At 44.6% G+C, this 239,094-nt stretch overlaps 5 protein-coding genes across 10 annotated transcripts; 2 read left to right on the top strand and 3 right to left on the bottom strand.

Moving 5' to 3' along the window:
* Positions 1-2,878: 2,878 nt before the first annotated feature.
* Positions 2,879-59,399, bottom strand: LOC132913033 (dual specificity protein phosphatase 10). Its single transcript, XM_060970945.1, has 5 exons — positions 59,137-59,399; positions 56,230-56,403; positions 43,405-44,298; positions 7,923-8,315; positions 2,879-3,568 (listed from the first exon to the last, which is right to left on the bottom strand). Exons 1-5 carry the CDS (start codon positions 59,255-59,257, stop codon positions 3,255-3,257), a joined length of 1,896 nt encoding a protein of 631 aa, XP_060826928.1. The 5' UTR covers positions 59,258-59,399; the 3' UTR covers positions 2,879-3,254.
* Positions 39,416-88,591, top strand: LOC132913011 (protein unc-79 homolog). The gene is given in 49 exon segments (XM_060970887.1): positions 39,416-39,427; positions 69,242-69,294; positions 69,359-69,478; positions 69,549-69,710; positions 69,768-69,938; positions 70,018-70,107; positions 70,203-70,388; positions 70,470-70,702; positions 70,821-71,035; positions 73,665-73,690; positions 73,745-73,969; positions 75,783-75,924; positions 76,052-76,228; positions 76,313-76,590; positions 76,683-76,825; positions 76,918-77,139; positions 77,241-77,384; positions 77,692-77,821; positions 78,202-78,374; positions 78,443-78,591; positions 78,804-78,961; positions 79,047-79,228; positions 79,310-79,511; positions 79,598-79,792; positions 80,333-80,446; positions 81,268-81,416; positions 81,496-81,617; positions 81,705-81,936; positions 82,009-82,150; positions 82,234-82,423; positions 83,027-83,300; positions 83,401-83,708; positions 83,789-84,096; positions 84,156-84,251; positions 84,370-84,546; positions 84,621-84,709; positions 84,780-85,027; positions 85,107-85,220; positions 85,297-85,437; positions 85,525-85,693; positions 85,695-85,832; positions 86,072-86,323; positions 86,715-86,942; positions 87,002-87,157; positions 87,243-87,418; positions 87,479-87,743; positions 87,814-87,954; positions 88,027-88,149; positions 88,241-88,591. Coding segments are annotated over 48 exon segments (8,286 nt in total). The 5' UTR covers positions 39,416-39,427; positions 69,242-69,272; the 3' UTR covers positions 88,430-88,591.
* A 233-nt stretch (positions 88,592-88,824) lies between these two features.
* Positions 88,825-92,148, top strand: LOC132913046 (tyrosine-protein phosphatase non-receptor type 14). 4 transcript variants are annotated; one of them, XM_060970980.1, is made up of 7 exons: positions 88,825-88,864; positions 89,672-90,038; positions 90,110-90,278; positions 90,354-90,515; positions 90,586-90,674; positions 90,744-90,945; positions 91,020-92,148. In XM_060970980.1, exons 1-7 carry the CDS (start codon positions 88,840-88,842, stop codon positions 91,341-91,343), a joined length of 1,338 nt encoding a protein of 445 aa, XP_060826963.1. In that variant the 5' UTR covers positions 88,825-88,839; the 3' UTR covers positions 91,344-92,148. The 4 variants fall into 4 exon arrangements, with proteins under 4 accessions (XP_060826963.1, XP_060826966.1, XP_060826965.1 ...); XM_060970983.1 differs by lacking the exon at positions 88,825-88,864 and adding an exon at positions 88,954-89,302; XM_060970982.1 differs by lacking the exon at positions 88,825-88,864 and adding an exon at positions 88,955-89,376.
* A 179-nt stretch (positions 92,149-92,327) lies between these two features.
* Positions 92,328-93,589, bottom strand: LOC132913057 (uroporphyrinogen-III synthase). Its single transcript, XM_060971008.1, has 2 exons — positions 93,125-93,589; positions 92,328-93,040 (listed from the first exon to the last, which is right to left on the bottom strand). The coding sequence occupies exons 1-2, from the start codon at positions 93,309-93,311 to the stop codon at positions 92,427-92,429; spliced, it is 801 nt and encodes a 266-aa protein (XP_060826991.1). The 5' UTR covers positions 93,312-93,589; the 3' UTR covers positions 92,328-92,426.
* Positions 93,590-93,733: 144 nt separating this feature from the next.
* LOC132913034 (uncharacterized) lies at positions 93,734-237,402 on the bottom strand. Of its 3 annotated transcripts, none has more exons than XM_060970948.1 (6): positions 237,381-237,402; positions 184,056-184,111; positions 158,620-158,649; positions 125,780-127,609; positions 125,461-125,656; positions 93,734-96,528 (listed from the first exon to the last, which is right to left on the bottom strand). In XM_060970948.1, exons 4-5 carry the CDS (start codon positions 127,462-127,464, stop codon positions 125,464-125,466), a joined length of 1,878 nt encoding a protein of 625 aa, XP_060826931.1. In that variant the 5' UTR covers positions 127,465-127,609; positions 158,620-158,649; positions 184,056-184,111; positions 237,381-237,402; the 3' UTR covers positions 93,734-96,528; positions 125,461-125,463. The 3 variants fall into 3 exon arrangements, with proteins under 3 accessions (XP_060826931.1, XP_060826929.1, XP_060826932.1); XM_060970946.1 differs by lacking the exon at positions 237,381-237,402 and adding an exon at positions 233,055-233,497; XM_060970949.1 differs by lacking the exons at positions 158,620-158,649; positions 237,381-237,402 and adding an exon at positions 233,055-233,497.
* Between the last annotated feature and the right edge of the window lie 1,692 nt (positions 237,403-239,094).

Raw genomic sequence — 239,094 nt, 5'->3', positions numbered from 1 at the left:
CCGATCGTACGGCGACGTTTCCGCAAAAAAATTGTCAACTCGGTGCAGCATCTACTAAACCATCCCAAGAAATGTGTGTACGCGAACCTTAACACGTTTATACCGATGCAGAAGAACACGAGCAATAAAAGGGTAAATCGATCTACGATAAATCGTAATTGTTAAGGACTCGGTTCTCGCGAAAAGTAGAACTGGATAAGCAAGGGTCGAAATTATGAGCGGTAAGATGGTGTTAGGAACTTGTTCGACCGCCTCGCATTAGTTACTACTAGTAGCTCTATCTTCCAAGCTATCTTAATTGCGATAGAGCGGTGTAATGCGACAAGGCCGTCTAGCAACCTTACGACTCTGCTTTTACCAGTTCCAATACAAAATTGCACCGAGCATTATTTTTATCATCACGTGACAACTACGACTATTTATCGTAAATCGATATACATTTTATTGTCAAAGTTCTTCCACAACCTAGTAAACATTACATATGTATCGTACATTCTCATGATGCAACAGGTACTACGGCCGTAGCTTTCTGCTTCTCTCTTCCTACCGAATAGAACTCTCTTTTTATTTATTACATGACGTTGATCGGTCTCTTTCTCTCCTCTTTATGCGAATCCCTTCGTGATCGCTCGTGTGTCTTTGCTCGGTGAATATTTACAATATTATTCGCTAATGCTTTTTACAAGTTCTACATGAAGCCTAACGGCGCCCAACTATTATTATAGGAGATGCGAACAGAAATTGTTCCCTTCGAATGTGACATCGTTCTTCGCGATCTACAAGAAACGGAAAAGAAAAGAAAAAAAGGAAAAGAAAAAGGAAAGAATACAAGGCGACATTTCTTTGATATGTACCGTTTCCTCGAGAGAATTAGAGAAGGAACTTGCTCTGCCTCGTTATGCTATACATACACACACACATATACATATATAATATATCGATATAACGTGACATATATATATGACGCGAACCTATATATTTTACTTTTCACGCACAGCAGGTCTCTTTTTCTCTTGTCGAGCTTTTATTGTCAACAGTTTGAGTCTCTCTAACGTAGAAAGGCATATCGGTTAAGCGACTTTTTTTTTTTGAACAGCTGCTCGGTTTGATTTAACAGCGGCGATTGTCGTGTCGTACAGTTATTTTGTACACGTTTCGTATATTTTATTTCTTTACGTTTAATCAACGTCCTATGTAGGCCGTTGCTCGAGGTATTTCGACGATTAAAGCGAACTGCGCGCACGATTCTTTTAGTTTCCGATCGATATTCACCGATTCTTGAGAAGGAAACGAGGATGATCGCCGTTGCGATTTAAGACAGAAGCGATTAAAAGTTAAGATATACACGCGTTTCGAAGGTCGCGTGTCACGCGAGAAAATACGCTTTTCCTTTCTCATAATACTTTTACCGCTAACACAGACCAAGTTCTTAGTCGAGAAATTTCACTTCGTGCGGCACAATTCGCCTGGGACTGCACGCACATCGATATCAAACAATCTTCGAATACAACGATCCTGTCCGATTAAAATGAAATACGATTGCTTGAACCGTCGTGCTTCACCGCCAACAACATCCGTTTAATCCATTTTTAACTTCTGTCGTTATTTAGATCAGCGATTCGTTGGAAATGTTCGTGTCGCGCAACAAGTAATTCGACGAATCTGGACGAAAGAGCAAAACGGTTTAAAGTATGTTCGATCCGCACGTCGTCGTGCGTTAACATTTACTCGTTATGTATAAAATCGTGAAATGCTAATAATTTTGGTTATTACGTAAAACTTTAACTGGAAGGTTGAAACTCGTCGAATCCGAACTAAAAATCCGTGTGTGGTATCTTAAATTACGCTTTTAAAATCGCATGTTTGTCCCTCGAGTCGTCGACGTCGTTCTTATATTATCTTAATTAGTTGGCGAGGGATATTTGAACTTTCTCCCTTTCTTTCGCTCTCTCTTTCGCACCTAACCTATCATCAACATCATCATTATCATAATTATCATCAGTTACATCCCAACAAACGACTAGATCACGATGGTTGGATCTCAACCAGATCCTTAAATGCTACGGAGCTCGTGGTTAAGCTAATTTCGATTAACGATATATTATTTTATCAAATATAAACCACTTCGCTATCGAATAAAGTAATATTACGAATACAGAGATAGAAATAGGCAAAAGGCAAAAACGCAAACATAGTTATTATTGATCTCAATTGACGTACATTCATCCCACCTTTTTTACTGTTCGTTTACGCACGCGCGTCTGTCTCTCCATGAACGCAACACACCCGAAACAGAGAAGGATCACGGCCAATTGAATTAAACGAGAAGACTTCACATTTAAAAAAAGAAAAAGAAAAAGAAACAAAAAGATAAAATCGATTTTATAAATTACAAACGCGTAGATCTTTCCAAGAAAAGTGGAATATCGTGTATCATCGTGTTAAAATCAAATGTTACTCTCGCTACTGCAATTGACTACGCAAGAAACAAAAAAAATATTCGCGACGATTTCCTCCGACGAACGCGCTTCTTACCACCGCTTCTTATATATTTTGTACCAATAAAAACTACGGAACACTGTCGCGTAAGTACACCGTCTGTTTTCTCACGGCGCGACGATTGCACGAAGCTTTCGTAACTAGCGCCGCGTCGAAACGTCCCTCTATACTTTTCTCTTCTTTCACGCATAAATAACTCGCAACGCGGACGAGCTCGCGTCGTTGACAAACGTATACGGTAAGAAACTCGTTCATTAGACAATATACACAAAGTTTGTCCTCCGGTTTCAAAATGGAGGGCGACGCGTACACAGCGCCACCAATCTTTTTACTCTTGTTTCGCATCTTCCTTCGCCATTCGAAAGTCAACAACGCGTTCTCTCTTTCTCTTTCTCTCTGTTTTAGAACCACTTCATCTTCCAGCAAATAACTTACTCGATAATAGTCATAAAGTGTCTCTCTCTGTAAATCAGCCTTTCCCGTTTCTAGGGCCGATCGTCAAGGCACGTGTAGCAAGGTATGCTATCCGAGTTCTTCGCACGTGTGTGTGAAACAGGAAGAACGATGACTCCGGTTCGTTTAACGGATATACGTGTACGATATGTGTGGAGTGTGTCTTTCGACCGCGTCCTTGGGTGCGAAACGTCAAGACAGTCTCGCAATCCGCGCGTGGGTTCTTTTTTTCTTTCTTCGCTGGAACCCGATCGTTACGACAGAGAATCTCGGGTGATGCTCGCCTGATGATTTCGCTCGACTTATACACTGCAACCAGAAGTAACTTCTTCGCTGTTCTGTTGGTGAGACCAACGACACTGGTGACAACTCTTCGGTTCTTCCGGGGCTGTAGCTACCCCACCGGACGCCCTTAAGCCCTGTTCGAGCTCCAACAATTGTCCCATAAAGTTCAGATTAGGGCTAATGATAGGTCGCGCGTTCTTCACAAGCTTGTACGCCTCCACCATAGACAAACCCTTGTGCCGCATTATATACGCGATGGCGATCGTAGCACTGCGCGACACTCCCGCTTGACAGTGCACTAACACGCTGCTTCCGGCTTTCCGGGCTTCCTCTGTAAGGGAGAAATAAAGGTACGGTTATTGTCAAGTATTTTTCCGGGGTTGCAAGGTCGTTTGTGATAATTAGATCGAATAAGGAAGTATTAAAATGTAATTCGAATTGGCTGCTACGTTGTCGCAGCGCGTTTCAAACGTACAGCGTCGTCTCGACGAAAATGCTCTCGAATTACTTTTCACGTGCCCTCGTAAACCGTGAAACACACCATGTGCCAGTAATTTTATTTCTTTTTGTACGTAATGAACAACATTAAGATGTTGGAAAGCTGTCAAAATTCTCTGCTGGTTAGTCTTTCTCTCTACTTTCCCTAAATCAACAAACTTACACGACTAGTGAAACGATTCAACGAGAGATGGAGTGGCGACGTTCAAAGACAATGGGGCGATTCCACTCTGATCCTACTTGTTTCGAGAAAGAGAAACGGGCTCAGAATCCAGAGGGTCATCGACGCGCGCCAGTCTACGTCATTCGGAATTTCTAGGAGGCGGTTTACGAGCGGAGAGCAATGGTCCATCGGAGGCCGCGTCGAACGACTCGGGGATCGCATCGTTGTAAAACAGCCGAACAAAACCAGCCGTGTAACCCAAACAGGCGATTCGGTTACGTAATGCGGGCAACGCTATCGTATCGCCAATGAGTCATGGCGACGCGCGCCCGTATCTTACGTGACGTACTAGTCGACGTTGCTGCCATCCGTTGGAGGGAAGAAGAGAGAGCACGAGAGTTGCCGCAAGTGCACGTGCGCAAGCACGAGGATTTCGCGACATCTATACGGAAGAACGGTCTCGTGGCATTTAATCTTTTTCCTTTTCAAAGAATTCTTAGCAGATTTCCATTTACCGGACAGATATTTTACACGTAGAAACTCGATCAGAGTTAAAAGGCTACGCGAAATGTAGTCAGATCGATTCTAACCAAACAGTAAGCAGGTAAAATATAAAGTAAACGATCGTTGAGAATTATTATTGCGTTCCAAATATCATCGTTCCGAGCTAACGGGTTCGTGACACGAATGGGGCTAACTGTTAGTACCGATATTCTATCCGAATAGAGTGTTCGCGGAACGAATAAGACAGATTCTGTGTAGAATTGCCACGATCGTTCTCGTTGGCCAAACCAACAATTCGTACACCAGAAAAATAAAATTCTACCTATCGTTGGAACAAATTACCGGAGACAAGCGACAAGATATATCAGCAAATAGGTGTCGTTTTGAGAAACACCCGAAACACGTTCCCCAAGGCCGCGATTAATCGCTAATCCAGGCCTCTAAACGGCGATAAGCAGCGCGACAAATCTTATCTGGATACGCATGGAGGGTCGCGTAACAGAAGTAGTTTAGGCAAGCGTTAGTGGAGACACGGGGGTGCATCGGCCCCTAAAAGTTACGGATGTGCGCTCGTGTGCGCCTGCAGCGTGTAGACCGTAGACTCGCGGCTGGCATCTGCTATGAGTCACGACTGACGAATGGCCGGACAGAGACGGAGAAAGCGGCAGAAAATCGGTGTGGCAGAGTGGGGGATTGCGAGAAGGGAGAGTTATAGATAAAGGGAGAAAAACGAGAGTCCGGAAGAAAGGAAAAAGGAGGTGGTAGGAGACCGAAAAGTGGAAGATCTCGGAGACGTACAGATCTCAGAAAAAACAAAAGGGCTAAAGTCGTCGAATGGAATTTTGGTAAAAAGGGAGGGGGTGAAAATTAGTTGGAAAACGCAGAGGGAACCGTATTTTGGTAACAGAAGGCGCGTGTGTGACGAAAAGCCACGACACCTGCCGCGATGTCGAGAATGATACCAGGTTCCGGGAAATCCGGCGTTCTTGTTGCCTTCGCTCTATTTGCTTTCTCCCCTAAAACGACCCGGCTATAATTAACGACGGAGGTATCGCGTTCTGCGAACAGCTAAATTGTGCGTGTTTTCTGCGCAATCCTATGCGATCAAATGTTAGGAAATTCTGCTCAAACGTCCGCAACGAATTTAAACCGTAATTTTAATGCTTTTCGTTACACCGGCAACCTTATTTGATTATTTATCGTTAATTTTTCTTATTTAAAAGATATACAGTTCGCTTGTAATCGATTGGTCCGCGGAACAACACTGGCCATCGTCCCCGCCGTAATTCGTAACCGCTTCTACCTAACTTTTCTATGCCGCGCGCTTAAAAATCATGAAATGACAAAGGAACTTCGAAGAGCAAGAGACAAAGAGAACAAACGAATCACACCGTTGGACGTTAAATCAATTAAAAAGCATCTGCAATGAGCGCAAGTTCTTAAAGTCTTCGTAGATTCACGTAGGCCAAAGAACACGCCTGTCCAAGCCACGAAGGCAAAATTTCCAACGGAGCACGTCATCGTGTCACGCTCGTTTTTCCCTCGTCAGAACGGCGCAGTTTGGTGTAACGGAAACAGGGTGTAACCAGCCGTTTCCGGTGGACCATTCACCGTGTGCGAAGACTAGAAGACGAAAGGCTTCCATTCATGAAACCATGAGTCACTGGTGCGCGCGCGTGTGCAAGCGCTCCAACGAATGCACACCCGTGAATCCCCTTCATGGTGCCCCAGTGTCGGCCTTTCGTCTCCCGTGTGTTTATTGCACTACATTCTGCTCCATGCGCGTGAACGTGATCGGGAGCGCGCTCGTTTGTGTATGTTTGTATGTGTATGTGTGTCAGCGCGCGCGCGACAGGGCTCGCAAAGAGGGTCCTACCGAATGCGCAACTGGTGGAATGCTGTACCTGGCCAACCGACCAACACCGTAGGGACTGTTGCGTGAAACGAAGGGCACCTTGGTGCGTTGACCGTTAAGCCGCCTCTTCGACGATGGAGGACAAACAAAGCTGCGTTGATTCGAACCCCTACTCGAATCGATTTCGATTCATTTCCAACGTTTGGCAATTTGTCACGCGTTAATCGTCGATGGATAGCTAACGTCGATTAGAATTTTGCAGAGAAGCAGAGGTGGTAGCGACGTTGTCGAATATGAAGTTAAATACAAGTAAAATTAGGATTTTCGATACAGCGAATAATTAATAAGCTTAAATAGTAAGCGTGTAATTGCAGGCAACGAGCAGGACAATGCTCAATTTTATGGCTTCTTGCACGTTCTAACTACGTTATTGCGACTATAATCTTAATTTATTCTTTGGCTTGAGCAGGGGCTGCATACCAAGCGGCGTTATACGATATTTCCTTCGGTTGGGTTTGCCCTACGATTCGAAATACGTAGCCAGGTTAGATGGAAAGTTTAACTGCTGCCTGTTCACAAAGGATCACAGCCCTTGGTTCACACCGGCCCTGGGGGGAAATAAAATCCGAACCGGTAGAAAATTCTTCTCCTCGTTTGCCACGGTTCAAGAAGGTCGCGCCCTATCGTTCAACTTTTTGTCATCCGAACCATCGATTTCTATATGCCTGTTTTAAGCGTATTTGCTCTATGCCCTGTAGTCTCACGACCTGCTTGAACAACGAAGAATACCTACTATCGTCCCCTTTAAATTACTATATCTTTTGAAGCTACTCTTACCGATAGATTCAGGCTGGATTGGCGTAGATACAAATGGTAACGACGATCATTGCCCGAGGACACACCCAGTCAACCGAAAGAATTACTCATCGACAGAGTCCAACATCTCTTTGTGAACGCCCTGCTCGTCGTCGCTCTGTTCGACTCTCATGGTGAATTAAACGCAGCTTCCTCGAATGTTGCGTTCCAACGAGCCGACATATCGTATCGCCGATGCAATTAGACCAATTTACCCTAACCGGTGAGCCTCGTATTTTCGTTGAATCACACGCAACAGGTTCGAGAGCGTCAATGGAGCTGGCCACGTTCATTCGTCCAATGTCAACACGCGGTTGCAAACTACTTGTGCGTCACCTATACGAATGGTGCTCCGGTTTAATGAATAGAGGCTCGTTTCATTGATCGCGTAGCTGAATCAACAAACTTTTTCCCCATCCATATATCGTGAATGTAAAGGAAACATCCCAGCAGCTCGCAGATGTGCAAAAGATCGTCGGTACCATCGTTGTTGGTAAACCGACTTACTACGAGCAGCAATACTTGCGCACGGTTCGCAAGTACTCCGAGAATGTTGATTCGATGGAGGCGGGGTACACCGTTACTCGAGGGGTCTACTTGGAATGTTTCCTCTAATAGGCATCCCCGAGCCATTAGAAAGCAATAGGACTCGATCAAACGAGAAACGTTCTCAGAATTATCTAGAATCTGTTCCTTCGTACACCCGTTGCATCGTTGTTATCTAAAATCCGGCGTGCCACTGTTATCGACGGTAGGTAAATCCCGGCTGTTTCCTCCGTAAACCTTATCGTATCGAGAGTGGACACTCACCGATGAAATCGAACGCCTCCTCGAAGTATTGTTTAAGGTTCTGATGGCCAGAATCCGAGGCAGGGATTTGTCTGTACGTGATACCCCTCTCCTCGTGATATCCAGGTAGCTGTGAAGTGACATTGAGCACCCTGGTGGCGCCTAATGCGCGAAGGAGTTGTAGATCGGCCGCATCCCGACCATTTCCAAGGTAGAGGAACGGGAGAACCCTGGAGGCTGGATGACTATCGATATCCGCCGGTTGGGGAGTCGGTGGTCCGGATAGACTTAATACCGGACAACCTGGTCCTGGACTGGAACAACCGGCGACCGTCGATGGGCCAGCTGCGACAGTTGGTAGAAGCGTGTCCTCGCAGAGATCCCTGTGCCGCCTATGGAACTCCTTGTGTCCACCTGAAAGTAATCAAAAGGGGTCCGTGTTAGAATGGAGCAGCAGCTTTTGATTTTTAGGCGCGGAGAGTTGGCTGGAAGCCTAACGAGACATCAGGGGCGTGGGAACTGGTCTCGAGGGAAGCATCGAGTTACTTTGAAAATACCGATACAGCGACCAGGAGCAGATGGTGCTCGTTCGATCCTGTGATCTTTGTCTATAGTTTGGTTACGTATCCTATTTGTGGTATTTAACTTTCTGTGGGCAAGCATTCTTCTTCGCGCTCTACAAACCCTCCTCCGTTTACGTCCAAGTCTCATCGTTTCAACGTTGTTCAGAAAATCCTGAGAAACATCAGAGACGTTACGTGTCCTATAACCGCGTTTGTCCCTCGTTTGCCCGTCGGTACAACGCAGTGATTCAGTCGTGCCGAATCGTATCCTAGAACTGTGTACACAGCGATTTCTCGAGAAACGCGACGAGCTAATAAACGGTTCTCGTAGCAGGCTCGCCATACTTCCGTGTACTGTATCTAAACCTGTACCCTGGTTTGCCGCTAACGACGAGAACATCGAGGAATTCTCTCGGATGCCTCGAGGGCATTTCTCCATAAATTTAGCTCGTTTTCAAAAGCCTAAGAAAGAATATAGTATCTCGTAATCCGGCATAGTTGGTGTGGTTCTGGAAGCCCTATCGAAGTTGCATTATGAATCTCGGATCTTGAGAGTCTTCCAGTCTTAAGAAACGCGGGCTCGAACGGTGTACAGGGGTGCTAAAGAGATTCTGAATACCTAATATACCCCGGAAGTTATTAAACGCGACGAATTTCTTTAGAATTTTCTTCGAAATGCCTTTACGCACGATTCCTGTCCTATTTATCATTTACCGATTTATCGTAGGAATCTTCGGGGAACCGACCGTAGAATCTATCAGACCCTGAGTCGATTAACGCGAAATATCCTGCTGAGCGACGCGTCTGGAAAGCGGAGTTGACAGACGTTGAAATGCAGAAGAGGAAACGAGATAGGAAAGAGGAACCGCGAATAAACGGCTGGGGTAAAAATAAAGAAACGTCAGACGCAGAACATCGAAGGGGGAGAAGGAAGAAATGTGGGCTAAAAGTGTCTTCCTCTCCTGACCTGCAGCTCGCAAGGCCTGGCCTGGCTCAACGATGAGTCACTCTTTTCGCCCCCTGCCGTCGCGCCGCCACGGCCGCCAACCCCGTGTGGCGGCTACTGTTGTCGCGGCCGATGATTATTCCGCAGTCGCCGCAACGAAACTTCCTTCTACGAAGGGGAAGGACGGGGGCAGGAGATCGTACAGCGGGGAGGTCCCTGCCGCTTCCGGATTTAATTCAATTTATCACGTTAATTCCTACTTTCTCTTTGCATTTATTACTTTAGCGTTGTTCGACGTTGACCGATCGAATTCGGCGCTGACTCGCGTCGCTGGAAGATCGTTCGATCGACAACGACGCGCGTTACAGGCGCGAAATTCCATTTGACATTAAAATGAGAGGATTAAGGTTCGGAGATGCGAACGATGCGTTATCGACACGCCTGGCGTATAAGTAGACGTAATGCAATTCCGTGACCTAGTCTTAAGGCTGTCTGCCGGAAATCGTAAATATAGCGTTGGACACGTCCGACGAACACGTATCGACGACACGCGTGTACAACATGCGTGTCTATTCACCAATGGAACGATATCGTTTTATCGTTGATTTTTCAACGATTTCCCTGCGACGATTCGAAACACGCGTAACGGTTTTCGGTTCTACATAGACGGCTACGTAAACGCGGCGAAACTCGTTATACGATCCACATATTCTTAACAAAGTGGCACAACCGCGCCGCCTATCAATACCCACAGGGATATCCTACGCCGAGGACTGGTTTTCAAAGGAAATCGCAACTTTGAGCACGATCTATCGCGACGCGGTCACGTTATATGGTTAAAACATACGCCGTGCTACGTGACACAGCGCGTGACGTCACAGGTTCGTGTTTTACCATCGCGATATCCGATTACCTCGCGCTCCTGCCAAACACCGAACGGTAATTACCCTTAATAGGTCGCGATTATTAAGAAAAGGAGTACGCGTATTTCTTCGCAGGGCATTGGCCTGATTTCCAAGCGTTGGCTGGCGAACGCGTGATCTTAAGCGCTGACGCGTGTTTCTCGTTTTAGTTTGATATACCAGCGTCTCGTTAAATGGCCAGGGGCGGCATCCTATCTGGCCAATTGTCAGGGGTGGTGTATTTCTAGGAAATTTCCTTTTTTACGTCCAGCATCGACCAGATAGCCATACCTGACGTACTTGTTGATTTTAGATTTGCTACACCGGGGCTGTATCGCTGCACGAGATCAGTCCTAGAAATTGCCGCAAGTAACAGTTGGCAATTTTAGTCTCAAGTTACTTTTAGAACAAAATCTAACGCGTTGATTATAACCGTGGTCATTTGATATTCTGTGGAGCGAAATGGGTAGCGATAGTGTCTAAAACACAAAGTTGGATGACTAATAGGATATCAAGCAACTGTCAGGAAATGGTGGTAACGAAAAAATCGATGGCAATTTTCGACGAGTTCGAAAGATAAGGCTAACGGTAAAGGTCAATATAGTAATAGGGGAGTGATATTTTTGTGTCACCTGCGAAACGAGAGCATTGAACCTCGAGTACAAGTTGATTGTTATAATGACCTAAATGAGGTGACCCACATTCCATCGCGACGATGCCGTGCACTTCACTGTCCACCATGTACATACACGTTCTATGGGACACCGATCTTTCCCTTCTTACATCCTGCTTTCCTCTCAGATCGTTCGTATTCGACGATACAATTAATTCAGAAATTTTATCTTCTTCTTATCGCTGTTTCTTAAATCTGCGTAGTCCACAAGATATCGTGTACTGTACAAAACGGAGCAGATTTTTACAACGTATCGACGATGTACTTTATCATTTTGTCCCATCGTATAGAATTAGTAAGGAATTTTGTCATGACGCGTAAACGTGTATCTGCGATGTGATTCGACTCGAAAACATAAGTACGCACGTTCAATTTACAAACGCGTGGAAACGTTTTAGTGCGACGCCTCGCAGGAATCTGTAAATTCCACCGTACCAAAGATTAACACGAAACGAGTCATCGAGCACGCATTACGCCTAAATCTAAGATACCAAGGTCTGAGTCATCCGCGTAAGAGATTGTATTTACCCGCGTGCCACGTTCGACTTTGTATTCTCCCGCCGCTGTGGACGTTTCAGAAATACCTTCGACCATAGTAGTCGGATGACGTTGAGGACTAAATGTCTAAACGAAACATGGATAACAAATAAAATATGAGCGTGATTAATCATCCTACCAGTAGCATTAATATGATTAATCAGCGGTGATTCCCATAATCTAACCATAAATATCGCTTGCTTCCATCTTTGAAAAATTTTCGTAACGAACGAGACGCTCGATCGTCAAACTTGCTATTTGTTTTTCCTCTTTACCGAAGAAGGCTTCTTGTAAATAAAAAATACGTTTCTCTCCGCCAGAGATTTTTCGAGTTATCTCGATGTACCATGCGCAGGGATCGTGTTATTCTTTCGACAGAATCGAAAGCGTGTATCAAGAACGGAATAAACCATGAGTCAAATTTGTTAGACTGGTTAGAAGGGAAACGAATCAACCGACAGATACATCGGAATGGTCCAGTCAAATAACGAGACACATCGGTCCAGTCTCCGGGGCATAGATCGAGGAACATAGTCCGTGAGCTTACGCTTAGGGAGCCTGAAACGACTCACATTAACAAAAACCTTGGAAAGGTAAACGCAAAGAGAGAGAGATTCCTATTCTTACCCCATGGTTCGAGATTCTCCAGAGGAACTAGCCTCAAAACGAGGCACGGTGCTTCCTTCTTCATTTTTATTCCTGTATCACGTGAGATTTCCTCCACGATTCTCGGGACGATTCTCACCTTCTCACCATTTGACACATACGCGTGCAACAAGAAAGAACAAGAGTCCCGGTATTCGATCGCGCTCGAAATCTTCGGCGTTGCGTTACACAAAACAACGATTACGAGAGAGTGTCCCTCTCGTTTGACGATCGTCAACCGTCTAATCCGTGTTATTAGGATGGTACCAAGCTTCAACTATTCGAATATTCCTCACTGGTAGCACGACACCACTAGAAAAGCGTGTTTACGCGTTCGCGGTGAAATAGGGAGAGATACGTGGCAAAAGCGGCGATTGCCCTTTTGCTTGTTGGCGGGAGACTGCTTTGGCTAAGCGGCACGAGAGAGTTTACATGAGGCTCGACTGGATGAGTCATCCGGCACGGCGCTGATTGGACGGCCGCTTCGTGACGTACGCGATTCGCGGACGAAGGCACACGAACGTAGTCGGAACGAACCGCTGTCTGTGTACCATATGGTCGTCCTTGTTCACCACACGGTGAACGGATCGCCGCGTCCTTTTCCACGTTCTTCCTAGTTTCTCGCAGGGTTTCGTGCATTTTGTAGCGGCACGCAACTCCGCGGCGTCCTATGACGACCTTGTCGCGCGACTTGCTCGTAAATACATAACGTAACGCGACTTAATTGCCGAAGCGTCGATAAATCGGCGCCGTTGCACTCTACGGATGGAAGGAAGATTCAAAGTACCAAAGATCGGGATAAGAATCTCGGTGGATTCCTATCGGTCCTACCTGGCGGTCACATTCTAGCATCTTTTTATCGATATCGAGTGTAAGAGCGTCGGCGCTGCTCGTGCTTTGGAATAAGAGGCGACAGGAGAGATGTAATTCAAAAATAAAACCCGATTTGAATAGAATTGAATAGAATTGAATTTTCACGACGCTCGTCAAGATCGGACGCCGTGATTCCGACGAATTTGCCTTTACAATCGTCCTCCTTTCTTTCCATGGTAAAAAAAACCAAACCTACTCCCTCCGTGGCCTAACCCGTATAATTAGAATTCGTAGACGCTTTATGAAAATCAAATTTCTAACTTGTGTTCAGGGTTATTTATAAGGAGCACAGGTCGCCAGCGAATATTGGACGGTGGAAGAAAGTCGAACGCCACGAGGAGGGCCCCTCGAACAAAAGATCAAAGGTTGACTTATGCCGCGGAGCAAAAATAAATCGAGGCATTATGCGTCTTTCGAACACTATGATTCACGGGATCTGCACTCGCTGGTACACACATCGTCGAATACTCTTACGCAATTTTCACCCAGCAAAAGCTCTCTAGTCTAATTTTATCGCTTATCGCGATCCCTTGTTTAGTATGCACTTGTGAAATTCCCTCGCTCGTGTCTTACCCGACGCCGATCGCGACCGACTCGCGCCAGAAAACCGAAAACGCAAATTATAAATACCCCGACGAACGCCGATCTTCGACTTTTCGCATCTCGAAACCTATCTACGTGTCATCGAACGAACATAGAAGTTGTTAATGGACCTGCTTTTTCAAATTTGTTTTAGACAAACATTTCATTTCGGAAGAATGCCTTATCGAGGAAGGAATAACATTTGCTCTGTCTGTGGTTCTCCTTCTTATCTTAGCGAGGATACGAAAACAGGATTTTCCTGTTTCTTGGAACGATCGCGCCATCGCATTGTCTGATTTTGGAAAATCCGTCTTCGTAAATGAGAGGAGACTATTACGAGGCTGCTTGATTTATCGAGATATCTCGACTGCTGCAGTCATATTACGAAGAAACGTTCGACACGCGTAATGATTTCTCCGTATCAAAAGCGTAGCTTCGATATAACGTCATTGTTTTATTATTATTATTAAATATTGTACAAGGAAACGTGAGGAAGTTTTAATGTTTCTGTTGAGCCACATACGCTTATCGATCTTTCAAGGATGGTTAAGGATGGCTGAAATTGCAAATGTAATTGTATCGTCTGTCTGTGCTCGAGTCCTTTGTAACCTCTATCCTTGGTTGAACCAAACGACCACAAACATATCCTAAAATCCCAAATTCCAAGCTGACTCGTCACAATACCAGCGTGTCTTTTTCTAATCAAAAACCGCGAGGCCGTCGATCCTAGAACGCCTTGCGAGTGATTCAATTGACCACGCGAGATGGAAATCCCTTCAAGGCCAATGACTAACGTTTACAGCGAAACGCTCGCGATCCGTCGTAGTCGTCTCCGCGAAGGCCATAAACGGTGCAACGATTGTCATTGTGACGGCACTTTCCACCAGAGGATGTGGCGATGAGAGTCATCGTGTCCAACAGGTGCTTACCTCTAAATCCAGACCGTGATGTCAGTTGCTCGGTGACGACGAAAAATTCCGGCCAACAACGTTAAACCGCGATCGAGATACGCGTCGTTCCATCACGATGCTTCCGTTTAAGATTCCTCCAGTGAATTAGTCAGCTCGACCGAATCGAATTAATCAGAAACGGAGTTGAAGATCATCCTCCAGGAAAATATTCCGGATAATCTGGGTGGTGATCGTGAACGTGATCCATGGTTTTAAATGATTTCAACGTAGACGTAAGACGAGGCGTCAGAATGACGTATCTCGATGATATGGGGATAAGTAGAGGTTATCGGGACGATTTGATCTAGGAAGGATCGTGTTTGACCTTCTTACGTCATTTAATAGTTTACATTGTAGAAGACACAGAATATATATTGGGTGTGTATGTTTGTTCTATCTTTGGCATCTCAATTTCTTTATGATAGATACGCGACCTTCACGGCAGATCTAATCAAAACTATATTAGATGAGTCATCGCTTCTTGATGTACATTGGCCATAATTTCTTGCACCAACGCATCGCACGGTACGTTTTGACTTCTTCGGCTTTACAAGTTTAGCAAACTTTACAAGTTTGACTCGACGATCTAGATTAAGATCAAACTAGATGTTTTCAACGATCAAAGACACTGTTTTATTATTTCGTTTCAATCGGGATTAATTCGAAGAGAATAATTGCGTAGCAGATATCGCAAGAGGCATCACAGCTGTGACATATGCAAATCGATAATCGCAACCGATGACAGCGAATACGAACGAATACGTCCTCTGAATTTTTAACGCCGGATTAATCACCATAGGCGTGTTTATTGCGCGCATTCCAGCTGGATTTGATCGCGATCGGGACTACGAGCGAACAAGATCGAGGCATTCGCCCCAACGCGACACGACGTGAATCAAATGGTAAACAGACGCGAGATACATACATCGTTCGCAATAGTCTGCTTGATGGTACGCGATCCGCCATGATTCACCGTGGCGCTCGGTCTATTGGGAATAAAGTTCATCGATATAATGCTCTCGCGATCCGGCTAAATAGGGATAATGCATCCTCCGATAAATATCGGTGGAAACTTTTCGCGAGTAGCATCGTAAATTCTTTGCATGTCGATCTAAAATACCTTGTGGTGATTTAAATAATTTTTCTTGACAGTCACACTTTTCAGGTAATTCTGTGCTTAATACAAGATACGTATGCATTAACGAACCATACGTCGTTACGATGAATCTAATTAAGTGGAAACATTGGAAAACTCAACGATTTTTCGAAGATTTTAGAATGAAAAATCTGGATGATTGAAAAATTGGATACTTGTAAGACAGAGATTAGGAGATTTTAAAGGAAAAAATATAATACGTCATCTTGTTACCAAAATCGGTAAAATGCGAAGGCTTAGTCCACGGTACGGCGTAGAACCGTTCCTGCTATCGAGACGCAAAAGTTGATATCGATGCTCGATGTGGTTAGCTATGAGTCACGCGGCCAGAGCGCCTAGGCAGTTCTCAACGACCCTGAATTACGTCGGCGATCCACGCGCGCTTTTGTTTACCGGCTTTCAAGCTAGCTAACTTCTTTGTGATTCAGATAGGAGAACTTACGAGATTCGCATAAGTCAGAGCGAGTCGTCGCGCTGTCCAATTTACGGAAACTCCGTTGGTTACTTGCTGCAATTCGCAAAAACATCGTCCCACGCATCTCACACATGATACAAAGTAGAAGAAAATGTTAATTGAGACAATATGAAAACATGTTTACTGTTTGTTGTTGATCGACACTTGCAAATGAATAATTCTAGTGTCTAGCTTTTTGAAAATGATCGATGACAATCGTTATTCTTATTCTCGGTGGTTACACGAGGATTGCAAAGTCATAGAACGACCAATCGATGGAGCCAAGATGATCTTAATTCGCAACGTATTCAATTTATCGACGACGTTTGCGTGCCTCGAGAATAACACAGAATAAAACAGTAAATAGATCTGCAAGAATGCACCTTGATGTGTCTGCTATTGAGATTCCAAATTAACGTGTCGCGTCACGAGGAGACGTTGTGGTTTACATTGTTCGTTGGTTTACGTATTCGGATACGTAGAAGAGACTGTCTTCGATCTTATTAAACGCTCGAATGAGCAAAGGGAAGCGTGCCAGAAGGCAGATCCCGGACACTCTACGTCGATAGTTCTTCGCAGGCGATTAACAGTTTCATTTACACGCGGCCACTATGTAAATCTGTCTAGTTACGACGCTTTATGGCACGCGCGACGATAATTCGAAACTGGTTGGCACCGTGGCTGTGCCGTTTCCTGTCAAACTGTTATTTTCAATCGGACTTTATGTCCCGTGCACGGACAACAACTTTGCTATTTCTGACCGAGCCAATTGTAACCGTTGGCTGGCTATTAATAAAATATTCGTCAAACGGCAAGAACGCAGGAAAATGCAAATCGAGCACAATATTTCGATATATCCTACTTTTTCCTCTCTACTGATACGACTTTATTGCATCGTGTTCCAACTATCGCAAAGCCGATAGCGTTCGAATGAATTTTATAAAATATCGATATCAATAGCTAGCCTAGGCGCCGATAGTTCTTCGTTTATCTGTGTCATTAGTCACGACCGAGTTTTTCATTTTTTCCTCTCCCTTTCTTTCCTTTTTCTTTTTTTTTTTTTTTTCTTCTTTGCCTTTAGCTGAAGTAGTGAAGTTGTCCCACGAAAGGACAGTTTATTATTCCACGATAAAAATTGTTTGTACATGATACCTGTGATAATACAAATCGTCCATTAATCTTCGATTAATCTTCGTTCAATATTATGACTCACTGTAAGCGAGAAAAATGGGAAGCGAACGACTCGATCGTTTGACTCACGCATCTTCGCGGATCGCTCTATTTCACTTTGATCTATCATCAAACGGTTACGTTCGTCCAGCTAAAAGCTTTCTTCTAATTAAGAAAACAAACGCTCGGACGAATATCCGTTCCAAAACAAGTCTGGAAAATACCATTTTCGTGGTGTTGCGCCAGCAAATCGCAAATTCATAATTAGACTGCGGACGTTTCTACTCTATCAATTCCCATAAACATCCGCGATCTATTCATGGAACGCCAATACTCTGAAAGGAACTATTTCGTCCTCTTTCGGAGTCGTAACTTAATAGAGCGCATTATACGTGTTCAATCATCACGAAAAAGCGTTACGAAGCATTGGAGCAAATCACAATCATCGCACAGCCCCTAAAACAAATCACGACACCCTTCGAGTTGTCGCTGGAAGCGACGCGACACCAACCCGAGGGTGGATCTCCTACTAGCCACAGGTGTCGTATACACCGTGTCCTGGACAGATATTCTCCATTAATTCTGGCGAATCGAAGGGGTTGCGAATCATCGAGCGAATACCATAAACCCTATGCCGAGTTCGTTTGGTCGTTCTGGCCCGAGGCCACAGTTTACAGAGCGGGAAAATGGAGACAACGGTACACGCGTAATGCCGCGGTTAACGCGTTGCCGCTTCCCAATGGATGAGGAGCGGGATCCAGCCACCTGCCACAAGGCTGGTGGATCGTACGTCCTGGGAATTCGCGTAGCTGGAACATGCACGCACGGAACGCGTCACGAAGGATTCCGGTGTGAATGAATCACTTAACGAGAAACACGTGCCGAGCATACGTAATGTTTCTGTTCGCGGCGCTTGCGATGTTTGCCGGAAAGATGACGGGTTGATGGATGGACGGTGGCAAGACACTTAGTGTCTTTTTCTTTCTCCGAGGAATTTCTCACTGCGAACTGAGTTTAGATAATCAGCGGAAAAGAACTTTTACCTTTCCGCTATGGTACTGTAGGAACTAAAGATCTTTATATCATAATTTTCGTTGATAGGAAAAAGAAGGAGAATGGTTTCCTCGCTATTTCAACCAATCTATTCGAAAAACGTAGAATTCTTTCGGAATATTTAAACACAAAGATAAGTGTTTCAAGTGACAGACAGATCCATTAAACAATTTGCAAGACACGCCATAGAACCGTGTTACTGCATCGTGAACGTAAACGTGAGTCATTCGGCCGATCGCTTAACACAGCGAATGTTTCTCTCGAACAACGATCCCTCTGTAACGAAACGAAACGAAACTTCTGCAGGATCCCCTCGAGAACGACATCGATGCCATCGGCAAATTAAAAAACACCTCCGAAGAATCAAACATCGGTCGCTCGTCGTAGCCCATCGATCATTCGGAAGAATTGCCTAAAATTAAATATCGTGAGTTTGTCGATTCGCAACGAATCCACTCTGTCAGCCATCAGGTTCACGAAATTTCTCACGAAACCTTTCTTGGAAGAAAACTACTTTTCCAACTGTCTTTTAACAAGTTTGACATACGTCACGAAACAAGATATCACTTTAATCTCGATCATCTTTGGAATTACATCGAACTAGAGGAGGGTGAAATATGTGCTGGATATTAAGTTCACCCTTCTCTCTGCTTACTTTTTCTTCGTTCCTTCGTTCGGACGAACATTTAATTCGTTTCAGAGCGACGATGGCCGGATAAAGGACTCGAGGTGGGGTGAAAATGACGAGGGATAACGAGGGAGACGCAGAAGAGAATGGAACGGTATGAGCTGGCAGCGAGCATCGGTTGTGAGTCAGTCCAACATTTTCTCAACGACACTTGGCTCCCCTACGAACGTTTTTTTTTTGGGAAACCCTTTTCTCCTCCGATGCACTGATTTTCGTCCACCGACGTGCGCGCGTTGCATTCGTTCTATAATACCTAGCCGTTTGAACATCGATAAAGAACTACGAGTAGAAATTGTTAAGATGATTTCATGTACTTCAGACGTTTATTCCTTTTATCGAATAGAAGTACCTATAGCTTGATGCACCTCCTATTGTTCTAAATTTAACTATTGTACTATAGTTTAATCCGATGTAACTTTTATGACAGCGCGTAAAAAAATCGTTTCGCGCTATTGTTACGTACAACTATCTAGAGACGAGTCTCTTTTTGTCAATAAACATTATCGATCAGCGGTAAAAGCGCTAATTATGACGTGGTACTATTAAGCAACGTCTAAAGATCGATGTCTCGTACAGTTTATATATTTTTGTTCGGCCTTTATCGCGCTTCCTTTTTCCAGGTACATTTGATACAGAACACGAGGAAGGTAAAGTATAAAACAAGAAAGAAAGAAAGAGTGTACGAGTAAATAAAAATAGAACACGGGACACCTGCTCTCTTCCTATAAAATACCAACGATCTAAGAAACGATTTGTAGTCGTTAGGAAATTATTGGGGAATAAATTGTGTCTGACGTCCGGTCAGACAGGTGTGTGACAAAGAACAATTAGTATTCACCCGGTTTTTGGCTATTCCCCGGTTAGAATACCTAGGTGAATCGTCGATTTATCGGGGATTTTATCGCCACGCTTATCATTCTGGTGGCCAGTCCGATACGGGGCTGTTTAGTCACTCCGATTTGAGCGGAAAGAAGGAGAAACTCGTGGCTCGATAAGGATAGATCGAGCGTATCGATGATAAAAAGGAAAGATAACGCCTGATACGAGGAATTTCACTTCGAGAAAATCATGTTAAATTTCCAAGAAACGAATTGAACGTAAGACTCGATAATCGGTCGATCGCCGTTCATCGAAGAAAAATGTTATCGGGATGAGGAATGAGATTGTAGATGAAATTTGCGTAAAAGATCGATGGATGATCGACGTCACTGATAAACGGCTAGTAAATGATCATAATCACGCGCTAGTAAACGAATATGTATGTAAAAATAGTCTCGATCGACTCGTAAAGACAAAATTTCCTCTTTCCCATGCTGGCCGAAAATGACAAAGGTAAACGATTCGAATAAAAAGCTCGATGTCCACCAAATATCTAATCCGATAATGCTGAAAAAAATGTAGGAAAAAAGTACATTAGATGCATGAACCGTCCTTTGGACGATATATACGTATTTGGACGCATAATCGTATGCGGATCAATGACAGGATTCAGAAGCCGTGAACGCTTAGGGGGACGGACGGCGGATTTGGTGATTTATTCGAGTGGTCCATGCTGTCTGAGCTCGTGCCACGAATAGCCCACAGAATCATACCGGGCGGTGTGAGTCAGCGGCGGATCGTAGTAGGAAACGGCTACGTTTTCGAAGGACGTTTTAAGACCGACGTTCCCGCATTCTTTCCGCGTGCACGCACAGGCTCTGATTCATTTCGCGCTAATAACCCCGCGACCCTGATTTCATTAGCGTGTGCAAGCTCTCGCGATATCTGGCAATTCTTCCTCCTCGAGAAGATCTACGCAAGAATCTTCACGCTGTTGGAATTCCCAATTTTTTTGGTAGAACGCGTCGTAAATAAATTTATAGACCGCTGTAGATTTTTCCTACGACACATTGATCTAATCGTAAAGAATATTGGCCTTGTGATTTTATTGCGATGATTTTGTACCGAGTTCGTGCTCGTTGCATTCTTGAGATTGCGTTGCATGAATATTTATTTGTTGTATGGATGCTCGTTTATTTAGTTGGTCGTTCTATTCGCGTCGAGTGGAGTCATTGCTCGTGAGCGAAATATTATTGGCTGTGAAACATAGAAAAACGCGCAGTACTAATTCCTGTTTTTCTTTCTTCGTCTGGTCGTTTTAATTTAACCTTCGCGACCGAGAATGATACTCGCGAACCTTACAATACAGATTACTAAATGAGTCAGGTATCTGTTTGATTTTTGAAACTTTGTCGGGAAGTTGCGTTGTTCCTGCCACCGTCTGTATTTGTTTTTCGCGAGAACGATGAAGCAACGTTCGTAACAAATGACTAATGGGTACGAAATCGTCGAAACTAGAGATTTTACATTAACTGCGTTGTTCTAATTAAAAATAGGCCATGAGCGACTTCGTGGTGCGCGTTCTTCGAGAAGGTCTCTCGAGTAACTGCCGAGGAACGTCTCTAGGAAATGAAACACTAACGCTATTCTTCGGAATTTGCATGAAACGGCTGCTTTTGCATTCTTTCAAGCGACGCAACGTCGTAACGAGAAACACGCGTGACTCTCAATTACGCCACGCTGTTTATGGTGGTATTTGAGTCACTAATGTGACTTCGACTGAATCTCGATTGCATAATTGATCTGGCTTTTGTTTCAACGCCAACGGGAACGAACGAACGCAAACAGGAAACCTGCAGCACGGTTCATGAATAAAAATTTGTATTTTTCGTTTTATTAGTTGGCATCGTCGCTCGTTTTATTAGTTGGCGATTCCAAAGAAGAAACTTCCATCTTTTAGAATAGCTGTCCTGCCATAGAATTTAAGGAAACTGGCGCAACGTTATGCACCGTATGCCATAAAGAAGGAAATCATGGATCGTTACGAAGGAGAAGAATGCGTTTCAATTGATAATTCCGAGTTCACGGTGCGCCCTTTTATTTAACTCGCTCGTTTGTCAAACAGCGTTCCGTGGAGAGTACCCGTATGGAACGACGATACAGCGAGAAGCAATCGATATTTCCAAGCGACTTACGAGCAAACTAATTGCGTCAATTTACATTAATTTCAGCCACGCTCCCGTCGAACGTCATCCCGCAGCGAATTACTTGTACTTTCAATTAGCTTTCGGCCGAGTATGAACAATGACTCACGATTTTGTTGCGAAGTCTACACCTTGGCATCGATAATGACACAATTCTCAAAGAGCGATACTTCGAGATACGCTAAGATGAGAAAGGAATCCCACAAATTCCTTTTCCTTTTCCATTTTCCCTCCTAAAACGTTATCTTTTTCACAACTGTTAACGCTTACTCGCCCCCATGGCAGAGGTCCCTATGGTTCCGAGAAGGCTATCTACAGCGATTCGAAGAATTCCTCGTTATCCTGTCCTCGATAGTCCGTAAAACGACCTTTAAAAGTTTATCTCGCCTTCAAATTCTTATTAATACCGCAGCTGCTGCTACCAGAGTGGTTGGCTGGTGCTTATCGTTCGAAGACGGTCCCAATTACGCCTGAAATTCCCCACAGGGGAAGAAAAAGGGACACGGTACAAGCGGGCCGTTGTCGCGAGACGACTTCACGGAAGTCCCCTTTGCCATGCTTGATTTATGTGCGCTTGCACCCGTGCGCAACTGATTGCTACCTGCGCGCTTGCTTATTTGCAGATCGGCTTGGTCGTGTTCTCGTATGCACCGGCACAATCGATATCGGTCGTCTGAATACGAAGCTACTATTCTTACCGACGTGTACGACTTTTCCTAGAAATGCGATTTAGTCGAAGTTGTACAGTTGTAAAAATGTTTCCCAACATTGTATATATTGTCCTTTGTTCGAACATCAACATTTTATTGCTACACAGAGTTTACGATCATCTACGATTTCCGTATTGGCGTACTGTGTCCGTAATGGTCTATGGTTAATTTCTTTATAGTCCAACAATCGCACGAACCGATTAACGTGACTTATTCCCTTTGCTCGCTTTTGATCGAACCTCTTTGTCCACTTTGACCGACAGTTTTATTGGAAAGCATAAGAGTAACAACAACTTCGCAATGATAATTTTGGTTCTGTCTGAGACTCATTCATACGTAGGATTAGGCTCGGATTATTAGCTTTCAACGTGTATTTTGCAGCTCTTATTGGTTGCCACTTGTTTACGAGACTAAGAAACGATAATTACATTTACGTTAGGCACGCGTAAGTAACAAGTCAACTAGCTAATGTTGCTAAACTTACTACATTATACTTTCGAAATAGTTGATTAAATAGTGTGCGATAAATTATCACGTAAAATCGTAGAAAATTCACGAGTTTTCCGCCACGACGAACGTAAATCTCCAGAGGTTGTACCACGATTAATTTCGAGACGCGTTTCGAAGGGGGCGTCATTATGTCTCGCGTATATTATTCACGCACTGAACGGTTTACCGGCACAATGCGTCGTAAAACAGCGTGACTAAGTACGATCTATGGGGACTGCATGGCGTGCACCTTGTGGAAATTCTAAACAGAAAGTCTACCTACATTTTTCCCGTGATTCAAGATCGAAGTAAACTTCGATGGCAGACGAGTTAATCGAAACGGGATAAAATTAGAATCCGAAATTTGTAAACGGTGTGCCATAATTTTACAGAGGCCAAAGTAGACGTTTATATAGTTTCAGATCTGGAAGTGTTTGATTTATTAAGTCGTCCGAGAAGCTTCTTTCGTTTTATAAGGAAATAATGGCTGCGCGACATTTTTTGTTTTATATTATTTAATCGAATTACGTACGATCCGTTTTGTTCCATCAAGATAAAGATCACAACGTTTGACAGATTTAGGTCGTAAAAGACGCGTCTGTAAAAGAAAGACACTTTTCGGACAACCTGATACATTCGTATCATATATTAAACGTATGCGTCGTAAAATTTATACGTAGGTTCGTTTCACACTGTTGGTAGGATCGGTGTTTAAAGCCGGAGACGAGTTGAAAGAAGATCGGTTCGATGTGAAGCGAGGGACTGGCGAGAAAATCGAATCGATCGTAAAATCTCTGCCTACGTGTAAGGACACGACGCGTTGCATCGCCGGTGTGGCAATCCCGATGATTTCTAAGCAACGGGCACCAAGCTGCTTTTTTCAATATCGCTGGATAATTTGACTTTCTCACAGTTGTAAATTTCTAGAAAAATTGTAGTTCCGATATTTCGATTCTCCTGTCATAAGTGTCATAATCCTTTCTCTTCTAATTCTCTTTTCAGCGAGTATTTTAAAACTGTACTTTGATGCGAATACAGTTTGTTTTCGTTGCGATCGAGCTTTAAACCATGCCACGAGCGTAATACGTCGTTACGAAACAACAGGTCAATCTATCTGCACAAGGAAAAATCTAAATGAGATCGTATTGGATAGGTCAATTTCATCGGCGACGTTCGGTTCGAAGCGTGGCGCGTTCTCTCCGTGGTAAATGAGAGTTTCAGAAATCGTTAAGAGATATAAACGATACGATGGGGCGACGAGCACACGTTATTTATCCGCGAATGAAATGAAAGCAGTCGTTAAACGGGGAAATAGAACGGGGTATTAAAGCGAGACATAAAGTAACGCCCAAAGTGAGAACCAAAGTAATTTACGCCTGATGGTTAAGTAACCTTCGGGCTCGTAAGATCTGATTGTCTGAACGAGAATCAACGATCGTCAGGCATCTCGATTCCGTCGTAAAATCTCTGCCCACGGTTCTAGAGGTCAGCCTCGTTATGTCTGCTCATGTGAAAATCTAAACGAGACTTCTGTTACACAACCGATTGCGGTTACGATAAATCCTTTCCTTCTTCCGTCCATTTAAATTTATTGGCGCCTCTTCTATCTCAATTATTCGAGTTACTTTCTTCATCGACCGCTCATCGAGTTCGGACGAGTGGGTTCGACCGCGATTCCACGGCAATTTAGATAGCAGATTTCGTTTCAGCTTTTCGAATTTCGTCAGAGTTCGAGCGAAGCAAGTTGTACCGCGGCTATTCCTCTCAACCGTCTAATTATATTCCGTTTAAATTCTTCAACATCGACACCTCCAATTACGTTGGAAATCTTACAAGTCGCGGTGGCCACCGACCGAGACCAGGAAGAAGCCAAACACGGTGTTGCTCGAGCCTGAGGGCAAGGATCCACGATCCTGGATACCATAACAGAGAGGCCGCGCCGCGTAGACAAGCCTGTAACGTATTACACACGATGTGGAAATCGGGTAAGTACGCGGTGGAGCGGCGTGGTCGAGCGAGAGGTGAGGCGAGGCGAAGGTGTGAAGGCCATGCGAGGAAAGCAACCCGCATTGTGACCGCCCTTTCCCTCCTCCGGACCCCTTTGCTCGTTTCTCGTGCAGGTCTGCCAATGAACGGCATTCCAACGGCATCTCGACTCGTTCATTGTCGATCTCCCCCTTCTCAGACACTTTCGATCAATCCGGTCTTCTCCTAAACGCGGCACAACTCCAGCTCGCTACCTGTCGTCACCTTGCACCTGGACAATCGGAATCAACTTCCCTCCAGCCTTGCGATTTCCATTCTTTTCTTCTCATTTCCCTTACATTTACTTCGTCTTATTCTTTTATTCTTTTCACTGTACCCATTGTGTTTTCCTTCATCGATTTCTCCCCCTGTCATATTCCATGCAACTCGTAATTTCCCAGTTTTCTTCGACTATGGTCTACCTCAAATTTATTTTTCTATTGTACTACACGTCGCGCGCATTGTTTCGTTGCGATCGTTTACAATTATATTGCTAGCGAAGATCTTTCCACGCATCTATCTTCCTTTCCGTATTTCTCGATCACGGATCCGCGCTTACTCGAGCTGTTCTCCATCTCTCAGGCAATTTCACGGCACTTTGCCTCTTTTACCCGCGGCAATGACTCACAATGCTCGTTTTTAACAATGAAAGGATTAACTGCATCAGCAATATACAATGCTTATTGAAACCGAGCGTTCATAACGCTATCGTTGCCACTTGATCTTCCGCGACTCTATTCTTTAAATTTCATCAATTTGCCAACCTATCGTTCGCGGATCTCCACATTGTACGCAACGTAAAAGTCGTGCGAAAGTTTTCATCGAATCTTGCGCAAAATATCATCGACACAGATCTTTTACAATCTTCTCGTTTGTATCTTTTTTCTGTTTTTCTTTTTATCGAAGCTGCGCGACAAAGCGCGAGCAATTAATTTCTTTCATCGAATACTTTTTGCTTTGAGCGTTTTTATCACGACAAACCAGATATTCCTAGCACGATACCGGCAGTCTGAGGTTGTCATTAAACGTGTTAAGAGGCGAGTGCCGCTTTTTGGCGCCCGAAGTCATCGCGGCGCTGATTGTTCACGGTTCACGATCGAGTGAAATTGTTCGTTCGAGCATGGATGACTTCACAAAGAAAGAACGAAGTGAACGACAGTGAGTCACCTCGAATGTACTCATTTATTGACACGGAGGACGATTGAACGTAGGTACGCTGTCTGCTATTACTAAAAAAAGACCCATCGAAGAGAATATCGTTCGTGTCGATACCCGCGTCTTTTCAATGATATCATCTTTCCAAAATCGTCGACAATCGTATGATAAAGAGCTCCTTTCGATTCTCGTCGCATAACAATCACCTGCCTGATACTAAAATACGGACTAAACTACTAGTTGACTCATAGATCGATTTCAAAAAGCTTTTGTGCATTTAACATCGTTCTTCCATTTAAATCTTTGACTTGATAGGTTGTCAGAAACACGCGGCAATTGTGTCTCAATTCCGTGTAAACAACTTTAAAAACGGAGATACATTTACTCTGTTTCCTGGAAAAATCCGTTAAACGGACTTGGCGATATCCTCGACTCACGCGATTAATGAGAATATTGACCTTGTACAATAGCATGTAATTTAGTAGCGATATTTTTAGTTTCTATATAGAGACAAGAAAACGCGATCGATCATAATTCCGTATAAAATAATTCGTTGATATGGTGGTCGAACGAAAGCACGAAAGTTAAGTAACACGAACATGCTTGCAATTTAGTCAAATTTTCATTTTCCAATAAAAAGCGTCCGTCCTCGAGAAAGAAGAAGAAAATGAAAAGAAAAATGCTCAAGATCGCGAGAGACAAAGGTGCGGTAGAGTCTCGAGTCTGGAGGATACCGAGCGGATGGTCGCGAAATAAAACGCGGTTCGTCGACCCTGTGCACCAGCTGACGACGTTCGAGCGTCGGCAACGGTCCGTTGTTCGTGCCGGCTCCTTTCATCCGCTTGATCTCAGCACCGATGATTCATTCCCCATTCCCAAAGCGGCCGAATAGGAGACGAAGGACGACCGCGACGAGGACGCGTGTGCAACTTGTTCGCCGTGCTTCTTTTTGCCTTCGCGTCTCCTCTCCCCTTCTTTAGCCCCTGTTGGCCACGTTTCTCACGTCCTTTCATTCTTTCGATCGGAGACAACGCGTGAAAGAACGAAAGTGGAAGCCAGCGTCCCGGGAGCTCGTTTAATCCACGGAAACGATACGCGCGAAGGGAAGGTCGAAGAAGAGACGAGACAGTCTTTGGGGAACGGTGTCTGACCGGCTTTTATTTGGCAGCACCGAGACGATGACCTCACTGCTCATTAATGCTCGCCAAGCTGGCTAAATCGGGCGTCGCTGACGAATCTGGCACGGTGTCCGCAACGTTCCGACACCTTGTGAAAAATGTGCCTCGTTTCTCGCGGGACGCTTTCGGAGTTTCGTCTCTGCCGGTCACCGGCTCCCGACCGAATTAGTATCACGTTTGTTTCCCTGAACGGGAAATCGTTGCCACCCATCGATCGCGGTTTTCCTATGTCGGAGACGAAAGAACATCGGGGACTTTCTTTTGGAATGTTTGGGAAGGTCCCCGACGCTTTAGTCCAGACTTTTTATTATAGCTGTATTTAAATAATAAAACTGAGAAATAACTGTTTATGATTTAATCCAATTATGTTTGCCCGAGATTTATGACAGTGAGCTTGGGCTCGAAGTGGCATAACGGGTCGCTGAACGTAGCCGTGGTCACGGGAGGGATCTAACAGAAGTATGGATTAATTAAATAGCTCTTCTTAAAAGCAAAGATTAACCCGAGGGTTACAGAGAGGTACGGAGAGCAGTATATGAGGGCAGTTCCACTTGGACTGGGATTCAGTCGGATAAGTTTTACTTGTACTGTGGACAAGTACGTGGAGTCACACCCGAATCGTGAATCAGTAGAGTTCGACTTAGACTGTGGAAGAAATTGCATTCGTCATCCCGTTGACCCCGGATTCGTTATTGAGTCTAAGATCATTGCCATTCACATCCCGAGCATCTAATTATCACGATTACTTGTCAAATTCCGTCACAATCATAATTGTACTAGTAAATATCTTCAATAATATAACAACAATGTCTAATCCAAAGAAAGATTCATTACACGCCCCCAACTCCAATGACTACTCGACATACATATACATATAAATGCGCTTGGCTTTTACTTCGAATAAATATCTTATCCATTCATCTGCTGATTCGATTAACTCCATTCCACGTACTCGTCTATCTTTTATTTCTATCTATGTAGATCGTCGCTTCCTTAACGAATATGATCTATCCTTAAACCTGATTCATGCTGGCGTTCATCGATCCATGTAGCTCAGCAGCCAGTGCCAAATCGTTATCAATTAGAGAGACGACGGGACGAGATGAGAACACGTGCGGCGAGTACAATAAGCTGGCAGGATTCAGCGACGTCTACTCACGAGTGCCAGCTACTCTAGGAAAGTGCACGGTTTGACACGTGACGCTGACAGCCGCGCTGTTCGCGAGTGACAGCGCGTTGGAAAGCGTCCTGCGTGTGCAGCTAGGTTCTCCTCTTTCTCTTTCTTAGCCGAGCGATTTTCGTGAAACAGCAGGTCGATCGAAGGCGACCGCCACTTCGCTTCTCGACGTTTTCGTTCTGCTCTAGTTCCCTTACTTTCACCTAGGTATCAATTAAAAAGCTGCACGCCGATTCCTGTCGTCGTCGTTGCGCCGGTGTCTAGCGCGAAATCGATGCGACCATCTATCGGCGATAACGACCCAACCATAGAAAGCAAAACTGGAAGGATGTTTCGAGGAATCGCTTCGACTGGAGAAACGTTGGCGGAGAAAGAGCGAAAGTCAAAATTTCCGATCTGTCGCTTAAAGAGAGTTCGAAGATTCTAATTCCTGTCTTAGGAATGTCTTAGGAATCGAAGGTTTGGAGAGCGATGATCGAAAGGTCTAAAGATTACCGTACGATGAATTTAACGATTCCCAAGGGAATCTGTTCTCGTTGGACACGGATGGTTCCGGACCAGGAATCGAAGTGGTCGATCGTTCGAGGGAGAAGCAAGTGGATCGAGCCGCGACGACGAGGTTGGGTGAGTCAGAGAGAAAGTAAGAGTCGAGGCAACTTCGTGATTCGATGGTTTGACTTGACGGGCTTGGGAGAACAGGCCACGGATTAGAAACGCGATTCCACGCGGGGCCATCGCCCGCTGGCTGCGACTGCCAATCATTGTTTCGCGCAAGTCTCGCGCCATAAATTCGAGGAAACTCCGTGACACGCGATCGAGTTTTCGTAATCGCGTTCAACGCATTCCTCTCGGTTTGCAAATTCCAACGAATAATTCTAGCTTTGTTAGATGTTGCTTTAGATTTGTACCTGGCAATCTCAACATTTTCAAATTTATACTATACGCGATCGTAGCTTTATCGAACCTTGGATCGGCGATCGTTGCAACGTGATTGGAACTTTCTCGATCCACTTTGCAAGGACTAAGATTCCTCGCAAGGCTTTATCATATCGGAAAAATCCAGTTCGATCAATGCGGAAACGAAACTTTTAGCGATACCCCTGGCTGAGTGAAAGGATGCGAAAAACTGCGCAGAAAAGGTGGGATTCGTCACACAGTAAGGGAAAGGAAATGAATGAGAGATGCATAGTAATTTCGTAGTGAGAAAGCGTGCCTGTCTCTCCTTTTTCACCGCGAACAATGTAATTTCGACATCGTCGCTTTGAGACATTCTGAAAGAAAAAAAAAAAAAAGAGAAAAAGAGAAGAAACTATCTTTTCTCAGAACAATATGGAACATTCGATGTGGTCAAGAGTTAAACAGCGTACAGTTGGCTAAAGCGTAATTGCGTATCGCATCGTATCACGCACGAATATCGAACGGTGCGTCACGCTCTGCAATATTTTTTTCTAGATACATCGCGAGGGAACGGGGATCGGGCCGGAAAAATAATCGGACGCACCCGTTTCACGAAGATGTTTGCTAATCTGAGCGATTCTGTCAATGCGAAAATAAACGCGATCGACACTAACCCACTAATAATCGTATCCTTATCACCGTGACTGCTGGGAAAAATGTAATAATAACGGAGGAGGTTGGTTATTAATCAAATTCATAAGACATGGAATGCTTAGCCAGGAAGGTTTTAAAACGAGAAACGTAAAGAGAAGCTTCTTTAATTTAACCCTGGATAGTCGATAATATTAGCATAATTTTGAAGCGGCAGCGCGGTGGCTTGCACGAACGATTCTAAAATATAGCAACGCAATTTTCACGTGACGTTGTCGAGGATGAAAGCGATCGAACAGATTAAGAATCGAGACAAAGTTTTTCCATCGAAGGGTTTCAAGAATTTTTCGACCTACGACGCAGGCACGTAACGAAACACGCGCATCATCCGCGTCCTCCTCGACACCGGAGCCAGGGAACGATCCCATGGCGCCACGCGTTCGCATCTCCACACGCCACGAATTACCGAACGATGCGTCACTCGAGCTTCTGCTTTTCTCGACGATGCGATGTCTCGAAACGAGACGCGACGAGAGACGACGACGAAAGATCGAGAATTGTACGTTTCAATCGACGTCTGGATAGAATTGTTTAATCAAAACGAGAAGAAAAAGAAATTGAATTAAAGGAGGCATCAAATAACGTACGAAAACAATGAAAATTTCTTGCCTTTTTGAGAAATGCTTCTTATTCTATCTGTTATCGGAATTATTGTCGAAATGGTTGAGAACCATTGTTGCCATCAGGTGGAAGAGGATGCAGCTGAAATCCGCGACGATGAATAAACACACCGCTTTCGAAAGCTGGCTCTATGGCGAGGATGTTGAAGATTTCGTAGCTCGATAAAGCCTCGAACGAACAACGACCGTGAAGGAAAGAAAAGCGACGCGACCATGGCGTAATTCATAATTGAAAGGGAGATTGGTCCAAGATTCAACAGAACGCAACATTGCAAGCAATAGTTACGAAATATTGGAAGAAGAATGATTTAAGAGAAAGAAGAGAATCTATGCTCTTATCTTATTTTAGCTTCAAACATCCATTTTAGTTTAAAACAAATTTTATCGATGACAATCGCGTCATCGTAAATAACCTGGAGTTTCTGTTCATACCATGACAAACGCTCGAATCCACTTAAAGCCTAACGCCATCGACGGCAATTTTTTTGTCAGACATCGCGTCATACGTTCAGCGATGAACAATATTTTGTTTAAACTTCGCGGCGTCAGATTAGCGTCTGTTTATCTGCGGATCGTGATAACGAATTCCGTGAATAGCGAACCAACGATGGAGTGCGTCATTCTAGTTCGCACGTTGGTTCGCGGAACCAAGAAAAAGCGACGAAATCCAGTCATCGATAAGTGGAATCTAAGTATTGCACCATCGATGGATGATTTTAGCGAACAATTATTCCAAATACCGTCATCGTGTGTACTTTGCTCGAAAAAATTCGAGGTTCGTGAGTCAACAATAGGACAAAGTCGCAAAACCTGATCCTACCGAGATTCAAGAGATTCTTGGATAAAATTATCTTTCAAAATACTATTTTTTAATTTCTATAACAAATTAGATTTCTCACAAAATATATTTCATCGTCGACGCGGAAATTTGTATCGTACAAGTGATACCGAACCCCCGTGATGTTCCTTCTACGAAAAACCGTCCTCTAATCCTATTTCTCGTCGTCCTTCATAAATTAAAAACCTCCACCTACGCAGATATCCCTGGAGGCTCGCCCCTGAGGATTAAGGCTCCGATATAAAAACCTGCGTGTCCCGTTGATGAAGATTCCTCGAGATCGTCCAACCGGATACCGTCGAGAAAGAACCGGCAGGACGCTATTTAGTAGGGACTATGCATCATCCAGGGAACATACGCGTCTGACGATGGTTCGGTTTCACGCGTGAATAGCGCATCAGAGTCGTCGAGCAGTTTATGTTTGCCGGAGCACCCTCGACAACGAGGAAACTGCGGTCACGATCGTAATGTCTTTCGTGGATGATAAACAAAAGCACAGGGTGAAGGAAAGAGGGAGACGGATACGCTGGACAGGGCTCGGAGGCTGTTACAAGCCGAGTGGACGTAGAAACGATGTAAGAAAATATCGATATGGTTGAAGCTGCGTGGCCAGCGTGTGGCTGCTGTTGACGGAAAATACGAAGGAATCTCGAGAAATAGCGTCGATCGAAGCGAACTCTGCAACTTGAATGTAGTTACGTTCGATTTGTAACATAATGTTTGTCCCTATACTTGCTTAAAAATGTTACGGCATCGTATAGGAAAATTATCAGCCAAGTCTCGACGTTCGCGTACCAGCTGATTAGAAATTTTAATTAAAAATTTTGTTATCGCTACGGAAACTGGATCTGCCGGAACAGGCAACGACCCACTTACACAACCGGAAAAAGTGACTCAACCAGATCCGAAATTCCATCCCAAACGGTCGCCATCCGCGATAGCCGGCAGGAGGGGCTGGATAGCAAAGGGGTGGATGAAGAGAAACAATGCGTACACGTCATACGCATTCGATGAATAAGCCGGTGAATTAGGTACAAGAGGCGAGGAGGGGAGAGGTTGACAAGGCCGGGAGAAGGTGGTAGAAGTATCAAAGGGAACAGGCCGGTTGCGTACAAGGGGTGGACGCGGCGAAAAAATGGGGCGGGGGGCGAGGCGCGTGTGCACTGGACACGTTAGTCATTGATACACTTTAAACCGAGCTTCTAGCGGGTGACTCACATATAATAATCGTCATCGACAGCTGATCCAGATGCGTCGAGTCCTGTGTTTCTCCCTCGATTGGACGCCGCTTAGCATCGAGGGGTGGTTCACCCCCCCGAGCCTCTCAGGATGCTGAGCGAGGGATCGAGCAAAGCGCACAAAAGCAAAATATAGCCATTCTGAAGCTCCTCCTCCCCGCTCCATTCCGCTCCCCACTGCCGGATGGCCCGTTCAAAAAGCGATGACTAATTCATTAAAGGCCTGCGTTGCCCAAAAGCGGCGCAGCCTTCACGCTTCCACGCTTTTCCGATTTTCAATTTGGCCCTGCAGCTCCTCGTGGTCGAGTCAGGGCGGGGGGTGAATCCCACGGGCACTGATCGAGCTAATAAGAGCCCTCCCCTTGCCTACCATCACTGCTCGTCCTTTTTTTCTTCTCTCTCCTTTCCCTCTCCCCCATCCCCATTCTCGTTCGTTACGTACTCGATGATGATTCAACCGGTTGCCGACCGTTTGATGCGACGCTTCTTTGTGACGAACTATCGAGAGTGTATATTTGGACCGCTTTGTTGTACGGCTTGACGAATGATTCGACGAATGATGAAATTCTAGGGGCGCGTCCAAGTGGGATTTTTTACCGGACTGAAAACCAACGTCGACGAAGGGTGAAATGACCGTTTACGTACTTCTATCTACGATCCATTACGTTCGAAATTCTGCATGGGAATTATAATTCGTGTGAAAAGAAACCGATATAAGAAAGCACGGATATTTGCGTAATATCGGAAAAAGGAATGGCAGCTGAAAGATGAGGCTGTTTTCCACAGGACGGACGATTCATCACGAGTGTCAAACCGTTGAATGGTAGCACGGTGAATGAAAGGTTTCGATGAACCGTCGCGTCGGTCAGGCCAGCTCTCGCTGGACGTAATGCAATTTGCATGAATTACAGCGGCGGCGGTTCTCTTCGGTATGTTACATGGCCGCGGAACACATACGTGCAAACTCGCCAGTCACACTCTGTTATTCCCTTTGTTCTCGCGCAGAACGAGATCGTGAGAATTAGCAGGATCGTGTACACCACCGTAATGGCCGACTCTCCGCGTATTCATTACCTCCATTCCTCGTTTCTGCTCGTGGAACGTACACCTCCCATTTTTTATCGTTTCTATACGCGGCCCGATGTACGTAATAAATCGCTGGTGCTCGCGAAATTGTCATGACACGCGGTGAAACGTACAAGTAGAAGGAGCGACTGGAACGCGTTCGGCGATGGCGAATTGGAAATGCTGAGTGCTCGGGGCTTTGTGTATTTTTCTTTTACGGTCTGCCTCTAATTTTATGAGTACCGCGCGAGATAGTGGTCGTAAAATGCTTTAAAAGCTCGTTGGAACTTTCGAGATTGCAAGTTTAAGAGAGAATGAATTTAAGAGCTGCCATTTATTACGCGAATCCTATCATCAACTGGTCTAATTGCGTTTTTACGTATCACGGAAGGAAGACACATTCTTATCGTAGTTTGAAGATTTCGACAGACTTCAATTCCACTTTAATAGACACAATCGATACTGTGCCATACGTAGAATCTTTTTGTATTGAAAGCAGCGTGTTTAATAATTTTTTAAAAGGCTGAAATTTAAAGAGGAGGCTCCGATCGTACGGCAATAATTTTCAGAAGAAACGGCAGTATCCGCGCGTGCGTCGTGTCGCGGTATTTCGCTGAATCTGCAAGCAGATTTCGCCAATACGATTTCCATAAATTATTATCGACATCGGCCGATGCATATTTATGCGTGACGTACACATCGTCCTTCCTCTTATCGCGACAGAAGGACGAGCGTATCGCAAATAAAACACTCGACGTTAGAGAGCCCATCGTTCGATCGATTCACGATGATTCACGCGCAACCGCTATCGATAAAATTATTTGCCTCGCGATCTTTTGTTATTCACGGGTCCCGTGATAACGCAATCGGGAATGTACCTCTTTGCACCGCTTGCGTTTTGAAAAATGTTTCTCCATTGATGTTCTTTTCATCCACGTTATTTTCTCTCTTCGAGAGAATTTTTTGTCTCTACGAGAATGAGGTAACGAAAAACCAACGACGTTTCGATTGGGATTACATTTAAACCACGATTATGATAATCGAGCGATTAATCAGCCAAAATATGCCGGTAAATGAAATTTTCTTGTTGGTATTTATTATTTCATTAAACCTGTGCTGGATATGAATACTTGTAATCACAGTTTGAACACGGTATCCTTGAATTTGAAATTCCCCGTTTTTCTTTCTAAACAACTTTTTGTTAATATCGTAAACAGAAGATTACAGATTATGATATTTATAGAATCTAAGAAATTTCGAAACCAACGAACAATATTTCTAAAATTGGGACCATCGTTTGCCGATACGTTGGATAAAACGACGATAAGATCGAGCCGATGATCGTGAAAGGAGGGTGGCGAGGATCGAGAATCGTCAGGCAGAGATCGAATCTCGGCGACTCGCTTCCGTGGGTGGCTCCACGAGGACGTAATTCAACGTTAACGTAGCGGAAGTGGCGATAAAACGGCCGAGCGGTAGATAGCACGCGCTCTCGCAAGAATGAACACGATTACGAAGTCTCAATGAACGGCCACCTCGGTTACGATTGTGTTCCCGCCGGAAACGCAGGAGATAGCGCGAAAACGTCCATTGCTTCGCTGGAAATTGATTTATTTTCGTGGTGAGTGCCACGATCCGAGCAAAGCTACCATTGTGAAACGTAAAAATCTGGTCTCGCGATCAGCATGACTAGTTCTTCGAGTTGACACAAGATTAACGAGCTTTTGCGCGCGAGATAATTGATTAGGATTTATTTCGCGAATAAAGGTCAGTCTTCGGAATTAACTGAATATTTAAGCGTTTGATCTGAAAATTTATCGCAAGAATTTGTCAAAGCGATTATCCCTGTCGATCGTACGAGCGACTATATTTTTCCAATGCGATAATACGTTGCATCGAAGGTAAAATTTATTTCTGACTCTCTTACTATCCGTTGAACTAATCGGCGCTCGAGTATACAACGGAAAACAGCTTCGCGAATCCGCTCGTTCGATTGATAAAGCCGATCAAAAATCAGCCATTACGAAACTTTCGCTGGCAAACATCATCATCGGAGCGTGTTATCTCTTCGCTAGCGACTTTCCACTTCTCTCTATACCCATCTCCCTCGCATATTCGTGCGATTAGCATATTCGGCGAAACGAGGGAACTTGGCGGGCTGGAGGAGCGGCAAGAAAAGGCTGGTTATCGTTGTTTTGGCAAGAGACTCGATACCGTACAACGTCCTCGTCGCGTCGGTCCAATCGCGTTTTCCACTGACGAAAGCATGACTCATCGTGTATATTAACCCCGCGGCATGTTTACGCTGGCTGAAGTGCGCTCGTATAGCCGTATGTCAAAATCACGGTTGCATAACGAGCGCCGCCTCCCCTTCGACCAGCCTCCACCTCCATCCCCCCATCTCGAGTTCCCTTACGGATATTTAGAGGTGATTCAGGCGTGGATTACGAGACTTGGCTGCCACTTTGACCTTAATGTTTAGACCAGAGCTACTCGCCATGGGACACGCTCCAGCTAGTCGAAATAGACCGAAAAGCGAGAGCTTCGTCGAGAATACGTCGCGTGCGCTTTTCTTAGCGGATGTCGTCGTGGCATTGTGCACGAGTAACAATTAGAAATAAGTCGTAATTGGCAATTCGAGTGGGAAAGTTTTGCAATGGTTGGAGATGGCGGTAGACGGTTGGGCGAATGTTTGGGAAGAAAATTTGTTCCCGGCGGAAACGCGAGATCTACGAAGACGATAGATAGTATTAATGTATTTTGTTGTGAAAGATAAATACATTGGCGATTCGACTGGCTAGAACGGGCTGGGTACAACTATTTCAGGATCGCGAGAAAGTTCAAGAGTCACGGTTAAATGATCGTAAACTCCAATACAATTTTAAAATACAGTGATTTTTAAAATGGAATATGTAAAAATGTTGAACCGAGTAACGTTCGACGAGCATCCAGCTTTGAAAACCTTCGAGATCAGATACTTCTTATCTTATCATGGAACAACTGACACGAGGGAAAAGGAATATCCATAATGTATCGTTTAACCTTTAGCCCATTGAGGTAATAGAACGTTTCTAGAAATTCGTAAATTCGAAAAAAAGAATTTGAAATTTATTTACTTGTTCGTTCTAGAAACAAAGATAATCGTCGTGATAGAAAAGGAGGATAGATGGTAATAGGCAAGCTAATCGCATTCACGACGCCGCGTGTAATACACAAGCTGCTTGCATAATTTACGACGAAGACGCACATGCAGCCGCGCGTGCACCGCGTGAACGAGATTCGAATCGCTACGTCCTTATCTGTGGAAGCGATATCGCGCGCGCCTCGCCGCATCGTTCGAGCCTGGTGGCGCTTAGTTCATCGGTGAATTTAGCCGATATTGGTCTCCCCGTTGCGTCGCTTTTGCGCGACCACGGAACGCGTTTTTTTTTAAGACGGGACTAGAGCCCAGCTGTCCAAGCGGCTCTACGACTACCATTTTGCGCCACACTGACAGTATTTAGGTTCTAGATGCCACTTCCTCTTGAGTAATCGCTTTTTGGGACATCGAAATTGAATACAGACATCGCATTTGCTAATTCTGTATGCAGTACAGATCGAGAGAAGTGGAGGATCGCTCGTTATTAATACGAGCGACATAAAATTCTACCAATTTCTCAAACTTTCTATGCGAAGAGGTTTCAAAACGTTTAAAACTCGAACACGATTGGTTCACAAGCAGCTCTATCCAGCTGTATTCATAACCTGACGTCTGCGTGGGATCGGTACGTCAATCAGAGAAACATGGAACCTCTGAATTCGAAATTATAAATCTAAATCTTTTCCTCGATCGTCGACTTTTCCATACGAGAAGAACTCGTTCTTTAACCTGATTTCGCATCTTCCACTCTCGCGATGAAATTATTTTAATGGAAAAAAATGAAGAAGATCGAAAGAAGGTAAAAAACGTAATTCTGTTTCGCGAAACTCTTCGTAGCAAAGAGTACACGAATGAAGAAGATCCCAATTTTCTCTTCGACTAGGAATTTCTCGGTAAAATAGACAAACGGTTCGTAGAACGCGGAAGGAGTCGGAGCGTGCGCGTCTTTCTGTTTGTTGTGCTTTCCGCTGCGCGGACGCTTACTTCATCGCTAATTTAACCGGTCACCCTGCTTTCGTCATCCGGCGAAAAAGTCGTAATATCCTTCGCGTTTGAAATTACAGTCGATAACCTTTTCTCGTGGCTCGGTCGCCACGAGCAGATTCGTCGTTCGAATATTTATAATTGCGTCGTATCTCGAGCCTCGTCCGAAACGAAAAATCGGAAAAATCGGAAGAGGGAAGGTTGGAGGAACGAAACGTTGGTGAAACAACAATCGTGGCGCGTACAAGGGAACTTTGGTCCGCGGTACGACCGGACGCTCAAACGCTTTTACTGGCAATAAACCGAAAGTGTGACGCAAATCGGAGATAAATTTAAACGACTCCCTGTGACGCGAGCTGCGAATTATTCCCCGGACCGAGAGACGAGACACCGGCGAGCACGTGGATTAGGGGCATTTTAGAAAGGTGCCTTCTATTTTTTGCCCCAGCCATTAGGCGTCTTCGCGAGTTTCGTCGGATTTCAGGGAACTCGACGAGTCTCTTTTTTGTCAAACATCTGACATTGCTTTCGATGCGACGAGATTTTGATTTTAAAGTCGATAGAATTTTTTATTTTACTCTCTTACGTCGTTGATATATTACAGACCAGTCGAGTGCTTAGGTTTCCAAGATTCGTAGGTTTATTGGACGTGAAATTCCAGAGATAGAGAATCGCGTACGAAATTGTCAAATTAAGAGTCACGAGTATTGGGTTATCAGCCATTGATAGCGAATAATACTATTATTAATCCGCAATCAAGGTCACTGCCAATCGCAACAGTAGATAGCCGTATTCGTAAGCATGCTATCAAACGAAAGTCGCGCTACATGTTGTATTTTCCAAGCGTATCCCCATGTATTCGGTGATCGACCAGGTAAAACGACAATAAAAATATAACAGCTAGACATCTAATAAATTCTATGATAAATCCTAGTGCACCAATGATCGAGGACATCGTAGAATAAAAAGATAGCAAAGGTAGAAAAACGATACACTTTTTAAGTAATCGAAGCACGATAACAGTAAAAAATTGCACATTTTAAGGCACGATGAAGCTTTCAAACTCTAAAAATACTAAAATCGAGAAGGTAATCGGTCAAAGTACGAATATTCCACGTGGATCGATATTTTTAAATTCTATCGAGTCTATTATCATTTCGGTGGGAAAAATTTGCCACGATTGAATAAAAAAGATAGGCAATCCGCGTATGTCCCGTAAATATGACCCACTCCGATCATCGATAGATAACAATTAATTAATAACCGTACGATATCTAATAAAATTTGGCAACGTTCACCTTGCGAGCAATCGGTTATCGCGTATCTGTTTTCGCTCATCAACCGATCAAAATAAGAATAATCTAGCACAATCAAGTTCAAATCTTGCTTTTGATTAACCGCGAGACAGCGCGAATCGAGAAATTTCGTATAAAACCGCGATCTTACGACTTGTTTGGCGACGATACGTATCAACCAACGTTCATCGACCATCCTTTCTCTTTTACGATCTAATCTTATCGGTGGATAAATCTCGCGGGTCCAAGTAGCCAACGAGAATTCTTATCAAAACATGCGGTACATATTCAAAAAAGTGGAATTCTTGTATTTTCTCTCGAGCGAACATCGTAACGAGTTTCCAAAGAAATTTCTCTGACACGGCACATTTCCCAAGATCGTCCGTTTCTGGAGTAGCGAGGCTCGTTGATATTCCCTCGAGCAGAGAACGAGTCTCGTGATCGACTTCTACGCAAAGAAGTCGAAAGCAGAAGGCCGCGCAAGCGCGTGAGTCACGCGGTTTTTCATAATTCTAAGGCTACGCGTTTTTTCTCATCCGACATTCCGCGTATGCATTCCCGTCTAATGCGCAAATATTCGTTTAATAGGAGCCGGCCACGCTTACCTACGCGCGATCGCCACGGACTTTCAGCTTTTCCAAGACGATTGATAAGCCATTGATAGACTGATGTTCTTTAATCACCGGAACCATCCTCCCATTTGTCCAATTTCCTCTCTTCTCTCTCTCTCTTTTTAATGGATTTTTGAAAATTCCACTAGTGGGTGGAAAAAAACGTCCTCGAGGATGACGAGTAAAAAACAACACTCCGAAAATATCGGCGGTGACTAAGTGCAGCTTTCGAAAAGATCGCTCGGTATCGAAGGAGCGTATTAAATTTGGTTTTACCAGGATAGAGGATAGCTGGCGAGAAAAAGAAGACGTTCGATGAAGAATGATTGACGGCTGCGATTCGGGGTCAGGCAATATTTTGTACGCTCGTAATTTTTTACAGTTCGCGTTAATCTGAATTTTCATTTTCTCTAAAAACAAAAAAAGGAAGAAAAACAGGCGAAGACTCGAAAAGAATCTGCTCGAGCCTTGAAAACTCTGCGAATACGCTTTGACATAAAATGCTGAAAAAAAGTGACAAAAAGACGAGAGCGACAGCGTCGAAGGTGAGAAACTTGTTAAGCCTACTGGTGAGCGAGCAGCAGAGAGGAAAAGAGAGAGAAAGAGAAGGCGACGAACAGACAGAATACGCACGACATACGGCGATACACACGAGCCGCGGCAAAAGGTGGGGATCTATTCATAGGAATGACTCATGTCGGAGATGACGCCGCGAATAGTTGGCCAGAATTTGCGCACTACACTATGCCACCGGGCTCCCGTCCCTGATTCCGTTTGCCAAACGCCGAACATCGCGCCATACCAGAGGCGCAGCTCGTGCACGCGTCGTCACACTTTCCTCAACTTTGTTGCCGCCACAAGGAGGAATAGCGCGTTCCCTACCACTCGCCATCAACTTCATCGCAATCCCCACTTGTACAGGTTACATCGATGAAGTTGCAAAATTTTGCCGCAACAGTTGGTCCGCTAGCTTTCACACGGCTTCGCGATGTCGTTCCCCTTTTTTCGCAAAATATTTCGAACTCTCGAATTTTCCAGCTGTTGCATACAGTTTGCTGAATTTATTTCGTTCTTTTGGCAAAGTAAAATATTCGATATTAAAATATCCAAGCGTTTGTCTATAAAAGGTATAGTAAAGTAGGTGGAATAACAAAGCTTTGATCGTCTGATCGCGCTGAATTTCTTTTTCGCGAATCTAGTGAATCTTTATCGCTGATCTAAAATTTGCAGATATTTTTAGTTGTTCGTCCTAACGATTTAGACAATTGGTCCATTCGTTCGTACACTCGTTTCAATCGCCACGTTGCATGTATCTCGGTTTTAAAGAAGAAAACTCATTGAAGAAATTTCATTCATTCTTCCTTGAAACTGAATGAATTTGCCAGTAGCCTTCGTACCACTTTCGTGTATTAAATCCCCCTCTATTTTCGCATTTTCCACGTAATCTTCCTCAACCCATCGGATGACCTTCCTGCAGAACTTCGAACCGCGTGCACTGTAATCCAATGCAGCCACGTGCATCGTAATGCACGCGAATAGGAATCGAGTTAACAACGGAATATTCGCCGACATCTCGAAGCTTCATTTATGACGCGTGTCACTGACGCACGATCCATCCCAATGCAATTGCTAGAATAATGTTTATCGCGTTTCGCCACAACGATCTCGTGCGATTCTGCGTCGTTTCTGCAGCCGTTATCGGGATGGCTAGATTCACGATGCAAACGCAAGAGATGGAAAAATACGCGCGTTATCAATATCAGATGATCGACTAATTCTTGGCGACAGTTTGCCTCGTTCGTAGATCCAGCGATACGATTGTTTCGCACGAAACGCTCGAATCTATTGCGGATGATTCGATCGAACGCGAACGATTCGATTCAATTTAGTCGATAGACAGATCTAAGAATAAGGAGAATTTTATGGCATAATAAAGCTACAAAATGCAGCTTGGCGATTGGAGAATGGTTGACCCTGAAGATGCAACCTTTTTTGTCAAGTGGACGTGTGACGTAGAGAAGAAAAATAGTTCTAAGAGTAGAGATAAGTTTACAATGGTTTTCCAAGTATCTAATTACCATTTTCAAAGTCGTCGCAAGAATTCTGTGTTGAAAGAAATTTGTGAAAAGAAATATAGAATAAAGATATGACTTTTGAAAGTACGATGTTGGTAAATTTAAAAGAGAAAGATGAGCAGGAGAAATGGTGCGTACTAGACGAAGAAGGGAGGTTGAACGGCAGAGTCGACGTATACATCGGTAGCCGCACTCCGTAAAACGAGCACGTATCGGCGTATCTGGCCGGAACGAGGCGAGAAAACGCGTTTAGTGGAGTACAGAGTACTGTTACTCGAGCCTCGACAGAGAGGAGCACGAGCCATCGTTGATACGCCATCTTCCCACCCACGTTTCCATTATATTTTCCATTCAGTTTCCCGGTTGATTCACATGTTGCTCTTAATGAAACCAACGAGGCAATTTCAGTTCCCGTCTCTAATTTTTCATTTACGACAACATTTGAATCATTCTGCCTGGGAAAAGGAGTTTGAAATTTTGCTAGGTTAAATTGGAGATTTATATCCTATCTTGTTTATAAGAAATTTACAAACGTCTAAAATTTTCCACAATGAAAATAAGAACGTACGCAGCCCTCGATAGAGGTGACGTTTGAGAAATAGCGTGCCGATAAACGTACAAGTTACGCAAGGAATTCTTACGTATTACGTAACGATAGTAATTGATAAAACACGAATGACTCGTAAGAAAATACATATCTGGCGAGGTAACGAAACTCGTAAATTTTTGGCACGTAGTTAGCGCAAATAAAGCATCGCGATGATTCGTCGTTTCGAGTGAAATATACAAAGGCAAAGGCGCGCAGAAGCGACTTTCGCGACGGTCACATCATCGTTATTTCCGAAAGTCAGACGCTTCCACGTTATCTTATATAAACAACAAATAACACATATAACGAGAATTGTCACGTATTATTTTTTAACTTAACTAAAATGAAATATTCAACGAGAAGTTTAAATCCGCTGCGCTTAGTCGAACGCGTACAGAACCATCTCCTTTTTTCGACGAATTAAGAAAGATTCTCCTATGCATGCGGACCGAGTACGCGCGATTAAGATAATAAAATATAAGAATCACTTACCCAAAAGAAGAGCGGGCTCCCTGTTATCATCCAGCAACGCAACGAGCACGAGGTACAGCGGATGCTGAGCGGGTAGTCGATCCACATCGTCGGTACAATCGTCGTACACGATCACCTCCCTGTAGTGCCTTTTACGCAACAGTTCTTTGCCTTCTCTAGTGTTGGCCAAATCGGCCAGACTCGCTTTACCCAATTGCAACCTTCTCCGGTTGAATCGGTCCGAGCAATTCACATTGATGGCGCCCCTTACGTGGTTCACGTTGTACAAAATAAACGGTCGGCAATCGAGCAACACGGAACCACTGGAATCCCGTCCGAGGAGACGATTCGCCAGTTCATCGGCGGTGATGGTCTTAGTCCTCTGGAGTACCAGCTGTCTCTGCAGCGTGTTGTTTTCGGAGCACGGACTCGCTGGGAGGCTGACGGTCTCCACTTTGCAGCGTTTCGACGTGGACAGTTGTTGATGAAAGTGGTGATGATGATGATGATGATGGTAGTGACGATGAACGTCGGATAACGGAAGATCGCAGTCGGTACCGCTGCTTGAATTGCTACAGGCGCTGATGCTACTTCCGCTGGCGTTCAAACTACACTCGGTGCCGTCGCTGGCTATGCAACTGTCGACACCGCTGCTGGTCGACGAGCTGGGCGATACCGTGGACGTCGGCGAAGACAGGAACGTAGACGTGCTCGCTGGTGGTCCTGGCTCGCTCAAACTGCGATTCAGAACCAGCTTCAGGTTGTCCCGGGAGCGTCCGGCCGAGACCGGCTCGCAGCACACCAGAGTCGACATCGGTGGCAGCGACGATGCCTGCCGATGCTGCTGTTGTTGTTGGAGCGTATACGCGCTCCTGACGTCAGTCGTGGTTATATCGAGACACGGACTGGACGCTGCTGCGAATCAGAAAGGTGCTCTCGTTAGATGTTATGCGCTTTCTGACGCGCATTCGATGCTCAGGGAGATTTATGAAGTTTCGGGAACAAGGTGGGAGTGGAAAATAGGAAACAGCGGTAATTCGGGTTTGTAGATTGGCGGTTTTCTAGAAAATCGCAGGCTACAGAGAGGATCTTCGTCTTAGAAGTTAACACCATTCGCAAGTTAATCTTGCGAATGGTGTTTCGGAACACCGATAGAGCCCACTAGGCTTCATTGGACAAACATAAATGTTTTTGTTGCGTCTAAGACAGAGGCAGCAGTTGTCTCTAATCGTATGTTCCATAATAATCTAACTAATTCGCTCGAATTTGAATCGTTTCCAAAACTCTTGCTTGCGTATGAGATACGATGAATCAAAGACGCCACGACACAAGCACAATGATATAAATTCGTAGTCTAGCTTCAAGTAACTACTTAGGAGTCTCGTGTTCGCTAGAATTATCGCCGACAGCCAGGACAGATCTAACGCGTGGGTCAACGATACTCCACGGGACGCGACGCGACTCGACTCGACTCGGAGAGAACGAAGATGGCGAGAAAGCCAGCGACCTTTAATCTTTCATGGAAAAGCGACAGCCCTCGATCGCGGTCCATGCCACGAATCTCTCGATAGTCGCGTAAGCCATCGTCCAATCAGTGAGTCACTTGTTTCGTTCTATGGCTTATGAAATCTCGTGCTTCCTTATTGCTACGTTTCCATGAAACGAGATAAAGCGTACACACGCCGTGCGCTCGGCATTATATCTGCTCGTTAACTCTGTCAATTTACGAGCGAAACGTTGTGAGGGAAGTTTCACGAGATAGGACGGATTAACGAACCGAGCACCGAACTCCTTCTGTATAGTTTTCCGTTCTGGTCTTGCGTACGATGCATTTCACGCGTGGACGTAAAGGTTAAAGCGACTTCGATTGAGAAACTAGTTTGTTAAAGGAAAACAAGCCGATGTAGCGTGAAGTGACACTTTAAAAGAGTCTTGGATAGACTCTATGATCTAAGATAAATTTGGTCTTTAGCAATTTTGTTAAATATCAACAAGAGTAGCAAGTAGTAGTCAAGAGTAGCGATACAATTACAGCGTTGTACAGACGCGACGATTCTTTTTGGATGAAGGTAGAAGTAACTGTGACAGAAGACATTTCGGCACGATATTTAATGATACTGGTCGTGAAAGCGAGTCTTGGCAGCGTGAAACGGTTTAAATTGTTCGTAGAATTATCGGGAGGCTAAGGTAAATACTGGGTTCGATACATCGGTCCGCGACGTTCGACGGTTTTAAATAGCGTTACGGAGCCGATGAGTCAAGCCACCGAAATACCCGTATTTGCGGTCGCTTTACGCGGATCACGTCGACCAAAATATTCCACGGCTTGCACAGGTGCTAAGACACTTATTATGTGATGTAAATGGGAGAACGCGACGCGTCTAGGTGATATACGGTGACGCCGAGTACTCGTATTATTCACCGATTCTCCTCTCTCTTTCTTCATCTTGTCTAATCTCTCTCGTTTTCGCGATAGTTTCCATCAAATATTTAAATAAGTGTGAAGAAATTCTATTTTAGAATATGACTGCTTCTGTTCCGATCGAAGTCGCTCGTAATTTCTTTTACGATTCTTAAGCCTCGTTCGAATTAGCCAAGTTACCAGCATCGAAGTCTGAGAGTTTGAGTAACGTGACTTAAAGTGGATACAGGTAACGCAACGTTTAAATATTTTCATGATACACTCTTTTGTCATCACGTCTTCCAGCAACGTGCCTATAAACGAACGGTAGCTGAAACAACGTCTGTCGTGACACGTGCTTCGCATCAGCGCAACAACCGTAACCGTGTTCTCGAGTCCGCTTAAGCGACACTTAATCCTTTATCAAGCGCGAGTAACTGGCATCGAGGCGAACGATTGACTCGATTAACCTTGGAGGATGTCGTTCATAAGCGAACCTGAAATAATGGCCGCGACTCCGGTTGCATAATAATCGACGCCGCGGCGTGGTTCGTTCGAGAGTGAAAGCACGTTCTCGCCGATGCGAGTCGGCCCGCATTAGAATCGTTGCCGGTTGCTGGTGAGCGCGACACCGTTACAAACCGCTCCGTAATCTACGTACGGTGCAGATAACGCGACGAAACGCAACCACCGGTCTACATTGGTTTTCTTCGCTGCCACGTTGCTCGCTCGTTTCTCGTGTACAACGATAAATCGGGTGAATAAACTCTGCTGGAATGTCAAACAACATTTTTATGTCCGCTGAACGAATTTTTCAAATTCGTAGGCAATCAAAACTTTTATGCCAAAATCGAAACAGATATTTTTCAAGCGATACTTTAGTTTCAATTTCTCGGGTTATTAAAAATTAGTTAGGTAAATGTGTAATACATTTATTATAATGTATGTAGTAAGGTGTTATGTAACAAGCTATCTTTCTATACGTTATTAAATTCTACGCGAGACACCATTGACAAATTTACCGAACATATCGTGCCATTGTCGCGAGAGTGACAGATCGGGCTGTTCTAATTTGGAAGTTGGACGTCGACCAATGGTCCCGAAACGTTACGAAAGACACGCTGCAAGCACCACGCTGGCCCAACTTAGACGTTACGTGACGCCTCCACGATCCTGCAACGCCCTTTTTCGTTTTATTTGCCGCGAAATCGCGAGATCTGTCGGAGTCGCGATTCCGACAACCCGAGGACGTTCTCGACGATCGACGAGCGATGCATCGATATATTTAGAGTCCCGTTGACGTGGATCGAGCGAAAAGCAGCAACGTTTTCGACGTCTGTTTATCGTGCTGTCTTGGCGCGAACGAGAAACGCGTGAAAATCGTTGACGAGCCTTGTTGACTTTGGTCGTTCTTAGCGCGATACCGAGAGAACTAGGTGAAATATGGATCTTTATTTTCTGATTTTACGAGAGCAATCGTCGTCTCTGTTATCGCTGTTTTGCAACTTTTCGTTCAGTCTGGTTTGAAATGCGATCAAACTGAATTACCAGCTTACGTCGGGGATCGACCACTGCAGTTCAAAGCTGCTATTAAATCTCCCTGCCAACAATCGAAACTCCAATTCACGAATTACCAACATACGCCTCAACCACGAACATTCTTCTCAAATTCACGTACTTCTCTCTCTCTCTCTCTCTCCCTCTCTTTATTTATCTATCTATCTAAAGATCTTCTGTGAATTCTTGAACCAAAACCGCTGCTATTGAACGTTACTAACCAATGCCCGATGACGGAATCGTTGATTTTCGTTCAACGAACGTCGTCAAACACATCCAAACTCGGTGAAATTCGGCTGGAAAATTTGTGGACTTCCGCACGAACTCGGCCAGGCATAAGGTTTCGTGTCAATGCCGTGGCAACGGACTCGAACGACACCGTCCGTCGAGGCGACGCACGCCGTGCCGTGCAGGAACGAACCGTAGTGAGTCATCCGACTAATATTAGAAGGTGAGGAAGCTGCTTTGGCCCAGTCCCTCTCGCTCTTTCATTCTTTCTTCTTCCGTTCCGGCGGCTAGCAGCGCCGCCACCGAGTTTCACTCGTCCCGGCCCCGGCGAGTCTTCGGGTTCGTTGTTTGGAATGAGTAAACGCCGTGGAATTCGACGCTTCGAGCGGCGAGCGGCGCGCACAACCTGGGCCCGGGTTCTCTCAGCCTGCGGACAGGTGTAGCGCCAGCACCTGCTGCCTCTGTTCCGCGACTCCTCTCGCTTTGGACCGCTTACACGCGATAGACCAACTGTCCGAGATTGTTTTCACCGGATGATAAAGGTGAAAGAGATTTCCAAACACGATGGTTGAGCAGGTTTTCGAGGAAGTGGGTTACTGATTTCAGATTCCTCCGTCGAGTCATCTTGTCTAAGAATGTTGGGACGCTTGCTTGGTATTTCTTTGCTTTTCTTGTTGCGTTTGGAGCATAGCATAACGACGGAAGTGGTTTCGAGCGACTGCACGCGGTCGTTAATTACGTAGATTTAAAGGAAGCGGAGTACACTTGACATCTTTAGGCGTTAGCTTAAAAATGGTGGGAACGTTTGTCGATATTCTCGATGAGTAGATAATAATCGGCTATGATTTAGGAACCAATCCTTTGCAAATGAGTAGATTTTAGGGTTAGATGGTCATTGCGGATGTCGGGTGTAAGTATTTTGATAGTTGCTCGGTATCTAAAGAGAGAGAGGCATTTTTTCAGCCACAGGGTCGATTGAGCAGTCACGAAGTTAACGATCATTGGGAAGGTTTGCCTGGCTGATAATTCAAGTTCGTTATGTCTAATGATGTAATAGTAACGATCGTGTGATTTCGTTCAGGGTTCAACGTGGTTAGCATACTCGGCAATAAAAACTCTTTTCGTCTTGTTAATCATCAACTATATTGACCGATTTAACATATAAAAGACAGACATCTATATATGTATATATATATATATATATACACACACACACGTACATACATACATACGTATGTAATAGAAAACTTTAAAGCAGGATAAAAAAGAAGGTGTTAACAAGCATTGGAATTCACATGATTTCGATTGTTTAACAAAGTTATTACTACTCAAGTGAAATCAATTTTCACCGTATGTAATCCCTGCGTGCATTCCACTTTCCTCATCTATTCCCTTGAAAAGTAATTTTCAAATTTCTCTAGTCACTCTCTGCTATCCGTTTCTTTCGCCGCCGGGAAAACGAACGAAAAGAAAATAAACAGAAGAACCGAAGCGTTTCGTAATACCGAACGCGTGAGCGTGTGTCCTCCTAAGATGTTCCACGGAAGAACAACGGGTCCAAAAGCGTCCGAGGTAACGTAACGCTCCAGAATGATCTCAGCCCGGTCGAGAATGATCTCACTTATTCACGTTCCCGATTACGCTTGCAATTACACCGATCTCCCATCTAGATAAGTATCAGCAACCCCATCCAGTTCAATTAAAGGAAAGACCAGTCGCCGTTCAAGATTCACCAGTCTTTCAGCGAATCGTAACGTCGGCCGCAATCGTTTCAACGACTACGAACACGCTTGTCGATCAGACGACCGAGAACCGATAGCGGTCAATGATAATAAACAGATGTGCCGGGAACATGATAAAACACCACATAATTGGTTAAGGAAGGGAGGAAAAAATAGGTCCGGACGAAACGTTCCTGCTGGGTTCGTCAGACGCACCTACCTTTCCCGATCGATCGAACCGGTTCGCCTTTACGACGAAACCAACAGCCGCCTCACGAACCGTGCCGGTGACGCACCGTTGTCGTCGTTCGAGGCCTGTTCACCAACCCGTCGTGCACTCCGTATCCCGATAACAGTCGACGATAATCCACGTGCGACCGCATGGAACCACCACTGTCCTCACCGGCGGATTTCGAGGCGAAACGTCCTCGAGGACGCGACCGGCAACGAGAGGAAAGACTAGGCTGGTACACGGAGGAATAGGATCGAAAAAGGATGAAAAAAGGGTTAGGAGGAATTAGAAGACAGAAAATTAATAAAAGGGAAGAATGAAGTGACGAAGAGGGAAGGTAAAGTAAGGTGTTAATAGAGGGAGAAAAGAATGAAAACGAGAAAGGAAAAGAAAAAGGAGAAAAGGAAGGAGAAAAGAAGAAATAGGTTATTCTCGGTTACGAGAACGAGGTGTTCAGGAGAGCGTTGGCACGCGGGTGCGACGTCCCCCGTGCCTGGCTCGTTTCGTCAACATTTCCGGTTGCGCTGTGCTACCACGATAGGGGGGCCGGAAGTAAACACGATGCTGACCGTGTGATCGACCGAGCGTGCTCGATAGATCCGTTCACGGCGGCCGACGAGCTGAGACTGAACGGCTCGTCCCCACGGAACGCCCGATCGCGATCTACGAGTACTACCAACGCGAGGCCACGGCCCGGCTTGGCCATCGTGTGAGTGCCTTTCTATACGAACTTACTCGTGTGAGTGAGTGAGCGTACGGACCATCGCATCGGGAGGACTTGCAGAGGTACTCGGAGGCGCGCGCGCGCGCGCGCCATCAACATCGAGCAGGTACGTACACTAATGTTCAGCGCAATCGTTCGATCGGATTTTCCAAACTACTCGAAATTTTTCTTCAATTTCTTGGTATTTGTCCCATTTTTTAATTTGTTCGGTTACGGAAGACGAGCTAGTTTAGTCGTAGCGTTCGCAACGAGCTCTTATCTCAGAATTAATTTTGAGACAATTCTTTTAAATATACTTGTCACGTTCCTTCACACATGACACGTTCAATAAATTTTCGAAGACGAATGTCGACAGATTCCATTTGGCCAGCAAGAAACAATAACTTGGTATTTCGGTAACACGCGCTTGTCAAGTTTCCTGCAACGAAAATGCTCGACGGGGTCAAAGAACCGTCGTTAATCATTTTCCTAATGTTCAGAGCTCGAGGATCCGAAGCTCGACTAATTCCGTCGACGAATCACAGAAAATTGATCATTACTATGACAATCTGATGATCAATCCTCGTTTTCTTTGCACGAAAAAAAAAAAAAAAAAAAAAGGAAGAAAATTACCGACAACTTTTGTCCATCCTCCCACGTCGTCCCAATTATATCAGTCTCGTCATAATTCGTGCTGATGTATTTGTTTTGCACACGTGTAACAGAAATTAGTAACTACTTAGCGAGTCTGCTCCAAGAACGTATTAATAGATTCATGTATACTTGGTTTCAGATAAAATAAACACTCGAACAGAACGAACACCTTGTCTGTTGGTTAATTCTGTCCAGTCGACTATCGCACGCTTCAACTTTTTTAAACACGACATTCCCGTAAATTTCTTTTATCTACATCACGTTTCACCTTAAATTTATCACTTCGAAACCACCTTAAAATTATACCTAAAGTCCGTGTTTGTAAAACTTTCAATTATGTACAATTATGCAAAATAAAAGAATACTTCCCCGATATTTTGAGTACAATAATTTCTTTCCGATGTCCAACGATCGAATCAGCAAAAGTTCTATCGACGGCGATCGACTCGAAAGCAAAAGTGATTCACCTCGACTAGCGCACAATAAGTGAAATCTTCGATTCGCGTTATGTCAGATCAGTAAACGATAAGCATTATCGACGTTACCAAGAATTCCGCGATTTTTCCAAACGAACCACGATGCTCGTACGGCACTGTAAGGCGAGGCATCCGTGTGTGCATCGAGCGTACGTACAAATGCAGTCACGTACACGTGGAGACACGTACACGTGACTGAGAGCCAACCAATGAGTCACCACCTCTCGTTGGTAACACGCGCGCGCGAGTTCGCTGTCGCGAAGCTTCCTTTTTTTCTTTTTTTGAAGGATCAATGACGAATTTTCCATTGATAAGAACGATATCGCGACAATAAACAATAAGTTGATTGATCGTACAATCGTCTCGATTCCACGAGATATTAACCCCGTCACGTGAAACGTCGGATGTCGATCTGCAATCGGTAAGAATACCATTCTAAGCGTTCCATATCGCATCGATTGTCTACAATTTTTCAATATTTCTGAAAGTATGTTTGCGAGATGAACATGATCAAAGTAACTGGCGTTAAACTTTCGAACGAGTACACATTCCGACGTGAAAATCGCCAAAGTTCGCACCAAACCACCTCCGCGTAAGTCGACTCGTTGTTTGCGAAAAATCTTCGTGTAAAATCGCGAGTCGATACTCGGGATTCGCGGAATACGAGAAGATCGAATTTACAAAAATTCGTTGAGCACGCGTCGACGCTATCCGACAAAAATTATTGCGAGATCGATGTTGTCACCTGCGTTCCTGTCTCGTGCGACGCGGTGAAAGTTCACACGACGTCCATCCATTCGGACGACTCGAAATCGTCGCGTCCCGAACCAAGCGTCTCTCTCCATTTACTCAACGTGGCGCCGGCCAATACGCTATTATTATCGTCCGTGCTGTTTTCTTTTCTGCCTCGTTTCTGCCAATGGCGATTTTCCCGATCGTGGTCATGAATTATTCATCCAACGATCAACCAACGATACTTTTTGTCGGTTTGATGATTCTTAAACCGTGACACTTACAATTAGAGTTTATTAGCTCGAGTTAGATGTTGGTGTAATTGACCAATGACGGTATTTAAAAGACGCAGCAATATACATATATAGCGATTCTATCTTTAGTCTCCTTTTCGATTGTTTGTATTCCGCTTTTGGAATCATAAGCGAGACTTGTAAAGCGACTGTTTAGAAAGAAACTTTTTCTCCTTCCATCGTAGAAGGTTGTCTGTTTTACGATCGTTTTACGGTTCGCGTGAAAACCGATTTTCTACAGATCGTACGAGATTGTTTCGATGAATCGAGTCACGGTAATGCGCTAACGTAAATCTTTTTGTTCAGATGAAATTGAGAATCGTTCTCTTGACTCATCGATAATTGGGTTGCCTCAATTTTACAAGAATGTTCTATACTTCGATTAAAAATAACTTCCTTATCTTGCTTTGTATATTAATCGTTCTATAATTAGATTAACTAGAAGACTGATGTAAGTTGAAAAGAACCAGATAATTTCCAAACGAAATCTCGATTTACATTAAGATTCTTTCTTACGGTGCTCTAAATCAGGTTTTGTCGACTGTTATCGATCGGTGTAAACTTCTATTCTCGGACCGGTATCGGAGGAGAAAAGAACGAAAAATCAGGAGACGGAAATTTCATCGGACATTCGTCATATGGTTCTAATCGATTCGAACAGTGGCGGATCGCTACTGTATTTTTTGTTTAAATTTATCCACTGACCACATCGAATTATCGTTATCGAATTATTGATTTGTCAAGTTTAATCGATGCGCTTATAAATTCTTGATCAAACCATTCGTTTAGATAAGATTGTCCGTATCGGTGTACTTGTACATAAAATCTTCGTCTATCGAACGAAAGAATCGTTGTACGTGAAAGATAAAAATTTTCGAAATCACATCACGAATTTAGGAAGAGAAAGAAATAATCTTAGATTGCGTAGTCGGTTGCGCGAAATGTGCACGTTTGTACGATTGCGTCGAATATCTGTGAAACGAAAAACACGCAGCAGATGAGGAAAAGCAGAAGTAAACGCGAATGACGCGATGCGTCTCTGTCATTTTCACGGTATGACGTTCCTTGGTAACAAATATTCTCCAGATTATAATGGTACATGGTGTATTCATTTTCCTATGTACTTGCGCCATTAAAACAATAAAAATAACCTATACACATGCAGAGATAATCGTGTCTCCATAAATCAATCAACTATTCGAACGAAAGTATTCATTTCGATCGTAATCGCGAAGCTATATTTTTATCTTGAAATTGTATTTCACGAGCTCTTGCGTCTATCTTTACACCTTTCTTGCTTGGAAATCATTGAAAGCGTTTTTCCTACTTATCAAATTCATTGACAAATCTGCACCTGATCTTCAATCGCCTAATCAAATTGGCGTAGGCGAATTTCATCGAGATATCCGCGTGTATGCGCAGATGTGCAACCCGGTTTCAGCGTGGTCATCTACTCCGCGCCAAAGATAGAGTCTGACATCATACACAGAAGCATCACTCGGGTCGAACGAGCGATAAACATACTTGCACACACGATACCTCTGCACGCGGAAGGTTTACGTTGTCTGTTAGAACTGTCTCAATTGACATCTTCCAATGCACTCTGATGTTTCGTGAGAAATCGTCGAAATAGCGAAAATTGGCACTTCACGGGCGAAGATGGCGGAGAATCGCAGAGAGAAAAGGTTGGAAAGCAAAAAATTTCCATTTTTAAATAGGATATCATGTCGAAAACTCGGCTATAAAGTGATGAAAATTCTAAATACATTTCGAAACGAAAGGTATTCGATGAATGAGGTTTCAAATTTTAGTGGATTTTAATGGATTTTAATGGATCTTAATGGATTGAAACAGAACGATCGATGGAGTGATTTCGAATCAAAAGCGCGATCATGTTTCTTCGTTCATCTTGGTTTCACGAATTTCACTTTCGATCGTTGAAATCTTATCGAACCGAAACGGAATCGAACTCGGTAAATTTAGAAAGACTGTATCTTTGCCACGATTTCGTTTTATTATTTGTCGCCTGCTTAAGCCGTATAGTAGCTCGTAACACTTGCCGCTACTCCGATAACGCACAGAGTATACAGCCTCGATCGCGTGTAAACATGCGTCTTTGTGCTATCAACCTGACGTCACCTAGCGTACAGTGTACAGATAATAAAAGAATGGATTTGATGGATGCCTTCACGGCATTACGTTAAATTCTTTTTTTCGTAGATCATCAAACAAAGTGGCTCATGAATTATTTATGCGCTCCACTAAATCAAACAACGTTGACAAATACCGTAACAAAGAGGATCCTAAATGCAGTCGACGAATTACAAGATACGTCCCACGCAACTTCCTCATTCACACTTTGCTTTCCAACCAATTGCCTTTATCGAATGAGCCAAGCTCGATTATATCAAACTTCATCATCTGTTTCTAAAAAAAAAAAATAATAAACGCTAATCGTCCATTGTGATACTAAAGTTAAGAAATTTTTCAAGAATGCAGTTAATCGGCTTAGCTTTTCACTTGGCTTAACGTTAATATCGCAATGGTTCGTCGAGTCGCTTAAAATTCGCTCTAGGAATTCACTCGAATGGCTGAATCGACGGAAAACGAAAGAAGTAAAGACGTAAAGAATACGAGTTCCAGAAACGCTGATGAAGATCGATGGTCAAGCAACGCGATCGATATGATGAAACGACGAATCGCTTCGCTCTTTTTCTTTCTTTTTTTTTTTTTTTTTTTTTTCGTCTAAAGAACGTTTACAGCCGAGTCATCGATAGTCGAACGACAAGCGGAATGCCACGAGCGCGAACGTGGTCGATAGAAAGTGGTTCTCGAAGCGGCGCGGCGGAGTGGCGTCACACACAACTTGACTCACCGATTCTGCGTGTCGTAGCTCGACTCGCTTGCCCAACGGCCGACCGCGGTATTTATATTTATGCCGTTGACCAGCCGGCCCGTATACTATTTCCGCGGTAATTACGTATTCGAACCGCGTCCGAGTTTCATTACGCGACAGTTTGATCGACAATTCGCGAATATAGGCTGCGGATATCGATCGATACGGATCGATATGGGTGCAGTGTGCTCACTTAGGACGCGACCGAGGATCGATCACTTTGTTCTTCTTCGTGCTTGATCTCGTGCATTTCAAAAAGCTCAGTCACTTTACACTTACATGAATGGAGTTGATATTCAGATAAGATTCGAACCACGAGACTCATTCGGTTCTTTGAATACTACCGATAAGCTGATAATCCTTGGGCAATTGCAACACACAATGTAACCACTAAATGTCACTCGAGAAGGAAAAATGCACTATCCGACAATTATGAATCACACACTGAATTTCGCACTACGATGTCATGCTTCTAATTAATCCGAGACTGACGTTGTCTATTAAAAATCACGCAGGGGTATCCCCGATTCGTAACGATCTTCCTTGTAACTAAATACGAGTTCATCATCTTCCTACGTACGGAATGCTATATGGTAGGATTTTTTCTGTCAAACAAGTATATTTAATGCCAAGGCTATATGTTTAATTCTAAGACTATATAGTTAGTCTACCTGGTAATAATAACTGTACATTAATAGAAAAAAAATTGAAAATAATTTACATTTCTATAAATTATATGTTTGGTAAAGAAAAAAAAATTCTAGAGTAGTATTTTATCAAATATCCACGAAAGAACCTACTAATATCAAAATAATAAATATAAATCTTAAATCTTGAGCAACTGATTTAAAGTATTTTATCGTAAAATAAATAATATTAAGAGATACGCGACGGAAATACAACTTGATAAAATATCGAAGGAAGAGAAAAAATGTGAAAGTGGACAGACTTACCGAAGGAGGCGAACTTGTATTTCTTCATCCTAGTAGTACAACCGTACGTTGAGGTTGGCATGGTGCTCTTCCTCTTCAACAGCGTTTTTGGACGTGTTAAGCTCGATGATCCTTCTACTTTTGGAGCAGCGGCTCGTTTGACGAGTCTTTCCTCGGCGCCAGTGATCTCTACGGCTAATGAACGCATCCTTTGTTCACTCGTGTAATTTCGTGACGCATACGATGCGTATCGTTAAGCCATAAGAATCGTGCGTCATAAATTTTAGTTGAATAGAAATTGTTATGTCGTTTGATATAATCCGTGTCTTTTATAATCTGACCGACAAGGCCTACAATTCTTTACACTGACCTGCAATAAACCCAAGGAACCACCCTAAACGGAATATTTTCAGCTTAATATCTATTAATATAAGTATTTTCGGTTTATGAATGGTCCTTAAGACAGTACTAGGGTTTATTGCATGCTCTTAGAAATTACGGAGAAGGTGGATGTCTGTTCAGCGAATAGCAGTTTTTTTCTATAGAAAAGGACATCCATGAGCCAAATCTGCAGGAGACCTTCTCCTCGTATTTTATTTATTAACATTGGCTATAAATAATTTTTCTATCGAAAAGTGTGAACAATGAATCCGCTTTCTTAATTCAAAAGGGCATACCCACACCGAGCTTTCCTCCTTAATAGTACGAAACGGGTCTATTATAATTTATTATTCTACCAATTTTCAGGCGGTCAAGTCAAATACTGTTCTACAAATCTTCGGGCAGTCAAATCAAATGTTGTTCTTCGACATATCAAATCGAGTCAAATACTGTTCTATTATTTTAACATTCTAGTAGTCAACTACTGTACTTTCCATCACGACGAAGTCAATCAACTCCTGATCCAATAACAGGATATCGTCATCGCTACAGTCTACGCGACAACAAGTGTTGTAAGTTATTGTAAATATATATATTATAGAACTGTAGACTACAGTTTTATTACATAACAAACACTCCTATTGTCCCATAAGAAATAAGTGGATCAACCTGTTCATGGTGTCGATTATTATAATTCTAACGGGAATTTACGACTCTCGTTGACTTCAACGCGATCGCGTCTCCCCGCGACTGGATGACAAAACAGATACTAAATACATAATCGTATAAAAATGTTTGTTGCCTGTCGAAATTTTTATTTAGAAAGAGAAAGGATAGATATTTGATTGTGCAGAGAATAACGTTATTGTGAACTTTTGCTCGTTCGAAGAATCTTACAGAGAACTAGGTATTTTTTAACTTCTAAATTTTGTACTTCAAACGACTTGGTTGGATTAATCCTTAAAACACGCGCATTAAAATCTTTCAATTTAAACGCTGCTCGTCTGTTTTCGCTAAAATCACCGAAGAATCGATTACTTATGGCAACATTACAAGCGTCTGCCACCAGAGGGGCTATTGTTCGCGCAAGTTCTTGCTCCACCATCGATTCTTTCGTATATAACTTTCCTTAGTCATAGCCAGACTCGTTCGAGTCAATACTTTGACGTATTTCTAGACTACTTAGCCAAGTTTAACTTTACTAACGTTGGAATTTTCTCGAATCGGACACCCTGCCGCCTCAGTTACGTTATTAATAAATTTATCAACAGGTCTACGAGGAAGTAAATCTCCTATATTCAACGTTTTCTTTCTGCTCACGAAATGCTGATGCTTGCATTGCGAAATGTATCGCGACGAAAGAATTTGTTGATCTAAGGATTTCCACGTGAAAGCAAGTTCGACTGGACGTTTGCTTATTCGACGATGACACGCTCGATCGTCGGACGCGAACGAAAACGAAAGCACTGTAGCGTATTTTCGGCAAGGGAACGACCTCGAAATGAAATTTACTCGACTTCGAGGTTGGATCGTCATTGAGAAGGCACGTGAGACGCAGATGTTGCAGCTGAACTTGTTATAGAAATGCACACGCATGGAAGTCACTTCGAAGAATTTTGATTTATCGTCATCCAAACATTTCCATCCATTTGAAATTTCTACTCAGGTATCGTGACACGTATACTTTAGTTACGCGTACAAGATGTCAATCGATTATACATCGAGTTATGACTGAACGTTAGTTGCGATCTAAAGAATGACTATGCGATGCCCAGTACGACGCTCGCTTTAGATAATACGTTCTATTTTCTAAATATGACCAACCGTTTTGTTTTCGAAACATTGAAACTACTACGTCAATTTGCAACGTCATCCACTGTAAACGAGAACTGGATTCTTCATTTGTTTTAAAAAATTCTCATCTATTTGACGCATTTCCAGACGATGACTGGGGGAATCAAGCGTGAGGCAATCGATGTAAAAACAAGAGTGAAAAATACACGTACTTACGTAATATCACGTTATCTATGGTGACGGAAGCGGTAAACACTATCGAGTCCACAGATACAAACATTCTAATAGATTTTAACAAAACATTCCAAAAATGACTCACGATCTCTCATTTTTTATATAAAAATATATAAAGATTCAAGATACTCTGAAGTAACTAACGCTGACGATATTTCGTGTATTTCCGAAAATCTCTTTATTGATAAATAAAGATTTGTAATTCCCAACAAACCAGAAATTATTCTTCGCAAAAATTTTCCATCGTATACTCAACTAATTATTCTTTATAAACATAAAATACGCGTTTTCTACTATCTAAAATACTATAAATGTAAAGTTACGATTCCAAACAGATCGAAAACTACACGCCACAGATTTGGATCGTACTCCGAACCAATAAAATTCCTACAGAAATCATGCTCAAGTAGTCAAAACGATAATCGTGACAATTTGTCAAACACGATCGACTTCGCGGCTTAACGACACACACGGCACATCACGGTCCACGTGGACCGCTATAGTACTCGCAGGACTTACTCATCGATGACGGCCTCTTGACAGACTTTCCGGCGAGCAACAGCCCCGACGATGCTTTGCCACGATGGTTGACCGGCGACTGCGCCGCTCCACGGCTTACGAGGGATATCTTTGCACTCATCCTCGCGGAGGCTACCGTTTCCTGAGATCCTGACTCACGTACCGGGAAGTGGAGCTCGGAGGTCGCGCTGGCATGCCACCTCGTTAAATCAGGCTAGACCTTCTGGCCGCTGTCGTTGTTCGATCCGGCCACTGATATTATGTTTTTCTCGGTCTTCTGTTGCTCTCCTCCACGCTACTTGAGGATCTACAAATGAGCTTCGTAAGACTTTGCTTTGAAAATATACGATTTTCACGATAGAGATTCGAACGTTGTAGCGTGACAAATGAATCGTGTATACCGTTGTTCGAGTTCATTTATTCGAACGTGAACTTGTATTATTATTTGGACGACGAATCACTGAGATTCTACTGCATAAACTTTAGTAATTCGAACCTTGTTCTTTGAGATCAACGTTCTCGAGCGAATAAAGTTCTATCGTAACGGTAGTAACAACAATTGTGGAATTTAAAGAGGAAACGTTTGTTAAATCGTTTTGTCAATCTTCTAGAATAGTAATTGCAAACGTCGTGATCTCTTCAGCAAATCTGACAGCTCCGATTCTAAACAAGTGCGCGTAACGCACGAAGCTCATGAAAATCACGTTGACGCGTTTCTTGAGAAGTCTAGGGTCAGCTTCAAACGCGGTTTATTTAACCAGAAATCATTCGATGTTAACACCTACCAGGAAGACGAGATCAAACGTTTGCCAGACATGTTCCGACGTTGTCCAAACGAAAGTTGTTCGAAAAGGCACGCAGGTCTTGGTCGATCTGAAACTAATACGCATTCTGATTATTAGAATCTTCATCTATCGTTCGAAAATTGAGATGCAAGATCGTTTGACGAAGTTTGACGGATGGTAATAGGCTTTTTCATCGATATTTACCGATTTGTAAATTACAGAGCTGCGACTACGGAATCATGTACAGGGAAGTCGGAAATTGGAGGTCAGACGGCTTGAAATCACGACGGGCCTTCCGTTAACGATCTTTTAGCTGGTCCCTGTTCAGGAATCACCATATTTGACGTATTAACCCTGGACCAGACTTCCTGTCTACCAGCGTTCTCCTACCTCGTTCCGCTTATCTGAAAGAATTGAACACGTGGTCTTCTTTCACACAGTTCCAAGAACTTATCTGCAATCTACGATCGATTTATACGTTAGTGACGTTTTAGTTGACGTTTTGCTGGCATCGACCTAATTCGTTAACGAGTTGAGGATGTTTTTTTAATGATTACTATATCGAGAAGCCTTCGGCTTCTTTGAAACTCGTTTTTTGGAGATATTCTTCGTGTTTTCACCGAGAGAAAGACTAGATAAATTGTCGAGTGAAAGCTATCTATTAATAACATAACATTAATTTAACGAACAACTATAGCTATCTATACGTGATGCAAATTTGCGTGTGGTCAGTGGAATACTTTCAGACACGAATTTCTAGTCGTAATGATTCATCGATTACAAACAATGTGTGGATGAATACGATTTATTTTGACTCATATTCTTTGAATAGATTAATCAAACCAAATATCCATTGCTTGTTATTGAGTAATCGCCTTTTTCTTTGGACTCCCGACAAATAGATAGAAAGTCCATTCACATCACACACGTTTTGAGTCATCGCTTATTAACTACTAATATCAGTGATTCGGCAGATAATGAGTTGCAGGTTTTACTGTTGTGTGTAAATATTATTCAGGGTTTTATCTCGAAAAATTACGAATCGTAAGATTTTTCCCCCGATAAGGTTATATAAGAGGGGCCACATGCCAAATAAAAAATGAAACAGAGTCTCTGTATTTTTACGAGCAGGTGCGAAGCAAAACAGGAAGAATGTTTCATTCTTTCATCCGGTTTACGTCCAAATAAGGAAAGATCGGTTGATTCTCTGGATGGTCGAGTTCCATCCGGCCATGAGAACGCGTCAGGTCACCGGGAACAATGTCCGCGGGTGATCCGTGCAAGAATAACATCGACAACGGAAAAACACGACGAGGGACAGCAGCCGGGAGCGCGTTGACTCGCTTGACTCAGACGTCGGCCACCGGCGGACCTTGAAGAGGGAACAGGAACTTGACAGGCTCCGCGCCAAGGCGAGCCAGAATCCCGCGCGTCTCTTTGTCCCAACTTTCTGTAGCATTAACGCAGCGTCCGCGAGTTTATCTCCATTATTTTTGTTAAGTGCCGCGGACACGAACTGATCGAAAGACACTGATTAACAGCGTGTACGGAAAAAGAGACAACTCGTATCGGAGATCTTTCTTTTGCTGGCCAATAGAGGGGAGCAGGAAGTGGAAGTTTCAAAGGTAGCCTTATGCGCGAAGATTTATGCTTTTTCGTGTATTTTACGGTATATTTGTGGTGGTTCGGCAAGATGGTTTTGTAAGGAGAATTTGATACGTGTTCGGAGATGTAAGTTCGGGTAAGTTCGGAGAAAGGCCAGATTTCACAATTACGAGAACGTGTGTCGATGAGGAGCCAAGTTAGATCTGCATCAGGCAACGAGTTATCTTTTCAATTATATGTTTAAACAAATTTGATCTAGTCAATAAACGAAGGCAATTATATTCAACCAACTAATTTCTATTTACTCTTCCTCGCTCGATATCCGTACAAATTGTTTAAATCCTAATACAAATGATGACAAACTATCTTTTCAAGCGAATCAACGATGAAATCACTCGACGACAAAGAATTGGGAAGATCGATCGTTTAATAAACCACATCGTCGATTATTTTAGCGTAGAAAGAGGAAAATATCAGCGGAAATCGCGGACAACGCGGAGAAGTCGAGTGAAAGAGGCGGTCAGGGAACAAAAGGACAGCGTGGAGCGTAGAAAGAGCGAGTAGAAATGCCGCCAGTTCTACAGGCCCCCCCACCCAAGGGTCGCGCGCTCTGTGCCGCGTATTTAAATAGAATTCAAGCCTCAAGGAGAAAACGCAAGGCTGTGGCAAGGACTCCGACTGTTTTATGTTTCGCGCCGGATCACTGCCACCGGTGAAACGGGCTTAAACGCGGCCATCTAAACGCGCGAAAGTAACTCATACATAATTAATCCCGCTGGCCGACAACAGGCCGAGAGATCGAGATCACGCGGCGACGTTCGGCCGCCTCCCGTATTCCTGTCTCCCGATTCGATTTATGCTCCTCGTTGAATAATTATCGATACCAACGTGTATATGATATTTTACAAGATAAACAGCCGTATTAACGATAAGTGGCAAACAAAATGAGAAAGCAATTTTGAGTCTTGGAAAATTCGGGATAATTTTGAGATAGAGTTTCGCAAAGAAACGATCGAATTTCGTGTAATCGGGGTGGATAAAGTCTTTATGATTTTTAAGCTACTGTAATCGTATGGAAATCGAACATGATACAATAATTTCTTGGCTAAATTGCGGTACGACGAATTCATTAGCGTCTCGTTCCCACAATTAACGCGTTTGCAGCAGCATTTTAGCGCGTCGTGATTAACATGCCCATTGTGACGGCGATTAACATCGAGATACATATTCTCGCGATGGCACAACGATATCGAACGGTGTGCAGCATAACTTCGGACGAATCAATACCGAAGACAAAACTGCCAGCCGCGACGATATCGAGCGGCAACGGTTTCGCGTAACTGGACACTGAGTGCACACCTTAAGGCCACTTTATAACGCAACAGAACCCTGCCACTACCGCATTACTAGGTATGCACAGTGCCGCAGCCAGTTCACCAGGCTATTACTTACCGATACTGTTATTACCGCGCAACCAAAGCGAAACCCCCGTCATCCGCTTAATGATTTACCACCTTAACGAACGATAACCGGAATCCCGAGAGGCCATCGCGAATCGCCATTTAGAATTCGACCGGACCTTCTTGTTCCTGCTAATTTTTATGATTTGCTATATTTTTGGAAATACGATCGACCAATTATGTATAGAAATTCATTTGCAGTTGATACGTAACTCTGTTACTGTACTGTAAATGTCATCGGATAGGGTAGAATGAAGTTACTAGAAAGGAGACTATTTTAAGTTGAATGTCGCACGGTATACTTCGTGGGTAAAACAGGTAAAGGCGAGGTCACAGACCTTTGACACGAAGCAGTGTTTAAGGTCACGTGCGGAACGTCGCAGCGGCCTTGGAGGTGCACCTAATGTCGACGGCGGTCGGGACGTTTGCTTAGACTTTCAAGCTTCAACTTTTCGATCGGATACCCTTTGAAGATCTTTCGTTAACGATCGTTCATCTGCTTTATCAAGACAATCGATTGTTCGATGATGGCAATAAATAAAACGAAGAACAAACATTGCACGATAAAGTCATTGTTCCTTCGGAGATGATAATACAGGTAACGAGATCGATTTGTAATCGCGACGTTAAGAAATAGAAGTCACTCATATTAAAGATATTGCGATTGAAATGTTACGCAATGTTTGTCTTCCACGAGTTAATTGAGGCTCGATTATGTTAATCTCCTCGTAAAGTTCGCCTCTCGTGGAAGGATCAGCAATGACACCAATTATTCTGCCTAATAAATACAGCCGTAATAAATCCGGCAGTTTACAAGCGGCGCAGCTCCACCGTCGAGGGTGGAATTCCACGATTAATGGGTTAACGTGGCGCTCGTATCTCTGGCCCGCATCTGCGTCCACGACACGCATTGCGAACACGCATTGCACAGAAGACGCGATTCGCGTAGCGAACCATCTATCTTAAAACATCTCGAGAGCGTATCGGAGACGCAAATCTTTTTTCCGACAAACGCATGCTAATTTCGGTTCGCAAATCAACCCCCTTCGATTGTAGATCACAGCCGGTTGATCGTGCCCCGACCAAGCGTTTTCCTCGTGCGCGAACTCGATCAGGGCAACCGATTTTCGCGATAGAGATCGTGAGGCGAATTGGGGACAATTTTGAAGAGTTTGTGAGTCGTTGGATGGGTTTCCGTCAATTTCTTTTTTTCTAAACGAATTCCACGATTCATTAATTTTTGATAACAGATTTAACGAGCCATTTTTTTAACGGTCTAAACTTCGCGAGTATGTTACATCTTTTTTGGTAAAATTACATCTTAACGGTGTATAAAGAATGGCAGAAGATGGCCTGTCTGAAAGCTGAGAGCCACTGAGAATCTATATTTGCATTTCACATCCCTATGCGGCGTGGCAGCTCTATAATTCGTTGAACTAAATAATTGAGCTCGAAACCGAGGCGACAAATTTAATTCGCCAACATCGTTAGCTAGCACGCACGTCGCTTATCGATCGTAGATCGAAACGGATACGAGTCGAACGATCGTTTAACGAAACGATCGCTGTTTAAGTGATTCAGTTTCGAAGTGGAACAGCGAAGAAATTTTCTGGAGCATCGAGAAGGATAAATATATTAACGAGCAACCAAAGACCTTCGCTACGTTATCGTCCGATCTCTGATATTTCTAACGATCATCCTGACGTCATGAAACGAGATTGCATGCGAATCTTCTAATTGTAACGTTGGTTAGACGCCGTCATGACGCCAATAATAATCCTGACATCATCGTTCGCTTTTTATCTCTACCAAGGTGGCGCAACAATTAATTTAGTTTCAACTAGCATACGCGATAATATCGATCATTGCTTGGACTGCGGACAATTGTGCAATCTCTGCAGGTGAAATGCAGTTGGAACATGTTTTTGTAAAGAAACAATGATTTATCGAGGCGGGGGTAAGGTGGAGAATAGCGGAAACGACAGCCTCAAGGAGGTTCGTCTGGATCGATACATCGAAGCTTTCGACGACCATTTTCGACCTTCCCAAGTTAGGGACGTTTGACGATGCCTCTTGTACGAGTTAAGTTGTTGGATTTTGCGAGTTGCGCTCGTAAAATATTATATATCGCGGAATATTTCGAAGGATAGTCGTATAGTTCCTTATCGACATGATTCTGTTTACGTAAATTAAAGTTCGTGAAAATTTCACTCGAAGAAATTAACCAAGCTGGCCTCGATTTTTTCTTTTACAGAAAAATAAAATAAAATAATAAAATTATTGACTAATTTAAAAAAGAAAGAAATATCTTCATTGTTACATAGTCGAGCAATAAATAAGTTACTACTTCGAGCTTCCTAATTCGAAACGATTTTCCGAAGAAGTCCCTTCTTCTATCCGCGTCGCTCTTCCAGCAACTTAGCGACATCGCCTTGTACGATTTTACGATAGAATAAAATTGGCCGTTTCCAAGAGGAAAAACAAACAAGTTACCCTCGAACGAGCTACCGTAAATTCTTCCAGCGAATCGGATTCCTGCGCGATCGTTGCGCAAGTATCGCGTCGTGGGGGGCTGGCCGCAGCAATTAGGGTAGCATACGGAGCGTATTACCAACATAATCAAATCACATGGACCCTTGCAGCTCCGTTATGCCCGTTGACAGGCTACAAAAGGGGGATGGCCACCCTCTCGAGCCACCGAACCGGGTCCTGGTCGCCTCCGCCTATTGGCCTCGAATGCCGGTTGATTCATCTGTTTGCTTTTTATTATCTCGCCGACCACCGGAAAGCACCAGCTATCTAGCCGAGGGTGGCATTAATCAATTGATGGGATCAGACACGGTGATGACGAATGCGAGTGCATAAACGATTGCGTCCCAAAACGATTTTCGATCGACCGGAAAGAATTATCGAGCAGAAATCGACGATTCGTTCGTTTGGACAGATTTCCTACGCATCGATCGTTTCTCTCTCCCTCTCTCTGTCTCTTTTTTCTTTCAGAATTGAATTTTTGAAGATATAATTAAATTTCTTACAGAAAGAAATCCCTTCAGGATCAAGATTTGCAGTTGGAATTCGTAATAAGGAAACGAAACGGAAAGCTGTACCTTACAAATGAAAACTATCTTAACTACGTTCGTCTTTGAGATCGGATTTTTCGAACATTTCCTTGCACTATCTATCTTCGTAACTTGCCTTTCGATACAAAACGAACGCGACAGCGTAGGATCAAAACGTCAAAACTTGTGCCTCGATCAAATCAAAAATAAGTTTTACCAGTGAAAAATAATTCCATTTCATCGATGCATTGGGAGATAACAACCAAAATAAATTTCGTTACCTTTCTAAATTTCGAACGACACTACGTTTCAATTTTCTACTTTTAAATCGTCATTCGTTCCAAGATTTCTAATGTCTACACACGCGCGCTGACAGATTTCTCGTACCTTTCTCGTGTGAGTATCGAAGCGTGACGGAGCGCGGTTCACCGCACGACTTTCGACGTGGCCTGCCCCGCGAGCACTGTTTTCTAAGACACCACGATAGGCCGAGGGTTGCGCGGCATTCCACCCCCATCGCGTCCCGTGACGTCGTAACGCGAACGTGGTGTCCATGTGGTGTCCTAGGCAACCCGGCATTCGTGTGTATATCCATTCTACCATCTTTTTCCCACTTCTTTTGCTCCCTTTGTCCTGCTTTAACCCTCTTTCACCCCATCGCGAAGTCTGTATCTTCTGTTTTCGTTTGCTACCGTACGTCTCATCTAGACAATTCAATTTTGTCTTTTATTCTCCCTTTCCTTTTTCTGCCTCTTTATTGTATCTTTTTAATTTTTCACGTTTCATCCTTTTCACATTCGTAACAATGTGCTTATTTTCGTACTCTTTCAGTTTCTCTTCTTTTCTTGCCACGTGTTCTTCGTTGTTTAGTACTTTTTTGGATTCTTAAGATGGAATTTTGTAGTATTTCGTTTTTCGGTGTTTTTTTCTTTTTATATCTTTTTAAATAGCTTTGTCGAGGCGAAGCACGCGATCTCGCGTGAATTCGCGTCTGCGTCACTGCTGCAACCATTCGAACACAGGCGCGCGCCAGATAGAGAAATCGATCCAGTCACCTGCCTTCGCACCCCTCGCGATTACGTCCCCTTTATCGCGAAGTTGCAGTCCTACACTGGTCCCTTCTTCTCTTCCAAACATACCAGAAACTTTTATCAGGTAAAATACGTTTCTACTATCATTTTATCGACCGCCACACGCGTTCGTTTCATTTCAATCGCACCGCTACCCTAAAGCAATTTCGTAATTTAATCGAGTACACGGATTTTTTCGTATCGATTCGATCGTTTCGTCTGTCCTCCCTGCGAATATTCGAAAATTACCGATCGAGATATCGTTTCCTCTATAATTCACCTCCCTTTCAACAGTTCCTTTCTTCAATCTCGCAACAATTCTTTTGGCTATCATGATATTAAACGTTTATTTCCATCCTTCTACATCATCAGAAAATAAAAATTCTCGAAAGAATACGTGTTAGCCACGTTTCCACGTAAATGACGTGGCGACGTCACAATGAACAGATTGCTTTGATTCGATTGTTATGACACGTTGACGGGTCGAAGGCAGGTGTCGACGAGATCGATCGGCCTAGCGCGTATTACAGGACACGGAAGGTATATTTAAAGGTGGGTTCCGGTGTCGTTGTAGATATATTTCGATTAACAAGCGGCGCGGTGTGGCGATCGAACAGCAGCGCGCAAAGCGCACGTATTCCGGAGAATGACTTCACCACTCGCAAGTGTGCATCGTATTTAGATGATATCGATTGCGAGTCGTACGTCATAGGTCGGCCTAGAATCGACCCCTCGTGACACAGTTACAGCCTGGTTCACGGTGCTTTAGCACGAAAGTCACTACGAAATCCGTGGGATTGTTTAGCTCGACAACTGTTGCGGATGATCAAGGAACGATTTTTTACAGCTACGAATCCAACAGAGTAATTTTCTTCTTTCCTCCCTCTCAAATTTCCTTTCCCCTCATCTCATCCTTTCTATCTTCCCTCCCTCAGTTCCGGAAAAATGGGTTCCATTAGCCTTGCTCTAAATAAATACAGTGACGTAATACACGAAGATCATGCGAGAAAAATAGGGCAGGTACACTTTTCTTTGTTTTCTGAATTTGCTTTATTCGCTCGTTTTTCAAACGCTTTATGATCAGAGAATTTTAATATGGCATAATCGTAGTATAAAAACAACCGGTTAGGTTGAAAGATGTAAGTAAAAAAATTATAAAATCTCGAATCACCGATTCAGAGTCGGATATCTAAAGTTTAGAGTAGACCACTTGATCATCAGTGTAGACACGTGACTATCTTATCAACGTTTCGAAACGTTTTCCAAAACGAAGTAACGATAACAGGTAACGATCTGAAAGGCTCGTTTACTAATGCAGCTCTGTCGTAAATTCCACGGTACCTGGTAATCTCTTAAAGACCGTAATTGCAGCTCATTGGATCAAGGATAATGATATTACGGAATAATTGTCAAACCTCATGCGATCGAAGTTACGTGATCGCACGGAAGCTTCTTACATAACGCGTCTTCAGACGGCTTTCCGTCATTAGACCATGATATATATCTCGTTTAACGAGCATCGGTCGGCGGATTCTATTTCTCGTTGGTCGGAATGAATTCCCAAACGCGCCAACATCGCTCGATCGAAACAATCATGTCAGCGATTTAAAAAATGATAAAGAATAAAATGATTATATAATTTTCATCGTAAAAAGATTACTCAACGAACATTGGTAGCGTCGTGTTCGATTTCATTAAGGTAGATCCGTCGCTATCTCTGATTAATTATTATAAATCGAATATACGTTAGAACATCGATATCAGCTATGAAGATTTTTCAGTAGTTTGCAAATTTGTTCGTGTCTCTTGGATTTTCCCGGGAATCGAGCTCTGCCCCGGAAGGGGATGAAAAGATGAGAGGGCGCCGCTCTCCCAAACAGGTCGATACGACCTGCGCGCTCATTCTCCATCGACGACTGTGCTGGAATGGACCCGTGCTGATTCTGCAGTCGCAAAACATATCACGAAGAGAGGTCTCGCGTTTTATGTCGTTCATCATAATCGCGGCGATCGAACGAGGAAAAATTCACAAATAAGACGAGGAAATGCAGGTGGTTGACAATGGCGTAACGTGAAATTCGTGGTGTTTTGATTATCATCTGTGTACCGTGGCCTTGTCACTTTAATAAAGTACAAAAGGAGTAAAAAATACAGAAAATGGGGACCAGATTCGCAGCATGTGAGTACTAGAAAAATGACGCAATGTTTTCTATATTTATTTACGTGTAACTGCTCTTTTTCAGATTCATTGAAGTTAACTAATCTCCACGACTACTATCAGAGACTTCTTCACGGTAGTCAACCCGTACCTTCTGGTCTCGACATGGCAAACACAGTCAAATTCTTTTCTCAAATGCTGCTGTGTAATAATCGCAATATCGTTTTATCCGTGTCTGTTAAAAATCGTTTGATAATTTATGCTTTGTCTCACAGCTCTGTTAAAAGAAGTTCGCGAAGCACCTTTCGAAATGATCAAGTCTCAGAAGTACGACGCAGAACGTATGGCTCTTTACCCGAATTTGGATTACAAACAGCTGTACAACGCGCTCACTCAGCTGATCGATGTTGTTTCCTCCATTCACACCGGTTTGCAAGGTCTGTCCTATATTTTCTTTTTATTCGATCTTTTGCATTTCGAAATCCATGTTTCAGTGTTTGGACAGGCATTGCTTCAGTGTCTCGCGTGTCTCTTGCCTTTTTTGGACCACGATATGATCGACAATGTACCTTACCTCACGGCCAGCTCGATCTCGGTACTTCCAGTGGAACTTCATCAAGATATCGTCAACTATCTCTGTTTCTACATTCTACCATTCACCATCAGTAGGTATCTTCGTTTCGTGCAATAGATGCAGAGACTAAAACACGTTTGATTATTTCAAATATGTTTCTTTAATTATAGCAAGGAAAACCGAGGATGGAACGGAGAACGCGGCTAGTCAGTCGATAGCGGCTGTTATCATGATGATCTTTCAATACTCCACTAACCCAGGTTCTAATTTCCATCGTTATATTTTTATAAGATGCAGAGATGTATTCGTAATTAAAGATTCCAAAAAAATTGTCTAAACGTCTATGATTGTTTAGCTCACCATTGTCAACTATTGGAATGTCTAATGGCACTGAAACCAGGCGTGGTAAAAGACATTCTTTGCGTGGTTGCTTACGGCACGGCACCGGCAAGAGCTTCAGCAGCTAAATTGCTCTTCTACTACTGGCCATCGTTCAATCCGAATCTCTTCGATCGAAGGGCGGTTCTAATGAAATTCGCAAGTGCGTTTCCCCATGGGATTTTCATAATATCGCTGAAACCTTCGTTCGATAAAATACAAAATATGAATTTAACATATGCAGATGATTTGGCACCATTCGTCTGTCAAAGAGATTCTTGTCCAAACGCGGGCAACGCCGAAGCTGGCAAAGTTTGTTACGATCATCGAATATCTATCACATTCGCTACAGAAACACCACCACCTATGTATCTGTGTATCGAATGCGCGAATGAAATACATAGGGCGCATCCTAATCAAATGTTTTACGACATTTTGCATCCCATGCAACAGGTGTCGATGATATGCGAAAATAAGGTGAGTCGAATGGTTTTTAGTTGAAAATTAATCTAAAATAAATTCAGACACGAGAATAGATCTTCCTATCGAGAATTTAATCCCTTTCACACGCCTTAACATTTCTAAATCACGTCAGAACTGTAAAGCCACAGACAAGTCGGCGATCAGCGTCTGTTTCTCCACCGAATGCGCCAGCTACAACGGAAACCATCCGATTCGCTATTGCCACAAATGTCACACTAATCGACACGACAAAGGCCGAGGTGAGGACCACGTGTATCATACGGCGTTGCCTCACATATCGAAATTGGATCCTCAGACGCAGACCTATATGGTACAAGCGATCGTCAGGTGAGACACCTAACTTCCAACCCATTTTCTATTTGCTAAAAGATCCTGTATCGCTTAAAGTTCGAAAGATATCGGAACAAGGATGGGGACTATGGTTGGGACAAGGGACACTAACAGTCGTTGTAATTTGCACGAGTTTAATGAGACGTTGTCGCGACTAGAGACGAGAGATTCGCTCACACGGATCTCTGATTAGTTTAAACATTAAGAATTTTCAATCGATTAAATATCCTAAATTTTGAGCCTATGCTTATCTAAATATAGTAAGAAAGATACAGAGTCTCTTGTCTCTAGCGTATCATCGATGTCAAAGTCCTTTCTGCGACAGAAGCGTTTTTTGATGACGTGAACGTATGCGACGCACGTTGATGCAGTTCGATTGGTTTCATTCGTGTTTACCAACCCACAGATCGCGACCATGATCGTACGTTATGTATTAATTATGTGTTCATTTCTGATATACACGGTAGCTCTACGATATTAAAAAATTTCCATTGAAAAGAAGAAAAATTTATCGTTAAAAATTGTAGTTAACGGGATAGTTAATTATTTATTTAGCGGTAACAGGTCGCATCCAAACGATGGTTGTTAATCACTATCCACGATGTCCAATCTTCGATGTGTTCGAAAGTAACACGATGACGCGTACTAACGAATGATCGCAGGATCATTGTTGCTTTGCGTGTTTGTTCGTGCTGGTCCATCCTGCTTGGTAAGACATTATGCTGTAACTACGTTCAATGGAAACTTAGGATACATCGAAGCAACTCTTCTGCTATATTTTCGTATAGCATAAATTGTCGATATTCGATTACAGTAATTTCCATTAAACGTGGTTAATCGATGCTCCATATTATTGTGTTTGAATATTCACAGAAACGATCGAGATGTCGCATGTCACCCCATTCCGACCAAGAATGTATCTTCCACGTTCCCTTTTATCATACTTGATAATAAATTGTTTCGCGTACATCTCGATCCGTCATAGACGCTAAAGCCTCCAGACTTCGAAAATCTCTATGGATTCGTCGGGGATATAATCTCAAAATAAGGAACTTGTCTTTGGAAAAACTTCAAAATTCTAGAGATTTTAGAGCCAGCGTTAACGTGATTCACCGACTCGCGAATTAAAGGAGTCGAGATGCGATAACCAACGTGAATAAACTTTCACTAAATCGCTTCTATCGACTATTGAAAACGTTCAATGAAAAGTGCAGCACCGAAGTCGCCTCGAAAATCGTGGAGAGCGTTCGAAACCGGATGGCGGCTAGCGTGGACAAGTTTTTCTTCGAGTTATCCACAAGCGAAAGACACGTGACTCCGAAGCATTCAGCCTCACAGTAGAGAGCATAGGAAAAGTGCACCTTAAAGTTGCAATGCGAGGACACCACGCCGTATCACGTCCTGGATACGACGCACCAGCAGCTTGGTACCGTTTCTACAAATAAAAACGGACCCACTGGTGCAGGCTTGAATAGATACCCATTACCCGAGACACACTGGTATGCTGCACGAACAGAGACACTCTTTTAACGGGATATCCAGGGATCTGATTTTTCTCTGTATTTTTTTTTTTTCAATTGTTATTTTCATAATAGAATCGCGGACTCTATAAAATACTGAAATCTTTTTTTTCTGATATTCTTGATATCTTTTATTCACTGATATTTCTTTTTTTTTTTCTTTTCTTTTCTTTCTTTTTTTTTTTTTTATAGTCTAGAATGTTACTTCTCGAATGTCGACACATCAATACTGCATGTAGTTTTGATATCTTGAAACTAGCATGAGTCCCCGTAGTTAGAATTATAGAACACGGAACAGTGAATTACATTTGCTGTCATTTGAGATAGGAATTCTTTCAAGATTTCTCTCGATGATCTAACTGTCTATATGCTATTATAAATGGATATAATTTCTTATGGTGAGCACGATCTAAAGTCGCGTCTGATCGAACAGACGTTGTGGTCGACGTAGATTAATCGGATTTCTATTTTGGAACATTTGTAACACAGAATGTCCGAATAGTAGATCGACATTGTCGTTATTTAATATAGAATTTTATGAACTGTTTCACGATCGATACCGTCACACGATTCTTTATTATCTTTTGTGATACAAAAGGGTGTGATATTCTGCCAATTATAAGTAAGAAAGGGATCGTGAAGGAATTCAAATCACCATTGAACGTGGAAGCTTCGATTCTTCGACGTTCGGTGCTCTTTCATTTTCTGGCTCGCCTGAAATCGTTAGTGGAAGCTTCGAATCGCGGCACAATCAAAATTGGAAACAACGTCGAAAGTAATAATCGCACTGAAATTTGTTCCTTTATTTACATTCAAGTCTCACTTCCGATCAAATTCGCTCTTTCTTTTATTATTACCATAACTGGAGATACCAACGAAACTATTTATCGGGTAATATTTCAATATAAAAGAACGAGAACCTTCGTCTATCGATTCCAAGTGATAGATTTAACCGAGAGAGTGTCGATCTCAGTTAAAAATCATATTTAACGATCAGTTGAAAAAATTATCGTGTGAAAAATTGCCAGTGTTTAGCCGACCACAACCAGACGTGGCCGTAGATCGCGTTTGACATCCCACTGACCAGGTTTCCTCTCTACTTGCAGCCTGCTTAAGGAAGCTGAACCGCTAAGTATGGATAGTAACCGAGACATCTTGGAAATAAATACTAATAAGGGAAGCGCAGGATTCCCAGGGAGCGGCGGTGGGAGCAGCGGGGGTGGTTCTGGTAGCGGGAGCGGTGGGCAATTCGATTCGGCTACCTTGGAGGAGAGACAGCTACTTGGAAGATACGGTGTCTGGCTGCTGGTCGGGCTTTGCACGCCGAATCAAGAAACTTCGATCGAAATACTCGGCCGTTTATTGTCAATGCTATTTCATTGGTTTCATGTTACTGCCTACTCTTTCGATGGTACTAAAAAAAGCCTTATGCACCTTATCTTTTCTGTTGGTAATTTAACACTTCGCATATTTATACACTTAATGAACGTAGAACGTAGATGAGCAGTGAATGGGCGGCGGAACGTCTTGGATAATGTCGAGTAACGACGACGATGTCACGATGTTGCTTCGAATCTTTTCAAGGGATTGACGACAAATTTCAAATAATTACAAAACGATATGAATTCCTTTCTTTGACGTTTTCAAGGCTTCTTAGTTTTTTTTAAAACTTCTCTTTTTTTTATTAGATCGTGGTTATGGTAAATACGTTTTGCGACGAATTGTCCTTCTCACAAACACGTCCAATGTAGATTCTTACGAGTGTGTGCATTTCGGCGTTCGGATGTTGTTCGTCCGTGAGAACAACAGTTCGTCCACTGTAACTGTAGCCTGAGTCGAAGCAACGCGAGACACGAGTGTCGTACTCGACGAGATTCGAAGCATCTCGAGCCCATCACTAGACCGTAGGTAGTGTTTGGCCGCGATCGTAGGCACATTCGAGCGGATCGCCGATTTTTCCATTGGTTTTCGTTCTTTTTCTTTCGCTTTGTCTTCAGATGCTTTCGACACAATTACTACTCCATGTTTTACACTCGATACGATATTTAACGTTAGACAAAGTGGTGACTAGAAAAGAACGAAACAGAGAAAATTAATAATCTTCATGGTTAGGTAAAAAGACATTCACATGTTACACATTTCTTAGTGTTTTGACAAGAGCTTGATCGTGAACACTATCGCCGTTCGTCATATTCCAATTGAATAGCTTTCAATGTTGTCTTCCTGTTTCTCTCTCTAAATTCTCCCTACTTTTTTTTTTGTGTGTGTGTCTATAAATTGTATCAGTAAATCAATGTATTCGATGTTTCCTGTGTTGAACTCGTTGTCGTAGAGGCGTCAGCTTTGCAGCTGTTCCAGCTTGTTTCTCCGACCTTTCTATATTTCATTTCTTATCGTTTCAGAGTTTATTCCCTTACTTCGTTACTGTGTAGTTTGAAGTACACCTATAGAATTTTCTTCTCTCATAGATAGAATTGATATTTGATGTTACGTGAATGCAACCCTCGGCTATCGAGTTTGGACCATCCGAAACTTTTAATAACAAGTTGAACAGCATAAAGAAAAGAGTATAATTTGCTGCTTGTAACATAGTACTTTTGCCTGGAAAAATGACATTTCTTACATTCGATGGTCAGGGACTGTAGAAAATTCTTGATATTCGACGACGATCTGCTAGGTTGACGCCTATGCGTTAAGTTGCCTTTACGTGTGCATGTCACACACACACATACACACACACACGAAGAGCTTCCACTGAAATCTCAGAAATAAGAGTGCGTCTGCGTCGCGGCTGATCGAGTCTCTCAAAGATCGATGCATAGAATGACAACGCTGAAAGAATATCGTGCGAAGTTTCTATGCATCGAAGTAGTGATTCTTTCTCGAGAATAGCCATGTTAAAACTCGCGAAGAATTTTCCAAATAAGAATACAATTGGATCGATCGGTTTCTCAAAATTCCTTCGGTGATCGATTCAGAGATTCAATGATACTTTCTGCATGCTGTCGAAGTAACACTGCTAATACAGATTCAATAGCTTTGTACCTTCCCCGTATTTGCTGTGTGATCCAAAATTCCGCTTTTGTATCGTTTCCATTCGAAAACACACGAACTGATAAAGTACCCGGTTTCTACGGTAAATTCGACCAGTGATATTCTCAAACGTACTTTAAGAGGTATTTTCTTAAGAACAACGTCTGATCTATCGTGATGTTTTACCGTAGGGCAAGCAGAGAGTGCATTGGAGAAATTGAAAACCGAATACGTCTGTGGATGGCTGTCGGAAGTGATGAAAACTCATTACGAAGTTTTCATTTCCTGTCTTCTTCCACATCCGGCGGACTACGTTCGAGTCGGAGGACACTGGTGCGAATGTTGAAAATTCTTGTTAGGAATTCGAGCAGTAATAAAATTAATTTAGCAGTAGAAATTAATTTAAAAAAAAAGATACCTAAATAAAGCTGATTTTGACAAATGAATGATTGCAATTAAGGGAAACATTGGCCTCGAGGACGTCGCACTTAAAAGATGGCCTAAATCGCTTGTTCTGCTTAGTCCCCTACGAAGTAATTACCCCAGACGTTTGGGACTACGTGATGCCACACTGGATGGAGGCCATGGTGAACGACGTACCGGAGTACGAGCTGCACGAATTAAAGATGATTTTATGGTATGAAATACTTGGCTCAAGAACGATTCTTGCCTAGAAAATTCTTGGTGAAAATTTTGAAAACTATTCGATTATCGTCTCCAGTAAAATTTTGGATCGGGACATGAGTCCTCTAGGCTTCGACGCTAAGAAGATGTACAATTTCGTGGCGAAACGATTTGTCAACACTTGCGCAAAGGTTCAAGAACAAGCTCTGAATTGGCTGCAAACGCTAACTATGTTGGAGATCAGCATTCCTCTGTGCCAACTGTTTTCCATGTTCAGCGATGGCGTGGCTGTTATGGGTACCATGAACATTGCCGAGTCTGAGCAGAAACCCAGTAAAGGAAAGAAGAAGAAGGACGAGGAAGGAAATACTATTTGTACGTCGAAATGACAATTACCGATTCGTAAAGGAAGTGAATTTTCACGTTTTCGTGATAATAGAGGGTTTACTAATGCGTAATATGTACAGGTTCTGTGGTCGAAAACGAATCAGGAAAATCGACGCCGTTATCCGACGATGTTGTCCCAACACCGAGACACATGGAATTCACTACCAATTCGGAGTTGAATTTATCCTGTTGCATTCTTATGCTCGATATATTATTAAAACAGGTGCATCCATTTTTGCGGATACAAATCTAAGAGTAGGATATGATTACGAAGGAATGAACAAGGAATCTAACGAAATGTATCAAATATTACAGATGGAATTGCAGAACATAGATAAGCACACAGGGATTAACACGTGGGTTTGCAGGGACGCGTGTCGATTGATGAAATCGATCGTTGCCTCGAATTGGAACAACTGCCACGTGTGCAACGCAGTCACTGAGTGTACTTACTGTGAATCTAGCGTGATCTGGCATCAATTATGCCTGCAATTGGTCACTTACATGGCACCGGAAAATCCAGCTTATCCGCCTGACGTGAGTTCCTTACGCTAATATTCGGCGACGATCGAACAACCAGATCGCTTAAAGTCTCTTTGTAATTTTCTGTTTAAATTCAACTGTCTTCTAACGTTCAGAAAATCGTCGACGAAAGTGCGGAGGATCATGGACGTAAAAGTCCAGAGGCAGCACGAAAAGGAGACTCAAAATCCGACGTGGTAATTAGTATGCCAGTGCCGGAAATGCACTCGGTCGGTGGCGTTCTTGCACACATGCCTCAGGTATACTGCCATAATAAACTTCACTCGTTGACAAATTTGAGATGTTCTATTATCTTGTTACACGATCTTGTTACACCGCCTAAGAGACACAGCGTCTTTCTTTCTATCTCTCTGTGCGAAACACTTTCTGCAACAACAAAATACGCAGCATGCTGTTCGTCTAACAAAAACAAAAACAAAAAAAATACAAACTGTGTGTGCCTCTCTCTGTCTCTCTTCTTCTACTGCAAAATGGCGTTGTGTGAACCATTAACACGGTAGGCTAATCTATGTGACCGGAGGTAGCTACTTTGATCGTTTATATCAGTTCTTCGAACAGATCATGACAGCAACAGTAGAGACAGTTTCGGAGCAGTTGGATCTCGCAGCTATCATGCCAACGGAAAAGGTCATGTCAGCTGTTGCTCGAGCAGTTACCCTTTCCGAGACTGACGTAGGTAAGACAAAAATTCGCCTGGTTCTACCTTTCGTATTTTTAAAATCGATCGAACGTGATTAGTCGAAAAATAATTATCAAATTTCGAATACCGAGTTCGATGTCGAATTTTTTAATTACTGAAAATCATGTAAAATTGCAGTGAACGTTGAATTAACTTAAACTATTTGAAGACGAATTTTCTGAATTAACGCAACTTCGAGTTTATCGACCGAGGGAAATCGTGCGTTTGATGCCTGACCAAGCACGGGTTTATTCTACTTCGGTTCGCGAAATATTCAAATCCCATAAATCCACAGATTTAACATTTGCCTAGCTAACGTACCAATCTCTTCATAGACATCAAGGGTTTTTCGTAAGGATCAGGGATCTTTGTTGCAGCCACAGCCACCGTGAGCGTAGCCAAACCTCGATTGATAGGAGAAAATGATCAACCATTGAATCTAAGTCCAGAAAATGAGGCGGACGACTTCTGGCACACCTCCGTTGGAAAGTTTCGATTTAATATCGAGGATCTTCCTGAACAACTGCAGTACATACACAAACTTTTGAAGGTACAGTACTTGTAAAAACTGATAATATTTTAGAAGATGAAACGGTTTCCTATTTCTCCGATTCATAGGAGATAATGACGATTGACAAGCCTGACATACTCTACTATATGCTTCAATGTCTAAACGTGATGTGCCTTTACGGAGATGCTTTCAACATGGCAGTGAAGGATCATCAAGGATTCTTCATATGGTGCCAAGAAAATTTATTGATAAAAAAGTAAGTAAGACTATTCCTTATGAATTTTAATATATCTTTTTTAATCATCTTCCATGAAAGATGATATTTATCTATTCCTTGTCAACAACATCTTTATACTTCCAGATGAATAGAAACATCAGGTATTCGTTGCACCTCAGTAACAATATTTCTCCGTTTTAATGATTTTAAATGATTTTCTTGAACTACATTATGCTTCTCTCCTTCTACAGTCTATGGGAACTCCTAAACGCCGAACACTCTCACATAGCCCAGGTCACCGTGCCGTTGTTACTCCACTGCGTCACTTTACCATGTGGAACGGACACTTTCTGGCGTCTGATTCAGGAAGAATTCCATAACTTGGATTGGCGCGTTCGATTCGTGGCAGGTATAACGATTAAACACTGTAGGAGGAAGGAGGTTGATAGGCTAACTGAAAGAAATCAATTCCTCAATTTATTAACGTTCAACAGTCGAAAGAGTCACACTGATAGCTAGATTCATGGACTCCACTCCTCTAAGAAACGTTATGAGTCTGCAAGCTGCTCTAGCAAATGCGTTCTGTTATCTGGTGGCGAGTATGGACGACAGCAACGTTTATGTTGCTCAGAGAGCCACCTTGTACCTTGGTACCATCCATGATACAGCTATGAGAGTAAGATTTGCATACGTAACTAGTCGTATCTATTAATTTATTCTGACAAAATATTTATTTGTTTAATTTAACTATCTGTAGTCTCTGATTCTCTGCTTGGAAACTCAATTCGATACAGTGATAGTCGATCGTCCAATGGTACTCCAATCACTGTATCAGTTACACAATAGCCTCAGCGACAGACATGTTTTAACTTGGGAGTTTTTCTTGAATCGTTTCGACGCTTTGTTTCTCGAGGCTCAAATTAATTTGGAACGATCCGGAGATGTACCCTATCTACGTGGTCAGTTCGTAAACTCAGCTGTAAACTTGAATTTGCCGAAGTGGTTTTAGCACGCTATGTATATTAATCGATGAATCGATTCGCAGATCTTAGAAACACGGATCTGAACAGCGAAATCTTCATGAAGAAGGTGCACAGAGCGCAGGAAGCTCTGTCCCAGTCGGATGGAAGCGGGACAAACTCTATAAAGACACTGAGCGCGAGTTTTGGCACGAAATGGCCCTACAAACGTACCATGTCAGCGCCGGCGTCGATGATTCCGCGACAGGACACTAAACAAGGTACAGGAATCTCACGGTTCATGAACGACATATCGTGATTCACTTCAAATACTATACTATCGACGATGAATCATGAAAATCTAAAGGATAAAGTAAAGAGTCGGACTCGAAGACATAGGAGTCCGAGTCAGAGAATGTCCCTCTGATCTTGACTTGCAAAGTTGAGAGTCACGTCACATTACAGACTTATCAGGTTCTTTCAGAATACCGTTAAAGTCGAATGAGTCCTTAAAGAGACCTGGGGATTCCGATATTAGTAGAATTATAATCCTTACACAGAGTATAATCTATGTGATCGATCTATACTTTCGTGACATCCTGTATATTCCAAAATTCTATTACCAAAGGAGAATCCCTGACTCTCGAAGGACTTTACAATCGACAATTCGCGATCTCTATCGACTCTCTTGCTGGCTACTTAGCTTTAGAGTTACAGAAAGCTAGTCGATCGTCCATGTAAAAACCACGTCTAAAACCATTTCACGTCCTGACCTGTCACACGCGTTTTTCAATTGTGTTGCACTGTGTCGAACCGCGCAGAAAAGGAGAAGGTGTACAGCCGGCAATACTCGGCGCCTATCCTGAAGCGCAAGAGCTCCAGATTCGGACTGGGTCAGTTGCTGGGGTCCACCCCACCTAATAACAGTATACCAGGTAGAGTAGCGTTGCTGATGTTAGCCTTAGACGTGGCCGTTCTCCTCTGTGTTATCTATGTTCTCACATATACACGTACACATATACACCCCCTTTACCCCCTCTGTGTACGCGAAACGCGATAATGTTTGGAGATGTTCGATGTGGAACCTTTGTGGTAAGTTTCATGGTTCGTCTGCCTCCTTTTAAGGAGCTCGCTTTAGACATTTTCTTTTTATATATGAACTAACTAAACTAAAAGGGTTAAAGGTGTTTCCTTTGTCGTGATGATCGATTTGATTATACGGGAATTTGGTTCTTGTATTGCGTAGGTTTTGTGCTATGAAGCTAATTGTAAGCGATGAGTTTCGTTCGAGGGAAATGACAATTTCAGAACTGAGAGTATTCTTTTGTTCCCCCGTTGTTTTGAGTATAGTTTGTCCGTAAGACCGACGATTTTGATTGAGATTTTTTAGAAGTTGAAAGAGAATGTTTTCTGTGTAGTTGTAGCGAGTAGAAATTAGCGTGTAGTTTCTTTGGACACTTTATCTGTTGATCGATGGATTTCTTCTTCTTGGTAGTGGGTAGATCGCTTACCCTAATAACTGTGAATGTTCGTAGATAGTTTCCCGGTGTTGACCAACGTAAGGTAGATTTGTAACCTTAGAAATTCGTTGATGACATCGAGAGAGGCTTTGCTTGTGCATGATCGCAGATAACGAAAGTCTTAGAAAATTTTTAAATGCAAGCGACGATGGTAAGATTTCTATGAACTTCAGTCCTTTTATTTCACTCGATTAACTTTGATTGAGCACCATGCTTACTAGCGTTCGATATTACAGATGGTCACGTTCATTCTTTAAATATGGTGGACGAGGCTAGCGCGTTACCAGGATACACCCACAGAATTGTGGATTTGGAAGAAGCTGACAAAGAAACCATGCATTTGCTGGTCTTCTTGTTGATGCAATTCCTTTCTAGACAGGACCAGGTAAATGAACAATTGTTTTTTTCTTTAATTGATTCATCCAAAATCCTCCGTTATTAATAGAAAATATTGATAAACACAGGCTTATCCAACGGATGAGAAACCCCTATCGAAAACGCAAGGAATCGTGCTACGCCATTTGTATCTTCTACTAGGTTACAACCAAACTGAACGCACTTTTCATACTTCTCCACAACGATTAAGGTATTCAATAATAATAATAATAATAAAGAAAATAGAAAGAAGAAGCAACACCAATTACCAAAGTAACAATTCCGTGGTTCTCTTCAGAGTTTCCCCTGTATTCAACGTTTTTATCGCGAACCTTCCTCAACTACTAGACCAGAATCACGTGATGGGATGGGTGATGACACCTCCGGTTCTGGCTATCCTTCAACATTGTCCTTGTCCACCGCAAGGTGTGCCTCCGTCTGATCATCAAACACCAACTTACAGTCTCTGGTACCTCGAACCCCATAACAGACGATCTTGGTTAATGTCTCTTCTCGTCATACTGTACAAGGTGAGATAGACAACCTTTTAAACATCTTTCTATCCTTTTCGTAGAATTGTATTCATTTCTCATTGTACCTAGTGTCAGTATGGCCAGCAACCGTGGTGTAGCCAGTTGCAAGTGTTGATCAAGATCGTATTAAACACCCTGGACACGCAGCATCATCAGTGCAAAAGAATTCCAGCTACCGTAGTGATGGGTGGTCCGCCATCCAGATCACGTGGTATACACAGATAATAGTTTTGAAATAAAAAGTACATTCCTACAAGAAAACTGGACTTCGCAAAACGTTCTGTTGAATTTCAGATGTGTCACAACCGTCTCTAGGCGTAGACCATGAGTTAATGGGTATGGGAGATATGAACGCCGAGAGTCCTCCAATGAGGACTCCCATGGTATCGGTTCATCAACGGAGTCCAGGACCGACGCATGGTCAGATGGAGACTCATTGGGAAGAAAGCACAACGAGCTGCCGTTACACGAACAAACACTCTAGGTTATTTGATCTACACATTATCTAGTTCTTAGCAACACTGCATCCTAGTCAATATCATAGATTCCCCATGGAAAGGTAGAGCATTAGGCTACTTCAGCTTGGAATGTTTCACGTTGACGTCTTTGCGAATTCTGCACTTCTTGACTTCTTTTCCAGATTTTTATCATCATCATCTCATTTAGAATGATCATGTTCTTTTAAGAATAGATGAAGCAAGTTGACATAAGATTATTCAAAATTTATTTTTTACTTTATATAGTAATCTTAGAATCATTTTCACGATACGACTCAAGACCAGGGGAACAAAGATATCGATACTTCCACCATTCTCTCGTATTTTACTATAGGCATGAAACGAAGTAGCAATAACGAAAGCTGAGAGATACAACCTATGAGGTGGCCTTTCTTACATCAAGTAGAATTTCCTTCCCTTCTTTTAATCGAATAGTGAATCTAGCAGATTCTAGGCTCTAGAGTTACCTAGAGTATCTTGAGAATATACAGTCCAGGACCCAGAGAGAATTACATCATGACACATGTGTGCCTGTGCTTACACCAGTAGCTGCTTGTTACAATTTCCGCTATTGTGAATGCTCTGCAAAGCTACTCGATCAATGCGGATGATACGGAGTCCGAGCTGGCTGCAATACCCGAGAGCCCAAAATCTGACAGCACCTTGCATGGCAGCAGTGGTGGATCGCTCGGCGAACTGGAGGAAACCCCGTCTGCTGTTACCAGAAGTGTTTCGCTCCATGGATCTAGAACCACCGCCGACGTCTTGACAAAAATGGATTGGAACAATCAAAACGTCATCAGGAAATCCGAAGGGATCAGCCGACCTACTTGGTTTCTTGGTAGCGAGGAGGATTCTCATCAGGTATTTAGAAGGTTCACCTTAAAATAATTCTGAATGTCACTTCTTTTGCCACCAATAAACGTTCTTTGACGCTAATTAGCTTCCTATTATTTTTCTACAGAGTACAAAATCTGGTCCCCAAAAGAAGTGGAGCGTTCACGAGGGCGTAAAAATGATGGTGACGAGTACTTTGCTAAGTGGTCAACCAGATCTACAAAGGTACTCTCCCGTATCGAGAATCGATAAAATGTCAGAAAGGGCAGAAAAGGGGATTCTAGAGAAAGCGATTCCAGAGAAACCAGCGCCAGAAAAAGCAGCCCAAGAAAAAAACATCACTGTACAGATAGCTTTCAACGGAGACACTGCTTCCTCGAAGCCTTTCGAGTTATGCAGCGCTCTCGCAACCACTCTACCAGCTCAAGTTCAAAAGTAAACTTATCCATTTAGTTACTTTAACACGTCACTGTATCATTTTCGTACTGACGAAGACGAACGTGATTACGCTACAGATTCGAGCTCCAAAAAGAAAAGATACCCCCAACAGGCTCCGGTAATTCAGATTCGCCAAATACTAAACAACTGGGTCGTCAGAAACGTATAGAGCAAAGTGTGACCATAGCTTCGCCTGTGTCTCCAAGTCAAGTGGTTACAGTCACGAGCAGTGACCACTCGAGCTCTCCAGCAGTCAGTTCGATATCTTCGCAAGTCACGAGCACCGACAATGGCCAGCAGCCGAGCTGGCACGAGCCTCCCCATCCCTTAACCGCGCCAACGGTTGAAAGGCTCCTACCAATTGGAACTACCATTCGTCCAGTTGGTAAGTATCTTTGTTAACAAAAGTCAAATGGAATTTTCATCGATTCGATAATTTTATAGTTCCACGACCAAGCGTAGGTCAACGAATTCTACGTTGCGATGATACTTACGGTTCGCCTGAATCACCTTTGTCCAAGATGGATGTGTTAACAGTCAGTGAGTATTTGTAAATTTTCAAACGCTATACTGTTTCACAATTCTAGCTACTATTTCGAAGATATACAAAAAAAAAAACACGATGTCGAATAAGAAAGAAATAAAATAACTTTTTCAGGCTCCTCGTTCGATCAGGATAGTGAAACGTGTATGTCCAGCGACATAACGAGTCCTAGAAGCATATCGCAGCTGGAATTTCCTATGCCTGAACGATTGTTACCTATCGGGCCTCACAGAGACTTCAGTGGCTTGGTCGAGCACGTTCGTCAGGCGCTCGGTGTTCAAGAAATCGGCGGTAAAATTATATTATTCGATAGAAAAAGTCAGTGTAATTTTTTATTGACAATAATACCCTGTCAAATTTGTTAGATTCAAATAGATTTAGCAATAACAATGAAAATGGTAAAGGCGAAGCACAGCCACCGGTGAAGCAAGATAGCACAACGTCTGAGAATATGGTAAAAAGTACTTTTCATTTCGCAAGTCCTACTATCTACGCATAATAAATAAAAAATGTCGATTTTTCAGTCGGCATCTCTAGTTCCAACGTCGAACGAGATACACTCAAGTAGATCAGCGAGTCCGAGAAGACTGACCAAGCAGGTAGCTCTAGAATCACCGCCTCCAGCGATGGAATCCTCAGATTACCCTTCTCGAATGTTCGATCCTGATCGAAGAGGCAGAGTAAAGGATCACGTTCGTATTCAACGAGACAGGCCTCGAAAGGATAGTATCAGTGGACACGATGGCCCATTATCCAGACGTACAGACTCTTGGTAAACTTTAGAAGACACTCCTAACACTTTTATTCGAGATTTAAGATCGTACATTACGATCTTCTTTTATCGTTCATAGGTCTGGTGCTCAACTGCAACCTAACTTCGATGTCGCATCCCAACAAGCCTACCACGCTGATTTTAGCTTGAAGCAAAGTTTATTCCGCATCGGAGACGACTGCATTTACGAAAGGTAGCTTTTAGTTTGGTGTTAATAATAAATGTTTATTTTTGCACGATGTATGATTTGGTTTCTACATTTGTCGTAGGTGTTCGGAATGTGGGACGATAAAGGAGGAATATTCCGACGAGGAACTCGGTTTATGCATCATCAACCTAGGCACGTTCATCCATCGTGAACCATCCTTGGCAGCACCGCTCTTGCCAGAAATCCTACGTGTCGTGACGAAGTCTGACTCGAATTTTATTTTACCGTTCTATTTCCAAATAACATGACACTGCAAAAACGTATCTCGACGATACATCTTCGTTTACAGGGTGGCCCTCAATGCGATGTACCCTTGGCAAAGTGAGACCAACATGCATTTGCCCGGTGGCGCAATCAGCGTTGCGCATCAGTTCCTCCGTTGTGTTCTACATCAACTGGCGCCTAATGGAGTTTTCTTGCAGATGTTCCAAACGCATCTAAATGGTACGAAGATTTTACAACCTCTTTTATGGGACCTATGACAATCCTTTTCATTTTCCAGAATCTACGAGAATGCAGTTCTTTAAGAGCGTCACTCAGGCCTTGGTCGATTTCAACGAACTAAACCCGATAGCACCTCTGCAATTATTACTCGAGGTACTTTTACGCGTATTACAAGTCTGCAAGTTTGCTATAAACGTCATGACTAATACAATTTATGCAAGAAATCGCACCTTGGTCGTAAAATTCACAAAAGAAGATTGAGACTAAAATCGATAAGACAATCTTTTACGAAACATATATCCAGATACGAATGCTTGTTGCGATCAATAAGAATTGCCACTGATCGCTATCAACCTATAATGATCACGAATGATCGTATCCTCATATTTCAGGCCCTAAACGCAAAAAAATCTCTGCCAATGGAGCGCCTGCCGATAATACTATACAACATAGCGTGCTACCTGGACTGTCTGCCGCTAGAAGCAGGTCTGGGTCCAGGTGCAGCAACCTGGAGCGGTCTTCTGACGCAGTTCGATGGCCTGTTCCGTAGGCTAGTGCTGATGCTCTCATCCATCGAAGACACCACTTCGTTATTAAGGATCATGATTTCTTTATTGAAGGTTCCGAGCATTCAACAGTCGAAGGTCAGCTGTTCGCCGCTCGTAAATAACCTGTCGTGGATGTTCGCGATTATTATCGTTGCGGCGCGATCGTCGTCGCTATAGGGAAGACGTAAATGTGCCGAAGGATTTATTCCTTCTGGCTGGCCGATGCAATGATCGGGAATTTTCGATGACTAAGAGATCGTTTGATGCTCGTTCGAAGCAGATTTATGATACGGTTTTACAGCGAATTTCTGTTTTATGATCTTGGGTCTGGTTTAGTTAAATTATTTGGAAACTTGCGTTTTCATTCAAAAAATATCAATTTTTTTCACCTGAAAAGGTGAAGGTTAGACAGTGGCCCAGGAAGGAATTGTTTTAAATGCTTTATAGATCTTTATTGCAAAAATATCTAGTTGGGATACGTTTACAGGGTATGCTGGATCCCTTTGCCAAGGTATTGAGCTACGCCATTCAGAATTCTACTATAAAGTATAGTTACCTGACGGATCTGTGCTACCTCTGTCACAGAGCCTTCACTAGAGACAGAGACAAACACTTCTTTGGAAGAACCATCGTGTTCGAGTTAATTCAAGCCATCAAATTCAAAACCACGATACCGGATTCGAATTTTCTGTTACTACTGCACTTCGTGCTTCAGGTAAGGGGAACGGTTGTTAAAAAATAATGATCGGATAATTTATGGTTCAATATGGTTAGGACATTGGAGGCTCGTTACCTCACACGATCGCTTTGGAGAACGTCCAAACGGACGTATCGCCAATTTACAATACGAACGCCTCCGAGTCACTGAAGAATCAGCTGTCAGATGTGCTCGATTTCTTGGCAGACTTTCACACTTTGAGTAAAGTGAAGGTAGTGGAAATAACATTAAATAATAGCCGTACCCACGACAAATAACGAGACTAATAATTTTTAAATGAATTTTCTGACGATGTAGAGCTACAGCAAGGGAATGCAGGCTGGATTAAACGAGGATACATTGGGTGGTATATTGAAATGTGGTCTCGCGCAATATGTAGCGATAGAAATTACTAGAGGCAATAATATAGAGAACAGAGCTGTCGCTCGATATCTTCCATGGCTCTATAGCGCACCTTCGATGATACAACAAGGGTAATTAAAGATGAATTACTAAGATAACTTCAAGAACGCTGAAGTTAATGTCATTTACAGAGCTCGAGAGTACGTAGACTGTATAGGACACATCAGATTACTATCCTGGCTCTTATTAGGCTCTCTCACGCACACTGCAATGTATGCTGGCAATAATAATACGCACACCCACGGGCCATCGATTCCATCTGCGCAACCGATACCGCAGGAAGTATCTTGCCATGTTGCAGATCACGTGCAAGTCATATTCTCTGGGTTCCCAGAACAATCTAAAGCATCGGTCTTACACATGTCTTCATTGTTTCATGCTTTCATATTGTGTCAAGTACGTATCTGTGTATGTTAATTAACATCTATGGATACAATTTGACGGTATCGTTGTTGTTTGTATTTAGTTGTGGACAATGTATTTGGAAGAATTGTCGAAAAACAATCCATCGAATAGCGAGGGCCATAATATTACGATGAATATTTTATTGGAGTTCTGGGGCAAGATAACGCCCTGTATATTGGAATTGATTCAATTCTCAAAAGTAGTAAGTGAACAGTTCGTAAAAGTCTTCAGAAGTAAGGCTCCTCTTCTCTCAAATAAAAAATTGCCTTTGTAGTTGGCTGAGATGGTGAATTTGCATTTCCTGAGTCTACTCGAGGCTCTTCTTGAGTGTGGGTCCATCCTGTTAAGTAAATTGTTACCCCTTTGGAGTCCCATACTATATTCGCATCATGTTCAGGTGAGACGAATTATTAAAATGGCTCGTTTTCAGTTCCAATGATTTCGTTTTTGAAAGATGATCTTTACATGAAAAATTTATATATAATTAGCTACCAGGACATTTGCAAGTGCGTTTGCAAAATTGTCGAGACTTTCCACCCAACAAAATGTCCGAACATTTTGCCTCCTCTCGTCGAGAATCAAATGCCACGCTCTTACGATGGCTGCATCGATTACAGTTCAAGATGGGGCAAATAGAAATGCAATCTTCTACGGCCACGCAATTTTATTCTATTTAAAAGAGATAAGTCGAAGAAGATAAACTGTCTAGTTGATCGGAAAGTGTTTTATAAAGTACGTTTTCGAAAACGTTGATTCCTATATTATTTTAGATGAATGTTGCATTCTGTATAACAATAATAATTTGTTAATTGTTACAAAATATATTTATTATATTAAAATTTCGTAGTCATTTGTTTATTCCATGTAGTAGAAATTTTGATTATTGCAAATAAGACACGTAGGTAAGACGCAAAAACTTTACCAAGTGGAATTTTGCACGCGTCACGTTCCCCTTATCACGAGACTCGTAATTTTATTCGATTCAACGCGATAACAGGATTCGCAATAAAAGGCAAGCGATTAATTTTGATAAGACCATTAGTCATCGTGTACATATTACGTCCAAGGAATTTGAGTTACTTGTATAATGAGATGTTTAGGGAATTTTTTCGGTAACTATATCTAGTGATATTTATTTCTAGTGAAGATCAGTAGAATTTTAACTAGTGTATAAGTTTTCGATTTAATATATCGATTTATCCATAATGTAAACAACTTCCAATAATTTCAGCCCAAATTTGACTGACTTTCTAATAAAAAATATAACATTGATCGTGTTTTTTACTTAGATATCAAAAATATGACCAATCTAGTTGGAAAATATTTGGAGAACATATCACTTTCGATAAAACTACTTTTATTCATAATCTGTATGCTAATTTTATGCGTTTTACGCATTTGATGTATTTCTTATTAAGTTTCTGATATTATCTTCAATTTGTTTTAAATGAGAAATCCATCGTTTTAATTTCTCGTGTTATAGTAGCTCGGTTTAGGAACTGTATATATACCACAGTTTTGTAACTAGCATTAATGACGTGAAAAACGAGGTTAGAAATGCTTTCGATTTATTAAACGTGAAAAATTATACATTTCTCATGCTCGACAGAGTGGAATGTATACAGTACGTGTATGCATATATATTTCAATTAAAAGTAAAAGTACCGTGGAATGTGAAGCATTTCGGTGTTTGGTCGTAGTTATACGGTACTTATTTTTCTCTCGCGGTCTTAATAAAAGCGCATCATTGCTGCAGTCTTTTGTATTTTATTTGTTTCTCTATCATTGTTAAACTGTTATCTCCAGCATAAGTCTTTCATTGAAAAATACTTTTCAATATTCAATGTAGTGAATCGAACATAAAAAAATTCGATTTCTATAATTTTGTTTAACATTATACCAATGCTGTCTTTTTCCAGTTAAACGCGTTATTACAATGCCGTTTAAGTTTCATTTGAAGAAAAGTCGACAATATAATGTGGTTTCCAAAAATCAGTATGTGATCTGCATAGAACTATTGGATACCACCTCCATAGAATGCACATTGAGTATTGATAGCCTTGGTCAGGAGTGTTTGGACAATGTGACTCAACGTTTAGGATTAGGACAGCCTGAATTCTTTGGTCTACGTTATATTTCGAGGCATGATTCTCCATCTCCAAGATGGGTTGACATGGACAAACCATTGAAAAAACAATTGGAAAAAGAAGCTAAAAATTTCAGTCTATATTTGAGGGTCATGTACTACGTTACTGATGTGCAACTCATTCAAGATGAAATGACAAGGTATGTAATATCTTAAATATTTCTATATCATCCAACTATTACCATTTATTTCTTTCACGTTGTGTTTTTAGGTATCATTATTATCTTCAATTGAAAAGCGATGTTTTGGAAAGTAGATTTCAGTGCAATTCTAGACAAGCAACTCTTTTAGCAAGTTACTTGATGCAAGCAGAATTTGGTAACTATGATACAGAACGACATACAATGGAGTGCTTGCAACAATGTACACTATTCCCCAAGGTAATTAAAGAGAGCTACCAATAAAAGAATTATTAGATACGTCTTATTTGATTCTTACTTCATTTTATTATTCAGGATGTTATTCAAGCAGATCCTGGAGGACCAGATTCTCTTTTGCATACTGCTGTATGTCAATACAAGAATCTAGTTGGTGTTACTCAGCCTGCAGCAGAGGAACTATACATTTCTATTGTTATGCAGTTAGAGGGATATGGAAATGAAACATTTTCTACTAAGGTATTCACGTTGATCCTATAGTTTGCATAGTCTTTAACACAACAACAAGATTGAGGACTTTGATTTACAGGACAATGGAAACAATGAAGTGATACTAGGAATATCTGTCAATGGGATTATGGTCATCTATCCTAACACACAGACAACACAGTTCTATAGGTATTTATTTCGTAAAAATATATTACATACTGAATTAACAACTATAGTGGAGATTTATATATGCTTCAGATGGAAAGATATAAGCAATGTGATCAATCACAAAAAGACGTTTAGAATAGAATGTCAAGCCGAAGGCGAAGAGCCAAAGCAATTCATATTTACCGAATCGCGCAATGCAAAATATGTGTGGCGTTTATGTATAGCACAGCACACATTTTACATGCAACATCAAGAATCTCGGCCAATGGAGAGATCAACTAATGGTTATTTCGTAAGTATTATTTCATTCAAGCGCGACATTGCGCCAAGAGCACGTCAAAGTAAAATCTCTGTATCATATTTTAGGACAGCGACACGAACGATTCGGGAGATCATGCGGTATCGGTAAATTTGGATAACAGAAATGCAGAGGGTCACACAAGATGGACTAGTTACAATGATCTCTCAACGTCACCGTATCCCGTTGTATCCGTGTCGTCTACAGACATCAACAACTTACGTGCCTTACTTCCGTCCTATAGACCAGCACCTGATTATGAAACTGCTGTCCAAATGAAATATAATAACGGAGGAAATCCACCTCAGCCTTATTACGCTAATCAATCCACGATTGTGGGAGCAGATATTTCGTGCCTTCTTGGTAATGTAGTCAATCGAAGTAGATATTGAAGTTACGAATTAAGAGTTCTATCATCAACGACCATATGAGATGAGAAACATAATCGTCCCGAGTATTATAAATGTTTTTAAGAAGCAGTATTTTCTAATAGTTATTCACATACAGAGACACCTTCATGAGAAATAACAGAAAATCCTACATTCTGGATTAACACTTTATTGACCGCTAGCGGTTCAACAGCATACGTACGCCCGACCGGCAGCTCAGGCGCAGATTCTCCCTGGTGCCGGCTCTGTTTCGGTTTAGATTCTCCAATACCATTTTTTTCGTTCATCGCGAACGGTAAGTTTTTCAAATTGGTATAAAACTGTGGGAGCTTACAAAGCAATGCAACTAGCTCAATTGAGCAAGGTGCCTTAGTACTAAATAACAAATTACTGCTCAAATAATGAGAAAAATGGTCGGCAACAAAAAGCCGATTAATAAACTATCGGTCGGTAAAGTGTTAATGGTTAAGACTGACACGCACAATTTTACAAATTATTTGTTCTTTCACTCTATATATTAAAACATATTATTTTTAAATATTAATATTTTGCGTAGCGCAGTATCAGTATGTTGACAAATAATTATAGATATTATAGATAGGAAAGTGATCTTTCTGATTATATCAGTTTTTTGACGTAAACATTGTTATAATTTATAGCATGTAGTAATGTATAGAGTGTCATATAAGAGCTAGATAACATCATATTGTAAATAAATGGTAATCTTATTTTTTTCTAATCAATATGTTAAATAAAATAAGATATATTTATTATTATAACCAAAATAAAGTTCACTGATATATGTCAATCTATGAACTGATTGAATTTACTAAATAAATATTTCAACAAATATTCTATAGAAATAGATTATATATAGATTATGTAAAGGTGACAAATACTAACAAAGACATATTTTAATCTATTGAGGCCACATTATCTTATTTGTAATATGTAATTCTGGGCCATGGATAGAATGACTATTATCACTTTTTATCTTCTTAGTGGTATAATATCGACAAATTAAATACAATTTTGATAAATTAATAACAATTATATACTTACATAACACAGTAATAAAGAATTTCTTCATTCAGTCTTTTCATCAAGTCCATTTTTCTCAGCATCACTAATGGCCTTCAATAGAGATATTGGATCAGGTTTGTTCGCAATAGCAAATACTTTCACACCAGCATGGACTAGTGCCTGCCCAGTCACAGGTCCAATGGCAACTGCTTTTATATTGTTCATATCGTATAATTTCTTTTTCAATAGAGCTACTATATGTTCTACTATCGATGGACTAAAGAAAACAAATATTTTGGGCATATTGTCCATGAATTTTAATAAATCATGTTCCAAAGTTTCACTGGGCAGAGTTCTATAAACAACTATTCTATGAACTTTTATGTCATTTTCATTGAGAGTTTTTTCAATTGTTTCTCGCCCTATCTCGCTACAAGGATATAGTAAGGGCTTTGATTCCTTTGGAACAGAAGCCACTAACAATTCAGCTAATTCTTTGGCATTGCCAGCTTCTTTACCAAAACAGTTGTCTGAACTTAAATGAGTTTTAACAAAAGATTCGGTTGCTGGTCCTACACAATACACTGGCAAAATTTTCCAGGGGTGTAGAATGTTATCGTCTTCCTTTGCAGAAAGTTTCATTGCCTCTGCAGCACGTTGGCTTGTTAATATCAACCCTATGAATGCATAGAAGAAGATAATGAGATGAATGAAGATAAGTCGTTTATAAAAGACACTAAAATCATATACAATATTACTACCATAGTATGAAGACGATGACAGAAGGCATGCCCTGAGCTCCGATATATTCACGAATTCGAAACGTAAAGTAGGCAAACAGTCGCACGAATAACCTGCCGTTTTCAAAGTTTTTACATAAGCCTCTTGCGAATCATTCTTTTCAGACAAGCCACGACATAAAATTATTTTTTCGTAACGCGGTGCCATATTTGCGAATTTTCCCTTCGTCACGCGCTAGAAAACGTAATTGTCGCACACCGATCATTCAAACGGAAATAAACGTTCATAATTATTTCGACGTATCAACGGAAACGGACGCAAGTAATCACATGACGTATTGACGGATATTCAAGGATACTCATTTGCAAAAATACGAGACAATTCGTTTGGATTATTTTGAAAAAACGACTAATAAATTACGTGCCAAAACAGCAATTCGTATCCCGGCACGGCAGCCATTTTGGTTAGTGTAGTACGATCATCCGCCACCAGAAGCTAAATTTGCGTTTGATTATCGAAACTGCTGTTACTTTCGATAATCGAATTTTCAAATAAACGAATAAGTTGAGTTGACAATAAACGAACGCGTTAAAAGTGATATCTTTGGCGAAGGAAAGACAGGATCGGAATTGATTTCATTGTCACTTTTATTGAAACACTCTTTAGGGTACACAAGCTATCCTAGATAAGCATTAAGGAAAGTATAAAAAAAACATTGAACAACTGCTTACGAAATCACAAAGTGGATGTCTGTTCTTACGATCGATAAACGTATCATTCGAACGCGTGCATTCGAAGGCACAACGATCCTCGACCCTTACGCATCGAGTATTTCGCCATGAAAACACGAATCGTATGATGAAAACCGACGTGCCGCCTTGTGATGCTGAAACATCGTTTTACGTCAATCAGGCGCAACATGAGGACGCGGACAATGATACACCCAATGCCCTGTAAAGAACTAGACTTAACGAAGAAAGGACACGAGGAAAGAAGGACAAGGTTATGTATAGGATAAAATATGGATATTATATCATATAAGATGGTCGAGTGGAAAAAGGAAAAAAGTAGGGAGTTTTACGCGCTAAACACTGGCAGCATTGCAATCTGTTCTCCTGGCAAAATCTCGGCGAACGTCGATATACGAAATATTCGTCTTCGTTTTACGAACGATTATAGCGCACAGAGTTCCATCGTAAAGGGGACCGAGTGCCTTCTTACTCGGATTCATTACGCAAAATAGAATGTTTATCATGAGAATCCAGAATCTTCTTAACATTACAACTAGTGAAACTTATGTTACAGAGAACTGTGACAACTATTATGACAGATTAAAACGTATTCTTATTATGAAACTATTTTTCAAATCAGCATTTGAATCGAATTCTCTTCCGGTTCTATCTTGCCTTTCCTCCGAAATCGAGAGGAAAATGATAGCGGGATATTCGAATCGTATAAATGCACAACTCTTATCTCGCTTGATTCTTTGAATATTCACGAGCTCTATCGTCATTATTATTTGTTCAAATATTTATAACTACACTCGTCTCGTCGACATGGTTCGTTGGTTACTTCCGCTCGTAAAATTTCATCGATGAAAAAAGAATAAGAGTAAAAGGAAAATTTTTTTAAAGAAACATTGTAAAAAGCCTAGCCTAACCTAAAGTACGCTTAAAATCTACTTAAATAATAATCACAAATGTGAGACCAAGGTCCAGAGCGCGCAGTCTGGCCAGGACCATTAACCGACAGGCGGTCTCGATACCTGATTTCCGATAAAGAATTTGTTAAACAGTTCCTTTACGCAATCTCGGGTGTCACAGGCCTTCGTCGACTTTGTTCGAAACGCTGGACGCAGAAATGAATGTAAATCGAAGAAAAAAATTGTAAAACCAATCGATTACCCGTCCGAATTTTTACTCGATAATTATCCCAGACTGAAAAAATGAGAGTCGGAAGGGTACTTCGTTAATATTTCACTGTTCTGTGAGTAACAGGTAGAATATTCGTCGAACCTCGAACCGGAGCTGTGACAAATGACTGGTGATTTGTCAAACTCTCGTTCGTTCGAAAGGTGAACAACGTCTGTCAGAAAGAAGTTTCCTTTTAATGAGAAAGAAAGGAGGGGAAAAAAAGATCAGAATTCATTAAGCCTCTGTCCAGTGAGTCGACGACTATCGTCACGGAATCTTCCGGTACCGGGAACCATTGAAATAAAAAAAAAAAAAAAAAAAAACAAAAGAAGATGTAGAAATAAATGCCTAGCAATTAACTTGAAGACACTCCGATAGTGAAATATTATGCAACTTACATACTTAATTGGCCTTAAACGTAAACAGTAAAGTGTAAAGTTATGACTTAAGTACAACCACAAGAAGTTAGTCATTATTATGGCATTCATAATCCTTAACTACGCTCCCTATTAGATTAACTAACGGCGCGTGTTAACGTAAATCTCTCTGCTAATCGTGTGCCTGATGATTTTTCGCAATCTCCGCATCGCGAGAAGCGCTTCCGTAATCGACCACCTCTCATCCTCTACCGCCTACTACATTCGCTATTTTTTGTTCCCTTCCTTTAGAGGCGATCTCGTAATTTCATAAAACCATCCTCGGATACTGTTTTCATTGATCGTTCTGGATCCAATCGATTATTCTTCTCGTTTCGAAGACGACGCAGCTCTATTTTTCCACGAATTATCTCTCAGTAATTTCTCGAGATCTCTGTAATTACAAAAGTCGCTCAAACTTTGGTAGAGCGAGTTTCCTAAATCGTACGCCGAGTCTCTTCGCGTTTACGTAAAAACAGGACTCGAAAGACCAATCAGATTTTCATCTATCTTATTCCTCTGGATTACAATTTGTTCTTTTTTTTCTTCTTTTTTTTATAAAATCGTTCCCTGAGTCGATTTTCAACCTTGTTTCCTACTGTTACTTAATTAAGTATGTCAGATATTCAGATTTATTCTACTCTAAAGCTACAGAGATCTTGCTGCTAGATCGCGAGTCGTGAGCGCCGTCTTTCGAGTACCATTTCCGGTTCCTTCAGGTCATCCAGTTAGCGTCGTCACAGCCTCGTCTTCGAGATGAAAGTTGAATGCAAATCTTCGACTGATAATCGACTGATAACAGAAAGCACGCGGTATCTGTTGCGATTCTTGCTCTTTTCTCGTTCTAACCGTCTCTCGCGGTTCGATGCGAGAATGATTCAAAAGGTTTTCGAATGGCTGTCGCGAGTGCGAGGAATTAAAAAAAAAAAAAAAAGAGAAAGGGACAAATGGTGGGATCGTCGACGGACTCTGGATCCGTCCCTCCATCGTTGCTTGAGCTCTGGCTACGAGTTTTGATTAATCGAAGACATCGGAGATCCTTGACGCCCCATCCGGACCGCTCTTTGCCTTCTTCAGCCCTTCGTCGGTTCGAATCTGAAATCAAAAGCTGATACGTTAATCGAGTCGTGTTGATTTATCGATTATTCGTATAGAAAGCAAGTTTAGTAGGATAAAATTGGAAAGATGTTATTTCTGGGGAATAATGTAGAAATAATAATCTACTTTAGTATGAAAATATTATTATTTATTACCCCCCTCGAGAAAATGAACTTTCTTAAATCTAATCTCGCTCTCGTTTGTCCCTTTCTCTTTCCGTCTTAACAGGAATGGTGTCAGGATAGACCGATAGACGGATGGTAGATCGGCAAAGAGCCGTGTCCAAGAGCATGAAGATCTCAGCTACCACCACGTGCTGGTTTCCCGTGGTAATCGTGGAAAAGGAGAACGATCCCTGGCGGTCGAACGAGCAGCCCCGATAATCGACCCTTCGAGCGTACCAATAATTTGACGTAATTTAATAAACGCGACCCTGGCGTTCGTCGTACGTGCGCCGGGTCGCGCGACTATCATTACCGACAGTTTGATCGTATCTGGTCAGTGCGTAATGACGATGCACCTAGTCCACCGTCAGTGCACCAGTGCTCGATCATCGGTCATGCAAATTGCCGATGCAGAATGCAGGCCTGCCCTCCGCGATACTGACCATCTCTTTTACGTGGGAAACAATGTATCGTGGCGCATACAGGAGAATCCAAGGGATTTCTCGATTCGTTGATGATTCGTGTCTTGGAAACGGAGCTAAGATCACAGATAGACATTCCTTCAGAGGAGTGTCTAATCTGTCGAAAATTTCCGAAAGCTGGAACAGGTTGTAAAAAGGAGTAGTTCCAGAGGAACATCAAGATATTTTGTACGAAGTTACATCTCCTTTAAATTCAGATATTCTGATGTCTGATCTGTCAAAAATTTCCAAAAGCTGGAAGAGGTTGTAAAGAAGGGGTAGTTCCAGAGAAACATCAAGATATTTTGTACGAAGTTACATTTTCTTTAAATTCAGTTATTCTGATGTCTAATCTGTCGAAAATTTCCAAAAGCTGGAACAGGTTTTAAAAAGGGGTAGTTCCAGAGAAACATCAAGATATTTTGTACGAAGTTACATCTCCTTTAAATTCAGATGTTCTGATGTCTGATCTGTCGAAAATTTCCAAAAGCTGGAACGCGTTGTAAAAAGGGGTAGTTTCAGAGAAACATCAAGATATTTTGTACAAAGTTACATTTCCTTTAAATTCAGATGTTCGCTATATTTTCGTTTAGTCAGAGGAGACACGAAGGCACTCGAGCTCATTCGAGTTTTCGAGGCTGGCGTTCATTTCCTGCCGCCACTCGTATATTCCCGCTACCGCCACGGCCACAGGCTGCGCGTTCGTAATTTCCTTCGGTGCCATAATAAACGGCCAGACGAACACACCAGCCATCCTGTGCTCGCGTTCTCTTATACATATACACGCATCTTGAAGATGGTTAGCGGCGCTTTACGCTCCGTTTGAAATTCAATTGAAACATCAAGAATTTCAGTGGCGGTTTGCAGTGTTAAAACGACCGCTTTATTATTCGTGGAGGACGTGCGGCGACCCGTGCGGGATAGGTCATGATCGAATAAGTAATGAAATACGTCGATTCCATCGCACAAGTGGATCGTTATCAAGATGATTCATGAGAAAGATGACAGGGGGAAGGTAAAGAGGGCAGAAAATGCCAGCGTTTACAGCTGTTTCAGACGTTTACCTAACGACTAATAATATCTAAGAATATCCGAGCGTTTTATACAATTGGTAATTAAAATTTCACGACGATTTATTATCGCCGCAAAATAATACCGGTGGCGTAATAACGTGTTTTTAATAATGGTAAATGGCGCCCACAGGCTTACACACTCGCTCGATTACCTGAATATTCCTAATCTATATTTATCCTTTTTATTAATTTCTTATTATCGAAGTAGGAAAAGATAAAAGTAAGAGCATAAAATATATTTTAAAACGCAGCTTTCTTCTTGGCTTTACTTCGGTTGGGCGAATGCTTCAGCACGCCCTCACGATGGCGTTCCATCTAGCCTGTTGCGTTCAACGTCCCCCCAGACGGAGGATTCACGGCGAAGAGTTACGAGCCTTCAGACTGATTATTATTAAGCCCCGAAGATTTAAAGCACCGCTTTGTATACCTGGCTAGCGCGGCGAACGAAATTCATTTAGCGATCGAACAACTGCGACGCGCTCGACGTTTTAATCAATCAAACGGGTCAATAGCTTCTCCTCTCCTTCTTCTCTCCTCACATGGCCCTCGCCTCAGTTCTCCGTTATCTTTCGAACCTAGTCCTTTCATTCAACGAAGTTTCAAACGATTCGAAAAGCACCTTGTTAGAACAGATTTGTTCATTTGACGGAATAGAAATCAAATTGTCTTTCGACTCGGATTTTTCATGTTTCCATCAACAGACACGTTTCATCCATCTGAGGTTTGAGCACGAAACTTAAACAACTATTATCTTCGACAAACTGAAGCGATAAATCTTATCAGCGAAAGCACATCGGTGATTGTCTACCATCGATAGAGGAAGATGAAACAACTAATAGAGCGGTGTATGGACGTACGCGCGGAAAAAAGGAGCAAGACAAAGGATGCAAGGGATTCAAGGTCGCGTTTGTGAAACGGCAATCGAACGAATCGATAAATCTCCAGGCGACTATCGATACCGCGAACCCGCCCCTATGTACAATGTTGTCATTGCGCGGTGCGGCATATTTGCAAATTATTTATCACTCGACGGTACGTAGCAATTACTACGAGAGCCTCAGCTGAGGTATTTCATTCGACGATAATCGTGCGAAATTCGCGTTCGACGACGGTCGAGGCTTTCGCGTCGCTATTAATAATCGTAAACGATCATTAATTTTGCGGCTGATGTTAAATCGAAAATGTGATTTTTCCTTTTTCTTTCTCCTTTTTCCCCTCCTTTTATTTGCATTGAAAGCAGGCAAGAGGCAAATTGAAACGCGAGAGGAATCTCTGCGTAAGATCGATTCTAAATATAGACCGCATATTTTATTTTTTATTCGAGTTAAACGCAAACCGTATTGCGTCGTTACCGTACCGTAACCGTACGCTAAAGAATAGGGTGAACAACGATAAACTGGAAGATGTAACGTTTGCGAAGTGTGACGAATGATACGTGAAACAGTTTGAAGAATTTCAAAGGGTTAAGGAAAGTTTCAGCTACTCTTCCAAGAATCCTTTTCAACAGGATATTTTCGTCGAGAGCGAAAAGAAGTTGGCTTTTGCAGCTTTTGCAGTCTCCTTCGTGGCGTCGTATCGCGTAGAGTGAATGACACGACACGAGTCGCCGCGCATGGTACGCCATACGTCGGAACAAAAACCCTTCTGCCGTTGTTCCATCGTGCGTGGCCGCACAATGACCGTGCATGTATTTATTTTTCGGCGACTATGTGTGACCACCGCGTTCAACCAAAAGAAAATTATACCTCGCAAGTTGGAAAAAAGGAAATATTACAAATTGGTACGAGTTTCAGAATAGTCTAATCTCTCGCTTCGATCGTTCTATCGTCCTCGAAGCTATAAATATTAGCACGCCGATAAAATAGTAATATTTTCGTAGCTTACTAACGCGTCGTATTGTAAATCGTTGAAGAACGATTTTTAAGCGTCGACGAAAATTCTTCGTGTTAGAAGCGACGTTTGCTCGGTGCACGTGTACTTTTCGCAAAGGCCGGTGCCGCGGTCCGGCCGTCGGTGTGCAGAGGTCACCGACCCGGACCCCTTCGCCGGCCCAGGATTCGCTAAGGAGGCCCAAGCTGGGCCAAACTTTCGGTAATGAACCCATTGTTGTACCTGCCACCGTTTATCATGTTGAAGTCGCGTGAAACTTCTTTCGCTGAAAGAACTTCGTCGAACCGAGCCACTATATTCGATTCAAACACACTATGCAGTTATTTCGTGGAAAAAGCATGGAAAATGAAAAATTTGTAAGCTGTTGCAACCAAGACGGTAGGATTCTTAAGCCTTCGTCTTTGGGACGCGACGTCCTCGAAACATTTTACGATAATTTTTTAAGTTACAGTAGAATAGTCGTTTGAGAGGGGAAACGTTTGAAAGGTTGGAAAACAAAGAATGGTTACAGTGGCCCGTTTCCGTGCGGACAGCTGCGACCAGGTACTTACAGCAGGCTTCATAAAGGAGGACCTTTATTGGCAGTCGACGTCGCTTCGTCGCGTGGCTACAAAAAAGCCTCGCTGCAATCCAGCCGCGAAAAAATTCGCTCTCGCTATTGTCCCAGTGCTGAAATGCCCTTACACTCGCGTATGAATATGACTATGATGATACCCGTAGCAGCGTGGGTCGCTTTGTTCCTCCTCCTCGCTCTTTCTTACCCCGCAGTGGCGTAGGATTCGCCAGGATCCGTATGTTACACGAAAATCGAACGCAGCTGACGCTTTTCCCTTTTATCGAATTTTAATTACTTCCTTTCTGCTATTATATGCCGACTGTCGTGCCACGAAGCAATGGGAAGGTTTAACGTTTAACGATAATAATCGTAGTGACGGCTGTAAAATTTTATGGTAATCGTGAATGCTATTGTTCACAATTTTCTTACGAAGAATTATCCTCCTTTAATGCCATATTCAAGAATGGTTGAACAATACGAGAACTTGGAATTTCAAATGATTACTCGACGATGAGAAATTTCATAAATTCGAGGAATATCGTATTTTACAAACAGCGATATCAAACTTATACAAATATAAAGTTCCAAAAAAGAAACCCAAGAGCTTGGCACTCAAAATTTCTTTGATAGAGACAAATTTCAGAGCCTGCTACAGGCTCGAAATAGCCCGAAGCGGAGGATGCTCAAATTCCAGACAGGCAAATGTCGGCCAGTGAAATTTGCACGTCCCATCGTTGGGGAGTAACGCTTCAAGAACGATTCGCGGTTCAACGACCGATCGTTTGCGAAGCCCTTCAAAGCCTGGCAGCCAGTCGGACGTCATATCTCAGCCGCGATCGTCTCGAAGGAAACACTTCGCTTTGGGATTCGCTTTGCTGCTAACACACAGCTTTCGTCTCTCTTTTCCAGCAACTCCGCGTTCCTCTTACTTTCTTTCTTTTCCTCTTTTTCTCCGTTCGCCAATAACGTCGAAACCCGAGGATATTTTCCACGAGACGTTGTCGGCCCTCGTAAAGATGGGTCTTAACATAATATCGCTTGTGTAAACTGGCGTAAACTAGCGTAAACGAGCGTGACGCGATTGCCAAGCAAAGTGGGTTCCCCCCTACACGATGGTACGCCGCTTCCTCTTCGACGATTTTGGTGAACTGTCGCGCGTGCCACTTCTGACCAACAGTTTTCCTCTGGTGTTCGTAATTAAATAAAAATAAAAATCAGCCAATCGACAAATTTGTCAAACGCTATTTCACAGTTCCAAGTCTCAGCTTTCTGGAGAAGCTCCAGCGATAGAATTATTCCAAGTTCGTCGAGAAAACGATGATCGATTAAGTAAATTCTCTTATCGGTAATCGGAATTTTTCACAAAGTTTTTGCATCGTGACCAAGTAGAACGAAGGATGGAGCAACACGGTGAGAATATTCCGCACTTGCGGCGTCTAGCTGGTGGAACGAGTCAGCTCGTGGCCACGGCCTTGTTTCCCGATCAGAGGTCATACAGGAAGTCCTTTTGCAGAGTTCATACCCATAAGTTACTTGAGCGGCCTTTGTCGCCGTCTCATGTACCGTTCTCAACCATGTTATGCTACTCAGCCGTACTAATACGAGAATCTTAGTTAAATCTTGGCCGCTTATCGAGAATGAAATTCGTGGGAAGAGCGTAGCCTGGCGAGACTCGGGGCACGTGAAAGGGAAAAATCGAGCCGTAAAGCCTTTCTTTCCTGTTCGATTGTTTGATACCTTTGAAGTTAACGTGCGTATACTTGGTGAAAGAATTCTGAAGCTGACGCCGCTTTAAAATTTTATTATCTTTACTCTTCCACGATTGCATCTATTTGCTGCTTGGAAATTTTTATTCGCGAAAATTCCAATATTTGTCATGTACGGAAAATAGACGTATCGCCATAGCTCACTGCGATACGACCAATAAATTTAAATGATAAGGGTAGCGAATACGACGCGAAGCCGCGTAACGGTACGTAAGGCGCGAGTCCAGAGGTGTTTCAAAGGGACATTCAAACTAGATTCAGTTTGTCGAAGGGAGAAAATGTAACAACAAATAGCAGGGAACGAATGAGCCAACTGCATGACACGTGCACGTAGGCGAGCAGCCAGCTATTTTCCGATGCACACGTAGATCGTACCTTCCTTCCTTCGTTGCACGCGCTGCACAAAGCGCATTGTTAGCAATCGGCCGACCCAGATCGCTTCGCTCCATTCGGCTTGACCGTGGTCGACCGGAAAAGAACTTCGAATTCTGCGAACTCCGATCTAACCTCCAAATCTTGTAAAGCTAGTTTTATCGCGATGGCAATGTCGGGAGGAGACCCTGACACACTTGTTTAAAATACAAATTTGTCAATTTAATTTCTTTCCTGTTCGATAAAATTTTGGAAAATTTAGATAGGAAAGATGGACGAGGTTTAGATCAGCGATTGAACGTGCAGCTTTGAAACACCCTGTATGCAGATACATCACACTTATCACGCGCAAGCAGGCATCATTCCTCTTCGTCTCCTTTTTAGGATATCGCAATTTTATCCTGTCATCGTCTTATTGGATAGAATCTTCTTTTTTTTCCTTTTTTGCACAATCAAGAAACCCTATGTCATAATCTTTTTCCTTTCGTGACAGATGCTGACAAAATACAAATCTCGAATCAGCCTCGAGTCGAAACAAACGACGACCGAGCGTAAAACAAATCTCTATGATAATCCAAAATACGATCACGTAACCCGACAGTTTCCTAAATTACATCTGCCTACATGGTACAGTTTGTTTCTGGCGTAGCTTCCTTCATGAATATCCATTCTCTTGGAACGATGGTTTATCGGGAGAAACATGACGAGCCAGAAGGTGAACGTTGCCAACGATGAAAATCGTTACGTACAGGTTGCACAGCTTGGCAATTGCATAGACGGGATTTTCGCGCGTACTTGATGCGGTGGGTAATTATTATCGGAGCGGATCGCGCTCGGTATCGATCGGTATTAATTGGCCGCGCACTTTCACTCGGTGACCTTTATAATCGGCCGGCCGCAATAGACGCCCGGCACAATTTATCATTGTCACCCGGAGAAAACTTAATTGGTGCCGATGCAACGTATACCCCTAATTGATTTCCAGCCATCACGCCTCGTTCTCTAGCCCTCTGGTTGCGCAACCAGCTCCGTGATCTTCCGTGATTTCCGCAGGTGTTGCGGTCAACGTCTGTTTCGCAGCAACAGGTACGAGCAGCGTACGTCGAATCTTCGACGGAGATATCGTGGCTACAGAAAGTATTTGCCCAATGTAGAAGGTCGGTATTGGCAAGACGATATTCATGAAGGTTAATTTTTTGTTGAGAGATATCTTTTTATCTAGATATCTAGAAGCTCACGTGGAAAAGGTGAAGTTGTTTTTTTCTCTGAGAAAGTTAATTTCGGAAGATTATATCCGATTTTTGCTTTTTTTTATTTTTAAGGAAGAATTAACGTGGCAACTTTCAAGAACGTGGAGACCGAAGGAAAAATTAGAGAAACAAGTCCATCTGTTTTGGTAATCGATCCACGTAATCGATAGTTAGTTTCTTAAATCAGTTGTTGGTTTCTTTATTTATCTCGTTGGAAGCGCAAGCAGTCAAAGGTCTTGACGCGATTTGCATAGCCACGCATGCAAGGGACTCGCCTATTTGCAAATATAATTGCACCCTTTCCTTCTAAGTGCAGGATACGCAAGCTTTTCCACCCAACGTCGATCTGGATCGCGCACATGATTATTATGGTGATTCCTTAATCGAGGCAATTAATCGAGGCGTCCGTCGGAAATGCCTAGAAAAGGGTCTCGGTGGTCGACGTTTTCTTCCAGTGAATATTTTGACGCAACTTAAAGATCAGTTTCGAGTTACGGTTATGGGAAGAGATTGCCGGTATCGTTACGAGATATCGATTTTAAGTTTCTCACGATTATGTTACGCAAACGAAAGTAAATGGAAGAAGGTAAATGAAATAGGTGGAAAGAAAGTTCGATTATGAAGGAAATCGATTTTAAGACTGTGAGAAAATATTCTTTCACTTGTTCTACTATCTCATGTTATCTTTTCTTTTTTTCATATCACAAAGGGAAAAGATCAAAGAATGTCCATGGACGTAACAAAATTACAAAGAGCAGAGTGACTACCGACGCTGTTCGAAGCAGGGGAAGCGACCTTGACAATCTATTTCGCGCGGACTACAGGACCAACATTAGGACTGACGTATGGAACCAATGTTTTGCATCGATCACAGCATTCAACTATCAACTATAAGCAAGTACACGTTCGCCATTATCGTGAACACGATTCGAACACGAGTTACACGATCGTACAAATTTCAAACAGCAGTCAGCATCGAGGTAGTCGGACCACCCTGTACATAAATAGAAGGAGGTTATGTTCGCGTACGAGTGTTCGTCCGAGTTTCTACGTTCGCCAGAGCGGCGAAGGTCATAGTTAATCGACCGAGAGATACATAGTCACTCTGGTTACAGCGGGAAAAGTAACGACTGCTATAATTGTGGCCCTTCGTTTCCGTTTCACCAACGTATACCAGCAACGCACAATTTCCAACGGTGAAACGATCGAGCCTCGAACGATCGTTCCTCCTAGTACGCAAAGAAGAAAAGAATAGACGAAAGAAGAAAAGAAGTAACGAAGGGCTCCGGCGCGTTCCAGTAGCGAACGCGATTTTCTCACGCGGAGAACACGATTTTCCATGTAGAACGAATCGAAAGTGGAAATCCGTGAGATCGAGCAGTCTATATATTTCCAAGCTGAAGAAGAGGATGTTCCATGATGGAAGAAAACGCGTAGAGAAAAGCAGGCGGAGATTGAGATATAGGAAGGGGAGGAGGAGGAGGAGGAGACAAGGGAAACGGCACCGTTATCGACACTCGTTTCTTTGTCTCGTCACGTAAAAATGCTCGTCCGCTCTGATAGCAGAGGACGAATGTGCGAACCGTCCGATAGAGCCACGGTGAAACTAGTTTTTGATTCTCGGTACGCGGGACCTTTTAAACAGGGAGTTGTATCTTTCTAAGAAGCTTCGCTTGGCACGATGCGACGTTGCAATGTTTTAACGTTTATCGCGTTTCGTCGCAAAAGTGCCAAAGTGCTTCCTATTTCAATCCCTAAATCAACATTGCTGCAATCTTCTTCCATCTTTATCGTAATATTAAATCTTCGCTTCGTATCGTTGGATCATAGGTCTTTTATTAGAATTAGGTCTGAGGTGGATAGGTCGTGATAGGTGCGGCTGCCTAGCGTAGATGTCGCTGCTGGGGTACTGCTGCTTTTCTTCTAATTTAGAAGTCGTGGAAAGAAAAATCGGACTACGATGACCGGAATTTGAACCTCGGTCCCGAACGTTCGTAACCTAAGGCGCTAACCTCTGCGCTGTCGTCGTCCGACACTGGTTGGTATCGTCCGGTCGTATTTGCTGTCGAGTGCCGCCACAGGTCTTTTAGCTGAAGATCGATTTCGAGTAGATTAATGGAAAATAGAGAAACCCGTAGGTCAGCGATACCCATGTTCACGCGAGTTGTATCGTTCCCGTGGTCGGAAAATCGATCACCGTTAGCAGCACCGTGAACGGGCGCGGGTTTCGCGCGGTCGTGAGGCTGAATCGGGCGGCGCGCGGCGTCGATTCGTACGTGAGAGAGGATAACGATAACGGGAGTGCAACACACGGACACACGCCTGGGAAAACGATCCGCGCGTTCCTTCGTCTTCCGTGAGATGCGGAGATCGGCGACGGTGTGTAATACAATGTTATTTATTTAGCAGCCGAGAGGGTTACCGATTAAAGCGATCCCATGGCCTGCAGGAGAGCAGCTCTCGATGACGAGTTTCTCTTTCTCCTCGAATCGCGTCGTAATCGGCCCCCACCCCCTGCTTTCTTGATCGCTGCTTGCTCGCTTTTTACTTCGCTCGGAATCGGAACGGAAGCTCGATGAGCCCATTAATTCGCGCCTATACCATATGGCCGTGGCAACGCTGAGATTCTACTCATCTTCTTTGGTTTTTCGTTTAGAGATAGTTCGAATATTTGTTTATCGAATTATCTTCGGATTTAGCGACACTTTGATTCGATTTTTGGTCTCGCGCTCTAAATCGCCTGGCGAATCTTAAAATCCTAAATCGCTCATTTTGTAAAAAGTTCAAAGGTAATCGTTTAGAGGGACAAGTGTCGGGAACAAAAATCAATCGGTAGAGTCGATGAATTTGTAAAGTTTGTAGGCGCGTTACGAATGGCGAATGATCGGTTGCGAGTGGAAAACACGGAGGTTTTGAATTTCGCGGGCAATTAACCGCGCGTAATGCTCTGTATATCAGAGCGAGCAAGCGCGTTGCTAATGTTCCGTTCGATTTTTATAGTCACGCAAATAGTTTACGAGGCTCTCGTGCCCGTGCTCCGCTATCGAGGCACGTTCGAGCGAATCGCGTTGCCGCAATGCAACTCGCTCGGATTCGCTCTCACGCGGCGCGCTTACTCGCCTGGAAAATTATCCACTAACCCAGTGACACTGTGAGAAGCGGCGGAATCTTTCGTCAATCGCTACACCTCGATACGTGATAGTCGGTAGCCTGTCTAAACCTTCTCAAGCTTTCGAACCTTTCAGCTGCAAGATAAGTTCGTGTTTTCCTTCAGCTTTCAGAATTTTTGCAACTTTCCACGCGTTCGAATAAAAGCGCGCGTCGTTGTCAAAGAAGTCTGCTTTATTTTTGACTCGTATCACTTTTCGACAAAAATTTCTGCTTTTTGCTCTTTCTACTTTTTTTACCTTTGCCTTTTGATTTTTCTTCCGTGTTTCCTGTTTGGACAGGCTTAGGACAAAGATCGCGCAGGTTTTAATTCGAGATTGCATTCGCGACTGAATTTAAAATAGGAGAAACACGTGTTCGATACGCTGGCGACTCAATTAACGACGATAAAGGTTCGATCGTGAATGGAATGTCGGCGAGTAGCCGCGGCTGCTGTCGCGATTGCTGGTCTGGAAAATTTTCCAGTAACCCAGTGACACCGTGCTCGAGACCTTCGTGGAGTTGTTCCCATCCGCGTAACGCTCGTTTGCGAACGATACGATCTCCAGGGTATTAACTTAATCTGCTAGCGTGACCGGTGACACGCGTAGTGTCAATTTTTTCCTCGCGATTCCGTGAAACCTTCCTCTACGTACATTTTAATTATCCAGGAAACAGCTAAGGTATCTAAACGTCTTCTACTCTAAAAAAAGTTGCAGTTTTCTTCATTTTTTTTTTTTTTTTTCATAATACTCGATGAAATCTGTTTGTACGTGCATCTGTGGATTCCTCTAACTGTACAGGAGATTGTATCTTGTATTCTGGAACGAAAATGCAGTTTTGTTAAATGCCAATCATTTGGTAGCGCACAGCGATACCTACGTATCTGTACGTCTGCGAATTCCCTCGATTATTCAGCAAGTGGTATCTTCCATTCTGGAACGAGCTTTGTTAGAAGCTGATCTTTTCGTAATGCTTCAACGAAACTTAACTGAATCCTCAGAGATGAAACATCTAACCGTAATCCTCAAAATTCAACCATTTCGTCCGAATTCTCAGCGAAAGTCATTTTTCCGTGCTAAAACGTTTGGAAATTGCCCGTATTCCTCGATGCCTGTTGGCAGTGTTTCTCGAGAAGGCAAACGCATCGGAATATCTCGAATCAGAGCGTGAAAGGCCAGAGCGTGAAGAGCATCGAGAGTTGTTGGAAGAGTCGCGTGTTCGCGAGTGCTCGAGCGTCAGAGGGATCACGTGAATCGCGGATCGCCGGTGCTAGAGGTGAAAGAGGACGAGGGGGCGGAAAGGGGCGAGGGAGGTGAGGGGCACGGACCCGTCGATATATTAGTTATGCTCGAGGCGAGGTGAGGCGAAGAAGCGGAGGCGAACTCTCCACTGCCAAGGCGGCGCAAGGCGTGGTCTGTCCCTTTACTTTGCCTTCGCCTGCTTTCTTCTTCTCCTTTGCTCTCTTCTGGCGCTGTGCTCGCCTTCCACTCGCCACAAGCACAGGGTGTTCCTCTCGTAACGATTTTCATCGAATTCTTCTGCTTTTCGGGGATTTCTTCTTCGTCCGGAAGAATTTCTTCGACTCTCCGTGTGAAAATCGAAGCCACCTTTCGTTCTTCCATCGGAACATATCGGCGTTCTCAGAGTACAACGTTCACTCAGAGTTCTGTTAAAACGATAGAATACTTCGCAGAAGGTAGATAATGTAGGTAACAGATAGCTTTCGAAGCGGAGGTCGCATATCTATTGCGAAATTTGTTAGCATCTTAAGTACAGTCTTCGGTATTTCTCAATTCTTATTTGATATCTCCAGGTATCCCTAGAAGGTAAGGAGGGAAATAAAAATAGTACTAGCGTCGTTTTCATAATACACAGTAGGCAGTTTTTCGTAATGAACTTCTCGAACATACAGAGATCGTTCTATCGGAGTTTAGCATTAACAATGAATTTCTGAAAAGAGTACGGAACACGATATCGTTACGTAGAGCCTGAAGAAAGTAACGTTTCTACTAACTTTTCAAATGCACTTCTGACAAAAACCTTTGGGACAGTCGGGATAATCGGTTCGAAGGGAAACACCCTGTATAAGAGTAGGTTCGACTGGTTCACCTCCGCGGCTGGCAACAACTAACGAGCAGCTGTCGGTAAGGGTCCCGGCGACAATAACCCGTGCATTTTATATGTTCCCTGGTCGTGGCTGTATGCATCGATGCATCGATCTCGGCCGAGGCTTTTCTCGCGAGCCGCAGATAAGCGGTCAACGTCGTCTAACTGTTCGTCATTAACGTTATCGATGTTCCCCGATTCGCACAATCGTCTATATTTCAACTCGTGGATCTTTCTTTAATTTCGAAATAGCAACGCAAACTCTTCAACATGAAACCTACAAAAGTATTTTAAAAATCCTTAAGAATTCTTTGAACGTGAGATCTCTAACAAGAGAAGAGATACTTTACACCTTCGTAAAAATGAATCGTGTAAAGAGAATCTGTTACTTAAGAAAAAGCGTGGTTGTCACAACAATTCAAAGCTTCAGCAAGCAGGAATAATTGGCGCCGACAGCCCCGAGGCAGCCGTCACGGTCAAAGTCGGCGCCGAAACCTTGAGGCCTCGACATCCGGTCGAAGCGGAGGAGATCCTCGATTTGAGATAATGCGTTCTTTCCTCGCCGGCTGCCGCGCTGAATTTCGCCTCGATTGTTCTCGCGTGAGTTGCTGCCGAAGGGAAGAAGGTCGCCGCGAGGTCGTCGCCGTCAGCCGCATCGCGAAACCCCCGTGAATTCGTCGCGTAATTCCGGATTATGCAACGTCCACCATTACGCTTCCGTTGACACATTAACTTTGCAAGAAACTCCGGACTCTCGACTCGAACCTTGAAGCTGTAAGTTTGAGACTTTGTTTTGTGAAAGTTAAACGACTTTGGTAGCAGAATAATCTCCCTTCTTCCTCTACTCGTCAAACATCGACCCATAGAAAGCACGCATCGACACAGTCCGTGTACCAGCCAGTATCCACAGAAGAAACGATCCTCTGGGATCTCGAAGTTTCCCGGAGCGTGAAATGATAAAAGGCGTTGGAAAAAGAAAGGAGACAGCCGGATAATTCCAAGTGGCCGGCATTCAAATGCAAAACGCATCGTACTTCCCTAAGAGAGCTGCTGGAAGAGAGAATCCGATGGATTCCGAGGCTGGGAGGAGCAGAGATTCGAAACGCAGCCACGGTGAACTTAACCGGCCGGCAAAAGCGCGGATTCGCAGGGGCCGCGGCGAAACCCTGAATAATTCATGATCATCTGGCAAGGGTGTGACGAAAATGGCGAAAGGGCGCAAATGATCTGCAGTCGGTAAAGCGCGGATTCCGCGAACGAAAGGCCGCGAAGCGTCGGTAAAATTCAAATAACGCGTTCGTGCGTTTCTCCCGTGTTGTAGCCGTGCCGCGCCAATCCTCCGGATGAATTCCTTCGAGGCCATCCGATACGAAGTGGCCTCGAGACTCTGTGTACATTATATCATCTATCAACTTTTTTGTTATATTTTTGCTACGAGTGATAAACATTTTCCTTCCTATCTTTTTAAATGATAAGTTGAAAAGTTGGAACTACCGTACTGGTGACTGTCAGACGTACTAGAAATGAAACTAAAGTCGAGTTCTCCGTGCATATTATAATTGTAACGATCTATTGCAGGATCTTTCTGCTTCGAAATGTCGTACTAATTCTAAAGCTGTGAAATATACAGCCGTTTCTATTTCAAATACGCGTTAATGCTCTTCTGACATGTATAAACCTACTGGCTGTCTTCCAGTTCCTTTATCGTAATGCGTATAAGTCGTTGAAGAGCTTCTCGAGCAACTTCTCTTAAAATTCTATTCTGAAAGAGCGTAAATAGTGCCAGAGAATGATCTCCGTCAGCTAATTTGTCTTGAAAGCGTCTAAAGAATTTTTCCATTTGAGAAGCAGCTCGAAGCTCGGCAGCTCGCCGTGAGAATCGAGCTTCAACCGAGAATCAATTCCCACACGAAACCATCGCTGTATTGAAATCAATATTCAGAGGAGGAAAAAAAAAAACGGTGGAACTGAGTACGGTCGTTGTTGGATCGGACAGTTAGTTTCCTCGTGGCCTCGACGACGCGTTCAGGCCTCGTCGATGATTATCATCGGCCAGGAAGAAGCACAAGTGGCCCGTTATGAGCGGATATTACGTTCAAAGAGGCCCGCGGCATCGATTAACCGATTAGAATATCGATTAATATCGGCACCGCGACGTTATCATCGTTCGATCGACCGCACCTGGCCTCGTATGGGAGGCCATTCGAAGACCCTGCAGATGCAACCATCCCGAACAACACGGTAGGAGGAAGTGCAACGCTATGATTGTATGCTAAACGATATGCCATATACGAAGTTCTAGAAAGAAAAGTCAGACGAAAGAACACGTACGAGCTTTTCTACGTTTCGCTGGCTTCTTTCCAAGCGCGAACCATCGTGAAGAATCGATGGTCGATCGAGATTCAAACGGGATTGAAAAGAACGAGAAGGAAATGGGCGTCGGACGATATCGAACACCAAGAAGATCGATCGGTGTTAGGTAAGTCATAACGGATGTGTCTGATCGTGAAGATGCGAAAGCTCGAGCTTCGAAAAATACGCGATTCGAACGTGCCGCCGCTGAAATTAAAAGAATTTCTAAATCGCGTGCTCCTGTGTAGTAAACGTTGAACGTGCGCTTCGATATGTGCGAGATTCAAGCATATAATAATTGTTATGGAACGAAACATAAAGTCTGCAAGCTCGGGTTAAAAAGTAACTGGAATTTAAAAGCTCACCTTCCGATAAATTCACGTTACAGGTCTACAATTATAGCGGCTGTATACGCTCCTTTGTTAATTTATACCCCTTTGTAATATCATTCTACTACTGTAATTACGTCAGCTCAGTATCTTGTTTCATTCCATAACATTACACTTCCTTAGTACCACTATCATAATGCTATTAGCCTGTAACATCGCGATCTTCCATGCTACCGCTATTCTCTTTTCAAACGCTTAAATATTTTTTCCCTTGTACGATCGACACCATACAAGCATCTGAAAAACTGGCCGATTTCCCATAAGGAAGCGGCGGGAGCGTGGACGCGCGATGCTGTTGGGGTTGTACACAAGAGGAAGCATTTAAATTAATTGGATGAGGTGGTGAAAACGCGGAAAAATCTATGTTTTTTTGCGGTCACGGGGGAGGATGGTTATCATGAAACGAAGGCAGAAGAGAAGCTACGGCAGCAGGAAATTAAGGGGAAGGCGTATAAACCGATGGAAAAAACTGGTTGTGCCTGGTGCGCGAGGATATAGAAGCGAACCGATAAGAGTTAATTGAATAAAAGGACGTAGATGACGTGGCTAGGTTTCCCAACAACTTTGGAAACGCAGCTCCGAACATCTGTGTAAATATCCATTTCAAACATCTAAATGCCTTTACGATTTTTTATATTTTATCCTTTACCAGCAGACAAATTTTCTCCCGTCAAAGCTCCCGGCAATTTCAACTCTTCTTTAAAATCCAACTCGACGTATCGTTGTTATTGCTAGCTACTTAACGATTCTACGGACAGGATGATACTTCTTTCTTTAATTATCAAGCAGTCGAATCATTTGTAACATCTGCGTAAATGCATGTTATCAAGTCTATCGAATTGATTGGCAATGAGAAAGGATTCAGGCTGGTTTCAAAGTAGCGATATCTTGAAAGGTTCGATCACAGGATTACATCGAGAAGGAAAAAGCGAAAAGGGACAACGGATCCAGTATAGGAGAAAAAAGCGTTGCGCAAACGTCGTAAATCACGGACAGAGTTAGAGCCGTATAGGTGAAAGTAGTCCAAACGGTTAATACATCATTCGAAAGCGGACAGGGCGCGCGTTGTTCGATCGAAATCCGTCCACGGTACTGGAAATCTAACGATGATAATTACGATATGAAAATTTCGCTGTTGAAACCAAGCGAGATACGGATCATCGGAATTAACGATATTTCTTTTGCGCGACTGCCTGTGTCGCCCCTTTAATTTGAAAGGTTAAAAAGGCTGCCTAACGAGATCAATGAATCGTTCTTGTCGTTTCATTCGAAACGTTGCCACAGTTTGTTCTGGTTTCGAAAGGGATCAGAATCCGCGATGCTCCACCTTTGATCTTAATTGAAAACGGATTATCTACATTATAGCATTACATTCTTAACTTCGTAGCCGCATTCTGCGCTGGTTTTAATTAATCCTATCAGGAAGTCGAACGCGTTACGATATCTAAGAATGAGATGCTTGAAACGCTCGCGTTTCATTAGGTAACCAAGTATTTCAAGTCGGCGAAGGCTGCATTTAATTATTTCTTTATTTATTTGTTTATTTAAGACGAATATAAGAACCATCATACGTCGAAGAAGGAAAGAAAATTTATACGTACACCGATATGAGATTAAAAATAGAATGTTTCGAGCAGAAGTGTATCTCATTTTGGATCAATCGAACGTTGTATATAGTGATCGAAGGATGAGATAGGAATAGGAAGAACTATGATACAAGATAGGATCTTCTTGCGTACTAAATCAAATTCTCATCTTCCAAAAATAGTATCGCGAAGGGTATCGGAGGCTTTCCGTGATGAAAAAACATGTACGATGCGATCGAAAGATTAATCTCGATGGGTCGTGTCACTCACATCAGCGATAACTAATAGAATATGTATGACACAATGTAAACAATATCTGTATAACACCGGACAAGATTCGAAAGAACAAGTAACGACGAAACAAACGAGCTACCATCCTTTATTCTTGGTGCTGGAAGTTGCTGAAAGTGGTTGAGCACAGAAGCTGCTTCGTTGTACGCGTTTGCTCTAGGGCACGGAACGATCTCGGCCTAGAGTCTAGAGAACGGCTCCTAGAGCGCACGCGCTTTCACTTACGGCGGGAATCTACTTTGAGGCCAGGTGGACACGTGGCTTGATGGACGAGGTGATCGCGATTTCTGACCACGCCTCGGAAGCTTTTCTCTGCGTTGCTAGGATTGCGCAACCAAAGGACTGTAGCCTGCGATGCGTTCGTTTCCACGTATACCAGCCACCGTATTGCTTGAAATCGAATCTACGAAAACTTTGAGCTTCGTCCATTAGAATCTCATTTAGTCTGCTCCAGGTTAATTCAAATCCCAACTTCATCTTCCATACATAGCATCCGATTCATATTGCTTCAAACTTACGAACTACGGAATCTTCAGGTTCGTACAATGCAGTCTTGTTGGATAAGGAAAACTTCTGCGACGTCCGATTCCAAGAAAGAACGAAGATCGGTTGTATAACCAATATATCGAATCTAGAGACGAGAAAGAAAGCTCGAGGTCGGTGAGTTTGATCGTTGGTCGATAGAGAAGCTGAGGCTGCTGGACGAAGCTGACGAACCTAGGTCTTCGACCCTGCGGGCGCCACGAAGGAGTATGGCTCTCTCGCTATGGCGTACAGCCACTTTGCCACGACACAGCCATAAACATCTCTGAATGGAGACCACCCACCGGCCTGCACACTTCTCGGAACCGCACTCGCGCATTTCACAAGAACACCGAACGCCGCTCGCAACGCCGAGCACCTCCACTCTGCTTCCACTTTTGCGTGGCTCTCTGCCGTTCCTGTTCGAAAAACCGCGCTGGCTATTCCACGTCGAATAGCGCACGCCAGACCTCACAGGGTCATCGATCTTTTTTCCCCCCTCGTACCGATACTATGCGCAGGGAAACGAAGTTTATTCGAAGATTCTACTCGACAGAGTCTTCTCAGAGAAGTTCGTATGGATTCAGTAGTTTTGAGAGGGATTTGTAGGTCCTTTGCTCTCGAATTTACGTTTCGTATCGGAGTGTTGAGCCGCGAATTTATCAATGCTAAGGGTGTAGGTTTCAACAAACGTTTGAAGATGTTTGTGAAAGTTTGCGAATGTATTCAGAAATATTCGTATCTTCTCTTTATTTGCGAACTAAATTAGTGGATTTGTCTATGTTTCCTCCGGTTGTTAATGCGACTCTTTCATGCGATTTTCCGACGGAATACAATTTCGTTCCACGGAATGTTCTTTCTTTCTTCTCTTCTATTTTCTTCTTTTTCAAAGAAAAGCTCCATTGTGCGGCGAACGACGAGGAGCAATCGCGAAGCAGGTCTCGCGGAAGCAAAGCGAAGAAAAAAAAGGAGGAAGAAGAAACCAGCAGGAAGGAAACAATATGCGGAGAGGCGGTCGCAAGCGGCGTGCAAACACCGGCCAGTCCGATTTCACGGTTAGTCGTAAAACACTGGGCTCTCGGCCGATTCCGCGGAGCTGCTCGGCTATGCAGGTGCTTTCGGTCCCGCAGAGGTGCACGCCTGCGTGCATTTTATACGCCGTTGCGCGCGTACGATGAAAAAGGGGATCACCTCTTCTGTTCTATCGAAACTACGAGCAACCGACAGCAGGAAAGAGAGATCGGATCGTAAAGCAGCCTCGCCCTCGTCCCTCTGTAACAACGCTACAGATCGTCCTGGTCGATGCTTACGGAGAACACGGCTACCGGATCACGAACATCGAGGGATCGTTAACGAAACTATCGATGGAAAAGCGAATTTCTCTGTCGTCTTTCGAATTTTCTTGTTCATCTCCCATTGCGAAAAGAAATGGGAAGCATTCTACGTTAGTAATTTTATTCTTCAATTACGAGAATTTTCTGAACTGACGGAACTTGCGCCAGTAAACTCCATCAAGGACGTTACGAATTATAAATTGAGACTTAACTGTGAATCTGCATAGTTAGCTGCGCGTCGTTTCGTCGAAGGTACAGCTATCCCACGATACCATGTAGAAGCTTGTACGTTTGAGAACGGCCCGAACGGCTCATCGATATATACCTTGGCGTGAAGCCGGTTGAATTTTTGTACGAGCCAGCGAGCAATGATCGCGGCGCGATTAGAAACGAAGAAACTGCGTGGTGCGGCCCGTGAAACGGTGTAATCTAGCCAACAAGTATTACGTAACAGAAGATATACGAGCATCATGTGTATTATGCGATGACCAAGGCGGTCTTCAGCCGCGAATGTTGCAAGTCCGGTTAGGTGGCCGCCGCTGGTTAACACGAGGTAGATTCGTAACGGAACTCGCGCGCGCGCACAATTTCAGCGTTGTAGGATTATAAATTCGCCCGGCCGAGAGCCGCAATCTACAATGTGCACACTGTGTCCACCGTGTCTCGGCCGTAAATTTATTATTTGCTGCCCGTCCACCTGTGATAAGTGCCCACGAACCTCGAAACTCTACCATTTCTCTTCTTCCACCGGTCCATCGTTCTCTCTCTCCCTCCCTCTCTCTCTCTCGCCCTCTCTCTCTCTCTCTTCGACTCGTTATCCATGCTTACGTCTATTTTTGTCGGTCAATTGTTGCATACTTCACAGCCCGTGACTTTAATTGAATTTATATCCGACCTGTGTCATATTTACCGTTTTATACCGGGATTAGAGTTTATTCAGTCTCGAGGGACGTTAAGTAGTATGGCTGAAGGGTGGCGAGAAAGTTGATGAAGTTCAAGATGTGTTTTAATGGCGTTGTTCGATGGCTATTCAGCGGTGATTCGAGAACGAGATTTAGAATGTCGATCGAAGGTGATACGAATCACTTTCGCTTGTGCTACGTTACGGAACAGAGGCTCAGGGGGTGTGGACGTGGTCTTATACTTGGATCGAAGAGTTACTGGAGCTACAGTCGAGGCGTGAGCTATCGACTGTGCAAGGCTACCGTCCCCACTACGAGTCACGCGCTACGAGCGATCCCCGCTCTTGTGTCTCAGCCACGTGGTTTCCGGTCTATCGTACATTCGATATAGATGGAATTCTACGAATCGTCTTTTACTTCCTGTACCTCAGGCTGCGCGTTATTTTATCGTTCAACAACGGGGGTGTTACTTATTTCGAGCCGAGGATCTTGCACTTTGATCTTCGTCCTTTACATTGTTCAGAGATCAGATACACGGTGTAGGAATGCCGATGAAACTCTGTTCGCGCGTAGCAGAAGAAACGGTAGAAGAAAACGTCCTTCAACCCGAGGTACCTCCGATGCAACAATTTCCTCTCACGATCTTCGCTACTGCGAACTAGACCGCTTCTCTGAAACGCGCTCGATCCTCGAACGAAGCGCAACGATGTTGTAGAAACCTCCCTTGCCAGTCGTCCTTCCGCCAGCCAGTTGAAGAAGAATCGCACAGGGAAGACGGCCGACATATCCGCATTGCTGGTCGAGCGCGTTTCTCCGCGTTCCCCGCGTTGATCTCCAAGACGAATGCGTAGCGTGGCGTACGCTTGATCGGGGCAAGTGTAATAAACCTTGGACCGGACACACGCGAGCGTTGTACGCTCGCAACAGCGTAGAGAACACGGGGCCAGGAGTAATGCGCGCCAGTGCATAGTAGTAATAATAAAGTGGTAGTGGTTGGCACGTCACGGTCCAACAGGCCGATCAACCGGCCGTGCGGCCAGCCGGCTACTGGTCTCCGCCCACGCACAAATATGCACGTAAGTACACGGAGCTACGAATCGTCGTTGCACGGAGGAGGGCCGAGCAGGAGAAACGCCGTGCATGCACGGCCAACACTGTGATAATGCGTATTGTAACGCGAAACTTGTCGACTAGAGAACCGCGATCAACGAAAAGGATCATCGTGAAACTGGTGTAACTGAAATGTTTCGAATACCGAAGCTCGAAACCGTACACTCGAAATTGTTATATTAAACGTGGCGAATATTCGAATTGATAATACTCTGTTCTAAAACTTCGTCGTAAACTCGACATGTGAAATTGTACTTTTAGATTTGCGATCCTCCGAATGCAGACAATCTCACGGACTACATAGATCACCCTACGCGAGGTATTGGCCATTTCCCCTTTGACTGATCTTTCTATCAAACTGGATTGCTGAGCTCCGTCTCATAATTCGTTAGCCACAATCGAGTCGCATTTCCCCGTAGAACCTGCTACTTCTACGAAAGAAGGAGAGATGACTCGCAGCGTAGAACAGAGAAAAAAGAGATAGGCTCCGATTAACCACGATTCCTGTGGAGGCCAATTACGTTCGCGGCGCGCAAGGATACCGGACAATTTCGCCACGAACCGAGAGTCGTCGTCTTATCCCCGTTGCGGTTACACGTTACACATACTACGTGTGCATTGGCGCCACACGCGTGGCCACACTCGCGTCCAATAATCCATAGGCGTGTTCGTGTTCGCCACGTTGCGATAGCCGACAGTAGCTACTTGAAAGACGTCCACCTTTTGCCAAGCTGACGCGTACGATGAGAATATTGCGAGTGCGAACTTTGTAGTCGGAAGAAAAGAAAAATTTGAGCAACTATCCGTCCGAAAGAAATTCGATCTCTTTCTGCGGACTCGTGCATGTGGACGATGAAATGGAATTGTGAAACGTCACTGGAAACGATATTTATTTTACGACGACGAGACTCATCTCAAATAACACTATATGTATCTTATACCCGTTCCATTAGGTTTCTATTTATCGCATTCCTTTATTTTTAACAAATTTGGTTTTAACAAATCAACAGAATCTGTTCTTGCGTGATATTCTAATTCTAATTCATATTTGACAAACATTTAATTAATAAACTTTTACGTTAGAAATAGTTTGGAAATAATAAAAGTATTGCATCTATAAATTCATCTACGTAACAGATGCGAAATAAGTATAATAACATGTATCTTATTAACGAGACACTTTGACAGACGTCTCGTCGAAGCGACAATAAGATAGAAAGTTAGTAGTCACGCCCCCGTATTGAGTATCCCCACTCTGAGCTACGTCGATTACGCCACTGTCGTCGATGGCATAACGGCCTGACCATGCACTGGGATTTCTACTGGTCTTTCTTCTCTTATTTTCCGCGTGTCGGTGCCGCGTGACTGCCGTCGCGATATAAGAGGCAACAATAAGCAACCTCGACGCGTACAAGCTACACGCGTTGTTTTTGCAACCGTGTTTCTAGAACAGATTTATGCGAACGAGTTTGCACTTGATGCAATTTCTACTCGCAACTTGTCGCGTTATCGGTTGAAAAACTGGCGGATAAACGTGTTAGGGCGTCATAAGTAGCATCAATCGGAATTTTCCCGCTGATAACTTGTAATCGCCGTGAAAACGGCGGAACGAACCGAAATTATCGAGCAATTAGCTCGAAACGATCGAATAAAATATTCGTTTATACGTTAACAAGCCACGAGGTACGCGAATAAAGGCAACCTTTTAACTCGATTTAAACACGTCGATGGCTGAGTTCGTTTATCAGCTACCAAATGATTATTAATAGTAGCAATTTTACAAAGACAGCCTGTAGTCCATAGATGGCCTGAAGTCTGCTTAAAAGCTCAAGTTCTCGTTTTTGTGACGTCTCGCGAGCGCAGAGATTGTCCGACTATGCACGGATGATTCTACTTGTCGATTTTTCGTACATTCGTTATCGGTGAAGACCATCATCGTTCTTCGTCGATCGAATTCGTATACGAAATCGTAGAGGACGAGGTATGCATTTTTGAAGTATCTCGTGCACGCGATCGTTTGAGGCAAACTGACAATACGTGTGTGGGCGCGAAGTACGATACGCGTTACTATTACATATCTACATATATCAGACTCGACTCGTAGTCGATTGGTCTTGGAAAGCTGGAATGCCGATACTATTCCTCTTACGTAATTTCGTTTCTATTTTTTCTTTGTGTCGATATAAAGTAAAAAAGAAGGAGGAAATTTTCTAATTTTCATCTAATAAAACTTAGATAAACGTCTATCCTCCCATCTAATAATTAGTAGATGTTTCTTCTAATAATTACACAAGAAAGATATTATCTACGGCAGGATCCACTGAAGCGTTACACGACTCCCAGAAGACACTCGATTACCTCGATCTCTACTATCGATACTCGCAACGGTACCCTCTTCCCAAACTCCTCTCTGTCGCGCACCCACGTTCGTACACGGAGAAAAGTTCGTCTAAATTCGTAGGTGGAATCTTCTCCGTCTGCCTGTCGTCGTCTTCCTGTTATTCTATTCTTCCTCCTGCATCGAGACGGTCGAACGACCAGTGGCTTCGGTAAATGGGTGAAAAAGTCACATGACTCAAGGGGGAACCGGTGAACTATGCCACGATGGCATCCACTTCGGGGGAATGTGGGCAGACAATGGGACGGAGTGTGTGCCCACCGGGTAACGAGCTAGAGGACTCGTCCGTAATTTGCATGCAATGCAGCCGGTAATGCGATAAATATGCATGAATTCGGGCACAAGAGCGAAAACACAGCTGCGCAGATACTGGGACCAGGATTGCAACATGCTGTCGATCATTCTAACCCGCGTGCCTTTACGTTTAGAGAGGTATCTGTACCGGTAGGTGGTCCGCGCAGCGATTTCTCAGTATGGAAATCGATTGGGCTCGACGAGTGTAGCGGTCGAACGAGGCGATAGAGGGATGGACGATGGTTGGCGAATTTCAGTTTCAGGATGTTTCAGGCGAAAGAAGAACGTCTATGTTATTACGCGACGAGAAGAGTATTTGATGTTTTGTGTGAAATTTTTAGAATTACAGTTCACCTGTACCAGTTATACGAGCGAAAATAAGTTGTACGATTCTCAAATTTTTGAAGAAAAATAGCCGATATTGTAGAATCTGTATCGAATAGAATACGTCTCTAAGGAATTCAAAGTTAGCGCTATCAGAACACGGCTTCGTCGTCCCACTAACTGCAAACCTGAGTTGAGAGGCGTTGCTCGTAAAATCGTTTCATAGACACAGGCGTTCTATCGATAGAACATTGGTCATTTACAAGGTAATTACTTAATCGAACGTTCCGATACTACCGAATGGTGTACGCTTACGGCTGTTAAGCAATGGCGCGCAAGAAAATATTGTTCTGTTAGCAATATCACGGTATCGCTGTGTTTATTTCGATTACAGGAACTCAGCATCTGCCAAGGAACTAGGAAAAAAACTTTATCTCGGTTGATCGATGATTTAATAATTAATGGGCTAACGCTACGCTGTTCTCTTGCTTTTGTAATTATTTTTCAAGAATCCGGTTCTTTAACTTTCTTGGGACAAATCACGTTCCGGTCGACGATAATCGAGCAATTTGTAAGATCGAAACGGCGCCACGCGTTTCCTCAATAAACGATCAGCGCCGTTGATCTTCGTGGTCAATACAGTTGCTTTCGATGATTGGATCGGCATCGTTTACCTCGATAAACCGACTACGAGCTCGCTATTAAGGATGTTGAGCGGAGATCCATGAAATCCGCAGCTCCGGTAAACCTAGGAGAGACGCGGATGCAACGGAAGCAGGATCGCTCGAAAATATAGATCGCGGTCAATAATATCGAGCGTGGAGTCTGTCGGGACTCAGGATCAAGCAATTTCCATCGTAATGCCAGCGTTCAGAATTCCGGAAAGATCCTCGGGCACGAGTAATCGCAGGAACGTGTCGTAGAATTTGTTGATATTAATCAACGTCGGTGCACGGTTCCGCCCGCGGTCAACTCAGCCAACGATTTCCGAGATCGTGCTTCTGGCTTCGTTGGATGGTCCTTCGATATTGAACGAGATCGTTGTTTTCTTTTTTTTTTTTTTTTTTTTTTTTTTATAGAAACATGCCGTTCTTTGTTTAATTTTTGAGGAATTTTATGGATTTTATGGACAAAGTTGCAAATCGTATTGGAGGATTTTAAATTTCCGCGTTCTGTCAGATAATTCAAACTGGATCAAGGATACAACGGATTATATTTTTTAGCGAACCTTAATGCATCATTATAAAACAAAACGAATGTAACTCGTTCTTGAGACTTCGAAAGGCTGTAATCACCGCTATTCACGGGTCGGAAAACTTCGCCTTAACCTTCACCTTCTAATGGAAGGACTATCCTGACTCCCGATCTCGGACAACAGCCCTTCAGCATCGAATAATCGTAGCTGATGAATGTTCATAAAAGGAGAACATAAGACGGGTCTCGTATTAGAAAGATGAACGGTTCCGTGTGTGTATCGCATTACGCAAGACCGTCTGTAATAATAAATCAGCTTCGTAAATGTCGGTAGTTAATCCGACATCAATCAAGGGACAGTGTGATTTCCGACCATGTCCATCGCCATTCGTTTCATCATTGTCCATTTTTTTTCTCGTTTCTTTTTTGGTTATTAATTTTCTGATGCGAGACTGAACCAGCTTCGAGCACGAGCTGGTTATTATCGGTCGGCACGCGAATTCGATATCATAATCCCGCGGAAACGTCCTTCTCGCGAGCGAGAAACGCTCGCAGTTCATCCACCGTTTAACTTCGAGCGAGCGTGGCTTACGTGACCACGTCTCCATTATGCTAATGACGAAATCGACTGTGAAAAACTCTGCCAGGCGAATCGATCATGCCTCTGGTTTATTATCATTAACGACCAGATCTGAAAATATTCCTTCTTTTTCATCTTGAAAATAAGATGAAAAAGGAAGCTTTTATTTATAGAGGGTGAAAGGATTGGAAAGTTTTTAGACTTTGAAATATTATTGCCTTTTCGATCTAGTAAATACCATCGACGAAAGGGAATACCATCGAGAATACTTTCTTCAGAACCTAGAAATCCGTCAGACAGAAAGGAGAGCAATGTTTTACACTTTGAGACATGGAAATAGCTTTCGTTGTAATAATAGTTATAATCGAAACTGATGATTCCAAGAGTTTGCAGTTTCGCAATGAAGATATACGCGAGAGCGCAAGCCCAAACCTGACACGAACAAGGGAACGTGGTTACTTTCCTCCGACAGCAACCTACCACAGATCCATCTTGTTCACTCATCAATCATGAGACAGCACCACCCAGACTTCGCGTCGCGATACAACAACTTTGGTTTACGCAAACGCTCCGCTACGTCTCACTTAGAGCATCCTATGCAAATTTGTTAGTCTCGTAACGACTACCTGCGCATCTTGCGCGAATTTGAAAATTTCTTACGCGTTACAAATATCATACGCGTTAATAGCGATATTACGAGCAGATAAAGAATGTATTTTCTATTAATTTCCCATCGCATCTTATTTTTCGACGAACGGAAATACCGAAGTTGGAGGTCCTAAGGTGTTTGATTCCAGTGGTTTTAAGGAGCATTCAAGCGCTATCTCAGTGTTTTATGCGAAATTGCCGGACGTATGCTTGTCACTTGCGGCTAGCCGCAGGCGCTTCACGGCCTGGATGCGTGCACGCGCATAATCAAACCGCGACAGTTGAAAATTACCAAGTGTCCCTTGGTCGAAACAGAGGGGAGGCCAGGCGATGCTCGCCTGGTTAATTAATTAAGCAGGAAACGCTGACCTCGAGCATCCATCGCGAGCCTTGACTGCATTCGAGCGAGCAAAGGGGTCGTTGAGACGAGGAGAAGTCGCGTGGTACCTTTCTTTCTAAAACGAACGACTATCATTTACGCGCCGATAACACGCGGAGATCCTTTACACGCAAAATTTTAAGAAAATTCTAACTCATCCGTCCGGCTAACCAAAAATCCAGTTCGCGAACGAAGAAGTCACCATTGCCAAGTTTGAGTTTATTGCGAGAGGGGTAAACGCGGACGATCGACGAGGAACACCGACCGGAAGCCACGGTTTGTTCAGCCGTTGAACCTGCTCTCGTTTAATTCCGCTCACGGAGCGGCTTCGAGGCAAACCAGGGCTATTATATCGCCGCGGCGAGCGAGGATGACGTTACGTATCCCCGGGCTGTCCGCTTGCTCGATCCACCGACTATCTTCACCGTCCGTCTTTCTCTCGTTTCCCGATTCCCTCATTATCTCCTCACCGTCTCCGTTCCACCTGCGACGTCCTCCTCATCTTCGTCCGCAGCTCTCTTTCCCGCCCCCTTTAGCCTGGCGTTTTCTTTCGCTCGTTCGAACTGAACTAGCCGAGAGCAGGGTTAGGACACGCCAGATTAACCCGCCTAGACCTCGCTAATTTCCACAACTCAGGATACGCCGGAAGCGTTCTTGTCCTCGCCCCCAACGCCTCGAGAAAGGGATCATACACGCGTCCAGGACTTTCTCGTTTTTTTTAGCAGTTCTTATTCCCATAGAATGGAAAGAACTGCAGTGTCGATATCTTGCAGTTCTTACGAGATATATCGAGATATCACCGGTTAGGTTTACGGCTGGTTTCTAACGATTACAAGATTCTTGATATTTACACGTTGATGGAAAAATTTGAAGGTGCAAAAGCATAGTGGCACGCAAATGCAGGGATTCGTTTGAATATAATAAACCCCTATGTAGATTAAGTTAAACGGAGATGAGATCTGCATTCCAGTTGAATAACATGGTTGTCGCGTAGGGTGTATAATAACACTCAAGTATGATTAAACGTTGCACGCGAACAGTTAAATTCAGGCAAGACCCAAACGTATTTTTGAATCGTATACCCACCGCATGACTCTACCCGGATAAACTTTAAGTTTCGATAAAAATAATTGAACACGTAGTTACGCTCAATACACTTTGTTTCCGATTAGAAATGAAAAAGAAATACCCAAGGAACATGCATTGCGTGCACCTTGCATTAGCCAGAGAATCAAAACGAAAGGAGGCTCGAGTTCGTTACGTTCCCGTTAATTGGTAAAAGGGGCAAAGTAGCAAAAGTTACCATTTCAACGCGGTGCAGGCACCTCAGGATAACAACAATAATTCGCAATAGGATCTGGCCGCTTCCTGGACGGCGCAGGTGCGTTTCCGAGACGCGAGATTATGACGAGAGCGCAGGGGACGATTAAACGTATAAGGAGTCGCGGCCAATAGGGAAACATTTGCCCACCTCTTATAACGGCCAGTAAAGCGCTTCGTTAATGCCTCGACCTGGCCTACGATCTTGTACATTTTACGATTCCCAGACAAATTACGTTCTAACTGCGTTGTAACCAATGCACGTCTGTTCCCACCAACCTTTTTCTATCCCAATCGTCATCGACGTTATGTGAATGGATAAAATAGAAATGGAAGACGCTGATGGAAGTATTTATACGTTTGAACAGATACTTTTGTTGGAATGTTCTTTCAGCAAGTTCGATTAGGAGGTGACAATTTGGCTTTCAACCCTATTCCGAAGCGCTAAGGCCTGTTAATTATTTATTGGATGGGTCTGTGGCGAGGAAGAGAAGTTGGTAAGAAGAAACGGTACTCACGAGTTAGAGGTAGAGCGTGCCAACACGCCGGGGTGCCACAACGGTGACAGCCAAACGTGGTCCACATTTAGTCGGCGGCAACGGTGCTGCTGTGGCTGGTGGCGGGGTTTCTGGTCTCGCGCAGCCAAGGCCACTTCCGCCGCGGAGCTCCCACACTAAATTCGTGAGCGAGCGTGGTCTACTCAAACGCCGCGATCTGAGCGAACGATAAGACAATTTCCGATTACTCCGTTGCGAATTCTCGATACGATTCTCGATTCTTACTTTTACCCTACCTTCGTTTACCTCGTTAACAAGCTATTGGAAAAATTGCTCGTACCTCTTTTCCGGTAGCTTAGCACCAGCACCAGAGTCCCCCGATGTTCTTCCCCCGGAATGGCTCGAATCCAACGTTCCATCCAGCTCCATGGCTTGCTGCAGGTTCGTCAAACTCTTGTATCTGATGTTAAAAAGCGGAGATCCACCCTTGTATCCGGGTGGCGTTTCTTTCAATGGCGACGCGCTCTTCTGCCTCATCAAAGGACGTCCCCTTTGAGTTCCGCTGTTCTTCACGTAGAGCTTCGCCAGCGGCGGCTTCTCGGCTCTCGGCTGTGGAGCCTCCTTGACGGCGCGTCTGGTCCTCTTCTCTGCCTGGATCTTCTTGGTCGGTATGGTCTCTATGGGAGGTGGTTCTGGTCTGTCGTCGAGCAGAGGGGCGATCGTTACCGTGACCGGCGTCAGAGGTGGACTGGACCCCTGTGCCCCCGGCAACGGGCTCTCGTAAGGGGACCTGACGCTCTTCGGTAGCGGCGCGAACCCGCGGACATAGTCGTAAATCTGATCGATCTCGTCGTACTCCTCCGTGCAAGCGGACGGTGGCACACGATTCTCGTCCCGGTAGCCCGCGTGTCCAGAGGACGCCTGGTGTCCATTGCTGTGATAGTGATGATGATGATGGTGATGGCTGGCGTTGTTCCGGTGGTGACTCGGCGGCCCGTTATCCGAATTGGTCGACGATCGCCTGAGGAAACCGGATCCGCTTCTAGTCTGCCTGGAAGGCTTGCTCTCCCCCAGTCGGCCATCCAGCACGTGCGCGCGATCGGCCACGTCGGCAACGAGACGCGACGCGCGCTCTACCAGCCTCGTGAACTCCTGCATCGATCTGAGAGCTTCCTCGTTTCGCGCTTTGACCAGCTTCAACGGAGCGGCCAGAGGTAACGCCACGGCAGCCCCTTCTCTCTGTAACGGCAAGGCAAACACGTGTTCCTCCTCGAAGGTCGATAGCAACCTCAGCTCCGGGACGAATTGCGACGATGACTTCAATCCCCTCGGTGGTTGACCGTGCACCAGTCTAACCGTCAACGGCAAACGCTTGCTCAGCAACGCTCGAGCTGTGTGCACGCCGCTGATATTGTCCTCGCGCGCCAGGGCGCTGAAACGTCCGCGCAGCTCCATACCCAGGAGGACGCTCTCTCCTCGACAGTCGACGCAGCGCAGAAATCTACCACGACCGGGCAGACTAACCTCGCCAGCTGTTACAATCGTCTCCCCGGCAGCTAGGGTCCTCGTTCCTTCCGGAACCACTATACCGGAGTCGTCGTCCACTCTGCAAGCTATTCCACGTACCGTCTCCCGGACCAGAGCTCCTTCCTCGGGACATCTTCGACACAGCTCGTTCACGGACTCTATCCCGCGAACGGCTCTACCTTCCTCGCTCAGTATCTCGAAGTAGCCGGCATAAGAGTCTGGGATGGCCAGCCTGGGCCCTACGCCCACAACTCTGCGTCCCTCCTTGATCTTCACCGCTTGCGCGACGATCTTTCGCCGACGTCCAGCGGATACCAGGAGGGCCGTACTCTGGAGGCTGGGCGCTGGAAGCGTCGGGACACCCAGGCCACCGTACTGACCTTTCGTGATCTTGATCACCGCCGGAAGACGATATTTGGAAACGAATTCGCGCAAGTACGTCGCTTCCTCGGCCCAGCGTGCCGCCGCAACGACGATCTGACCGTCAGTCGCGGCCATCGCGGCGTTGCAACGCCGCCCAGCTTTCTCGCGAGCACGGGCCCCGATGCCGACGTCCCCGGACTGAGGGCCCGCTCAGGGCCCCGACGATCGAGTATCGCTACTGATGCTCCTGCTGATCGGACGCCGCGCCTCTATGCTCCATCTGTAACAGAAACCGACGTCGATACGTCAGAATTGGTTCCGTTATGGGTTTCCGAGTAGACATCGCTCTTACGAAGTATCCAAATTGTCGTGTCCAAGTTCAATCGTAAACTTCTAACGCTACTATATCGGTACGAAACGTAAAAGCCGTGTTCGGGATTTTGAGTGGTCGTCCGTTTATGGCTCGACCAGCACCTATCTCGTTTTTGTGAAATTCCAAAGTACCTGCCCTCCCCGAGCTGATGATTCCGAGGTCAGGGAAAAACCCTGCCCGGGAAGGCACGGTGGACGGACGAGACCCAACGGTTGGTGAAGAGAATCAGCGATATACTAAGTCAGTCGTCATCAGAACATCGTACCGTGCGGGTGAAATACCTCACTCTCAACAAGATCTTACAACCGCCGTGTTCATGACATCCAACCTTACTTTTATACAACAAGTGCAAATAAAGTGCTAAATTACACTAACTCTCGATCTATCAAACCTCCTCCACCTTGAGCGTTAAGTCATTCAAGGTACGCGATATCGACCGATCGGTTTTACCTGGCCGGTTACTCTTTAGCTGATAATTCGCAAGAAGCCGCAAACTCGAACAAATCGGAACGTCTTCGAGAAACGTTTCCAGCTGGATGATTAAAAGCGACGCCTCCAGGGATAATACACGCGTCCGTGACCAATCGAAAGACGGCTTGGCCCGCAGAGTCGAACTGGAACGACGAAAGAGGCCGCGATCGTGGGCCCGTTTCCCGTTACTTCCTCGTAGGGCCGTATCATCGGTGTAACCGACGATTAACGCGGTCGAACGATAGGCACCGTATCTCAAAGCCAGGTTACCTAACGAGTGTACGTATATAGCTGGGCGGAGTCGTCGATTGTTTCGGATTTCACGAAAGTACGTAGAGATGGCGAGGAAGGGGCACACCGATCGTGACCGAGCGATCGAGCATCGCGTTAAAAGCGATTCCCTCGGACGAATTGCTTCACGGTTATGCCGCGCGATCGCCACGGAAATTCCGCGATGTCGTAACGCTTGGGAACGGGCGTACTCCGACAGAAGTACCCTCGCGCCGATGCTTCCGTGTTACCTCTCGTTGCGACGTGTATATCGGATAACCCAAAGGATTATATAAATCACCGTTTGGTCCGGTTCGATTCGGGTCGACGGAACGCTTGGCGATGCCAATTATCCTTTTCGTTTAGGTAGATCGATGTGGCGAAATTAGCCTTAGGAATCGAATAGTTGAGTTACATTCTGTTTCACGTTTAGGGGTTGCTTTAACCGTATTATTTTGTCCGAATTGCACGTTCTCTGTCACTGTTTTCCATATATATTACACGCATCGAGTTTCTTTCTCCGTGGAACGACTCGTTGCCAAATCTTAATCAACACCTATAAAGGAGTCTTCGTGCCCTGGTCGAGAGGAATTTCACAATTTCGCAAATTTCGCTGTTCACCCTTGGAGGCAAGGGCTATATGGTGGACACACGGAAGCGACGCACTGGTTCCAGATGCCGGATCGTTGTAACACCGCGATCCTTGGTCGCAATTTATCGCCTGGCCGTGTGAAAGGCCCATTCAGAGTGGCGAGAAGCGTACGTGGCATGGATCGAGGGATAATGAAATCGCGCGGTGAAAATCGAGCCGTCTGAAAGGGGGCCTCCGAGATGGCCCGCAGCCAGCCGCAGATAAGCACCGGGTGACCAATGACCCGGGGCGTCGTGACAGGCGCGCCTCTAGGAAGTTATTCGACACACTCCTCCTGTCCTGCATTCTCTTACACGACCGCACCGCGCTTTCTCCGTCTCGCTCTTTCACCCGTTTGTATTTCATTACTGTCTCTATTTCCCTGTTGGTCGAACGAGAATCTCCTTCCAGTGTACTACACACATAAGCTTTCACGGTGGATTTCTAGCGGGCGCGAGAGCGGCTCGATGCAAATTTGTATTGGAATTTTTTCCTCTTGGAACGGTGCTTGTGCTTTGATCGAACGCAGGAAACCGTTATGTTCGTTCGCCGGCGTGCGTGTTCCCGTGATAAGGCGATTACGCGATACGGGAACAGACGGATCGCATTGTATCTGATACACACCGAAGCCAGCCGCGATCCTCCTCTCTTTCGAGCCGATGGGAGTGTACGTGTACGGTTCTGAAGGAATCTGCCCGTTTAGAACCGTGCAGGAGACATCTTTCTCAGGGATGCTATGTGCGCGAGAATAACGCTGTTTTACGTAGCTGTCTATACGTATACGGCTACTGGTTGTACCTAGTTCGAGTAAATCGTGGCACGATTTTTTGATATTTCCCAATTTCTAATCGAATCGTACCCTTCACTATCTCTACCTGTACCTCGAATCCGCTTCGTCCGAAGCAGCGGAGGAAAATCCTATTCACAATGAAACACTGTTAAGGTTATTCGGTGTATGTGGAATTAAATAAACGCGTGGGTAAATTGTAAGGTATTGTAAGTATATATATATATATATATATATATATATATATATATTGTGAATATTAAAGTACAAAGTGTGGAATACAATGTAAGCTGGTCCAGATCCTCAGGCTAGCAATGTTACCCTGAGACTAAAAGAACCCAGAAACCAACGTCGCACGTGTACCGCTCATGGTCTGTCATCGACGCATTCTTTTGTCTATGCGCTATCGATGACCTTAGCACTTAAGAAAACCGAAGACCAGATGTAGAGTTTTCTTAGAAGTGGCGATCACTTCAACAAACACTAATATTAATCGGTAATTTTTTATCACGAGTTATTTGTTGCTTGCCATGTGGAATTTACATCGAAGAATGGAAAGAACATTATCGACGGAGTATCTGGTAAAAATAACGAAGAATATCAAGTATTTTCTATTTTCTAATCGAAGCAATGTTTCACGATACAATACTTAGGAATTATCTTGGAAAATTCGAACAATAGAGCGATCGAAAGGAGTTGTGGCGGATCAATGGAAGGGCAAGATTCATCGAGCAGATACGAATCGTTTCTTGAAATACGATTAAAGATTCCAAGGTGGACTTTGTGTTCGAAGGGATCGGGAGGTTCACGATAGTCTGCTACGATACTTATCAGGCTCGATGACGATATACAGCACGGGTGACGCCTACGAGCGGGCAAACGGTCGCAAACTCGGAAACACGGCGTCTAATCGTAATGTTTTATTGTTACACGGCCTTCGGTGCGTGGCGAGGAATTAGTTCGCGAGTTTGTAGTCGGCGAACGGCATTCCGTGTATTATGGAGGTCGACGGACCGCGTTAAAATGATATCCACGCATTTAGATACCTCGAATTTTCTCCAGGACTCGCTCGAATAAATTTGAAAATTTTTATCGACAATTGGTACCTGAAAATTGGTATTCTCATCTAAAAAATCTACAATATTAAAATATTAATTTCAAAGCTAGAAACTTCCATATCGAAAAACTTAAACTGCCACGCCTTCTACTCTACAAAAAGAAAAAAGAAGAAGAAAAGAAGCAAAAGATTGCAAAACTGAAAAAACGCTTTCGAAACCATCGCACAGCCCCAAAGGCGGCGCCCTCGAATATCGTGGCGAGCCGCGATCGACGCGGTACTCGATCACTCGTGATACATGCAGGACGCCCACGAATAGACGAGCGTGTGTCGTAACGCATGGCGCGCCGCGGCGTCTCTCCGCGTTCTTCGTCGATCTCGCTCCCCTACGATCGATCCTCTCGTTCTAGTGTACGCGAACACGAGCTGATTTATCGACATGCCCTCGAATTATACGCCACGGCCCGAGCCAGCTTTCACCGTGCTCGAGTCTGTCTTAGCTACCACCGCGTCCCTCTACGATCCTTTTGTTTCCTCCGTGAGATTTCAACACCAGCCATCGCAACGCGACGATTGTCCCGCGACAACCGACAACGCACCAGACTCTTTGACCCTTTGCTCCAGCCCTACGTCGACTTTATCAGGAACAGGGCGTCCGTAAAAGTCAAGGTGGTTTAATGGTGCGTACGTTGGTTCGCGAGGATCGTGATATGGTTGTACGTTAGGCAGAGATAAGATCTTGGAAGAAAATAAATGTTTCAAAGAGGATTAGGCGGCTGCAGTTGCAGCGAATTCACGTTTCAATGAACTATCCGAATACCGCGATGCACACACTCGTAAGAATCGTAGTCTTCGAGATTGACACGCCCGAATTTTCTCCTTTGATTCACGACGTAATTGGTCTGGTTCGAATTTCTGATCGAAATTAAATGGTCAAAGGAGTGTTCGCGTACTGAAGAAACGATGTCGAGACTCGTCAAGATTCGCTTGATAACACGCTGAAAATTCCCAAGGCCGATACGCATTAGTCTTCGTTCCAGTAATCACATTTCGAGCCACGCCTGTAGGGTATTACCATAATCGTATCTTCCCTCGGTCTCTCTTTCTATTCCCAGCCTCTTTTTCGACTCTCACGCGAGTAACGCGCGCACGTATCCATTTTCGAAATGATTTACACGCTGGCTCGTCCCGTGAGCGGACGGTCTGAAAGATTCGCAGAAGGGTTTGGGTCAATGCGAGGGTACAAGAAGAGGAGAACGCCGAGAGAAGCGAAGTTAACAGAAAAAAAAAGAAGAAAAAGAAGACAAATTTTATTCTTAATGACGAAATTAATAAGAAATTAAGACGGTAGTGGGAAATTAGAAAAGATGAAATATGTCGGTGGATGCTTGTCGATCTCTAAATATATTATTGTACTACGAGAGAAGTACTAATTTTCTAAGGAAACGAATTAACAGTACAAATAAATAATTAATTCGAAGGAGCGGACTGTGACGACGATCGGCCGTGTTGGATCGTCTTCGACGACAAAGAACCAAAATGGCGATCGGAAGAAGGAGAGAGCCGGGCTAGAGGAGGCAACGAGGGAGCAACAAGAGGGTATAGAAAGAGAAAGAGAGAGAAAAAGAAAGGGTAAGAGGAAGAAAGATAGGCTACTCGTACGTGACAAGTCGTTCGCACCCGGCCTGTCGGGCCTTAATTAACCCTCGTGGCGTTCTCACGAAAAAGTTGTCGTATCCGCGGCGCTGGCTGCCGTCGCCTCGCTTTCTTAATCCAATTTCGCGGCGTATTAATCTAATTACGGCCGGGCACGTATGCCGCGAGTCTGACGTGAAATTATGCCAGCTGGTGGCTTTCGCAATCGCGAGAAACACCGATCGAGACGAAACTCTCCTCTCCGAGAGCTTCTGGGTTCGTACGTTGTAGAATGGAAGCGATGCTTGATAATTCCGATTATGTAAAGCGTCGTCAACGAGAAAATCAGTGGTTTCCATGCAAGAAGAAATAACAGAAAAAACATTTAACGACCTTGGACAATTAGAATTAGAGTCTTCGGCGAAGATGGATAGAAATAAGATAGAAATAAAATTGGGAGTTTCAACAGGATGATCGCAGTGTCGAACTAGGATTACCCTTTATAACGCGGAAACTGCACGCAAGTGTCGACTTGGAGGATATCACTTACCCGTTGATAGAATAAAGTTGAATTAAAGTTGACAATCTCTTTTCCTAGAATATCATCGACTGGTAATTACGAATCGAAATTACGAACTATTTACGATAACGTGAAATTTGATAGCTCAGGATGACTATAATAATCGTGGCTCCACCTCGCGAATAAAATCCTATCACCGGTGTCAAACGAGAAAAAGACACGGCGGTAGCATCGTGGGTAAAACGATGGAAGAGGTGCTTTGAACCGCGAGTCACGGATATTCAAATCACGCGACACGCCATCAAGAATCAGGATTTATATCGATGAGGTGTCAGCAGTCAGCGGACATTCTCAAGGCCTTGATCGTCGCCTATGAACGACCTATTTATAAATCATCACGAACGACGCGAAATTCCAGTTTCGCGCGGTCGAGCAACGGGAACGGCGCTCGTTAATTCAACCAGTTATCGCGACAAAATGCTGACCAGGCTACATTGTAAACGACGCTCGCTGGAAATCATACAGTTTTCGTCTATCCCGCTTCCGCCAGCGTGCAATTATAAGCTGCTTCGCACGACTTTGCCTCGTTCCATAACCTATGATTAAATTCTAGTCTTTTTGCGATCGATCGGTTGTTTTCATTTCATCGAGAAGCGAGTGATTTTCATTTAGTCGTTTTTTCCAACGCGAGTCCTGAGAAAATGAACGCTACGTGTAAGAAGTTCGATCGTAACGAACGTCCATTAGCGAGATTAAGAATTCCCGAAAGCTCCGGAATATCAACGAATTTCCGCCACTTTCGCTTTGATCTCTCGAATCGATTGTTCTCCTTTAAATAAAATTAAATCACGAAAGATCAATTCCATCCGGCAGTAGGATAAGAAACTCCATTCAATGAGACGTAAGAAAAAGGGGTTCGTCGATCGGACGCGAGATTGCCGGGGCTCGTTAACCAATTACTCGAAGCGCAGTAAGAGGGAGCAGAGGCGGTTTTCGAGGGAGTTTCAGGGGCCCTGCATGCTCGACATTCTGCGTTTTTTTCACGGGACATGACTAGCCTCGGCTCGCGCGAACCAGTAATAACTTCCTCACGAACCGAGCAAGAACAGACAGTCATCCATCATACTTGGACCAGAGTTCTGAAAGTTCGCTGATGGCTCTTGTTCCTGGTTCCGCGATGATTGTGATGCATTAACCGAGAACACGGCAGAAGACGGGCTGTGCCGTTCGAAGAAGACGCGCCGTGACACGTGGAACCGTCTCACGCGTCTGCCCGCTTCGTAATCTTCTCTCCTACCTGCTCTTACATATACGTACGTTCACGGTCAGCATTCGTGATCTATGTTGTTCACGTGATTCTTGAAACCTTTCAATGAACGATTCGATCCTCGCTCTTAAGGTGAATTTAATGTTTAGTGGCTCGGACGAGCTTGGACGAAAGGAACGTAAATCGAGGTAAATTGTTCTTTAAATCGATATTTTCTCCATCAGAGTTTCTCGGCATCCTAGGCTGAAGAACCTTTCCACATCGAGTTTACCTATTTACACGTTCAACTTTTCAGAATATTCTCTTTATCGCTACGATGGCCAATTTCGTTCGAACGTTTGGTTCGGACGCAATTAAAGGCAGTCAGCGTCGACGAAGTTTTTCACGCGACAAGTTTCGAGATAGCGACGATCCGCCCGCGGACGTGTCCTTTTTAAGATTCCGTGGCGATCGCCGAAACGTCTCAATAATTGCTAATTGGAAGGTGGCACGAGTTTAAAAAGTGGTCGCACGTCGTCCATCTCGAATCAGTCTTTTCGCGGCAATTGCCTCCTTTTCTCTCTTCGCTCTTCGCGACCACCAATCTCTGCTTTTATACTTCGTCCTCGCCTGTTTCTTTCCTTCCGATAATATCTACGTTTACCTTTCTATGTCCCTCGAAGATTAGAAATACTTCAACAGACACGAATGCAAATACTTTCGGACAATTTGTAAAACTTGCAAGCATAATCGAGTATAATCGAGAAGGAAAAATCTCTTAACTGTCGCATTCTCGTCGTGGGCTAATCCAAAAGCTAAAGAAGCCCGTACATCAACCTCTGGACGAAGCCAGAAAACCAGACTCCGACTAGAGATCCTTCTTTCTCCCCGAGGATCTCCTTTCTCCCAATTCATTCCATCACGTAGGCGGTGGCTAGGGCGAAAGAGACAGAGAAAAACGATGCATCTGGACGGTGCAGTGGTTGTGGCTGGGTGTATCGTTCGCGAGATGCGCCGCCGGTAAAAGGTTTCTCTCTTCTTCTTCTCGTTCCACTCTGTTTCTCTTCTTCTCTCCTGTTCCGCGGATCTCCTTTTCACCAAGACGCGAGGCTCGCGCGTTCTCCATCTACCTGACCACCTCCCCCTTTCCCTTTCGTGCCTCGCCGTCACTGTCAATAAGTTATGTAGCGGCGCACGTGCGCGCTCGCTAATAGAAGCACAAAGCCCGGCTGGAAAGCCTAGTAGGAAAGCAGCTACCGTGGCAGCGGCGAGGCCTCGACGAGTGACCGCAGAATCATCGTTCCCCGGTACACGGACGCTGACAGCCTTTCCAATTGTGCAAGCCAGCCAGATGCAACCGAGGGATCGATCGACCGACCGGCGGAATTTAATGCCGCGGATTGTTAACGTCTGGTTAACACTGCTGCTCCCCGGACCGTCTCGACGGCCGACTGTTTGCTTTCAATTTATTGCCACACAGCTTCCTTTTTTTTTTCTCTTTTTCACTTTTCCCTTTCGTTCCGTTTTAGAGGCTTCGAGTGAGATATTTTTTCTTTTTAGGAAAGATTGAAAATTTAGGGGTAAAAATGTAGAAACGTTAATGCGAAACTTAACATACAAATGTATAGGTTTACGAGTTGATGCACTTTGTATCTTGGCAAAAGTATCGAGTAAACGCAAGTGTCCACAGTGTCTAGTAAATGTATTTGCTTACTAAACGATTGAAATATTCGCTGCAACACACTGGCAGAAGCACGGTGTTGCGAGTGTAACGTAGTCGCTAGTAAATTAAATGTTTACGCGTACTTTTACTAAACCTTGTCGATCTTTGATGATTCAATAAGGCGGATAATTCGAAAGAGCGATCGATGTTCCTGGGATAGCCGTTCCAAAGTACAAATTTGAAGGCTTAATTTCCTGCTCGAATTACCAACCACCATCCGTGTAATCTCGTCCGATTGCAAACATGCCATTAGAAAAGAACAAAAGGTGTCATTAACTTCCATATAAATCTCAAGCCGATCGTTTGAAACGTCACGTAAGAAAACTGGCTATTAACAAGCTATTGCTCGGCCAAACGAATAAACAACGAAATTACTCCGCAAACCGGTGCGCAGAGATTCTCGGATGCCTGGTTTATCGACCGAGTCTCAACCAGACACCTCATCACCATGAATAATTAAGCAGCCCTCGGGGGATTAATCTACCGTCCCGAACGAGAGCACCGGTTCACCTTGATCCCGAAATTTATTAATGACCAGGCACAATGGTCTCCGGCACGTCCGGCCGATATCTCGGCCCTGTAGCGGTTCCGCAGATAGCGTCGCTACGGTTTTATCGGTGTCGTGGGTGCATTAAGGACGCGTTCCGAGATACACCGCCTAACCTCATGGCCGCTGTCACGCGTCAGGACCTTGTTAAGACAGTACAGATTTATCCAACCGCTTATTTCGAACCACGCTGCATTAATATCCGATGTTATTCCAGCCGGTAATTGCGTCGGTCAATTTCCACTCAATAAATGGCTAATCTTTGTCGCTTGGACAGCGTGTATTTTACTCTTCGGGGCGGTAACCACTCGATATCTAACAACGAAGTATCCGAATCGATCGGGCTTTCCTTCTTTCTGTCTGTTGAGGTTATTAGACGTATGCGAATACGAAGGAACGCGTGGATAAATTGTAAGGTAGAAAATATATTTTAAATACTGAAGTGTAAATACAAATCGGAATATAATTGAGCTGATCCAGATCCGCACGCTAGCAGTGTTATCCTATGACTGAAAGCCCTGAAGCCAACGTTGCCTGTGTACCGTTCATGACCTGCCTTCGGCCCAGTCTTTTGTTTATAGCTGTCGATGATTTCAGTGCTTGAGAAAACTAAAAGACCAGATGTGGAGTTTTCTTAGAAATGATGACCACTTCGACACTGTCGTTTACTGTCGCTTCTACTAAACGAAACTCGAATTTTATCTGTGGATAGAAGCGGTTTTAGAATATTCGCTGGATTATCCGATTTCGTTTGCTGGATGACTCAGAAATTTCAAATACATAGCACGCTGCGTTCACAAATTTCAAACGTGTAATACAGAGATGGTCCGCGAGACGGTCGCTTGGAAAAACACGAAGAGAGAAAATCGAGTTCTCGTTCCATTACGTTGGTCTGCGGTTCGGCAAGCGTGCACACGTATCGAGGAGATCGATCGATCGTCGCATTATCGAGCCCACTGTTCCGTGCAACATTGTCTCCAGAGCAGAGCAACGTCGGCACCAAGAAGAAACGGGGCCAGAACTCGAGCGAAGGAGTGCACGGGCATTTCGCTTTCAAGCCTATTTCATAACAAAGCCGCAGTTTCGCCGGGGTCTGCGGTCTCGACGAAAGCAGAAGAAAAAGACGAAACGAAAGGGAAGAAATAAAAAAGAAGTGGAAGAGAACGCGGTTCCGTGCACGAGGTTACCTGCAGTCCGCGACCTCGCGCCTTTTGCCGAGTTTTCAACGCTGTCTGTCGCTTACGTAAGGATTTTCTCCCTTTTACGATTCGTCTCTCCTTTTACGAATCGTCTCTCCTTTTACGATCGTGTCAGGAAGTTCGCAGCGCGGTTTTTACGTCCGTGCGAGCCACAGCTCTAACTTCTCCGATTGTAAATCGTAAACGTGGGATGGAAAAATTTATTGCCGAATTCTGGCTTGGTAATCTAAAGTTTGGTAAACATCGGCTGGCTGGATTATGGTTGGGTTGTACGTTGGATCACCGACAATATCCTATAATATCTTGATATTATACCACAGTTCGAGTCACGTTACTTCGTTTTAAGACGTTAGAAAAGCCGAAAGTATCGTTACGCGTAAAACGACGTGTTTCGATATTATCGATCGAAGATAACGATAATTTGAAGAAAATAATAATTTTATAAACGTACAAACGTTTTTTCAAAAGTAGAAATCATGCGTTCTTCTCGAATATAAAGTGCTTTGTATTCTTATCGCAAAGCTAGCAACGGCAGGTTTATAATGCAACGAAGTCTCGACGTGTTCTAAGAATCCAATAACGAGACGAGCAACGTTCCGTGGAGGGTATAGAAAGCCGGGATTCGATCGCGGATCGACAAGAAGGCGTTACCGTTCCTGTCCAGTTGAGATCTAAACGGTGCAACGACGGTGACCAGCGTCCAACTGTCTCGGTCGAATGATCGAAAGTAAACACGATTACCTTCCGCGAATACGAAGCATTTACCGATTGTCGCTTAACGAGTACGCCTGCTGCCAGGAAATCTGATCGCGGGAAATCGTTTATCAGAAAAAGAAGAAAACGCACTCCTCGTCGTTACACGAATCGTTGAAAGAACAGCATTTAGGTGAAAGGAATTGATCTTTGTCCTCTAGAAGTTTCGAACGCGTAGCTCTCGAGATTAGAGTTTTCTGACAGTAGGCTTGAGAGGCTAGAAATTTTCTGCCACTGAATTTTCAAGTTTAGAGTACCTCGCAACATTTTTTTCCGATCGAGCTCGTTGACATTTTGCTATCGAGCTTTCAAGATCGAAGCTTCTCGCTCTATTTATTTTCGAGAACTGTCGCGTTATACGTTCTTCGGGCTTCCGAGATCGAAACCTTTTTTCGTTGCCAAGATTTCGTGATCGACGCGTTTCAGAGCCAGGCGTTGCTTGTCTTCGAGTTTCTATAATTCTGAATGCTTCCATAATTAGCAGCGAGAAAACGGTTGAAACAAGGTGGAGTTAAAACCGAGCAGAACAAAAGAAACAGCGATTACAGCTTGGCTAAGAGTTAACGTCGCTCGCGAGCAACGTTTTACGATTTTTCACGTTCTAAGCTCCATCGTCGACCAACTCCTCGGACGAACGACTCGCCTAACACACTCAGCGTCTCACTTATCTACTCCATGTGCTCGTAACAATGCTTTCATCCTTAAGCTCTCTCGAAAAGCCTTCGTCCACGTGCGTAGGAATCGGATAGTCGGATTCGAAGCGACAACGTTTCAGCGATCCGCGCGTTATTTTCACTCTCGATAGACGCAACACCCGCGGCACGAGGGGAACTAGCTAATCTGATGCGGACGATTTGAATGAAATTGTATCGTACGTGACGGGGCTACGCATTACGGTGCAACGTTCTTGGAAAACGCACGATCAGCGTCTGTCATTTGCCGGTGCTTTCTCATTCCGCCGGCATTAACATTAATAAGTCGTTAGATCGGTCGCCCGTCACGTCACGGCTATCGCGATTCTACCCTGTGATCGTGGTATACGTCCTTTTTCTTCGAGGGTCATTAGAGAATAACAGAAAACGTGACTTTCAAGCGAACACAGTTCGATGATGATTCGCAATTTAAATGCAGTTTAATCGCTTTCTTTTTGCTCCAACAGACGGAGTTACGCGACACACGCGATTTCGATTAGCCACCAATCTTGCAGCATTTTCATCCGTCTTGCATTTAGAGAGTTTGCAGATTGAAAGGGAGATTGTCGCGCGATAATTCAACGACGTTCGAATATCGACGCGAGTTTTTCGAATCGTCGTAGTAATTATATATTCTAATGGTAGCTTTGAGCAGATGGAAGCGAGATGGTGGAAATGCGAAGAATTCGACGACCGCGAGTCGATCAATCTCCCCGACACGAGTTCGAGGCGCGTCTCGATACGTAGAGCACGAAAAAGGAATCGCGGTTTCCCGCTACCGGACGACTCGTTTCTGCTTCCTTTTACCGGCGATCGCGTCTATATTAAGAACCCTGTATGAAGGGGATCTGCAACTAAGTGGATTGCATCTACATTGCAGATGTTTTCTTGTACCGTCCCGCCTCTTAATTGCGGACACTCATCGACTTCTTTCCTGCGCGGAATAAGCACCGTGAACACCGGCCCAAGTGCACTGTCGTGTTGCGTTGCGTTGCGTTGCGGTTCTTCCATTTCATTCTGCGATTCTGTTAGCCTTATGGCGTAACCAGCGTTAATTGAAACCAAGCAACTCCGACAGCAACCCTTCTGGAACCATTTTCGAGAAAACTCGGAAATTCTACGTAATTTCCAAGCATCCGAGGTGAATAATATGGCAGTTTCAACTTTGATTTCAAGGCTGTTAACTTCGTCTCCGGTTTTATAGCTTTTTCCGCGCTTTTTTCTTCCCACGTAACGCTCGAATCCCCAACTTTGGCGCGGCACATGCGGCAAGTTTTTTCCGCTTCGTAAATTGCTACTATACGGGTGCAGATTGCCGAGATACAGGTGTGCCACATCGGTGAAGAGTTTTCAGCTATTTATTCGAACGGAATATTCAGGAAATTTCAGGCAGAATTTACAGCAAATTCATAGTCCATGTCAATTTTTTTATTTCTTATTAAATTTTCGGAGATTCGAGTGATTTTTTGTAAACTGTTTGGATAAAATATTTTATAGGTATCCACTTTTCAGGTATCCATCGTTTCGATTTCTTCGACGCTTTTACGCTCTGACGGTCGACAGGTCTAACGTTAAACGAATTTGGTACTTGTTTCGAAGTTTCTTCGAGCCACGTCATCTAAGAAAGGAGTAGAGCGACGAGGATAGGACGGTAGATCGCGGTCGTTCGGACGACCGAACGTCTCGCCCGAAGCCGATATCATCGCCGGTTCGACTACATCCGATTCGCGGAGGTGGATTCTTCGACGGGTTTCCCACGAGCAGAAAAGAAGGAAGAGTACGACGGTCGACTTGGTTTCGCTCGACATTGTTACCGGGACGCTGCATGCAAAGTACGATCGTCATTGTGCCGTCCCATTAGTAAGAAATTAACAGTACTTCCTGGCTGATGGAGATCCGAGCGATTCCAGCGATGCTATCGTGACATTTAGAATTCGTTCCGCCGGTCGCGATCAGGGAAACTGTCCTGGTGAACATGTTCCGGTGCTTGCTTGCCATTTTGATACTTGAGAAATACACACGGACGAGTGGATTCCAAAGAATCATCAACGCTTTTAACGTCGATTAATTTTCCTACATCTATCTTTGAATATTTCGAAGATCTGGTTAAGCAGCGAGAGTACTCTTAAGAACTCTTGTAAAAATATCGACCACGGTATTATAAAACATTGTTCGAAGATACAGGTAATGGAATATCGAGAATCGCGATGTAACGGTATTGATTGCAACGGTAGTAATTGGCCGACAGTGGATATCGATAGTATCGGAGATTCTTAACCAACAGAAATGGTCGAAAATTCGTCGAAAATTCGTCGAAGATGCCGACGAAATTGCGAGAAGAGAGTGCGTCGCGTATGTTTCAGCTACTTATCTCCGATCGGTCGATTCCCGTCTCCATTAAGAAGGTCCAATTGAATAAGATCGGCCGATCGCGGAGAATTCACGAGGGAGCCCGACAAAAAACGACCAACTTCCTTGATGCCTTGATCAGCCAATTAAGAGCCGAACTGCTCGGCCCTCGAGAGGTGCGTGACTGTTTCGTTCTTGTCCACCGACGAATAAAACGCTTTAGCGAGACCGCTTTGCGTTTCGGTTTTCCGTATCCGATCGTGTCTCTAGTTTTGTCTCTTCTTTACGTAGAAAAACAGCATCCGCATTCTCTCTATACGTACGGTACATGGTATTATTCCGTAGTTTGATAACCGTAGACAAATCTTTCGAACTCGTTATCGCCGTCGACATCGCAACTCCCAGTCTCAATCGATAGAATTTTAAGGAAATACGGTCTAACAGGTCCAAAGAGAATCACCGCGCGGAGAAAAACACTGTATCGACGGAGCAACTGAATCTCGACCGAGTACTTTGGAAAGCTCTGTGAAATAAAGGACGAGAGCAGTCGCGTCCTCGCGTTTACGACGTCGGAGGATCGTATCGGGACGAGATGTTCGGTGCTCTAAACGGGCCTCGATCTCCCGCAGGATCTCTCCCGCTGTGGAATCGCGCGAGGTGAGCCGGGGAGGGTGGCAACGGGTGTGATGCCCGACTAAATGTAAAACAAGAAGCACGAAGCCGGTCAGCGCGAATCTAAATATAACTACGACGCAGAGGCGCCCACTGCTCCCTCCCGTGTCCAAGAGAGAGAAAGAGAAAGAGAGAGGGATGCAGCGCCTGCCGGCGATCTTCCGCTGGCGCATAGCCGCGATTCCGTGCACTCGAGCCACCTCTGCCCTCTGCTGAACGAGCAACAACGAGAAAAGACGAGGCACAGGCCGATCAGAATCCGACCATAGGCAAAGGGACGCTGAAGATGGCCGGATCGATGAACCAAAGAGATTAGCAGATTCGAAAAATATCATGGGTATTCGCGCCTGATGGCGAGCAACTTATCTCTAGACAGCGAGCATTTGTTTTCTAACGCGTTTGTTAAAAACGAATTACACGCGTAACTCGAACGAGTCTACCGAGCCAAACGACCAACATCCATCAAACGTAAGGACGTACAATTTCGACATAGCGTCTTCCAGCGCAACCTAACAAACCTAACTTTCAACTTCCTGCTTTCTCCATTCACGCTTCATCAGTCACCTTCACGCTTCAGAAACTCGACGTTAAGAAACGGATGTTCCCGCGTGCCGTTCGGTCGAAAATCGCGCTGATCGTAGCCAGGAAACTCGTACGCGGGTAACCGTCAGGCCACCGGTAGCCATCTTTGCCAACGATATAAATAATCGGACGCAGCTAGGCGAATTTTTCACGATTGACCGCGTGCACGCGGCACGAACGCAATCGACTGGCCGCGTTATTACCTTCGATTAGAGGCTATTAATTTTGCCGGTGCGATAATCGTTTTCAACCGCTGGACAGGCGTTCGCGCGCGATACACCGCCGGATCGAATTAACGTTTCACGCGTGCTTCTGCCTGTCGAAACTAAATCGCGAAACGCACGGAAACCAAAAGACTAAAAGAGGATTGCCTCTTGCGCAACGTCCCTCCAACTAGATTGATGATGGCCCTCGGGTCCGTTGGGTTCCGAACGAGTGATCGATCGTGTTTAGAAGAGAGAAACCAGAGGATCTACAATTAGACGTCAGCTCGGATTACCGTGCGTAAAATTAAGTAAAAGCAACGCTTTCCATGCTGTGGCAACGAGCATCCCGGTGGGTAACCGACTCGTGAACTGATTCTAATCTCGTTTCCTCGCTGTAATCTTTATCAGATACCACTGATTAGCTACTGTTCCTGGTCCTTACGCCGGGGCTGGTCTCAGGAGGCGGACTACCGGTTATCTCGCGGCACCAGTCTTTCCACTTTAATTCTCCGTTATCTATGGGCTCCTAGTAACGCGTCGGCATGTATCATATCAGCGAACTGCGAGGTCTTCTTTCGTGCTGGATCTACTTACACGGTGCTCGAGCAGAAATGGAATGGCGGTAGCCCGCGTCGATACGAAAAGCAAATGGAAAATTACTGTCTCGATCGTCGAGTCACAGCCGTGCAAGCTCTTGCGCGACTTCGTACTCTGCAACGTCACATCGAACATTAGCGACTGAAGCGACGGAAGAAGGACGAAGACCCCGACGATCCGCGCCAAATTCATCAGCGACACGGTAAAAACGCCTCGCTATCAGCGCGTAGAACATAGAGGAAGAGGCAAGGAGATCGAGAGTGGTAGAAGACGAAGACGAGAGTCAGCCAGGCGGACGAGGCAGCCAGGCAGCCTAAGGAGCGTATTTTACGATCGAATCGATTATCCACGGCTCTGCACGTGGGTAAGTTCGCCGACGAACGTGTGTCGGACACGAGCAGTGTCAAGGTCTCCTCTCCACGGGCTCTCTGAAACTGCTCGCGGATTTAGTTACGGCCCGTTTCTGTATCCTCGCTTCCTCTGCTGCGTGTTGGCCGTTCGAAGAACGGGAGGAGGATGCAGAAGCAACCTTAATCCCTCTTCGAGCGTGCACCGTGAATTCTCCAACATTTGTCGGACGTGGAATCGCCGCTCGGAACTGGATGCTGACAAGTGGCTGATATTTCTTTCGCGTCGTTACACCCCGCCCGTCGCGAACCTCGATTTCGAGCTGCCTTTCATGGGCTGGGCTGCTGATGGGACAAACACCACGCAATGGGAATGATGTTCGGCTGCCAGCAACAGCGTTTTGTTCTAATAAATCTTCCACGCTGTTGAATTCGCGCGAGCTTCCCTTATGGCGTTGAATATTTTAGATAAATTACTAAAAATTCGTTCTCGCGTGTTAGGAAAAGCGTGGAAAATATATTCCGACTCTTGAATTCGACGCGTGTATCTCGCCAGATTATCGTCTGTCGCTTTTCGTATTTCTTCCACGGTACTCGGAAAGTTTGCTTTCCTCCTCGAAACGAATTCAATTTGGTTCCATCCCCGTGATCCTTCGGAGCAAAGTTTCCAACTCTGTAACGCTTTTTCGTAGAACTAATTCCGTAGAACGTCGGATTTTATCGATTATCCACGATCGTGGATACGCTTGGGGGAAAAGTTCGAGTGCCCGGAGCGTGTGTCAGGAGAACGCACGCGTACACTTCAAGGTCGAAGCATCGTCGCGACGGTGGATTCAGTTACAACCCGTTGTCGTTGTTGTTGCCTGCAACGCGGCTACAGTCTCGTTGTGCAACATTGAACGCGGCCATTGAGCAGCGAGCGAACCCTTCGGGGGCTGAAACAAAGAGCCATGGACCCGATCCAGGAGAGTTCACTGACACGAATAAACAACAAGCTCCGGCCTCGTCCAGGATAACCGGAAACCGGCGTTCGTTCGCAAGCGACGCGCGATACCAACGTTCTTCGTCGTGGAAAAGTGATCGTTAGTGGAAAAGTTTATTCTAAACATTTGACGTTAAACGTTTGAGAATTACTGATATTTAGAGACGAAGCGTCTTGTATCCTGGGAACCTGACGCTTTAAACGCGTAGAAAAAAAATGGCACCGTTACGATTATTTTATTCCTTCAACGAATACGTTCAACGGCGATCGTTTGCCAAAATTCTCCGCAACTTTTCTCTCGCATCAAGCTTTCCAACGAAGGTATCCAAAGGTAAAATTCTCGAGTTGCCCAAAAAGAGATACGACGCGAGCCAGGATATGGAGCAATGGTGAAGAATCGTCGATTATCGATCGTCTTCGAAACGGTCGTCGTTGTTGGAGATCGACTCCGCTACCTAGAGAACTTATTACACCAGGTAATTTACAATCGACTGGCAGCGAGTATAGCCGGTAATCCTTCTTTAACAGTTAGATCGTAATTTACATAAACACACGCGTAACAGACGAGCGTTCTCGCCAGAGACAGACTCGCCGTTCACCCCGAGAGTTATCCTGTATTAGAAATTCGCGTCGGGAAACAAATTACCACGAGCAGAGTGCGCGCGCCTTTCTCTCCAAGGGAGAGACGTCCACTTTGCCAACTCTTTGACAATTTACAGTGCAATATAACCGGTAACCACTGGCTGTCCGAACGAAGCTTTCTTCCCTTCGAGAATCGATCGCATTGCGAAATTCAAAGACCTCGAGATATAACTCGCCAGCTTAACGTTACAGCTACCGAAAGCAAACCTATCGAAATTTCTGTGTCTCATCTACGATTACTACGAACGAATCTTTCTCGTCGAGATGATTGGAAATGATCTGATTTGTATAAATATCGTTGCTTTAAAAACGGGAAAAGATATGCTTGTATTATTTTTTTTAAGATAATTACGCTTGATGTTCGTGTACCACGAGCGAAGGAAAGCGACACAAAGGGTAATCAGCAGATCAGAAAAGAGCGTGTAATTATCCAGAGCAGCGGGTCGACGCCATAAACCATTAAGAAGTCACTCAACGCACGTTGTCGCATAAATTTTTTCGCTGCGATCCCTCGTCGATTCATCCCCAAGCTAATTTCACGCATCCTGTGCCGCACAGCCGGGAAAATATTTCCTGGCGTAGCAGGTGCGCGATTTCTTTTATGGCAACGCTCGCGAAATACGTTCCGACGAATGTAAATGGCGAACGAACGAGAACGCCGTAAAAGTCGAAAAAAGATGGGAATGGAACGGAGCGACGGAGAGGAAAAGTGTGCGGTTTATTGTTCAAGGGCGTCGACGAACCGTCTGAACGTTACACATGAACCGTATACTTAGCAGTCATATAAGAATGCAGAGAACACGGTGGTACCGTAACGAATGCATCACCGTTAAAGGAAAGAAGACTACGAACACGAGTAAAAATATCGTCTAACTGTACCGATCGCAGCATCTTCGCCGCTATTTTCCATCGAACATGGAAAAAGTATATCGAAGAAGGAACTGGAAATGAAGCAGGTAGATTAGCATGGCGAGTTAAGTGTAAACGTAGCAGAAGGAAGCGTACAGACGTAAGTAGATTGCGGCGAATGTTTATGCATTTGACGAGTGTAAATGATACGCTCTAGTTTTCCATAGTGCGATGATCGCCAATGTAGCAATGGCTCTGTTTCAATTGATAATTGAGTTTTCCAGTTTTCCAATTATCGTTGCTGTATGAGACACGATAATTTCACTCGAGGTTTCAGCAGCGATAAATCTCGCTGCTTTTCCTTTTAATCGTCTCCGAGGTGAAATATATTTTTAGACATTAAGCAGAAAGCGTAATCGCCAAGATTATTAAAAATACCAGACCTTTGGAGCTGATCGAGTAAAACCAGATCGGTTTAATCGCTAGGAACTACCAGAATCTTCGAGGTCCGCGAACAATCTTCAGGGGCGATATACGATTTCAATAATTCACCGAGGCCGCGAGTCGCAGCGAAGCGTCCGATTCCAAGATATCGACGATTAACCCGGCGATTTTTCAGCTTTATAATTGACCGGCACGAGCGAAGCAATTATCTCGCAGTTTTTCCATCGCGTTCGTTAAACTACGACGATTTATAACGGGTTATATTTATGAAGACAAGTTCCTCCGTGGCGCAGTTTACGCTGATCCTGTGATTTTAACTGGTTCCGTCGGCGATTCCTGCCTATTTCACACGATATTTAACTCGTCTTCGCTCGACCAGGCTTTACCAAGACTTTGCAATTTGCCAGCGAAATAACGTTCCCGATCGACGCTCCCAGAACCGAAAGGGTAGAAAGACGAATAAAGGGAAAAACGTGTCGCTCGCTTCCCCTTTTTCCCTTTGATAAGTCGCTCGTAGGAAAGTGGAAAGCGAACGACTACGCCCACTCCTTGTAATTAATTCACGCGATCGTTCGAGGAAACCAAAGGCGAGTCTTTTTTTCCTTCTATTCTATTCGCTTCTGAATGAAAATAATGCGCGTGTACATTTATCGAGACGCGTTTGTAGAAGTTGGCAAAGCAGATAATAAACGGTAATAAATAACGTTCGTTTGGATCAAGTAATTAACGAGCAAAATTGTCTGCGCTTGGTATCGAAAGAGATCTGAAAGGGAACGAGAAGAGAGGAAACGAAAGACCCAGAGAAAAAACGGCGCATCCGATTTTCACATGTACGCGAAAGCTTCTCTTAATGAAGCACTAAAACCAACCAACCACCTTTTGAACGATTCGCTCGGCGCTTTCAAAAGAACTCGGAGAGAGAGAGAGAGAGAGGGAGGGAGGGAGCAGAGCTCGCGGAAGCAACGACGCTCGCAAATTAAACCAAAGACACAACAAGAGAGGCAAGAAGATGCTTTCCACGGTTTTTGCGATTTTTCAGCGGGCGCGCAGGAAAGAGCGCATGGTCCCCCGGACGCGAAGGGTGCATCGACCCGGTCCCGGCCGCTTGACGATTTTAATTGCAGGCTTGCCGTCGTGGTTTTTCTAGCGCGCTGCTGAGGAAGCGAATTACAATCGCAAAAAGGCCTGCCGTGGGCCCGCCAGGACCGGCAATGAATTCATCGAGCGCGGGAAATATCAGGAAATCCCTGCGACGTGTGCCTGCCGCGCTTCCCCTCTCTCGCTAACTTCTACCTTAATTAACAGATGAAAGGAGAGTCATTTCTTTGCTTCTTATCGCGACCGAACGCCACGGTTCGATCCAATCAACGCGATTTCTCTCGGTTTCTCGGCTCGTTGGCGTTGCTGATCTTTGTGCCTGACCTCCAGGGAACCGAGCAACGAGAAGTGGAAAAGGCACGTCGTCCGAGCGGATCGGTCTATTGGCCAATGTCCACCGCGTTCACTTCCGACATTTTTATCAAGTTGCGAGCGGAAGAACAAGGAACATGTATTTATGAACAATTTTACACTCGTCTACGGATAGAAACTTGATTAATTTAACGTTCAAAATGACAGACTCGGATCTGTTGATCTAGCGATTGTTATAGACGCGTTCATAATAGTACTTTTTATTTGTGTCTTGTATTCTATGAAAAGATTTTGAAACGAGAATGAGTGAAATCGAAGGCTACCAACGTTGAAAGGCACGTGACAATCGCGAGGCGCTCTGGTTAACTGTATCTGATCGGACCGCATACGGTTCGAGGTCACGTTCACACGAAACCCACTTGCGAGTACTTATTAATTCGCTAATTCTAATCAATATTAATGATAGACGGGTGTCGGAGGAGGCTCGCTGGCATGGTATCAAAACGAATATTCGTATGTTTGCGAGAGTCGAATATTAAATTTCGAGTAGTGGAGCGAAGACTTTGCAAAGAGACTGTTGATCGACTGTTTCCGTTCATCAATCTTCTTCGTTTTCATCCATAAATTTTTTCCATTTCAAATGTTCTACTTTTTGTAATTTAAAAGATTCTTGCTTTTGCATTTCCGCTCAGATACCAAGTTTTATCATCGTTGGAACCGCGAACCAATTACCGAAGCAACGTTATCTGGCGTGGCCAGAGGACGAAATTAAAACGGTCACCGAAAGAACGATCTTCTTGCTGGTTCGGCACGATTCATCTTCCGATTACCATAATTGCCTTTTTACGGTTGTCGGCCGGAAAAAAAGCCAGGTAACCAGCGCTGGGCATCCACTCCCGCGATCACAAGGCCAGCTTTATCGATACTGAACGTCGAAAAATCACGAGGGTTCAACGTGGTATCGACGTTTACGCGATGGAAAAAAAAGTCGACCGGTAGCAGTTACTTTTCGGCTACCTTTACGACGTTCGTTTATTTCGCTCTTCATATCCTCGGAATGTTAACGGTGTTCCAGACGATCTGTTGATTTTGCCAGTTTCCCCGACTAACGTACGAAAATATACGATATTTATCGAAAAACTGGCTGTAACACATCTTCGTACAAATACAATCTTCTCGCTTTTGTCCGCAAAAATGCGAATCTCCGTAAAAATCCACCATCTACTCACTGGCAGGCAGTGGTAACGTTTTATCTCTACCTGAAACTGTAATCAGATCCGTGATAAAGCGTATCTTTGACCAAATTTACTTTGAATTTCTTACTTTACATGTGGCTAAGGCCTCGTAAAAGCTGAAAGTCCCGTTCGAATGTCCATGGCAAGGTCCTAACGACGCGCCTCGTTACCGGAACAAACGTTTCCATCCAGAGCGATCAGAATGGAATATGAATCGGCGTTAGAGCTCGAACGAACTGTGTTATCGATCTTGCAGCACCGGACGGAGACATGGGACGAACCTATTTGGCCAGCTGGCCCGTTATCTCGGACGACGTGACAGCAAGGCTCATCGGCAGGTCTGTCATCGTGCGACGAGTCGCGTGTTCCGGCTTGCGATTCACATTGCATTAATGACGCGATTTATCGATGCTTATCGGCCGACTGATCGAGAGCGAGAGAGCACGCGAACCGGAAGAACGCGTCGCGTGAAAATCATCGATCGCGCGACGGACCCTCTCTATGTCCACGATCAATGGGCACCGATTTAACGGAACTCAAGCGCAACCACTGAATATCAAGTGTTGAGGACCTTTTACGGCGTCGAGTTGCAACGCGGACACACGGCGCTCGTATGGGAGCGTCGTTTGGTAACTTGAACGCCGTTTCACCGACTCGCTGACTATTCCGAGGGGTCGATTTACGGGGTTCGATTTACGGGGGTCGCTGTGTGAAAGTTTCTCATTTGCTTTGAGATATGTTTCGCGCGTGGGAAAAATGAATATCGCAAGAACGGAAAAAAGAAAATAGGAGTTTGATCGTAGCGTTGTAAAAAATGTAAATCAAATATTGTTATCGTCGTTGGGAAGCGTAAAAAGATAGGTAATGTTGTCGATATTTTTTTCGCTTTTCCGAGACAAGAAACGAATGGAAAGAACGCTGGATATGGATTTCCCGAATCGCATATACCATCCCATCCATGAAAAGTATCAATCGGTACCGCATGCCACGACTTGGTTCCTATCGATTCTCCTCTTCTTAAATAACCTTGAAATCCGATGTCCGCCTCTTCGTGGCTCGTTGCCACGGCCAGGCGAAACCTGTTACATCAGATGACCACGAACACACCGGTACTAGAGAGGGAGATTGCTAAAATCGGTCGACCGTTCTGCCGTAATCCTTGGCCAAGGAAGGTCGTATCGCGAACGCCGGTTACGTTCAACAGAACGGGGCCAGAAATTGCAGGTTCCGCGGAACTTGCCTCTATAAATCCAGGAATTACCAAAAGATCCGATTCAGCTATCCGAACTCAACCACCACGCTTCTGGGTTTAACTGTAAATCTATTCGAGGAGTTTACCACGGACAGAGAATTGATCGCGCTTCGCCTAACCGAATCGAACGAACGTAAAGTCTATGAAAGTTCTCATTGGTAGAATGGGCGTCGGTTTGATCGTCTCAACGCGCGCGATGAGCGAGTAGGATTAGATACGAAGGGGCAATAGTTGAAGATAAAATTCGAACATTACGAGCGAGGATCGAGTGGAATTTCAGCGGAAGAATGGAAGACTGTCTAGGGACGAAGCCACCCAATTAGCCAGAAAATTGTCAACTCGAATCTTGCAGCATCAGCGAGTCGCGTTCGAGAGTCTGTCCAAGTCATCGACCTTGTGTCGCGACGGAGAGAAACGTGTACCGATCGATCACGTCCCCAAGATTTCGTACGGCAGGGATCCATTTAATTCGTCCGTCAAGAGTCGCTGTTGGAAAGCTCGGTTCTCGGTAACGCTGGAATATCCCAGCGAGGACCGGCTGGAAAGACAACAAAACCTCGCCGTAAGATCGAAAAACGAACATCCGAACGGACGGCCGGGCATCGAACGAAGAGGACGAGCTGAAAGGTAAGAAGAAGAGACAGAAGAAGCAGCGGCAGAGCAACGACCAAGAAGAGCCAGAAGGATGAGAAGAAGAGGGCGGAACCTAAAAAAAAGGGTGGCCAGCGAAGGGAAAAAATGAGAAGAAACGAAAACCGCGGGTGAAGGCGGGTGTCGTCCTAGTGTACACACAGAGCGTGTATTAATGTGCGTTAAGACGCTGCGAAACGACGTGGCAGGCACACGGGTATAGGATGACACTTGGCTCGGGCCCTCGATCGGTCCGCCGCTCCCCATCACCGGGCCCCTGGCGTCCCCCACTCCACCAACGTTCAGCCAGTCGAAGAGGGACTCGAGCGCGGTCGGCCGTACTCGGTTCGGGCCCGTCGGTCGTCCTCGCGAGAGCTCGGCTTCCCTCGGTTCGACCTTGAACGGGCCCTGTATGGTCTATGCCACTGACACGGACCAAGGACGGGGGGCCCCCACGTTGCTTGGGTACCGGCGTGCTGTTGTCCCGAAACGCGGTCGTGGAACTCCGCGCGCGGAGCGCTGGAAAGTGTTCGCCCGATGGCAAACTCTTTTTCGTGCTCCGTGCGCCTCTTCCCTTCGCGTCTGCCATTGGCGTAAGGCCCTTCGATTCGTGAGAAGCCCGCGCAATTTGACGGAACAGGGCTGGAACCGACACGACCGGACTTTGATTCGTAGGTATAGACACCTACCATCTGGTGAGAGGCCCTCGTTGGAGGATCGTGTTGCCGGCACTCGTGGAAATGGACGTTTCGCTCGATGAGCAACATGCAAAGGCAAAGGCGTTTCTCGCGGACATTGCACGGCCTGGTAACGATACTCCCATCGGCGGATAGGACGACCCATAGCGTCTATAATTTCGTAGCGAATGATTTTCAGATTTAGAAAAGTATTTTCCATGATTGAATTACGATTCACGGGGATGCGCGTCCCCTTCCCGCTAAGGAATTCAATCGAGTTCGAGGAAAATTTCTATCCTGTTCACGATTATTAGACGGGATACACGAGATGCAGCGTGCAGCAGGCAGAAATGCCGCAATGGCTCTTGCGTGAGCCGCACCGACCTGGCCGACCAGGGTCAGGAATCGCGTCGATGGGGTCTAGAGAAACGAGTAACCCTCGGTATACACTTTCGATGGAATTTTGTATGCAGATCGACTCGTACAACGTGGGAACTCCGCAAACTACGCTCGGTACAACACTAGCTGTGCTGATTGCTGCCCCCCGTTCGGATCTTTCTGTTTCCTGTTTGTTTGCTCGGAAACGGTGGCAAGGTGTATTATTGGACACCTGACGACGTTGAGAACGGAAATACCGATAAGAGGCCTGTTTCAAAGACGGTTGCGTGATAATTTCTTCGGAGCATCCCCAACTAGACAGCGTCGTAATCGCGTAATTCCATTTTTCACGATTACAAGGCAGATTTCGATCGAAACGAATCGAGATCGTTGCTCCAAGTGGTCGCCTTGAATTTCTTGGTCACGCCTATGGCATCGTCCGGGCCTAAACCTGCGAACCTACTCAGCTGCCCTCTCGCCGGATTCCGTCCCGTGTCCACGTGTGTAAAAAAAGAGCAACAGGAGCAGGATCAGGCTCTGGGCGTTGGCCCTAAATCTAACGAAATACTCGCCCGTTCCCCGCATCCACACAGGCCATAATATATCTCGCGAGAGAGGCCGTTCTTCACCATCTCGTTCCAGCTATTTCTCGCATTCTATTCCCCGCCGGTGATAACTTCCACCGACACTCTTGCCAAAATCAATATTTACAGAGTGGTAACACCAATGGCGGACATATTCTACTTATCGTTCTTTCTCATTTTGTACCGGCTGTTTCGAATGGTTGACCCTTGAAATCCCTTTGGAACACAACGTTGTAAATCACGATTTTCGGATTTCTATAGACGGAAAATAATCATTTTTCGTAGGATTTTAAAATAAAAAAGATAGTAGAATGCCTTGAGCCGCCGTGTTAGCCGTCCTAAGACCACGGCAGTTATTCTAACCGGCTTCTTTCGGCGAGTGCATCGACCTGGAAGCCACCCTTTCTGTTCGTTTTGGTAGCAAGACTGTAGGGGCGGTCTACGGTGAAATTTCACTGGCATAAACACAACTGACAGAGTCTCTTTCCTCTGGAATGGCATCGTGTACCTTTCATCCTTCGGCAACGCGGGACAAGCCGGCTTTCTTCGACGTGACGCCTGCAGAATAGTTGTCCCGATTACCGAGCATTAACTGGTAACATCGTAACGAGAGCAAATAGTTCGTTACGATGTAACTTTAACGGTGTACGTGATCGTCGATTAATTTTCGTATCACGCATGGATTTTTCTCTTTTTCATTCGAAATGAATCCGACGTGACGGCTATTAACCGGCCAACGGTGACAAGGGTTTGAGGATGGAACACCGTCTGAATTTTATCCAAGGACAATCCGAGGCTCCGGTTAGCCACTGGTTTAACCGAGCCTTCATTTTCACTGACAGCATCGTGGCTCGATGGGGCCCCTGGTACTGACGAGCTACGACCTTGGGAAGGCTTTATTAAAACTACCTTCGAGAAGTATGAATATCTCACGAGCGGATGGTTACGATGCCGAGGTGTATTGCTCGAGGAAAGCCATAGGGTGAAGACGGTGAAGAAGGCGTGGAAATAAGACGATTGTCCGCGCCAGCAACGATATATTGTATAATTTGAATGATATACTTGAAATAATACACAGGTAAAAATAACCCAAGTATCTTCTTTCCGTTCCTTCTCATGGATGCAAGAAATCTTCAGGATAAATAATTATTTTCTCAGTTATTCGTTTTGTATTCTCATCGACGTAATGGTTGCATCTTCCAACTGTACTTTCGCTAGTATCGAGGAATTGTAAAATGCTGGGAATTTAGCATGCGAGAAATAGCACGAGTAAAAAGACGCCAAGTGAAAACGTCTGGTAGGAGAACTTGGCGAGAGAGACTTACAAGAACGGACTGCTGCCGAAAAAACCGTACAACCAGTCATGAACAACGTCCGGTACGCGATATGTAACTGCCATACGAGTACAAGAACATCAGGAGCGGGCCTCGAAGACGGTACAAATATGACACGAAGTCGGTAGTCCAACGCGACGCGATTCTAGCGTAACGCAAGAGCAACATAACGACGCGACACGAGTATAACCAGACGTGCCATTCGACGCAGCCTCGTTACAGCTGCCCATAGAGGAGAATCGCACTTTCATTCGACAAAACACGCTGATATCGTAATGACAGCTGTCTCAAATGAAACACGATGGTTCACCCACTCGCATTCCGTAACATCGCAATTCCGCTAATGGAATCAGCCTGAATTCACGCCCACGCTCCCACGAGATTCTACCAAACTTGCAATTAACGTTTCCATCTAGGACCGCTATCTCGCGTGAGTCGAATAATTCTATCCGATACAGTCAGCTGGGTGTTACTCCGAATATCTTGCCGAAAAATATTCACAGTCACGCGAGATTCGTGGCGTGTCGCGATCGAAGATGGCCTGTTAACGTAAATATTACCAGGATAGCCGAAATGATCAATTTGAAAATTTCTTCTTCTTCAAATTCTAGCGCTATTACGATTCTACTGCTGGGGTTGATAATTCCATGAATTTTCTGTTTTTTTTTTCTTTTTCCAGATTAAAACGTACGATATTCCCATCGGCCTTTTTTATTCCTCTCTATACGTGTAACCTTCTTTCCAATTTCACGGAGGAATTCCTGTGGTTTGACGGTGAACCGCGGAGAAAAAACCTGGACAAGTTATACCGAGCTTGTACGACGATTCTTAACACTTTTCTTCGCCGAGAAGGCAAGAAACGTGCTTCTGGAAAAAATCGCGCCGCAAAGGCACGAGCGATGGATCGTATTTCAGATCACGCGACTTTTTGCCACCGAAATTTCGTAACTTCTATACGCAATCTGTAGCGAAGAGAGGCCGAATGCAAGAAGGATCCGATCGCGCGAAATGGCGCAAGATGTGTTTCAAATACATCTTATGACAGCAAAGATGTTACTTGCCATGTTACGATGGAACGCTACAAATTTCAATTCTTGCAAGGAATATAAAGCTCAATGCACAAATTTACAGTTTACGACTAATTCTAAAGCTTCAGATATAAATGAAGGAAACAAGAAAGGTGGACGGCGATTCACCGAACGCAGAACGGTTTTCTTTCCACCGAAAGCTAATGCAATTTTCCACCAAGTTTAGCACGGGCCGTAGCCACTCGAGACGAAACAAACGAAGCTCTGTTCATCGAGAATATCAACGACCTCCGTACAGTCGCGTGACACCGTCTCGAACAGGGTGAGATCACTTCTCTGAAATCCAGCGTTTCAAAACTGGACGTGAATCATGCGAGAAGCATGCGTTTTCATTCCAGTTACACAGAGAAGTTGAGGAGCGTGATTATCTGACGACTGGAAGCGAACGAAAGCGAAAGAACCCACCCCATTGCCGATCGAATCCTTTCGAGAAGTGAATGTATAAAAAAAAAAAAAAAAAAAAAAAAAAGGAAAGAAAGGTAGGCGATCGACAGTGGAAATGCGTATATTAAACGTATAAAAGAATTAGTAAGGAACGATCTGGTGAAAATAATGATGGAGCGTGCGAGTGTACGCGTGAAACGCGGGAAATCTTTATTGTCCGGTTAATTGGAACTTTTTCGAGCCACGCAGCATTTGAATTGCGTACGCGCAGTAATAAAACTAATTAAACGTAATTACAAAGTGCAACAAAGGGAATAAGTAATCGTTCGCGGATACCATAGCAACGAAGGTGGGCCGACTGGGAAAACTAGGAAATACTAATTGGCACGCGGCAAACCACCACTTCTGCTACCTTTTACAAAAAATTCAGCCATTTCTTGCCGCGTGACGACACGCTAAACCGTCGTATTTTACCTGGTGACTTGCAGAAATTTGCATCAAGACTGTACTTCAAAGCGTTCCTCTTCCAGTCTCTCTCAGTTCCGCGATTTTTATTTCATCGCTGGTACCGAGAATTACTTAACGTCGCCCTATGTCGATATGATTTTATAATCCATCCAAGATCCACCTTGTCCCGTTCCAACGCAACGTTCTATGGTTCACAGTCCATGAGAGATTCTTAATCTCTTGCGTCAAACTCACCCCGAAAACTACCGACCAAACCTACGAAGACTCAGGCGTCGTCCGAAGAAGGTACCCGGGACGAAGTCGGGCGCGACGTTAATGCAACGAGCCATTACAGGAGCAGCACTCATTACCACGCGACGAACGCATAAAAACGGGACAGTCGATCGATCTTGCGCGGGAAACGAGCGGTTTCGGCTCTCTGATTGCTCGCTACGTTCGCGGAACACCTTCCTGGATCGCGTTAATGGATGCGCGACCGTTTCTCTTCATGGAAACGTATTAATTATTTTCGTTGAAACTCGCTTAAACCAGAACATGCCACCGACTTTTCTTCTGTTACTGAAAACCCTTCGGCTCTCTCCTTCTTTCTCTGTCCTCGCATGCGAACTCGCCAAGAAATTCTATCCCATTCGTTAGAAACAATCTTTCCACGAGTGCTTCTGATTTATCACCGACGTTTCGCCACTTCTTCGTAGTCGGTGAATTATCTTCTTCCTTTAAAATTAATAAGCAGACTCGCGCGATTCCACTTTGCTGGCAAACTTCGCCCTTTACCGATTATTCCCACATTCTTCGAATTAGTCACTCGAGGCTACTGTCTCGTCACCGAAGAATGACGTCAAAAAGTACATCTTTACTCGTAAAATCGAAAGATCGACGAGAGATTCGTATAATATATAAATAGAAGAATGGTATGAAATTTCCAAGAAAATCCACGATTGGTCATCAATGCGATATCTCGTATCTCGTCGTCGATCGATTATACCTCGTTCTAAGCATTCAGCTGGATAGAAATCCGGACGCGAGTCGTCCTTTCGTGAAGCGGTGTCGGCGAAAACAATAAAAACCGACATTACTGTCAACGGAACGTGGTATTAAGCCGAACGTAATTCGTGCGAAAGGGTGCACAGCAGAACGAGACGCGAAATGCATCTTTTCTGGTTGCAAGCTGTACACACAGTCGCATTTTTCCTGGGAAAGAAGACCGATTTGTACGGCAAAACCGTCCGGCGGTGCACGATCAACTGGCTGCCGAGAGCCAGATCGCCTACTTTTCTTTGTACAAGTACAAAGTTGTCCCATGAACATACGTTTTTTCGATCGCTAGCAAGCAATGGCTCAAGAATAGCTTAATTTCCGAACGCATTATCGAATAGCATCGAAGAAGATAAGCTATATACGAAGAATCGCTACAGCCGAAAATTCGTATTTCCACCGGTTCGTCTTACTGAGCTTCATCTTGACCCACCACCGGTATCATTATCTTTATCGTTACAATTAGACAAATAATTAACGCAGAACGATGAATTGTTCGGAACTCGCGAGCGACTCGAACCCGTCGCTACGAATTTGAGTTTCGAGGGCGATAGCGTAAACAGCGCACGTGGGGAGATGATTATACCGTAATTACTGTGTTTAGTTCAGTCAGTGGGCCGTCGATGACTCACGTTTCCACTTTTTTTTTCTCGCGACCCAGGCTAAACTTCCTAATTAAATCCTGCCGACGTGTTTCAATGTTATTATCGCGATTTTTGCTTTTCTGGTTACAATGTTCGATGTAATTAATACTCGGCAGGTGATCGGTGAGCCACGGAGCCACAAGAAGCAATCGATCGATCTACGATCCGTAGCTAATCTCTTTCTCATAGCGTCCCCACCTCTTCTCCATAAGAATAACATTCTGCACCGTTGCAGGGTATCACGGAGTTGCGAATAATTGCGATGCGCAGTTTGGTCGCTTCGTTGTGGATCGTTGATGATATACGGCGCGATGCCTTTCGCCACGATCGGTTTCATTGTTCGAAACAACGTTATGTTTGTTACTGTTATCTTAACGCGGGTCATCGACTGGTGGCGGCAAAAGCCAAGTAACAATCTATTAATGAGACGTTGCGAAAGCTATTGTTCGAGCCTGGTAATTCTCGACGACGCGTATTTAAATTCTACAACGCGAACGTTATACGATATTTCCGTAACGCGAACGTTCGTTAAAATCTACATAGATCTCTACATAGATCGAATGAAAATATTTTACATAAGCTCGTTCTGGTACTCACTTGTTGTTTTTCGTCCTGTGTGTCCCGAATCTGCAACAGAAATGACAAAATACATATACACTTGTCCGGTGTTTTTCTCTTTTGATCTAACGGTTTCGATTTGCGTGATTTATACAAATGTTTGTCGCTAAGCGATCTCAACCGCTTTGCATCGAGACCTTTCCGCGGAATAACCAGCAACTTTCTTTTATATTCCGTGCTACACGTTTAATGTTTGACTTGCTTTTCGCATTAAGAAACCTCTCATTTCTCGCAAAGTGTACGAAAATCAGTAGGTACAGTATTGGTATGTAATCTGTCGCGCCTTCGGGCGATACTTCAAGTAAGACAGCAGACGTTGCCTGCGTCTGAGCGGCGCGGCGTGCTTCGAAATGCAAGAGGTTAAGAAACTCGTGGATCGTCGATAATCCGCGACGTCTAGCACGAATTCTGACAAACATATTCTCTCGTTCGATGTTCGAATAAAAAGCAAATACACTTCGTTTCTCGTTAAATGTCACGCAAATATACAAAGCGAAACATCCATCGCAACGTACCTCGATATTCCAATTTCGATTTCAAGACTAAAATATCGCGTTCCTTTTCCTCGTTACCAAGATATACGACCGCTATATCGTACGGAAAAGTTACGAGCACTTGTTGGACGCGCGAGAAACGCAAGAGGCCAAGGTTAGCTTCTGCAACGAACCGTCCGTCGTACGCACTGCAACAGCGAGCCGAAAATCACCGCGGGCAAGCGTGAACGAACATCGAAAAGCGAACGATCGCTCGCCTCCCTTCCGCTTTCTATCGCGCGCGCAGCTCACGCGTTTAGTCGCCAGCCCGCCACATTTCCTGTTTCCTTCCTCGCCGCCTGACCTGCCAACTCAAACCGGAAGGTCCACGAAACCCGTGACCGCCTATCGTATATGATTTATTATTAACGTCCGCTACAACGAATCGCTCTGTTCCGGAACGTAAGAACGCGATTAAAGATAAACGAAGGTTCGAATCGATGTTAATTAGGTCGATTTTAATGCTTGAAAATGCGAATATCATTTTCGAGCAAGCGAAATACGTAATGAAACGTCCGAAATATTTGAAACGCGAGATTTCCAAATAGTAACGTTTGCAACGTCTCCATTGTCTGGTATTTTTAAATTTTTTCCCTATGGAAATTTAGCGTTTCGATTGTGCGCTTGGCGACGACTTCCAGCGGCCTTTTCGCGTTACGTTAGGAAGGTATGCGCTTTTCACTGGTATGTTCGCTATGAATTGGCCAAGGGTAATTCATCGAATGACGCATCAACGCAGCGTTGAATCAACCGTCGCGTAGAAACACGACGAAACGTTGCGCGGCAGAGTCGTAGGCGACGCGTCAACACCGGCGGAAAAGGAGTGACACTTTCCGAGTGTCTGGCAAGACAATAGACCACCAGAAGGATCGTGCTCCCCCTGCAAACTAGGAAATTATTCAAAACGTATTCCAAAGACTCTGACGTCCAAGGAGGAATACTGTTTGGTCGCTCGTTCGACGATATCTTCTTTTTTTATTTGTTGTTAACACCGTTGTAAAACCATCGTGTATGTAAACGAGTAAATCATCGTGAGTGTGAAAGCTAATCGTGACCTCTGCTTGTAAAGATCGTTTCAGACAGAATATACACGGTGTTTAAGAAGAATAGTCTTGGTGAATTTATGATAATGACCGACAGGAATAAAAGTGTTTAACATTTGATACTCTGTGAATTTTCTTGAAAGTTCCCTTTCCTTCGAATCTCCTCGATCCTTATTTCCTTTTTCTCTTTTTTTCCTCTTAATGCTCCTACTAATATTACGTATCAATTTCCATTATGGTAACATTTTTCTATGCAGCAACTTCGAAAACTCGAACTTTAAATTCCAGAGCAAAAGAAACTATCCCGGATATAAGAAACATCGCATGCGATCTTTCCATTTCACACTCTCCGCAAACGATTCTTCTCATTAAAAACCCGTAACAACCAGTACCTTGACTTTACCAGAATACCACCTATCCTTCGATCCCCGCGGAGACGCAACAGGAGCAATAAGTTTCAGCAAGAAAAATCGCTAACGTCCCATGACTGCGTGGAGGGAAAAAAAGGATGGTCGGGGCTGAAAGACGCGCTGTAACAGCGAGACGCGACGATGAAATATCGCGGGGCGTTGAAATTACGGGGCGTTCAGGAACGAATTCATCGTAACGCGGTTCGAGGCAGAGCCAAGTCTACGAGGCGACACGAGCCTCTTATGTTTACCCTGCAAACTAGAAAATTATTCCAAGCATAAGAACGACAGGGAAGTCTTTTGCCTCTGCTGGAAACCTGTTGTCGCGACTTGTGCGTAGCCACGATCAATTAGACGACGAATCGTATTTCGTTGAACGATCACGGCCTGGCGTGAAATATTTCCGCGATGGATATAAACTGTTGGAAAAAATAAGAAAAGCAGGGAGAAAGAAAAGACGTGAAAGATGCTGGAAAAGTGCATGACCATACTGGCGCGGAATCGCGAGTGATCATTATCTAGATGCCATAAAGGATCGCGGTGTAATGGCTCGCTCCGAAACGATTTATTGCGTGTAATTGCGAGGAGGTGGCACATTAAGCCGACTTTACAACGTCCAATACTAGTGACGCTTGCCTCGCTTCCCCTACGAACGTCAAACGAACGGGCGACAATAAAGCTAATAAACACTCTATCATAGAAGAGACAAGTAGCAAACTTGGATGCCAATGAGGCAACGATCGTTCCTCGAATCAGCCTTAAAGGTGTCATCTTTTTAAATCCGTCTTAAGACCGACCAACAAAAAGACACGATTGCGAGACGACGCGACGGTAGGAGAAATAAATGGAAACGACAGCGAATAAGAAGAAGACTATTCGCTAAACGATCGTTCTGAAGGAAACTCCAAGTCCAATCTTAAACCTGTTTTACATAAGTTATTTCTCTTTAGCATTAATAAATTAGCGGCGAATAAAATTTTCAGTATTAGCCAGTGTCGTCCTGTCTGTGTCTATCCTTGTTCCTATTCTTGCTGCGAGAAACGTTCGAAAATTCCGACCATTTAGCAAAGTGCAAGCGGTGGGACAAAGAATCGGATTATTTCGCAGCGAGTCGAGGAAAGTTTCGCCCGAAAGGCTGACTCAACGTGCTCGCGAACGTTTTAAGAATGTTGGCAGAGGCGCGACACTTTCTAACCAAAGGATCAAACTATCAACGCGTCGTGCCCGCCCTGTAAACTAGCGAATTATTCAACCGAGTCCATGAACGTGACCGTTCCAACGATTCTCGCGACGATCTTCGCCTTTTTCCACTCGAATTTTCACCGAGGCACGTCGAAAAACCGAGCACGCGCGAAAACTACGGCGAAACGAGCGATTTCCTGCTCGTAAACTCTTCACCGGTCGGCTGCTGCCTTTTCCTTTCTCTTTCCTCTTTCTTTTTCTTTCCTTCTCTTCGTCGAAACGGCAGAGAGCACGCGTTCGTACTGTGACGAGCATGCAGAATCGGCGATCGGTTTCGTGGAACCATCGTCGGCTTCTCTGAAACTGTCGCCGCGCATTCGAAAGGGAAACGTTTGTCTAAGCGTGTTCGGGATTAATTACACGAGCCTTCGTTCTAATTAGCCCTGGCTGTTTCGTGGAAATCTTTGCCCCGTATTCGCGTAGTCGCGACTCTTCTGCTCGATTCTTCAGGACCAAGTCAAATCTAGGTTTGTTTCGTAGAACATCAGAGTGAAACGTGGAGCGCGATCATGCGGTGAAAGTCGACATCGGTCTAATAAATAAATTCAGAGGATATCGTTACGATTTCTGACTCTGAAACTTCCTTAATTGAAAGTCCAATAGTAACAGAGTCATTAGATTTACTATGCTTCCTGCTAACATCCATCACCCAACGAGAAAACCATCCATCGGTAAAACGGTTAATTACGATTACGATTTCACGTTCTCACGTTTATTTCAGTCAAAATAAAAGAAAAAAAAAAATGGAAAAGAAGAGACAACTCAAGCTTACCATGTAAACGTAATAAACGATTGAAATTGCCGAGTATAACGTAACAATAAAAGTGGATAATGGTTGATGGAAATGGTAGAGCTCGCGTTCCAATGGAGGACGAGCGATCGAGGACTTTTAAATGGCGGCGCACACGTAAAAAAAGCTCGACCTACCGTTAGATGGTTTCCATCCCATAGGAATGGGTCTGGATTGGAGCGGCGGCAGGCGGATACACCAGAAGGAAAAGCAAAGAGGAAGGGAACCGACCGGCGTCGTGCTCGGTAAGCTATGACGAAGGTTAGGTTATCTCGGGACGCGGATCTAAACGTTTTAGCGTGTACCAGCACGCTTCTAGCACCGAGTACATTGTCATTTTATGGACAGACGGGCCTTGCTGCACGACGGACGAGACGACGGCTACAATTTGCGCGTGTAATTGCACCGCTACCGATCTCCATTTCGCGAGACGGACGTCGGCGCTTGTTCCGCCACTTTACTCGGGATTTCCTGTCGCCATTTCCTCACGGTCGCTGTAATTCGTCCGTCTCGATCGCGAGATTGTAATACAATTTTGTTCTACCTTTGTTAATTAAGTCCGATTATCAACGCTTCGCTGATACTCGCGAATATAGAAAATTCTTCGACGCTACGATTTTTAGATATACGTACATGCGTTTTTCTTGGCCACGCAAAGTCAATCGGATCGTTCGAAGGATCAGCTGTGAAAGAAGAAAAGCGACAAGCTCGCGAATGATATTCGCGGAATTTAATTACATCGTTGCGAGAAAGAACGATCGGTAGAACTAGCAGTGTCACGGCTTTTAATCCGCCGACATTTCGCGCTATTACCTCTCGCGGCTTTTTAACGTTGTCACCGCGCCGCGTAAATAATACGCCACTCTCCGTTAAGTCGGATTTATTGCGCGGCATCCAGAAGCCGTTGCGTTTATTATTTAATCGTTCGCTAACGATTCGTCACGCGTTCGCTATAAATCGCTCGCCGATCGTAGATACAGCCTTAGCTTTCTCGTCACGAGTTTCGTTTCTCGCGTTGGCAGCCCTGCACCACGTTGCATCGCGATTCTATAACCGTAGAATCGCATTCCCCGCGAAACGAACGGATTACTCGTGGAACGAAATCGATAGCGACAGTCCTATCGGTTCGAGCGCGCGGACATTGCCATCCTGGCCACTCGAAAACTCTAGATTCAAGAAAGAAGAAAAGTGGGCTCGATACCGATCGAAGCAACTTTTTCTCCTGCGTCGAGTACGACCAAAAGGACGGATCGAGTTGTAAGTGGACACGAAGCGGGTAGCCTCGTTTCGTTCTGCTTCACGCACTCTCGCATGGAGGCAGAAAGGAAAACGGAGTCGGAGGAAGCAGCGGACAACGACGAGCAAGGGCTGAAGTAACAACGCCAGTAGCTGCAACGGAGACTACGTAGAACCACGAAGAACGACGACGACAACAACGACGACGACGACGACGACGACGAAGAAGAAGAAGTAGAAGAAGCAAAGAAGAGAAACAAGGGGAGTCGGAGGCGTAGAAGGACGAGGAAGGAGAAGGAGCAAAGTACTCGACCTCCACCTTGGTCGCCACGCATCGCGGAATTCGTTCGAGGAACGTAGAGCCCATCGCCTCGCCACGCTCTTGCTTCTTCTCCGCTGCTGTTTTGCATTTTACACCGGTGCCGAGATTTGGTCGTTAGATTCGCCGATCCGCCTCGACTCTCCCGCGGCGCGTGTTCCCTTAGCCCGGGGCAAGGATGCCGGGGCCCTAGAACCCCGTCGCGCTCTCATGTACTCGGTTGGCCCTTCCTTCCAAGCCTCGCTCGATAATAATGTTATCTAAACTCCGACTGCCGACTTTGTTTTCCACGTCGCTTCGTGCTCGCCCCTCGGGGACGCGAATTTCCGCCACGTTCGACGACCGCGTTTCCGCCGTGCTTTCTTGCGTTTCACCAACGCGTTGGAACGAACGTTATCCTTGCAGGGAGCTTTCGCGCGATTCTCGAAGCGTGAACGTGTTCAACGGAATAAAATCATCGTCCAGATAAAAGAATATTTCCATAAAAAGTCCATGGAAAATGTAAAGCGTTCCATACAAATGGCGGAGTCTGAAAATTCGCCAAAGTAAGCGTACATTGTAGGTAACTCGAAGCGTTTGGAAATATTTCTTGATAAATCCGCGCTGTTTGTCGGCAGCGCGAGATTCGATTTAGCAAAGGCCATGAGACCAGCGATCCCGCGACTTTTCCTGCGGTCGATATTACTCAAGTTTCGTCCGCGTTTTCTTTTTGCGCGACTAACGCGCGTACACTGACTACGAGCTGATGGAGGACGACGACGACGAAGAAGATGGTTTCAGATGACAACGCTCGTTTTCCCGTATCTCGAGATCGTATCCCGATGCGAATCGAACGCCGCCGAACATACTCGCAACTTGAATTAATATTTAAAGCTGTCGCGATTTTTCATCCATACGAATAAATATAACAGTTTTTCTTTTTTTTCGCGTAGACGCAACGTCGTTGGAAAATCGAACGGTCGTCCGAGAAGGAAAGAAAAAAGGAGATGAAACGTTAGATAATTCCGATATTTCGCTTTTTACTCCCGTCTGACTCTTTCTCATTTTCACGTTGCCGCCTTTCACCTCCAACTTAAATACACCGGCTCGCCGAACATTGTTTGTTCGATCAAATTATGGGGTACCGTCGAGTCTTTATGTAACTTTCGCGCACCAGCCACGAACTCCAGATAGACACGCTCGTAAAATCCCGGCTAGTGAGCGTAATTATGTTATCGATGAAAAACGATCGTTCCTAGGTGCACCTACTGCGAATAAAATTCGTCATTGTTCCGTTACTTTTTCCTATTTTTCTCACTTCTTTTTCCATATTCTACGATCGATGTCTATTGCGTGCCCGATATCTCTATAGAAATTTTCTACGTTTACCTGTGTTCTTATATCGCGATGCTTTCGATGTCAATTCTAAATCCTCGGTCGCCGCAACTACATTTTTATTAAATTGCCAACGTGAAGTATCGCGAATCTCGTTGCATAAAAGATAGCAAATCGTTGTATATAAATTGGTGTAACGGAAAAGATTTCTCGTGATCGTGAACCAAGAAATGGGAATAATCTCAATTCGAATAATTCTCCGTGGATTTTTACCGCGATCTTGGTCTCTGGTATTTCCTGGTCGCGATCGATCAATTCGTAGCTGGATATCGATAAACTCCGTTCGCAGGAGAAACGATCCTTGTAAAGAGTAATCAGACGAGATCTCGGGATCGAGATCCCTCGCTTACATAAGCGTCCACCTCGTTCGCGACACGGACGAGAGAGATCTTTGTCGTTTGGTTAAACATCCCGCTCTAACGACCGATCGATAGATCCGCTCGCGCTTCTACTAACCTGCCTGGCCACGTTCGATTCGACGAATCGACGATTCCACAAACGATAGCTGATCGGTTGGCAACGTTGTTCGCCACTTTTGGACATTTAATTCGATTGTTTTGCGCGATATGCGTATCTCGAGACCGAAAGATGGGTTAATCCTTCGAAGTTACATTCGAATTTCGTTATCTAAGCATTTGCTCATCATCCGTTCACCGATACTAACGAACTATATCGACTGAATTAGCAATTCCTTTTTCTCCATACTTTACACAATATCTTACATTTACAGAGGAATTATAGCTAAATATGGGATTGCTGAAAAGCCATCCAAGAGATATATATGTTTGGTAAGAACGCTTTCTCTCAGCGCAAACGCTTCAAAGAGACCAAGATGGTACGTATTGTCCAATAGGTCGCAAGAAGAATAACACGAGACACCAATTACGGCCGATTTAAAAAGGCTAGAACGCAACACGTTCGCACGAACGACATACAGAAAGCAGCGGAAGCTTGGTGAACAGGACGATTCGCGTTTCCACGGCCTTCGATTAGCGCGCGAGACAATGGGAACAAAACTTTCCTCGCTTTCAACGACGACAGTCAAGCACCGCTTGCCCGTTTTGTTCCACCGTTGTGACGCGAGCATTATCTAACCGGCTGCCACGGCGTGCGCCGCTGAAAATCCTCCTCTTTCTCTTCGCCTCTGTTCGCGTGTGCCTAAGTAACCCACTAAGCTACAACGACCGCGAGGAACGAGGACAATGGATCCACGAGAGTTGCGAACATCACGGATACAGACTCCGCTCGTGGAATCGCGCGTGCACCCAACTGCATTACGGAGAAAGCTCGCCCTCTCTGGCCTCGCCTCTTCTTCCTCCTCACCGCGAACCCGCCAGACCGATCGTTCTTTCGTCTCTAGCTTGTTCTCTATCTCGTTCTTCCTTCTCCACGAACGTTGCTGTTTCACCGAGAATCATCGCGAATCGTCTCAGGCATCGGCTCAGTATCTAAATACTTCGTCGAGTGCGCTTAGAAGCGCGAGAGCAATTTTTAGTTTCCCATTTCCCAATCGAAACATTTGCATTTCGATTTGACAAGTTTTCAGCTCGTGTTTTCTTTTACATTCGAATCCAGTTTGCGAAAAAATATTTCAATTGGAAATCGACGTTTTTTCGACGGTTCGCGAACGTGAAATTTCACCCATGTTAAATAACGCCGCGAGGAAACAGGTCCTTGATTGGCAAGAACAGAGAGTCCTTTCCGAGCGTCGATATTCACCTTTCCCCTTTCTCGAAGCGGAGAATCGAACAAGACAGAAATATGTCGTGTAAATGGCAAGCACTGTTCGTGTAAACAGTGCCACGAGGAAGGCGATACAGGAGATCGACCAGTCGCTGTTTAACCCTGTAGATCAGGAAGTCGTTTTCTATCTGGCTATCTACGAGGTCTGCGTGAAAGGGAATATCGAGAGTGAACGCAGATTGGGGTCGAAGGGAGAGTAACGGCCGTGCACGAGTAAAAACATTAATTGCGCGCGCGTCTACTTTGTCTGATCCTCGTCCTCCTCTCCTGTCCGAACATCGTGTTTCAAGCCCAGGTATCGAGCGAAAATATCTTTTATCGCGATAGAGAAACGTAGAAAAAACGAAATGAAGGATTTTTGTATTATTTCATTCATAATATTTTTATATATAAATATAAACGAATTACATACAAAATTTGTGTAATAAATTACGTAGGGGACTAAAAGATACAAAAGTTGGCGTGCTTTACGTTCAATAGAAATGGCAAAGCTCGCGCTGATAAGAATATATCGATGAAAAAGAGTCATCGTGCATTGTGTAGCTGAGAAGGCGAGAAAACGAGCGTGACTAATGGCGTGAGAATTCGAGAAAAGAAAACAGACAGAATGTGTGACGAAGCGAGACGGCGACACCAACACCCCATTAGGCCGTAACAGAAATTCCAGGGAACCACGATGCGGCCCGTTTCGTTGCCTCTTCTCGTCGTGCTGCCAGCGGACGCGCAACCTTCGCGGATTACGTTTCATGTAAATGGCATTACACGAGATCAGTCAGTCGCGGCGAGCGCGATTCAATGCAAACGTCCGGGTTATTCGACTGCGGATGCTCGATCGAGAGATCGTACTGCATTCGTCCCGACGACGAGCTTGTCAACCTTACACCCTGTGCTTGACTTCTCCGTGACGACCGCGGCAAACATATAGACACGCGAGACAATTCCTGTCGGAGGCGATCAGTGCACGATCTTTCCTTCCCTTCCTTTCTTCCTTTCTCTCGCGATTCGTCGCATTGCCTGGCTGGAAAACCAAGCGAAATGAAGGAAACGACGAAACATTCGAACCTGACGTGGCACTAAAGCGACTCTAAACGTCACGTTACACGGTTCCCTAAGAAACACGTCGTTCGAGCCTCTAATGAGAGAAAATTAGAGACCCAACGTCGCGGAGAATGATATTTATGCAGGCATAGTCGCAGCCCGCGTGGACCGACCGGCACTGCACAGGCTGTAATTTCTTTGTCGCTGGCGTAATAAAGTTTTCCTCGCTCCGTTGTCTCCCCCAGGTGTATTGTTTTTTTTTTCCTCTTCTCTGCCCCTACGCTCGGCCTATCGCAATTATTACCGAGCACGGTGCAGACCACTATCTCGCTCGTTGCTTGGTTAAAGCCCTCGCGCAATTTGAATGTCTATGGCAGCGTGAAAATCACGTACGATAAAGAGCCTGCCGGGACAATAATTATCCGCGGGGGGCTTCTTTATTCTAGCCTGGACTATGTTTTTTTATTTTTTATTTTTCCTTTCTTTTATCTAATCTCTACTTGGTCTGCGAAGCCTCGACGATGTACGCGTGGAAACACGGGGGAATCGACCGCGAGCCTTTCGTGAGATAGACGGTTGCTTTACTTAATTCACTATGCGGAATGATTTCAAAAGATAGTTATTTTAGAATAGAAGTAGGTACTTTATTCTATTATTAGAGCCTCGTTAACTATTATCGTAGGTCCGTGTTAATTAAACGCGGACTGAATTGCTTCACTGTGGAATTATTTAATCATCAAAGGTAGATACATAAAAGAATTCTAGAAATATGGAAGGAATAAATTTGATCGAGTCGTTCGAGCCGAACATCTCACAGCGTAGAATTCTTTTTATTGAAATGTAAAAGAAATTATTACAACTCGACAAACTTTAATCGTTCGTGTAAAATGTCGATAGACCGGGTACACGATTTTACACGCCTCCAATACGGGATAGAATTTAATACGGTCCCACGATCCTGTCCCAAACAGCAACCGTCCCACAGTCTAAAATATTCTATTCTAAATAATCGTAAAACGTTTTACACGACATCGACGATTCATGTCGATTATCCCCGAGTTTGCATAGTAAAGCGCGACGTTCGTCTTACGATCGCCATAGACGGAGCATGCGAATCGGACGCCCCATGGAAAGTAGGAATTCCCGCGACGGACGTGCGTAAATTTAACCGTGTCGTCAACTTGGTCGATTCCGGAGAATCGTAGAGAGGAGCAAGAGGATCGCTTCTAGGATATCTCGTTTCGCGGAAGTGCGTGCAACCAACGACACCTTCGTCACATCGGGCCCCCTGCTGTCGACGATCGTCGCGATCCACCGAGATGGTGGCTCGCAAATTTCCGCCAAGCCTTCGTCAGGCTATTAGCAACCGCTCAGAACGTGAATCAGGCAACGCGTGTCCCCCTCGGAGAAGCTGGTAAACTTAAACGCGACGACGACAGTGTCGTGTACATCGGCCAGAAACACTTTCCAGCTGAGTTAACGTTCCTGCCGAGAAGAAATCACGCGACCAGTCTGTGCGAGTGTGCCAAGGTGTGATTATGCTAGGGGTTCTATACACATACCTTCGTCGTCTTCTTTCTCTTCGAGCTTTCCATTGTTTCTGTATGTCGAATTCAAAGTGAACTTATCGCGTAAAAAGCTGCAATAACGGAAAAGTCGCGAATTCGGAGCAATTTTCTAGAAAAAACTTTGCAACTTGACGGATAATCTTGGGCAGCGCCAGTATTGATCGATCGAATCCCAAGTGGAATAGTTTCGAGTGTCAAGGTTATCGTTTAAAGAGGCAAAAATTGAAACGTCGAGTGCTTTTTTCAAAGGAAAATGGCACCGATCGAGACAGCGTAGAGCGAATTTTTTCAGTGACATCGACTGGCTTTGACCCAGTTCAGGCTTATCTGTGGAGACCAGTCAACCCGGCAGTCGATATTAGTCCGTGGATAGGAATGTGCACTATGCGCGTTACGCGCAGGAACGAGGCTGTAGTAACAGTATACGTTACGTCGTCTTGCCTTATGTGGAGCACTCTTACTACGCGACTTCAGTTTCTAGGGGACATGAAAGTCTGGCGGACGCAACGTATGACTGTGCACTCTCTCGCGATGTTATTGCACGACTTCGTCTCGGTTCCTCCGTCATCTCCACTCATTTCGCAATTCGCCACGCGTTTCTCTCGATCCATGGATCGTTTACGTTCGATTCGTTGTAACGACGACGTGGATGGAAACCGCAGTCTTGCGCAATTTCAAACGTTGTCAACTTTGCGATTACCAGAATCCCGGGTGCATCGTTCTGCCCGGAGATACGACAGAGAATCTAGCGTTAGGATGGACAGTTTCGCGGCTTTACCTTCTACAAAGATGATGATTAAAAAATGAAAAGAACGTAGAGAAGATGATGGAGCGTTCACGCGTTCCCTAAAATTATTCAGCTGCGAGTCAAATTGGATCGCAGAAGGAAGTCTGTAATTCCTATTACGATCGGCGATAGGAAGAGCGAGGGAGGAGTGAAAAAATGGCGCGTGAGCCGCGTGAAATCGTTGTAGTGGCAAGAAACGGATGTTAATTCGACGATTTACCACTTAACGCGAGCCGGACTTGGCGTGCACCGTGGTCGGCCTTCGCCGCGGCTCGCTCGCCTCTCTGATTTCACGGCGCGTAATTTAATTAGTTAGAAAGATAGCGTTCGTTCCGGGAACGTAGAGCTCAGGTAGGGCGGCAATTAGTTCATTTTTTTCTTCTGTTTTTCCTATCGGGGGCCCGCTGTGGCGCCGTTGGCGTGAAGATCCTGCAGATAAAATGGCCGCCGATTCTTCAGGACCAAGGGCGAATCCCCGTCCATTCGTTTGCGACCGCATATTACTTTTTTTCTCCGTTCTTCGCTTACCACGAAAGAATTCCGAGTAGCGTGGTAATTAAATCAATTCGAATAATAAACGAAGGGTTGTTTGACAATCAAAGTGAAGGAGTTTCCGTGATCGCGATATATTCCATTGTTCGCCGTTTCTCTAATTAATTGGCGGAATGTAAGCAAGATTTAATCTGACTCAGCGTTAATCAGCGCGAAAAGATAGTAGAAGGAGTAGTGCCAATATACGTGAGCAGCGTTCTAACCGAACGCAACAAGGAGCCATCAACTTCTTTCTTCTGCAGCGTGTTAATCGTGAACTATATACAACGAACTGAATCTCAACCTTCCACTTTCGTGACGAACTAGTCGTTGTATCACAATTCGATCGATCGCTATCTACGATAAGAGATATATAAAGACCGATAAAAGATATTCTATCCATCGGACGAACCACAAACAAGGTCTAGTGATCGAAGAAAGCTGAAAAGAAGCGTATTACGAAGCAGATACGAGATAAAGTGTACAGAGGACGCGTCTCGTTTGCGTGTTCCGTTAGTCGCAGGTAATGAGACTGCGGACTAACAATAATTAACAGAGCCAATCAAACGGTCATTAGACAGAATAAATAGGGGATGTAATTACGAGCGATACTGCGTGACGCCGCACCACGCAGACGTAATCGTGCGTGTGGCTAATAAGCCGAGTTTATATAGTGGCAACGGTCTATAGGCGTCTATGGTGCCATTAGGGATATAGGACAAGCGGGAAAATCTCCGTATTTCGCCTCGTATCGCGTTTAGAAAGAAATTTTCAAACGATTCTGCGAGTAATACGTCTATGTTGAATCAAATTCCAGTGAAATATATAAGAAAATCAACTCTGGTTAGAATTTCTAAAGTAAAACCTACCAAACATCCTACCAAACATCCTACGACTCCGAACAACCTAAATTAAGAACCCACGAAGAAAAAACAACCACGAAGCCGATTCTGTTAAAAAGAAAACGTGGAATCGGCTATACCCGTGCAGGCACAGACTATGAACCTGCGCGCCTCGAGTCGCCGGAGAACCTTTTAAGGTGCCGAAGGGCAGCACCTTGGCCGTTTCGCTGCGTCGCGTCGGCCAGAGGCTCGCGATAAGAGGGAAGATTCTTCGTGGGTCGGTGGCGTAACAATGCCGGCAGGAACGTCGGCCGCCCTAATGGAAGGGACTCTGTTTCCTGCCGGGGCTACGGATCGCGCATACTAAAAACTTCATCCGCGACTACCGTTACCATCCGCGCGCTTCGTCCGTGATTTTCCTCGCGATGCGTCGCGATCTTGAGCACGCCAATTTTGTCATACTTGCCGCCGGAATTTCCTCGATCCGACGTCGTCTCCTCCCGATGCCATTCTTTTACTCGCAGGTTCAACAAGGTTATGGCAAAACTGTACGTTACGTGCTTGGACAGCTAGGTAGCGAGTGGACCGTGAAAAGGTTTAGGATTTTTGCGGGTACGTTGTTCCTTCCATGCGAGCGTTGATTGAATTTTGATCGCGCGATTAATAATCCGCTTGACTTCCGCGTGCGGATCTGCCGAGCTCGAGAGCGTCGGGGAATGTTGGCTCTAGAGGACGGGACAGATGGGAGACGAAGGCAATGACAATTATAAGCACCAACGTGCAATCAATGATTGAGACTAATCCGTGCTCGGAGATGAGTTGGGTGCCTTCATTGATCCAAGAATTTTTGGTAACGGTTCTTCAAACTTCGAGATTCCATCTTTTTATTTACAATTCGATTATCCAATCGTTTCGTTTATCGGACCAGTGGTGAAAAGCAGCGACATCGTGTTCGATTAACTCGAATGAATTCGAGATTCTAACGATGATTCTCAGGCTCGCTTAGGAATAATCATTCGTTAGCGAGATAAAATTTGACGCGCACGAGTCTCCGCATTCCCACCTAACACCAACGACGATCCAAACGAATGACCATTTAATGGCCAATAATGCCCTACCAGCATCGAGGATCCTCGACTCGCGCGAACCCTCTGCATCGATCCACGAGTTCGTCCTTCGACCATCTTCCCGCCCGAGTAACTTCTCCAACTCCAATTTCGATCGAAATCGAGTTACTTTCGCAGGTACTTAGCGACGTTATATCACCGGGGACAGGTCAAAGTTTCGACGTAAATTGCATAGAAAAGTTGAGCGGTGCGCCGTGATGCGCGAACAAAACGAAGAAAAACGAAGATAAAAAGGGAAGGAGAGAAAGAAGAAGATAAAGTACGGTCGAAAAGGTGTGGAAGAGGTCGAGAGAGTTTCACGCTACGTATCGCATACGAGTAAAGTTCGCGGCGAGGAAGACGCACCTCGGTTCTTCGACGATTTCTTGTTTCCGATGCTCGCAACGTCGTTCTTCTTCGATGAAAGAAGATACCCTGTCCCTTGCGATGAAATGAATTTTTTGCAGCGAAATCGTAAGGCAAAGTTTCGAAATTTCAACGAACCTCTTACTCCGAACGAGATTCTTTCGCGCGTCAAATTACCTGCAATTGATCTATCTTCCCCTTTCGTCACCTTTTCAAAGCTTCTGGTATTTTTCACGGATTGTTTTCCAGAGACCAGAAAACGACCGATGAAAGAAGATACAGGCGTATCGCGCGAGATTCCTGTGCTTTCACGCGACTGCGTGGCCAAGTCGCGAAAAGTGCATCTGCGTGCAGCGTGTACGCGGCCGTTCGAGCTGCTCATTGACATTTAACTTTCGAAATTGAACAGAGAACGGCGAGATGCGGCCTGAGACCGCAGCGAAATACCAGCGGCTAGATAGAGCTAACATTTAAATGCCATTGCTGCCCGGCGCAAGACGCATGGCTGAGCCGAGATGCGCCTGAAAGGGCTTCGTTCCGCCTCTCTTCTGTCCCTGTACCTCTCCTCTTTCTATCCGATCCACTGAATCGAGAACACTGCGTCAAACAAGCCGTGGTCTTTCACGCTTTTCGCATTACTATCGAGAAAACTACCGTTCATATAAGAATTTACAGGAAAGTTACAAAATCGCGTTTTCCGCGCGATTCCACTTTCTTGCTGATCGACGTACAAACATTGCGAAACTGGGTTTTACGAGCTTCTCATAACTCGTGAACGAATACGAGTACGGGACTGGGAAGATTTATAGTCTCCGTGGAAATTCCGGTGTGAGAATGGTTCGTGCTGTTTTGGATGATTTCTGGGAAAAATTCGAAAGTCTGTCTGGCACAGAGATAAAAAGCGAAGAAGCCAATACTGCATGGCTGAGTGGAGTGAAGTGTAGTCGATTTCCGATATCGGTTATTATGTAAATAAGGCAAGTTTTCGCGTGTAAGGCGAAGAACGCGCTTTCTAAGGTTCGCGTGATCGTGCAAACGATCGGCGAGCAGGAAGCGAGAACGGGTACGGCCAAAAAAGGCGAGAATCTTCGCCGATCGCTCGTTCGGATCTGTTTTGAAATCAAGGCAATTACTCTAGTTTCGTTTTTAAAACATATATCACTTTCTCGATACCGCTGACGCGTGTAATTCCAGAATAATTATTATCTAGCGCTCTGATCGAGCACACCGATTATTAACTATGTGGCTGTCTACTTTTAGATAAGTAAATTGCTCCTTACAAAAACTGCAAGTAGCACGATTTATATTTAAATCTCATTAGTCGTTGTAAAACGTCTCGAGAGAATTAAGCAAGATAGAAAGTGTTTGAAACTCTCATTTAGCTAAGTTAAATGCTTGTACCTGCGTACGCGATTACTGCCGAGCAAAAATATCTATGCGAACAACAGGCGATACCACCGATAGGACGTAGAATTTCGCAAACAGAGTTATACTTGAACTCGTACAATTTTGCCGCGCCAAACAAGAGGAAGGAAGATCGATGGAAAAGTGGAGGGTGAATGGAGGGCGATGGAAAAGCTCTTCGTTGGAACCCGACTCCTTAATCCGTCGACACGTAATGGGACATAATACGAAATTAGCCGGTCACTATGTACAGTTACGCATTACGCTAACAACACTTACTTCCGATTATAGAGGCGAACAGCCCCATTGTTCGAGGAAGCCTAGGCAGTGTACACTTTAGTGGTACCAAGCCGGCTCTCTCTCTTCGCGATTCTTTCTTCGGCCTATTCCCGTACACGCCGACCATTTATCTATCTATTCAGTCGGCCCCGTGTATAATGCGCGATAGATTCCGTGTAATCCGGCCGGCACAATGCCTCCGAAAGCCACTTCCCGTTGCGGAATCTGACACCACGATCTTTTCCGATTTGCATTCGTGTCAGGCGCCTCTTTTCTTTCGGTCGCTGTAACGCCGCTTCTACAGGGTCCGTGATGCAGCTGGATTTCTGACTCAAACACCTTGGCTCGACGGAACATTCGAATTCCCAGAGTTTGGCAATTTCTATGCGTCGATTTTGTATCGTGTTGCGCATTCGCTTTCTACCTGGCTATGTATCAATTTTGCATTGTTTCTCGCAACGATCTTACGTCGAGCTGCGCATCGATTTGTACGGTGAAGAAATTCTGTGTCGTGTCCAGCGCTAAATTTTAGTCTTGTGATCTTTCAGAATAAAGGGGGGGGGGAATGCAGGGGGGAATATTTCAGAAAGCTTGGAGATTTCGTTTCGAAAGAAAATCGTCTGTTTGAAAAATTGTGAGAATGCGAAAGTTTCAGAGTGTTGGAATCGTTGATCGATCGTATCGTAGAAATTTCTGGAATGCGAAAGGTTAACATTCGCAATTAACATTGTTTCACGCCTCGCACGCCACGTGGAACGTATTTACGTCGGTTTTTTCGCGCCGTCGACGAGGAAGCGAATCGCGCTGCCGAGACTGAATTAAATATTTGTATTTACAGGAGGTGCATTGCGTCGTGTTGACGTCAATCTTATCGTGAGGATCGAAAGTTACGGCAGAGCCACGAGAGCGGATCTAATATATGTAATAGCGCGAGGAATCGTGACAGCGGCCGCGATTATAATATAATCGTGATTGAAGGTATACAGTTGTCAATCAATGTTCGCGATACCTATGCTAGCAAGTATTCTTGAAATTCAATGTAACAGTACGACTGCACGTATCGCGCACCCCAATAACGATCTATTATCGTGAAATCGCACGTCTTTTGGCTAAAAAGGAATTTTAAATGCCAACCGGACAACTTCTTCCATGTCTGACACGTATTTATCTTCCTCTTTCGCTGATACCTTTTATTCGCGAGACAAACGGCAAGATACGGATTGTTGAAGCGACAAGAGTCTTACGAGTGAGAGAATTACGAACGATCTTTCGATGGACGAAACTTTTATTCGTCGTGTCTCATCTATTTCTTATAAGAACGATTGCTAAGATTGCTTGTAAACTCGAGCCGAGTTTCAAGTTACTCGATTCGAGTCTGTGCGCGAGAAGAAACAGCTTGGACGACAGCTCCTGCTCAAAAGTCGTTCTGCACCGACGATAAGACAAGAGACAAAATGCACTGTGCGTAGAGTCGACCTGTGGAAGGTCGATGCGGCTCGGCGCGGCTCGTAGCGTACGTCTGCATTTCCGCGTTCACGCTGCCAAGCGTCGTCGGGTCACAGGTCGAATATTCGATAGGCGAACGCCGGCTTAACGGTACACCACGTTCCTTGCCCAGGCTTTTGACAATTCGCCTCTCGCGACTAATCGCATACCGTGCGAACGGAAGTCCTGCGACTACGTACAGGCCCTGACGAACCGATCCTTCGACCATGGGAATCGATTGAACCGAGCTTCTGTACGTCTTACGGCAATGCGAAAATTGACATTCGTGTTGCGCGAATGAATTACGCACTCCGATAGAGTTTCTCTAAAATGTACATGCGGACCGGCGTATTCAATTCCTCGATAACGAAATACCAGATCGTTTGAATTTCGTAAGATCGAATTTCGATGAGTTTACGATGAATCGGTTAGCCGCGATACTAATTACAAAGGAACAGCGGACTAGAAGAATCAAATTTATCATCGCTGATGAATATGGCGAAGTAGTTACTTCGACACAATTCAAGCCATTCGAGTGCCTTTTAAATCTACCGACATTAACGTCAACTCGAAGCAGGTTAAATGATGAGCTGTCTGGTCGATTCGTAATCGCTACGTTCGAGAAATCTCCTAGGATCGTAACTGCATCCCGGATGGCGGTTTAATTGTTACGCAAAGTCGTTATTCCCGCGAACCGTTGGTCAACTCGATCTCCACTTGTAATCGATTCCGTTATAAATGTCCGATCGTTCGATTATCTCCTGGCGAATAATTCCTGGCCTTCTAATCGTTTTTACTCTTCTCTTCCTCTGCTGCAGCGACTCGAAATAATTCGAATATTAGCGCGACCGTTAACGAAAAGAATCGTCGAAATGCAACGAGAGTTAGTTACGATCGGAAAATTATTCGAACCGTAGTAAATTCTTGTTGAAACGACGTTTTAACCGTTAGTTGATTCGCGAAGCGCAACGTTTCGGAATCCATTCGAATTAAGAATGTCCCGAACGGTTGTTTAATCGTTGTAACGCGCGCTTATTCGCGTGAATTGTTCGTCGATACGTTTAACAGCGTGACTTGGAAAATTGTTCGAGTATCGTGTACAGTTACCTAGAATCTAAGACGTTCGCCCAGTACCTCCTATATCACGATGAAATATTTCGTTATTATCGCAACGAGGATTTACGCAATCGCACGGTACATAGAACCAAGTCGCGACATTTCTCAATTGCAGGGTAATTTTTCATAATCTGTGCAACGTTGTTCGAAACAGTCACAGCGAAAGCCGATCCTTTACAAAATACCTCGGTGACTCGTTATCGTACTAATCACGCGCGCCGACCGATCGCTTATCCCTGAATTAAAACATTCCAATATCCTTTAACGGCGAATTTACCAAACTTCGATTCTGAAATTCCAATGGGACTTCCTTTTAAGAAAGATACGCGCAAGCTTCGCATGTCGGAGATACGTCGCAAAAACGTCCCTTTATGGCGTCGCCTCTTTCATCTCGCGTTCCTCGATAATCATCCTTCGTAAAATTTTCCCCCGAGTCCAGGAAGAAGGCTCGGGGCAAAGCTTGGAAGAAAGAGAAGCAACAGTCGGTCAACGTCGCTGTTTCACCGGCGCAATCGGGAATTCAAATAAATCGCTAATCGCGAGCATTTATCCTTTCGCGCCGGTGACGTACGGAGTGGCGAGTATGCGGTAAGCCGTTTTCTCTCTCGCTGCCTCTCGCGTCGTGCAACGAGTCTATCTCGCTCGCTTCTCTCTTCGAAGTGCGTCTTCATCGGTTTTATACGCGGGCACCTTTGACCACTGGCGCCGTACGCAGCGAGCACGCGGCAAAAAGTGTTAGAAGAACAGTATTCATCGTGGAAGAAGCTGTTACCGTTATTTTTCGGGTCGATGTCGTGGGTAAGGCGATTAGAGGGTACGCGACGTTTCAAAGCCATGCAACCTCGACAACGCGACGATCAGTGGGCGTTTACCATTACGTAACTACGATCATCGATTTTGAATCAACAAACTGGCAGACGTCAACTTGTCAGTTTTTAACGATCGATTAGCTTTGGTCGATCGACGATTCTTGGTTTCTACAGTTTCACGAGCAACGTTACGAGTATATTTATTTCCAAGGACGCAAAAGTACGAGAAACGGTACGTTAATAGTCTCGGTCGTTAACTGTAAATCGTCAATTTTTGGTTTCTAAATTCCAGCATCAGGTTCCTAGGTTTTTTATCGTGTATTCGAGAAGATGCGTACGTAAGAATCTGATTGAAAGTAGACGCGCCCCTTTCGTGGTCAGACAGCTCGATACGACTTGTCGGACGTCAACCGCACTTGATAGCCTTGATTTTCATGAAACTACCAACGAAGATAGGCTACCGCAGTATCAAGTAATCCCGATACATTCCGATCGTTCGCCATCAACCAGAATTCCTCTTCCAGCGTAACAGTACATAAACTTTCATTCCATTCATTCTGTTAAACGCTCGAGCTACCCGCAAACAATTCCCTTCCAGCGAAAACTCAGCGAACCGTCCTTCCTACACCACTAAACCTCTCCCTCTCTACCTCGTCCGCTTCTCAACTCGAAGACTAAATCGAAAAAACTTGAAAAACGATTTTTTTTTTTTTAGACGTCGAAAAAACCAAGAACTCCGGCCCATTCTTCCATTGGTCAGCAAGATCGCAGAACTCTCGAGGCGTCAGGGTCAAAAGAATCCTCGCAAAAGGCTGCGCCTATGCATTCAACCACTCCTTTAAACGAGGCAGCGACGGAGGAGCAGTCGGGCCCCCGGCTATCGAGACGAGAGAGAGAGAGAGAGAGAGAGAGAGAGAGAGTATGAGAAGGTGGAGAGGGTGGGAGGAGAAAAATGAAAAAGTCACCGATGCCATGCGAGCGACGTGACCTCTCGTCGGTGACCCCGGACGAACCGGCCGACGACGACGAAGAAAGGGGGAATGCCAGACCTCAGGCTACGTTCACAGTTCGCCGAAAAAGGCATGCTACACAACCGGCACGCCGATTGTGTTGACCGGTCAACGTGCCTCCTTTGACAGTCGGCTTCTCTCTTTTCCTGGTAGCATTAATTTATGGCCGATACCGATGGAAATATTCTCCCGTACGACTTCTTCCAAGCGGAGAGGTTTATTGGTCGCGGCGTACTCGACGAACGAGAATTTAGTCGATTTGTTTGCCGCGGACGATTGATTGTGCGATAATCAGCGAAACGTTTGTTACGAATGTGTGAAGATAACGAACGTAATAGTAAGAGAGACATGATGGAATCGTGAAATTCAATTTCTATGGGAATCAAAATGCGATAGGAAAATTGCAAAAAACGAGAGTAGAAATAGAAAGGTGACAGTGATCGAGAAACATAAAAATTCGCGAGAACCCGAGAAAATGTTAAACATTTCGTTGGTAGCAATCAATTTTTATCAACCTGGAGCTCAGTTACAGCGAGATATCTTGAGTCTTGTTACTCGAAATGAACGTCCATCGGACATTATGTCGAGCAATAGCGAGACGTACAAACTCACGCGGTGACGAACTCGTCGCGACCGAAAGAAAAGAGTCTCCAGAGACGACTGCCTATTTATCCATTCCTAGTACGACTCGTTAGTCTCCTTCGACTTTCTTCGCTTCCTGATTGCCTTCCTAGTCGTATCGTGTACCTGCCTCAACAGACAAATTCCGGTCGTTAAAGCTCAAGTGTCTCGCCACTTCCGCACGGCACGCGTGAACCAACCAGAATCCTGTCTGCTTGATAGTCCAAGCTCCCAAAGGGACGAGACTACCTTCGCGACTTTCGCTCCTTGCTAAGGAGGGAAAGCTTTCGTTTCTATCTAAAGAAACTCGTTCGATACCTGTCCGTTCTCCGAACTGACGCTCTCTTGGTTGCAGAGAAAATTTTTTTCATTAAATCGTTAGAAGAGAGCGGTTCGCGTAAATCTTCGACCAAGGCAGTTATATGGAAACTGACGTATTTTGACACGACCTTCGAGATATCCTCGGCGGACCATCTTTTCCAGCTTCTACGCTTAGTGGAGAAGTAACTAGTATTTCGATACCTAATAATAACTCTAAATACCAGAAAATCATTTACTTCCCTCTCTCTCTCTTTCTATGTATCTATCTATCTACCTATCCATCTATCTATCTCTATCTCTATCGATAACTACGCCTCCCTGTCGTTCGAACAAATTCCAGCGAAGAACCTCGGTCGCGTGGTTAGATCGGTCGAAGGCTGCGTGGCCGCAGTATCGATGATACTCTTGATTGACCCTTACGGTACCTCGAGGAACCGTCAATGGTTTAATTACGGCCAAGTCATTTTTCCCTATGAGCTGGCGTTCCACCCTTTGACCAAGGTCAAAGATACGGGGCCGAGAGTGGTACACGAGAGGAGGGACCGCCGGCAATCTCTGATCGTTCTTTAACGATCCTGACATTAGGACCTGAATTAGATAAGGATATCTTTTCACATTGTCGTAAATGGACGAGGAAGCGAAGCGGTGTTGAGGCGCGAGACCCTCTAAACGTTATCTAGCCACGGATCGCTTGACAGTCCGTCATCGGTCCGTTTCTAGGAGGGACCATTAAAACGTGATCGACGTGGGAAGCGGCTGCAAATGGCTGACACGCGTCCACAGTGAAACACGACGCCGCGCTTGAGAATTCAATTACGATTAGCTGACGAGAAATCGCGAGTGTTTCGGGCCGCTTCAGAGGGTTTGTTAAAAGCTTAGCGATCAGATTCTGCGATCGGATTCGAAAGATATTGAAGCACGATGAAGCAATCTTTGTCTACCGTTTTCTTCTCTTTACGATTTAAGCTTCTCAAGGCACGTTGAGTGGAACTAATACGAGGTAATCGTGCGATAGAATATTTGTAGTATTCAGAGAAGCAGTCCGGAAGGATAGGGCTTACGCGTCCTACTGGTCTTTCCAGGTAAGATCATATATTTCACGGCTAGTATAGGGAGCTAATATGGGATCTATGTCTCTCATTTATAATCTAAGGTTTAACGCCTCGCGCGAAACGTACGTTACATGACAAATCTGCGCGTCGTATTAAAAGACTTGTAATCCTGATTTGTTGCCGACTATTGTACTACTTCGTAACGCGTCTATATATCGTATGCAAGCAATTATGCAAATTGTCCATTGTACGGTATTTGTTAGAAACCGCATTGTGGAATTACGTTTTCATAACACAGGCGTTAAAAGGTTAATAATCTCGCAACGCGTCCCAATGTTCGTCTGCCGGAGCAAACACGAGAAAAACGAGCGACTACCGAGCTGCGCAGCGTACCATTCCAGCAGCAGTTCCCCACGTTCCACATTCCCTCTCTAATCGACCTCCGCGAACCGACATCCGCCCATAAAACCTATCCTCTCTAATAAAAATGCTCGAATCTTGAAATTGTGCCACATAGCGGCGTAGAAGCAGGTTGGTGTTGGTAACCGCGTGACGTTACTGGTCGCGGTCTCCGCGTCTGATAGAAGAGCCGGTCGTCGTCGCCGATCCTCGCGGCGTGTCCATGGTTCGCCCGAGGGCAGCGCAACAGCCACGCTGAACCGACTGGCTGTCAGTGTACCTGCCGGCCAGACAAATTCCGGCCATTAAGCGTTCGAACGTCGTCGTGTGCTGGCTGTGAACCCGCTCTCTTCAGAGGCCCCCGTGCGGAATATAATGCTGCACCATGGATTGACCCTTGCGGTACTCCCACCAGGCCGAGCGCGCGCGCGAGAGCACCCATCACCTACACACACGGCATTCAGTCCTGGCCAACAGTCTACGTTCTACCGTGGCCTGGCCTCCGGAGACGCGCCACGACGCCTATACACTATACACGCTTCGAGAGACTCCGCGCGACCGAGTCGTACGTGCAGGGGTCATATTCTCATCGGCGATGCACGATGGCCTGGCCTGCTGCTGCTGCTGCTGCTGCCGCTGCCGCTGCTGCCGTGTACACCGCACACTCCACCGAAACAGTTCGTCGTCGTTAGATCGTTGGTGGTTAGTTGCTTGATAGGAAAAAAAAAAAAAAATAACAGGAGTAGGAGATGGAAAGAGAAAGAGAGAGGAAGGGGGAGACTGTTGCATCCTGATAGAAATCTGATCGCTCGTTACCTGTTCCCTCTCCCATGCACCGCGTCAGAGATATCGTGACCGTTTTTGCGCCGGGTCACGCTGGTTCAGATGCATCGGACCTCCTTCTTTTCCTTCTCCTTCTCTTTCTTCTTCTTCTTCTTCTGCTTCGTCCGCTGCTTCTTCCTCTTCTTTTCTCTTTGCTTCTTCGTCTTGTTCTCCTGCTCGCGTCTTTTATAAGGTCGCTGATACGCGGAACAAGTGGAGCGGACGTGATCACGGATTGACGGGCAATCGGGTGGTGTAGAGTCAAGAGGTGTAGGGGAAATATTACTCCATGTTTTGCTGTGCGAGTTTTGACGCGCGATGGCAGATTAATCGGTTATTTTTGTTTCGTGGAATTATCAGCGTTACTTGGTCTCGTGCAAGATAGCGAAAGAAGGTGAAACTGTTGTCGTTGTATCTACGATGAATCGTTTTTGGGACTACGTTGAAAAAGATCGAAGCGACTTCTGATATTCGTCGGGCTCGATGACATGAAAATTCGATGGGGCGCAATTAAGGGCCGGGACGGAAGCTCGACACCCGAGGATCGATGATTGGCGTGTAACCCAATCACGTCATTGCACCAAGCGATCTCTTTGGTACCAAGGGAAAGAAAGGCCAGAAGAGGAAGAAACGCCGATCGATTGAGTGCTTTTCACGATCCATTAACTCTGCGAGTAACAGAGCGTTCCTCTTAACGCGATAATACGTTCACGGTGTCGCGTTCTGAAACTACCGGATGTTAGCGAAACGCAAGCCGCAACTTTGGAAAGACGATACAAGATCGACAAGGGGAATGTGTCGACCGGTATACTGGCATTAATTTTTCTTCCACTCGATAGCTTCGAATTACCCGCTCCTTCCCTCGCAAGGACCTTCTATCGTTCTTTTTGATTCAAGGTTAATTCGATCGCTTAAAATTCCAAATTTTATGTAAATACCCATTAAATGGAAGAATAAAGTATCATTAAGGGACGGAGATAAAAAAAATTCGAAGCTCGCATGAAATCGTTCGAAAAACAAACTTCCTGTCCGCAGATTCTTACATAATCGAAGCCAAACAAGGAAGCCATCGATCCAGGAGACGGGAGGAAAAAAAAGCACGGATTAAAAACGCGTTAATTGAGAGCCGATGACTCGATGAAAAACGTGCTACAGATGTTTCGACTCACCGACAATGTTGGTCCTCTTTCTTTTCGTGTTCGATCCTTTCGATTTCCTATCGTTCCTGAAAAGCAAAAAAAGGGAACAGTATGAGTCGCTGATCGATAATCGCCATGAAATTAAAACGATAGAATTATAACAGAGGATACAGTCGTGCAAAAATTGGATACCATACTGGAAAAGGGCAAAAAAATCGATCCTGTCGAGCTTGTTTCAAGTTCAATGGTCTCTTGGATTTGAATAGACTCAAATTTCGGTTCAATCGGTGTCAATTAAAACTTAAGGTTTTTATGCGATTAACGGATTATCCCCAAACCATAAATCTTCGAAATGAAGATGACGCGACAGCCACTTCGCAGGTTTAAACTATAAATCTTAGTTTATAGTCAGTAGTATACGCAAGCTTATCCATCTCTTTCATAGCCTAGTTTCGTCCGAAGACTCTCGCTCGAAAGTATTAGATTTTATGTTACGGCGTAACAAAACGAAAGAGAAACGGTCATGAGTTAACGAGCCATTTACCCGTTACGCTTTAATTTGTGCAACTGTGCTTGCACTCTCTCTAAACGACGATCAATCGTCGGAATTAACTTTCCGCTTCGCTTAAGTCCTCGGAAGATCGTTAAACTAGCGAGAGTTAATGCGTCGTTCGCCCACCGTTCGATCGATTGTAAAATTTGAATGTCTCGTCGCGTTAATCCCTTCCGATACCGGCTTTTAGCTTAGTTTTTTCCATTAGAAACATAATCGACGGTATACGTTGCTTGTTAGCCCCGTGATCGTTTAAAGTCGATCGATTTCGCATTTCCCAGTGATTTTCTAGGAACTTCGATTATATTTGTACAGCGTAACTGCGCCGTTTCTATTAGTTCTAGTTTCTAGCTTATCTCTTCTTTTATAATAGTCTATTAGGATAGTTCATGTCACACAGTAGCTACTCTTACGACTAGTCCGCCCGTTCAAGCGAATGAGACTTTTTTAGTTTTAATACTTTTAATCGCGAACATCATCTACGATTTACACGCGCATCATTCGCGTCCATTTCCAACTCGAAATATCCCCACAGTTATTCCCTAGAACGTTCGAAGCAGTTTCACAGCGTCTGCTGGGGAAAACTGGACTGATTCAGCTTGGAATCTGGAACGAGCCCATGCAATGCGTTATCTATTCGACGTGTTCACCTATCTGGCCCGGATTGCACGTGTGTCGTACACCCACACACGCCGCCAGGTCCGAGAACACGTCGATACGGTTCTCGGTTACCTAATCGCACCGGTGTTCCATCGTCCACGGCATTGTCTCTCTTTCTTTCCCGTCCCCTTCGCCCCATCGCCGTTCTCCACGGAGGCCCGGTCCTACGGTCGAGTTCAACGACGCGTGAACGCAAACTTTACTCGTTCCATTACATTTTCTACTTGGATAATCCGGTGCAGTTGGAGAGCCTGTTGTCGACACGCGGTGTCACGTTCCAAAAACTGGTACTATCGCTCCTATTCGCGCGGACGAATTTCCACATCGAATTTACAATATTTGACGGATGTGGAAATTTTCCTCGATGCGTGGAATATCAGCTCGATATATTTCTCGATCGCAGAATCGAACGAAAGCAGAAGGCGTTTCCATATCGTTCCAACAAATGATCTAGCGTTGGACTCGTGCTTGGGGAATTCGAAGAAAGTAACTAGCATCGCAACACATAGAAACTTGCCAATCACGAGTAACTATATCCGCGCAAACTGTGAATTTTAATTCCATCTGAACCAAAAATCAGCCTGCATCCTATCGCTGTCGCAACCACGCGAAGAGAAACCAGAGATGTTGCAGAAGGAATGCCGCGGAGAAGCGTCGGATAGGCGAGCACGCGGGTCATTAAATTTGCTCTCGCGGTTGGGATTATCGACCGGGCTCTCGTTGCCTCGTTGCCTCGTTTCCCGTTTTATCTGTCGGCCGGATCCCGTGTTCTCCGGCGGCGACACGGTGCGAGCCGGTCGTTCGCGTTTCGCGGATCCGCCTGCTCGAGAGATCTTCGCCGATAGATACGCGCGATGGAAACGCGCGAAACGCGCGCTTAAACACCCGGACAAATTGAGGCCGGGCAGCGTGTCCGCGTTCGAATCGCGCTCCACGCTCTGCCGCGTAAATATGCGACCGCGTGGGCCGTGTTCCTGCACGCGAGTATCTACATTTTCCAACTTGGTCTACCGAATCTAGCCGTCATCTTTGAGCTTCTTACCCGTTAAGAGCGTTTCTGTTTGAGAATTTAGAAGGCCAGAATATTTCATTTTCTTGATCCTTACGACGGATATACGAGTATACTGTTTACCGTATAAAGATGTTGGTCCAATTATCAAATAAAAATGCTCCATATTATTTCAATTATAGTTTCTCGAGATTGATTTGATCGAAGAACGAAAGTTTCAGAAACTGTGCATTTTCTCTTTTCGCTTTCTACGTCCTCTACGCTCCGTTCTATGTGATTCCGTGAGTGATCTATGCGATATTTTGGAATTATTATCTTCCACGGATACTATAAAGTTAACTTAGCTAAGAATTGTGTTCTACGTTCAAGACGAAAGTACAGAGTTCACTTTTGACTGGCCGAAGGTGTCTGACCATGAAGCAAAGGCGGCTATAGTCGGAGCGAGAAAGGAACGAGCGGCAATAAACGTCGGTAGAAACGGTCGAAGATTAGCCGAGATAAAACTAATTGGCCGCGGCGCAATAACATAATAACTGGATAAATATCCATCAGGCGTCACCGAGTTACAGACCAATCAGTGATACGACGCTCAATGTCCGAATATATCGATGACGTTGCAAAAACCGATTTTCTCTATGAAACAATTACAACTTCATTTATCTTTAAATTTCAATTCAATTAATTTAAATTATCCAATTGTACCATCGAAAGTTATTCTAGATTCCACTTCTAGATAAAAATTCTCACTTTCGGTTCAACGTATCAAATTCTACAATCACATAATAACTCCTTGGGAAGCTGCTTTTTCACTTTTAGAGATCAGAACCTTACTTTCTCCTAACTAGAAAACGAAGGAAATGATGCCAATATCTTGGCGTTCTCAGCTTAGAAAAAACAAACAAGTCCAATAAATTTCCCAAGCGAAACTGCGAGCGTGAAAGAAGATCGTGGATGGCGCGAAACGAAAAACGAGGTGCAGCTTGATATACTGGAGGGAAAGGTTAAGTCTCTCAGCCAACGATACGTTATACGTTGCATTCGTACGAAAACTAGTAGGGCAACGTGGCTCGTAGCTGCCCGGAGGGTTCTTATTATATGAGCCACGTATTCGAGTTATCCAAATGGAAGGATTAAACAACGTATCTCGAATGAAATTGGTACTACTTGCAACATTGAGCCACACAGTCCTGTCCGCTTCTTCCTTTCCCTCTCGTATTCCCTCACGGCATCTGTTTCTTTTCTCTCTGACTTGGCTGGCTGGCAGCAATAAATATGCTGATTAAGCGGCAACGTACCGCCGGTTAATTTGCAGTATATCAGTATCCAACAGTGCATTTTAATTGGTCGTGAAGCATTATTGCAACGTATAACCAATGACGCCACACATCAACGACCGTCCCTGTTGGCGCTTCGGGCGCGAATCCTACAATTCTGGAAAAATCGATCGAACCGTGCGGCCTCTTCAAATCGAACCGTCGTTCTCTGACTCTGACCGTGATTTAAAGGTTAACGCTTTAACATCGTGTAGATTCCAAGATCGTTCACCTCTCATAGAATAGAAATTTTAGGGAAATTCAAAGATTTTAAGATTTCTAAATTAGGACTTGTACGAGTCTCTGGATCGGAAATAGCAAGCGTGTTTTCTAAATTTCTCACATTGAAAGGTAAATGATTCGAAATTTCTAACGACAAAATCGTACAACTTACGTCTCCGTTAATTCCCTGATTTCACCGCGAACAACATAAATAGCGGACTCTCGTGTGAGGCCGCGAGCATCGATTACACGCCGATAATTGCCGTCTCGTCCGCTGGCCGAACATCAGACGCGCGAAATATTCTTCGGCGATGCGACGAGAAACGTAAACGCGCACAATGAGCGAGATTGCGCGACTGTCGTGGCAGGTTTCATTGCAAAATCGCGAAAAGGTCTGCTCGCGACATCGATCCTGCGGCAACCTTGACGCGTCGAAGACTAGATGCAGCAGCGAGCGTGAGACCACGGCCTATTTAGCTGCATCGTTGCACTTTACCGCCAGGGGAATCGAGATCGCGATACTTTTTATCGTTTGCACGATTCGATCCGTCGTTTGTTCCCCCTGCCCCACCTCCTTACGGAATTCCACTTGATTTGTCTTCACCAATATCGATGCCAATCACCGAGCATTTTTTCTCATTTCGAATTATCGTCGATTCGCGCCTCCACACTCCACTTCTTCTTCCCTTGACTTCTCGGACTTGGCACGCTTTTGTTTCGTTCCTGGGAATTCTTTCGACTCAATCGGATCGTTCACGATCGTAATCTACGTATGGCGAAGGAAGCAAACGGTGGGAATTAATTTTTCTATTAAGCGTGCAAATTAATTCGGTGCCTTCGTTCAAGTTTACTCGTTTCTAACTGAAGTTCATTAACGACAGTTCATTTTTGCCTGCATCGTTTCCTGTTCCAACGAATTTATTTTCAACTTCGCTTAAAGTAACTTGAAGTATTTGCAAGATCTTATCCAGGGATCGTCGACGCGTTGATTGATACCGCAGGCGAATTTCAGACAATTTTAATCGGCAGGATATCGAGGTAAGAGAGTGATTTCTAGGACGAGGATGCGCGATGTTAGAGTGGTCTGAACTTGGCAGAAGAGCTAGAAGATACACCCAAGGGCCACTAGAGGAATCGTTCTCGAATCAGTTTCATTAGCTCCGCGTATCGGCGATGATCGTCTATCGCTAAAATTAATCTCGCGCGTTGGTGAAATTTCACGGCAATAAGAAACCTCGGTGACCCTTTGCTCTCCGTGTCCGAAGACGATGCGGTTGTAGTTTCCACGAATCGTCCATTATACGCAGTGTCTTAGTTAAATATGCGCCTTAATCCGAGTCAAACGTTCGTCTCCTTTACTCCAAAAGGATTCTGTACGATCGATTATTTTCCTTCCAGACGAATCCCACCATTGCCATCCGTGTGCTCCGCTACTTTCAGCGAATTCCAAAAACAAAATTGACAATAATGCACAAAGACACCCGGTAGACGCGATCCGACTCGTTGCTCAACCCGTCTCGCAAGAGCATAACCTTTGCAGAGACGGACCAGCGACGCTACGGTTAGAAGGAGAAAGGCGGAGGGAAAAAGGCGAAGGGAAAACGGGCTACACGTACATAGCCAACGAACCGGCAATTATCGTCGCGCTGGATACGGGCCGGTGTTATTGCGGCCGGCTGCCGGGGCCGCGTACTCTTCCTTCGATAATTCACCGCGTTCTACGGAGTTACGAGCCACTCCGCGTTTCGACTAATCGCGTCGATAACGCGCTCGCACTACTCGTTCACTATCGTCGCCAGAAATCTCGAGACGCTTCCGTTCGAATCAACCGAGTCTTCCCTAAGTACCTCTCTCGCTTTCCTTCTCTCGCTCTTTCGCGTGACCGCGAATATCTATTCGCCTTCGTGCGTGTTATCTGTTATTACCAGTCTATTTACTTAGGGGTATTAACGAACCTCCACCTAGTCGGGATATCTCACGAGCCTGCAATTGAATTATTAGACAATTCCTCGCTCGATGCTGAGAGCCATCCCCCGATCACAGAGATTCGCTTTTCGATCGTTCGGAGAAGCTAATTTTTATATCTGGTCGGTTCGAAGAAAGTTAGAGACTCGGTCGAAGAACTTGGTAAATTGTACGGCGATCGGTGTTGGGAATGCACGAGGTTAAAACCTTCGCCTATCGCTGCAACTAGTACGAAAGTCACGACTCCTCCGTGAGACTTTGGTTTTTAAAACCGACAGATAAGGCGGTCCGTTTAAAGCTTTATTCAATTAACGCGTTCTCCACGCGAATGGCGTTCGTAATTTCACGAACGGTGGCTGCGATCGCGAGTTATGACGTCTCTCGCAGCGGCCCGTAAAGATTCTGCCGCCTTCTTCTTTATCTAGCCACGAAATCAGCCCCGCTATCCGCGTACGGCTATTCTACGCCCTGTTTACGAGTCGACCGGCCGACGTGCACGCTGATAGCTGCGTGGCAATTGCTCCTCGATCGCCGCCACCATCCCTACGGATAACAGGCAATTCGCCGACTCTATCTTAAGTGCGTCACGGTTGCTCTTAACGCTTAACGCCCACGATTCGTCCAGCTGACCTCTCTAACGAGGGTGTTTCCGTAACTCGCAAAATTCTGGGTTTATTGGTTTCAGGGTAAAGCAGAAGGTGATTTATAGTAGGACATGTCTGTGGTTTACAAGTTTAAATTGCTTCCTCGTTATGCCGAGGAACTTGGAATTAGATAGATAACCTTGGAGTTTCAGGTTGATACGATACGAATATCTTTATACGTATAATTCTCATCGTTTCTACGTATCTCCTTATAGTAGTATACCTTTTTATGACGGTGTAATAGTTATCTTTGGATTTCTCTGCGTATAATTTGAAACAGACCTTGAGACAGCCGTACGACCAACGAAACTCTAAAATATCTAGCGGCAGATTCCACCATCTCTACCTACAACATATAGCTCCTAACCGTCTATCTCCAAACCTTGCCATTTATCAACTATACGATCAGATACGGGTCCGTCGTTGAATATTCGCATCGAGATCGAAAAGGTCGATTCTTGGTAGAGGGATGAGGCACGAATTCCAAGTGGACTAATCGCGATCTCGTGGCTCAAGAGGGCGGTTGAAATCGGAGAGGACGTTGGTTTTTCTGCTTGCTCCCTTTACCTCCATATTTTCTCGGTAAGGATAATCGTTCAGTGGAACGCGCCCGAAATAAAATTTCGCCGAAGCACGTACGAAGAAACTGGTTTCCGGCGAGCAGGCGCCCCTCTCGACGATCTGCCTCTTTCTCTCCCTTTCTTCCTCGTTACTTCCCCTAATAAACGAAATTAACTTTCCGCGGACGAGCGACCGAAAAAGCGGTCGCGATCGTCGGAATGCTCGTCCTCCGCGAGCGGATCTTCGCGAGTAGAATCCTTACAAGGATCGCACGCTTACGTGCGTGCCTCGACACTCGGCTGGCTCCAATGACGCCAGTTAAATAAGCCGGCGAAGGACAGCTTTCATGATCGATCCTTCGCGATAAAATTTTCTCGTATTTGTTGCTAAACACGAACGCAAGTTAATCCTTTTTACGTTACAGACGGAAAGGCAATTAACTTCCAGGACTATTCGCTTCGACAATCCGAATGACAAATCGACAAACTTTCAAACGAGAACATCCTCTATATCTTTGTGAACTTTTCCAAGAATCTCAACGACGCTGGAACCTCCAAATACGAAATAACGTAGTGATGCGAATTCGTTATCCGCCGTACTACTCTTTGGACGACGAACAAAGCGAACGATCGGAGCGGACTGTCGACGAATTTTCTCGGATGTCTGTTGCCATTGATCGGCGATCAGAAACGCTGAATCGGCACGCCACACGCTCGATTACACGCGTTCATTGCAACGACGTTCGATTAGCACGTTTAATTTATCGAGCAGTTTACGCGGCTGAATATGGTCCAGGCCTTTACCGTACCGGAGATATGCTAATGCAACGCGATAGTTAGCCAATGTTCCGCTGCTATCCGGCGACTATCACCGCGATCGCGACCGACTATTGCTAGCAATGGGACCGCTCTTTGCCTCGATTCGGTCACTCTCACGCGTTATCGTTCCACCTCCTCTTCCCCTTTCTCGCGATTACCGTTTTCGAGTTAGGTACTGTGTTTTAGGAATTTTTGCTAAACTCCGCTAGATAATTTAGTGGTATTATTTTAGTCGCGGAACTGCAATCGAGTTTTATGGATAATAGTTGTACATTTTTGAAGAGAGAAGTTCGAACGGCTATTGTAGCCGTTTGTTGGAAACGCGAGTTCCATCCGATCGTGTAAAAAGCGACGAAGAAAAAGGTAAAACGACCTCGACGCTACCGTGCATCGCACTTTCTTGCAAAAGGGAATTGATAAAACGAGTCTCCTTCACCTGGATAAACAGTCAGCTCGCTACGATCCTGTTCGGTTTCCAGCACGCTTTCACGATTTCTTCTGGATTCCTCCGTAGACCTCGTCGTTTTCCAATCGCGTGTCATCAAGATTCAACGGAAATATTAACGAGACTTGAATTTTGTAGCAGCGAAAGTATCCTATTTTCGAAAGAAACCGTTAGTCCTTTTCCTCTCCGATAAAAATATTCCACGAAACATCGAGAACACTCGCTCGACTCGGATACAGGCAAACTGCAACCGACTTCCGTTCAGCTTAATCTTCTCCTTAAACGTACGCATACTTTTCTCGAGGAAATTATCGCCAAGACGATCGATGCTTCTTACTCGCACGCGATTATCAGTCATCCAGGCACGCGTATTCCATCGAAGCACATAAAAATCGGCGCGATCGAGAGATCCTTGTAACCGATCGACCGGTTGCATTGAGCAATAATAGAAGCCGTTGAAATCACGAGAGGGACGTGCGTCATCGCGCAATTTGCGCAAGCGATTCTAGTCGACGCCGAGCGTCTTTAATCGCTTAATTGTCGCGGCACGCGACCCTCGCGGACGCTAACCGAGTCTCCTTACCCACTTTTACCTCGACCGGTGACATCGAAGTCCAGCGTTTCCCTCACCTTTCACCGCCTGTTACGCACGCTTTTAGCGCGAGTTACGAGTAGCGTGGGCCACTGGCCTAGATCAGTGCGTTTCGTGTTCTAGCTAAATGCTACCAACTGAAATTTCAATTGAAATTTGTCGATTCACGTTGGAGAATCGAACGAGGTTCGAGGCCTTGCTCACAATGATTTATCGCGATTCCGTTGCTGAATCGGATGTGATGTAACGTTGCACTTACATAAATATTATTCCAATATTATTCCAGTTGTAGAGTTCTGATAGAAATTAAGAGAATGGAAAATTCCATCGACTGCCACATACCTTCGAGAAATTTACATTTAGAATTTTCCTTTTTACCCGCAATTTCTCTAACTTTATATCCGTCTGTGATGCGTACAAGGTTAACTGAACACCTAACGCAACTTGGGTCGAGCGAACGTTATTAAAAAGGATGTAATCCTATCGAGAAACAAACGCGTGGAATTTCAACGATTCGCGTACAAGACTCGATTGCAGTAGAATCGAACGATCGTTGAAGCATGTTGATCACCGGCATCTCGACAAGGATCACGAGAGTTGTATACGGAATATATCGAATGTTCGCCGTGATGTTATTCCTTTTTTTTCCTTTGCTTTTAATGGAGTATCCACAAAGGCTAGACGAGTGGACGAGATGGAATCTCGCGGTAAATTCCTGACGAGTCGAAGGTGGCCTGGTTCCACGTAAAATTTCCTGCCGCCACGGTCCGACTCACCGAACCGATGACCCAGTGACGCGCTCAACAAAGACCGCCTGATCCTGTGGCCGGTTTTTCGCGAAAGGCACGCGGTAAACCGAAATGACAACTTGCCCGTCACGATCGGACCAAGCAAACTAAAGCCGAACGTTAAGGACGTATCTCTTTTTCACATTGTCCGTGTTATTGGAAGAAATCCTACTTTCTAGGCGATATTTTTACACGAAAGGATGAATAAGCCACGCTTTGGTACTCTGAATGGTACTATTAAGAATGCTTAAAAATAAAAAGATTAATCTTCTCGCTGTGAGTAAGAGTATTTCTCGTCTTTCTCGTCCGTTTCCTTTTTTAGAAGTTATAACGAGCACGATATCGAGTTTTTCTCTTCGTTTCGACTTTCTAAAGGACCATTCAACGCGAACTGCCCTCGGTGGATCTCAATTGACGCCGCGTTAAGCATCGTTTATCAGGCTAGATTAATTATCTGTCATGAGAAGCGTTAACGCACAACGCTTTCACTTACTCTTCGACGACGTGCGGCCGGCCTTAGTAGCCCAAGACTTTTACAATTGCACCGTGACATTCTTTTTAAAGGATGCCGTATGTTATCTCGTTTAATGCCTTCGACCCGGTTACCACCAGATTACCTTGTCGTTCAAAGCTGCCTCGCTCGTTTATTTTTACGACGGAGGCCATCGTCAGCGTTATTTACAACGCTGCTAACCCCTAACTGGAAAATATACTACGCGCCCTACTCTTTGAAATTCTTACAGGCAGCCGACGAGACTCGACAACTCGGCGCAATTAGCGCAAAGGGTTATATCCAACACGGTACGTTCAAACGTCCATCTCAAGTTCTATCCATCGCGAGAGACGCTCCAACGCTGTGATACGAATATCCAGGTTCCTGTAACCACGTGTAATTGTTCGTCGATTGATTCGAATCAAAAGTCACGAGAAAGAATATCGTGTCGGTGAGTGGAAGTCGTAAGAAGATTTAAAATTGATAAATTCTTTTAGAAATATCGAGTTCGTGCATCTCTAGGGTTTCGTAATCCCAAAAGTAATCACTTTGACCCATAATTACAAGGCTCTTCTTCGTAGAAAAAACCATTCCAATCCGTCGCTAATTAAATCAACCGTCGACCAACCACGCCTCCGATCGATACGAAACGCACGAAAATCGTGGAACGCGATTAAAATTGTCGCGTTTAATTACGCGAAGCAGCCAATCACCTCCGACGACGGTAGGGCGCGGCTGAAGGGTGTGCCAGACAGCGCCCTGACGCGTCCCGCGGTAACGCCAGAAAAAAAGGAAAGGAAAAACAGAGAGAGAGAGAGAGAGAGAAAGAACGGAAAAAAGGTACACAGGAAAGAGGTTCGAAATCAGAAAGAGAAAAGAAGAGAATGGAGGGTTGGGCAGCCGTATTGGGAAATCCATTGGCGGAGGACAGATGGCTACGAGACGGATAGAACAAAGGAGAAAATGTGTCTGGAATGACAACGACTGTTGCAACGATTGCTCGGGCCCATTGTGTTTGCTTAATGCCTGCCGCGACTTTAATTGTCGACTGTCGATCGCTGTTCGCTTAGGAATTTTACTTAACCTCCATTGACACGCTTCTGTTTGTTTCACGGAAGAAATGATCGCTGATGGATTCGAGCAACTATCGCTGCCGATGAGAAGGATGCGCGATTCGAGGTTTGTCGAAACGCGTTATCGTTCGTGAGTCACCAAGTATCCGATACTTTTGGGGACAAGAATGAGTAAAGAAAGTTAATACTCGGTAAAACCAACAAGCATCTGACGATTTAACCGGATTACAGGTGTCAAAGGCAAAGAAAAGCTAAGGATTAAAAGCGTAGGTACGTGAAAGTAAAATTTTAATAACATAATACAAAGGTAGCGAATCGAAACTCGATACTCGATGAAACTAATCAACTAATCACCTAGATATTATAATAGAATCTTGAAAAGGGGTTGCAAGCCTGCACTCTGACATTCAACCAAGCGAAACTATCGATCTTCTTGCAGCTTCTATCCAACCGTATCCGAACGATCGCTTTTAAGACGATAGAGTCTTAAATCTGTACGAAGTAATTCGCGATATATTAATAAATTTGAATAATATCGGGAGCAAACTAGGGAAAGATATCGTTGGAATGAAACTTTCCGAACGAACAAACTCACTGATCGCATCGAATCGCCACTCATACGCTTTTCTCTGAAAGTACCCACTTTACCGTTTCATCCATTGTGCGTCATTATCGTCCTACGCAATGAAACAACAATTTTCCATGACGCACGAAGAAGTACGACTCGCACGCGCGCAGTGAAGCGTATTTCTCGGTCAGCGTCGCGAAATTTCTCTAAATCGACGCTGCAGACTTTCTAACATGCATCACGGCTGAAAGAGGTTATCCGCCGCGAATTCAACTAATTGCACGTGTTTGCGATCTGGTTAACGGGCCGATAAAAAACGTGGTCGCGCGTCGCTGATCTCGCGGCCCCTCGCTCCTTCCTTAGTCGTCTCGCTCGCGCGAGCCATCGAAAGTAACGCGGAAACTGGCCTGTCTTTTCTTCTCTTCCCTCCTTTTTCTTCTAACTACACGTTGTCCGACAATTACGAAACGTGAAAACTTCAAGATCAAAGTTTAATCGATGAAAACGTAAATTTTGTATAATTCCATCTTAGACTGGTATTTAATAAACGACGCGAAGGATTGTAAAACGAGATACGAGATTAAGTTCGAGCGATAATGCGAGTAGAGTGGTGCGTCGCGGATTCGAGCATCGCGGATGGTAAATTTTAAGCGGTGTAATTTACAGATACTTAGCAACGCGTTTCGAGACTCTGCAGAACACGATGCAACAGAGTTTCACACCGTCGAATAATCATCCTCCAATTTGTTTCACATCTCAACAATTTCATGCCACCATGGGCGTGTATCATCTCCCTTTTTCTTCTAGTGCACACAAAAGTTTTTACCGCTATCAGTACACGCTCCATGTCCTCGAGAAATTGCATTAAATCTGTGATCTATCTTAACATTTTTCCATTCTACGACCAATTTTTCTCACGCGTTCCATACAAAAAAATTAATTTAGTCGTTGCGAAAGTACGTCGAATCCTGCAGGAAATACTTCGATCGAACGCATGATATTGCAAAGGAACTACGAGCTATTACAATTTTCTTCGATATCAATCACAACGATAACGATAATGATCGAACATATCCGTCAGACCGTTAGGAAAGAGACTGGAATGACGTTGCGAAGAAAGTTCGTAGAACGACGATGATCGACGACGTTGATTGCCGAAAGTTCTCGTCGTGCACGCTCGCCAGAAACTCTAGACTCATTTTGCGAAGAGGAAAGGCAATTGAACCTAGTCCCTTAAATCGTCTAGAACGAAGTGGTCGGGACGTTTCGTCGCGGATACTTACGAGCGTGGGTCACGAACACGCAACGCAAAGTCGCCGACTCCGTAGGAATTTCTCTCTCGTCTGTCACGCGAAACCCAAGAAAAACTCACGTAAATTTCGTTTCACGCTCTTTATCCACCGATCCCTGGCGTTCCATTAGCGCACTGGGTAAATAATAGCGAGTAGCTTCGCGATCGCTCGATCTCGTTTTTGCCACACTATTCGCCAGAGAGTTCTTCGTGCACGAGGCTACAGGATGAAATCCAATGAACCTTCCCGAGCGTTCGTGTTGCTCTTGCATCGGAACAGATAGGAATAGAAGTTTTTGTACGGTACGCTATACGTTGAGAGAAGTTTTAGAATTTCTACTCATAAAGGAATAGTTAGAAGTAGAGCGTGTTTTCAGACAGTGTGTCCGCCATTAACTAGATACTGTAAAACAAAGATAACGTAAAGATAATGTAGAGACAATATACCTATTCTGTAGGATAAATGCAAAACGATGAGCGAGCAAATCGATCAATTTCAGAATCTCAAAAGAAAGTTGTAGTAAAATCCCGTAAGACCAACGTAGGTCGTTCAACATGGATCGTAGGTTGTTTGTTATAGACTCTCTAACAACGCTAGTTTACAGTTACGTTGAGCATAGTTCGATAGCGAGACAAAGCTGAAAGCGAAGACACGTTCGAATCAGTTTGCATAGCAACGTCCCGGCTCATCCTGGCTGCCTGTTTCCCATTTGCAGTGCCACGAATGCCAATCCCACACACGACAAGCCGGGATACACCGGCCAAGGATTCACTTTCTCGTCACGTATCAATAACGTCTGTCGTTCGCTGCCACGGCTTCCTTGTACCCCGTGTTTAAAGGCGAACCAGAAAAAAATCCGGGTTTCCTTTTGTCGTTCGTGGACAATGCAACAGAGACTTGTTGCGAAACCGAACATCTCGTGCTTTTTAATTCGCCTGGTTAGATGGCGATCGTTTGTATAAGACTGACACTTGAATGTCGGGGACCATGTTCGCTGACACTGGCCTCCATGGTTACCTCGATCATTGATTTCTTCCACGGCATACGCGCTGGGATTCGTCGGTGTCAGTGATCTTTCGTCCAGGATTACAGGCTTAGACGCGTCGAGTCGCCAACTTTAGAAAACCTACGAGCGTTTGCATTCTCCAGACAAAACGCTTCCTTCCTAATTCAATTTTTAATACTTTCATAGACATAGAAGAAATCTATTAGCTTCGTTTACCGCGGAAACTAGTATTATTCTAAGATTATTCGACAAAAGCAGTATCGTCATCATTGAAAAATTATCAAGTATCTAAAATAAAGTTTAAGGTATTGTATGGTTTCAAAGGCATGAAATTACGAAATTGGTCGTGCCGAGTTACCGAGGAATTTCGACATCCGAAGGAATGCAGGGAAATCAGAAATTCGCGCACGTTCGGTATTTTTAAAGAGAAAAGGGTTGCGAGGGGTGAATGAAAAGCTGCGCGATCAGGAGATTCGCGGGGCAATAGCACGAAAATCCGAGCGCCGTGGAGTGGCGTCCGTGCAGCGAATGGCAATCCCACGCGCGTACAGCGTAACAAAGGCTCGACTTTCTCGTCACGTATCGATAATACTTTGTCAAATCGTGTGTCGGTGCCGAGGTACTTCCTGTTCCTTCCTCGACCCGCTTGCACTCGCTCCTCGTTATTTATGCGTCACAGTCTCTATAGAAATATTATGTCGTTCGTCGGTCGTTCACCTCCTGCCTCGCCTCTCTCCTTCCACTCGCATTTTTTTTTCTTCTTTTTTCTTCGAATCGTACGTTCCTTTCTCACGGATTTAATTTTACTCGATTTTGCGGACATTCTTCCTCGTACGATGTTCTTTTATGATAAAACACCAAGATCAACTAGTTTTAAACGAACAACGAATCGATAAGATCTACGACTACGCCACGATATTTGTACCAAGGAAATCGAAATTGAAGACACGAGAAGAAGAAGATTTTACCCATACGTTTATAGGAGTTGTGTAAAAAAGAAAAAAAGGAAACCGTGAAAGTGAAATAAATATTCACGAAATGGAATCGAAGATACATTTCGTTACTCATCAAAATTCCGTAAGCATTCCCGTTGTTAACCGAATATCGAATGATTCCTGACAACTTTCGTTACAAACGCCTGGTACCTAGTTCGAGTGGAATTCCAGTCCCATCGAAACCCAGCTATGCAAATTTCACACAACGTACGAAAATTCCTATCTTCGGGTCAACGGAATGGATCGCGGTCACGTCGGTTCCACTTTTTTCAGCGAGACTACTCGATGTAGCACGATAAAAAATACGAGTAACGTGTCATTGAAGATTATGTAACCTAACTCGAGTCTAATACCAACCGGTATTCTCACTTATGATTCAAGTATACCGGTCGAAGATCGAACAGCCTTAAACCGTGAAGAACATGGTCGAGAAGAGAAGCGTATTCCTTATTAATCGATGAATAAGCGATTCCGCGTTACGCAGGTCGGAACCGAAGGAAACGAAGAAAGCGTAAGGCAAACGGCCTCGAGCTGTCGATCGAGACCGCTAAGAAGGTCTCGACTGGCCGATACGCAGTTGCATGAAGACACGAACGTCGTCGTACAAGCTTTTGCGCAAGAGGCATAATTATGGTGGAAGAGGAAGCGAGCCGAGTGCGTTAGCACACGTAGGACGAGCGTTGAACGATGAACTTGACACTGTGTGCCAGGGGAATGGGAGAGATCGTGTGTGCCTACTACGGAGAAAGAAAGAACGTGTATTCACGCGTGTGCGCGTGTCACGGAGCTCTGCTGACCGCCTACCCATTTTCCCCGCGATTTCTTTCCGTTCGTCGGATAAACGACGTTGTCGCCTGAACCGAGAAATCCCTTTCTCGCTTATCTCCCGCCGCGAAAGTGACGAAATACTTAAGTGCATCGTATGGAACCGCTTTCTCGATGTTGTTAGATAAGTATTGGAAAGCAATCATAAATCGTCAATTTAGAATTTCTACTGGAAGGGCTAACTTTGCCTCTCTTTACGGTGTAGCTCGTAAACCGGTGCCTACACGGTTTCGTGGATCCGTGACAAGAACGTAAGAATTTTATCGAAATTTATGACTCAATAGGAAATTAATTTCGTAGTATAGAATTCTTTTTAACACACTTTCGAAAATCAGTCCGAGAAGAATTCCTTCCATGATACAATTTTTCTTTGCTGCAATATAAAACACTCGCTACTGTCTCGCCGCCGAACGTAGTAACGTCGAGTATCGAAAGAAACATAGTAACTGCGTTTTTTAATTAATAATTTAGAGATTTTATTTGGTAGTCGTGATAGGCGGAGGAATTGATGCGACGACGGAGATCCGCGACGTTTATGAACGTTAAATGGAACGGTGAGAACGCGAAGATGGAGATACGGGGCAAACTTTGGCTTCGAGCGAACACATCGTCCGCGTAACGCTGACGCGTCGGACGATCACCACGGCATGACGTATTAAGATCGCGAATTAAGATAGACGATGAATCCAAGGCGAGCGGTAAAAGATATCACACGCTGCTCGTTCGTGTCAGTTTAGCATGGAACACGCGGGAGAATCGGCCTTCTGTTTCTCCTTACTCGCTCGACAATTGCCTGTTAACGCGGCTTTATTCCCGTGATAAATTACAGAGACAAAAATTTAATTGCATTTTAAAATCTACGTCAAACGCTTTCGTAAACCGACCGTTCCTCCGTGACAAATGTCGCTACTATAAAAATACAGATTATCAAAAGCTTCAAATATTTCAGTCGAAATATTCCGCTTCTAATGAAATTTCCATTAATGATCGACCATCGTATAATCATCGTAAAGATTATTATTGCGAGCCATTATTATCCAATATCAACGTCCTGTGAATTAAATAACAACCAGTTACGAGAACTTGTAAAATCGTCAGATTACGAGACAAAGAAGGAAATGGGCGAATCTGGAACGAGCCCTGACCTCGTGAATGTTTCTTATGTCTACTGGAACGCGGTTAATAAACTCGGATAATAATCGATCGCGTCGCGAGCTAATCGGTCCATCGATCCTCGATACGGGATTAATTATTTTTTCAACGATTATCCAACCGTGAAATACATCGAATTATAGCGGTGTCGCGTGTTGAAGAAGAAAAACGGATGCCTCGGTTTCTACGATATTTCCGACTGAGCTGAAAAATCCTCGAAACAGGATATCTCCTAAATAAATGGAGAGGAACGGGCGCCGTAAACGCGTTGAATGGAATCGACGAGGCTCGAAGCGGTCGATCTCCGGCCGCGTCTCACGACTCACGAAAATTACTGCTAATAATTGCTAATGATCGTGCACGAACAAAGAGGGACCGTTAGGTTTCGGCTGTAACGACGGCGAGGAGCGGTAAAACGTTAGAGGCGGCCGCGTTTATATGCAAATTCGAACCTTCTCACGTCGAACGATCGACGACGCCGATTTCCTACGTACGCCGTGGAAAGGGAAAAGGAGGAGAGAGGGGGCAGGGCGAAAACGAGACACAACCGAGAGCCGAGGATTATTATTCAGATAGCGAGAGAACGTCGATCTATCGGCGTTCCTCGATCACCAAGCCACGATCCATTAGTTATGCAACGCGTAAGTCTACGTGCAACGTCCCGTCGTTTTTACTGCTTACCGGCTGACGAATAAATTAACCATGAGACCGTGCGGATAAACAATTCGCGTTTTTGTTTGAAGATGCAGGACAGCGAACTGTCCAATATAAAACGTGATTTATGGTTATTATATAACGCGAGTTTGTGTACCGTGATTTATAAACATTACGATGTCGTTGGAAGTTCATTTTCACGGCAACGTGTTTCTTACGGGATTGTGATTACAAGGGATGAGCGTACAGCCTGCGATCAACTTAGTACCTATTCTTTGACAAAGCTTCCGGACGACGCGATGAAATCTATCTTCTGCGTATATCAGAATATGTATATAATTACGTTGGTTTATGGTTCTGGATGATCGTAAATTTTTCTACCATGATAAAGTATCTGATAGTCAAAGTCCACATACGTAAATAGCTGTCTAAGCCACGTTTCACGAACAAGGATAAGAGAAATGGGAAGACAAGCTACGAGACAAACGATAAGAAACATAACAAACGTAAGAAAATCCTCCAATTCTTCCAATCTACTCGGACTAAACTCAGTCTGTAGGAGATTTCTCTCTTTCCCAAAATCGATCCTTCAAAATCGATCGTTTAACAACGCGTCGAGATTTTCTCGCTCGAGATAAAAAGTCGCGCACGGGGGTGTTTTTTCACGTGGAAAGTCGTGAAAGTATCAAGCGATAAAACTAGCAACTGCTACGGACGAGAAACGTCAGACATAGACACCGCGTGACGCGGCCTCGAGTCTGTCGAGGCGCGGTATCATTCTACTTGGAACGGACGGAGAATCGCGGCACTGTCAGTGGCAGCACGACTATCGTTCACCGAAATTGAAATCCGCTCGTCGGTCAGCATTAGTCGTGGCTCGTTACGCGGCTCGTCCGTACGAATCAATAAGCGCGCGAGGGCACGCTCCGCGCGATAATAAGCACGTGTCCGGGGTGATTAAGTGGCCCTAAGCGGGGCCGTTTCTCCGCGTCTGGCTGATAATTTTCGCTCGGGTCTGCCGCTCGTACGGGCAAAAACCCGCGCAAGTAAAGACCGCGGTGGAAATCTCCGAGTGGCACTGACCAAGGGGAAACGCACCGGGAGAACGCACGCGTGACTGCGTGCCGCGCCGCCGCACCACGCCGGATGTGTTTCCTTCAGCGACGACGAACAGGGGAACTTACAAAACCGAGGTCTCCCATGCTTTCTCGCGTCGAAAATGTACCCAGGATAAGCCGCAGAAAAACTATCGATGAAAGAAAATTGATAATGTCCTAGAAGAAAGAATCTTTTTATCGATATTTGACATTAGTCTTCTTTCCGCTTGGGAATAACTTTGGCATTAAACGATATGGTGTGGTGGAACGCTCCAGTTATTTTATAACCGAACTGCGAGCGAAACGAAGGAACCTCGACGATCGTCCAGCGAGTTAAGCGTTGCTCGACTATTTAGAAGTTTTTTTCGCGCGACGATCGACTCGCCACCGAGAATTCTTTGTCGAGCAAATGTTTGCCGGTGACGGATCACCGGTGTGAATACCGTTTAAATAAAGTGCGAAAATATTTGACGTCGACAAACCGACGGTGTACGTCGATCGGTTGGCGGAAATACTTTCGCTGCCTGCGACTGCGCTCCAGGAGAATGGCCGCTGGATAACCGAGCTCGACATTGAACCAAATACTTTCGTCGAAACTTTTCCGTTCGTTATAATTTATCCGATAATTCGATGACTCGAACGAGTTCGTAATAAGTGACTAGAGAATTAAGAATTCTCTGATGTAACGGAAAAATATAGAATTAATTTCCCACAAATTAATAAAAAATAATAATATCCAATGAACGATAAGATCGCGCGTAATGAACGTTCATCCGGTTAAACACACGTCAACGAATAGGAACAATTTCCTTTGTACGAGATAATTTATTATATAATGGTATGCATTATTATTAGGATATTATTCACTTATACGAATCGATCGATCCTACCGTGGCCAATTATGAAGTCGCAGGAAGGATGTAGCGTGTAGTAACGCGTTGTGCTTCTCGAACGCTTCGTAAATTGGTTGGAAACGTCTTGCAGCCATATAGATCCGATTGTTAGCTTTCGAACGAATCCGCTGTTAAGATGCAACGCGAGCGAGATCTTTATCCGATGTTTTTCGTTCGGCGAAGCCTAGGGAACCGTATTTGATAATTAAACACAGCGATCATGAGTAAGGCAAACAACAGATTCCAATGGGAAAGTGAAGGGGAGGAAAGGGGAAACGATTCAAGGTAAGGGGAGAAAGGAAGATGATCTCACGCGTAGCAAAAAGCGAAGAGATCGCGAACGCGAAGAACACGAGAGCGCAATTACATGGCTGATAGAGTTTAACGACTGAATGCCAAATTGTGCGAGCCAACTGCAAGGAAAACAAATCGATTCGCGGAAACTGGTCGCGATTTTTCGAGCCCTCGTCTCGAAACCGATCGTGTCAATCTGCAGAATAAAATTCAATTAGCTGGCGGTTCTTCGAATGGAACACTAATTGTAGAAGACGATCGAATTAATTGCCACTGAGCAGCGATTGTGATCGTTAACCGGTGATTTATGGCTCGAGCGTAAGTCGATGTTTCCTTGCCAGTGCAGTGATACGACGAGCTCCGACGTTGAACAGTGTCTTAAGCGTGTATGCTGTGGCATATTAATTCGCGATGAAAAGTAATTAACCCATTAGGAATCGAGCAATGAAATAACGCATAAAAGTTACAAGTTAAAAATATAAGTGGAACGTTAACCCTTAGTGGATTAAATTCGCTTAATAGCTTCTATCTCGAATGAAATCCGAGATTTTCAAAAAATGGGAAAAGTGGGGCAAAATAATAGAGCAGTTTCGCGGTCGATAAATTCTCTCTAATAACGCTGTAAGAAGGCAGTGAAAGTTTGCTTTTCCAATGGCGTACGTAAAAGGCTAGTTACGCTCGGTTTAATGAAACCCCAACAAGACAACACATGTTGGAAACAAAGATTTCAAAAGTGTTAAAAAACTAGTGAAAACACGAAGAAATGGCGATAAGTTGCGCAAGTCGAGCGGGATATCGTTTCCATCGTACAAATTCTGTGTTCGACGATTGAAGAGAGTAGCGTATAATCCAAGAACGAGTCGCGGTCGAGTAAATGGGCCACGAACTCGATGTAACGACGCAGCGATAATATCCAGTTACACGGATGCGCGAATTAGTAATTTGCAATTTGCGGACGCGACAAAGTAATTTCCAGAGAGTGTCTCGATGTTTGAGCCTTTGATGGCGATCACGCGACACTGTCTCCTATCTTCTTACGCTTACGTTGAGAAACAACTTTCAAAGAAATAAAAACACTGAACGTTACATGGCGGCTCAAGGCTGATCCCTTTTTAAGTACATTGACATTCGTTTCATTTTCCATTTATAATTACCGTATATACTATACCTGTAGGAAAAACTAACAGATCCAAAGAAACCAAGCAATTCCTTGCGACACTTTTGAAGTCTCGTAATTTGAAGACTACTCGCACATACGTATAATAGACTGGTACATCTTGTGTATATCTATAGCTCATAAAGCAATCGACGATAAAAATAGACGTCTCGCCTCTAAGATCCGAAGGATTTGTAACATGTATGGCAGCCAGCCGCATACAAATTGCAACATAACACGAATTATAGAGACGATTGCACGTAAGTCAAGAATTCTTTTCGAAACGCGCACCGTCTCATACTACGAATATATGGAACTTATGTCAACGTAAAAGATCTAATAAACACCCTTCTTTATCCGTTTCCATTTCCATCGGACTTAATTTTCAGATTTCGTTATCTTCCAGCTTTTTCCTTCTCTTTTCTTCGCACACCCTTTTCCTATAAACGAGAACGCGGTAAACTCTTTCGATTTAAAGTTATACACCGCAGCAATGGAGCTCGTCTACCAGCGCCGAGCAACCGAATCAAAGCGACCGTCGATAAAATTCTTGAAGCGATGGAAAAAAAGGATCTCTTGGACATTTGCATAAAAAAGCTGTAACCGAGGATCTGTTGGTCGTGTCTTCGCGAAATCACGAGGATAGCTTGAAAGAAATAGCAGAGGGAAAGAAGCGGAGACGCGGTTCGTCGAACTTTTTTACGATGTAACCGTCTAATTAGCGTCGGCGTACAAAGTGGCGTGTATACGTGACGTCACGTATTTACAAATAATTGTCGTGTACGAGAAAGCGAGTATCGTCACGTTCGATGCCACTATGGCCTGTTCGTTCGCCGTCTTGTAATTTTATTCGCGCGTTGGAATGGTATTCCTGGTGACGCCAACGATCAGCTATTCTTCAGAGATACGCATCCTCCTTCGTCTACGTCGCTTTCATCTACTATCTTCGTCTTGATCTTATCGTTTGTTTCAAGAACACGATTAGAATTATAGGATTAGACGTACGTACACCGTTAACTATTTACCGCTGAACGAAAATTAAGTAGCGATATTACGATAAACTGTGAGCTAGAGAAAACAGAATTTTTTAAATTTCAGTACCTTGATTGGGATTCTAGTCGGTTTGGTTCATCAACGATTGGAAAGAGCATCGATCCAAGCGTGTACTCGTTTATGGTACCGCGATACACGAGGCAACATATGCTAACCGTGTCCATTCTGGTTGCAAACGCGATCTCGATCACGCTAAAGTGCGTGTCGAGATAGGAGAAAAGAGAACGAGACGCAATTACGCAAACGTGGTTTTATCGTCGATTCATTCGATCGGCTATCTGCTACGCAATCTTGGTCGTTCGTTACGGTACTTTCTTTTGGACTTTCTCGTCCTAACGACGATCTACTGAGATATATTCATCGTAAGTAAAACCGTAGGAAACGAGCAGAGAAATTTTCCAAAAATTCTTTCGTTCGTAGAAAACCAGTTGGTGCATCCGTTGGATCGGATGTTAGGCAGTTCGTAGTTGAGGATAAAATCATGGTGGATTTTATAAATGCTCGTACACTGATTCTCCATTAAGAAGAAGCAAAAAAAAGTAAAGGATGCACTTGTAATTATCGAGAAACCAATTAAACACTCGAGCTTGTGCCCACGAACGCTGCACTTCCTGTCTACGCGTGTTTTGCATTAATTATTTCGTCGGTCTACGTTCTCGCCATTAAACGACACTTACAAACGTATACTCGTAGATCGTAGCAATCGCTAAGTACGATAAATATATAGCAAAGGCTGTACAATTCCTACTAGACCAATCGAGTCGTAATTAATATCCAATACGACTTTGCTTAATTATCCTGTTACATTTTTCTCTATTATTTCAGCAATTTTTATCCAAAGACGAGTGCTAATAATCGATTAAACGTAGCTTATTATCGCCCGATAGCATATTAAAATTCAGTTCGCCTCTCGCTGGTTATTAATCGCTCGTATTATAAACGAGCGAGTAAGAAGAAGTCGAACTGGAATAAAGAACGTCCTGGCAACGATTAAATTTGATAAATTAACAATAAGAGATCAGGTTAGCTATATTCGATCAAGGTAATACGTGCAACAGAAGGATCTGTCTGACAAGGAAGTATCTACGCGTCGCCTTTCTCGTCTCACCGACACTCTGAAATTAACACGATCGCGGAACGTATCTTCTCCGATGGACAAGGATTCGAAAGTTTCAATGCTACTCGGACGCGATTCAACGAGGTCGAAGCTAAGTTTCTATCGCGGAAGATGGTTAAAGTTAATGACAAATAAAATATACGCGTATCTTTCAAGCATTGCATCCTTGAACGTTGCACGATAGCTTTGCATAACGAGCGAAGGGAGGATTCGATAGCCGATGGTGCCACGAATTACGAGCAAGGATTTTATACGCTTTTTTAATCCGCCTGAAAAATCCATTAAGAGCTTGTCGATGCGCGGATGAAGAGATCCGCCTGTGAAAATGTTAAAACTCGTTAGGATGACTCTACTTTTAAGTATGCGATGATGTCAAGAGTGATAGAAACGAAGACCACCTTGGTTAAAGTTTTAAACGAGAAACTTTGATTTTATTCGTTTCGTCCTTGTAGAAGATAGTAATCGAAATACCGTGAAATTCTAATTCGACAAATTTACGACGAATTCTCGATGCGTTGGCTATTTTTCACGACTGAAACTCGAATCAGAGTAACATACGTTAATTAACAATAAAACCAAGATAATAGGAACGCTTTATCAGAACGAATGAGTGGAGTGGCGCCGTTGAAGGGACGCAACACTCTACTAATTGCGGCTAATTACCACGCCGATAACAGCGATCGCGGATACCACTGGTGGTTCGGCTGGAAACGCGAGTATTACCAGCACGGTTATCAAACTCGCAGTCTATATAGCATCGGCGTGGCGTACATAAATCGAAGCGAAGAGCTGGCGGAGATGCGCTTCCACGTTGCGCGAGCTCGACGACTGAAATAGAGCCGCGTCGCGAAACTAGTTTTTACCGTAAATCCGCGGAGTAGAGGAGTCGGAAGAGTTGTCGCGCGACGACACCGAGGAAAAGAGAGAGACAGCCCGCAAACTCGATCACGAACACGACCTTCCGCGACAAAGGGACTGTCCTACCAACGCAAAAATATAACCAACCAGGTCGCCGAGCGCCGTTCTTCCCCTGTCTCTCGAAATAGTCTTGATAGATGTGGAATGGAGAATTTGAATCGTCTGCACGCGACGACTATATTCTTCGACGAGAATCGATGCTACGTAAATAACAAATATCCTCCAGCAACTCGAAGTTGAAAGAAATATAATCCGATGAAAATTTTTACCCTCGAGATTCCATTCAGATTGATCGACTTATTTGCGTTCAAGTGATTCGAGATTGGCTTAACTATGCGAACTTGTTATTCGCTCGACTTGAAATACGCTTTTCGATGAAAATCTCAGGGGAGAAGCACGCTCGATCCTTGAAATCGCGAAAGCACGTACATCAAATTCGACAACTACGACTTCCAGTGGAAATCATCCAACGTCTCTTCTAGCAGATTTTCATCAAATTTAACCTGTCAAACTATCCGAGTGTGATAGCACGATTATAGTAAAAAGACTTGATCCCTCGTCGTTGCGTCTTCCGAGTCGAATCATACGAGCCGATCGATTCCAGGTTCGAGATACGATGGCTCGCACCAGCCAGGCTCTGATCACGCTCTCCATGAACGTAGCCGTAGTCGGCTCAAGGTCGCAGACCGCCAGTAGGGGCTGGATGCACGGACTTGTCAGTGAAGACTAGCCTTCAGGCTGTAGACATTGGCGCATTTAAGTTAACCGAGCGACTATTTGGTTGGCGTATATAGACCGGGGCCACGCCAGACGAGCAACTGTCTCATTTCAGTAATTAATTCGACGTAACGCACGGCGATTCGCGTTGCCCGGTACCACGAGCGAGAACGTGAAATCGATCCGGTTCATTGAACCTCGAAGGATGAAGGAGCTGCCGCGTCCCGACGTATTCCGGACGAAACGTTCGGGGCGAGACGATCCGATCGAACCAGATGCGACAACAAAGGGACGCTGGACGATCTTGAAAGTGAACCGAGCAGTTCGCAAAGGGATCTCCAAGTTGCTTTTCAAGTAATCGAAAAAGAGGGAACACAGAAAGGAGACGGAAAGCAGAAGCGGTGGACGAAGAAGAAGAAGCAGAAGAAGAAAAGAAGGAGGAGGGGAAGAAAGAAGAGGAGGAGGCGGAGGAGGAGGGAGGAAAAGAGAAGGCGACCACCGTTGTCCCAAGCCATTGATCTCGAGTCGGTCGCGAGAGGGATTGCTACTTTTTCACCGGCGTTTCCACTTCTCCGTGGTACGTCTGAGCGTCGACTGGAAGAAGCTGAGTCGATTAACCGAACATAAATACATCTGTTGGGGCTGGCGAGTGGTAAACGTGGTCGACGTCGAGAGCGCGGAGTGGCGAGCGCGGCGATCGCATCCTCTCGATATTCGCCCCGCATTTCCCGTGCATCGAGGATGCGCAGCTCTTCGCGAGTCTGCGAAAACCAAGCAAAAAAAAAAGCACGCGCTTGATCCTGTTTCGTTTGCACGTCATTACACGTTGCAATGAGGAATTATTATTACCCTTGATTTTTACCGAGCTGCTTCCAGCCGCGACTCTCGTTATCCGCTTTCCATTCCTACGATCGTTGCTTTATGATAATTTCCAACGCATTCTGCCTCGTCTACTCCTTCGCGGTAAGCGACGAGAAGACCGCGCGCGTCCTTACGCACTTATTGGATAACATTCAAAGTGGAAAAATATGGAACGAGCGTAACGCGCATAACAGATAATATGCAAAATACATAAAATATACAGAATAAAATACTTCGGAAGAAACATATTTTTATTCAGATTCAAGGTACTAGATTCCAGATCGTTTTTCCTTGTAAATACTGTTCGATCCACGATCCGTATCGAGTTACGACAGTGGTTGCGTATTTTTTGATGTCTCAGCCATCCACCAACGTGGATCGTGAAATACATCGAGAACGTGCGAAACGCGAAAGAAAGCGAAAGGGTAGTAGGGTAATTTGGAATCGGGGTCCGGTTTTTCGCGGATAAAAACAAAAACGTAATAAGAGCGCCCGTGAAAAGAGCGACGCGCGTCCGCGAGCACGCGCGCCCGCGCAGCCGCAGGAAGCTGCGCCGTGCAAAAAGGCAGAAAGCAATCACGATCAGGCCCGAATATGGACGAGTAAGGTCAGGGTGCGAACGCAGCTGAGAACGAGGAATGCCATTACGCGCGTTTCGAAGTCGCCGCTGCAGCACACCGCTCCTCCTCTCTACCTTTCCTTCCTTACCCTTGTACTCTTTCTTTTTGGCAAAGGTGTTCTTCCAATCGCGACGCTTCTCTACGCGACTTGCCTTTCCCATCCAACACTTGGAACTCTATTTTCCAAAGATTTGGAATTCTATTCCGTAATATGGAAACTTGGAATTCCACTTCGTTAGTACGAAAGTGAGTTGAATCTAGATAAGATATAAATAGGAACTTGGTTATTGATATGGAAAAGGTCTAGGCTGAGTTCTGATCGTATATAACGAGGCGAATCTCGAAGCATGCTCTTGTGAAATGTCAAGGCTACTTCTTTCCTTATTCCAACGCCAGTTTCCAATTCATTCGCCAGCTTCAAGGTTTGAGGAAGTTCGTAAGTATCGGTAGATTCGCGTTCCAAATTGAATCGAAGCTCGCGCAACCGAACGAAATTCTAATTATAGCGGATCGATGGTGAAAAAATTAAGTAGATCCTGTAAAACCTGCCAAGAACGACGACCGAGAAAACCAGCGTACCCAACCTAACAACCACTTCCTGGCCAGTTTCTCGATCCCATTTCATCTTCGCCTCTATACACATGGTACGATTCAACCTAAATCCTGCAAAGAATTTTCCAATTCATCGAGACGACGGAAACAGACGGTACCTCGGCAAATCATCCTCGCCACCGTGTTACGTGCGGTCGCTTATTTAAGAGCGTGGCGAGCGCTATGCGCTGGATATATCTCGCGTGTTTCGAGCCGTGGTGCGCAACGCTCGGTTCGCTCGGAGCGCGCGCACGGCGCGGCGTGCATCGCAATGCAGCGCAGCCAGCATAAAACAAGCTGCCATACATGGGGCGACCGTCAGCCGACTCCGGGTTATAGCAGGACCAGCTCGCTTCGAGCTTCGGAGCAAGACAGAAGGGAAACGATCGAACAGAGACGGCGAGAGGCAGAGAAAGAAAGTAAAGTCGAAGGAGGAGGAGGAGGAGGAGGCGGCGGTGGAGGAATCGAAGATCGAAGGAGAGGAGAAACAACGTTAGACTTAACAGAGAAAGAAAGGAAAGACGAGATGTTAGAGACAGAATGAGTATCCGAGGAGAAAGAAAGAGTAGACGCAAGGAATCGAAGATCGACAGAGAGCCAGAGAGACTCGTGGGGCGAAGAAAAGGACTACGATGGAGCGAACGAGAGAACCAGCGAAACGAGAGGAAGAGGATAGGTAGAAGACAGAGGGGAAAGAAGAAGAATCGGAGAGAGGAAGGGCGGAAGGACAAGGAGAGAAGTCTGGAGAGTTGGTGCAGCAGCGTGTTATCCACGGCTACACGCGCACTCTGAGGCCGTATTCGTGAAACCGGGCCTCTCGAGATAAGCCAAGCTCGCTCCTTACGAACGAAGCACATGAAAAGGTCTCGAAGGTCCTCGACACCCTCCGCCGCCTGCAAGTCGATTTTCGTTGGACACGAACACACACCGGAGAGAACACCGGAAAGCGAGAAAGAGAAGAGTAAAAACGCGAGGAAGAAGAAGAAGAAGAAGAAGAAGAAGGAGGAGATGGAGGTGGAGGGGAGAATGAAAGAAGTCTTTCCTATACTACTCCTCGAGGATAATACGCGGTTGTACAGATACATACATACGTACGTACAAATACGAAGAGCAGTTATCCGGAATCGATCGCGAGTAATTATAAATCGAAGTGGATGTTTATTAGCATAAGAAGTAGTCGGTGAAACGACGAACGTGCGCTCGAGCCATCTCGGCCCACGGTACAATTTATTTATCCGCGTCCGACCCATTATAACGCTGGACTACTTGCACGCGCGAAACCGACCGAAGGAATCTATCGATGATTCTAATCTTCTAATCGTCCAAGGTGATCGCGGCAACGAGCGTAATCCAATTCGAACGATTTACAGCGTTTTACTCGTTCCAGCGGTCGATAACGCTGCACCAGCTTCCGATACCATTACGTGACCGATAACATCGCCACAAGTTGAATCAACTATGATGTAAATTAAGCGTTCCTTTGCCGTAACCATGTTACGCGTTATAGCTAACTAAGTGTTCGTTTCGTTACAAACGTAACCAGTTACTTCACGATCGAGCGAGGAAAATGACGAAATTAAAGGACATTGTCCAATCGGTGTTCGCCACTCTCCCTTTTGCATCACAAATTAGAAGTCCCACCGAGCGGGTCTATTAATCGTTCATAATGGACCACGCTTTATCGACTAAAATCAGACATCTCCTTCGAAACGTAAATGACGATATATCGTTCCATGTTCGATCGTGTCGATATTAAACGAAATATGGTCGATCGCTCGAATCGGTGACAAGAAATCCTTGTACCCAATATGTAAGAACGGTCGAAGAGAAAAATGGAGTAGGTATATTATTAGTGACTCGACAACCATGGATCAATTTCCTTTCCTTCTAAACCTCTCTCCGAGATGTCCCACTTTTTAATTCCTTTGACCGTATATATATATATAGATTCTATATATCCTCACTAACAACGATCTACGATATTTTTCACGGATCACTCTCTAAATTAAGTAATAGCGTGCCAGATTATTCTCGCCTATGTATCTTCTACGTCGACCTTTCTCCATTCGATTAATCTGCCATTAATTCGACTACCAAGATCGTAGACCAAACGTAAACTGTACGATTCGGTGATCGAATCACTAGGAAAATTGCGATTCGATACAAGACCGGCTCGTCTCGTGGATCGAATTGCCTGTAACCTTGTAAACCAGCGGTTACACGACGGCGTTACACATATCGCGGAAGGTGTCGAAGCAACACGCCCACGCGAACACCAACCAAGATGAATTAGACAGATACATACGCTTATTGGTTTGCTTTGCTGTCTTTTTTCATTTTTCTTTTTTTTTTTTTTATTTTCTACGCGCTTCTACGAAACAGGGTTTAATTTCAATGGCGAGTAGTACACGGCGTTTCGTCAAATTACATCTGGTAATAAAGCAATATTACGTAGGCGAAAAGTATGAATCTCGAAACTTGACAACCACTTAAATATAATAATTGCCATCGAATTAACTTCTCGTAGATTAGCTAGGATATTGCCTCTACTGGCGAAAGACGTTCGTCGATGATAAATTTAAGAAATTCTCTATTCGTACCTTGCGGTATGAAACACGCGAAGGAGAAGGTACGAGAATCTGGGAATTGTCCATGTTTTCTTCACGACGTCAATCTGACAAATCATCGACCACGTTATTACGAAAACTGTAAACCGGCCGGGAAACGACGTAAAAAGCTCGCCACTTATCGACGGTGGACTCGCGAGTTCCATTCAAAAACTCGACGTCAGGTCGAACACGAAGGGGGAGAAAATAACAGTATTAGTCATTTTGATTCCGCCTTAACGATTGAAGCTTAATGTCCAGGAAGAATCGGCGGCGAAGCGCATGGAAGATTGAACCATGGAGAATGTTCTTTCTCACCTATCACCGTGTTTACAGAGAAACGGCAATTTCAGCCACGGAACGATGACTCGTCGAATCGTTTCGGGGAAAAAGCTGCGCCTCTGTGCTCCTCCGAAACGTTTCTGACACGGCGGAATCGTCCTGAAACGAATCTCGTGCTTTACTGGCTCGACCTACGTGTCCCCGTCTATTTTAATTAACGTCGAAACTCCGCAGTACGACTGCTATTTATATTTCGGGTTATTAAGGGGAACGTTACGTTGCTGTCGCCTTGACATTTCTCGCCAGTCAACAGAGCCATAAAGAATACGTATCTACCAGCCTTGTATTCTTATAGTATTCTGAATTTCTCCGAATAAAGCGACAAAAGCGATGAATATCGTTTCCTCGTTAACATGCTCATAAACTTTTTATGTTGCTCTCTGCGTGTGTTTCGTAACGGCAAACCTAACCCGAACCGGGAAATTCCAAGATGTACACGATCGTTTGGATTATAAAAAAAATCGAATCTTCGACCTGCGGGATTCTTCGTGAATTTGCTGAACCAAACACTTGGATGCGAGCGTCGAGTTCTACGAAGAAACGAAAGCAAAAAGCGAGTTAACGGGAACAATCGATCGTTTTGCGCGGACCGTGTCTAAATCGACTCGATCCGGAGGAGAGCGTCGTCGTCGCGGTGAACCGGTGTATCTAGATCCGGCAGAGATCTAGATCCAGAATCGAGAGAAGGACGTCGTCCTCCGCTGTGCCGTGCACGTTCGCCGTGCACGTCCGCCGTGCACGTCCGCTGTATCACCGAGGGGGAAAAAATATCCGGATCGACCTAAACGCGACAGATCTATTCCTCTATTCATCGCTCTCGCGCGCGTCCCTTTGGCCTCGATTCGATTTGTCACGCGCCAACCATCGCAGACGAATGCAACGCCGCGAGGCAGACCTCGACTGTCGATCGGAAATCGACCAACCCCGATCAATCTCCTGTCCAAAGACCATGTTTACGTGGCCAGTTCTCCTGACAGATTCCTGAATCTCGTTACGCAAAATACAGGCAGTATTTAAGGAGTAGCTTCTAAAGATTGTTGAATCAGACGATTTAAACTACTGCTAGCTAACTAAGTTAAACTAAATCTTCCATCCTAAGCAAACGTCACTGCCAACTTCCTGATATTATTTATACTGCGAACATAATTTAAGGTAATTGGTTCGTGCGATGGTATTGTGTACCATCTCGTTAAACGTGCATAAGTTTCTTGTAAAATTGTATATTCCACACTGTATCCTTAACATTAGGATAATCTACGCTTGAGATAAAACGGCTGAAAGGCCGACAACGACAAACGACAAAAGCTATCCTCCCACGCGAGAAACTTAATCGAAGGAAGATTCCCAAGATGGAGTCGGAAAAGATGAAAATCTCGCGTCATGCTCACTGGGAACGGAAACGGGGCTTGGTATTCCAGCATAGGGAAAACTCGGCTCTTCCGTTCCGACCTCTGAATTCCAGCCTGTTGACGCTTTTCAGGCGAATGGAAAGACGAGCGGAGTTGGTGCAATCTGCCGTATCCGTGGCACGCATTCGCGTTTTCTTTGGCCGTGGAACAGGGCAGGACAGGAGGAAACGAAGAGGAAAAAGAGGATGATCGGTCGCAGCCTTGAAAGCTGTCCCCTCGGGCCTGGCAAGAGCACGCGGGCCCGTCGATTTACACGGCGCCATAGACGGGGATCGGCGTGGAAATGCGTGCCATGCGGCGCCTTCTTTTTATTAATGAGCCATCCTCGCGCAACGAAGGTCGTGCCTCCTGATGATCCTGATTAAACGAGCATCGTGCGTCCGGGGCAGATGCTCCGACGGAAAGAAATTAATTATTTCTCCTGGAACTTAATCCGTTTCTTCTTAACGCGGTCGCTCCATTAATCAAACACCAGCCGCTTTGTTTGGAGCCTTCGAGTTCGATCCATTGTACGGAGGAAAAAAGAGGCGGTTGGTCGGTCGACTGCGTGTCGAATGTATCGCGTTCGAAACGCTTTTAGGTTAATAAATGCGTGACAGTTGCTGGAATATTAGGTCGAGGATAATGAGGTAATTGGTATAATAAGAAACAAGGGTTACGAGACTTTTGCTCTAATTTTTACGGTTTGTTATTGGATAATTAGTCTCGCTGTTCCATGGAAGAAGGCGATGAAAAAGATTCGCGTGCTAAAGAAATAGGAATACCTAACGAGCTTAATAAACTTTTGAAATATCGTCGTGGGTTCTATCTTTCCTCTTTTTTATCCCATCGTTGATATCGCAGCGGTATTATAGTTATTCCGTCGTATTGCCATACAGGTTTAGCACAATGACGAATCTTTCCGTATCGGTAGATCTTGTCGTCTCGTTAGCGAGCAAAAGGAAAATTATCTCGGTCCGCGAATATCGGAATACGAACCACCCTGAACGAGACGCAATCTTATCCGGCGAGATTGTCGGCAAAAGGACGAATCCGTCTGCTCGCGGGTAGAAAAAGGCGAACGCGTGTTGATCAGCGGCCGCAATTTGTCTCTTCGACTTTCGTTCTCGTGCTCGCGAGCCGCGAGACTTTTTTCAGTTCCCGTGACTGCCCGCCTTAAACGTACGCTGGCACGACAAAAGTCGGCCGGTCCAGTTGAACAGGCGGCCTTTGTTATTTACGAGCACCGATACGAGTATTAAGTAACGCTGCTTTCACTGTCGCCTACACGCCCGTTTAAATTCCTCCTGGTTACTCCCAAATCCAATCGAGTCCGCGCGACAAACCTCGTATCGTTCACCTGACGGCGCATTGTTCCTTTGCTTCTACTCAATCCACGTTGCAAACCTATCTCGAAGCGCCAACTTTTATTCCATAATTATTATCAACTTGGAAACAACAAAATATATATATAATATAGAAGATATTCAATTTTTCATACATTAAAAAAAATGAATCTACAAGGACGAGGAAAAGAATATGACAACCGACGGATTAATAACTCTGTGCTCTCGTCCCTTATCGCCATCTCTATCTTCATCTCGATACAAGATCTCGAATAGCCGATAAGCGACTTAATCAACCAACTCTATTCGCGAGTAAGACAAACTGCTCCGATGACAATACCGCGAAACCCCCGTCAATCCTCAAGTCACGCTTTCAACGTCCGATCTATACGCTACAAAAAGTCACGTACTTTGTCAAAGACTCGCTAGCGTAACGCTCTAACGATGATGCTTCGCAAGGTCGTAATATTTGCCGCTTATCACGCGTCCAGGATAGATAGGAGGCGAAGAACGCGGCAGAGAACGCGGAGAACAAGGCTTGGATGCTCTTGGATCCCGACAATGGGTAACCTTGAATTTAGCAGAGCGGAAACAGCGGCCGCATCTCACCTGGCGATCTCTCTTTCTCTCTAATTACTTTCTCCAAGCCGGTCTATCGGCAGAATCTGATCTAATATGAGCGCGAAACTATCCCTCGTGGTACGGTGCATACTGGGTGAGCGCGAACGCGCGCGTATGACGTAACAGTAACCTACTTCCGGCTGGGGCGCTGGCGTTCATTCACGTGCCACGAAAGAGACGGGACCGAGAGAGTAAACGAGAGAAATAGAACGCGGTTAAAGAGAATTCTTCTCGTTTTATCGTTGCCGACGCCCGTTGCTTCTGCGTTTCTGCATTTGTGTGCGAATACGGGTGCACGCGTGTCGTGGTTATCGCGTCGCATCTGTAGCGCGATACCAGGCCGCGAATCGTTGCATTAGACCAAAAGCGGAGCTGAATGCGTGAAAACGGTTCTCTGTCCGCGACGATACACGACGCCATGCCAGATCCTCCTTGCGATCGTAATTAGCATTCGTATCGAGCAACTGGGTTAATGACGCGTCGAATCTAGCGCGATAAGCGCGCTACTGCGCTAGCTACGAGGCGAACGAATAGTTTAGGAAACGGTGAAGATGAAACACAGGTCTGGAAGCTTTTACGTATCGTGAAAATTTTCTTTGTATTTCCGATTTATGTCGTGGTTGGCAAAGAGATATACAAATTACCGCACTTACACGTTCTGCAACACTGTTGCATTTACATAACTTTTACGCTGCACTTACAAAAGGACAACGTCGAAACGCGTACAGCATGAATATGTATATTACGCGATACACACACAAGGATATCTTAATTGATCATGCTTAAAGCAGCGGCCAAGTTTTACTATCCTATTTCCTTTTACTTATCTCCGATGTGAGGATACCTACAAACGTTACAGACGTAACTATTATCGATAGCCGGTGCGTGGACCACGACCAGAGATAGATCGAGAACGTCTTCTCGTGTTTCTCTTAAGGGTCGCGAGGGATCTTCGTCCGTAAACGACCGACGGCCGATCGTACCAACTTCCCCCGATTGGTCTTCGTTTCCAGCAAAAGCGAGAGTTACTCCCACGCAACGAGACGCTTAATATTCTTTCCTCCTTCGCCATTAGCGTCGATCGTTAGCCAAGTGTTATTTCGCAGTACGATACACGAACGATCGTGGCCCGTTGCATATCCAACCGCGGTGCGGAGAGAGTGCGTGTCGGTCGTGTCTCGTTTTTACAAGAGGCGCGTATACTACATGGACGCGTTGCCGGTTTCGCCATGCACTCGTAATTTATATCGGCCCTCCCTCGAAATTGTCCGTGGCGAATATTCTTATGTGTATAATGATCCTTATTACCGGTACGTGGGTTTTTACGCAAACGTCTATCTTCTTTCGTTGGTATCGGCTCAGTTGGTATTTCGATGGGGATGATGCACGTGCTTCTACGTCTTAACGTTCGAATTCTCGATATAGTAACATAAAACTATCCGTGCGTTCCACGCTTCTATGTTCGCGAATTAGTGTTATACGCGTAGCCCTACTTTTCTTCGTGAAAAGTCACGGTATCGTATCGTATCGTATCGTATCGTCGAATAACGGAATAAAACACGAAATTGTCCAAATAAGGAAGATGTAACATGGAAGAAAGATTCTCGAGATCCGTATCTGGACGTGCAACATCTGGAAAGAAAAGTACAAAGTTCAGCGCGAACATATTACCATAAAGTACGCGAGATCACTTTCCCGCGTGGTCTCGGTGCCCCTCTTCCTTTTACAACTGGTACGTTCGATAGATAGAGGAGAGACAAGGAACGGGCATCGTCTAGGAGCGACAGGCACGGAGAGGGTTTCGCGGCTGGTAACCCGATCGAGCCAGAGGCATGAGCCGCGCGACTAAATATGCATATTCTCCACGCTCTCGGTGTCTCCGTGCACGTTTGCCGGTGAAACACGTTTCAGGATATCATCCGACGCGAACAATAGGGAATCAAAGGAGGAACGTAGGCGCGCAAGAAAACGTTAGCCGGCGAATGTTCTGACTGGCTGGTCGCCGTTGCAGAATGCGGTTGACATTTCTCGGCAAGTAGAGCGTTACCCCCGTCGAACCGATATTCACCAGCCACCGATTTCCTATCGTTCCGCTATCGATTTCTCTTACTTAAACTTCTCCCTTTTCCGTTTCACTGAAGCGAGAGAAACGAGGAAAAAAGACAAGGATTCGATAAAATATGTAAAAATTTCATCAGAAGCTTACGCGAATAGCAACGTTTGTAGCGTTCGATATTTTACAAGTACTACACTAAGATGGAAATTGTAAATCGATGTATCGATTACACGTAGTTCGGATAGGATAAAGTGTCGGGAGGCTGGACGAGAGATCTCGTTGATTCGATCGAGATCACGGGATCGACGTCGATCGATCGACGGTGTCGCAACGAGGCGACAGTCATTTGTAGACAACGAAATCGGCCGGGACATATTTCTTCGAGTGTAACGCGGACTCCTGGCACTCGTGACATAATGAAGATAGTATGCAACAAGCGGCACCGAGCTTTTCAGGTCAGCTTCCTGCTATGTCGGCAACGTTGATGGATTGCCCGGTTGCATGTCTGACGTGTCGAAACATCTGTTCGATAAAGAATTATTAATCGAACACGCGCGAAACTGTCGTCTCTCCTCTCTGGTAGCTACAAGGGTCGAACTTCGATACGGAGCGGAAATTTCGCCCGAGTTATCGACCAGAGAAAATGCTTGAGTCAACAAAATCGTTATTAATTCGTCGCTGTACGAGATGCATTGTGATAAAATAAACCTTCGTGATTAATCGCTCTGATAATATTGTCAGATAATATTCAAGTTCTTAATCCGAACGATGACGATGCTTTATCGAAAACAACGACGAAATTAAAGAGTCGGCTGTTGTACAAACGACGATAATACGTAGCGTACGAGTAATTAACCCGCTGCATCCAGACACTGTATTTTGTAACTGTTTGGAAACCCGTGCAAAAAAACGAGACGGATCCTTAGTTCGGTTTCTTACGGCAATGATTTATGAGCGAAGATCGCTAAACTCGCTGGCTAACAAGCTGACGCAAGGAAACAAGCATCGTATATATATTTTTACAAGCTTCTTGGAGATTTTTTCGATCTATAAATCCGACGAAGAATCAACGGACAAGATCGGAGTAAAAGGTTTCATGGAACGCGTTGATTCTTCTCGCGACATACTTTACTCCCTTCTTTGTAACTCTTACGTAAACTCTTCCTTAACCGACAAATTAAAAATTACGAATTTAAAACTGTCGAGTAGATCGACCAGAAGAAGAACATCGGAAAGCTATCATTCTCGCGGGACGATCTCTTATCCCTCGTTAGAAGAGTGGATAGCATCGACATTAGCCGGCGCACGATCGATCAAAGGGATCGATGGATAGTTGGACGAGAATTTCGACGTCGAGTGGTTCCCGTGCAGCCTTCAAAACGGTTTTTCCACGTTCTCGCTTACACGCGATAGGTCAACAACACGTTGCTCGGGATTCTATCGCGAGCGCAGGAAAGTGTGTCGCATTGGTTGGTACGTGTGGTGGGTTCGTATTATCCGTGTACGTATGTACGTGTGGGAGAGAGAGACACACCACACGACCGATTGCGCAAAACGCTTAAATCTTTGAAACGAGTATAACGGGTATCCGTTCAGTATGCCACGAAGAGGCATACAATGTGCAACAGGCTGTACTTGTAACACTTCCCGGCCACCGCTTGCCTCTTACGTCTCATTGTTAAATCGTTGTTACATATGTATCGTCGTGCGAGGGAAACGAGCGCGTGCGACATATCGAATCGACTAACGACTGATCGAAAAACTTGCTGAGAGGTCAAACTGCCTCACACGCTCAACTAAATCGCTAAAATATATCTCGAGTGTATCTACTCGACTCTTCGAAATTGATCGCGCGCCACTTGGTTCACGCACGTTCCTTTAATCGCAATTCGTGATTTCGTTGGACGAGAGATTAAGACGAATGAAACTGCACGAGGTGTATAATTCTTCGCTTAATAACAGACATAATTTTCAAGCAGAAGGCCATAACGTTCTTACCGGATCTATCGAGTATTTTTTATTGCGGCCGAACAAAAGGCGCATTTGGACCTGGCCACCCAGCCTACCTCGTAGATCAAGCCGAGTGTGTTCGTCCTTCGTTGCGTTCTTCTTTTCTGCGCGCGTTTCACCGGGCTCGTGGTGCTCCTGTCAGGATCCTTTGTGTAGCCTTATAACTCTCCCCTGGGACCGCGTAGATATAATCGAACGAGCGGTTCCGAACAGACCGATCCGCGACGAACCGTTTAATTTAGCAGCTCGATACGCCAGCCTCTGATCCTTTCCGATCCTTTTTCGCCTTCTAGGAACCGGACAAGGCTTCGTTTTCTGCGTAGACGAATGCGCACGAGATCAGCGAACGTGTCAGACTCGTGATCCGTTCAACATGTGTGGGAATGGTATTCCAGGAGTTCTAGGCGATCTGGGTCAGTAATGAATTGTGGGTTGAGGTCGTCCGAGGTTAATCGAAGGTTAATCGCTACTTTTATGGTGGCGAGACGTGTGTGAATTTTGCGACCAATGATATTCTACTTAAGTTGACAATGGGCGAGTAGTAATTAGATTTGGATATATTATTCGAATTTTGTAGTAACCCGGTTTCGCTACTCATCGTACTTGCAAATACCTAAATTCTGTATTAATTGTCCTGTGGAATATCGAATGCTAAAATAAGCAAACTTACGCTATAAATAAGAAAACTTGGGCTAATACGGGTCACCTAGTTCTTAAAGTTATTATACCGTAAGTAACGTCAAACTTCAAACTAGTTCCTCTATATGATACATTGGTGGAAACTTTCTGAAAACCGGCTAAGAAGCTCGCGCGATCGATCTAAGCTGACTCAACGGACTCGTCTCAGAGTTTCTAACAGGGAAATTAGTACGCGATACCGTTTTTTAACCTAGACACAAAAACTAGCGCAGAGTGATGAACGCGTGTAGCCCGCATTCCCTCTCGAAATTGTCGATCGTATCCAATCGACCATAAGATTCCTTTGCAATGACCATTAAACGGGAATTCCTGCCAGGACGAACAAGGAAGATTTTAATCCAACAGGCCTCGAACAACGAAGTTTAAACTCGCAATACGGAATCGGACGCACAATCATCGCCGGTTATCGAGGCTAGTTTATGCCCATGAACCCATGGTAATGCGCGTTTCTCGCGGCGAACGAGGCAATAAACGTTGTCCTAAACAGGCGAGGAATTCATCTGCTCGTTTTATTAACACGCGCACCACTCGCGCTCGTTTTTTTTCACTACGCCCTCTGTGTTTAATAACAATAATTTATAACAATTCCATCCTTGGAAACGTAACGAAATAAGAAACCAGCCCCATACCGTCGTTTCCTTTGAAATTGCGTATAATCAGGTATACAGGGTGTTTAGGGATAGTTTGCTTTCTTACTGGCATTTCTACTACAAAATTCAATTCTTCGCAACATTTGACACATTTCTCTATTTAAAACGACGAACTTATGCGTACTCAAGCTTCTGGAATGGAGCTGCTGTTTCCTAAACAGGACGTGTAAAATCTATTCGATGATCCTCTACTTTCGTACCTCGCTGTATATTTCTTCGACTTTCGTTCGGGGGAAGACAAAGAAGAGAAGTTTCAGCGAATTATCCCCGTCGTGGATGTTTTACCATTGCGTTTGAAATTGGACGCGTAGATAGGAGCGAGCCGCAACAGCTATTATTCGCGAAGGTCGTTACACGAGCGAGAGCCGCGCCATTGTGTCAAACGGCTAGAATTGCTGCTGTGAACAACGTGAAAATGAAACGGGGGCAACGAGAGCCCCTAAGTCTTTCGCCTGCAGAGCTAAGAAACAAGCAACGAGCCTCCATTGTGCGCCGTGAAATCTCAGACAGCCTGAAACGAGTCCCCGAGCTCGTGGATTACGTCCGCGGCTAAATGACAGGGGTCACTCGGTGTACGCAATCATTCCTCGTTCGAGAGGATTATTGAAATGGTTAGGCGCGCGTACGCGAGTTTTACTCCACGCTCTGCTGCCAGGTAGTCTCGCATTGGTGGAAAAGTTGAACGAAGATTTGGTTCCTGGATGGCAGTGGTTAAGACGATTGGGCCGATTATGCGTCGACCTTGTTTCGCGCACAATCGTTTTGCCATTAGATCGCCGATGACACATTTATCTACAATACTTTCAGCGAAATTGACAATTTTGTAGAGCCTTCCTTTTAAAATCCAAGAGTGTCGAATACCGTTGACAATACGCTCGATCCTTTTCAAAATACGAAATTGAATAAATTGATTGATAAATAACGATTCATAAATTTGATGGGCTAATATAATTTATCGTAGATCGTAAATATCGCCTCGATAAATGTAGAAAAGAGGCGTTCGTACTCGCGACTCCATGAAATCATAAGTGATTAATCGAAGTGAAATTTCTGTTTCTACACTGTCTATGTTACGTTCGGCAGGTTACAAATACCAGACAAATGTTTCTGGCGTATTTAGTAACCAAATGATTAATCGATCGGATAAATTTCATAATGTAAGACCATTAAATCGATGAGGTAACGAAAATATCTTAATTACGAAGTTAAACTTTGATATACTGCTAATATCTAACGATCCAACCTCGACTTTTCTCTCAGCTGGTTAACTCGATTCCCGCGATCTCTCGCTGTCGACATGTAAATCGAAAACTCTGATAACATCTTTTAACGTGCTAATTATCCACTTTCGTGAAACAACTGGCTGCGAAAAGGTCAAGATCTGGGCGTGAAACGACCTGCACAAACTTTGCACCGGAGAAACTGTTCGATTCGGCCCGATCAACGACAGCCGAGTTTCGCACGGATAAAATACATTTTAAACGATTCTTAACCTCGCTTATTAAGACTCGTATCCTGCACGACGATTTCTCTCGTTAAGGCGACGATATCCTCGATGTTTCTCACGAGAAATCCGCCATTTCGCTATCGCTGCCCTTGCGAACATTTCACCTGGGTCTAGGGAATTCTTTTACGCGCGTCCGACGAGCAAACGATCCATCGTGAGATTTCACCCTCGACATACCCGGAGACCCGATTTACCCACGCAACAAAATTATTATTAATTCGCCCTATAATCGCGTGCGTCTATCGACGTGGTGTCGTAAAAAATATGCGCTCCCGTGCTTCCTGAGCTCGTTTCGCCGTTGCATGGGACGATAATTATCGTCTGCTCGGACTTAAGCCTTTCGTGAAGCGTTGCGTGGAACGATCGTCCAACTGTACAAGAATCGCGCTGCGAACGTGATCTATACCTTGTTTCGTGTATCCACCAATGGCGGTTGCACGATAAGGTACACGTTCACGACTTCTGCGAAAAAGAAAGGAGAAAAAAAGGAGGAGTCTCCGATGGTAGGTACATGGTAAATGATCGAGTTTCAACGTGGAACCGAAGAAACGAGTTAACGAACTACGAGGAGAGGATACGGTAAGAGGATGGTGTTGGTTGGCGATGATGAAAGTGACGATGAGTGGAGAATATTGGCTAATGCTGGCTAATGTTCCGCGTTTCAACAACTCGAACCCTTTTTACGAAGGTGTCTAAGCATCCAAGAAACGGAAACCCATCGCATAACGTCTAATTAGTATCCGCTACACTGAAGTCTAGTGGTTTCAAGTATATTAGCATTCGTTTCTATCCTATCCGCGGCACTTTTTTGCCAAATCGAAAAAACCAAACCAAGATTGATTCTACAATGTCCATGCGAGACTAAATCAAACGTCTAACGACGAAATTGTCGGTATCAGGAAGAATCCCGTGGTTTTTTCATCTCTAGAGTAGTTTTTACGAAATGCTCATTACCCGACCATTTTCTAACACCGCTGCCTTGGCTCGTTGGAAGATAACGATTGTCGCGTTGGCAAAAATTTTAAAGTCGTTACTATTCTATACAGCGATACTAAAGGATCGAATGTTAATCGATGAACGAACTATCGTTATTTCGTAACGAGAAAGGGTTAAAGGGATAAACGACCTTAATGTTTCTTAAGTACCTCTCTAGCTCGTAGGAACGAGCATAGAGGACGCGTACAGAGGCGCCGCTCGTTAAAACAAACGCAAAGTGAACCGGTCACGCCCGATCGGCTAGTCGTTACCCTCGATACACCCCGGAATATTAATTAAGCGACGTAATTAATAGAGAGTACGGGGCAGGTACGGGTAGTTGAGCGCGGACAGAAGTTAGCGACGAGCATTGCTCAGGCGCCACAGTTATCGTAATTATTGTAATTGGCGTTTACGAGGGCCATGAAGAGACACCGGCTGGTCCGCTTCTCTCAGGAGCATCCGAGCGGAGAAGACGACTCGATCTTCCGGTTCTTCGACGATCGAAGGTCGGTCAGAGCCTCGTGGATTACGCCACGGATGTGCCCTTTCGTGTATCCACTATGTTACTTTGTTCGATGAGGCTCAATGGCGGAGAAAATGGCTGGTGAACGACCAGATGAAATGACCACATTGTTTAAGGAGGTCACGAAGGCGAGGTGAAACCTTTTTCTCCGTCTTTCTTTCTATAGGAATGTCATATCTATATCTTGTTTACGTATCCATAGTATGTTACGTCTTAACGGATATAAATGGTGGCAATTATAACTGGTATAAAAATATAGATAATGAAACACGAAATGTACTGGCCGCGTCATACGGGATTCCACTGTATATGCAAATTTCATATTTCTTAATGAAAAAAGATCTTAAATACTGCTAATTTGTAAAATGTTCATTGGCTGTTGTGGTACGTTTCTGCTTAATCTGGACCGGTTGGATCGGTCTAGTGGACTCGATTTACTCGTAACTGGTCGACAAGTTGTCCTAAAAACGTGTCGTATCTAGCATCCCTATCGATACGACAAACGCGTCTATCTTTCAAAGAGTTACTTTCCCACAGGTGGAGTCTTTTACATTCCAGAAACGATCGACTCGAACGACCTGTGTTTTGCGCGATCGGTAATTGCTTCTGATAAAACGTTGTTTTATCGCGCTCGCTTCCTATAAGTAGCTTTTTGCCCCGGCTGCAGACTCGGTGTTTCCTCCAGCGTGAAAGAAGAAGATCGCGCCATGAGGACACGGGGCAAGGAGGCGGATAAAAAAGAAGGAAGAAGGACCAGGTCTCGTTGCGCTCGCACAAGCGAGAATGCATTAAACCACTCTGTCGAAAAATCACGCCGAGCGTAACGTGTTTAGCACGATATAATCTGATGCGGTGATGCAACGCGCTTGGTAATATATTAGCAAGTCAAAGTTGCGCTGGAACCGGTTCATAAAGCGTTAACAAACTATTTCGAACGGGCAACATAAATTATCGTCGATCGGGAGGCTTTCCCCTGCCGCGTCGCAATCGGAAGCAACGTCGAAAACAGCAACAGTGTTAGCCGCTACGCGTCGTTCGATCTTCTTATCGAGACGAAGGTGCGAAAGCTTCGGAAGGGAAATAAAAGAGAAAGCGCGTAAAGATACGATTATTGTTGGTAAGATCCTCGAAACGATGCCGACGTTCGGATAACTCCCTTGAAAACGAGAGTCCACTCGTTTTATTCGCGCATCGCGGGGATTACTCTAGCGTGGAAAGTCGGTAAGCATCGCAGTCGCTGGTCACAGTTCGATGAACCGAGGAATCTTTGAATTCTTCGAACGAAACGTCGAATTAGAGCAGCAGCGTGACCGAAAAATCATTTGGAAACGAAAAGACTAATTGACGATAAAAGCAGACTAATTGAGAGGAGAAATATTTTTCCATGCGAAACTCGCTTCTCCGTTTGGAATTAAAGACAAAGCTTATACGAGACACGTCGCGCCATGACAAATTTACGATTAACATCTAATCGCGTGTGTGTGAAGGAAGCTCTCGTGAACAGAGAGACCGTTGTTTAGGTTCCGAGGTATTCGTTGCCTCCAGCCACACCGAATCTATGTCCCAATTAACGCGCAATTGGCATAATAATTAAATGTAAAATAATAAAATGACGAAGATCGAAAGCAGGAAAATTCCGTTTTCCTCTTCGTCTTACCGAATAAGATCGTTGATTCGACGCAACGTGTTCGTCGGTATCAGTGGAGTGGGCGAAAACTCAGAATTTCTCGCCTATCTCAAAATGAGCGAAAGAGGCTAATTACCGTTTGATCGGTGATTATTCAGTCTCGTTAACCGTGGGAAGAAACGATCGAAGCGGGTACTTGGAAATAGACGCGCGTGTCTTTTTGGTCAAATGACGTCCGCGGTGTCTTGGCGGTCGTTGCATCCGCGATAAGCGCGGACAAAGAAGCTGTTCACCTTCGCGAAATCGATATCGGTAGCCTACCGATTGATAAACGAGATGCTGGAACCACGCTCCCTTGTCACGTACAGATCTCTGTTCGCGCCTTATCTTATCGCGGGGTAAATTAATTCAGTAAAATTTCTCTAGTCACGGCCTTCGAAAATCTAAAAATCTGCGAGCAGAGATTTCCCCGAGACGTAAGTCTGGCGTGATCGAGTGACAGAGATCGATAAGAATCGTGTAAAATAAACGAGGCTAGCTGGCAGCCATTTCGAGTGGCGCGGCGACCGTGTCCTTGCGCGCATTCAAATCACCGGTATTAAGCAGCGGTCCGCGACTATTGAGACGTGTATCGAAGACAGTCTGGTGAAAAATGTCAGCGACAATGTATGCTTGGAGGAGGAAAAACGAAGATGGAGAGAAAGATGGTCGAACAGAGTCAGATAAATCAGCGAAGAGAGAGCCGAGAGCTGTGAAACGTTCGATCGCAAAGTCTACCTGAACTTCACCACCGTATACTGGATTTCTTATCTGCCGACATATCGAGCCGCGGTAGAAACGTTTAATTATCGCATTCGTTTCTCGTTATCAAGGCAGTTAAAATAGGCCTCGATAATGCTCGACACTCCTGGACGGCCTGTTTTCCTTTTGTTCAAAGACTACGCAACGAGTACCTAGTTTAATACGACAGATATACTTACTACCTCCGTGTGCATTGTGCATTACCCTATACAAATATCCTACCAATTTTCTTATCTAGCAGGCTGATGCTACTTGAAGGTACGAGATGCCCGCGGTAAAAGCAAGAGAAAGAGCGACGACGGAACAAACGATCGTCCTATTTGTATCTGGAATTAGAGATCCTCCGGGGTGAGACCGGTACGCGTGCCCTCTTCCACGCAGGCCGAGTATTACAAGAACGATGGAGAGGCGCATCATCAAGGGCCGTTCGAAGAATCACCGAGTAGGACCACGGGCCCTTTTACGGTCAGGGAACCTAGCCGCACCGTCTACGCTAACAATGTTTGTTATAGCAAACGTACGACGCGGAATGTACGCATTATATCATTACGCATTATTACCCATTACATACCTCGTTACACCGTATGTATCGTATATTATGCCGGCTACGTCGGTAGAAAAACTGAGGGATTTCTCTCTGGCCCGTTCGCCGCTGATGGGACTCGCGGGACCATTACCATGCAAGATGCGTGGCGAGGGCCCAGCCGCGTGTACCTGCGCGCGTAATACGTGGCGCGGGGATATCTAATTGTATAGTAAATAACCTTCGTAAATTACGCATATAATGCTTAATGCCGACGTCGGGAGGCGCATTGTGCGGCACCTATCGCGCCATGACATTCAGTCCCCACGACTCGCTTCGAGCGATCACCGCTGGCTTACACCACCACTCCGCTCTTCTCTCTCTCTCTCTCTCTCTCTCTCTCTCTCTCTTTCTCTATTTCTCTCGGTATACTCTTTCTCTGGCGTCAATAGAAATCTCGAGTCGTTGTGCTATCGTTATTTCAAAACGTCCCCCATGGAACAGTCTGTGAAGAATCGCGGACAGTCTAGGTGACACGCTGGCATTTACTAGCGCCATTTCAGAAGCATCTCAGGTATCGAGTGACATTAACAAGTTCGCTATTGGGAGAATTTCGCACCGATTACACCCACGTGTCAAACGAAGTGTACGCGTTTTTCGAAGAATTCTGTCCGGGTAAACAGTATCTTATATGATATACGCGATAGTAATACGAAGAAGTAGATTTTTCTTCGCGATTATGAAATTCGATAGAAGTTGTACGGCGATAACAATGTGCGAAAAAAATTACGCAAAATTTTTACGTAGATAAGCGACGATAATGTCTGGCTAGAGATAATTAGATATTGTACTGATAATATCTTGCAAATACGTCGTTGCGAAAGCTGCATAGAAGAAGCCGCGAAAAAGTTTCTAGAAATGAAAGAAACAGCGACAAACGACACGCTACGTTTGATAATGACAAAAATAAACGCAATAATCTACTCGATATCTATATCCGCGCTACCAAACCTTGACGAAAACGTTGCAAATAATTCTAATCTAAAGCTCAATCTAAATAGTTAATCGCTCTTCTTAATACTTAATCTTCTCAAGAACTAATTGGAAAATAAAATTCTCGAAAATTCTCGATATTTATTTTTGATAAAGTATTCCATTTGGAGATTAGACGCAAAGTATTATTCGCGTGACTCGTTCGATCCTCGCTATCTCGCATATGTCTCGAACCAAGCGGTAATTACAGGTGCAGTACCCCTTCGGAGCGGCGAATACGATACGGCTCGGGTCTGTATCTGGTTCACAGGACCGCGAAAGCGGGTTACATTATACTCGGTAGTTCGGACGTAACCCGGAACACACGCGGTTGCGCAACCCGTACGAAACCTTCCAGCGTAACATTGACTTTTTCAAGTGTAATTGCCGTTCGCGCGCTCCGATTACTAATCGACGCGGCCGGTGAACGTGACACACATTCGATTTTAACCTCGACGGCAGTCACTCGTGCGCACCGCGTTTACGGGCCATTGTCCGCTTCTGGACGCGAGAAAAAACCCGTGGAAAAATGATGATCGTCTATTAAGCAGTCGTTTGGAACTGAAAAAGTTGCACTCCTGGAACGTAAATTATTCGCGGTCCTTCCTCGACCAAGATCGCAGCTCGCTGCGTGAAATTATACGCGAACGTAGCTGTAGAGGTTTCGTAATTACAAAGGATACAGGGTGCGCCGTTAGAATCCGGACAAAAGAAGTTTTGTGCAGAAAGTTGTTTATTTAAGTCAATACACAAAAACACATGAAAATGTTGTTATATCTCATTTAAAGGGTCCTTGCTGAGAACTTTTATTCTATGTAACCACCCTCTGCCTCTATGACCTGCTCTATTCTTGCTCTAAAGCGCGAGCACGCTGACTTCAACTGGTCGCGTTTAATTGTCGCGAATTCTGACTCGATAGCAGCTCGTAGGGAGTTGACGTTGGGGTGCCTGCATTTATTAGTTTGTCTCTCGATAACGCCCCACACGTAATAGTCCAATGGGTTTAGGTCGGGACTGTTAGGAGGCCAGAAATCTTTCGACCAAAACATGTCCACATTGTCAGAGAGCCAATTTTGAACAAGATGACTTGTGTGAGCAGGTGCGCCATCTTGTTGAAATAAATACGGCCTTCCAGAAGCCGTAATTTCCATCCACGGCTTTATTACTGTCTTCAGGACCTCCAAATAAACCTCCTTTGTGATTCTTTCGCCTTTTTGGAAGAAGTGCGGAGGCATGACGTCGCCCTCACTTGAGACAACGCTCAAAACGTGAACACTTGCTGGAAATTTGGTTTTGCCCACAACAAAATTAAATTACCGTCGATCTTGGGTAGCTAAAGAATTTTATAATTTCGACCGGCGTTCTCCCGGCGCGAAGACTTTCTATAATCGCCGCTCTTCTATCGTATTCCGGGTTTTGCTTAACGAGTTCTGTCATTTTGAGGTTATAGAAGACTTATTGACATATTTAACTAACTTCAGAGTCAATCAGCACAAACATCTGAATTCTAATATGGTGGGAACTACAAATTGAATTCTGTCCGAATTCTAACGGCGCACCCTGTATATATCTATACGCGAATAGGAATATCGATATTACGTTAGCGTCTTGCGTACGTTACGTGATTCCGTTGGTAGCGAACACACTGTTCGTACGGTGCACCGCAAGCAAGGCAACGTTAGAGAATCCGGATTTGCAAAACCAGTTCGGCCCAAGCCGTGTATTAACAGTTAATAATAGTAAGGCGTAATTACGATATTCTAATATTGGTAAAGATTGGAAAAAAAGGATAAGGCTAACGCAAGTTCGGCTAGAACAGCTGGTAGGACTTTGCTACGTACTCGCTACGCTACAGCTATGACAATTTGTTACTACTTCGTCAATGGAATTGGGCATTCGTTACTCAGATTAGTCACGTTGATTGACAAACGCCATCGTTAACGTGTCGAGAAGCATTTAGTATGCTCGAGAGAATAGACAATTAAGTATCGAAGTGTCTCGTAAAAATGAATATACAAAGGTACTCGTAATATCAAATACTTGGTATCAAAATTATTCGATTATGGTAGCATTAAGCAGGATATGTACAAATTTATTAGGTTGTCCGAGAAGTCTTTTTCGTTTCGTAAGATGATAATAGACGAACAACAATTTCTGTTTCGTATTATTTTATTGAATTAGCTACGATCCGTTTCGTTCTACTTCTATTATTATGTTTGTGCATAATTCAATAAACTAATATAAAAACAAAAAAACATTGTGCGTCTATTATTTCCTTATAAAACGAAAGAAACACTTCGGACAACCTAATAGAAGAACATTTGTTCAAAGCTGCAAATATTCGAGATCTTCTGGAAATGTTGGAGTATTCTAAAGTCGAGATTACTTCGGTGAACCGAGGTACTCTCGATAACACGGACGTTCGAGAATACAGGTACTGTAGAATGCAGCTATTCGAGAGTATAAATTTCGACGCCGATCGACACGCTGCTCGTCCTTAGGGCGAACCACTAACGGTAAGGGATCATGGAAAAAAGGGGAAAAAAGACGAGAGTCGAAGAAGAGGAGAACGTTGGCTCGCCAGTCTCGGTTTACGATCACCTTGCGGGAGAAGCCCCTGCCCCTTTGACCGCCATTTTTTCAGACGATGCTAACAAATGGAGCGCGTAGAATGTTTCGGAGCACGTCAAGACAGAAGGGAACTTCGAGGTCCGTTTTTGCTTTGAAACGTATACGAGCAGCGGTGAAGGAACAGATCACCGCGCGTCTCGTTCGTGAATGGTAAACATCGCTACGATAGTCGAAATGTTTTTCTATAGCCGAGTAATAATTAGTAAACAGAAGTAAGTAGTAAACAGAAGAACGCGTGTTTTCTTTGAACGCGTATTTCACGATGAATGTAATCGTGAGACGTAAATACGTTTTGGGATGTTGATCGTAATAACAAGGGAAATTAACGCGCGTTGCTTATTTACAAGCTACGTTACGAAAATTAGTTTCGATGCAAATGGGACGCCATTTGTCCCACCGTGAAATAAACTTCAACCGTTTAATCGCCGCGACGTCGATTCGATTCTTTCGGTAAATATTAATCCGCGATATCAATAACCGTGTAATTACGAATCTATCTAGCGTACGACGACCTTTAACAGATCGAGTAATAAAAACACGATCGGTCTGCAGGACGTACAATCACTCAACCTCGAACAGAAATATGTACAGTTTTCTCGATCGAACGCGGAAAGTTCCGTTACCCTATTAATCGCCAAAAGTTCCGAGAAACCCGATGGAGTAAGCTGGCCCTGCGGGACTTAAGGTCCAGTGGACACGTCGCGTCGCTACGAAAACGATATCCTACTAAAACTTTCCACTCACCTGCTGCCACTGCCTCCGATCCAGAACGTGGTGAACGACGGTCGCCGTGAGGCACGTCCGCTTGCAAACTAATTTTTGTTTTCCCCACTGGTAACTCCACTGTGGCACTGTATTACCGTATATCTACTGTACGTATGTATATCTATATATACATGTATCTAACTCTTCGGCTGTACGTACGCAGATACCGGGTGTATATGTGTTGGTTTCCAACCACGAAACGGGGATGCGTCCGCGCGATTCGAGGCGACGAATACGAGGAAATCACGTGAAATCACCGTTTCGTATTTCGACGTGAGCCGAACGAAAATACGTGGAAAAAGTGACGGAGTAACCGGCAGGGAGAAAAGGAGAGTGACGACTGGCCCTGCTCTGACACAGATCACTGACCAATTCCGCTAGAGGACTGACGCGGTACTGACTCGACGTCGCATCTGGCGAGGAGCGCGACAACCGGCTTCCAGGCGTTCGGCCTGTTTCGACCGAGTTCGGCTTCGTTCGCCGCTCGAACCTGTGGCTGCGGACGTGTACGCGTACCGAACGAACGCGCGTCCGTACGTTTCTGTACGAACGTGTGCGTACAGGTACTGGGTATAGTACATCAAGGTAAGTAACGTGTACCAAGGTATAGGTACGCCCACGCAATTTAGACCCCTGACGATAATGAAGAACTCGGCTGTACCTTACGTGAGCGTGCATTATGGCCGCGTTCGCGCGTTGATACCGTCGAGTGGAGCGTTTCGACGCGCGTTTCGGTGGTGTGCACGCGCCTGCCGGAATTCGTTACGTTTTGTTCGCCAGAGAGGATACCGATAACCTCGACATTTTTGGCGGTAGATTGTATATACGTTTTCTTCGTTCGCGCCTGCTTCTGCGAAAACGGTAGGTTTAGATCGCTATTATCGATAGCATTTCCCGAACGGAGGTAAAGGGTCGTTCGAAGATGGTACTTGCGAGAATTTGTATGAACGCGTCCGAATAATCACCTTAATCGTAGCATTATTGCATTAACCGTGCTTTTTGTGGCTGATCTCGCATCGCGTTAAGTGTATTACCTTGTAGAAATATTGCCGCGTATCGGTATCAAACCTTCCTACGGAGAGAAACTGGTTTCACGTTTTGCACGCGCATTCGCTAATAAAATCGCGACAGCCACGAACGATAATCGTAATCGGTGTCGTGGTCGTGGTTATTGCCGTTTGTCTCTTCATCCTCGTCCAATTTTCGACAGGGATGAAAATACGTGACGGGAGTCAACCTCCCCTATCGAACATTCGGCGAATTATGTCACGACAACTATCGAAAGTACTCTCTTGGTGGAAAAATTACGATATAAAATACAACGTGCTATGAAATCTACCCGAGTAATGTGAAACGATCCCGATATTTATTGACGGGCATCGATCGAGCTTGGCAGGAAACAAGAAGAAACTTCCTGAGTAGCCCATGTCCATCCGGCACGGCGTTGATCCCCCGTGTTAATTCGTCGTGGAAGGCGTAACGAGCACGCGCAGGAGTACAAGTTACGCGAGTACGTTACCGCATCTTACGCGTAACATACTGCAAACAACCAGTCCGACCGTGAGACTAAAAAAGAAGAAAAAAAGAGACGGCTGACGCTTTCGAGAAGCTTTAGACACGCATATACGAACGAGTCGACGAGAGACGCGCGAGCGCGTTGCTCGGGAGGTTTAATTATAAGTAATCTGGCGTCCTCGGTGAATTTAATGTGCATGGCCATGGATCGAAGAAGCGAGGATTTAAGACTGTGTTACACACCCGTTATGAAAAACCGACATTATGGCTGATGATACAGACTCTCGGCGTGCCACGTTCAGCTTCGGCCACGGTCGTTCCTACATACGCAGAGGAGTGGAAGAGTGCGATCGGTAGAAGGGAGAAAAAAACGAAAGAAAAAAAAAATAAGAGAAAAGATTCACACTCGGTACGGCAACACGCTAAACAGTACATTTGCAATCATGAGGGTTTGCGGATATGTAAATGTACGTGGGACATTGATCACGCACACAAGGTGCACCATACCGCGCGGGTGTTCACGTAAATCCTCGCTGTTTTTCCGCCAAGCGAATAACGAATGAACACCGGGGGATTCCGGCGAGTTCGACTCTCTCTCTTTCTCTCCTTCTCTCACACGTACAATTAAAACAAGAAACACGGAGACAAGGTGGAAAAGCGTTGCGATGTAAGACACGTTTCGCGAATATATCAGGCTACGTAGCGAAATTCTCCGCAGTTCGTCGAAACCGGCTTCTTCAACGAGAACCCTGTATTTTTCTCTTTTCCATTCGATACTTTAATTATCCCCTTCTTGCGTTCTACCCTTCTCGCTTGCTTTTAACACCGTTTGAAGTATTCGTTTCGTATCGATCCACGTTTTCCTAGATTCCCTTTACCGATCAACCGATCGAAGAATTTACAGCGCATAGGATATAGGGAAAGGGAAACAAAATTGTCGGCCGATGTTCGAAATACTCTGACATCGTCCGCCGCGTAATTACGTAATAACGAATCCATTAAGAAATACCTGTCGACTTATTAACAAGCACGATAACGAGCCCGCAGACTCGTGGAATTTAACCTCGAACTTCCGTCCGCGGTTCGCACGAATAGGCATGTCTCCGGCTATGAATCAGGCCGAACGTTTCTCTACGGTGAACCACGGCGATCCACGGTCGTGAGATAATTATGGAAATGAATTTCGATCGTTAGGGAGGCGTGGATGCTGACTTCTCTGTGACACGACCTGGCCTCGGCCGAACAGACCGCCTACCATCATCATTTTCCCCACAATTTTCGTGCCTGCGTGTAAACACACCGAACGGTATATTACCAGCCACTCTATGCCTTCCAGCCACCTCTCCTCGGGCGAGCACCAGCGAACGACCTTTTCCAAGACGATCTACACATCTCGCGGACTTTCCTATTTAATTACAATTTTCAAGCCACGCAATTTGGAAAAATTTGAAAGCTGATTGATAATCATCTCGTTGAACGCTGGTTTAACCATCGACGATTAAAATATACAACTTGTACCGAACAGATCAAAATATCGACGGTCGTTGAACAACTGGGGTATCAGCTAGATGTTTCGTGGAAATGTTTATTTTCAGATCAACGTGAAATACAACGAGAGTCACTTTTTTGTCGCTTGAGTGAGGGGAGACGGGCAACCTCGGATTCCCGACGATCGATTTTCACTTTGATCATTACTGCGTACTCTCTTCGCTTAATTACGTATAAGCGTCGTTAAGATACCGCTGTAGAATTAATACGCGATTGGCGAAAAGATTGACAGAAGGTCGGGCTATCCTAATCGTACGAGCATAGGACGTTAGGCAATATCGTCGGTTGTTTGGTAAAATCACGGTTCATGCAAATGCGGAGACACCTCCGAACCATTACGCAAACTACTCGACGCTTTCCGGACGCATTAGTGCGGATTGGAGTCGTTAAAAGCATCGTGAATAAATTACGCGTGCAATATCCTATCTTTCCGAGCCGGAGTAATTACAATCTCCTTCCACGAATCTTGGAAATATGTCTCGCGGATGAGATAGGCGAAGAAGAAGGTGCGCTCGTCAGCCGACGTTGAATATACTTCCGATTCGTGTAAAAATCGTACAAATGAATTGGAAGATGCTACATTCGTGTGAAAAATCTACCTGCTTTTACGGTTAACTCGTGTATCGAATAAAGTACTATGGGGCCATAAGCTGGTATTTTCACACGTTAATAAATCCTTCATTTTTTTAATCACCCGCTCTAACTGTAACAAAGCTTCCGACAGAGCAACGTATACTTCACCGACAATTTCACGATTTGTAAATCTTTTCTTCCAACACACCCTGCGCTAACATCTACGGCACGCCACGTACGTTCGTGCAACGGTCGAAAAAAGAATTTAACAGGTAAGAGAAATTGGAGGAAGACGTGGTGGGACCAGCGAGTCGGACAAAAGTCGCGCTAGTCTCCAAGGAACCGTAATTTATCTAAAAGCTCGATGAAAAATAGTTTTGACCCTGCGGGCTTTTGCCATCTGCATAGAAAGTGGATGCCCTGGCGTTACGTGCGAGGGTGACAGAGAATGGTCCGTTGCCACGATGCGCCGCTTTAAGTCGCTGTTAGGACCGTGGTCCATTGATTTTGATCCCGTTACGGTCACTGTGTTTTTCAACCACCGTGGTATATACGTACATGATACCTTTTAAGTAGGCGTGCGTCAGCTATTCTGGTTATATCCGATCTTTAGCGTCGTCATTACGGTAATCGCGGTTAATCGTGTTTGCAATTTTCTTTCGTACTCACGTGATCCTCGCCGCCTCGTGATCCTTCGACTTGTTCGCTGGCTGCTCGACGGATGGTTATTCATGCTGCCAATTAGAATGGTAATTCCGTTTCACCCTCCACCGGGCCACGAATAATTCGATTTCTCTCTGGTGGTGTGATATGCCGTGGCCTTGACATTGTGACCTATAGATCGAAGGAGATTAGAATAGAAAACGAACGACACTTTCTGGAAAGAAATCTTTTAACTAGGCCAAAATTCGCTACTTGGCGAGTATTTTTAATTTTACCGTTAATTAAATAAAAGTTATTCGAAATCTAATGAAATTCTAAGCTGACCTCTTTGTAGATTCTCGAGTTCTACGAAATAAGCAACGATTTCACAATTTTGGCTCGCTACGTAGGTATAGGTTTCTATCCATACGATACCAATTGCGTATCATCGAGGTTCTAGAAAACGACGTGGAAAAGGGATCGTCGAACGAGGACTAAATTCGCGATGGTTCGATAAAATCTTCGGTTTCGCGTTATCACCTGCCACAGAAACTTGGCACCGCTCGCTTCAATGGCTTCCTAACAGTGTACAACGCCACGAGGAGAAACCTGTTTGTCATGTAGCTCGTTCTCTGGATATATTAACAGCGTTCTGTTGCTCGAGAGCCACGGCTTAAAGGAAATCGTGTTTCTCGTCGGACGCTCTCCGATATTACGCGTCTCACAATAAAACTTCCTGTTCCTATGAGCGGCCCGTGATCCTTGACCCTTCCGAATTTACCAACAATTACGATCTCCGACTCTTCACTCCCGTGTGAATTAATTACACAGAGTTTCTCCGATTCCGAGCGTTGCTCGTTATTTTCGACGAATCGAGAACGCTTCGATAACCCCGTCATTGTCCATAATTGGACAGCGCAAGGACTCTCTTGTTCGAGTTTCGTCTTCCGTTCGAAGGAAATGTTTACCCAAGCGGCGTTTATTCAAGAACGGCTCATACAAATACCTTTCACTTCACGATCTCGTACAAACAATTTCAGACGACTTGTCGATGCCGTCCATCGCGTCTAATTTTTTCGCTTTAAATGCGATCCAACTATTTAATTGCTAGAAACATCGGACTATCGTTGCGCAAACTTCCTTACTGCAACGATAAGAAACACCTAGATCCCTACCTTGACAGAGATAAAGAATTTGGTTGTTTCGATGATCGATTGGCCTGATCTTTCGATATCGCTGTGTTCACCTTATTGATTGGATTTTCATGGACTCTCTTCGCGTCGATTATACGGTAACAAATGATACTTGTCACAACGGTCTGTTCTCAACTGCTGCTTCGATCTAATCGCAAGTTTTGCGCAAAATCTGATCGAATCTTCGATACTCGGATAGCTTCTGCAACTAAGTAGGAATTGCGACCGAATGATAAATTTCACCGAGCAGAGACTGAGAAATCAAACGAGAACTCGCTTAGCTTCGTGCGACGACGACACCGTTGTTTAATTATCCGTAGCGCGATAGGAAGGAAAAATAAAACGATGTTTGAAAGCGATACTTCTGACCAGATTCGAACGAACGCGCGACCCGTGACGCGATGTCGTTTGTCACATCCTATATCTGCATCCCCGATTTTTTTTTTCCTCAATTTTTCAAACGTCATCGGGAAGCCCGTTACCATCTGACACACTCGCTGCTGGTTCCCTACCAGCAGTTCCAGTCTCGCATAATTTTCATCGCCAGA

Source organism: Bombus pascuorum, chromosome 12, assembly GCF_905332965.1.
Source record: "Bombus pascuorum chromosome 12, iyBomPasc1.1, whole genome shotgun sequence".
Taxonomy (NCBI): Eukaryota; Metazoa; Arthropoda; class Insecta; order Hymenoptera; family Apidae; genus Bombus; species Bombus pascuorum.
Note: the sequence above shows the minus strand (reverse complement) of the source record. Positions and strands in the feature narration are given on the sequence as shown.

Excerpts from the sequence above, each read along its gene's own strand:
- LOC132913033 (XM_060970945.1), bottom strand. The coding sequence starts at position 59,257 with ATGAGTGCAAAGATATCCCTCGTAAGCCGTGGAGCGGCGCAGTCGCCG. Across the intron at positions 56,404-59,136 it reads CAAGAGGCCGTCATCGATGA|CCGTAGAGATCACTGGCGCC; the intron begins GTAAGTCCTGCG and ends TGCGTTCATTAG. Across the intron at positions 44,299-56,229 it reads ATACAAGTTCGCCTCCTTCG|CAGCGTCCAGTCCGTGTCTC; the intron begins GTAAGTCTGTCC and ends TCTGATTCGCAG.
- LOC132913046 (XM_060970980.1), top strand. The coding sequence starts at position 88,840 with ATGAGATGTTTAGGGAATTTTTTCG. Across the intron at positions 88,865-89,671 it reads ATGTTTAGGGAATTTTTTCG|TTAAACGCGTTATTACAATG; the intron begins GTAACTATATCT and ends GTCTTTTTCCAG. Across the intron at positions 90,279-90,353 it reads AATGTACACTATTCCCCAAG|GATGTTATTCAAGCAGATCC; the intron begins GTAATTAAAGAG and ends TTTATTATTCAG.
- LOC132913057 (XM_060971008.1), bottom strand. The coding sequence starts at position 93,311 with ATGGCACCGCGTTACGAAAAAATAATTTTATGTCGTGGCTTGTCTGAA. Across the intron at positions 93,041-93,124 it reads GTCATCGTCTTCATACTATG|GGTTGATATTAACAAGCCAA; the intron begins GTAGTAATATTG and ends ATGCATTCATAG.
- LOC132913034 (XM_060970948.1), bottom strand. The coding sequence starts at position 127,464 with ATGGCCGCGACTGACGGTCAGATCGTCGTTGCGGCGGCACGCTGGGCC. Across the intron at positions 125,657-125,779 it reads GCTAAGCTACCGGAAAAGAG|ATCGCGGCGTTTGAGTAGAC; the intron begins GTACGAGCAATT and ends TCGTTCGCTCAG.